This window comes from Lygodium microphyllum, chromosome 27 (assembly GCF_053477565.2).
Source record: "Lygodium microphyllum isolate KBCC chromosome 27, Lygodium_microphyllum_v1.1.10, whole genome shotgun sequence".
Lineage (NCBI taxonomy): Eukaryota > Viridiplantae > Streptophyta > Polypodiopsida > Schizaeales > Lygodiaceae > Lygodium > Lygodium microphyllum.
The window spans coordinates 10,015,207-10,262,578 of record NC_141161.1 but is presented as its reverse complement, the minus strand read 5'-3'; the positions used below and the strand labels follow the sequence as shown (position 1 = coordinate 10,262,578).

Genomic DNA, 247,372 nt, shown 5'->3' with positions numbered 1-247,372 from the left:
CATAACATTGACATTGGCTTACTATTTTCCAATTGATGTGACCAAGAAATTTCATTCAATTAACTACACTTTAGCTATGTGTGGCACTTTGGTCTCTTTAGTTGGTACACAAAGCCCTTTCTTGTCTTCATGGATATGCATCCATTGAGTATGCCCATATGAAATCAAAACCATGTCATCCAAGATGTGCCCAAGAAGATTTGTACATTGGAGAGTAGTAAGAAAGTAGTTCTATCACACACTTTTTGATCATGTAAAGGACTTCATTTATCTTCCTACCAAACCATTTATTAATGACTAAATATGTAATGAACATGCTAAGGTAAGACTATGAGATGTTGAGGATGGTGTTGCAATTGTATGCAATACTTTAGAGTTATGACATAATCATCACAATCCAATATTAGTAGGAGTATACCTAAACATGCATAATTTAGAAGGATTTGGTGATTTCATGGATCGGATAAAGCTAGGATGCAAGTATCATTTGTTAGAAGGATGGGATTTAGATAGAGAACAACGCAATTCATTGAGCAAAATCTCATTTGAAGTACAACAATCCACAAAACTTCATGGTCTTATATGTTTTGATTAGCATTGTTTCAGATCTACACTCTATACTATGTACAATACTAACATGTTTATACATTTGAATGAGATTTGAACTCTATATCCACTTGGAATAAAAGTCATGACACTAAGGAGGTCAATGACCACATATTCCAATAAGTTTGGATATATTATTATTTAAAAAAACAGCTTCGAATTCGGCACAATTTCACAATTTTGAAACTTAGACTCTACTCATTAAGAGCTTCACAAAAAATACAATTCCACAAGGTTTGGGTGTGACACAAGGATGACTAGAATCTAAGTTTTCAAGGTCGAAAAATTTGGAGCTTATTTGTAAAAATCCTCACTACATTTTGAGTTTTTGAGTATATTTTGCCATTCACATGCTTAGGAGGCTCACTTTTGACTCTAAAAGTTGATATTATTCTTTGTATAGTACACATGCAGAGCAATATATCAAGACCACTTAGAAAATTTAAAGTAGGAAGCCATGTTCGTTACGATTTCAAAAGGCTCCCCACAATTTGTTGGGAGAATGTAAACCTTTTGAGGTCACAACTAAGGAGCCTCACTTTTTGCACATGGAGTGGATATTTCTTCTAGATTTAATGTATAAAACCCTGATAAAATCTCTAAGTAACCTCCTTGCACACATTCAATGTATACTAAGCTACCAAATTTAAACCTTAGGCTTGCGATTATATTTGATAAAAATTTGAATCCAAGTAAAGAAAATGAGGGGTTTTGAGTGCATCATTTATTGACCTAGAATCATAGTTTCTTGCATATTAGGCAAACCTTGTGAATGAAATGAGAATATAGAGGATAATCAAGGCAAATAGACCCATTGGTATTGCATATGAAGCAGAAATATATACACAAATCGAGGACATAAGGTGGTTAGGATAGAATAAAGTAGGTGAATGGTAGTTGTTTAGAACTCCTAAAGTGTCTACATGTGTTGATCCTTATGATGACCTTATTTTATCAAACACATCTCAATATCTAGCATCCCGCATATAGGAAAATCACAATGGTAAGAAATGAAACAAGTACATGATGCATTATATTTTCCTCCTCGAAAACAAGTGAGGATGGAATGCGTGTACCCTCCCCCCCCGAAAAAAAAAACACACACACACATACACCCCAACCACCACCACACACACCTTGAACTATATTCTTGAGAATGAGAGGGACCTCAAATGTGTCCATGTTACTACAAGATGCATTGTGTTACACTTGTTGAAATGCCAAAAAAGTGGGAAGAGAATTCTTTAGTCTTTTAAATGGGAAATGATTGAGTATGGTGGACATGAGACAACCAAATACAATACTAAGTTATCATCGGTGATTGAGTGGGCATTGTTGACTCCCTCTCTTTAACAAGACTGCAAGTAACAAAGTATGTTAAATATGTGTCTAAAGGGAGATTGACAACAAATATGCCAAAATAGGCCAATAATCAGGATCAGGTCAAGTAGTGAAAATGCTTAAAATAATTAAGTTGGCTTGCTATAGAATGTATCAAAAAGAAAATGCACTGATGAAATAAGGTGCATAGTCACTAAGGCAACCATGTTCACACATGGAGTAACTAATCTACTAACATCCTCTATTAGATGATGGGGGATATGGTATAATACAACATGCAATGATAATGGATCATCATAGTATATACAACAATGTCCATCAAAATGGACCATGGATGTCCAAGCAATGGGTGATCAAGCCACCACCAAAGTGCCTCGAGGAGAACATGATGTTGATGTTGATCCTATTAGGCCTTAAAAATAGAAAAGAATCATAGTAGCTATCTATGTCTATCAAAGAATGCATTGCCAATAGCATACATGGCCATCCTATCAGTAATGCCTTTGAAATACATTATGATGGATTTTACACCCTTGACCACTAGACCGCTAAAGTATCCTCTCATATGAGCTTGGATCAGGATCCACAATCCTATTCTCTATCAAAAAATAGCTCGTCATGAACCTAGAAGTCAATCCTATGTGCAGGATTTCAAAACTTGCTAGATTTAATTGATGCATCAAGGAATGCCATTTTTGGATCCTATGCATTTATGTACATGTATAGATGAGGCTCATCTATCTCAATTCACCACCCTCACATAGTCCCTCTCTAGTAGTCAAGAGACGTGATGGATGACCAACACTAGAAAGCAGTAGAAAGAGGGGTAACCAATGCCCTTCCCCTTCTCAGTAGAAGATGGCCTCTTTTGAGCCTTGGCCTTCACCTTGGTTGGAGGTTTTGAGTTAGAGTGAGAGTCAGAGGACAATGATGACTCATCAAACTAGTTGTACCCTAATTCTTCTTCTCCTTGTTCTTTTGCAATGCCCCTAACTCCTTTTCCGTCCTTGCATAAGTGGGGCTTCTTCTCGGAGTGATAGCAATGGGCCCTTTATCTTCTTCATTCTGTCACCCCTCTTTGAAATTGCAAATGCCTCATCATGGCTACCATGTCAAGATGGAAGCCTCCCCTATAACCTCAAGGATGTCTCATGCTCAAGCAGTATAGAGTATATATAAATGAAGCTGAATGGGGTCGATGATATCTAGGCCCATAAAGTGTTGGTGACTCCATCAATCTTTAGAGGGGGCTTATAGAGTAGAGTCTCCACAAGATGAGCATCTAGAAGGGCGGATTGCATATGCCAAAATTGATCCTATACATGTGTAACTCGAAGCAAGAAAGACTAGATAATATCTTTAGGCTTGAAATTCATCTACTAGAGCTAAGCATGTAGGGTAATAGCTCGCACAGTTGATGAAGGCTCATATAACATCTGTAATGTCTTCCATACCTCTGATGTTGAAAGTACCTCTCTAGAAATGCATCGACAAAGAGCAGAATACACATGAGCATCATCGGTATCCCATGTAAGCATAACTTCCTTATAGTTGTCACAATCCCATCCATCTAGAAGAGCAGTGGAGTTCGAGGCGGCCCTTTAGGTCCTAAATCCATGTACCATAATCACTTTTGGCGAAACCATCCTTTCATAACAAAACTTTAAGTCAAGTAATAAGAACCATGAACTTTATCATAAGTTGAGCAATAGCATGGAGGTGCATCTCCTAGGTGCCATTTGGTGAGGGTAAGATAAGCAGAGAAAGGAAAGAAGAGAAACAATGAGAGAGAGAGAGAGAGAGAGAGAGAGAGAGAGAGAGAGAGAGAGAGAGAGAGAGAGAGAGAGAGAGAGAGAGAGAGAGAGAGAGAGAGAGAGAGAGAGAGAGAGAGAGAGAGAGAGAGAGAGAGAGAGAGAGAGAGAGAGAGAGAGAGAGAGAGAGAGAGAGAGAGAGAGGAATGTGTAAGTGTATTTGGTTTTGCTCATGCATGCACAATGGAAATACTAATACATCATGATGTAATTATAACATATATGCAAATAATTGAGAGGGGGGATGTGAATGTATACGGAGTTTGATATTGCTTGTGTATGTGGTGGTGGTGGTAGTGGCAATGGAGGAGTAGCATTGGTGCTTAATGTATGCCCAAAAGAAAAAGAGGACCAAGTGGACTATGTGGAATTAAACTCGAGGTTGCCAAAAAAACCTCGCTTGCTTGCTTCTCGCACACACTCCTTAGGAGTTCCTATGCATGGATTAGAAAGCATGCCCGATCTATTGTTTGAAAGGCTCCTAGATAAATCCTCAACCATCCAAATGAGAATAGCAATAGGAAATGCATGAGCATAAGGGGTAACACTAGGCACAAGAAAGCAATCTAATATCCCACTGACTAATTGGAAAGTATAGGACTAGGGATGGCCCTTATAGCTTTGTCAAGTAATTTGAGAGGACCGTGAGACTAATAACATATGAGCCTTGAACAAGAAGGCTCAAGCCTTTGAGTTGTGCTATGCCTTAGAGAAAAAGGGAGGACATGGTTCAGAAGCTTGGATACTACTAAAATAGAAAATTTTGATTTCTTAAGGACTTGTTCAAAAAGAAAATCTAAAAAGTTGGGTAAGTGGACAAGCTAATAGTCAAGCTTATCAATCTTAACCAAAGGGAGAATGAGGCTACAAGGAACTATGTGACACATGTAGTCTCTATAGGAGAATCCCCTTGACCAAAAGATTGAGCCCTAAGGCTGTAGAAATAATCTTCATCAAAGAAAGCATAGACAAGGAGCCTTACAAATCTCTAGTTTCAAACTGTGGTCTAGTAAAAAATTATCTACATGGATTATCCAAAGAAGCTATAAAGTAAAATGGCTTGCCAAAGGAAAGAAACTACAGAAGAACACAAACAATGATCATCACCTTGACAGAAGAAACATTGAGAGAAAGGATAGAATGTAGATAGAAAGAGCCAAAATTGGGCTTATTAAAGGAGATGGTATAGACAAAAGTTCATGAAGATAATGGAAAGTCTCAATGCAAGGCCTAGTAGAAGCAATAGCTATCATAGACTATGAGAAAGCTAGGCGAGAGCAACTTGAATTGACCACTCTATATCAAAGTTGGAGGAAGGATGCTCCAAATCACAAAGAATCCATAAACAACTCTTTAGAATCCAACTCAAAGTCAACAAATTAGCATTGATAGTGACCTAGAGATCCATATCTTGCCAAAGATAATTGCACTAAAAGAGATCTAGAATAGCACTTAAGAAGGGACAAGCAGAGGCATACAAAGGATAAAAAAGACTCTTAAAGGAAGAACTAAAGAAACTATAAGATCTCCCAAAATGATTTCCTAAATTTAAGAAAAGAGATTGCACAATGATGATGCTAGGAGCTAATGTGGGGGAGACACCAACATGGTGATGTGATTGAAGGCCCTATGAAAGTGAAAGAGATAAACTTAGCTAGGCAAGGTGATTCCAAAGACCTTGCTGAGGAAGGGCTTAGTCATTCAACATATTTACATAGGTTCTTGGGAGTGATTAGCTAGCTTGGTAGCTTCATTGACTTGGTGTTGGACCAAACAAGTAGTTAACTTTCAAGTAGATATGGAGGGGAGGTGTGTGCTGAAAGTCACTCAAATTCCCACCTCTTAGTCACCTTCCTATGATCCAAGTGCCAAGTCAAACATTATAAGGCTCCCAATTGAGGAGAAGCTATGATGGGCATCAGACATTAGCAAGGCTCTAAGTTTAGATACTGAAAGAGGTCTAGGTTTGAAGACTAGATGGTTACGAGATAGCTATGTGGACTTGTCAAGTTCAAAAGAGTTAATGAAGGCAGTGATATATGCCAAGTGATGAGCTATGTGGATTTGGGGAATATATTTTGAAATATTATCAAGTAGTGGCTAGAGGGTTTTTGGATGGACTATGTGGGTGAGTCAAAGCAAACCATGTGAGTAGTGAATTTAGGGGAGCCACATTAAAGGATATGTAACATCCTACATGTTTATGGAGGGTATATAATATCCTACATGTGTAGTCCAGGCTACTCCTCAAAAACCTTATCCATCCACCTGTAGGATATATAATATCCTACATGTGTAGTCCAAACTACTCCTCAAAAACCTTGTCCATTCACATGTTGGATACATAATATCCTACATGTGTAGTAGACTGTTCCTCAAAGACCGTATCCATCCACCTCCCTTGTCCACCTCCTCTCAGTTTATGGATACTCCTTCATGGATCTACCTTTTCATCACCTACCATTCACTTCATCTACCATCCACTTTATGAACCCACCCATCATCTAGTTTATGAGACCACCTATCGTTAACTTTATGTATCCATATTCTCCTCACCTACCATGATGTCCTCTTTATGAGGCTCTTGTAAACATAAGTACAACATAACTATTGAGCACACTACTACATACCTTCTACACTCACTATCTTTCATCTAACATCCTGTGCCCCCTCGTCCCACCAACTTAGCCTTTTTCACACTTACAACACAACAAAATCGGTTTGAAGGTTTATGTTCACACTAGACTTTAAATAAACTAGATATTTGGTGAAGTGTGATTGCTTTCAAACTGGGATCTATTGGACTAGTTATTTTGTGAATTGGTTCCATAGTTTTGTGTACACATTGCAATGGAAAATAACTAATTGTTTCAATGGCAAAAAGGACAATGTTTATGCCATTTTTGAGTGTTGATTTGAAGGGAAAAAAATAACCAAAAAATTCCTTTTTTTTTTGTGTGGTTTGAAATTGTCCTGGACTTCAATCTTAGTACAAAAAATTGTAGAGAACAGCATGGATAATTATCAATGTGAGACCCATATTTTGATGCTTTTTGGACTATATGAGTATTGTTTGAGCCCAAATTTTAGTGTTTATTACTAGATAAATGATGTACGACATGTGGATATGATTTATTGATGTATTTGACACTAGCCCAACTTGTCAAGCAATAGCCATACCCTATGGACCCAAGATAGATGCATGTAGCCAAAGAAGAGACATATGCTCTTAAAATTTGGTTGTGAAAATGAGCACACCAATAGGAGTCACCTATCATCATGTTACTCAAAAAGTGTGTGAAAGTCAAAGTGTACATGAATCACTAGGAAGTCAATGTTGCTTACACGAGGCCTAGCTATAATGTGTGACGGGCAAGGAAGAATGGAACCTTCTTGACAAATTCTCAAGCTATAATAAATTATAAACCCATTCAAACAAGAGGAACAAGACAACTTTTCCCATATAGTGGGGATATTCACTTATATTGAGATCCCTTTTAGCTCAAATAATATCCCTGCAACATTTCAACAACTCACATTTACCATCTTTAAAGACACTTATGACATTCCTTGAACTATTTGTTGCTTATCTTTGTGTAAACCTTTATTAGGGAGAGCTCCTACACAAACTAAGGCAAGTCTTTGATAGATGAAAATATTTCAACACCTCAGAGTGCCAATCTTGTGTAAAATATTGATTCACTCTAGGGCATGGTGTGTTAAAGTATGATATAGAAAGAAAATACTATTGTTAACCTTCCACCACCAACTAGTACAAAGGGAGTTCAATGCTTCCTAGGATATGCATGATACTATTAATGGTTTGATTTGAACTATGCTGTTGCATGTGGAACTTTATACAATATATGATTGATCTCTAAATGGACTAAGGAATGCTAGAATGCAGACAAGACATTGAAAAAGGTCTTTAATGATAGCTCTAACTTTACAAGCCCCAAATTAGTTATGATAGTGCAAACTTTATAAGCCCCAAATAGCACTTACTTTATAAGCCCCGGATTGGTCAATTACGTTGCAGATTCATATTGATGCATCTAAAAATATAATCAGAGTGCTATTACACAACCTAGTAGTGAACATGATATGAACCTCCTTGTGAGCATTGTACATTAGATAGGCCATGGTTCTTCCTCTCCATGTGGAATACAGTCCTATCACTATGTGAATGTGACTCTTCCATTTTGTTGGACCTTTTGTAGGGGGTCAAGGTACACATATGATGCAAGTGGGTTCATAAAGTAATATGCTCACTTTGCAATCATTCAAATACCTTTGGATACCTTAGTGTTTCCTTTAGTGGGAGTTGTGAGACATTCATATGTTGATTTTGCATACTTAAAATGGATTCAAGAAATGTCATTGTGAAGAGTTCTAGAGAGAACAAGTCTAGAGAAAGAGGAGAGAGGATACTTGGGAGAGATAGAGAGAAGAGAAGCCTCAAGGGAAGATGAAAGAGAAGTCTCAAGGAAGGAGAGGATAGAGAGTATTGGAAAGAGATAGAGGAGAAAATTTTCAAGAGAAGAAGAGGGATAAGTCTCTAAAGAAGAAGAGAGAGAATGTTGGAGAGAGAGGGATAGAGAAGGCCTGAGACAAACGAGGAGAGAGAATGCTAGAGAAGACTTGAGAGAATAAGAGAACATGAGTCTAAGAAATAATAGAGGGGAAGTAAAGTAGCGAGCGAGAGAGAGAGAGAGAGAGAGAGAGAGAGAGAGAGAGAGAGAGAGAGAGAGAGAGAGAGAGAGAGAGAGAGAGAGAGAGAGAGAGAGAGAGAGAGAGAGAGAGAGAGAGAGAGAGAGAGAGAGAGAGAGAGAGAGAGAGAGAGAGAGAGAGAGAGAGAGAGAGAATGTTGGATAGAAACAAAGGGGAGAGAAGTCTCGAGAAAAGATGAGGAGAGAGAATGCTTGAGAAAAGAGAAGGCCAGGGAGAATGGAGGGAGACAAAGGAAAAAGCAGTCTAGAAAGATGTCTAGATGAAAGGAAAGAGAGGAGAGAGACTACTAAAGAGAGGTGGTGAGATGGAGTGGAGTGGAGGGTGGGGTGTTGGGTAAGGCAAAGTAGTGCCATGCAGTGTGGGGTCCAATGGTGGAGTGGAGAAAGAAGGAGAAGTGGGAGGAACTAATGGTGAGACGCCAATTCAGTGGAATGAGTGAGATAAAGAAAAAGAGACAAAGAACGAGAGAGAGTATGCAAGAATTTTTTAGTGGCTACTAAGATACCCTTACTCTTTATTATCTTCACATATATACTACTATAATATGTGTACTAGTATAAGGGGTACTCATTTGGCCTTTAGGAATTGGCCTTTATCCCAACAACCTCCCACTTAAAGACCAATATAATTTTAAGGAAAATAAATAGTAAATATACTATCCAATGCCTATTAGCACTCTATAGTGTGTAAAGCACTCAAAAGATAAACTCATTAGGGTAAATATGGACTCATTTTTGGGCCCTCTACGAGCTATCAAGTCATCATCTTATTGAAAAATAGGAACCCATAGATAACTCTATTTGTTATACCTCAAAACTAAATCATCTAACATATAATTGGAAAGTCTTGATGAGAGGATTTTAAAGCACTAACCTCTGACAAATTTGGAGTTTATATGTTCAAGGTTATGGCCTCTTGACCAAAAAGTAACCTCAAAAATTTTGTAACAAAAGCATCACCCTCATTTGTCCTTATGAGATATTTCCTAGAATCCCAAAGAGCTTGTTGAGTTATTGATTGTAGTCCTGAAAGTATCCCAACTTTCAAGAAAGGTCACAAGATAGCTTTAGTTGAATCCTCAAAGGCAATATTTTATGCAAACAACTAGTTAAAGATAATATTGGACTCTAAAATGGTTGGACATGGATGTCCCCTTGTTCATATAAAGCTCAATGAGTTTCATTAGCCAATAATGTTGTGATGCACATAGAGGTTCCATAATTTCTTACAAAATCCATAGGCAAAATCATCTACCTTATATTGCACATCTATATCCATATCTTTAGGCATTTGTGCCATCCAACTTCTCTATATTAAACAATGCATTTTCTATTTAAGTAGAAGATGAAACCATAACCACTATAACATGTCCAAAACAACAAGTAGTTAGGCTAGTATCAACTACACAATCAAGAAAACAAATATAACTACAATATGAGTGCCATCGCAATGGCCAAATAATGGCTGATACAAGGCCAAAATAGCCCAAGTTTGATGTCCAAGCACTCCTCGTTACATACTAATTGTTTGCAGTTTTTTGAAAATTTTCAACTATTTTTCAAGCATAAAACAACTCTTAAAAATCTGCATAAGAATATTCCTTTATGACTTCCAAGAATGCAAAATAGTTAATTTAGTTTACTACAAAACTAGTTTAGTGCATCTAGTGTGAAAATAGCTTCACAAAAATCTAGTTTGTAGGCCTTGTGAAGACAGCTTGTCCAAGTGGTTTAATACAAACCTATTCAATTATGTAGTATAAATCTTCAAAATAACCAATTACAATGCTTGCTTTTTGAATAGGAATATGATTGTTGAGACCTAAACTAGGATCAACATGCTCTGTCTCACATTATGAGAGCTCTATTGAGCCTCACACAACCAACACCAATGATCCTATGGCCATGAGCTACTGGATACCTAAAAGATACACACACTAAGATATTGTTTTTGCACTATGCAACTAGCTGCCCTTCCTAATTCCAATAAAGTAGATACGCCTCATCACACATAGATAAGGCTCCTCCTTGGTTGATTGCAATGAGCTCTTTATACGGTGTCCTACATGCTTAGGGACTTAACTTACCACCCCTGTCTTGCACTTTGATCAATGTGATAATTCTTCACTCTTCATCACCAAGACCCAAAAGAAATCTAATGTATCTAGCTTGTGGCCTAGGTAACCTTACTATGTACTCAATCTATAGAAAATCAAGTGTCATGCATTGGAGTGTGCAACGTGAGACACATAATGCAATAACTGTATTTATGGCACATAGTGATCAATGTAAATGTACACAGACATTATTTGTACTTTCAATGTCTACATCTAAACGAAGTGTTGTGTTGCTTTTATACTAAACCAATGGCATTGAGACTTCATTTCTCATGCTACCATGGTCATGTATAGGCCACATCAACCATTTTAAGCATACCAAAAGAATAGTACATGACATATTTAATTCATTCATAATGGTTCATTAAACACATATACACTCACACACAGAGTAAGTTTGCAACAAAAAACAAATTTGTGCTATTGAACCCATACTTTTGCACTTAATTTTAGATATTATTATGTTTCCAATGAGTGTAGTTGTTTATGTTTAACAATCTCAGGGAAATTCCCTTGATTTATCACTAGTTATTACTATTTTTCTTGTATTTTAAAGTTACATTCACCAATTTTTAGGCCTTTTTCTCATCAATAAATAGTAAATTTTTGAAGCTAACCTATTGCAACCATTAAAAAAAAGGACAAACAACACATCGTACTCCATTAAGGACACCTTACATCACCATTTTATCAAACTATGTAATCGAGGCTACTTACATGTAATTCTTGTAGTTTTTCATATTTTACTCAATATGGACATAGATCAATCCTCCCAATCACTACTTATACACCTCTAGACCATTGGTGTACTTGGTAAATGCTCCAATTCACTTCAAAATATGGTTTCAACCACTTCCATGCACATCTTTCACTTCTATAATGACTATGGTTACACACCCCTTTTATGTATATACACTTGCATTAGGAAGAGAGAGAGATATTCCAAGACAAGAGAGAAACTTTGGAATTATAGCCTTTGAAATTATCCATTATATGCAATGAAATCAGTATCCAAGTATTCTCCTTGATGTGTAGGATGAGAATCTATAGGCAATTGTTCAAATTTATGCACATAGTTGAGGAGATGACCATCGCAAATAGCTAATCATGGTATGATGCAAGAATGTGCCATGTTTCCTTCTTTTTGCACAATTCCTTTCAGCCACATGACTTTCAAATCCATATTTTGCAAATTTTCATTTAATTGGTTATTGAAAATTTCATTTCTCATGCTGCCCCTCCCCCATTTCACATATTTTAAGGTATTTTTGGTTTAAAAAAATGCAAAGTGTGCCTTTTTTATATGATTGTGGCATCTGGCTCAAGCCCCATATGGCTTCTAACTATTGAGTACTCTATAAAATGTGCTTTTTATGCCTTTGAAAACATGAAGCCTCCATGACTTTGAAAACATGTAGTTTTCATGATTTCTTTTCATGCCTTTGAAAACATGCAGTCTCCATGACTTTGAAAACATGCAGTTTTCATGACTTCTTTTCATGCCTTTTTATGCCTTTGAAAACATGCAATCTCCATGACTTCTTTTGTATTTTGGACCTTGAACATGATGGGACTTTTCAAAAAAAGTCTTCAAACCTTTGTAAAAATGTATGTATAATGCTCCAAATCCACTCTCAATGTTGAACCAATTTTTAAGCCAAACCAAATCAAGACTCCAACATAGTATGAATAGGGGTTTAGTGGAACTAGCTTTGTCCCAATTAGCTCCAAAACAACTTAGTGTGAAAGAGGATTTGAATGGGGTAAGGTTAAGCTCTAATTAAAATCTTAAGAGGGCTATAGATAGAGTAAAGCATGCTATTTTTTTAGTGGGTTGAAATATGTTATGCCTTCAAGATGTTCTTCCCAATTTGAGCGAGTCATCAACATATTAAAGTATTAAATGATCAAATTTGATGACCCAAGACTATTCAATTAAGCCATAAAGCAATCTCAAGTTCAATATCTTCTCTTCTTTGTTCTAACAAAATTCAAGTAGTTTCCCTAATAAGCTAAACCCCTACTTCTAGTAGCAAGTTGCTTCTATGCTTAGGCATCCCCGTGCTTGGATATATCAAGTACATGAACCAAATCATATGGCAAGAAATGTGAAAACCAAATGAACTACCTTGAATCTAGCCATTATTGCTTGTGCAAAAACTTCTAAATTGGGTTATAGCAACCCCAAATTAAGCCTCAATGGTTCCCTTAATTGGATCACCCATTTGACTTAAATAGAGATTTTGGTGATATGATTTGTGTCACTTTCCCATCCAGACAACAAACAAGATGGTCACAATGAAGCTCAAATCTATGAGGTTGACTCCTCATGCTCCTCCCTTCAACAACAAGCTGCCCCATGGATGTAGCTCTAATACTAGTTGAGAGGAAGCAATGGTGGGATGCAACACACACACACACGGAGCACATGAAAGTCTCCAAACACCAAGCGTATCTAGGAAAAGTCCTCACTCACTCAAGGTGACAAGAGTAAAAAGTCCTCGTATGCAAAAGTCTCCAAAACCCATAGGAAAAGTCCCCCTTCACTCAAGGTGATAATATTAAATAGTAGAAATGCCTCATACATAGTAAAAAGTTCTTGTATATGAATGTGAAATACATATTCAAAAATTTTTCCTACACTAATACAAAAATCCCCTATTCAATGTTCACATGCAATGTACAATCACCCTATGCAATGTACAAAAATCCCCTATGCAATGTTCACATGCAATGTACAATCACCACTATTAGATGGCTCACCATCCTTGGTAAGCATCAACAAGTTGTGTCCTCCAAGAATCAAAGGAAATCATGGACCCGCTAGAAAAGAGCCCAATCCCAAGTATGGGTAGAGCCTCTAGGATGTAGATCCATTAGTCGTGATCAATAAAAGGCATGCTATAAGTCAACAACTTGTGCATATCTATGAAAAATTATATTTCAAAGCTTGATCAACCTTTAGTCTTCACCCTAGCTATTGATGACAATATAAGAGAGTTGTGTCATCCTGGTAACTAGGCAAGCAAGTCCATGAACAAGTTATGCATGATAGATTGTGCTTGCTCCATATGTTGGATCAGAGTGGTGAGACAATGTGTTGTAGCTTGGAGTAATGATGCCACCAATGTGGAAGATCTACTAAGAGTAAGCACTAAGGTAGTGGATGTTGGTGTTGCTTGAGAGGAAGCCAAACAATCTACATGAGACAATCCTATGTGAAAGGAATACCTATGCTAAAGGGATAGTAGAAGTGGTGGTGTCATGGGAGGGAAGGGATAGTAGAAGTGGTGGTGTCATGGGAGGGAAATTCATAGCCAAAAGAGGGAAATTGATGTCAATGACATAAGTGGGTGGGATTGGCTTGGCAACAAGGGGTGGATAGAGATGATGGCAAGGAAGAGAGGTGCTAAATTAGATATGTTAAGAAGCAAGAAAAAGAAAAGGTATTTGGAGAGTTATTATGTAAGTTTTATTAGGATTTTTTAAGAGTGTTGTGGACGGACCATGCAAGAAAACCTACTCAAGGATAGCTTTTGGTTATTGCAAGATGGTAAAAGACCTCTTGGACTTGGGCCCTCCTCATTTTCTCATCCCCTTGCTACCATGATGTGTAGCGGTACATGTTGGGGGTGAGCTATTGCAACCTTGTAGCATCGACCATTGTAGTCACATTGTTCCTTCTCTCACCTACATTCTCTCTTTGTCTCCTTCTTCTCTCCGTGTTTACTTTCTACTTTTCGTTGTGCGTTGTCACATGCTAATAGAGCCATGCATGGGAGCTAGAGATTATGAAGAGGAGCATGCTATCCATGACGAATCTAGCTAGGTGTCATCCACACATATTGTAGACCTTTTGTTTGACATCAAATAGTGTAGGGTGGCCTATTTTCAACCTAGAATAGCTACATTTTCCAAGGACATGCTATGTTCTGTGACTCTATGGCTTCTACTAGCAGCTTCTATAGCAGGTTGAGTGGCTTGTTTACTGCCCATTCAAGCTTGCATTTTTGAAGAGAAAGCCCTTGTCTCCTACATTTTCGTTCTATTGGACTAGATGGCACATTTTCTACAAGAACATGCCCTACATTGCATGCATTCTCATGTAGGCAGCACACGTACATCTGCGTTTCATGCAAAGATGCCATCAACATTGTGTTTTGTGCCAAGGTGGCCATTATTCTTATCTAGGTGGCATATTTTCTACCTCAAGTAACTATTTTTATACCAAGGCAGGGTCTTTTATAGCTACATGATAGGTTTTCTACCCTATTGTACTGCATTTATTATAGTCGTACCCTTCATCTTTGCATTTTGCATGGCCAGAATTGAGTAACCTCTCCCACCTCTCGAATACTCCCCATCTTTATCAATGTCCATAACTTCTTTTTGATTAGTACACTAATGGACCCCATATAGGTGGAGGATATCCCAATTATAGCATCTTCTTTGTTTTCTTGCAAGAAATTATTGAAGGACATATCTGGCTGACATGTATGCTTTGGGGGAATGTGTGGTTCAAGATGGTTCAAATTGACCACTACCCTATCTCTCTTTCTTGCTATATTCTTCTGAGGCTTCCAATCCCTAATTGGCATTGATGGCATCTCTTGAGCAGGTGCTAGTCCTACCCTCTCTACCCACACCCAACAAGCTAGATGGGATGAACTACCCTCTATGATCATGCTGAATGGAGTGCATCCTCAACACATATGATCTTTGGGATTTTGTTACTATCCCTATCCCCTGACCTACCATGGACCTCATGATGGTGTGACCATAGATTCGGCAACTTTATGGGATTGATTGAATGCCAAAGCCCGCTCTTTGCTATTTTTGTGTTGTATAGATTCTGTGCTTAGCATAATAGATGTATCTGCAGTTCCATCAAGGTTTGGAAGAGTGGCATCTTTCTATTGGATCCAAACATTTGGGCATCGCTTATCTCTTGAATTGAACCTACGATAGCTTTCTATTGCAAATTCCCGTATGTTGAGGGATCACATCCATAGGATGGAGAAGCTTTGGGATGACCATGCATCCCCTAGTACGAACATTTCTCCAAAGGACCTAGTTGCGACACTTCTCTATATTTTGCACTTATATATGATGTATTCTACACTAGTCTTCTCACTTCTCGTTAGCTAAGAGACACACTTGGAAGGAGCTAGTCCCATTGGTGCTTGAGGAGGGTGCACATCATAGTGAGACAACTTCTTGTAATGCCCATGCACATGGCCATGCTTATGTGGCTTTATCTCCAAGTAGAGGACACACCAAGCAAAAGAATGGGAAGAGGAAGAAGTTGGAAGCTCCTAACTCTAATACAACTTTTATAGGGAAGCATCAAGGATAATCCACGTGCTCTCATTGTGGGGAGACCACCCACCCCAAGGAGATGCTAGAGAAAATACACTTAAGTCTGTGTGCTTCTACAGTTTTATCTGGTGGAGGAGACTTCCTTGATTGTCCCATCTTCTGAGCAACCTTGGCTCATTGTTCATGGTGTATCGAGTCCTATGACTACTTGAGGTGATTTATTACAAGATCTCCATCCGTTTGAGGGTATTGGAATTACTAATGATATCTCTTCGATGCCTATTACTAGTGTTGCACCTTGCCTCTATTTTTAGACCATCCATCGAGCTCCATTTTTGAGGCCCTACATGTTCTGAACTTTCGCTTCCCTCTTCTCTCAGTTGTTGATGGTCTTCTTAGACTCAAGACTTGTGTTGTCTTCACTGAGTCAACCGTCTTTGTTGAGAATTCCTCTATAGGAGCCACCTTTGTGATAGGTTTGACAAAAGAGGGGGCTATGCATGCTCCATCCCCCTTTCCTTGTGTAGAGCCCTCCAAGGCAGCTTTGTATTGCCGCACTCATTCTTGATTGTGTGCCATTTATCCCAGAGGTTCCATCCCATCCCCACCATCTCCTCTAGTGATTCCCTCATACCTCCCATCCCTTTTAAAAGGGGACAATATTGGTGATGTGGCTATGGACATTCTAGCCCTTTGTGTTTTAGTGGGGCTTCCCAGGATCATGAGGAGTTTCTTCAAGGTTTCCAATCTCCTTTGGGCCCTTTTTTAACACGACAACCTCTTTTCTTCATCATCAAGTCACCATCCCCTCTTGCTTGACCCTTGGTTCCTATTGTTTCTATGCAGTTTTTGTTGCCTTTGATAGTTTCCTTATTATCATCTCATAGTTGGGTCTCGAGGCTTGGCTCACCCATCCTTGACTAGAGTTTTCTAGAGTCATCCGTTCGAGGCGAGGCCTCTCCATTTCCATTGCCCTTTGGTGGACTTCTCTTTGATAGGATTTTTATATGGAGAGGTGGCCTTTCTTCTTTAATAGCTTTCTTTCATTGATAGACCTCATTGGCATTGGCACTCTTCCTACCACCCTAAGATCCGCATTTGCTTTGGCCTTCTGCCACATCCAGGATTTGAAAGGGGTATTAGTAGTCATGCGTGTCTTGTGTGGTCATCTCGTGTGAGTCTCAGTTTGGGTCAAACAAGGACATTAGAAGCTCTGATATTATATTTGTATGCCATTTTATGTGTTTTGATGGAGGACACATTAGTGCTTTCCTTTGGGTGCTTTTTGCTAAGAGAGAGATAGTGTGTCGGCTATGTGAGAGGTAGCCATTAGTGCTTAGCTTGAAACACTTGAAAGAATAGGTGGTCCGTGGGTCTTGGTAGTGGATTGTGAGCTCCCACTATAGAGAGTAGCCCTACATCAATAGTGACAACAAGGCAGGTGGAGGACATGATAGTTGGCAGCAAGGATGGTGGAGAGAGAGAGAGAGAGAGAGAGAGAGAGAGAGAGAGAGAGAGAGAGAGAGAGAGAGAGAGAGAGAGAGAGATGGGAATTGCAAATGAGAAAGTCAAGAAGAGAGGAGGAGATGGTGGTGCTAGAGGAGGAGATCATGGTGTAGGAGTATGAGAAGTTGGTCAAGGAGGAGGAGGAGGAGGAGGAGGAGGAGGAGGTGGTGGTTGTGGTGGTGGTGGTATGGGTTGTGGCAATGGTGAAGGAGATGATGGTGGTGGTGTTTCGTGGAGATGGCAATGGTGGTGCTAGACATTATCACATGGTTTTGAGGATAGAAAATGAGCACTTTATGAGTAGACATATTTGGATAATTCATCTGGTTCGAATGGAGTTGAACTTGCTACATTGCACTTAGTATCTTGGACTTTATTCTACTTGGAGTTCTTGGTATTGATGTTATCATGCAAGATTTGAGTATGATTACGCTCAAATAAACTCTTTGATGTGGGAATGTATCCTATGATGTAAAGTAATGAAATAAGATTTGAGCCTTTGTGCTTGAAGGATAAGAAGGGAGCTATATTTGGTAAGTTAAAGCATTAATCTTGGGTAGCAAGAAAGACATGATTTCGAAGGCTACTATAGGTGCATTTTTCAAGTTGAATTGTGCAACAAGGAGAGAGGATGTCATAAATCCTAGGCTAGAATGCATGCAAGACAAAAGGAAAAAGAGCAAGTCAAATAAGAAGCATAAGCTACATACATATGAAGAAAACCATTTATTGATGTTCTTGAGGAAGAAAATGATGTTTAGGGTGTTTAGGGCTACTCTAAAAGAACAATAAAGATAGATATATGTAGGCATGAACTATCAAGAAGGAGGGGATACATTGTTATCTTGAATCAAGAGAATAGTGGGATGATCTAGAAGAAGAACAATAATTTCTATCTTAAAAGAAAAGAGCGATGTACTGGGTTGATCAATGGGGTTGTTCTTGATCAAGTACAAGGTAAAACAAGAGAATATAGATTGAACAAGAGCAAGGTTGTTCATAGATAAGAACATGGTTTCCCTTGAACAATAGAAGCATATAAAATTCTTCACAAACACTTAGGGCTATTCATAAACAATCAACTTGTTCGTAGCCTCTAATTTGCTATACATAAGCCTTCAAAGCTTAAACATATGCCTATTTGTGTTAGATCACATGCCTAGAAAGACTACTCCTAGGGACTCCTTTCAAAACAATCAACTCTCATTTTTTCTTTTCTCCACTTTTTTTGTACATTTCAAGGAAATTTGATAAATATACACTATTAAAACATAAGTTGTATGTATGCACACACACACACACGTGCGCGCGCGCAATGTGTGTGTATGTGTGTAATTTTATTTGTATCCATTTTCAAATTTCAAATTATATATGTTTTCAAATTTTAGATTATATTTTTATTTATTGAAAAATATATCTAATCCAATTTAATTTAATATTTAAAAAGGAGTTATCATTGTGTAATTTCAATTCTATATCTCGTAATATTTCTTCACACCAAGTATTAAACTTGATGTAATTTGTTAGTTTTTTAATAATCTTATGTATTTCAATTTTTGAATCTTAATTATGTTCTATTTTTGAATAAAAGGTCTTTAATACTTTTGTGTATATGCTATATATTCTTTTGTTGTTTTTGTTTTTTTCCCTTCTTTATCTTCTTTCTCCTTTCACCATCTCTCTCTCTCTCTCTCTCTCTCTCTCTCTCTCTCTCTCTCTCTCTCTCTCTCTCTCTCTCTCTCTCTCTCTCTCTCTCTCTCTCTCTCTCTCTCTCTCTCTCTCTCTCTTTGTGGTATGTGTGTACACACATAAGACTCACATACATGCAGACATACTCACACTGGAGAGCACACACATTTATACTTAGCCCTTTTTAATAATGACACATACTTAGGTTTTATCACGCAAAGCACATTGAGTCCCCTAAGATTCTTCCTTCATAGTACATCATGATACTAAGATTATGGTGTGTACATTGAGCCCTAGCCTTGCTCACAAACATTTATATGCACGTTGGTCAAGATAGTTTGATGCATAATCACAAATACACTAGATACACCTACACTCAGAAATATTCTCCTTTATGAAGTAATTCGAGCATAGTAATCAAGAAATTATTGCTAAGAAGATGCCAATGTGCTTACATGTAGGTATTCTTATCCTTCAAATTGTTGTGATATGTACCTTAATTAATTTTCATTATGATGTAATAGTGAAGGATAAATTAAGGATCCCCTTGCTAACTCTTATGCACATGTGCATGCAATGTACACACATAGAGTGAGATGTACTTTGTTGGAGTAAAAAAGGATCTCTTTGTAAATTGTAGCAATCATGTTTTATAACATTAAAAAAAATTTCTTCATGGAAAAGTCTCTTTGGTATGTTTGTAAGAAATAGTTGAATATCATAATGTCATAACAATGGATATTTTTACCCTCAATCATGCATTGATTGATTGTCTACTCATTCGATTGTTCATTAAAACAACTCAATTTTTCCTATAGTTAACATTTTTAATCTTTGCGTTAATGCTCTTTGGTCACACACACACGTGTGTGTGTGTGTGTGCACGCACACACACACACACATCTTATTGCTTGAGCTTATGAGGTAAACACTTAACTGCTTTACTTAGTTATCTATCTATTTGCACATATACATGCACACACATACACACATACATACCATTCTATCAATTCACTTGATACCACTACATTTCCCTTATTTGATAGGTGCAAAGATACCCTTGACCACTTATTACTTAGCGTGTGTGGATGCACGTGTGCATGGATGGATGCTTAAGGTGCACGTGTGCATGTGCATGCGTGCACACATGCACGCACGCACGCGCGCGCGCGCGCGCGCGCGCGCACACACACACACACACACACACACACACACACACACACACACACACACACACACACACACACACACACACACACACACACACACACACACACACACACACACACACACACACACACACACACACACACACACACACACACACACACACACACACACACACACACACACACACACTTGTTGTACATGGTCTTTTTCTACGTGTGCACAACCATATACACTCACTTCTACACACCCCTTTACAATAGGACTTCCCTTTTTAACCTATATTCTTATAAAGATACATATGTATACACCTCTGTATACACCCACAAAATTTTTCTTGCTCTTTTCTAAAGATCGCACATACAAACACTTATACTCTCTGGGCCTTGCATATACAGACTACTAATAGTGGAGAGTTTAATAGATATATAGATTGCTAATAGTTGAGAGTTGAAATCACAATCATATTGACCAATTCAAGCATATGTTGAATTGGATTATTATCATTGATTATGGGGTAGCATCTATAAACATCCAATTTAGAATTGTTCAATTAAATGTCACATGAGAGATGACCTGGTTTAGTATTTTCCTTGATCCTCCTTTAATATGATTAAAATACGATAGGCATCCCACTGATATAGATTGATGTAATAGCTATGATGTCTCATTATGTGTGTAACAATGATGATGGCATAGGATTCCTATTGTGGCCTGCATAAATCCCACCATTGGCTATTTTCTATTTGGGTAGGCACTTTATATTTTGAATTAAGTACTTGTGTATAGCCATAAATTAGTTGAACAATCACATACCAAAGAATGGTGGATGGATCATCCATTGATAGGTCTACAATTGTGTTTGATTGGACAATGCTGAGCACCTACCCCCATCATGGTGGATGAGATTACTTTCCTCTCCTTAGTGATAGCAACCATGTGAAAAGGAACATTATCACCACCCTTGTGAGCTAGAACATTGGGCTTACGGACTGCATATTGTTTCAAGTTTTTGGAGCAATGCGGCTATGGCTACCTCTCACATAGTCATTGCAAGCTCTCCAAATGAATGTAGAAAACTCACCGATTTACTTTCTTATAGTCTATTCATGAAAGGCTCGTTGATGGCTCCACAATCTTTGTAATGTGCCTCAAGCCAACTCTGCCTCCTTTGCTTTGATCATCAGGTAGGCTCCGTGAAGAAGAAGGAGAAGAAGAGAAAGCAAGAGCTTCTCCAATTGGTTCGTCGTCATTCTACCTCTCACACACACCCACACAAGTAAGAAGCAAGATAAGAGCTCTCAAGATTGCACATCACAAGAATGATCTTATCTATTCATTTTCCAGTCTTTATACATGGCCTCAATTTTTGGACACCCTCCTTTTGTATTTGCCTAGATCGTCTGAGAGTGCAAAACGGAAAGAGAAAAGTGAACACATAGAGGAGACAAAGAGAGAATGTAGGTGAGAGAAGGAACAATGTAATTGCAATGGTTGAAGGTACAAGGCTATAATAGTTAGCCCCAACATGCAACTCTATATATCAGTGTGGGTATGAGACAATAGCATAGAGATGAGAGAATGAGGAGAGTTGGTTGATTATGAAGAATCAATGATGGATAATTAGAATGGGAGGATAGGCCACCTATATATAGACAAACTAGGGCCACAATAGGTAATAAAGTGGCTAGGCCAGCACTCCGAAGTGGGAGATGAAGGAGTGATCTAGCAGAATTTTGGCAGGTGTGCTGGTATTTTACCTCCCTTTCGGAGCCAATGGATGCATCAGATTGGCGGTCTGAGTAGCATAGAGGAATGTATTATTTTGTGTACGTTTTTGTGTACAATAGATTTATCTTCTTATAATGGAGAAATAACTGACAAGCTTCAATTCTATGAGTATTATTCTACGTCTTCTATTTCTTTCTATGACTATTCTTTCATATCTTCTCTTTCTTTCAACCCCTTCTCTTTCGCCTACTCCACTCCTTGAATCTCCCTTTACCTTGTTGTCTCTTACCCCCGCAGTAGACTTTCGACCGCAAATGCTCCGACAATGGTGAACCTGACATGAAAGTTGGCAGCAGAGGTGTGTAAAGATGGAAGATTCTACAACTTCAAGTAGTGGTGATGCTTTGCAACAAATGATTGCTTTGTTGTAGCAACAACAACAACAATAGTTGTTGTTACAACAACAAATGCAAACTCGGCAGGAAGCAAAAATAATTGATTCCTTAGCTGTGAATGCATTGCAGGCAGTGAGACAAGAATTGAAGCAGTATAAAGGTCAAAATGTTTTGGCCTTCGTCCGGCTGTATGAATAAAAGATGTTGTTTCATGGGGTATCACAGTATGCATGGAGTCATGGTGAGCTTACCTCCATGCCCGATCGAGTTGCCTCCTCTCCCGAGCACTCTAGTAGCTCCACGATCCAAGTGCAAGCGTCAAGTGAGCTCGATCCTCAAGCTCCACACTCCAAGCTCCATTGTCGCCGCGAGCAAGAGAAGAGAAGAGAAGAGATGAAGAGAGGAGAAGATGGAGAGCTTCTCCACCATGGTCCCTCACCCTCACACACTCACTCCCTCGCACTCTCACACTCCCTCTCTCACAAGCACAAGCTCAAGAAGAAGAGGAGGAGGAGGAGGAGAGCTACCTTTGGCCACACACAAGAATGAGCTTCTTCATTCACTTTTTGCCTTTTATACAAAACCCTAACCCTAATCCCCTTTGGGCGGTCATTCCCTTATCCCCTTTTTTACATGGCCAACCGTGCTAGACCCTCTTTCCCGTTGTTCTCCTATCTTCCTAGCTTCCTTCCTAATCCACATCTACCTTTACAATTTGCATAGAGCGCTTTTACAAAATAAATCATGGTGCGGCTTGTGCTCTTTTACAAAAGTATTGACTTGCACTTTTTCTTGTGCGCCTCTCTCCTTGGTTTAGGACTTTTTTGCACTTCTTGTGTTTTTGGATTTTTCTTGGCATGCCTTTGTCTTCCGTTTCACTTTTGCCTTGGCCTTGTCTTCTGCTTTAGATTTTTCGATTTTCCATCTTGTTCTTTTAAGAGTTAACATACTCTCTTGCTGCAGTCACCTTAGATTCTTCTTTGCACTCTATCCTACAACATGGGATTTCCCTCCAATCAATGCATGTCATTTTATGCTTTGTAGCAAAGCATTTGCTAGATCACTCATAGATGTGTTGTACAAGGTGATAGTTCATTTGAAGCCCTTACTTGCTAACTAGCTTCCATGCACATTCTTTGCCAAGTTTGTAGTTGGTAGATAAGCAATGTCCTCTACCGATGTGAGAAAAGTATAAGACCACATTTTACCGCTTGGTCTTAATAATAGAACTCACCCTAAAAAATGTCTTCTTTAGCATGGATATTGGAGATGCCACGAACTAAGCCAACAATCTATTCCAAGAATATTGCAATTTGTAACCTTTCCTATGAATCATATTTTGTAGTTGCATCATCTTTTGTTGATGCACATATTCACATGTAGCACAAAATGCTTGTGTTCATCTTGGAAATTTATATGCACATACCAAGAGGTGTGTATGTTGAGACTTTGTTCCCAATGAAATAAGTAAGATCTCTCCCTTCCTTGCATGACATTCTTTAGTCCATTATTAAACTTCTCCAAACTTGTCAATTACTTCATTTAGTTATGACCAAAACAAGACTAGTGCATCTATATCTTCTTGTTTCATCCCACATACAACCAACGTCATCAACTCTCATATGTTGCAAAAAGATTAACCATAAATTGAACTGTATGCAATAACACAATCTCTACATTCATGTGATAATTGGAATAAAATAAGAGTACTTACCTTGAGCCACACACATGCTGCCTGGGTGGTTTAATCATTAATATGAAGCACACAGTCAAAGCATATCTAACTATTGTGCAAGCCTCCAGTGACATTCCCTTGCATGGGATTCACTAGATCAACCCCCCTTAACACTAGCCCTATTGTTGGCTTTTTGAGGATGAAGTACCTACTATCACTATCAATGGTTTAACCAAGAAAGAGCCTACCATGGAAAAATCCATAGACACAGTGCTAATTTAACTTCAAAACATGTGACTTGATCCCTTGATCACTCTTCACGCTTGTTGTACAAACCACATATTTGAACCTATATGCTTGGAATAGTCAAGTTTAGGTAAATTTCGAGATACTCTACCACAATGTTAACACAAACTTGGTAGTTGAGCAACTTCATCAGAAGCATATGTTACCTATTCTTTCAAATAATTGGTTGGAGCTCCTCCAACATTGTTAAGATTTTGATGTTAGTCAAGGAATTTCGATGTTAGTTAAGATTTTTAGGCATTTGTAAACATTAGAGTTCTCTTTAGGCCCTTAATTAGACATGCCTCAAGGTATAAATATACATTTTACTTCAAGCCTCACATTAGACTATCACTTTAAATCCCTAGTTTGTCCAAGTCCTCCCATGACTGAGCACTCATAACATTATAGCATAGGAGGCTTTAGATCTTGTATGCTTGATCCAATGGATATGTAGAAGACTTGCATACTCTAGAATCAAGGAAAAAAATCTCTAATTACTTTTTATGCTATCTTGTCCTTGAATTCCTAAAGTGACACTTTATTAAGCCTTGACCACTTGGACCCCAAAAGACTAGACTTGTTACATTGAGAAGGAGATTTAGGAGTTGCAGTGCCTTATATTGGAGCTAAGAACCTTGAAGTTACAAATGCAGGAGGTAAAAACTTACAAGGTACAAAAGAAAAACTCAATCTTGACCATCACTCTCTCAAAACTTTGGAAGCCTTACAAATACTAACATGCTTAGTGTTCCCTTGACATAACAATTAGGTAGAAGCTTGAAACCAAGCTACATGATGTAAAGAAGGAGGCATTGGGTTCTCATCATAAGTTAATTACATAGTAGAGCTTGAACATTTAAAACACCTTGAACGTCACTAAAACAACCCAAATCCTCAAACTTGGACTGGCATATATCTTAGAGGCACCTCTTGAAAGATCACCTTGTGCACCTCAATCTCACTGGCTCTTGTTGCTTATGCATCTTGCCCTCATGAAAGACAACATCATGGCTACAGATAACCTTCTAAGCCCATGGATCCCAAAGATGATAGCCCATCTCACCTACATCAACATACATAAGAAAGATGCATTTGATGAACTTCAAATCTAGCTTGTTGTGTTTGTCTTTGGGTATATGGTAGAATACCTCATATCCAAAGTCTTGCAAATGGGTATATGAGGGAGCTTTACTAGACCATATCTCCTTTGAAACTCTACCACCAAGAGCAATGCATGGGGTATTAATCAAATGAATATCAACAGTAACTACCTTAGCCCAAAGTGTGTGTTGTAAGCTAGCTTGACTAAGCATACTATGGATCGTTTCTTAAATAGTCCTATTCATGTGCTTTGCAACACCATTATGGAGTGGGCTGTAAGAGACCATCAATTGACACTTAACACCCCTCTCATCATAAAGTTTCTCAAAACCACATGGGGCATATTCACCCCCATTGTTAGATCTTAGGCATTTCAACCTATGCCTAGATTGGCTCTTAACTATTGCAAGAAAGTGCTAAAAACTAGGCTTTTTTTTTTTGTTTCTGCTTTATGGATATGCCTAGATCTTATGCAAATAATCATAAATGGATGTAATGAAATACTTAGCACCACCCAAGGAGGATTGATAGGGCATGGGACTACAAATATCGGAATAATGAATGAGAGCGAAAGGCTCACTCATGCATATAGTGCTTGAATTTATATGTGTGTTACAAGTCTATCTGCCATATAAACAATGATCACATGAATCAAAACATGAAAATTCTAGGGGATGAGAGATACTGCAAAGAAGTCAAGACTTTCATTCCTTTAAGAAACATACGTTCAAGATGGTGATGCCAAAGAGATACATGTGGAAGATTAGTCACAATCAAAACATGACTAGTAGTGTCAAATACAAGGCATATAGACTGCCATTCTTGGCACCTCTATCCAAAATGAGATTTCTGTGAGTGATTTTCCATGTAAAATATCCAAAAAGACATAATATTCAACATCATCAAACTATTCTATAGAGATAAGGTTTTTAGTCAAAGCTGGCATATACTTCATGCAAGACAAATGAAGTAGCAATAGGAGTAGCAAAACTGTAAATGAACATCACTAATGCTAATAGTATCACAAACATGATAATCTCAAATCTCACAAAACTTGTCATAGGATGATAGGTATAGAAATAAGCACAATGCAGGGTGACATGAAAGAAAGCCCTTGAATTAAGCAACCGACATTGAGGAAGCCTTCGAATTAACCAATCAACACTAAGAGAAAGATGACTGAGTGTGTCATTCAACAGGATATTTGGTGAAGAAGTAGCCAAAATGTATTCATTAGAATTGTTCTTCAATGCGTTTATCCCCTAAATCTGGTGCACAGATTGGATGTTATATGTGCGCATAGTGAGCGCCGGAAGGTCTCCAAGAACAAAAGAACTCTACTTTTGCACAAAGAACAAGGAAGAAAGCTTGCACGACATGAAGCAAGAGACTAATTGGGTACAATTTCCCCCCATGCCTTGTGTGAGCGCTTTACAAAGCATATATTTGATATATTATTCATCTCCAAGCTCAAAAAATAGCCCAATTTACAATTAGCACTCTTTAGCTTTTGTGTTTGCTTTTGTCCCACTAAAGAATTAAAGCTATTGGGTGCCCAAAGAGTCGAGCGGTACCCAAATACAATGTTCAATACAAATATTTAAATCGTGCACCCATGCACATACAAAAATAATAAATAAATGTCAAGCACTTCAATACATAAGTGCATCAAAATATTGGCGCCATACCTAAGATGCGCGCCCATAAAAAATGATAATAATTTGAATACACGCTATCCTCCAGTGCTTTCCAACGTCACTGCTGCCTGCTCTACACATCAACTAAAGTATTCACAATTGTTAGAAAATAATAAAATTAAATCGACAAAAGTGAATACCTAGCAATCTTCAGCTACAAAATAAATAAATTGGTTAGAACTCAATCCTAACCTTAATTTATTACAAGTGCGCACTCTAAACTCATAAACATCTATTAATTTAAATATGTATTTTGTAGAATCACCCGCTATGGAATCACCCACTTGCACATTAAATTAACAAGACGCTCGAAAAGGACAGACGTCTCCATCAACTTTTCACACAAGGAATCCACCTTGTGTATGAGCCCCGGCAATAAATAAAAATTTTACGGAATCCACCACAAAACCTCACGGAATCCACCATGGAATATGCATCATGGCATCAAAATCTTGATGGCAGATTTTGTGATGCTACAATCATTTGAAGTCTTAGCATTATCATGTGCTTTTCCCTTGCCTTTATCTTGCTATCCTAGCACATTTTATGGCACTGTGGTTGAATATGACCTTGCTTCTCACCATAATGACATGTAAGATGTAACTTGGGACTATGAGTTTTAGTGCAACCCTACCCACAAGATCTAAACTTTGACTTGCCATGCTGTATTTTCGTATCTGCCATCATTACAGTCTTTAATAGTGTGTATGAGAGACACATGCTACATCAATATTCATTTATTAGTAAAGCGACACCCTCTACATCTTTGAGCATAAAACTATTTGTAGAAACACTTTTGGCAATGCAACAAGTATCCCAAGACTCAGGAAGATGATAAGCAAGAACACAACACTAACATTTTTCTCAAAGGTAATCCCTTGCAAAGTAAGCTAATTGGAAATGGAATAAAACTTATTCAAATGAGAAGACATAGCACTGCCTCTCTTCATACAAATATCCATGCATTTCTTAAGACAATACAACTATGAAGTAGGGCTTTGCTTAGCATAGAGATTACATATCTTCTCCCATAACTTCTAAGCACCATCCTCATTTTCATTGACATTAAAGTAAACTTTCTTTGACAAAGACAATATCATGGTGGATTTGCATAACTCATCGAGATTAGCCCAAGCCTCTACATCAAACTCTTTGAGCTTTATCCCCTTATTCTTCAATAGTCTAATTTGCTTCTTTTGAACCAAAAATTACCATATTTGAGTCCTCCAAGTTATTACCATCCAACTTGTCTATATTGAAAATGGCACTATCCTTAGAAGCACTTGAAGCAGATATCATTATTGTGAATGCAAAGTAAAGATTGAATGGAATATTGTAAGAACAATAAATCAGCCCAAAACTGAATGCAAGAGGTGAGGTGCAATACAATGTATGGTTGTCCACAAAATGAATACACTAAAGTGCTCAAACTTATTGGGGCTTAAAGGTCACATGTTACTAGCCACCTACATTTACTTGTATTTAGACCCCCATACTTGTACATTGTTGCAGGTGATCGATGCCCACCACTCTCACTTTATTCTTTATTCTTTTAGAAACAAATAGAATAAGGGAAGTCAAAGAAAGAAAAAAAAGGGGGTGTCTTGAATTACCACTAGTGGATAACAAATTGAACCAATTAGTATTAATGTAGACCAATCCACCAAGTTCTTCCAATTCACACAAGAGATGAAGAAAAAGCATAGAGAATACATGTTCCGACATGCTTTTAATGATTTTAAAGCAAATGAAGATATCATATCTCAAAAGGCATGCAATTTGGTAGCATGGAGACTTCTCTAAAGGTTTTAAAATGACATCATTTTTTGCAAGTATATTTGTGATGCTCTCTTGTTTTTGTGTTTTCAATAAGTAATGAGATAACTATGGAAGATTCATATGCTGATAGTTGGAAATTAGATGCTACAAAATATGCCAAACGAATGTAAGGATTGAGTAGAATTGGAGGGGGAGGAGTACATGCATTAGGATTAATAGATTGAGCAGCAATGGGATGAGGAGGTGTACAAGAGATGCTCTATCTTCCTTGACTACCCCAACGGAGAATCTCCATCCCATGAGAATCTAAAATACTTAAATAGAAAAAAATGAATAAGATAAAGCTAACAAAAGCTATAGTTATTTATAGTTGCATTTTACATGGCACTTTTTAGTATGTAACCCATGTGTCCCCTTCTAATAAAGTATGGGTGGTGCAAGGATTGAAAAATGGATTGAAAAAAGCAACCAGACACCTAATATCAAACAACAAAGAAAGAGTGGAAATCATCCCACCTCACCAATTAGCTTGGTTTCTCCAGTCTCACAAGGTGCCACAAACATGTGTGATGGAGAGGGTGTGGAGGGACATAGGGTGATTGAGACCACCAAGGCCACCATAGTTCCCTCATCACAAAAAACAACCCAAGAGAGTGGTAGGGGTATGAAAGATGTATAAGATAACATTGCTTATGTTTCTACATTTTCATTCTTACGGCTCAAAATTTTGAATGCTATAAATTAAGATTTCACTTTTTTTAAAAATGGAAGTGAAAATAGAAAATGAACTATATATTGTTGGCATGCAAAGAACAAGGGAGGGTATTCTTCCAAATCTTGTAGTAGAGACTAAACTCAAGCCCACAAAGACATAAAAAAGTAGCATGGTTTTCATTTATTTGTATTATTCTTGCGTGGTGGGGAGCACAAGAGGGACTTGAAGACATAAGATTGCAATCCATTCAAATGCAAGAACACGAGCATGTAGCTAGTAAGGTTCAATGTGCAATGATATGTGAGTTCTTAATTCTATCCCTTTTTTATATAATTAACAACAACATTTTGAGGGTTGTAGAAGAGGAATGGAATGAGGAGATTTAATTAATAATGCTTGAGGAGGCACCTATATATATAGGTGTGCAAACATGTAAACTATGTGTATAACAGTACATACAAGGTAATATTTAGTTTTGTTTGTAGTAGAGAGCCATACTAGTAGTTATGTGGACCCTCACATGTTAATGCATTCCACCATTTATTGATGACAAAGGTGGAGTGGTGCATTGTCCTCTATGACATATTTGAAATAGCAAATGCATTAAAAAGTGATCCACCAAGTGGATCTTTAGCTAGATTAGAGGAGGCATTGGAGGAGGTTGACCAATGCAAATTTGTCAAGGTTGGTTAAGAAAGAACACATATTGCCTATGACATCATGGTGGCTCTTCTATCTAGCAACAATATAGTGTACCTACCTGATCACTGTGCTAAAATTAGGTGCATTCCTGAAAGTCTCACTTAGAGGGGGTATCTATTGATGTAATGTATCTAGGTGATCACTTGCTAAAGGAAACATGGCTCCTAATTTTCATTGTCACTATACCCTTCATGGTGGAGCTCATTGAGCAGATTATGCCAAGTTGGGACAAAGATGGTTGACTTGGCAATGACATAGGTGGTCTATAGTGAGTTGCTTATATATGTGGCTAGATGTAGATAGGTAAGTAGAATTAGTTTACATTATGCTCACGACATTTGTATGCAAGAATATTAAAGCCAATCCTTCTTTTTTAAATTACACCTACCAATAATATTGTGTGTATTCAAGATTGTAGCTATATGTGATGCAAATACTAGCATACATGTGCATAGGTATCAACTATAGAGGAATCACCCCTCTAGAAATCCTAATAGATCATATGCTAATGGTTGACTAGGTGCAAGATATGAGAACAGCTCCCGCAAGAGGTTATCTATTCCCTTGTATCCATACCATCCAAGAGGTGATGTTTAATCTATAATATATTGTTAGCACCTTAATATTGATTGTGAATTTTCTATCAATAATGCATGTTATAGGTGGCATTCAAGTAGCATGGCTTTTTGGAGGACAACCTTGCAAATTCTTACAAAAGAAGGGGACACAATCATGGATTACAATGTAGGTTGTGATGACCTTACATTAGTAGAATTGAATTTTTGCTACATACAAGTAGTATGCTTGTGCCAATGCATTAATGAGGGGAGATCTTTAAGAACAAAGGTGACACAAGAAATTGAACTTGTGTAATGATAGAAGCAATGGTACTCTTTTCTTTCATGTCATTACATATATATTCTCACATTTTTTTGTGTTCATCTGTAGCTACTCCCAATAACAAGAAAGTTTTTTTAAAAAATGTAAATAGGGTGCTTTTGCATAGGTGACTCAAGCAATTGGGATTGTTACGAATGAAACCCTTGGAGATAGCTAGATATTTGGTCATCCCACTACTAAGGCCTTACAAAGCTCCTAGCAGATATACATGGTTTATTTGATATTACTATATGGAGCTTAATAGATAAGAAAAACTTGAGAAATCTACTTCAAGTCATAAGGAGGGAGTGCATAAAGCAAACGACATGAGAATCTGCATTTGTCTTTCAGTATAGTCAAGGAAGTGCAAGAAGATTACTAAAAACCAATCTAAGGAAAAGAACTAAGCTAAGGTACACTTTTGTAGAATGTTTTGATGATATTGAGTGGCAACACTTTAGGTGTGCAACAATTCTATTCTTGGGAAATATGCAAAATAACCCACCTACCTCTTTTATATGTCCACCTGCATTTAAGGGAAGCCATATAGATACTATCCTCTTAGAATATATGTTGCGTTTTAGAGAACCCATTTCAAACTCCATCAATGGACTATAATTGGACATTTGCAATCATTTTGTTCATTTATTTATCTATTAAAAAATTCTAACTTATATAATATGACCCATTCAATTTATTCTTGCATGGTATATTTATGGAATGCAAATACAAAATACTCGTGTTTAAAGAGATACACGTAATATTTAATTTGCTTAAGCTTGTAATATGATAGTGTGCATTGTTTGGAGGAAAAAATGATGTTCGATTCATATATGAGCCTAACCACATGCGCACGCGCGCATGCAAGTATACATGTTTTCCTTATGTGAGTATAGTACAACTAGTGCTTTGTAAGGGCACACGAACACACACATAATAATCATGCAAGTTGATATCTTGTAAGGGCGCACACACACAATAATCATGCAAGTTGATATTTTATAAGGTAAAATGCTTAATAAATTCCATATTGAATGTCCAAGGACATGCAGTTTTGTACAAAATTCTTATAACATAAAATCTCACTATTAAAAGTGTAGCTATAAAAGTTATGGTTGAAAGTATAGCTACAAATTCAAAGTTTGAATCCCTTACAAGAGAGAGAGAGAGAGAGAGAGAGAGTGTGTGTGTGTGTGTGTGCATAAAAATGGATTTGAATCAAGAATAAGGATATGCTATATTTTGAATCAAGAATAAGGATATGGTATATTTGTAACAATAAATTGGATATTCGTAATAGTTCTGTTCATTTACTTTATCATGTATAATACCACCTTATTCTTGCATACTATATTCATGTAATGTAAATGTGAAATATTTTGTGTTTCAAGAGACACGATATTTGATTGCTAAAGTTTGGAATCTATTAGCATGCATTATTGGGAGGAAAAATGATGCATGTAATGAAGCAATAGAAAGCCACATTTTATGTGCTTCTAAGGAAACACAAGGGTTTATTGCCAATGGATGTATCATTTGAATTTTATCTGAGCCTTGTGTGTGTGTGTGTGTGGTTTCACTTATGTATATGTAGTACAATTGGTGCTTTGTAAGGATTGCAAGCTAACATTGAATGAGGTAAAATGCTTAACAAGCTTTCAATTGAATGCAAAAGTACACTTGGCCTTAAACAATAGTCTTATAATATAAAATATCTCACTATTAAAAGTTAAAGCTATAAAGGGCATGCTTGAAAGTGTAAGTACAAAATGGAAGTTTGGATCCCTTACATGTGTGTGTGTGTGTGTGTGTGTGAGAAGAAAAGAGAATTGGTGAATGAGGGTTGAGAGGAGAAAGAGAGAAATGGGTGGTGGCGGTGGTATTAAGGAGGACGTAGTGGTGGTGATGGTGATGGAGGTGGAAGTGGTGGAGAATATGGTGATGCTAGTAGTGGTGCAAGTGACAGTTGCCATAAAGAGGATAGTTACCACAAAAGGTGGAACAATTGAACAAAACTTGGAGAGTTGCCAAATAAACCTCGCTCAAAAGCTCACTCCAAAACACACGCACTCCATCTCTCGACAAGTAGCATTTCTTGATGTGGCTACTATTAATGTAGTCAGTCCCCTCATTTTTTAGCATTTTGAGGTCAATATTGCCTATTCTACTAACATAGAAGGGAAACTTCATCTTTTGCTTATGGTCTCCGTTATTAAAGTCCCATTGTTTAACACCAATATCAAACTAGGCCTTCCTACATGCCTTTTTGTATATCACGACATGCATAGCCAATAATATTGTTTTTAACAGTCATTCTAGTTCTTCAAGATGTTTAATCCAAGCTTCATTTCCTTGCTACCCATATTATATAGGTATTTAGAGACTAGGCGTTCAAAACTCAACAAGTAGAAGTGCATCGGTGCAATAGATGAGTTTAAAGGGCATCTAACTTGTTGCAAACTTGTAAGCCATTTGATATGCCCAAAGTACTACCACGAGTTTATTGTCCTACTCACTCCTAGGGACCAAAACAACCTTGGAGAGAATATCGATCAGAATTTTGTATATTGACTCAACTTGGTCGTTTGCTTGTGGATAATAGGATAATGACTTCTATGAATGACCATGAATGTTGCTAGAAGATTATGACTTTATTGAGGAAGTGGGTCCCTTGACCACTTTCTATTTGAAGGGAGAAGTTGAATGTAGAAATGACTTGCTCCAATAGGAATTTTGCTATTGTGCAATTCATTCAAATTGGTGCTAAGGACATACAAATAAGCTTGATCCATTGGAGGGTGAGCTTGCTTTGCTTGATTGGCTTTAAGCCTACCACACTTGGACTTAAAGTTACATAATTGGACTCAAGACCTAAGGTTGCTTAAGTTTAGGGACACTTGGACCAGAGATCACTCACACTATTAACTTGAATTCCATGATTCACGCTTGCATAAGTTCACCCCACTGGACTATGAATATGCATACCCCTTTGACCTGAGCTTAAGTCTACCTACACATCTCACCTTAACCTAAGCAGAGAAGCCTGCCTACTGATGGCTTAAGAGTGCCAAATACTTACCCAAGAGTGCCTGCTTCCCAAGCTTGCCTGCAGCTAAGCTTACTTGCCATAAGGTCGACTCTCCAATCCAGTAAGCTAAGCCTAAGAGTGTCAGCTGCCAACTAGAGGCCCGAAATAACAACACACAAGCTTGCTTGCTTTAGACTTAAGGCTACCTATCCCACTTGCCTAGGATATCATTGGTTACTTGTACGTGCTGTCCAGCCCACTTAGACCCTAATCTGCCTTAACCTAGACTAAGTTTAATTATAAGCCCCAGACTGCTGTCACTGGTCCAAACCCACCCCTGAGCTCTTGCAATCTCAGTATACTATTGCTTGGCTCACAAAATTCAAAGACAGATAATACACCAACCAGTGGACATTAGCATATAGGCAGCAGCTCATACACTGTTCTTGAAATTACAACCACAATCCCATCTTTGATTACTGTTAAAGGGACTCTACACATAAGAGAACTCATTGACAGAAATCTGAAGATAATTCCAGTTGAGCCATTTAACTAGCCTTGATATGAAGTCCAAGTTCCTCTCTTCAAAAATGAGAACTTCCGTGTTGTTGCATTAACTTTGATAACCCACCTAATCCAGCAAGATGCTCAACTTTTTCAGGATCTCCAGAATCCAAAAAAGCTCTTTTTCTTGTCTTCCTTTTTGAGATGTGCTTCCAATGATGGAAACTCAATTGCACTGACTGCAGTATCAAGCACTATTGGCTTACAAGGAACTGCTTGAAATGCAGGAGGAAGCTGCACAATACGAGGAGGCTCCTTGGAGCCTGGCAATGCCACAAATGATTCGTACTGATCCAATTTTTCCAAAAGATATCCCACCTGTTCCAGGACAACAGAGCAAATATTATAGCATAACCATTGATAGCTACCTAAATAAGTTGAACAGCAAAACTGGCTATTAACCTTCTTTATTGAAGTTTGCGGCACCAGTGAGATTGAGGCAACTCCTTTTTGTACTGTCTCCTGTAGATTTGCTAAATCTGCAATCCCTGAAGCATGAACCAGACAGCTTTGCACTCTACATTCTTCTGAGAGTTTTCTCAACTCTTCAATAGTAACCTGATACAAACAGAAATGTAATTTCAATAGAATTTAGTCTGCATAAACAACAGAGCTAAGAGCTTATGCTCTGACACCCTGAAAATACGTGCCTGAAAACATAGAACCCCAATGGATGGTCTACCAGTACAATTAATACAGAGCCTCTAAAAACTGTACCTGCAACAACACATTGACACAGTACAGACCTCACCTACAGAATCAGATGCATAAAATTGCAGGATAGCAATAACTTTTGCTGAGCATCCCTTTGGTATATGGTTTTGCAATACCAAAGGTTTCAATTCTATTAACTCCTGCAGAACAAATAATAGACCATCCCACTTTTGCATTTCTACACCATACTGGGAGGTTCTTCAAACTTAAGTATTTCCTTTCCTCTTAGGACCTCTGTGTCTTCACATCCAAGTGGTGCAGATGTACCGATGGGGGAGATGTGAGAGTGCGCAATGGAAGGAGGAAAGTGAACACAACGAGAAGGAGACAAAGAGAACATAGGAGAGAGAAGGAACAATGTGACTGCAATAGCTGAAGGTACAAGGCTGCAACAGTCAGCCCCAACACACAACTCTATGTGTCAGTGTGGGCGCTAGACGGTAGTAGGGGGAAGAGAGAATGAGGAGGGCTGGCTGGTCACAAAGAATCAATGATGGATAATGGATAATGATATATAGGTGAAAAAGAGGGAAAACCCTAAATGTGGTCAAACCCCTAAAAAATAGCTAAAAAGTGCACAAAAAGAAATGCACTAATGTGCCCTCCATCTAAAGTGTGTAAAACACGTAACATTACAAACAAATACAATGTTAGAGCTTGTAATGTCCTCGTCTAACTCAGACTAAGGCTCACAAGCAGGAGATGACCACATAAGACACGTGACCACGAACACCCCCTCTTAGATCCTAGATGTGGCGGAAGGCCAAAGGAGCTATGGATCCAAGGGTGGCAAGAAGAGTGCCAATGCCGATGTAGTCCATTGATGAAGAAAGCCAGGTAAGGAGCAAGACCCCCTCTCCATAGAAAAAGCCGATCAAATGGAAGGCCACCGAAAGGCAATGGAAACGGAGAGGCCCTGAATGGATCACTCCTAAAAACTCCAATTGACAATGGATAAGCCAAGCCTCAAACCCAACTATGAGACAATAGCAAGGAACTATCGAAGGCGCCATAAGCTGCATAGAAACACCAAGGACCAAGGACCAAGCAACAAGGAATGAAGGCTCAATGACAAAGTAAAGGGGTAGCCACATAAAAGAAAGGCCCAAATTAGACTAGAAACCCTGAAGAAATTCCTCATGATCTTGGAAAGTTCCCCTCTGAAACACAAAGGGCCAGGAAATCCACAGCTGCATCACCAATATCATCCCCCTCTAAAAGGGATAGGAGGTACAAAGAACCCACTAGAGGAGATGGTGTGGGATGGAATGGAACCTATGGGATAGATGGTTCACAATCGGGAATGCCTACGGCAATAGAAAGCTACCTCGAAGGGCCCTACACAATGGAAGGGGAATGGAGCATAGATAGCCCCCTCTCCTACCAACCGGTCACAAAAGTCGCTCTTGTAGAAGAATCCTCAGCAAAGATGGTCGGCTCGGTAAAGATAGCACAGGTTCGGAGTCTAGGAAGGCCATGAACCGAGAGGAGGAGAAACCCAAGTTTGTAACATGTAGGGCCTAAAAAATGGAGTGCGATGGACAGTCAAGCAATGGAGGACACCACTAATAGGCACCAAAGAAATGTCACCAACAGTGACGATACCCTTTGATAGACGGATAACATGTAACAAATCACCTTGGGGAGGCATATGAGTCGATGCACCACTTGCAATGAGCCAAGGTTGCACAAAAGAAGAGAGCCAAAGAAGGCTCCTCCACCTAATAGATGTGTAGAAACACTAAGGGGAAGTAGCAGGTGACAAAATAGAGGTAGACAAAGACTTTGATGTAGATTCACCCTTCGCTTCCAGACGAAGGTGAGGGCATATCCTCCAACACTTCTCCTCAGGGTGTGAGGTCTTCCCACAATGAGGACATAAATATCCTCTACATTTTCCCACAAAAGCTGTATCAAAGTCAAAAGATGACTTTGACTTCTTTCTCTTCCCTTTCTTCTACTTGGCTTATCCTACACCTATATAAAACAGCATAATCACAGCTATGTAAACAGGCTCCACAAGAATTTGACTCACTGTGATGCGCATCCTGCGCAAGCACCAGTGGGACTAGCTCCTCCCAAAAGTGAGAGTCTCCCTGCTAAAAGGAGTGAGAAGACTGGAGTAGAACACATCATATGTTGATGATGGAAGATGTGAGAGAAGTGTCATAGCTAGGTCCTTCAAAGAAATGTCTGTACCAAGGAATAAAAGCTCATCCTATATCTCCTCCATCCAGTAGATTTGATCCCTCATTGTAGGAGAATCTACAAGACAAACAATTGTTGTAGCTTCAACTCAACAGATAAGCGATGCCCAAATGTTTGGATCTGGAAGAGAGATACCAATCTCTTCCGAATATCTGCAGCAGTGTAGATATGTCTAACATGCATGAGCACAAAATTTGTACAACTCAAAAGGAGAGAAGAGTTGGCTCTAGCATTCAACTGATCCCATAAAGCTACCAAATCCATGGTCACACCATCATGAGGATCCATGGTAGGTAGGGTTATAGGGATGGTAACACAATCCCAAAGGTCACGGTCGTCGAGGAGACACTACATATGGCATGATCATAGAGAGTAGTTTGTCCCATCTAGCTTATTGGATGCGGAAAGAGAGGGTAGGTCTAGCACCTGCTTAGGAGATGCCATCGGCATCGAGGACTAGAAGCCCGAGAAGAATATAATGGGAAAGAGTAATGATGGTGGGCAGTCTGAATGATCTCGAACCACACAATCCCCATAGCATACACGTCGGCAATAGATGTCCTTCAATACAGTACCTACAAGAAAACAAAGATGCTGCCACTGGAATGTCCTCCACCTGCATGCGGGCCTATCAACCTATGAATCAGAAAAGACTGATGGAGACAGGGAGTATCAGAGGTAGGAAGGGAGAATTGGATGCCGGGAAGGTATGCTGACTGAAAACACAAGCTATAAGCTCTGTAAATGAGGATGTTAACACCCAACAGGGGTTCCTAGCCCAAAATGAAGATGGATCCAGTATATGCAGCAATAGGGAAGTCTGTTCGCCAGATTAAACAAGCTGTCTAGCCTGAAAACAGGGTTATGCAGAGTGTTGTTGCCGAAGGGAAGGGAAGACCCTCAGCATGAAAATGCAGCAAACATAGAGGTCTTGCAGCCTGGAAAGGGGTCGTCCTATCTGAAGGAAAAATTGCCTGGCCTGAAAAGGAGTATTCTGCACAAAACGCAAATTTTGCTCATTGTAAACAGGCCACCCAAGCTGCTGTGATGCCACCCAGCCCAGGGGAGACTCTCAGCTGTTAAACACAGGGAGTACACGTGGCTTTCCACCTGAAAACGGGCTACCTGCTCCTGGAAATGGGCCGTCTGCACCTGCAAAGGACCTGCCAGCATTTAGGAGCTGCCACCTGCATATAAGGAGTACCAAACTGAAGGGATGCCTGCAAAACGCACATCTGCAGACCAGGAAATAGGCCACCCAGCCTATGAAAAGGCTGCCCGGCAATGGATAACTGCAAGTGCAAGGTCTACAGCACGTGGGGATGACGCCTAGCAAGTTTTGTCGCGGACAGCACACTCCTCTTCAAGATTTCCAGCTCCCAGGTGTGGGTCTAATACCATGTGAGAGTGCGCAACGGAAAGAGGAAAGTGAACACAGAGAGAAAGAGAACGCATGATAGAGAAGGAACAATGTGACTGCAATGACTGAAGGTACGAGGGTACAATGGACAACTCTACATGTCAGTGGGGGCGCCAGACGGTACCAAGGGATGAGAGAATAAGCAAGGCTGGCTGATCACGAAGGATCAATGATGGATAATGAATAATGAATAATGAATGTGGAAAGGTAGGCTACCTATATATAGGCGAAAAAGAGGGAAAACCCTAAATGTTGCCATCCTAGCAACTGGACTGAAGGTTTCTTCATAATCTATGCCATATGTTTGGGCATAGCCTTTTGTAACCAACTTAGCTTTGTACCTACTAATAAAACCATCTGCATTGTGCTTAATCTTATAAACCCACTTACATCCAATAGCTTTCTTGCCCTTCGGCAATGATACTAGATCCCAAGTCTTATTGGCCTCTAATGCAGCCATCTCCTCGTCCATTGCTGCATCCCAATAAGCATGACCAACAACCTCCTCAAAACATGTGGGCTCAACATCCTCAATCACTTTTACCATATAACCATAGTTGAGGTACTTAATTCCATGATTGACTCTCCCAACTCACTACAAAGGGCTTTAAGTTGCATCAATTTCATATGCTAGCTTCCACTAATGAGATCAATACGTATTGAGCATCTCTAGCATTCTCTCATAGGACACCTTAGATATGATTCTATTTACACTCTGTCACACGATTAGATGGTTGACGGCCTTCCACGTCATAAACTGTCCAAGGATGTTTGTAAAGCTTGTTAGCTCGAGAAACAACACCACACACCATTTCCTTAGTAGTCAACTCGTAGAGTTGAGGAGTCTCTTAGATTGATCCACATCGATCTAGGTGGGCCAACATTCACTACAACCATGAATGGCATGTTTTACTTCTTTTTTGTTGTGGATGAATTTTCGAGATATATGTGGGTCTATTTTCTATAGCATAAATCTAACACCTTTGCATATTTCTCTACTTCGGTAAGTCTTGTGTAAGACCACAGATCTATCTCTATGCGGACTATGATGAATGAAAGTGGTGGTGAGTTCATCTCTAATGAGTTTTCCAAGTTCTTACACGAGCATGGCATTTCATGCCAACTCACCTCTACTAACTCCTCGGAATGAACTCATAGAGCATAAAAATTGGATTGTGATGAATATGACACGCCCTATGCTGTTAGCACCAAAGATTCTTGGCCCCCTATGGACTAAGGTTGTTAACACCTCCATGTATATCCTCAACTAATGTCCAACTACCATGGTCTCTCAAAAGACCCTGTTCGTGGCATTCTTTGGCACTTGATTTGTCATTTTCCACCTTAGAGTCTTGGGAGTTGTACTCACAAACACACTCTTGATGACAAGATAGGAAAGTTGGTAACCCGAGCTGATCTCTTGATCTTTGTAGCATACTCCACCAAGATAAAAGCATACTGCTTGTTTGATCCCAGAACAAACAAAGCCATTACGTGGAGAGAGGTTTTTTTTTTTTTAACGAGAGGGATATCATGCATCCCATTGCACCAACATCCGAGCCGATTCCTCAGCCTGCATTGCCAGAGATCGCATCATCTACGCTAGGTCTACTACTTGGTCTTAATCCATATGCAAAGACTTCAACTTCTAGGTCCCCTCCCATGGACCCGTTACCTCACTAGTACCAAGGAACCATGCAAGATTCCGAAATCCGTCCATTGGATTCCATCCTAGAGGGACCTAGAAGATCTACCTAGCTTGCATCGATTGCTTCATTTGTGTTTGTCTTTATGGCAAATTATATAGTGCACTCTAAACTGAAGAGTTGGTAGGAGGCTCTAAACCATCCCCAATAGTAAGAGGCCATTAAAAAGAAGCTTGAGAGCATTGACTACAACCAAACCTAGACCATGGTGGATCATCCAAGACACAAGAAGGTCATTGGGACAAAGAGCATGTAACCAACCTTCCTTCTCTGGATGGGTGGTAATTTCCTAATTACAACTTAGTTACAACATTAGCATTTATTACAAAACTGAGAAATACAAATTAACTTACAATCTTGGACAATGGACATCCTGTTGACCCCAAAATTGCTGCCTCTTTTCAGTATTTATTTAGCTTAATGAAGAAAAAGTTGATGTACAATGGGATTCTCCCAATCCTTTTCGGTCTTCCAACTCCCTTTGCTATCCAAAATGACCAGCAAGTCTTCAATCTGATTTGCCCTTGATTCCGGCAGACAATTGGCCTTCAGACGCTTTGATGGAGCTGGAAAATGCCCCAAATTCATTGGTTTGCCGGTCCCTCCACTTGAATTTGATTAAAAACAGCTTCAACCCTATTGAATCCAAGTCTTGGAGCTTCCAATTTCTAGCACGCTTTCCGAGGCTATTGCTAAACCCTAATTTCTACTGCAGATTAGGGTTTACAACAAAGAAATCTGAACTTTCTCAACCTTTGGTGATCTCAATGCTATAATCTTCCGAGTAAGGCTGTAGAAAGGCTCGGAGATGAGAGAGAATGCTGAGAAGGGAGAAAATTCGGACTTTCTTTATGGAAAACTAAAGAAAATCCATCATTTACTGCTGCTGCCCTATCTCAATAGCTTGTAGATGCAAAGAACTGAAGAAAATCAGCCATTCATTGTTGTTACCCTGTCTCAACAACCTGTAGATGTTGTCACCTGCTGTTGATTGGGCTTCTCCTGCCCCTAGCAGACTTAGAAGGTCCTCCAATGGCTGCAAATTAGACCAACAACATCTCCTCCCTCTCTTTTTCAAGCTGAATACAGTGAAATGCCTCTCTCCAATCTCTAAAGACGTTTTTCAGTCTTGTGTGGGCATTTTTGGCAAGCGCAACCTTCCCAAATGGTTTTTCCAACATTATCCATAATTAAATATTAATTTTCAGTCTTTAAATACTAAAAATTAATCTAATAATTATTTCAGTGTCCTAAAAAATAACCTAATTGGCCAATAATTAAATTGGCTAGGCAACTTCCATTCCCGAGTATCTCTACGCCAACTTGACCATCAGATTGGCGCTAGGTACCATTAAATGCCACTTCTCTAATATCACCAACTCACACTTATGGACAAATGAATGACCCAAACTAACAACTAGCACCAGATACCACCAAGTTCGTGTGCAGTATAACTTACAACAACTTTTGCCTTTGATATCCCATGATTTCCTTCGGTCCCCGGCTTGTAAATTTACTCTAATCCCAATTACACCTCACATGTGCAATATTTACTTAACCGTGTGGTTGAAAATTAATCCATATGTTAAGTGAGGTTTCAAAAATATATGTTCTCATGACAACCCCCCCCCTTAAAATACTTGCAATTGTCCTCGACTGCATTGTCAAATGCATCAAAAGCAAAATAGTGCATTGGAATTTCAACAAGACATCATAGTTAACACAACATTGCGCATTATTGCTCAACCATTCCATATGCCCAACACATGCTGAAAATTACCAACCAATCATAACATAACATAAGACACAAAGAATCTTAAAAACATTGCCAGATTTTCATGTGACATGCCTATTTCTCATGACCTCAACTCACCTAGCAAAATCAAACCATAGCATAGCATAACCAACCATAAACCATAGCTCATCAATGGCATCATAACATATGTTGTTGTCCATGGAGCTGGATATAAACCATTGAAACCGAGCATAATGTGATCATAAACTAATCACTTGTTGGTCTGAGAACTGATCACAAACTACTGTAAATGTGACCCCAAACTGATCACAAACTCATTGCAAAAACTGACCAGCAATCAATGCAAAAATTGATGTAGCAATCAATGCAAAAACTGATGCAAAACTGATTCCAAAAGTGACCATAAACGGTTCTCAAGCTTATTTTGAAACTGAGCTGAAAGTGATCAGAATTCGTCTCAAAATTGAGGCAAAATTTATGCCAAATTGATCATAAGCTGATGCAAAAGTATAGTTCCAGTGCCTAGGTGAAACTCATACTCATCTACATATATCTCACAGTGACTAGTACACTAAGTAGTGACCTTGTGGCAAACATAATCTCAACACAGTACCTTGGATGCATGTTGAATACATCTGAGATTCACTACATAACGAGACCTGTCCATAACTGGAGGAGTGGAAGTGGTACCTCCCCCTTGAGCATCAGGCAATACTCCGAACCCTTCTTGTGCTGAATCTGACAGAGGCCGGCTTTAACTGAAAGGCATCTAGGTAAAGTTGCAACAACTAAGGATGGTATGTCAAGTCATCCTCTTCCATCCATTTGGCATCCATTGGTCAATAATTTTGAAATTTCACCAAGTATCTCCTGGAAACTTTACCTTTGACATTTCTTTCCTTATGTGCCAAAATCTGCTCGGATACCAAAATCTCATTCAGCTTCTCCATCTCAAACTGAATTTCAACAGACCATAGTTGTCTCCGTATAACGTACAGTACTATTCATACCATACGGATTCGTATGTTATTTTGGGTCCTCTCTGGCCACCTCGCATGTGCGTCCCGCGTCCCGAATCCCGCGTTCCGCCTGCCTGCATGGCACTTATTGGAGGGGTGGGAAGCCTTGGATACATCATCCCACCCCCTTTTCCAGCTGCGCACCCCTCCCCCCCATCCCCAGTTGTTGTAGCTTTACCTTGATGCTTCCAGTTAGAGCCGACTTTAGTTCGGGCTCAATCAAGTTCCACAGAGCAAAGGTTCAGAGTATTACCTGATGCTTGTGAGGGAGCTAACACCTCCGCTCCTTAGTAATGGACAACTCTAGAAGTAGTGGATCTCGCTGAATGTATTCAGCATACATTCAGGGTAGTGTACCTGAATAGTATGTTTGCCAGGGGATCACTATTCAGTGTACTAGTCACTATAATTGATATGCAGGTCAGTATGGTTTTCACTGCAGCTCTGAAATTGTACATTTGCATCTGTTATGCTCGGTGTGTAATCAATTATGCTTGGTATGGCATTGGTTATGCTTGGTGAAGCATCAATTAAAGATCATCATCAAGGGCTGATTATCGAATGTTGGTTTTCAGCATATGATCATTAATATTCAGTGGTATTCAGCTCAGTTTTTTATCAACTTGCGAACCGTTTGTGGTCACTTTTTGGATCAATTTTGCATCAATTTTTGTATTGATTGCTGGTCTGTTTTTTCAATGACTTTGTGATCAGTTCTTAGATCAGCAAGTGATCAGTTTATGATCAGATTATACTCAATTTTCAATGGTTTACATCTAGTTCCATGGACAACAGCATATGTTATGATGCTATTGATGTTTTAACCATTGTTTATACTTGGTTATGCTATGCTATGGTTTGGTTTTGCCAGATGAGTTGAGCTCATGAGAAATAGACATGTCACATGATAATCTGGCAATGTTTTTGAGATTCTTTGTGAGTCTTATGTTATGTTATGTTGGCTGGTAATTTTCAGCATATGTTGGACATATGGAATGGTTGAACAGCAGTGTGCAATGTTGTGTTGACTATGATGCCCTATGGAAATTCCAATGTAGTACTTTGCTTTTGATGCATTTGGTAGTGCAATTGAGGACGATTGCAAGGATTTCAAGGGGGAGGGCTCTCATGAGGACATGTATTTTTGAAACCTCACTTAACATGTGGATTAATTTTTAATCACATGATTAAGTAAATGTTGCACATGTGAGGTGCAACTGGGGTTAAAGTAAATTGACGAGCCCGAGACCCGAGGAAATCACGAGATGTCAAAGGCAAAAGTTGCTATAAGTTATGCCGCACAAGTACTTGGTGGTATTTGGTGCCAGTTGTTGGCCTAGGTCATTCATTTGGCCATAAATGTCAGTTGGTGACACTAGAGAAGTGGTGTTTAATGGTACTACCTAACGCCAATCTAATGGTCAAAAATGGCGCAGAGACACTCGGAAATGGAAGTTGCCTAGCCAAATTAATTATTCGCTAGTCAGATTATTTTTGAAGGTACCAAAACTTTTTTTTTTTTTTGCAAGTAAAATGTGACTGATTATTTTACTCAAAAAGACTCATTACAACAGAGTGCTCATGCTCAACACACTAGCTGGAGCTGATGAAAGTCACAAGTACATCATGTATACAAGCCTCTCAAAGCGGTTTGGGGTGATGGGGGCAAGAAGCCATGGAGGGGGTAGGGGGGGTGGTGTATTGCCATCTGGGGCTACCTGCCTGCATCACGAAAAACAGGTCCTGGCTGCCCCAAGTGCGCATGAAATGACATCGAAGCTCCTGACGAGCCCTAGACTTGCCTTGCACTTGATCCCATCAGCCGCAAAGGGAGTGGATAGTGGAGGTCCAAAGCTCTGCTAAGGTCGCTTGCACTGAAGGTCTCTCTTTGTCGAAAGCCTCCTGACACCACGCCTTCCAAATATGCCAACCAGTAAGATCCCCATGATCTCCCATACCTCAGAGCGGTCTGTTGTGGGCTCCAGTACCTAGCGGATAGGTAGGGTCTCCAAACCGACCATTGCGCATGACCCAACCTCAATGAATATCGTGTCCTGCATCCCGGCCTCATACAGAAGGTGCCGGCCCTGGCTAACTACCTGCCAACAAAAGGCTCCCCAGAAGATACATCCAAGGCTGGGTGTGGTACAACGAAAGATGTGGGATGCTTCTCTCTACACGAGTTGCACCACCTCACATGACCAAAGGCAGAGCTTCGGGGTTTCCAGAGGTTGTTATATGTAGCGCTTACAACCTCCCTCCTGCATCTGGGCAAGCCAACTTCCCACTGCCAAGCCTCCATGTGCCACCAGCCATAAGAAATATGATACCCTCCTCAGCCTCCAGCTATCCCATAGGCGGCGCTAAAAGGTCCGTCGAAAAGGCTCCGTGATGTTGTGCTCCGCCCAGTGCGTGCTACGTGACGGCACCCAATCCATATCCTCCTTCATTAATACGTGTCTGCCAATCCTCGCAGTGTACTCTAGAAACCTCGGTGGCTTCTTGGCGACCGCAATGGCTGGCCATAGCCACTCTCCCGGATCCCAATTCAGCTCATCAAGTGGCCTGCCCTCCCATATCCAAAGGCGCCACTCCTTGAGCTCCGTCCAAAAGACAAATGGGTCCAACCGCCATGTCTTCCCCTGCAGGCTAATCACCCAGATCCTCCTCCATGAAAGGACAATTATCCCCTTATCCTACTGCCCTCTGTCAAGAGCCTGACGCCCCCCCTCCTGTACGGTGAAGAAGGTCCCCGGTGACGCGCTGCCTACTCTACCTGCCACCTGTAGGGGGGTGGCTGCTAGAGAAAACCTAGCGGCCCATACCTCCCCAAGCTCTATCGGCTCTCCTATTGGGGGAGCAAGCCATTCCTATGGTATTGCTGTGTCTATCTCTCTTCTCCTCAACTCCACTCCTCTCTGGCAGCCTAATACTCGCTGCAGCACCTCCTCGTCCACCATTCTGTACACCTCCTGCCATGTCATGATGGTACGAGCCGGGCTGGCCTCCCAGCCAGCCCACTGGATGTGGGAGCGCTCGCCAATCTGTGCCCCTTCCCGATCTCTGACCTAGGGGTTCCACACCACCGGCTTACGGTCTATCTCCTCCTGGCAACCTAGGGGGCTCTTGATTAGGGCCTTACGGAGTCCCTGCCACACGCGAAGCACGCTGCATAGGAAAGATGATCTAGGGGGGGTGATCTGGGTTGACATGAAGATCCATCTTAGGGACAGCCTCCACTCAAAGCCAAGCCTCGGTCTACAATCCTGAAGACCCTCCTGCAATAGGACCTTCCAAGTCTGTCCTCTTGGTGTGAAGTCGCCGTCCAAGAGGGCCATACTCTGATACTTTGGGTCTATGATTCCAAGCCCTCCCTCTGATCGATGCCATATGATGGTCGCCCACGCCACCTTGGCCATGGAATCCCTCGAGCCATTTGACCCGGCCCAAAGAAAATTCCGCACTAGGTGGCGGAGCTGCACTACGCAAGATGAGGAGAAGCACCAACACAAGGTGATGTACCAGGCCGTTGCTAGGAGGACCTGGTTAACTACCAGGGCTCGGCATGCTAGTGAGAGACGAGCCATGCTCCAGTAGGTCAGCTTCCTCCAGATAGAATGGAGGACTGGAAGAAACTGCTGGGCGGGAGTGATGTCGAGTCCCACCTAGAACCCTAGGTAATGGATGGTCTGCCCTCTGCTCATCCATCTAAATCCTAGGTGGACGCCCTACTCCGTGCTAGAGTCCGGGTCTGTGAGGAAACCAGAACCGACTTTCGCCGGTTGAATTTTGCTCCCACTGCAGAACAGAACACCTCAAGAGCCAACCTCACTCTTTTTAGCATTAACTCATCGTCCTCTGTGTAGATGTTGTATCATCTACATACTCTGAGTCTAGCAACTCAGTCTTCTCTCTCACTGGAAGTCCGAGGCTGAGTAATCCACTCACACGTGGCCTGAGGAAGTGAGACATCGCCTCTGCAAAGAGTAGGAACAGGTATGGGGCCAGGGGGCAGCCCTACCAATCCGAGCTCTCCAGCCAAAACTCCTCCCCTTGCCTACCGCCTATGAGAACCCTATTGATAGACAATCTGTAAAGTGCTGAGACCCCGCAAATCCAAGCTTAGGGGAGACCCAATCTCACCATGGTGCCCTCTAGGAAATCCCAGTCCCTATCATAAGCTTTCTCGAAATCCAAGAGTAGTACGGCCAGTCTCTGCCCACTATGTTCAGCCCACTCTGTCGCCTCAAAGAAGGTGAATACATTGTCTAGGATGCTCCTATCCTGGATAAAGCATGCATGTGTGTTATGAATGATGTCTAGAAGCACGGGGTGTAGTCACCTACCAATCATGTTGATTTGTTGAATATTGTTTGTGCACTAGGATCATATGCACTATGCATTATGCATGACATGGTATCAGTCCTGGATTGCATAGCAATTGTTTTCTTAGGATATGACTTATACGTGGGGTGGAAAGGAACATTTGCTATAGGTTAGTTGTACGCTTTCCTTGGGACTGTTTGGTGAGAATCCATATATTCTTGGATCATACAAAACAAGAAAAGAGTGGAGTTTGTATGTTATGTTTTATATATTGAAGCGACGCATCTTGGGGCCAATCCCGAGGTGTAGGAGAGTCACAGTGAAGCCGCAGCAATCACCCGAGAGGTGCTTTCTTATGTTTGTGTTACGAGGCGCTATGCTTGCCAATGCTTTACAGGCCACTGACAATAAGGTGATCGGTGGTGATCGGTCTCCACTAGGAAAGCTCGAACCGGTCTCCCCCTTTGGGAAGAAGACTGACAAGGCCTGCCAAAAGACTCCCTGGCATCTGTCCTGAAGTGAATCTCCTGGAAGGCCATCAATAGGGGGTCCTTCACCACCTCCCAGTAGGTAGTGAAGAAGACCTTAGAGAGGCCATCCTCTCCCGGGCATTTCTACCCATCCTGTGTGTGGAAAGCCTCCTCTAATTCCTTCTCTGTGAAGGGGGCTAGGAGAGAGCATCCCATCTCCTCTGTGACGAGGGACGGGATGTGATCCCAGACCTGCTATCTTCAATGTTGTCCTCTGGCTAAGGCTGTCTCCTATTGGAAGAGGTGTCTGAAATAGTCGGTGGCAATCTCCATCACCTCATCTAGGCTAGAGCGAATCCTCCCATACTGATCCCGTAGGCTGCGTATCTGCTCTCTTGAGGTGTGGGCTGGTGTGCTTGAAAGAACTCCCTGCACATCGTGTCCCCCTTCCGCGCCCAAAAGGCTGCTGAGGTGGGGAAAGAGAACTCTGAGCGTTTGTCCTCTAGGCCAGCGATGGCTGCTCATGCACGCATCTCCTGTGCGTGGAGGATGGTATCCCCTGGTGTCTCTTATAATAATCTGTGTGGCTGCCAGGTCCTGCCGTTGTACTCTCTCCTCCTCCCAACACTGTTGCTTGGCCTGTAGGGCTGCCTCCTGGCAGATATTGCTTGACGTGGCTAGGACCTCTGCAACCTCCTCTGCGATCTGGTCCCTCCTGCCCCACTCCCTGGTCCAAATCTGCTCAATCTGACTCTTCACCTCCTCGCTCCTATAGATCGAGTCAAGGATCCGACACAAGGTGGTTCCATACGTAATGTACGGCACGTATAGATACGTACTATACGTCGTTCTGTATGGATAAATTTTTTATGTACGTAAAAATACGTACCTTTGTAAAAAAATAATAAACAAGAGGATATTTTAGGGTGTTTCCCACTGTACATTAAGCATAAAGATATATACATTCCCTACTTAGTACTTATGACCATGTCACATCACAATTGAAACCTTTAAGCATTAAACATTTAACACGTGCATAACACTGAATAGTGAAAACTGAAATTTGAGACTATCAAACTAACATTGAGGAAGTCTATATGATAAAGAGCCAAATCATAACACAGTACACTGCATCAAACAACGTACAATTGCTAACAAGGAAGTTAGGAATAATCCACCAAGGTGACAAATGTCAAGTCAAGATGGCTCCTAATAGAGCATACATATGTCATAAATAAAAACACCCAACTGAAATATATGAAAATTCAAAATTTTTAGATCTGACTGTAGTCACTAGTGCCCACAGTCCACTGCCTAGGCTCTAGCAAAACTCATGATCAGAAGAGGACGATGATGAGGCTGAAGAGAGCATGTCTCCATCCGCCACGACATTGCCATCGTCGTCAAACTCTGGCTCTACCATCACAGGGCCTGTAGCCTGGACTGCATCACCTAGATTCTCCTCCTCCTCAGTGTGAATGGGATGAATTGCCTCATTCGCACGTCACCGAGGAGTCCGAATGGGTAGCTTCCCTCTACGAATGCCTTTCCATCGAGCACTCTTTGGATTTGCAGCTTGCTCACGTAGTGGAATGCTATAAGTACGGGCGCGTGCCCTCATCACACGCCTATCCACCTCCTCCATCTCTCTATGAAGCATACGCAAAATCTCCTCCTGCTCATCCCTAATATGCTGGTCCTCATCTGTGATCGGATGATTCGGATCAGCCACCAGCTTTATGCGTGAGGGATCAGCCTGTTCAAGATGGCAACATAGCATACATTTGTTAACATTGAATAATAATGTAAATTTTAAATACTAATATAGAGATATAATATTTCAAACATGTAAATAGCTACTAGTTCGAACCTGCTTGGATGTCCCCAAGGCATGGTAGGCACGCACAAGCCTCATATTGGCCCTGCAATACACTAACTTCTCCAATTGAGAAGTGCTAAGGCGATTCTGGATCTTTGTATGAATCAAAGAATAAGCACTCCATTTGCGCTCACAAGCACCCGCTCAGCAATCCTGCATTTGCAAGTGTCATTGGCTTGATAATTGCCATTGCTACACTTGAGAGAGTGAAAGAGAGAGAGAGAGAGAGAGCACAGAGAGTGCGTTACCAGTGACAGGATACGTAGAGCCAAATAAGTCAGATGTGGAAGACCTTACCGACCATAACTCTGCCACCATGTGAGAGGAAGACTAGTAGCCTCCGAACGCAATGCCACCGCCCATGAAAATGATGGTCCCAAGTTATTCATGAAGGTGCACATCTCTGCATCTATTTGAAGCTGCTCCTCCTCGTCAAAGATACGTGCGATGAACTTGTCTTTCAATTGCATGAGATGCTGCTCATGGAACAAGCCTGGGGTCTTGTAGAAAGGATGGAGTAAAGCAGCCATCCCATGAATGGGACGACTCATAAACTTCCACCGACTCTCTACAAGAGTCAAGATATCATCTTGACTGCAAAAATCAGCAACATCAAAGTTTAGACACATTGCAAGGCCAATGCATGTGATGTACTATATAGCCTATGCATTAAATTTTAATAATAAGTAAATAGCATATGCAAGCAGCCATAAAGAAGTACAAGAACAAAATCTAGTACTTACCGCTGCTGGGACAAGGCTTGGCATGCTGTGATATGGCTCTTCATCTGCATGAAGAGGTGATAAACCAAACCCAATGTGGAGCCCTCCATGTCCATGACTCGTAGCATCACATACACGGGCTGCAAAGCCACTGTCAAATCCTGCACCTCTATCCAAAAAGACTCATCTAGGATATGCCTTTGAATGGCTTTGGTTGCCTCTTTTTGTGCATGAGACATGTCCCTCCACTTTGGGTCCACAACTGTCTGCAAAAGTGGATCCCTAAGCTTGAAGAGCCTTTGCAACACCAAAAACATGTATGTAAATCTGGTCTTGGAGGGCCACACCATATCTAGATTATTGTGGCTACGAAAGATGGCTAAAGCCTGATGCTTCTTTCGAAAGAATGTGGTCATCCTAGTAGCATCTGAAACTGTGGGCTGCACCCAAGGTAGTTTGCCTATGTCCTCCATAAGCAAGTCTAGACAATGGGCTGCACATGGAGTCCACACAATGTGTGGGAACTCCGCCTTCACCATTTTTCCCATTGCCTTGCAGTTGGATGCATTATCTATAACAACTTGGACCACATTCTCTTTACCAATCTCCATGATGGCTGTACGAATATGCCCATAGATAAACTCACCTGTGATCTTCTCTCCTGCCTTCCCTGCATCTACACTGCGCAAGAAGTAAGTACCAAGACAAGAGGAGACAAGTATATTTATGATGTGCCGCCTGTGTATATCACTCCATCCATCAGAGATGATGGTGCATCCAAACTGCTGCCAACCAGCTTTCATTGGGACCAATGCCTTATCTATTAAGGCCTTTTGCTCGCCAAGTGCAGTGGTACGCATTTTTTTGTAATCCAGCCCACACCATGAATCTGTAGCACTAGCACCCACTTGGGCAATGGCCCTAACCATCCTCTTCCACTGCTTAGTCCTTAAGACATTGAACCTGATGTTGCACTCAATGAGAGTGCGAGCAATCTCCATCTCAACCACCTTCTGACGCTCTCTCACCCAAGACTGAGAATGCCTGCACGCTGGCGCCTCCTGTAGCTCACATAACCTGCAAACACTCAAATAGTGAACACGTTTGGGGCTTTTGTCTCAATTTGCCCAGGAAAATCCACAAATAACCAAGCGATGCAGAAATCGTTAGGCACATCACATTTTGGGCCCCAAATTTTACATGAAAAAAATGATCACGTTTTTTATGTTCCATACGTACACAAAACGTACGATCAGTACGTACCATACAGTAATGATCCGTACGTATGTACTGAACCTACCTTGATCCGACAGGATCATGTGTCTAGGGCAGATGCTAGGGGATCAAGTATCAAGAGAAGCGGGCAATGATCGGACAACGTGGTACCTGCCAACTGCCTAACCTGGCCTCCACGAGAGCATCCCCACCCTCCTACGTAGAACCTGTCTAACCACTCCAGCATGACTCCACCTAGCTGCCTGTAACCCCAAGAGAAGTCCAATGACCTCTCCCTCTTGACGAAGGTTGGGTCTCTCTAAGCATCATGTGCTCCTACTGCCAGTAGTAGGACCTGCCATGCCTCCTACTCCTTCCCAGCCATGCCCAAGTAGTTTCTACCTCTGCCCTGCTGGTCCTCTAAAGCCTCCAGGTTATTGAGGTCTCCTCCAACAATCCAAGAGTCCACCATTGGGAGTCCTTCCGCGATCTCCACCCAAAACTTGCTACGTGTCCTGACCTCAGTAGGGGCATAGACATTGAGAACTCCCAGGCACGAGTCCCCAATATCCAATTTGATCCATAGAACCGCCCCTGCCACTATCGTCCCATGGTCTCGTACCTTCCCTAGGCAATAGAGGTGCAAACACCCCCACTCCTACCATGGCCACATATGGCGTGCTCCCAGTAAGTGTGTGAGCTACTTGGGAGTACCTTCCCTACCCACTGGGCTTGGGTGGGAGTGAGCTTGTGCTCCTGTAAAAGTAGAATGTCGATCCATCCAACAAGGGCAGGTTGCAGCTCTCGCCGGACAATCAACTTCCTAGAACCACGTGCCCCACTATAGTGAAGGCTATTCATGTTCCAGGACACAAGGTGTAAACTCATGGGGAAACCTGTGGCTGACCGAACAAGCATCTATTTGGTGTGGAAGCTCCTGATGAAGAAGAGGAACTATGGGGCATGCGTATACACTTTGCTGCCAGCCTAGAAAGTGAACTTCATTTCCCCCATGGTGGGCCTCTAGCGGACCATGGGGGTGATGGATGCGCCTGGTGGCACCACCAGGGCATCTATCAACCATGCTGAGAGGCGAGACTTCATGCACTGGTAGAAACGGGCCGCCTGTACCACGGGCCACTCAATCACATCCATCGGCGCTCTCCACTGCAGAGGAGCTCGAAAAATAATGCTCACGTGAGGGACATCGGCCCCAGCCCACCAGTTAGTGTCCATTATGCAACCTGGCCACTGCTGGGAGAAAAGTACTAGGACACCTTCTTCCATCCACTGGGAGATGTGGTCTGACACCTGGCTCTTCACCTCCTCCTCTATCTAAGACGTCGTCTAGTCTCCTGTGTGAGAGGTCTAGAGGAAGAATGCGTAGTTTAGTCCATCCCGTGGTGCTAGTAGGTGGACCTTTCCGCTCCTAGACTTGCGTACCACGAAGATTCCCATCTCCAAGGGTAGTGGGAACACTCCCGCTCCACAACTCTCAAGTAAGACCACGGCCCACTACGAAAAAACTCCTATGGTAGCAGCTGTGCCTGTCTCGGGAAAGCGTCTTGGGTAGCATGAACGGATGAACTAGAGGCTGTGTGGGAAGGGAAAGAGGAGCAAGACTGCCGGCGAGTGGAGGATGACGGCGTGTGGGGCTTCTCACCTACTTGGGGGGGGGCACACAATGGGTGGGTCACCTCTGCTAGGTGGGGATCAAGGGGGACTGGACGGCGGGGGTGATGGTGGGAAGAGGGAGGATCTAGGGATGGTGGGGTGATTGGATACACCTGGCGGATGTACCATGTGTGTGTGTGGGGGGGGGGGGGGGCGACGGGGGGAGGGGGGGAGGGGGAGGGATGGTGTGCCCTCGAGTGAGGTGGCCTGTGACGCCTCTGTGGGAGGTGGATGTGTGGGCCTATGGTCTTGTCGGGTGGGGCGGGGAGGGGGGGGCTGTGTGATGCTTTGCCAAGGGGGTGATGCTCGCTCTCCTGCGCCCTGTTGCCATGGCTATGTCTGAGGGGCTGGCTATGGCCCCCCTGTCGTCTCTCTCTGTTGTCTCTGGACCCGTGTAAAGCCGTCCACGTCCACCTGTGAGCCTGTCGGCGAAACCGCCTTAGCTCCGAAACACGTGCACTCTGCTGCCATATGCCCAAAGTCATGGCAACATAGGCACTGCCCTAGCTGCCCAGTCACAATGACCTGTTGCTTGAAGGAGTGTTCACCTGCCTCAATCTCTAGAAACTGTAGTATATTATTTGTCTCTTTCATTGCCACCCGTACCTTTGGGACTCTTGTGCTGTCACTGTGTCTGCGAAAGAGGCGGGAAGGACAGTACCGAAGAGCCCTCCGAAGTCTTCCACAAGCTTATCACCAGTTCGGAAAATAGTAGGGTGACCGGGTGTCTGAGGAAACTGTTGTGGAGCGCAAATACCTCCACTGTGAAGCCACTGTACCAAGGGACTATATGTATGACCCCCCTCGTGGAGGCATAGGGTGAGCTAGCCAGTAGCTCACGCGCTGCGTCCACTGAGGTAAGTCAAATCATGAAGATCCCTTGACCCATTAGAACTGCCTCTGCTATCTGCGTTGTGCCGATGTGGAATGTGGAGTAAAGCCAATCCTGAAGCTGGGCCCTGGATGGGGAATGTCCTACTACCGGACCAAAAATCATTGTTTCTTTAAGCTCCAACTCGGTGGCGCGAACGGCTAAGAGCTCCTCCTCAGATAGGACAACGTACAAGGTGTTTGACTAGGAGACACTCGTAGAATGCACCGATGTCTGACCAGAGGTTTCCATTGCATGTTCCTGCTAAGGACCTACCAATCTCGCTGCTATGCTACCTAGGGAGAAAGGTTGCTACAGAGAGAGGGAGCAACTTGGGGGGGGCGGCCGGGGGGGGGGGGGGGGGGGGGGGGTGGTGGGAGCTGGGGAGGGTTGGTCGACACTACTGGAGGTTGGCTTTGAAAAGACAAAGCGAGTTTGAGCCAGTTAGGCGGGGCCGGAGCAACGGCAGAGGCGGTAAGTCAGGCGGGGGAGATGGGTGTGTGTCGCAAGGGGCAGGCGGGTGGCCAAGCAGTGGGGCCGTCTATGGCTAGTATTCAGCTAGCGGGGCAATGGCAAAGGAGACGAAGGTAGCGTTGGACGAGGAAGCCAGACTGACGAGGAGACGGAGATGGCATTGGACGAAGGACCCGTTGAAGCAACAGGGGGGGGGGGGGGGGGGGGGGGGAGCGCAAGGGCGGCCACGAACAATTGGCGAGGGGAGGAACAAGCGATGGCAGGGATGTAGCGCAGCACAACACACGCAACATTAGAAGCTTGAGTAGAAGTAATTATAGTTTACCAAAACAATTATTAGATTAATTTTCAATATTTAAAGACTGAAAATTAATATTTAATTATGGCTAATGCTGGAAAAACAATTTGCGAAGGCTGCCACTTGTCAAAAATGCCCATGCAAGACTAAAAAACGTCTTTAGAGGCTGGAGAGAGGCATTTTTAGTGTATTCAGCTTGCAAGAGAGAGGGAGGAGGTGCTACTGGTCTAATTTGCAACCATTAGAGGACCTTTTGAGGCAGCGAGGAAGAGAAGACCAATCAGCAGCAGGTGACAACATCTACACGTTGTTAGATAGGGCAACAACAGTAAATGACTAATTTTCTTTAGTTCTTTGCATCTACAAGCTATTGAGGCAGGGCAGCAGCTGCATTTAACTGATTTTCAATTATTCTTCACAACAAAACTGCAAAGGCGAAGCGGAAGCAGATAGAGAAAGAGAGCTAAGAGTAGATACACTAATCGAGGAGTTCAATAACTCAGCGCAGAACAGTGCTTAACAATGATAGAGTGAGAGTGAGTCATCGGATAGGTGTGTACCAATTTGGTATACACAAAGAATAAAAGAATGTATTTATACTTAGGGTACGCTACACTTACACCCGTTAGGGTGGGTTCACGTGTGTGAAGTAATGTATACATAGGAGAGCGCATAAAGGGCCTTTACACCCAATAACCTTCCACTTAAAGGTCCTAAGCGAACCTTTAACCAACTCCCACAAGTCTAATGCAATGCTCATGTTGAGCCTTTGCAAGACTTTCAGTGAGAACATCTGCAGGATTATCCAGTGATTTGATCTTAGTCAGGGTGACTAGACCATCATCCAAAACCTATCTGATAAAATGATACCGAATATCAATATGTTTGGCACGTGCATGAAACATGGCATTCTTAGCTAGGCATACAGCGCTCTGGCTATCACATCTAAGTACAGGTGTTTTGGTGGGCAGTCCAAAATCCATGACCAAACGACCAAGCCAAACTGCTTCTTTTGAAGCTTCAGTGGCTGAAATATATTCAACCTCAGTGGTAGAGAGTGCTACTATTTTTTGCAATCTAGAGCACCAAGAAACCGGCCCACCCGTCAAGGTAAAGATATACCCACTAATAGACTTGCGAGTATCCAAGTCACCTGCCATATCTGCATCACAATACCCCTGCAGATCCAACGTACCCTCGCCATAGCAAATACATTTTCTTTGTGTGCCCTTAAGGTACCGTAAGATACATTTCACTGCTTCCCAATGTGCTTTGCCAAGATTTGACATGAACCTGCTTACAACTCCCACTGCATAAGCAATGTCAGTTCTAGTAGCAACCATAGCATACATGAGTGAACTACAAGCTGAAGCATGGGGGACACCCTTCATGGTATTGGCTGCCTTATCATCTTTCGGGCAATCTACTTTGCTAAGCTTCAGATAGGGTGGAAAAGGTACACCAAGAGGATTAGCATCAGCCATAGAAAAACGATCAAGTACTTTGCTGATTTACTTTTCTTGTGAGAGAAACAAGAGTTGTTGCTCTCTATCTCGTATTACATGCCCAAAATATGATCAGCTACACCTAAATCCTTCACAGAAAAGGCTGAATTCAGCTGCCTTTTCAATGCATTAATCTGGCTTTTATGCTTACCATCAATAAGCATATCATCCACATAAAGCACAAGTATAATAAGGCTTCCATCATCAGCCTTCTTAATATATAAGCAGTAATCTGCACTACTCCTTTTAAAACCATGTGAGAGCATGAAGGCATCAAACTTTTTATACCATTGTCTATGAGCCTGTTTCAAACCATACAAGCTTCTCTTAAGCTTACATACCAAATACTCCTTTCCATGTATAACAAAGCCTTCGAGCTGTTTCATGTACAACTCTTCTTCCAGATCACCATGCAAAAATGCAGTTCTAACATCCATCTGATCAAGTTCAAGATCCATGGATGCTACAATGGCAAATAACACTCGAAGAGTGGTCATTTTGACAACAGGAGAAAACACTTCCTGAAAATCAATGGCCTCCTTTTGTGTATAGCCCTTAGCCACAAATCTAGCTTTGTATTTGGATTTGCCACCCACACATTTGATTTATAGACCCATTTGTTAGAAATGGCTTTTCTATCCTTGGGCAATGTGACCAAATCCCAAGTATCATTCTGATACAATGACTTCATTTCTTCTTGCATAGCTAGCTCCCACTTTTTCTTTAACTCACATGATAAGGCCTCTTTATATGTGAGACGCTCACCTTCATCTGTGAGCAAAATGCGGTCCAAAAAATGATCAAATCTTTCTATAGGTCTTCTGACACATATAGACCTTCTTACCCAATGATCTGTGCTATCAGTTAATGGATCCACATCCAAGGGAATGTCAATGACCTCATTATTTGGCTGCTGAACTGCATGTTTAGGTTGCTGTAATACAATTTCAAGCTGCTGTAATTCATTTTCAGCATGCTGATTTTGGTGCTCAAGCTGATATTCAGTCTCCCCTTGCTGCCCATTTTCATCTGGCTCAATAATGATACGTTGATTGTCATAATCAGCATCAAAAGGAGCTGAATTTTCACTGGTTGATGGCTGCTCAAGTAATTGATCATGCTAAAATTTAACTTTCTTTTTGTCTGAGTCATTAGATGTAACATTTTTCAACAGCTTTGACTCATTGAAAATCACATCCCTGCTGCATAGCACCTTTTTTATGCTTGGAACCCAAACTCGATAGCCCATTTCACCTTCATCTCCCCATAACCCATGAAGATGTCTCTACGAGATTTCATGTCAAGTTTGATTTTGCTATCAACAGGTACATGTGCATAGCATTCGCAGCCAAAAACTCTTAAGTGGTCATATGAAGGAGGTTTGACAGACCAAACCTTTTTAGGGATGCCACTTTCAAGTGCACGATGTGGATATTGGTTGCAAATATGCATCGCAGTTTTAAGTGCCTCTCCCCAAAATGATTGCGAGAGATTAGTTGTGGACAACATGCACCGAATCTTATCACATAACGTGCGATTCATTCTCTCAGCCATACCATTAGAAGATGGATTGTAAGGAGCTGTAAGCTCTCGTTTAATCCCATTGTCATCACAAAATTTATTGAATTCTTTAGATACATACTCTCCCCCATTATCTGTTCTGATGCATTTTAACTTTAGGCATTTTGAGTATTAACCTGTGCATAAAACCTTTTAAAAACATCCAATGCCTCACTTTTCTGCTTAAGCAAGTAGACCCATAGCTTCCTAGAATGGTCATCAATAAAAGACACAAAATAATGGTAGCCACTATGAGTTTTTATTGGCATGGTGCAAACATCAGAATGGACTAAATCCAAGATACATGCCTTCCTAGAGGTTCCATGAGAGTAGGGACTCTTTACATGTTTACCAAAAATACAATCATCACAAAAGTCTAAGCTGTGAGCTTTTCACATTAACTCTTCCAAGTGAAGAGAGTGCTTGCAAACCCTTTTAGCTCATATGTCCAAGATGCTTCTGCCATAACTCCATGTGTGACTATATTTAGCAACTGCAACAAAATTTCCAAGAAGTGCCTAGCAGTAGAGATAATACAGAGTCCCATTTTTACCACCTCTAGTGACTAGCATACATCTTTTCTGTATTTTCCACATACCATCACCAAAAGTAGTGATGTATATCACATGCATGATTGTTGCCAAGGTAGACTTTTCCAAGATTACCTTCTGCATAAGTAGAAAAACACTCCAAAGATGGAGTTACATGAAAAGAAGCACCGCTGTCAACAATCCACGATTGTGACAAACCATCATGAGCTAACAAGGCATCAATCACTATCTCTTTAGGGATAGAGCTGCCATCCTTGTCATTCTTCTTGCCTTTTGCATTAGCCTGCTTCTTACGTTCTTGTTCCTCTTTAAAGTACCTGCAATCGGGCTTTTTATGACCTTTGCGATCACATTGATAACAAGTTACATCTTGCTATTTTTCCTTGCTTTTGCTGCGATTTTTGTTTTTATTTGTAGCATTATACCTTTTTTCAGGTCTTCCTCTTAAATTGTAGACTGATCCACTGTTTTTCCCACTTACCTTGCGTCTAATCTCTTCATTCAAAATAAAACCACACACACCATCAAATGTCAAGTTGGGGTTATTGCTCAATGACACAACCAATGCTTCCCCTGAATCACGCAAGGTCATGAGCAAGAAGATAGCCCTCAATTTAGGATCAAAAGCTGGCAAACCTATATCCTATAACTGACTCAAAATACCACTGAAAGCATTCAAATGCTCTCAAGCAAATTTGGACTCGTCAAGCTTCAAGTTGACCAACTTCCGCGTGAGATGTACCTGATTGACAAGAGTTGTATTCTCAAAAGTAGCCTTAAGTTTCTCCCAAACTACATAGGCAATATCAAGCCACTTTATATCAACCAAGATATCATCTGTGACGGCCATTTTAATATAAGTAATGGCCTTTTTATTCATTTTACCCCAATCCTCATCAGACAAAGCAACAGGCTTATGTTCTTCTAAAGCATCATCACAATCCTTTAGAAAGAGTATACCCTACATACAATCTTTCCAAAGATCCAAACCATTTCCCCGTCAAATTTACGAATCTCAAAGAGATTCTTTGTGTCAGATGTAGATGCACTCCCAGTCATCTTCAGCAATACACAACTGCAATAAAGGGCTAAATGCTTTCAGCCAATAGCAAGGTTTTTGAATTGTAACAGCAAGTACACACTCTTGTACTTCCAAAGTGTCCAAGAAGCAAATGTTTAGCTGCAAATTTTAGTCTCAAGTACTGATTACAGCATATGCATGAATCAAATCGGATACATTTACATTAAGGATAGCTCCCACTTCAGTAATACATCACCAGAATTCCCAAATGCAATGACCCAAATGCTGTATATACCATTGTTTCACTGCATAATGAGTATTCAGCAATACATGTACCAAGAGAAGCTGCCCTTTTTCAACATTTGAAGCATCCAAAACTCTAAAGACTCCCACTCAACAATGAATCTGCTGCAAATTTCAATGTCCAGTCTCAAAACGACTCAAAAATACATCACCAATGTGAAAAGCCCCAAAATTTCTGCAGTGAATCTGCTCCAATTGCATAATTACATCTTCCCAAGCATCAAGCGCGGGCTAATGTTGCAGAAATTTCACGATTTCTGCAAAAGCCCCAAATTTCAGGGTCCAACACTGCATAATTTCCAAGAAATTGGCAAAAATTTCACTTGGATTTGAGAATCCCCAAAACTTTCTGAGGCATGTGCACTCAATGTTTGCAATTTATGGTCCAGAGGTCACTGCAATATGTGTCACGCACCAAATTTGGAAAAAGCCCCAAATTTTAAGAGACAGATTTGCACAAATTTGCACTTTGTGCTTGCATGTGTGAACATCCGGTAGAGAGGGGAAAATAAGATGAAGTAAATTAAAGAGAAAAAAATGGATGTTGACCTTCTGTCTCTGCCCGTCGTTCGTGCGGCCGAACACCCTATCGCCTGTCACGCGACAGTTGCCTCCAGCCCCATCACGCAGCAGCGCCACCTCCAACCCCCTCGCGCAGTAGCGTCATGCAGCAGTCACCTGTCAGTCGTCAGCCTATCTGACGCCTGTTATGCCTGCACTTGACTTGTCGCCTGCACGTTACGCCCAACCAGTCAATTGACTTGATGCCTGCTCGTCTACTCCTCAATAACTTGCGTGAGCCATTGACTATGATACCAGTTTGCAGAGGCGAAGTGAAAGTAGATAGACAAAGAGAGCTGAGAGCAAACACAGTAATCAAGGAGTTCAATAACTCAGAGCTGAACAGTGTTTGACAGTGATAGAGTGAGAGTGAGTCATCAGATAGGTCTGTACCAGTGTGGTACACACAAAGAATAAAAGAATGTATTTATACTTAGGGAACAATACACTTACACCCGTTAGGGTGGGTTCATATGTGTGAAGTAATATATACATGGGAGAGTGTATAAAGGGCCTTTACACCTAACAAAAACTCTGAATTTTCTCTCTCTACAGCTTTCTCTCTCATCTCCTAGCAATTTCACAGCCTTGCTTTGAAGATCTCAGTATTTGGACCCTTGGAGGCTGAGAAATTGTAAATTTCTTGCTGTAAATCCTAATTTACAGCAAAAATTAGGATTTAGCAGCAGCCTCAGGATTTTTCAAGGCTCAAGGTGAATTTCAAATAAATTCAGGTGGAGGACTAACCAACCATTGAATTTGGGGCATTTCCGTCGTCTATGAAGTGGGTGAAGGCCAAATAAGTGCCCAAATCAAGGGGCAAATCAGATTGAAGACTTGCTGGTCATTTTGGACAACAAGAGGAGTTTGGATTGCGAATGGGATCGGGAGAATCCCATTGTAAATCAACTTTTTCTTCAATAAAGCTAAAGAATACTGAAAAGGGGGCCAATTTTGGGGCCAATCGGGTGTGTATCGTCCAAGATCAGTAGGTAAATTTGTATTTTCAGATTTTCATTTATTGTTAGCTGTTGTTATTCAGTTGTAAACAACGATTTACCACCCATCCACGGAAGGAAGGCTGGTTAAAGAGAGGTGTAAACATCACCATACTTTTTGCGATAGTACTCCTCAAAGTCCTTCTCTGTCATGTTAGTGAAATCTAGAATAGGAGTACAAGAAGTAGGCGAGGATGAAAGTGGAGTGTCGTCCTCCGCACCGAGTCCATAATGCCGTCTCAAGACCTCTAGTAATGAGAAGCCTAATAGGACATCATAGGAACTTGAGAAGAAGGTGTCTGGAACATTGTGATTCGGTTACGAGTCGTATTGTGTGCCTCGCACAAAAACTAGCTCTCCACAATATCCGTAGAATACTCTTTACAAGAGCACCGACTCTGATACCATGTGAAGAAAATTGCTAGGGTTTGCACCAAGGAAAACACAGAGTACGACCACGACACAAACACAAAGAGAGAAACACAGACATAGAGATCAAAATCCAAACCCTAAACGCAAAACTCAAAAACTCAAATCCTAAACGCAAAACTCAAAACTCAAACACAGAAACTCAAACACAAATAGAAGAAGGGAGAGAAAGAACACAACTCTGAAGTGAATGAATGTTGTAAATGAATGTAAGAGTGTACAATGTGCTCAAGGCCAGAGCAATGTCGGAGTGTGACATCCATCGAAGATGGATCCCAAGTCTGGAATCACCAATCAAAGTGTGAAGAGAGAGAAAACTGCAAAACGCCAACACTAGGGGCTGCTAGAGACAGAGGCAATAGCTGCAGAAGGGAGAGAGATGATGCCAGGCAGCTCCAAAAGGATGCAAACGCAAGCTATAGGATGCCCCCTGATGGTGGAAATACTGGTGATGGCAGCTGGAGGCCAAATGCAGTCTGGGAGATGGCGCCAGAGAGTGGGCGACAACTGGAAGAAGGCACCAAGGTACTGCAAGGCTGGAGGGAGAGGTGGCAGCAATCGCGAAGGCTGGACAACCACATGAAGGTAGACTAATGGCTACAATCTGCACTGGAGAGTGTGAAACCTACACAAACGGAATGCGACTGAATGGGGGCAGCCTGTCTATTTATAGATGTAGAAGGGTGTCCCAAAATTTAGGGTTTTTGGGAGGCCACAAAAACTCTCTCGGATCGCTCCCTGTTTTGGGGTTTTTCATTAATTAAGTGTGTTTTGGGGCTGTTTAAGAATGCTAATCAGCTGAAAAGCGTGTTTTAGCTCAACAAGGGTGGCATGCCTTGGGATGATTATGGATTGAGCTATGATTTCAAATCCCTTTTTGGTACCAACTTTGGGTTTAAGAAGGGGGTGTTGAGCTTAAAAATGCATTATAAACTCATTAGCTCTTTAATATATCTCCAAAACATACTTATTTCTAAACTTTTCATTAAATTACCAAACTTTCCTAGAGAGTATATGTCCCATAAGCCAAACCCTAATTTGGGAGAATCCACTCATCTATAAATAGAAGGCAGCATATCCACTCAGCCCATGTCATGTTTTTAGGTCTTCCTAATGTTGATGCCCATTTCTCCACTGCTGTCTACACCCCTCCTTCGTGGATATCTTAGTTCATGGTGGTGGCCAGCCATCGACTGATCCTACTTCAGCCATCTAATAGTGTGTTTGTTGCAGGCGGCAGCTTTCCAGCCTGATTTCACCGCTAGATAGCCATCACATCAATCTTCTAGCACCCGACTGCTGGGTTTACTGCTCCTAGACCTTCTACAAGCTGCATTTGCAGGTTTCCAGCAGCCGCCATCTCTCCAAGTGCAGCCAAACTGCTGCATTTGCAGTTTACAACTATTGCTTTCATCTTCTTCGTACTTCTCAATGTCCTGCCCACTGTCTCAAGCTGCGCCAGTTGTTTTCAGCTTGATTCAAATTCTCTAGATCTGTGTTTGTGGCTGCTAATCACATCCGGAGGTTGGCAATTGCGTTTCGAGATGCGTTCAAAGTACGACACACTCTCCAGCACACGGATCCTTGAGCAATGTTAGCTATAGAGGTTGGAAGTCAGTGACAAGAAGCATGTCGATGTGGACTAGACACATTGACTATTACTCAAGTGAATTAGGTTCCAAGTTTAATTAGCTTGGACTCATAAACACAAAATTGAGTAGACATGACAAGACTAAAAGTACAAAGTACAATAGCATTCATCATTTAACTCAAAGTCAAGTACATGCTTTTATAGTTGTAGGATAGTTTCCCTTTTCTCACTATGCCTATGGGATTCAAACAGCTTCTCCTAGATTGTTGCATGTCCCTCGCCCTACTACTCCATAAAAGAGGCTATCTTAAGAGTGTGATTGCATAAATCTCAACATTCAAGGATATGGGAGTTCAAGATTTTGTATCCACACTCTACCTAGTGTGTTTATTGCATTCAGCATTGCATCTATTCATTCTTCATTTATCTTATGTGTTAATTGTCTTTGAGTTACCCTAATCCTTTGAGTTCTATTATCGATGTGTACTTTGTTGTATGCTTGTGTTTGTATTTTGTGTTTGAGTATTTCATTGCACCAATATCTATCGGGGTCATGCAGGTCCTTAGACTTAGCAACCGTCTTGGATGAGTGATCCCTATTGGGTGGGCCCTCTCTTTCACAATAATTCCCTTTCATACCCCCTCCCCCCCTTTTCTACTTTTAGCACACTAATTCTCATATCTCAATTTACCTTTCCTTTTCACACCATGATGCATACAACGTCCCCTCCATACAAGAATGGTGCCATCAAGAACCACCAACACCTAGAGGGTGGGATAATTAAACCTTTGAATTCAACACACATGGGCTATATCTTTTGGCACTTCCTTTTCTTCTCTTGTCATTGATCCATCCCGTCTCAAGCACCATATGTTATTTTCATTCCTTCCCTTCTCAATCCTGGAACAAAATGAACGAAGATAAGTGAAATGTCCACCTAGGATTCAACCTACACATGAGACATGACACAAGCTACATCTATGAACATACAAGGATTGGACATCAGACTCATTTCCCAGTCATAGAACCAAACAGGCTCACCCCAAGCTTGGGAGCTAGTAATACTCAAGGTCACAACACCATTTCAAGAGTTGGCATCCCATACCACTAGCCCACACCATCCCTATGTACGAACGTGTCAACCTACAAGCAAGAGTCTAAGAGTGGTGATTACACAATCATATGTACAATAGGGCCTTAAGTCCTATAAATTGGACTCAACTACCCTAACCCCAAAGTACCCTTATTGCAACTACACTATGTCACTATATGACCATTGTGACCAATGCTACTAGCACCCATTTGGATGTCCATAGAAATAACACTTCCCCCTTATGAATGCTTGTTGTCCTCAATAATATCTTGAAGAACAAAGTGGGGAATGACTCTTCAATGTACCGACTCCCAAGTAGCCTCCATCTCAAGGTGGTTTTTCCACTTGACCAAATACTTAAACAATTCAATAGGATTCTATAGTCCTATGGTCAAGAACCAATTCAAGTTTGAGTGAAACATATCAAGCATTGTCCTCAAGCCGTGGGACTTTCTCAATCAGAACTATCAGTTCACCTTGCCCCGATCACTCTTTTATACGACTCACATGGAGCATAGGATGAACTCGAATCTCCAGAGGTAAGTCAAGCTTGCAAGATACACTACTTATTGACTTGGTAATTTGGAAAGGCCACAATACCTCAAAGATAACTTATAGCACTTACAAGTAGTCATTGAATCAGAGTTCTTTGGAACTTTAAAGGCAAACCCATATGCCCTCCAAGAACTTTTGAGAAGTACGATGTTGTTTAGCATAAATCGTAGCACGGTCCTGTGCCATTTTAATACTTTCCCTTGCAATCATTAGTACCTCCTATATATCATGCAAAAAGTCCACCACGGACTGCATTTTGATTCCCTTGAGCTCGATGGCAATAGGTGGTTTCTGCTCATAATCATGCACAAGTAACTATAGCCAATAGTCAAATGCTAGCACTATTATAATCAAACTCAACCTAAGGAAGGTAATGCTCCCAATTAAATTGTCTACATGAGATATATATGGGACATATCCTCCGTAGTCTAGTCTCTCATTTGTCTTCTTAATCTGTCCACCAATCCCAAGATGCTTCGAGAATGACATGGACAATCAAGTTTCCAATTTTTGACTAAGCATTCACCAAAAATGGCCAGTGAACTTAAGGTCTTGATTATTGACTATTTTGTCGAGCAAACCATTAAGTCTAGAAAGATGCTCAACAAAGAGATCAACCAACTGATGGTTTTTCACAGCCACCTTTATGGGGAGCTTTATTAAGCTGGCATGGTGAGTACTCACGTATATAAGACTCAACCAAAGTCTTCATGTACGGCCAATAAATAACGAGTCATGAAGGCCAAAGTTCGGACCATGCTTGGCGCGTCATAACACTCGTATAAAATTTTATTGTCAATATCCTCATTGTCATGCACACATACTTTGCTTGTTTAAACAGTAATCCATTACAAATGGAATACTTTTTTGCCATCTTTCTCTTAGTAGCCATCTTCAAGAGTCTAGACTACAAAAGCTTCTTGGGTTACTAGGTCCATCTTGGACTGATTGTCAAATCCTACCAAAGCAAGGATCACTTTGGCATTGCCCTCCATACTTGACAAGTTACCATGGAGAGCACTAGTAGCTTCCTAACAAATGGCCCATGAGGGATGTGCGAGCTCACGGTACTTCCAATGGAGCAGCTGCTTGCCAAATATGATATTGACATGATGAGCCTCCCCCACTTCCAATATGGCCCCATCTCGCCATATCACATGGATAGAGAGAAACATGATTATCAAGTAAAACCTACGTCAAAGACATACATATAGGACCTGGTGGCACCCATGACCCCTCTTCCCACAAAGATGCAGTACTATAGAGACCTTTCTATGAGCTTCACAAAGGATGGATTCATCGTCAAGCCCTTGTACATGGATGGTTACATGCCACATGCCATGCACGCTGGCATAGGCCAGCTTAGAGTTTCATTGCACCAGCTAGAGATACAGACAAGTAGAGCCTCATGAGTCCCCAACGAGGAGAGGATAAGCAATCTATGCCATGAGGAGGTAAGGACAGAGGAGCATTTCTTATGCAAATGTAGTGTGCCCAAAAATGACAGAGATATTACACATTGTTCCAAGGGCAATGGACCATATAGTCAATGAATAGCATACCGAATCATAGATATTTGAGCTGCTATGTATTGAAGATCTAGAGAGTCAAAACATCCCTACTACTGGCAGGTGCATGGGACAAAGTACAACAAACAGCCCTGACAAAGTTTTATTAGGGAGCAGCACTAGTTCAGGGGCATACAGACACATGGACAGTGAGATCAAGAGGGGTATTCCTACAAAGGGCACAAGAGATCAGAGTCACACGACAACCCAACGCCTTTAGCCAGAGGTGGTATCCATGCTTTCTAGGATGATCAGATGTAAGGCTTAAGTACCACATGAGATCATCAGAGCTCAGCTAGCAGCCACACCAATTGTAATAGAGGCCCTCACTGAATTAGTCACAAAAGTACACAGCCTATGGGATCTACCCAAACATAGATATGCACAGTTGGCTCTTGAGTCCTCTCGATAGCTTGCCAAGGAGGGTGACACTTCCTGCTGGTGTACAAAGATGTCAGCTGGTTTGAGTTACATGGTTTTAGCATGGACAAGTTACCCCCTTTCCAGTACTCCCTTGATGCACCATCGCTTGCCTTAAGCCACTCAAGGATAGACAAGTTTATCAAGATGGATCTCACCCGGCAATAAATCAAGAGGACATGGTTGGTACTAGTACAGGAGCGAGCTATAAAGATGGCTTCCTACAGAGAGCATCTTCTCAATACTACAAATGATGGATTTATTCTCTGCCCAAGATACATGGACGCCCATCTCTTACATGGGATTAAATGTGTTGTTGGTCAGCTGCATTCACACCAATAAGAAATTGAGACTAGCAAATCTAGATCCATACCACTAGAAGAGCACATATGCCAAATATGTCAGCTAGAGGCAAAGACAGAGGAGCACTATGTTTGTCAATGCCCAACATACTACAAGATCCAAGGCCATTTCCACTATCTATTTATGGATGGATATGGGTCACTATCTAGAGTCATGGATTTCACTAACCAACAATGCCTTGGTCTCTCTTCAGGATTCACTCCCCGAGATTACAACAACTCCATGACACGGAGGTCCTACCCAATGGCAGCTTCCAAATTTCTTTGCAAAAGAGACCCACAAGGTTTCAGCACAACCACTGTCTCAATCATCCACAAATGCACAGGTAATATTGATTGATCGAGCTATCCAGTTTAGCCGATCCAAATGTCCCAAACCCCGACATGGGTATTAACGATACTTCCATAGGCAAATACATGAGATTATTGCCCGAGCTAGAGCCAAGCCCTCTACATATACCTCTCTCTCTCTCTCTTTTTATTTTTTCGTAAAACCTCTCTCTCTCTCTCTCTCTCTCTCTCTCTCTCTCTCATTATCCAGCAAACAGTAATATTAACTGCATTAAACATAACATTAAAAATAATCTTCATATTATTAGCATTAATTAATTAACATCAGCATTGAATGTCAATGTGACAATCAACATTAAATGTAAAAGAGACATTACTTATCACATGAAGCTTAAATGTCACAGTCATGACAGAAATAATAATGCCTATACAAGCTACAAGCATTTGACTATTAATTATGGCCTGCCAGTGTCCTAGTAGAGTGGCAGCTCCCTCGCAGTACAACCAAAAACTCTTGTGCACGTGTCACAGTCCCGGAGTGGCAGCTCCCTAGACTCCAATCATCAGTACAACCAAAAACTCTTGAGCACAAGCATCTCCTCAACACAAATCCCAATCACCAATACCTAACAAAAAACATACCTTATCATACCCACCACCTACAATACGTGCCCCCATGTCCACCCCTCTCCCTAGCAATGTCCCATACCGCCCAAAATGAGATAAAAGTGTACCTCATAGGCATGAACCATCATGGTTCCATGAGCCAAAGTGGTTTTGAGCACATCATCACATCTCATGCTAGACATTAGGTTGATGCTCTAATACCAATGAAACATCCACCTAGGATCCAACTTGCACATGAGACACGACACAAGCTATATCCACAAACATATAGAGATCAAACATAAGACTCGCCTCCCAACCATAGAGCCAAAAGGGCTTACCACTAAGCTTGGGAGCTAGCAGCACTCTGGTTCATAACCACGTCCCAAGAGCTGGCGTCTAATACCACTAGCCCACACCACCCCAATGAATGGATGCGTCGGCCTGCAGGCCAAGATTCCAAGAGTGGTGATCATACAATCATATGCACAATAGGGCCTTGAGTCCTACCCCATAAATAGGACTCAGCTGCTCTAAACTTGAAGTGCTTTTATTGCAATTGCACTAAGTCACTTGATGACCACTATAGCCAATGCTACTAGCATCATTCCGGATATCCAAGGATATAACAATAAGCGTCAACTCTTGGTTGACAAAAGAGACTGGTTACTGCATGATGGAGGCATTCCAATTAATGCATTCACCTTGAACCAAATCTTTTGAGCATGCTTCACACGTGACAATACAAGGCTGTTCAATTTTTTCATAAGCAAAAAAGGGAAAATAATAACATGGATGCACAATGGCAAGAGTAAAACTCCACCAAAGTGCTTTGGCACACTGTGCCTTTACATGTATCTATTTGGGCTACCACCAAGTATCACTATGAGGTCCAACGTGATCCTATTTATTTTACACAACAACAATAAAACTTTGGGGCAAGCGGCCAGTAGACAGCATGACTTTTCTCTTGTCATGTTTGCTTGCTTGATGCAGCAAAGATAAATCCCCTAGCAGCTGCAAGTCGATCCATCAAGGATTCTCCAAAGTAAGTGCTTGAAGCACAAGATCTCTGTGCCCATAACACTTTGTTTTTATGCACCAATGGAAGCCCAAGGGGGGAAAGAGTCTCCGATAGTAGGTACTAAATATCAAGTGGCATAGGTCAAACGTAGACCTCCTTGCACCAAATACGAGTTGAAACAAGGAGATCTTCTATAGAGGCGTGGGAGAATAGTATACAATTTCCCTTTCCATGAGGGATTGGGTCCCTTTTGCCAACTTATAGCATACCCTAGCCAAAGATGATTGGAACTCTACCTTCAAGAACTTTTCAGCAACCCAGTCTCAAGCAGTGCCAATTGGTGCATACAACAGCAAACAATGGACACACTTACAAAATTCTTCAGGGCTTTACCAATCATCACCAAAGGCTCTCTGGCTCCACCTAGCAAAGGACCATCTAAGAGACCATCAACAAAACTATAGAGTTCCACAGAGTTAGGTGACCCCTCTTATCTCTCATATCACCACTAGACGTTCCCTAGAGGATTCACCTCAGAAAATTTTATCCTACAAGAGCCAAGTTTAGCTCCTCTATGACCTTATGATGGATCTCGCAGGATGGCAAGAGAGCTGGGAGCTCTTGCACTACATTGATGGCATTATCTTGTTGTTTACTTTGTACTATTTATCCATGACTAGTTATATACAATGGATTAGTTGTAGTCATAATCTGATAGGCCACATGGCCTCTAGTAGATGTTAATATAAATTTCTTTCTTCTAACATTAAATAAGGGCTAAGAACAACTGGACTTCTTTAATCTGGCACAACCAAAGTGACTTAAACACTTTTGACTTACCACTCTTACAAAATTGACTACAGAAGTTTGACCAATGGAATTTATGGAACAGTATTGTTAACATTTTGCTAGAGCTGTGAGATTAACCAAATTGAAGACCCACATCTTTTCTAGCTAATCAGCATACAGCCCTCATGGTTTGCTGGCCCTGTTCTGGTTGCCTTAAGTCACTTCCGACTGCACGAAAATTCTACTAGGGAAAACTAGTCCTGGACAATTTAGTTTTGTTGGTGACCTGCTGGAACTCACCATATTGTGCAGAGCCTTTTGCATGAAGTTCTAGGACTTAACATTATACTGAAACGCCTTATATTAGGCTGCATCTGAAGGCTTGCAATGTCTCACTAAAAATGCCAAAGCCATCTACCAACTAAGCTGCCTATGCCCACTGCTTTGGTGCTCTGTTACAAACAACCCAATCAGCTTCAAATCTACAGACTACGAACATTGTAGCTGAGGCTAAATAACCTTCAGTGGAAACTTTGCAAAATATTCAGCCTATCAGTATCCAGCATCTTAGCTAACACTGCTTTAACACACATTATAACACCTAATTTTAGTTCTCATTATACCTCATCCACTTGTTGCAATGTTTTATATGCATTAGATGCCGTATCAGCATATTCACGTGATCTATGATACAGCATATAAGCCTCTGTAAACTTCCCAGATCCACTGTACGATTGTGCAAGGAAGTAACACCTACACAGAATTACATCAATGTCAATACATTTAATGCTATCTATTCATGACCAGAAAATAGCTTCATATGATTGTGATGACTATTTAAAAACGTGGTCACTTTGACTCATTTACACAGAGTGATTCTATATCTAATTTGGTGTGGACCTCTGCGCTTGAAGAGAAACATGTTTGACTTCTAGCTCCTTAGCAAGGGAGGCCTCTTCACTGCTTTGTAACCTCCCTGATGTCACAAGATCGGATAAATCTACTAAATTCTGCATGACAATTTTATGCACTGATCAATTGTTCTTAAGCAGCAGTAAAGTCTGGTGATATTTGTAACAAGTATGAATAGAGCTTCAGGTTTCTCAAGAGTACTTGAATAAGTATATCAAACAAGCAAACAACTTCCAGTGGCTTGGGTGATTTGTTATCCTTGTCTTCTTTTGTATTACGCTGCGGTTTGTGCCTGCTTAGTTTATTTCTTGTAACAGCTACTAGCAACTGGTTGCGGTCCATGGTTCTTTGGAGCAAAATACAGCTTACTGCTTTGTCAAGGCCACTCAATTCATCTTTCACATCCTCAGCATTTCCTGCAGTTACCTGTATATTGCAATCAAACCTTTAAAAACAATATCTTCAAACTGAACTGGAACATATAATGTACATGCAAAAATGTCAGCATGTATCTACCTTCTTGAAAGAAAAAAGGTCATATTAATATCTACTGGAGACTAAATGACATATGAGACCAAACACACTTGTTTTTGTGCAACCACTATTCATTAACTCATTACGGAAACATATATAAGAAGAATAAACTTCATAGCATAGTTTTTCCATACATGGATCTAATGTCCAATGCAAACATGTATGAAAGTATGATCCGAACCCTGGACCTGAATCATACATTACCCTAATTTTGTAACATATTTCAACAAATATAAGAAAACAAATTAAGCTTGAAATTTGAGTACTTAACTCTGGGCTCCAAAAAGTGGAGAGGCCTGCTACAAATCCTGAGAAAAGAGGGCAGCCTGCTGAGGAGGGACTCTGGGGCCTTAAATGATGACATCCTCGCCAGAAACCTTGTGTTTGATGTTGCCCAGCGAGACCAACACCACACAGTGCATTAAATGCAGAAATTTGGTGTATTTACAGCAATCGATAAAGTCTCCTCTAGGGGGAGGCTGCTCCAGTTCCTCTCATTTGGTGAGGATACCATGTGGATTGTGCAACAGAAGATCACGAATACAAAGAGAGAAGGGAAGAGAGAGACAAAGAAAGAAGGAACAAATCTACATTGATCAGGAAATTCAAAAAGCCCCTGCACACTGCTAGTTTGCATGAGTGAGGGCACTAGATTGTGATAGACAGAGATGAAAATGGCGAGTTGAGATGAGGAGAATGGAGGCGCTGGGTATGAATGGTGCAGACCGGAATGAAGGCAGCAACAAATAGAGCACAGCCACCAAACTGGCCGACCTGCCCCAAAATTGGGCTAAAATGCTGATCTGGCAGACCTGCAGTAAGCGGCCCTAAATCTGCTCTCTGACCTGACTACAATGCTGCCACCCAGGCTGTAAAACTGTCGTCAAGGATGAAATTCAGCTGATTGGAGTGCCAAGCGGCACAACATTCAATGCGCCTGCAAATGTGGCGGAAACTGTCCATGAACAGCTGGTAAAACACCTCCAAATCTGGCTGGGAATGAACCAGTGTGAATAGGCTCTAACTTGCGCATGATGCAGGTGATGCTTAGTATGGGTAGTCTCAAGCAAGTAAACACTAAAACATAAGTTTTCAGAATATATGCTTTAATTTAGTTTGTTGTTTTCAACTTCATGCTTTAATTTAGTTTGTTGTTTTCAATGTCATACCTTCAAGTTGACGAGCAACATTCTTGTGAGTGTCACATGTGCATCAAGAGGTTGATGAGGAGAAGTTGATCTTTGTGGAGCTCTATAGAGAGCTAATAGCAGCTCACACTCATGACACTCGCAATCGGTGTGTTCATGGTAAAGGAACTCGGGTAGGTGGCCTCAGGGGCTTGGTCATTCAGCACTCTTTGATATCAACAAGGAGTGGTCCAAGTGGTTTGTAGACATGTGAGGTGGGGCTCTAGTAGCTCCAATCCCATACCTCATGATGACATCCCCTTGCCTAGAGAGCCATCATTTGATGATGATGGCAACCTCATCAGTGAGGATGAGCATGAGAGTGTCTCACCATCCACCTCCGAGGAGTCATCTTCAAACTCTCTTGGTGAACACTTTAATGCAGATGGTGCTGATGATGATGATGATAGTGAAACTTCACTCTAGGCCATTCTCTCCATCCAACCTCCACTTCTCTTTTTTGTATCCACTCCCATCTATGTCAATTGTGGCACATGTTGTGCATGTGGCCACCAATGTATGCCATAAAGATTTTGGCTTGTAACCTCATGTATATTCATCTTTACACTCTGATAATGGCATTGCTATTTTGACTTTAGACATGTATTTGATCATTTGTAGTTTTTTCAACATTTTTATTTTTATTTTTTTGGTACTAATATCATATCATACCTTATAAAATCTTAAGGTGCCATTTAGTACCATGTTTATCATACTATACCATAGTGTACCTTTCGTACTTGACAACTATGAATAGGCTGGAGTGGACAGGTGCAAAAGTACACTTCCTCCACCTAATGTGCCCATAATGAATAAGACTAACATACATGAACGGATGATGGACAAAAACCAGTGACAGAGCTCCCAATGTCCTTGTCTGAGTCAAACAACGGCTCACAAACAAAAGATGTACAGCACAAGACAACGTAAAGCATGTATGCTAACAGAAGGACATCAGGTAACTTGATATGGTGGGCATCCTAACAGCATGTCTGATGGAGCCATGCCCTCTTCAAAGTCAACTAACACTAGCCCTAAGTCCATGTTAGGATGGGCAACACTTGGAGATCCAAGAAACAACTGTTGAATTTTAGTGTGTCTGCTTTGGAGCAGCCACATAGCAGTAGGAAACTGTAGGAAATTTCAAATGAGTAGAAATTGCATAACACAAGGAAAGACTGATGTCCCTCAATGTGAGAGCACAGCACTTTGCTGCTTTGAACTGCACCTACACCATGCCGATTGCAGTGGGATGGTCAACAATCCATCAGGAATTCTGCCATGATGAGGGCAGGTCTGAAAAGTGATGCAACCACAGCCTCCTGCTGTCATGAAAAGTTACCGGGATCATGGAAGCACTGAACATTGCTGCACCAGCAAATAATATCAGCTGTGAGGCCTTCTATCACAAGAAACACAGGCCCAGACTGCAATGCTCCCATGAACAGCTAGTGAATACCTTCCACAAGCTTCAATGGCGAGGATGAACTCTGGGCTTTGACACAATAATGGTAACAGAGGCAAAGGGAGTGAATAGCATGAAAGAGAATGAGGCCATGAGGATGGCAAAATGATGAATGACCCAAGCTAAGAACACCCAGGTGCTAAAAATACCAAATGATTGAATGAAGTATGTATAGTGTGCTGCCTATAAATAGACATGAATTGGGAAATTGGATCTGGGAGGACAAAAATTTGGCAGACCTACAATGGCATAGTTGTCTCCGTGCATAGTACAATACAATCTGTGTGGTATGGTATGGTACGTGTTAGTACGATTTTGTACAAAACAATAGGGTACTTTTGGCCCCACACCCCCAACCTCCTTATTTTCAAGCATTAACCTTCAGCACACACACACTCTCTCTCTCCCTCCCCCAAAAAAAAGCCTCTCTGATACGATGGGCAGAAATGAAAACAAACTCAGTTAGCCTCGCTCAGTCAGAATGTCTCACGAATCGAACTTGAAGACAGAGGCACAAGACTTGTTTCTCCTCCCAACCTTGCCTAGATAGTTGCTGGCAACTCCCATCGTGATCCGATTGCCAGCCGTCAACTCTTGGTGAGTCCTACTATTCTTAGACTCTCTTTCATTCTAGGCTCCCCTAAAACCCGTTCGGGTGCCCAAGGCCCCCGGACGGTCGTCCCTCGCGCCTGTTTCCCGTAATTTACTTTATTAATGTAACATTTCCTTCCCCTTAAGAATCGGTTTCGTCCTCGAAAACGATACTTGGAAGGTCTAACTGTAAATTGGGAAACCTTTTCCTTAGGGTACTTACTCGCTCCCATGTTGAGCTTTCTTCTGAACGATCTTTCCATTTAACCAAACATTCTTGATAAATGGTATTCCTTGTTCGTCTGTTACAAACATTTAATATTCTTTCTGGTTCATGTGGATTATATTGGTCATCTAATAGCTCCTCAATGTTATCATTTAAGATTAGATTATCCAAATCACCCAGCTTCTTCCTTAGCTTACTTACATGAAAAACTGGATGTATTTTACTACCAGCAGGTAGTTGGAGCTTATAAGCCTGTTCTCCCACCTTTTTAAGTATTGTGAAAGGACCACAATACCTGGGTGAAAGCTTTGGACATTGTCCCGTTTTCATGGTTTTAGTTTGTTTAGGCACTTTAAGATAGACCAATTCTCCTTCTTCAAAGGAGATGTCTCTTCGGTGAGGATCTGCATAAGCTCTAGCTTGATTTTGAGCTTTCTTAATATTTTCTTGAGCAAATTTTAACATACTATTCATATCCTCCAAAAAGTCCTTGGCTGCCTGAACCTTTTCCTTATGCAGTCCTACTGCATGAGGAGCTCTCGGCTGAAACCCATACATTAACATAAATGGACTATATCCAATGGAAGAGTGCTTGGCACTATTATATGCAAACTCTACTATCAGTAGATACTCTTCCCAATTAGTTTGCCTTTTACTTACATATGCCCTGAGCATATCTTCAAGGATTTGGTTAACCCTTTCAGTTTGCCCATCTATTTGCGGGTGGTCCGCCGTACTCATGCTAAGTTTAGTATCCAACTTCCTAAATACCGCACGCCAAAATTGACTATCAAATTTTCTATCCCGATTAGAAACTATATTTGCCGGAAGGCCATATAATCGGTATATGTTCTCTACGAACAATCTAGCCAATTCAGGTGTTTTAACATCAGTTGAAGTTGGAATAAACCTAGCCATTTTGATTAACCTATCCACAATCACCCACACAGAGTCGTGCCCTCTCTGTATTCTGGGTAATGCAACAATAAAGTCCATGGAGATACTCTCCCATTTTCCTGAAGGAATCTCTAATGGATGGAGAAGTCCTCCCATTTTCAGTCTTTCAGCTTTATTAACCTGGCATTTATTACATTTGACCACATAGTCAAGGACGTCCTTATTCATTCCAGGCCAATAGAACTGCCTTTTAATAAGACTATAAGTCTTATTAACTCCTGGATGTCCCGCGCCAGGGGTATTATGACACTCAAAGAGTATCTGGCGCCTTATTTCTTTATCTTTCGGGACACATACCCTACCCTTGTAGAGTAAATAATCATTATCAATGGTAAAATTCTTCCACTTGAATCCCATTTGAGTAACCCCCAATGCTCCATTTCCTTGTTGAACATCCTCAGATATTCCTTCCTCAGTGGAGGCCCTTCCATTTGAATCCCCATTTTTTATTGCTTCCCATATGTTAGAATAAGCCGGATCAGCTTGGCATTTCCCTTGTAAGGATTCAAGCAAATCGGAAGTGAACTAAGTAAAACTCAATTCATATATGATGAGCATTCTACTGAGTGCATCAGCCACTATATTATACTTTCCTTTTCTATATCTTATCCATAGAAACATGAAACGGGGAACGGGAACGGGGAACGGGGACGGGAACGCGGACGGGAACGCCAAACCTAGGGAACGGGGATGTGGGAACGGGAACGGCATTTAAAAAATCAAAATTTATGATCTCCCTTTCAGAAATGATATTGCCATCTACATCTATAACAAGCAAGACAGCAATATCTGGAGCAAGCTCCATAAGCTTGGCGATAGCTTCTGAAGTTTTCCCCTTGGCTAAAACTTCCAAGTATTTCCCCAGAAGTATAAAGGATATCAGCATGGCATTTGTCTCAAAAAAATCTGCTCCCACAAAGTTTGTAGAGGTTGCAAAACGCAAGACAATATATACAGAGTAAAAGTAAGCTGCATTTGTGCCTAGGGCCACTAACACATCCATATTGGCTGCAGCTTGGCAGAGGGCTTTATAAGAACCCACATAAAATTGTCTTCCAAAAACTACTTGTACAACAGTAGATAAGAGCCAGCGTAACACTTGGCCAATCGTTAGCATGTTGACAATTTTGGTATCCAGACATTCTTTGATTCCAAGAACGTACATCAACACCATTGAGAGAAGAAATACAGGGATGGTAAAGATGCAACTCCAAAGGAAAGAAACCTTGTAATGTGCAATCTCTCCACTCCTATCAGGCCCACCAATTCCCGGAGGATTGCAAACACTTGCTTTAAAATTATAAAGGGGAAATCCCGTGGATTCAATGACCTCTATAAAACACCGAGGTCCTGTCTGATCAAGATCATATGACACCATCACTGTCTCAACATGTAATTCCATTTCTACAGATTTTACCCCTGGCAGGGCTTCCAAGGAAGTCTTAATCAAGTTTATGCCTTCAATGGAATGGGCACCCTCGACCTTCAAAGTCAACTTATCATTCTCTTCACCTACACTTACGAGAACAGCCTCGAAGCCTGTATCTTCAATAGCCTTCATGAGCTGCTTGTAACTAACCAAGTTAGGATTGTAATCAAGTTGAGCTTCCTCTGTTGCTAAGGCAACAACAGCTCTTTTCACACCAGGTAACAAACTTAGACTAGATTCAATAGAAGTTGAGCATGATGTGCAAGTCATGCCCTTGATGCACAGTCTGCATGTTCTTATGCTTTCCTCATTGAGCCTGACCTTGCATCATACGAACAACATATTGATGCCCACTCTTTTGTTGGGGAAGTTTCAATTTTTTGACAAGTGCATAATTTATAAAATTATGGGTAGCAGAGTCATCAATCATGACTCTAACCCTCTTTCCAGCTATCAATCTATGTACTCTAACTAAATCATATGGCCCAAAGGTAGGCTGCCACATAGAAGTTGACATACAACACCTATGTTGTACATCCTTGTGCAAAACCTCTAAGGATTTATACTTTTCATGCCCCTTTAATTCTAGAGTCTGCACAACATGGATTTGTTTTTCTTTTCCCTTGCCCTTGTCCTTATCCTTTCCTTTATCTTCCCCCTTTTTCCTTTGAGGGCAATTCCAGACAGCATCGTTAGGGGATAGGCAATTAAAACACAGCTTTTCTTTTTTGGCCTTATCAAAGTCATCTGGACTTAACTTTGGCCTTACATATTGTTTCTTTTCAAAAGGTCGTTTCTTGCCCTTAAAAAATGGCATTTTTCTTTTAAATTTGCCTACAAATTTTGAGGTTTCCAATTCCCTAGTCTTGGGCTCCATATCAGTGAGACTAGTGAGTGTACCTGGACGCATACTATCTTCATTGATTAATGCAAATCTAGTTGCCTCTTCAAGCATCTTAGGTGAACTCCTTTTCACTTCCTTTTTACAGGCCTTATCTAGTCCCCTAATGAATCCTCTTGTCTTTTGAAATTCATCTATTCCTTCCAATTTGAGGATTATCTTACGATATTCCTTCAGATATGTCAACAGGGGTCTTCCCTTTTGTCTGACATAATCCCAATCTTCCCAATTTCTTTCCATTTCATTTTCAGGAAGGAATTCTTTCAAAAAGACTGATTCAAATTGAGCCCAAGTTTCAGGTATTTTATTTGCCTCCTTTAAAGTTTGCCACCATTTATACGCCTTTGGCCCCAAAGTTAAACTGGCCTCCAACGCTTGGAGATGTGGTGGAGTATTTTTAAGTTTGTGCAAATCTTCCCATTTTTGGAGAAAATTAAAGATAGTGTCTTTATTTCTATCTTTTTCCTCCCCGTGAAACTGGGGGGGTTTCATATCTTTTAAAACTGGATTATCCCTCAACTTGTGGTGGGGTTCCTTAGGATCTTGCATAGTCACATCCAAATCTTTCCATGAAGATGGGATATCCGAGGTTTCTATCATATTTTTATCCCTTTCTAATAATAAAGTTAATTGAGATTTTATTTCGGTGAGTGTTTGAGTTAAAAATTCCATTTGAACCCCCTGTGCCTACACACGAGCAGTTAGATCATCAAATTGTTCTCGTGTGGCAAAAAATTCTTCCCATTGCTCTTCTTGTATCTCCGTTTCATGGGGATCTACCATAGGGTGGTCCCCAGAACTAGAACCCTCAATCACTCCCTCTCTCCCTTTCCCTTCCATTAATACACTGAAATTGGAAAAAAAATATAAGAAATTTGTGTACAAAGTGAAGTATTTCCCTGGTTATAGTGATAGGGCAACTATTGCTGGCTTTTAATAATAACCCCGAAGAGTGAGGAATAATTTGTCTTTCCCAAATTGAGCCGGACACGCTGGAAATAAGGCTTATTGGTAGGAACACCTAGTAAGGAGGGGACTAAATACACCTCTTCCCAATGGTCATGTAAACCAACTGTACGCCTACTATATGTGAGACTGGTCCGACTGGCTTCGTCCAATTGGTGATGAGTTTGACTGCCGTCCAATTACTACTCTCACGAAATCAATCGTGTATGGCTCACTGCGGCCAGTATGACATATGACGTGTGACGTGTGGGGCACCGTCTTCACGCTGTATGACTCACTGCGGCCAATATGACGGATGACGGGTGACGTGTGGGGCACCGGAAAAAAAAACTTCGCGCGAAAACAAATGAAAGTGGGACCCGGCGGCTCTGAAGGAGGACCCAGCGGCTCTGAAGCAGGACCCGACGGCGGCTCTGATACCAGTGATACGATGGGGAGAAATGAAAACAAACTCAGTTAGATTCGACTTCACTCAGTCAGAACATCTCACGAGTCGAACTTGAAGACAAAGGCATGAGACTCGTTTCTCCTCCCAACCTTGCCTAGATAGTTGCTGGCAACTCCCATCGTGATCCGATTGCCAGCCGTCAACTCTTGGTGAGTCCTACTATTCTTAGACTCTCTTTCATTCTAGACTCCCCTAAACCCCGTTCGAGTGCCCAAGGCCCCCAGACGGTCGTTCCTCGCGCCTGTTTCCCGTAATTTGCCTTATTAATGTAACACTCTCACTCTCTTATGATCAAGCCTCTCACACCCTCTCCTCCATCTTCTCCACCTTACGGTCTCGCTTCCACGGACAGCATCAGGCGTGACAGCGCGTCACAGCTCAGGCGTGACGAGGGGATGCTTCAGGCGTGACGGCTCAGGTGTGACGGCTCAGGCGTGACGGCTGGCATGACGACCGAATGCTTCTAGCGTGACGGCGCGTGACAGCTCTCTCTCTCTCTGGCGTGACAAATGCTGGACGTGATGGATCTCTGATGGCTTGCTGGCGTGACGGCTCTCTGACGTGATGGATGCTTGCATGACAGTTCTTTGACGGCTGCTAGCGTGAGGGCTCTCTCCGACTGCTGCCGTTATATTCATTGGTCGTGGTGAGCAGTCGTGGCGTGAGGGACCTAGCGTAAGGTGATGTACCTGGCGTGATGGAATGCAATCATGAGAAGGTCTCTCTCACTCAGTCGTGAGTAGTTGTGATCAGAGAATGCAGTCGTTCTCTCTCGCATGCTGGCCTGAATGAATGCATGCAATCGTGAGCAGGGTCTCGCATGCTGGTTAGCAGGGAATGCAATCGTGTGAGCAGTCTCTCGCACACTGGTTTGAATGAATGCAGTCGTGAGCAGGGAATGCAAACGTGAGCAGTAACTGAAAACAGTGTGAACGCATTTGGGCTCGTAAAAGATTACTGGGCTTGCAAAAATTTAGTGAGGGGTTGGGGAAACCCTCGAAATTTGCAGGAATTTTTAAGAAATCGTAGAAATTGCTCTGATCTGACAATACAAGTATAAGTTGAGTGATTGCACACAGTGTATGAGAGATGGATAATGTAGACAAATGCAAGCATCAAGCCGTGGAAAATGAATATCTGGGAGACGAATCTGATCAAGAACTAACACAACCGTCCATGAAAGCAATGTTCAACACCCCTTCTAAGAACACACGGTACAAGACGTATGGCCATAGGGTCCGTGATTGGACCGTCTCCCCAGCATCTGACAGGCATGGAAAGACTTCACGCACCATGAATGAAAAGAAATACGAAGAAATTCATCTCATGATTCGCTCTGAACTATGAATTATGAGACAAGAATTAGAGAAAGAAATACAAGAGCAGGTCAAAGCCGAACTGATAGTAAATCAGAGGGCAGAAATGCAACACATGCAGATAAAGATTAAGAATGATCTACAAGCACAAATGATGTCCGAAATGCACGCGCTGAAAACTGAAATGCTGAAAGTTGTAGATGCCTACAAAGCTGAAATCTTAGAACTGGGGGAAGAATTGAATACATTTAAGAAAAAAGAAATGAACGCGCAAGAAGAACTACAAAAAGAGAAAGAGGCTTTGAAGGCATGTGAAAGGGAGGTTCATTCATGGGCAAAAGTGGCAAAGACAACACAGAAGCAGATAGAAGAAGTCAGCCCATGGATTGAGCCAATAAAAAAGAATAAGGGAACATCAGTGAACAAGACTAAAGTAATGAATGCTACCTTGGAAGAAGAGGCTAGGAGACGGACTAGGGTTTTACATGTACGGGTAGTAGGATGGGAGGAGAAGAGCAGCCCACAGGAAGATGCTAAGACACTTGCTAACAAAATTGGGGCTTTAGACGTACCTATCGTTAGTGCTTGGAGAGTGGGGAAAGAGGACTCTTAAGTCCAAGGCTCTAATTCTTCGCTTTGGAAACATAAAGAAAAAAAAGGCCTTCCTCTCCAAGAGGAGAGCCCTCAAGGGTGAGAAGATTTATTTGGATGAGGACCTTACCCCAGCACAGATAGCGCATCGCAGAGAACACATGCCCAAGGTATTGGAGGCTCGCAAAGAGGGAAAGTGGGCTGTTTATAGGAATGGACAAGTCATCATCACTGACAAAAGGACTTCATGACGGTATGATATTTATGGATTAGGATACATGCAGGAAGACCACGGGATATATTCATCGCAATATCCTACTTTCCTCCTGCAAATTCTACCTATGCCACATGAGATGGATCTCCCTTTGATGTATTCTATGAGGATATCATGAGATATGCTAGCATTGGGGATATATTATTAGTAGGAGATTTCAATGCGCGCACTGGAGATAGACAGAGTAACTTTTATATGCATGACAGTGCCATGTTCAAAGAGATCGACATAGATGAAATAGGCCTACGCAGGAGAGCCCAAGATAAAGAAGTGAGTACCTATGGGACACACCTATTGACTTTGGGAAGTGCACATGGACTAGCCATCTTTAATGGTCTGCCACAATGGCCAAGATCTGACAATTTGACATGTTGGAATCACAAAGGAGAGGCAAGTACTGTGGACTACCTGATGGGCTCACCAGCATTGATACCAGACATCCAAAATTTCAAGATATCTAAGAGGCCAATTGGCATAGCAGCAGATCATGCTATTTTGACACTCATGCTCTCTTGTGTACATATGAAACATGAAACACCATGCCTCCCTAAACATCCCAAATACTACTTTACAGAAGACACCTCACACATCTATAGTGGTTCTCTGCAGACCAGTTTACATACATTGGACTTGAGTAGATCATTGGAAGAATGTACAAGGGATTTAGCAGAGGCCATACATGGATCAGCCATGTATGCATTCCCACACACCTTGCCCCGATGTAGACCCACACGATCTACTGCTCCCCAAAATAGCTGGTATGATGATGAGTGTAGTCACCCGAGCTCACTTACAGAGGGAAGTGGAGCTAGGCACTCAAACACATCACCAAGCAAAGGCGTTCTTCAAACACCTTGTGCGGAAGAAGAAACGAGATTACCTAACGAAAGCAGAAGTAGAGATATATCAGCTATTTCTGGGGTGGGACAGCAAGAGCGCATGGAAGATGTTTCATGAAAGACAGCCCCCCATACAGATTGCATCACCAAATGCTTGGCTTGAGTATGGGAGATAGTTGTATGACTTGCCAGGACAGCCACCTATGCAGCCCCCACAAGCTTGTAGGCCAACACAGTGATCTTTCTTCACATGGAAAATGGTTAGGGATGCAATCTATAGATTACAAAATGGGAGGGCAGAGGATGAGGATGGACTAGTAGCAAAACATTTCTCACATGCTGGTGACATATTAGCACACATATTAGCACATATGTTCAATAGAGTAGTATATGAAGGTTTCCCTATGAGTTGGTCAAACAATACTATAATTTCGCTATTTAAAAGTGGTGATCCCCTGATTCCTAGCAACTAGAGGACTATCATGATCGGTCATTCTTTGGCCAAGATATATGGATCTATATTGGAGCATGAACTCAGTGAGTGGGCTGAAATGCAAGGCAAGAGAGCACAAGGACAGGCAGGTTTCAGATGAGGATATACCACGCTGAACCATATTCTCACACTTAGAGCCATTATTGAGGAGAGTCGAGCCCGAGACAAGAGGATCTATTGTTGCTTTGTAGACTTTCGCAAAGCTTTTGATAAAGTGCCTCGTACACGCATCATGCAAAGATTGCAGGACATTGGAGTACCAGAGGGTATACGATGGGGTGTCTATGCATTATATGAGGCAGTGACAGGTCATGTACGAGCACCTGGGGGGCTATCAAAGAGGATTGGCAATATACATAGATGAAGTGTCTGATTACATATACCGAGGAGGAGGAGCTAGAGCTAACCTGGCAGGGATGCTAATACCGATATTACTATATGCAGATGATATTGTTCTCATTTCAGATTCACCGGAGGGTTTGCAGTGCCATCTAGATGCTTTGCACATCTTTTGTAGAGATAAAGACCTCATAGTGAACCTTGAGAAGACCAAAACCATGGTTTTCAATACTTCAGCAGCATGGGTGACTAGATCTATGTACCAATTCACATTTGGGGGAGACATACTGGAGCATGTGAGGGAATGTCTATTTGGGAGTCACTTTGTCTGGCCCACATTTTTCATTGAGAGAGGCGTCAGAGGTATGTCTGGCACGTGGATACGCAGCACTAGGGGCACTTGAGAGTCAATGTGCTCACATACAGTTCCACGATCCCTGCACCAAACTTTGGTTGTTTGACACCCTAGTCACACCTACATTACTATATGGAGCAGAGGTATGGGGTTGCAGCTTGTACCATAGGCGCCTTAGCCCACTCACTGATCAGATTGGAGTAGAGAGGGATTATTATGATGGCTGGATAGCATGGAAAGGCCATTGATTTTGTTGATAGCACGCATGATTAGGAGTAAGCCCTCCACCCCACACCCCATTGTCAGAGCAGAGCTAGGGGCAACACCCATAGTCATGGAGGCACTCTTCACGGCAATGACCTTTTGGCACAGACTATGGGAAATTCCACGCCATAGATACTCTAGATTGGCACTAACCTCATCTAGACAACTAGCAACAGGAGGCGAGAAGAACCGTTGGTTTTCACATATGGCTATTTGGATGAGCCTACATGGTTTGGATATTGACCGTCTTCCACCTTTGGATTATAGCCTTGACTGCCCTACACTTTTTCTCAGCCGATCAGAGTTGAACCAGGTGATCAGAGCTGATATCTTGAGGATTGAGATGGCAAGGACATGGATCCACCCACCACTCCCTCTAGGATCGAGGATGGAGTTCTAGAAGAGTCATTTCTTGTGCCTCTCTGATGATGGTTTCACTATTCGGCCAGCATATATGGACGCCCATCTCTCCCATAGTGTACGGGTTGCTATCAGACACATTCGCACCTCCTCACATAGGCTCCAGATGGAGACAGGCAGATGGACAAATACCCTAGCAGAGGATAGAACTTGCCAGCTTTGTGATCGAGAGCCTGAGATGGAGGAGCACTACATATGCAGATGCACAATATACTATGATATACGAGGAAGGTATCACTGCCTCTTCCGGGATGGATTTGGACCCCTTCGTCGCGTCATGGAGTATGAGGACCAAAGATGCCTAGGTCTCTTCCTCCTAGAGCTCGAGAGGCACCGAATTGCACTATTGCGAAACAAGAGGCCAACTCACCCAGAGGGACACACACAGAGAGCAGTGATAGACTTCTTCTGCAGAGCCGACCCTACTGACACTACCAACCTTGCAGAGACAGAGCCACCCCGCCAGACACCTTACAAGCCACACCGTGGAGTCACATTGGATAGAGCCATTTCCCTTCGTCGAGCAGCACGACCCCGTCTACCAAGACCACGTCCAAGGAGGCCACACCACAGTTAGATTAGAGCCATTATCACGAGACACCGTAGACTCACCACCAGGAATATCAGTGAAGCAACTAGGGACCGCATCATAGCTGAGATCATGTGCAGATCTTGAGACCAACTACAGCCCATAGTCTCCACCACACTTTTGTACATGGCTAAATCAGATATGGTTCTCCTTTCCTTTCCTTTTCTTTTTTATCGATGGAACAACACTACAATGGTTCAACCCTAGTATAGCCCCATCGTATAGTTATTTTCAGTATTGTTTCATAGGCCACCCACTTACTTGTAATGTTATCTTTACCTTACTAATGAGATGACATTAGACATGGATGTAATCTGGATTTAGGCCACATTGGCCTTATGTAGACGTTAATATATCTCTCTTTCTTTCTTTCTTTCTCTCTCATAATTTAGCTTCTCACACCCCTCTTTCTCTCTCTCCCAAACCAACACTTCCCTTATTTGTATGATCATTTATGTATGATGCATCCAAATTCCAATCCCATCTATGTACTTGTAACTCGTATATTGTAGCACATATTGCGCATGCGGCATACAACATAGAGGCTTTGGCATGTTACCCTCAAGCAATCATCTTGTATACTCTAATACCATTGCTCTTTAGACATTACACACTTATTCTATAATCTTTGGTCCAAAATACCCAAGATAAATTTTTTTTCATACTAATATCGTACCCTACCTTATAAAATTGTAAGGTACCATTCAGTAAAGTGTTTTATCGTACCATACAGTATCATACCTGACAACTATGTAGAATGGTGATGCTTGCAGACTGAAGGGCCAGCGGAAGTATTCACATACTATGTGCAGCAAAGGAGGTGTATTCAGCAGCAGAGAGTGTGCAGAGAGAGTGGAGACTTGAGATGCGTGTGTACCAGTGTGGTACACACAAAGAATAAAAGAATGTATTTATACTTAGGGTACGGTACACTTACACCCGCAAGGGTGTGTTCACATGTGCAAGTAAACAAATACACGGGAGTAGAGAAAGGGCCTTTACACCCACCTCCCACTTAAAGGTCCTAAGCGAACCTTTAACCAACTCCCACTAGCCGAATGCATTGCTCATGTCGAGCCTTTGCAAGGTTTTAGTGAGAACATCTCCAAGGTTATCTTGTGTTTTGATCTTGCTCAGTGTGACTAGACCATCGTCCAAAACCTGTCTGATAAAGTGATACCGCACATCAATATGTTTGGTATGTGCATGAAACATGGCATTCTTAGCCAGGCATTCAGCACTCTAACTATCACATCCAAGTACAGGTGTTTTGCTGGGCAGCCCAAAATCCTTGACCAAACGACCCAGCCAAACAGCTTCGAAGCTTCAGTGGCTGAAATATATTCAGCCTCAATGGTAGAAAGTACTACTATATTTTGCCATCTCTACGTCATAGTATCCCTGCAAATCTAACGTACCCTTTCCATAGCAAATACATTTTCTTTGTCTGCCCTTAAGGTACCGGAAGATGCATTTCACTGCTTCCCAACGTGCTTTGCCAGGATTTGACATAAACCTGCTCACGATTCCCACTACATGAGCAATGTCAGGTCTAGTAGCAACCATAGCATACATGAGTGAACCACAAGCTGAAGCATAAGGAACACCCTACATAGAGCTAGCTGCCTTATCATCTTTTGGGCAATTTGCTTTGCTAAGCTTAAGGTATCGTGGTAAAGAAACACCAAGTGGCTTACCATCTACCATAGAAAAATGATCAAGTACTTTGCTAATGTACTTTCCTTGTGAGAGAAATAAGAGCCACTGCTCTCTATCTCTCGTCAAATGCATGCCCAAAATGTGTTCAGCTGCACCCAAGTGTCTCATGGAAAAGGCTGAATTCAACTATCTTTTTAGTGCATTAACGTAGCTTTTATCCTTATCAATAATAAGCATACCATCCATATAAAGCACAAGTGTTATAAGCCTTCCATCATCAGCCTTCTTTATATATAAACAGTGATCTGCATTGCTTCTTTTAACCCATGTGAGAGCATGAAAGCATCAATTTTTTTATGCCACTGTCTAGGAGCCTATTTCAAACCATACAAACTTCTCCTAAGCCTACCACCAAGTGCTCCTTTCCTGGCATAACAAAGCCTTCGGGCTATTTCATGTACAGCTCTTCTTCTAAATCACCATGCACCTCCCACTTTTTCTTTAACTCACATGATAATGCTGTTAGAGTCATTTCCTCGACTGGCAAGCAGTGCCACACAGACAAGCTGCCATGTGGCAACAGTCGGCGACTGCATCAATCGGCTACATTTAATGCAGCTGACCTGATCATTTTTGGGCATTATTTTCAGCCTATGAATAGGCTATGTTTTCTACAATCTTGGCAATTGTGTCTCACAGATTTCAGCTTGCAAACTGCGGAGATTGCTCTCGCGGCTGACGGAGATCAAGATCTTCGAGGTGGAGACATACACAAATATTCTCTCTGCACCCATGTATAATTCTGCATCCTTATACAGCATACTCCACTGCAGATTTTCTGTGTTTCACTATCTCTCTCTCTCTCTTCTCTCTCTGTTCACTCTTTGTCACGGTCATTCGCTTCCGCATTGATTCACTCTAACATGGTATCAGAGCATTGAAGGACTATAGGGTGGACCCATCTGAAGAGGAGTTTTCAGCGCAACACAAGGCTGCGTTTTCAATGTTCAAGTGCAAGGAGGTGGGCTGCGCATTAGAACAAGGCTGAGGCAAGCATGGGCACATGAGAAAAGAGAAGATTTGCTGAAACTGCTCCTCTTTTTGCTGTCAGAGAAGGAAGAAGGCTGTGTTTTTGGCCTTCAAGTGCAGATTTTACCTTTTCATTGCCTCCGGCGAGTGAAGAAGGAGCAGGACAATTGAACCGCAGCCCTAGCAAGCAGTATTTTCACAGTCAGAGGGGGCTTCTTTTTGTGTTTTGTGTAGGCATTGTAGGTGAAGATATCTTCTGAGGTCAATGATTTGGCGGAGTTTATTACGGAGGCTATCAATCGCCCTTCTTCGCGAGACGAGTCCAGACTCTCTTCTAGTGAGAAGGCGGAGTTGGCAAAGGCTCAGGCACATTGGGATAAACTCAATGCTCGGATTCGCTCATTTTTATTCCTCTCATGTATTATAGTTGTTCTCTCTCATATAGAGCATTTAACGATGGCTAGGGAGATATGGCTGGAGTTGGATCAGATGTATAATTGGATGACCGTCATAAAGCGAGTTTCTTTGGAAGTGCAAATGAGGACTATGAGTGTTAACAAGTCATCATCCATGCGGGAGCATAGCAACAAGCTAAGGCAGCTTCAGATGTAGATTCAAAACGCAAGGAAGGCGATCACTTCTGAAGATATGGTAATAACTCTTCTTTCACACTTACCGCCTCGCTTCAGTGGTTTTTATTCCGTCTTGATTGCTTCAAGGTGATCTGAGACTCTTCGGTGGGAAGAGTTGGTTCCTATGGTCTTGGACCAAGAGGAGCAATTGAAAGGAACCAATGCTTTGAAATCTGAGGCTTTGGTTGGTCAATCCTCTCAGAAGAAGGAAAAGGACCAAAAAAAGAAGAAGGAAGACAAATCTAAGAAGGACAAAGACAAGGAATCTACTTGTCACATTTGTAGCAAAATAGGTCATTGGAAAAAGGATTGCCCTGACAAGGAGAAAAAGGAGAAGGAGAAGAAGGAGAAATCTTCAAAGGATTCCGGAGCACTGGCTACTCCCTCATCAGCTGCTTTCCTCCATTTAGAGGTGGTTGAGGATTTGACCCTGCTGGATTCTGATGTTGCATTGACGGCCCCATTTACTTGGGAGTGGATTGTTGACAATGGTGCCTCTAGGCACATGACTCCTTCTTCCGCAGGTGTTACTCATTTGCAGCCTTCTCATGGTCAGATTCTTATTGGAGATAGTTCGTCTATTTCTATTCAGGGACGAGATAACATGCATCTTATTCCAGATGGGCATGGTGATGCCCATGCATCTGAGGTACTTTATGTCCCGGCTTTGGAGTATCATCTTCTATCAGTGCACAAGATTTGTGCCCTCCACCTCTTGGTCGAATTTGATATGGACACTTTTCGGATTCTTTGCAAGGATCGAGGCAGGTTCTTTCTTCAGGTTATGAGGAGAATGGAGTCTACAAGTTGTGGTCTTCTTCTGCCTTGACTTCTCTTCTTTTTACCTCTCAAACTTAGTGCGAGCATTGGAATGCTCGGTTTGGTCACCTCAATTATAATTATCTTCGAAAGGCGTCTAAGGACCAGTTTGTTCAAGGTTTGCCAAATATTCTGGTGAGTCAACAGCCTTGTGTATCTTGCATCCGTGGAAAGCAGACTCGTGATGTTGTTTCCAGCAAGGCTTCGAGGCGGTCTTTAGCACCCTTGGAGCTTGTTTCTACCGATCTTTATAGACCAATGAGGGCAGAATCCCTTCGAGGGAGCTTGTATTTCATGCTCATTGTAGATGATTACAATCTGATCGAGGTGGAAGCTGAAGACCTTACAATCAGATAAGGATGGAGAATTTGTTTCTAATGAGTTTGCTTGGTTTTGTGCAGATCGTTGCCAATACAAACATCCCTCAAAAGAATGGCATTTTGAAGCGGAAGAATCGCAGTGTGATCGAGATGGCCTATACCATGATGAAGAATAGTCAGACACCTCAGTGTCTATGGGCTGAGGCTGTGGCTACTTCAATTCACATCCTTAATCATTCCCCTACTTCCATTGTTGTTGGTATGACTCCTTTTGAGGCGTACTTTGGATCAAAGCCCGATATTTCTTATTTCAAGGTTTTTGGGTGTGAAGCTTATGTTCACATCCTGAAGACACAGCGTGACAAATTTGAAGCGGCTTCTAGCAGACAAGTGTTTGTGGCTATAGCTCGCAATCTCAAGGCTACCGATTGTATGATCTCGTTAAGCGGGATGTCTACACGAGCCGTGATGTTTGGTTTGTGGAGGTTCCAATCCCAGAGGGGGATGAGAACCACCCTGTCCTTGGAGATTCCGGTAATAGCTGGGCCCCAACGACTGTTCCTCTCGAGCATATCTCTTGAGGACTCTTCTTCGGATGAGGAGCCTACTTCCCAACCACCAGATTCACCGATTGGTCCTCCATTGACGGTGGACCCTCCAGAATCTTCAACAGATGGAGAGCGCCGAGGAGGCGAGATTCGGCCTCCTCCTCGTTGGGCCCATGACACGCTCTGAGATTCAGGGATCGAGGGGGTCCCTGAGAAGTGGCAACCGCAAGATGGACCGCGGAGGTCACGGCGGCACCAGGCACATACTATGGAGCTTGTTTGCTCTAACTATTGTTTGATATGCCATGTTATGCAAGATAGAGAGCCCACATCAATGAAGGAGGCTTTACAATTTGATCATTGGCGGAAAGCGATGGAAACGGAGTTGGAGGCTATTGAGTGAAATGGCACTTGGTCCCTTGTGCCTCGTCCCTCTCATAAGAAGGTGATTGGTGTCAAATGGGTCTTCAAGACCAAGTACCATAGTGATGACTCTTTGGACAAGCACAAGGCTCGCCTTGTTGCTAAAGATTTTGCACAGCGCCTAGGTCTTGATTTCCATGATACTTTTGCCCCTACTACTCGCATGGCGACTATTCATGTTGTTCTTGCCTTGACTAGTCATAAGAGATGGCCTGTCTTTCAATTGGATGTGAAGTCGGCCTTGTTGAATGGTGATTTGAAGGAGGAGATCTATGTAGAGCAGCCTCTTGGCTTTGATTCCTCAAATGGGAAGGTTTACAGGTTGAAGAAGGCCTTGTATGGCCTGAAGCAAGCTCCGTATACTTGGAACGAGACAATTGATTCGTTTCTCCTGGCCAAGTTGGGATATCGGCGCTCTAGGGCTGATCCGCAGCTTTATGTGCACACTTACAAGGAAGGTCGTGTGTTGTTTGTTTTGTATGTTGATGACTTGATTGTTACAGGTGATCATGCCCAAAAGGTCGAAGAGACGAAGGCAACCCTACATCAGAAGTTCGAGATAACGGATTTAGGACTTCTCCATTTCTTTTTGGGCCATGAGATTTATCAGACTCAGAGGGGGATTTTCATCTCTCAACTAAGATATGTATAGGAGCTCTTGTTGACTTTTGAGATGGAGGATTGTCTATCCATTTCTACTCCTATGGATCCGAACTGAAAGGCCACTTCACACGTAGATTCCCCTTCGGTGGATGCTACCCGCTACCATCAGCCAGCTGATTGGATCATTGATTTGGCTCCTCAACACATGGGTTGATCTATGTTTTGTTGTAGGTCTCTTGGCTGGGTTCATGAGTGCACCTCAGCACGTGCATTGGTAAGCTGCTCAAATGATACTTCGGTTTCTGAGGGGAACCTCTGACCTCGGGATTTCCTATCCACCAAGTACAGGTGCTTTTGATCTTGTTCTTGCAGGTTGGAGTGATTCGGATTGGGCTAGCGATGTGGACCAAAGGCGGTCTACTATAGGTTATTGTTTTACTTTGGGTGTTGGTGCTATCTCTTGGAGTAGCAAGAAGCACCCCACGGTAGCCCTATCTTCGACTGAGGTAGAGTATCGGGCCGCGCATTCTACCACATGTGAGACTGTGTGGCTTCGATGTTTGTTAGAGGAGCTTGGCTGCCCCCAGACTCGTCCTACTATTTTACGGTGCAACAATGAGAGTTGCATTGCCTTGGAACGGAATCCCGTATTCGATGCCCGAACGAAGCACATAGAGATCCAGTACCACTTCATCAGGGAGAAGCTTCTGGATAAGACCATTGATGTGGAATACTGTAAGACCAAAGACAATCTTGCAGATTTGTTTACGAAGGCACTTCCCCAAGCTTTACTTCACCGACATTCCAGATCCCTCCATCTTCTGCCTTGTCCAAGTTCTGAGAGGGGGTGTAAGAGTCATTCCCTGGACTGGCAAGCAGTGCCACATGGCAGCAGTCGGAGTCCATCAGTCAGCTGCATTTAATGCAGCTGTGCAGTTGATCTAATCATTTTTTGGAATTATTTTTAGCCTATAAGTAGGCTGTTTGGCAATTGTGTCTCACACATTTCAGCCTGCAAACTGCAGAGATTGCTCTCGGGGGGCTGACGGAGATTGAGATCCTCGAGGTGGAGACATACGCAGATATTCTCTCTACACCCGTGTATAATTCTGCATCCTTATACAGCATTCTTCACTACAAATTTTTTGCATTTCACTGTCTCTTTCTCTCTCTCTCTTCTCTCTATGTTCACTCTTTGTCACAGTCATTCACTTCCGCATTGCTTCACTCTGACAAATGCCTCTTTACATGTGAGAGGCTCACCCTCACCAGTGAGTAAAATGCAGTCCAAAGAGGAATCAAGCCTCTGTATAGGTCTTTTGACACGTGTGGACCTTCTCAACCAATGATTTGTGTTATTAGGTAATGGATCCACATCCAAAGGAATGTTAATGACCTCATTATTTGGCTGCTGAACTGCATTTTTCAGGTTGCTGTAATACATTAAAGGCCATTGTAATTCATTTTTCAGCATGCTAATTTTGTTACCCAAGCTGATTTTCAGCATCCCTTTGCTGCCCATTTTCATCTGGCTCAATAATGACTCGCTGATTATCAAAACCTGTGAGAGTGTGCTGCGGAAGAGGAAATACGAACACGGAGGGAGAGAGAGAGAAAGCAGAAAATAAGGAAGAGAAATCTGCACTGACTGAAATGAATGCTGAATACACTGAAATGGACTGATCAGTCCCTGCACGCAGCCCACAGCGTCAGTGAGGGCACCAGATCAGGCTGATGATGATGGCAGCACCACCACGGGGGAGAAGGAGTGTCGGAATCTACAAGAAGACAAGTGACCAAGTGGGGAGGGGGGCTGCCTATAAATAGGCAAAGGACAAACCCTAACCCTAACCCTAAAATGGGCGCAAACCCTAAAAATGCCCTAAAATGGGCGCCCCACAACAGTGACCAAAAAGTGGCCGGGCAGCCAGTGGCTGCCCACTAAAGGAGGCCAAAAAGAAATACACATCCTAAGACAGCCAGTCAAGAGTGACTAGCCTCCCCCATCATAACACACGACAGACATGTCAGAGCTCCTAATGTCCTCGTCTGACTCAGACTGAGGCTCACAGGCAGGAGATGACAAGGCATGACAAACATGACTGCTAACACCCCCTCTCAGATCCTCGATGTGGCTAAAGGCCGAAGAGGAAATAGATCCTGGGGTGGCAAGAGGAATGCCAAAGTTGATGAAGTCCGTCGATGTAGACTGCCGCTGAAGGAACTCCTCACGATCCTGGGAATCTCCCTCTAAAACACTAGGGGCCAGGGAATCCACAGCCGCATCACCGAGATCGTCCCCCTCTGAAAGGGATGGGGGGTACGAGGGAACCACCGGAGGAGAAGGTGGGGGATGGGAAGAAACCTGTGGAATAGAAGGTGCACAAGCGGGAACGGGTGTAGCAATAGACTGCCTCGGAGGACCCTGCATCAAAGAAGGGGAATGGAGCCTGTAAAGCCCGCTCTCCTGCCAACCTGTAGATAAGAAAGCTCCTGTAAGAGAATCCTCAATAACAACAGCATGCTCGGTGAAGATCACTCGTGTGCCAAGCCTCGTAAGACCATAAACTGAGAGGAGGGGAAGGCCCAAATCTGGAACATGTAGGGCCTGTGAAAAGGAGCTCGAAGGTCGGTCAATAAACAAAGGCAATGTGCCAACACCACTAATAGGCACCGAGAAAATGTCACCAACAGTGACTGAACCCTCTGATGGACGGAGATCCTGTAACAAATCACCTCGGGGAGTCATATGACTCGAAGCACCACTGTCCACTAACCAAGGCTGCGCAAAAGACACTGCAGCCACGGAAGAAGGATCCTCCTCCAAAGCATGGATATGAAGGAACACTGACTCATGGGTAACAACTGGTGTAGAGGTAGAAGAAGGCTCCAATGTAGATCCATCCGTCGCTCCCGGACGAAGGTGAGGGTACTTCTTCCAGCATTTCTCCTCGGGATGTGTCCCTTTCCCACAGTGCGGGCACTTCGGTCTCTCTGAATCTGTGTCAGAGCCTGAATAACTGTCCTTCTTCTTAGCCTTTGACTTCTTCTTCTTCTTCTGTCCTCCCGAACCTGCAACAAAGGCTCTAGTAGAGTCAGATCCACTAGCACTGACCTCTCTGAGTCGCTCGTCGTGCTCCAAGACAAGCGGGGATAGCTCCTCCCATAGAAGCTTCTCATGGGTCCTCGATGTAAGAAGGATGGTGTAGAAGACATCAAACCGAGGCGATGGCAGCTGAGTCAAGAGAATCATAGCCGTGTCTTCAGAAGATATCGTCCGACCGAGGGATGCAAGCTCATCCCTCATATCCTGTAATCTGTTGATGTGGTCCTTCATGGAAGGACTATCATCAATAGCGAGCATCCGCAACTTCTTTTCGAGAGATATCTGGTGGGCAAACGTCTTCTGTTGATAGAGAGACGCGAGCTTTCTCCACACCTCCGCTGCAGTCTTCAACCTGTGAACATGAACAAGGACAAAATCCTGCAAACTCAGAAAGAGGAAAAATCGGGCTCTAGAATTGAGCCGACCCATAAGGCTGCACGATCCATGGATGTCCCATCTACGGGATCCACCTGAGCCCGGGGAATAGGAACAGAAACAAGCTCCCAAAGATCAAAGGAGTCCAAGATACACTCCACCTTGCAAGACCATAGAGAAAAGTTGGAGCCATCCAACCGGTCCTCTTTGGGCAGCTGAGGAAGTACAGGTACCTGTACAGGGGGTACCAAAGGCTGCATCTTCGGCCCACTGGAAGGGGCTCGCCGAGATACATGAATAGAAGGGGGATGGGAAAGAGGAATAGACTCCGGACGACAGTCCTCGTGATAAAAATCACGCCTCCGTTCAGATGAGTGTCGAGACAAAAGCTCGTCATCTGAGTCATCAAAGCCTGTAAACTGATGAGAAGACATCTTCGATATCTGCAAACACCAAAACACAACAAGGGAAGGTTGCCGGTGCCGAAACACAAACACCAGAGGCTCCTGCTGGCCGCCTTGCACAGAACGCAAGGATGATGTCAAATGCAAATGCTAACGATGCAATCACCACAGAAAAACAGCATCCTGCCTCAAAACGCAGCCTGGGAATAGGTCGCCAGCAGGAAAAGAGCCGCCTGAAGATGGAACAACAGCCAGAACAGCAAGGCGCAGGCTGGAGGAGTGTCACCTAGCTGGAGGAGGGCCGCCCAAGCTGAAAACGCAAGCAGGAAGAGGTGGGTGATGACGTGGCAGCCACTGGAGAAGGCGCCAGCAGCAAACGCAAATATGTGACACCAAAACAGGCTGCCTTGATCAAGGAGATGGTGCAGAAGGTGACGCCTCAGCTGTTGGAGACGTCTTGACCAGCAAACGCAAAGTTGTGGGTGTTCTCCCGCGTAAAACTCAGCTCCGTGTACTCTCCTTCGGCTCTGATACCATGTGAGAGTGCGCTGCGGAAGAGGAAATACGAACACGGAGGGAGAGAGAGAGAAAGCAGAAAATAAGGAAGAGAAATCTGCACTGACTGAAATGAATGCTGAATACACTAAAATGGACTGATCAGTCCTTGCACGCAGCCCACAGCGTCAGTGAGGGCACCAGATCAGGCTGATGATGATGGCAGCACCACCACGGGGGAGAAGGAGTGTCGGAATCTGCAAGAAGACAAGTGACCAAGTGGGGAGGGGGGCTGCCTATAAATAGGCAAAGGACAAACCCTAACCCTAACCCTAAAATGGGCGCAAACCCTAAAAATGCCCTAAAATGGGCGCCCCACAACAGTGACCAAAAAGTGGCCGGGCAGCCAGTGGCTGCCCACTAAAGGAGGCCAAAAAGAAATACACATCCTAAGACAGCCAGTCAAGAGTGACTAGCCTCCCCCATCATAACACATGACAGACATGTCAGAGCTCCTAATGTCCTCGTCTGACTCAGACTGAGGCTCACAGGCAGGAGATGACAAGGCATGACAAACATGACTGCTAACAAAAACAGCATAAAATGGAGCTGAATTTTTAGTGGTTGATGTTGTTCAAGTGGTGATCATACTAAAATTTTACTTTCTTTTTGTCTAAATCACTAGATGTGGCATTTTTTAGCAGCTTCGACTCACTAAATACCACGTCTCGGTTGTGTAGTACCTTTTTCATGCTTGGAACCCAAACTCTATAGCCCATTTCACTTTCATCTCCATAGCCCATGAAGATGCCTCTGAGAGATTTCATATCAAGTTTGGTTCTACTATCAACAAGTATATATACATAGGATTCACAGCCAAAGACCCTTAAGTGGTCATATGAAGCAAGTTTGCCAGACCAAACCTCTTCAAGGATACCAATTTCAAGTGCACGATGCGGAGATCAGTTGCAAATATGCATCGCAGTTTTAAGTGCCTCTCCCTAAAATGATTGTGGGAGATTAGTTGTGGAGAGCATGCACTGAATCTTCTCACATAAAATGCGATTCATTCGCTCAGCCACACCATTAGATGACGGATTATCAGGAGCTATTAGCTCATGTTTAATCCCATTGACATCACAAAACTTAGTGAATTCTTTAGATACATACTCCCCCCATTGTCTATTCTTATGCATTTTAGTTTTGAACTCTTTTGAGTACTAAAAAATGCATTAAACCTTTTAAAGGCATCCAATACCTCGCTTTTCTACTTAAGCAAGTAAACCCATAGCTTTCTAGAATGGTCATCAATAAAAGACATAAAATAACGAAAACCACTATGAGTTTTTATTGGCATGGTACATACATCAGAATAGACTAAATCCAAAATACATGCCTTTCCAGAGGCTCCACAAGAGTATGAACTCTTTCCATGTTCTCCCAAAACACTATCATCACAAAAGTCAAGCTTTGAGTTTTTCACATCAACTCTTCCAAGTGAAGAAAGTGCATATAAACCCTTTTGGCTCATGTATCCAAGACGCTTGTGCCACAACTCCATGTGTGACTGCACTTCTGCGATTGCAACAAACTTTCCAAGAAGTGCCTTGCAATGAAGATAATATAGAGTTCCCTTTTTACCACCTCCAATGACTAGCATGGATCCTTTCTATATCTTCCATATTCCACCACCAAAGGTAGTGAAGTAACCCCTATTGTCTAACTGTCCAACAAAAAGCAAGCTCTTCTTAATGTCAGGTACATACCTAACATCATGAAAAATCAATTCTCGGTCATTTTCAAGAGCCAAGTATATGGTGCCTACTCCTTTCATATCACATGCATGGTTATTTTTATGAAACCAACCTTCCTCTTCGGTTAGGGTGGTAAATAACATAATCAAGAACTATTTACAGCAATTAACAATTCGCAAAACGGAAATGCACACTTTACCATATAATCTTGAACATTGGACACCTTGTTGAGCCCAAAACTGGCACCGCTTTCGGTATTTATTTAACTTGATTGAAGAAAAAGTTGATGTACAATGGGATTTTCCCAATCCCTTTTGGTATTCCAACTTCCCTTGCTATCCTTTGATTTCATTTACCCCTTGATTTGGGCAATCAATTGGCCTTCACCCACTTTGATGGAGATGGAAAATGCCCCAAATTCATTGATTTGCTCCTCCCTCCACTTGAATTTGACTAAAAATATCTTCAATCTTGTTGAATCCAAGTCTTGAAACTTTCAATTTCTAGCATGCTTCCCGAGGTTGTTGCTGAACTCTAATTTTTGCTACAAATTAGGATTTACAGCAGAGAAATCTGAAAATTCTCAATCTCTGGTGATCTCAATGCTATAATCTTTGAAGCAAGGCTGTAAAAAGACTAGCAGATGAGAGAGAATGCTGAGGTGAGAGGAGATTCAAACCTTCGCGAAGAACTGAAGAAAATCTGTCATTTAGTGCTACTGCACTATCTGAACAGCTTGCAGATACAAAGAACTAAAGAAAATCAGTCATTTACTGCTGCTATCCTGTCTCAACAGCCTATAGACGCTATCACCTACTGTTGATTGGTCTTCTCCTACCCCTGGTTGCCTCAAAAGGTCCTCCAATGGCTGCAAATCAGACCAACAGCATCTCCTCTCTCTCTCTCTTGCAGGTTGAATACACTAAAAATGCATCTCTCTAGCTCTAAAGACGTTTTTCAATCTTGTATGGGCATTTTTGACAAGTGCAACCTTCCCAAATGGTTTTTTCAGCATTATCCATAGTTAAATATTAATTTTCAGTCTTTAAATACTAATAATTATTTCGATGCCCTGAAAAATAATTTGACTAGCCAATAATTAAATTGGCTAAGCAACTTCCATTCGCGAGTGTCTCTGCGCCATCTTTGACCATCAGATTGGCACTAGGCACCATTAAACACCACTTCTCCAATGTCACCAACTCAGACTTTTGGCCAAATGAATAACCCATGCCAACAACTAGCACCAAATATCGCTAGGTACGTATGCAACATAACTTATAACTTCTTTTGCCTTTGACATCCCATGATTTTCTTGGGTCCCGAGCTCATAAATTTACTCTAAACCCAGTTACATCTCACATGTGCAATATTTACTTAACCATATGGTTAAAATTTAATCCACATGTTAGGTGAGGTTTCAAAAATGCATGTCCTCATGACAACCCTCCCTCTCAAAATCCTTGCAATCGTCCTCAATTGCATTGCCAAATGCATCAAAAGCAAAATAGTGCATTGGAATTTCTACAAGGCATCATAGTTAACACAACATTGCGCATTATTGCTCAACCATTCCATATGCCCAACATATGCTGAAAATTACCAATCAATCATAACATGACATAAGACTCACAAAGAATCTTAAAAACATTGCCAGATTATCATATGACATGTCTATTTCTCATGAGCTCAACTCATCTGGCAAAACCAAACCATAGCATAGCATAACCAAGCATAAACCCTTGCTAAAAAATCAATGGCATCATAACATATGCTATTGTCCATGGAACCAGATGTAAACCATTGAAAACCAAGCATAATGTGATCATAAACTGATCACTTGTTGATCTGAGAATTGATCACAAATTTCTACAAATGTGACCCCAAACTGATCACAAACTCATTAGTAATAAACTCAGTGTGATAAACTATGTTGACAGCTGAAATTTGTGGCTTGCGTAACAATGCACTAGCCACAAGATTCTTTTTACCATCCAGCTTATTCCAAGCTCTCATGATATCCACCTCAAAGGTACTTGTCAACCAATTCGATACAAACATTTGCTTAAATTGTACCCACGTTGACAGTGCTCTACCTTGCATCAAAAGAGTGGACCACCACTGTAATGTGTTCCCTTTCAAGAAAGTGGTTGCCTTTTGAATCTTTGAGGACTCCGTGAAGTTCTCCCCTGAATAGGTTGCATCAAACTACTGAATGAAAGTCAAATCTTTCAGCCTATCTTGTACACCACTAAAGGACTCAAACTTCACTGATTTTCCACCCTCATCATAGTCTTTTGCTGCCCCTTTGGATGTCAAGTTTTCATACACAGGCTGCTCGAAAAAGGGTACATTTGCTGAATTAACATCGAATTGCTGTCCTAAATAGGCTACATCAAATTGCTGAATGAAAGTCAAAGCTTTCAGCCTATCTTGTATACCACTGAAGGACTCAAACTTCACTGCTTTTCCACGCTCATCATAGTCTTTTGCTGCCCCTTTGGATGTCAAGTTGTCATACACTAGCTATTGCAAAAAGGGTGCATTTGCCGAATTTACATCAAAACCAATGCCAAACGGAGCATTTGCATGACCAGCATTCATTCCTTGAGGCCCCATAAGCATTCTAGGGTACAGATGCAATACCAAGCATGCTACTTTGTGCCCCAACATCAAGCCAATAGTGCCATACATAGAGTTTTGCATATGTCCAGCCATACCCAAATACATTGGGCCTTCCATACCATGCATTGGTTGCTGCATACCATAGGGATTTGTGCCATATATTCCCGTATGTGGTCCTTGTCCAATCATAGCATGAAAAATCGTAATTCCACCTAAATATCCTAGCTACCCCATCATAGCATGCATACCCAGTTGTCCAAAATCCATTGAATTGACACTTCCGTGATAGCCTTGCGTTTGCATTCCTTGCCTCGTAGGTACCAACCGCTTTATTTCATTACCATCTTTGGGAGCTTCAAATGAAAGATTTGGCATTATCTTTGGTGAATCATGATGTCCTAAAGGTGTAAAGGACGTCTTCTTTTTCTTGCCTTTGCTGTCCTTCTTTGGAGCATTCAAAAGTTGGGTAAATTGAGGATCCTTTGCCAATTCAGCAAAGAGATTTACTTCTATCCTCATTCGATTCTTAAACTGGTCATCAAATTCCTCATCACTTTGCTGGTCATCAGCCTCCTTATACCCTGAAGGCCATGCATCTTGCCCAACAGCAACTTTTGCCTTTGACGTCCCGGATTTCCTCGAGTCCTGGGCTCATAAATTTACTCTAAACCCAGTTATACTTCACATGTGCAACATTCACTTAACCATGTGGTTAAAAATTAATCGACATGTTAAGTGAGGTTTCAAAAATACATGTCCTCATGACACCCTAGGTAAACTTTCCCAAGGTTACCTGCTGCATAAGAAGAAAAAACACTCCAAACTCCAAAAATGGAGTTACATGAAATGAAGCACCACTCTCTGTTAGAAGAGAGAGAGACAAAGAGAAGGATTGCAGCAACTGAGAGGAGCTGTATGCTCTCACTCTCCATTTTTCTTCATATTCCATTATCCATATTACTAAAGTGATTACAATACTCTAAGGTCTGTAAGACCATTCACACACAACCTAAAGTCACCGACTTATTTAATGTCCCACACTTGCTGATACAACTGGACACAGCTAAGACTCTGTCGGTTACACACACGAGCTTAAAGTCTCACCACTCCCCCTCAAGCTCAAGATAGCCTCTACACACCAAGTAGCTGTTAAAACTTGAGGTAGCCTCTACACACCAAGTAGCTGTTAAAAAACACTGAACTTGTCTTTAACCAAAGACTTGGTAAAGATATCAGCAACCTATTCATCAGTCTTCACATGCATAAGGTCTACTTTCCTTGCAAGAACCATCTCTCTAATAAAGTGGTAGTGTACCTCAATGTGTGTAGTCCTGGCATGATACACTCGAATTGTTACCAATAGTACACTACTAGATTGTCGCATAACAAGGTCACTAGAGCATCCACCTGTATGTCCAAATCAGCCATAAGATTAAGCAACCATGCAATCTCACATACTGCCAATGCAGCACCCCTGCACTCTGCCTCAGTGCTAGACAATACAACCGTTGGTTGCTTCCTGCTGCTCCAGCTGATCATTCCGCTTCCAAAGCCAAAAGCATAACCACTCGTAGATCTGCGATCATATGAGCATCCTGCCCAATCCGCATCTGTGTATCCAACCAGTGTCAAGGGCTTATATTTCACATAGAACAGCCCATAATCTACAGTGGACTTAACATATCTCATGATCCACCCAACAGCATTCAGGTGTGGCTTTCTGGGCTTCTGCATGAACTAACTTATAAGCCCAACTGCATAACTCAAGTCCAGTCTAGTGATAGTCAAGTAGATCAGACTACCAACCATCTGCCTATACATAGTCACATCATCAATTTCAACTCCAGTGCTAATGTCCAACTTGACATTCTAATCAAGAGGTATATCCAGTGGTTTACATTTAGCCATGCAATATTTCTTCAACATTTCCATGGCATAGTGCTTCTGCATCAGCCATAAACCATTTTCATCTTTGATCACCTCAATACCCAAGAAATACTTCAGCTCACCTAAGTCTTTCATGATAAATTCAGATTTCAGCATCTGCATAACATGTTGTATCCCCAAGTCATCATCACTTGTGATTATCAAGTCATCAATATAGATGACCAGCACTACCAAAATAGACTATGATCAGCCCTGCCAACAGTAAATCCCAAACTCTGCAAGTAATTACTGATCCTTGCATGCCAAGCTCTCGGAGCCTACTTCAACCCATACAATGTTTTTTTCAGTTTGCATATATAATGCTGAAAATCAGGGTGTATATACCCTTCAGGCTGATCCATATAAACATCCTCTGCTAAATCACCATTGAGGAAAGCATTCTTCATGTCCATCTGCTGCAATTTCCAACCTTTAGCAATAGCCAATGCGATCATTGTTCGTATGGTTGTCATCTTGGCAACAGGGCTGAATGTTTTCTCATAGTCTAACCCATAATACTGAGCATATCCTTTAGCAACCAGCTTGGCTTTGTACCTCTCTACACTGCCACCCGACTTGTATTTAATCTTGTAGACCCACTTGCAGCCAATGGTCTTCTTTCCTTCTGGCAGTGGCACAAGATCCCAAGTACTATTTTCAACCAAGGCAGATATTTCCTCATCCATAGCTATGCATCAATTTTTATCCATCACTGCTTCAACAAATGTAGCAAGCTCTTTGACCTCTGTCACCTTTGTCATATAAGCAAAATACTTTGAAGAAAAACCACTGTAAGTCAGCCTATCCACAGGATACCTGACTCTCTGCGATCGTCTAAGCTATGGTGCACTACTGGATTCCCCTCTCTCATGAGGCAGAATATACCTGTTCTGCCTAGTACCAGGCATATACACTGTCGGAATACCAAGCTCACTGTCTAGACTGTCAGCTGAGTCATAACCTGAAGTCATCCTGCCAGGTGTCATCACACCAGATATATCATCAATGACTTTTTCTTTAACTTTGATGTCCACCACATCATATCTCCCTCTCACTGACATAATGGTGTTAGTGGATGGTGAGCCAAAGCTCTTTGATCTCCCTGTCCATGGAGATACCTTCGTACCATTGACCTCAGAAACCATGGCATGCAAGAGCAAAGCATACCTATAGGAGGAACTAAGAGTGTTAGAAGGTCTCAACACTTAGCAAGCATTATGCTAAAAAGGGTTGATTTCAACTCTCAAAACCCATCCCCATGCCACACATATTGGAACTCAGTCGAATGCCCTTGAGTGAGGAAAACAAAAGGCTAAAACTAGAGCATCAAATGGAAACTCATAAGAATCTACATTAACACAAGATGAAGGTAATGAAGAAACTATAATAATTCCAGTCAACAATCTTAATCCATGGAAAAGCAAATTTGTAAAGCATTTATTGATAGGGTTATGTCATGGATGTCATCCACTATTTGAATACCATAGGGCTTGGAGGCACCATGTCTGTAAACCAGTCACCATGAGGTGTCATATGATTCAATGCCCCCGAATCAATGTACCAAATTGCATCCGCATGAGACTTTTCAGCAGCCCTGTCTTTCACATATGTCATGGCAAATAGTCTATTCCCAGAAGTATCATCTGTCTGACTAGACGATGCATAATGTCCATGCTGCTTGCTCTTTTGATTACCCTGCTTCTTCCAACAATCCTTGGCAATATGACCATACTTTCCATAGTAGTGACAATCCTTATCCTTATTAGGATTGTCAGATGGATGCTGCTGCTGCCAGGAGCCTCTGCCTCTAGGGCTAGATCTCCCCCTGTCTCTAAAATTTCCACCTCCTTGTGCATTTGAACCATGTTGGTTATTATGAACATAGGATACATTTTGTTGGCCTCCTCTGCCAGAACCATAACCTCTACCACAACTGCTACAGCCGTGTTGATTCAAATAAAATACAGCATCCTTGTTCTTGGAGCTGCTAGAACCTGTAACCAATCCAAGTTTAACCTCTTCATGAATAAGCAATGCAACCAACTCATTGAAATCTGGCATTTCAGCCCGCACAGAGATGGAAGTATCAAATGACTTATATTCAGATCCCAAACCATTTAATGTCACTGCAACTATGTCTTCATCCTCAACATGTGTGCCAATGGATACCAACTAATCTGCAATAGTCTTAATCTATGTGACATAATTCTGTATAGATTTGCCTTTTTTCTCCATGTTGTTGAATTTTCGCTTTAACAGTAACTTCCTGGCATCAATATGTTCCATGCATCTGTTGGTGACTTGCAGTTCATGATCTGCATTACCATAGCATACGAGATACACAAAGATAACCAGTGTAGCACCCTTCGAGCTCTTTCCAACCAAGCTCGGTGCGCTCGTCTTTGATCAGCTATAGAATTTCTCTCTGGAATTTCAGGTTTAGCTTCAACACATGTCACCAAGTCCCAATATCCTTTTCCTATCAGGAAATTCTCCATACGAAACTTGCGTATGGCATAATTATTGCTATCAAGCTTTTCTCCCACTATCTGGGTTATATTGTCGGTTATGTCTGCATTTGCCATGTTGCAAACAATGCCTGACTACCTGCAAGCCAACAAGTCTAACTGACTAACTGCAGTCTTTGACTGTTTATGACAGTTTTCTGCAACAAATTAACTGATGAAACCAAAGTATTTCAGTCCCTTAACATCTCAAAACATCCACAACATGTGGTATAACCCATAGGTATATCAAAAAATACATAAGCCATGTAGGTGTTTTAACTCTGTCTCATGCAACCTTACTGTCAGAGTACATAAATACAGTCTAAAATCTATAAACTGTCAGTGACCAGCAGCTGATTCACAACTAAAAATGATATGTATACATGTCATACATCTCCAAAACTTCATAGACATCTACTACTACATATAGCAGTCCAAATATGACCATACAGGCACAAATCAGTGCATAACCAGTAAGTACAAGTGTCAAAACTCCTGTTCACAGATTGCAGTCAATAAATATTCAGCAAAGCAAGGTTTATCCAGCTCCAAAATGTCTTCAAATCAGTTCATACATTTGCTTCAGTGTGTCGGGGTCAATACATGCTATACATACAACCATAGACACTCTGTCTTCAAGAAGCAATGTCTTATAAGTGCTCAATGGAGTCTTGGTGCACTCCCAAACAAGCCACAAACAATGCTTGAGCAATGGCAAACTCAATGTCCGAATGCATACCTTTCGAGAACCAATGGCAGGCTGCTTCTCTTCTCAGATACTCTAGCCTTCAAGTTCTTCGGGTTTTCTTCACCACCTCCTGCTCCAGCAAGCCCATTCAAGATGGCTTTGATACCATGTTAGAAGAGAGAGAGATAGAGAGAAGGGTTGGAGCAACTGAGAGGAGCCGTATGCTCTTACTCTCCATTTTTCTTCATATTCCATTACCCATATTACTAAAGTGATTACAACACTCTGTAAGACCATTCACACACAGCCTAAAGTCACCGACTTATTTAATGTCCCACACTTGCTAATACAACTGGACACAGCTAAGACTCTATCGGTCACATACACAAGCTTGAAGTCTCAACACTCTCAACAAGCCACGATTGTAACAAACCATCATGAGTATACAACAAGGCATCTATCACATCCCTTTTAGTGATATACATGTCTTCCACTGTCAAAGTATATGGATCTGAAGATGCAACTAGTAAATCAATATCTTTTATCTTCTTCTATCTCCTCAATAGCAACATTAGATATCACATTTTCCTTTTTTGTTTCTTCAAGGGTAGAGCTGCCATCCTTCTCATTATTTTTGTCTTTCGCATTATTCTGCTTCTTGCGTTCTTGCTTCTTTTTATAATACCTACAATCGGGCTTTTTATACCCTTTGCATCCACATTGATAGCAAGTGACATCTTGTTGTTTGTCCTTGCTTTTGTTGCAATTTTTATTCTTATTTGCAGCATTTGAGCTCTTTTCAAATCTTCCTCTTACATTGCAAGCTGATCCACTATTTTCCCCACTTGCCTTGCATCTAATCTCCTCATTGAGAATAGAACCATGCACACCATCAAATGTCAAGTTGGGGTTGTTGCTCAATGAAACAATCAATGCTTCCCATGAATCTAGCAAATTCATGACCAAGAAGATAGCCTTCAGCTTAGGATCAAAAGCCGGCAAACCTGAATCCTATAACTAACTCAAAATACCAGTGAATACATTTAAACGCTCTGAGGCGGGCTTAGACTCATCAAGCTTGAAGTTGACTAACTTTGGCATGAGATGGACCTAATTGACACGAGTTGTATTCTCATACGTAGCCTCGAGTTTCTCCCAAACTGCATAAGCAGTGGTGAGTCCCCTGATATCAACCAAGATATCATCTAACTGCCATTTTGATGTGAGTATTGGCTTTCTTATTCATTTTAGCCCAATCCTCATCTGACAAAACAATAGGCTTATGTTCTGCCAAAGCATCATCACAATCCTTCAGAAAAAGTATACCTTGCATACGACCTTTCCAAATATCAAAGCCATTGCCATCAAATTTGCAAATCTCAAAAATATTCTTTGTGTCAGATGTAGATGCACTTTCAGAAATAAAAAACTGCAATAAAATGCTGAATACTTTCAGCCAATAGCAAGGTTGCTGAATATAGCAATAGGTACGCAAACTTGAATTTCCAAAAGTGCCCAAGAAGCAAATATTTAGCTGCAATTTCAGTCCCACGAGCTGATTACAGCATGTACGTGAGCTAAATCTGATACATATGCATAAAAGATAGCTCCCACTTCAATAATACATCACCATAACGCTCAAATGCAATAACCCAAGTGCTGTATGTACCACAAATCTTCACAAATCTGAGCCTTGTGCTTATGCGCGTGAACCCCCATCAATGAGCAGCGGCCTGCTTGCAGGAAATAATAAAAACAAATTACGAAAAATGCCAGAGATGTACTATCGTGACCAACGTGATGGTCACCACCTGGTCACACTGGCTGCTGCTGGTCACCGCCTCCTGCAGTCGAACATGACACTGGTCGCCATCTAAAGTCAAACGTGACAAGCACTGTCCAAAGTGATGCTGCTGGCTGCTCATGACCTGTGCCTGCTGCTGCTGGTCAAACTGACCACCAACTGGTCTGGACAGCCTGTCGCCTGCACACAGAAGTGACGACTTGCCTGTCTCCTCACGTATGCACGTAGAGACTGACCCATGCCACAGCTCTGACACCAGTTTGAAGGGCGAGCAAAAGTACTCAAGTAGTGTGCGCGCCAAAGGAGGTGTATTCAACAGTAGAGAGTGTGCAGAGAGAGTGGAGACTCGAGATGGGTGTGTACCAATGTGGTACACACAAAGAATAAAAGAATGTATTTATACTTAGGGTACCGTACACTTACACCCCCACAAGGGTGTGTTCACATGTGCAAGTAAATATATACACGGGAGTAGCGAAAGGGCCTTTACACCCAACACAAACATGGCAAAACACCCAACACAAACACGGCAAAATGTGCATGGACATGGCACTAACATAAGAAAATGGGTGCCTCCAATATGGAGCTGGACACGTGACTCCCAACTATTCCAATGTTCAGTCCTCAGTAACCTTACTCTCTTATATATAGTACATCCAGGAGCTGCATTGTATTCAACATTCTTCATCAGTTTAACATTCAGTACATCACCTTCTTTCTCATCAACACTTTGAGCATTCAATTTGGTTCATCCTATGCTTCTATATGCATTCTAACAAAAGCCAAAGGTGGAAGATCATTAGCAAATAGAGTGCATCCAGAAGGGCAGATGAAGACGGGCAATCGAGCAGTAATAACACCCCTGCACATCCACTCTTTCAGCTCACCAGTGACAATGTAGCTGTGAGCACATGTTTCCACCCATTTTTAAGGGTCATTGTAGCCCTTTGAGCATTCATATGTCTTTTTTGAGGTTAAGGGTTAAGAAAAGTACAATACTTTGACTTCAAACCATGTCTCTTTCCAAAAAATCAGCCTAGAGAAACAACATGTGTCTTCATCAAGTGCATGAAAAGCAACCATGCTGCAAACATCTAATCCACTGCCAAACACAAAATTAGTTACTATCCTAAACGATTTATTCTTGTAACACAAGGTTGAATGGTGCAAAAACTCTTGATAGTACAAGCAGATACCTACCAGATCATCCCGAATATGCCTTTTTGCATCCTGATAGGCTCCTAACATTTTGTCATAAACTCTTAATTTACGTTCTGAGGACATAGAAGAACCAACCAGGCCTTTCTCCAACTGCTGTGCTGTTCAAACACGTGAAAGAAGAAAGATTTATCATAGAAGCAAGCATCAATTAATAGGACAAGGACTTAAAGTTACCTTTCACTATGCATGCCCGTATCTTGGCATTATGTATGGGAAACTTGCGACCGAGCCATTCTAATTCTGTCATTGTAATTGCTTGTCGAGACTTTGCTTCAGCCATTACAACCTAAATCATTGTGCTAAAAACAAGTAAGGACAAACAGAAAACTGCTATACCTCATTCTTTTATCTCACAACCCCCATTAAGTAGCTGCATCCTCACCTCCAATTTAGCTTGAAGCATGTTGAGTGCAGGATCTTCTTGTGTGCTTAAATCCAGCACTTCAGATCCAGCCATGTCAGAAAGGCCCATCTTATATAAACAATAACGAATGTTTGGCTCTAATTCATCATCCACTCTCTGCCGGCATAGCACTTGATTTTCAACACTTCCAAACTTGCCAAGCTCCTCATAGATAGCCCTTAACACCTCCCAAAGAATTAGACAGAAAATCAGTATGCAAGAAAACATGATGAATCTAATCTCCAGCAAAATTTCTGTGACTGCAAACCTTGCATTTTTGAAGTGTTTTAAAGCAATATCCCAGTTTTTTTCACGCTCCACCAAATAGCATGCTTTCATATTCAATGCATAGGCCTGTTTACCAACCAAGAAATGTCAATTTCTATCCTCCACCAAAATTTGGATGAGGCCTCATCTTTTCAAGAGGTTTACCATGAACAGGCATGCAGGAAAACAGTATGTCATGCAAAGTATTGGTCAACAGACAAACAGCATGCTTTTCAGGGACAAAAAGACCTGAAATAGCCAATTGAGTAGAATTTTTATGAGAAAGACCTTCAGGCACACATGGAGTTTCAAGTTCGAGTTGGGTCCCAATCCAGAACTGAGTGTCAATTGTAGGCTTTAGAGTTATAGCTTGTTTGCATATCAACAGCATCAAAATCTAATCTAATTGCAAACTCGCCACTAAAAAGACAACTAAAAGGTGCTGGTGCTCATCCATACAAAGGACTAAGCAGTTATTTTCAACTCTTTAAATTCCAGATCACTTCATGACAATAATAAGATGACCCTCTTTTTCCCAACATACAAAAACTATCCAAGTATTTTCTTCACATGCATTGCCATACCGTTGCCTCCAAAGAGGTTCTTGGATCTGCTTTCTCAGCACAGGCATGAGAAAATAACTCTGCCCATTTCACTGCTTTTGACAGTCTTCCCACTAAATGATAGCGCTCACATGCATTAATTCCATCACCTTTCTGCTTGATAGCCATGGCATAAGCCCAAGCTCTCTCTGCTAGGTACAGAATAATGTGTAGAAACCTGGAACAACAATAACAAATCAGATGTGGAAAAGATTTGAAGTTGGAATATCAAAGTCAGCATGTCTAAGAACTGTGATAAAAACTATCCCCACCACTATAATTATTAAATCACAAGAAGCAGTGATAACTGTGACTCATTTCATTAGCAAAGAAATGAATGCCAAAAATTCTTAGCCTCATTGTAGAAAACTGGGATTATTTATTCAAAAATCAGCTAATCAAAATGATTCCTGGCTAACCGAACAGAGAATATCCTAAGCTTCTTTCGTACTGATTAGTTCACACACAGATTGGCACACCCTAAGCCCAGCAGCATATACTAGGTTGACTCACAACAGGATTAGAATGCATATAAGCTGAAGGGCCTCTGTGGTGCCTAGATGATCCTGGAAAATGTACAATATGCCTGACATCTACAAATCCTTGGTTCCCCCACCTGTTCTGGGTAAGACATTTGATCTATTTCAAAGACAAATGTTGTAGCAATTTCAGTATAATCTTGTTTCGTTCACAGGATTGACATAGTAATGCCAAGACATAAGAATAAAAGAACTTTCAAATGCAGGTTAATTCTGTCTCCTCTCCTTTCTTCCACTTCAACTTCTCACAACCTCTTACAAAGCTTCTCATCCTACATACGATATTAAAAACAACATTCACATTATACTACTGCCATCAATGCAATCACTATCCACTTTACAGTAAACAATGGCATAGCAATCATGCATTTAACATTAAAGATCAGTACCTAACAATGGTTACAGTTTCCACCATAACTTGTATAATGCAGGATTCACATTATACTACTGGCATAAATGCAATTACTATCCACTCTGCGATATATAATAGCATAGCAGTCATGCATTTAACATTAAAGATCAGTACCTGACATTGGTTACAGTTTCCACCATAATTTGTCTTTTGTTGTACTTCATTCGACCGTGTGTAAACTTTAAAGACTTGTATAGCCTTCGCAATCGAGCAGTGCAATACCGCCTAACACATGCACCAAAAGATAAGGTGATTATGATGACAGAAATCTCAGAGACTGTATTTCTCTCTGTCGTAAATGTTAAAAACCTTACCGATATCGTGTGTAATCATGGTGTCTCACTCCATGCTCACCTTGTGCAGTTTTGATAAGCTGCAGCACTGTTTAGAAAGCAAGATCAGGAAGAATGAGTAGAATACTATTATTTGCACCACTCTTGATACTATATAAGTAATGGCAAAACACCCTCAACTTTGCATTTGAAGAAGAGTACAAAGGATGCTATTAGATTGAAGTTTAGAGCAACTAACAGCACACTTCAACATTCATGGTAAGTTTCATAAATTCTTGGTGGTAGATAAACTTGGAGATGGAGTCCGTAAACTAACTAGAGGCTAAGCTGGCCTATGAGACAAACCACTACAAAGAGTCCATGTCTCAAGTACCATGTAAAAACAAAAAGAAACTAAATCCAGTTGAATCCATCCCATGTCTAGTCCCTATCTAGCATGCTATAAGAGTACAATCATGATAAGTGAGTGATCAATCTCTAACTCCATTCAATGGGTGTATAGAATCTAATATATCTACTCTGCCCTATCATAGGCTCTTTGATCTCTCCTCCAAAGTTATATCATGTCATGCCTGACTCTTAAGTAATCTATGTTTGGTGTGGTGGCATCTATCCGGTGTTGATGGCAAGGTCAACGCGTATAGATATTGATGTGACAAACCGCCTAGTTAGATGGGTCCACACCTCTACACTTAGCATGTATGTGATCATTATGACCCTAACATGGCCACTGACTCATCACTTATTGTATTGGTTACTTGCATCCACCTACAACTAAAATAGTTATAGCACCTCGAGTACAAAGGTGCTACTATGGCAGCATGTGTGGTGGTATGGTTGCAACAGTTATTGGGTGATTTGGATCATTCATTGTGATAGCATAAGCAGCATATAGTTGGCTAGGAACCCTATGTTCCATGCCAAGACAAAACACATTGAGATGCATTATCATTTTGTAAGAGAGAATATATTTGTAAGCGAGATCAACTTGGTGTATGTCGGCAAGCGAGATCAAGTAGCTAGCATTTTCACAAAGCATTGGGTATAAAGAACTTTCGACGTTTTGAAGCTTACTTGGAGTTGCAAAGATGTAGTTGAGCTTGAGAAGGAGTGTTGAGATGGCAAGCTCAACACATGCAAACATTGATGATGGACTACCTAGTTAGATGGGTTCACACATCTACACTTAGCACATTGATGGTCATTATGACCCTCATATGGCCATTGACTCATCACTTACTATATTTGTTTGGTTATATCTACCTATATTGGCATAGTTATAACATCAATTGATAGTCAGATATGCGCTTTTTGACTTAGTAGGCTACTTTCCTTTACGTTGCATAAACATTGTATTATGAGAGGAAGAAGAAAGACAAACCAACAAGAAAATGTTTTAGCCTCCATCTCTCTTCTTGTGTTCTTGTGACTGAGCTTCTCCCCGCATGTATTATGTGTGTTTAGCAAAACAATTCAAGTCCCCCCACCACGCAATGACACTCGGGTCATCTAGGTCTCTTGGCTTTGATATCCAAGCTTTCTATACAACGGGCTTTCACTATGAAGTGCATGAAATGCAAGGAGGAGGGGGAATCACGTGCGCTAGTAAGCCTTAAGAAGTTGGTCATCTATGGCCAAGATATCGAGCTCTGCATCTGTAAAAGCCCCTCTAAATGCCTTCGAAGCTCTAAGGAAAAGACAAACATCTCTAATTAGAGTAATCAAACACTCCACTAAGCAAGCTGAAATCCTCTCTGAATAAGCACTTATATCTCCACTCATTCTCGTAACATACACATTGACACATCACATCCTCTCCTCCTGTCTTCAGACGCACCTACCTCCAACCTCATCCCCCACTCACCTCAGATCCAAAATTCAACCTATGAGCACAAGGAGATGTGTAGCAAATAAGGCAGCTCAAGGTAAAGACTCAATGTAATATTGAGGGATTGCAGACGAGGTGGCACAATCCCTAGGAGAGTTGAATAGGATTTTGTTGAGAGAAGGTGCTTCAAGGGAGGCAACAATGTTAGGAGGAGACAGCTTTGCGCCTTGACCATCCAACTATTACTAAAAGACTCTCCAAAAGATCATATCCTTCAAACCCAAAAGCTACATTTGTGGGCAGCCTTAGCAAAAATAGAGGACAGGAGGACAAAACTCTCTTTCCAAAGCTCAATTGCCTTCTAGGTGCAGAAATGGGAAACAACAATTGGAGCTTACACAATAGCATCCAATCACCCTATAGTCAATGGCCTAGAAGGCACTAGCAAAGATGATCAGCAAAAGACTTTGTCCCCTCCTTCTAGACATCATTCACAAGACTCTCATAGGTTTTGTCTATGATAGTGTGCAACAAAAGAGGAACACAAACACGGAGAGAAAAGAAGAAGAGAGAAGACAGCAGGAATGAAAGAGAAATTTACATTGAACTCGGAAAGAATGATGAATACAATGATAGACTGATTAGTCCCTACACACAACCCAAAGCATCAATGAGGGCACCCGATCAGGCTGAAAGATCATGACAGCACCGGAGACAGAGACAGAGATGGTGACAATAATGGGGACAGTATGCAGCCAGCAGCCCCTGCAAGAGACAGAGGAGAATGCCAAAGTTGGAGTGTGCACAAGCAGAAGAGAAAGAAAAATAATCTGGCCAAAGTGGAGAATGGCAATATATACCAAAATGCCCCTAAATTGGCTGACCAGCCAGCAATGCCACTTAATTTGGCAGTCTGCCAGCCAAATTTGGCTGGCCAGCACCAATACAGGCCGAAAATGCTGGCATGGCCAGCAATACATGCCGACAGGAACACGTGGGGTAGATTGCAGCCAAGTGAGGCAGCACAAGCTGACAGGTGCCTGGCAAAACCAAGAAATGCACGCTGACAAAGGAAATGCACACTAATCTAAGTGGAAGTGACAGTCAGATCTCCAATGTCTCCGTCAAAGTCTGACAAAGATCACAACTAGGAGATGACAAACTGACTAAAATGGTAGGCTAACACCCCTCTCAGATACTTGGAGTGTTTCAAGACCCAACAATCTCATATGATGAAGTATAGAAGCCTGTGGAAGACGCTTCATGAAGAGATCGGCTACATAGGACAAGAGATGGTTTTGCAATTGCCAATCAGTCAAGTAAAAAGAAAATTAGCACCAATAATTGGTCCCAAAAGGTGCACACATTGCCAAAATGGCCAAGCCTACAAAATAGTGGGTCACTCAATGAAAAGAACGGCAAAAGATCCCTTGAGAGCTGATGTGATGAGATCAGAGCCTCATCAAGTGAAAAGAATGTTCAAAAACGCCTCCCTTGCTGAGAATGTGGCAGTCATGAACAGTTTGGCACCTCGCTTTTTGGCCAGGGATGAATCTAGCAGCCTCTTGATCATTTTCAGCTTTTGCATAAATGCTTCCCAGCTTTGTTTAGTTTCAACTTTATCCACTGAGTTTTGAGGCTTTAATGTGCCATTTTAGATTTAATTCTGCAAACAACTGCAGACCCAATGAGATTAGATATATAAAGTAGCTGACCTCTGCAAACTTGAGACCCAAAGCACTTGTGTCCAGCCCATAATATCAAACTCCGAGAATGTAGGACAAAATACTTTTTAAACTTAAGCTACATATTTCACCTTCATCATCTTGAATAGTCCAATCATTTAATTCATTAATCTGATCCATGATCCGCATCCAACTGCTGACTCCATTCCTAGTATTCGGAATATCATGTACTCTCGTTCATCCAATAGTATCAAATGCTAATGTCCAATTACTCAGAATCTAGGCCCTTCAAAATCAATCTGTACCCTTTCTAGGAATGGAATTCTTGAGTCTCTGTTTCAGAAGTATGCTCTGTCTCATATTCCATCATACACAGATGTGGTCTATTTCATTCCCTCATTTAAGAAAAAGGTCTGCGCACAAGGATGTGTCCATCATGTCCCACATATAAAATGTGTCCCTCACCTCCAGGCTCCAACAAAAGAATTTGAACATTATAACCCATCCAAAGACCAGCATCCAAAGTAGTAAATCCATATTATCACAACTAGTAATCAATTGTCCATATTGCAACACCAACTACCTAATATGTGGATTTATACTTCTTCCTTGAATTAATGGGTCATGACAAATTGTACACAATCACAGATTCACAATCTAGAAAAGCAAGCAATAGGATGAGACCCAAAAAGAAAAACTTCAGTAGTACTACAAAGCATATGCTATAACTGGCAAAGTCCTCAGCATGCATGTGCATGTTCAAGGAAGAACCAGCTCTCAAAATCTTAAACATCTCTTGAAAACCCACAGTAAATCTATGGAAAGTTAGGGGTAGCTGTAGCAAAAAGGCCTAATTCGATGGCAGGAATGAACAAAAGCCATTCAGAAATTATCAAAAGTGAAGTTGTGTGTGTAAGATTGAGGGGCTGAGAAAGGCAGACTGAGCTCACGAAAGAAATATAGAGAAAAACACAATTTGCATGTTGCATTTAAGGCAAGTTTACCCAGATAAAAGTAGAATCAAATCTGAAATGAAATTGCCACCTTGCACCTTCTAGAGGACAAAATTCTCAAACAGTCTGAAAGGACAAAAAAATGAATATCTCAAAAGAACCAAGTCTTCTGCACAGCTTGCTATGCATAAACCCTTCTCTAGAAATAACTATCCTCTTTCATAGACTGGTCATTGTTTGTTCACGAAACCTCGCAACTATAAAGAATACTCCGAATTAACAAATTCTCATAACTCCAAATTAACAAACAGACACAAGGCCTTTAGCAGTGTGAGAGGCAACAGGATGCAAGCACCATACCACAAAAATATCCATGCAGAATGTGCACTTCTACACCTGTTTCTCAGTCAGAATAGCAGATATGGAGTACTCTAGGCCCTAAGGAAGTTCTTCAAGTCAATTTTGGTCCTCTCTTTTGAACAAAATTGATAGTTCAGAAAATGCAATCAATCATCGGCATAAGTACTTTTGAACAAGATTGATCATTCTTCAAGTCACTCAGTCCTCTCTTTTGAACAAAGCTGATTGTTCAGAAAACATAATCAATCATCAGCAAATCATCCACAGAAAAACTCTGTCATGCGTGATGATATCATCTTACCATTGAAAGCAAACTTTGTAGACTTCGCAGATGCATCATCAACCTCCATATCAGTTGGATTGCCAAGTCTGTTTCTGTTGGCTCCCCCAGCTCCAACCTCCCCCATATCACCTAGACAAGTAAATTGAAAAAAGAAACAAAAAGATCAGCAAGACATGAAGCAGGAATTCATGCAAGGCTAAGAGCAACATTCCTTAAATCAGGATTTAATTAGCAATAATCACTGTTTCCCAATCTTTGCCAGACTCAGAAATATTCCAACTCAACCTGCAATCTGTGCAGCACAAAATGAATTTGCTCCTTCTACTACAACACTTGCTTAGCTCAGACATAGGTCGTTTTTATCCACTTACTTGCATAAATAGTTGCTTTAGAGATTTTATGTGTGTACTTTAGATCTTGTCACCCCTGTATAGCTTATTGCTTTGCTTGGCACACTGGTTAGAAGAAAGGAAGCTAATAAGTCTTACAAATGAAATATACTACATCCAACTGAGTACCATGCATGATGTGGTGGCACAATTTCCCCACAACTTTACAAACACAAGGGACGTTCCTTAATTGATGAGGTGCATGATTGTCCTATAAGTTTAAAGCCTAGTGTACAAACATAACGCCTTTTTAACCAATTGTTGAATTTGCTCAAACAACATAGGTTGCAACACCACATCATCTTATATTATTTTAATTGAGGGAGATGCATTATCTAGTTTGACACACCTTTAAGACAAGGCCACTCCTGATTTCCTTGACCTTCAAAGGATCCATATAAATCATCCCCTTACTAACCAATCCCATATAGAACTAGTACTTCTTTCAGTTCAAGAAAAGCCAAGTCTCCCACAACAATACCAAGACCTCCTACAACTAAACATGGTTCTCCTCTTGAAACTGGAATCTGTGAGAGTCCGCAACAGAAGAGGAACCTAGACAGAGGAAAATGAACAAAGATGTATGCAAAAGAACAGAAGGAACATTAATCTGAAAGTACTGATACAAGATTGCATGCAATCGGACCTTGCATGCTGTCAAGGTGCATCACTGAGGCACCAGATTGTTGGCAAAAGATCTGACTAAGGAAGATATGGGAGAATGATGATGGCTGGAATGTTGAGCTGATCTAAAAATGAACTGGGCACCTAGAAATAGAGAATGACCATCAAACAGGCTGACCTGCCCAGAAGGATTCGAAACAGTAATATGGCCAGCAATATGGCCGACTAGTGGCTGCAAATAGGGCGCCCCTACTGCCATGTGGCATGAGTGCAAAATGCACCCACAGATCATAAGTGTGCAATGTGAACAAACTGGAGTGGAGTAGTGCAAATGCACTCTAAGCTCTACCTTATGCATGTAAAATGAAGAAGACTTAACACAAAAATGAAAGCTGACACAATGATAGAGCTCCCAAAGTCCTCATTTGACTCAACCATGTATCAAGCCCAACAACAATTGGAAATTGTTTATTCAACGTTAGATTATGCACATACTTTCCTATGGGTCTGGCCATCCTATTGAAGAAGTGGGCATGGAGTACAAACCTTCATATTCTTCCCCTCCTTCCACTCCGGTGTTAGGTACACAAGTGTCTACTTCTGTTTCCGCTTTTAGTGTTTCTACCTCCATACAAGATGTTGGTAATATTCAAGAAGAAGATACTCTTCATTTGATTCATAACATTCTCGGTCCTAAAGAGGACAGATTTCATTCAGCACATTATCTCATTGCCCGGATTGCCAACCTTCTATGAATTTGATTGTTAGTTCTTGCATTATGCAGGGCTGCACAATCAAGTCCACAAGAAGTCCTCCACATACTCTTATTCATAGAGGGGTCTAGTTACCTCTTCTTCACAAAGGAAAACCAATAGTAGAAAGAATTCACAAGATGCAAAGCCAAGCTAAAACAAGGGTGACAACCCTTCCTCTGACGGAACCAAATAAATAGTACCTATCTGGCAACAACTCCCTAAGAAAAATAGGTTTTGCACACAGTGCTAGAGATCAAGCCATGTGGACAATCGTAACGAGGCCCACGGTCTTCCTCCTAAGAAACCCAACAATCCACTGTGACTACCTCCACTCCTATTGGACAATCTAGTGGGACTATGCTCTTGCTACTACCCCATCTGCTCCATCTGCCCCAACGGCTTCTGGACATGAAGCATGCGCTTGAAGAATTAGCTAATTGGTCTACTAGCTCCCCACCCATCGCACTCTTTGCATCCATTCCTAGGTCATCCTCTGCACCTTCATCTAGGATTACTTCTCCACCTCGTCAAACATTTCATTGGCAGCTACCTGCTGATGGATGTACATGATGGTGGCCACATCTTTAGTTTCTTCTTTTTTTTTAGTCTTCCATTGCATTCACTCATCCATACACACACACTCATTGCACATTCTTCCATTTAGCTTTATTTTATGTTTTGTTTTACTTTAAAGCATCTCACTACCGACCTTTGTTTAGCAAATTATATTTGTATTTCAATGTAGGGCTAACATGTATGTTTGCACCACTCCTTCCTAGGCTAGAGACATGGAATGCACACCGTTCCTTTCATGGTTTCATCTTCCTAGGAGATTTGCTCTTCTACTAGCATGAAGGCTTCCAAGTTCCCCTACCAAGGTGGATCATGCAACATCTCTCTTGATGCTATCATGGAGATGACTTCTACCTTGCTCTTCCAGTCGAGATATCTCATCATCATCTTCATGGCTCTTTGTAAAAGGCATTTGGACAAATGAACAATTTTCCCACAAGGGACACTAACGAAGTGGCACCCGCCACATACACATTCTCATCATGTAGCACACTACTCTATGCATCTCATTGTGTAGAGCACACCTAGGTGAATCCTAAGCTGTCTTCATCAACAATTCCCATCACCATCCTTTCTCACCCTTTTCCTTATCATCAACACCGAGTTGTTGGATTACCTTGTTTGTTTTGTGATGTGCTAGATCTAACCATCCCTTTTCATTCTCCCCACGACGCACAATCTTAACATGTTGCAAACCATATCTATTCTCCAAACCCAAAACCACCCAAAAAAAAAATATTCGCTATGGTTCCATCCGCCTTTGCAAGACTTGATAGGCCATCAAGCAACTGACAAGCATCCTTTTTGATGCCCTATCCTCTCTGGATTGACTACTTCAATTCCTTAGTAAGTTAACCATCACCTTTGTAGTCTTGGTAGGCCATGGGGCAGCCAATGTGCACCCTTTGTTCGATGCCTTAGCTACGTTGGGGTGGGACACCTTGGGGTAAAAATGGACTTGAGCTTTTCTTCTAGTCCCTTCTCAGTTCCAATTTTGGACTTGAGAGGGGGTGTTAGCCAAAAAGTCATTACATCTTGATTAGCTCTTTAAAATTGCCCCAAAACACCAAATTACTAAAAGTTTCATTAAATAAACTAGAGAGTTTTTGTGTCGCACACGCAAAACCCTAATTTAGTAGGATCACTCCATGTCTATAAATAGAAAGGTTACCCACCATTCAGTCCCATCCTTGTCTTGCAAGTTTTAGCCATCAGCTCTCTACAACTAGCTATCCAGTCCCCCAGCAATTGTTGCTACGTAGTCTATAACTATCGCTCACTCTCCCACTGCTGCCAATGATCACGTTCCATCATCTACATCATGTTGTTTTTATGTTTTCAACACTTTTTTCATCAGTCTCTACTGCCACTCGTAGTTGCCATACTCAAGATCCATCTCCAGTGGACAATACACATCAACACCTCCCTCATCATGCTCCCACAAGAGCCCCGGCTATTGGACAACTTTGCCCTTGAGCATCTTGTACATTCTTTCCTTCATTTACAACATTGATTCATTTACTTTAGAGTTCTCTTTCTTCTCTGTTTGTGTTTGTGTTTTTATGCTTGGAGTTTTTTATTTTTGTGTTTTGCATTTAGGATTTGAGTTTTGCATATCATTGTCTAAGTCTTTGTGTTTGTGTCGTGGTCATACATTTTGTGTTCTCTCAGTGCAAACCCTAGCATATCTTCACAACAAACACTTTTCATTGAAGATGAAATATGCATGTTTTATGGTCTGATGTGGTATTTTTGCTCCTAACTTGTCTTTTGCACGTTGGCACTAACCCTCAAAAGACTTACTAGTTGATCGGAGCAAAGACTTAGATTATTAGGTACTCCTTACCTTGGTTACCCTTCCTTCATGGGATTTTACAATCTCGACCAGCAAGGAACCTTTTCCTCCCGAGATGAAGTTCTTGCCTTTCTTGAGGCAACCTTGGAGGCCATTGATTTCAAAGGTTTTCAACTAGACATGTGGTTCACTCTTCTCCTTTGGGTGCTTCTCCTTTCCCCCACCGACATCGACATCTTGGGGTGAGAGGGGACACTTACTTGTCCTTCCACCATTCAACGGTGAGAGGGGATGGTCTTCTACTCTTAGTATGTACAAGATTTTGATTATTTCAAAGACATTATTTTTGGACTTCATATCATTATCCATATCATCAGGATGTTTATGATTATAACAAGGTGCTTGTGATAAGTGAATAATTCCCCTACAAGGGCACTATCCAAGTAACACCATTACATAGCATTTTACACAAGCATGACACTTTGCATTACCACATACATTGGCATTCTATTCTTGCAGACATGCATCTATGCACATTTATTCCTTTTCAATCATCACAAAGTGGTTAGCTCTGGATCCATCATATCTATAACAACTTCCATGGTAGTCTCCTAGGAAAGTCCTCTTGCTTTCTTTTTTCTTTACCATATACTCCCCATAGCTTCCTTCTTCATCGACACCCACAGATGGTCAGGATAGCTTGTCCTTTTAATGATGTATTGGATCTAACCATCCCTTTTATTCTCCCCTCCGGCCACAAATTGCTCAATAGGACAAAAACTATTATTTAAAAATACCAACCAAATAAATCAATCAATCAAGAAATCCCAAAAAAAAAAAAGTTCAATATGTTTCCATCAACCTTTACACGTCCTAATAGGCCACTAAGCAGGTAACAAACACCCTTTGTCCAATGCCTTGGCCTCTCTAGGGTGATCACTTGGGCTCCCTTGGTAAGATAACCATCACATCTATAGTCTTGATAGGTCACTCGGCAACCAACAAGCACCCTCCGTCCAATGCCTTGGCTACTATGGGTGGAATGCCTTGGGGTACAAGAAAATTGGGCTTGAGCTATCTTGACTATCTCTTTCTAGCTCCAGTTTTGGGCCTGAGATGGGTATTCAACTAAACTTAATTAGCTCTCAATAGCAACCCAATGCCCTCGCTACTATGGATGGAATGCCCAAGGATAAAAGAAAAATGGGTGGAATGCCTTGGGGTAAAAGAAAATTGGGCTTTAGATATCTTGACTATCTCTTTCTAGCTCCAATTTTGGGCATGGGAGGGATATTCAACTATAATTAATTAGCTCTCAATAACTCAAAATTACTAAACTTTTATTAAAAAGAAACACGATTCTAAAGTGTCCCATAAGCCAAACTCTAATTTCTCAAACAGCAAAAATCGACAACAGCTTCAGCAAACTTGCTCCTTTCTCGCACGCCTACACTCACCTCAATCTTATTCTAATGCGAAGCCCTCCTACTCACCCTTGAACGCTGAAAACGCAGCCTTATGTCGCACTGAAATCTCCTCTTCAGGTAGATCCCACCCTTGTTCAGTCCTTCAATGCTTTGATACCATGTCAGAGTGAAACAAGGATGCAAATATATACATGAGAGCAAAGTGTATGTCTGCGTATGTCTCCACCTCGAATATCTCACACTCTATGAACCCCAAGGGTAGTCTCCATGATCAGCAGCCTGAAAACCTAAGATCTGATCTAACCAAGTGTGTGGAAGTTGAGCCAAATAAATAGCCAACAAGAAATGCAATAAATAATGCACGTCAGCTGCATTAAATGCAGCCAACTATCACTGTGACTGCACCTCACCGACTGCAGAAAACTATCCAACCTATCATATTGTGCCATGTGGCACCTATGTCACCTGCTGCCTGGTGACGTCACCTATATGGACTGTCTACCACATGTCCTGCCTCTTGTGACTGCAGAATGCTGCTCAACCAGAATTGCCTGTCCAAGGAATGCCAATCTCTAACACATCCTTCTCTAAAACTTATGCACCTCTATACCTATATAGATTAGGCTCAACTGCCCCATCTCACCACCCTCTCACACTCCTCTCACACTAGAGGGTCATAAGGAATGTCTGCATCACTTGCACTAGGAAGCAACAAAGGAAGGAGCTACCAAGCCCTTCCCTCGATTTGAAGAAGCAGATCCCTTCCACACCTTGGACTTCTCGGACTTCTCCTTGGCCAAAGGATCGGAGTTGAAGTCTAAGGAAGAGGATAGCATGTCGCAAGAGTCTACATCCTGCTTCTTCTTCTTCTCATTCTTCTTCCGTGAGGTCGCTAACTCCTTGCACTCCTTCCGCAAGTGTCCCTTCTTACCACAGTGATAACACTAGGTCTTCAACTTCTTCCTATCACCCCTCTTTGAAGATATAAGGGCCTCACCAAAACCTCCATAATGAGACAAAAGCCTCCCTTGTTGTTGCAAAGATGCCTCGTGCTCGAGCAACATCGAGGACATGTGTGAAGCTCACAGGGGTGGATGATGTATATGCCCTCAAAGTATTCGCCACTCCATCAAACTCCAAGGGGAGCTTGTAGAGTACCATTCCCATGAGATGTGCCTTTGGAAGGGCAGACTACATGTGTTGAAGCTGATCCTATACGTGTGTAACACGGAGCAAAAATGACTGAATAGTGTCATTAGACTCAAACTTCATCTGCTAAATCTGTCTATAAAGGATCACTGCACACATGGTGAAAGGTGCCTTGTATAACATTTGAAACTTCGACCATACTTCTCGAGATGTCTTGCAAGAGGTGATTGCTGATAGAACTTCCTTAGAAATACATCAAGGAAGAGTGGAATAAGCACGTGCATCATCCGTATCCCATGTAAGTACAGCTTCCTCATGGTTATTCTCATCAAAATCTTCAAGAACTGGAAAGGGACATTGAGGATGTGGAATAGCTCCACAAACAATATACCGTAATTGCTTCTACACAAACCAGGCTTTCATGATAGCACTCCAAGTTAAATAGTCAAGTCCATGTAACTTATTACCTGTAGAAGTGCACAAAAGAGCCATCTAGAGAGGATAGGAAGAGAAGATAGAGGATAGAAGGTGGCAAAAGAGAAAACATAGACAAACCAACAGCAAGGATTGCACAAAAAGAGAGTTAACACGCAGTATTCACAAGCTGACCACACAAAATTGACTGCAGAAAGTGGAAAACAGCCAATAAACACTGTCAGAATGCAGTAGATGTTGCCTAGCCTCCAGGAGCAGTAGATGCAGAAAACGTGCAGCTGCAAGTAAAAAATGCAGGTTAGACAGCATTAAATGCAGGTGACCTGTTGGCAACCTGCATTCAACACAACAGTGAAACACAAACAGCTGGATCAAAAGCACAGCCTCCAAAGGGTGACAAACAGGGCAATAACAACAGGCATCAGTCACCAAATCAGTAGGAGATAGGGGAAGTCCTGAAATTAGCAGAAGCAACCAGCAGAAACACAGATCTTGAAATCTGATACCATGTTAGAAGTGATGCAGCAATGGAAGCATAAACAAGTGCTGAAATAAACTGTTGAATACAACACAGAAGAGAAAGAAAGAGAGAACACTGCAAAGAAGAGACCTCAGAAGAATGCTTAGGAAATGGAATCCATATAATAAACATGAGACAGTCGCATACAACAGTGAGTCGCTAGCTGCATGGCCACTCGCACCAGCTCCTCTCTCCACCAAGGTATGCATTGGATTCGCAAGTGGTGAAAAAGAGATTGTGGAGGAGGGGGACAAATAAATAGGCCAAAAGAATGCCATAAATGACAAAATAAAGACATATAAAATGCCAGATAAAATCATGAATAATCTGGGATGTGGCCAACCCACTCTAGCATGCATAAACTCACGCAAGCTAACAATACTGCTAACAACTACCGCCCGAAAGGCCAGAAGATCATAGCATAGTGTTGAGAAACCACTTCTTCAATTCACACACTTCATTTAGGGTTTCACATTGACAGCCCCAAAAAGGGCTAGTATCCACATTCTGGCCACTTTTTTAGTGGCCGCTCACATAGTGGTGCGCCACCCTAGACAGCTTTTGCCTATAATAGGCAATCACTTTATTCATTATTTACACTACTATGACCACTCTTCAATCATTCTTCACCCCTCTTCCTCCAGCATCAGACACCCTTCCCTTCTCTTAGTAACCCCTTACACTACCCTCACACCCCTTTAGGAGAACATTGCAGTTTGTGGCTCATAGCTTTCTTCACCCTTCCTCTTCTGCTTCAAGCACCGTATTCCAACATCATGCCTTGCATTTGGAGCATCTTTCACTTGGCTTCACCATCATTTGCTTAGCGTCAGCACCCTTCTCCTTCAGGCTCCCAAGTCACTCCTTGGCATCAAAGGACTGCAATTTGCTCCCTCAATAGTAGCTAGTGATCATCTTCCACATCTCCAATGGCATTAGAGGACTCTAGTTCGCTCCCTTAACCACTGTCATTCACCTTCAAGTGATTACTTCAATAGCCCACTACCTGAAGGACTACATTTCGCTCCCTTCACTGTGCACATTCCCACAGGGGCTATCGCTTAATTCAAATAGGACAGTGTAATTATCTTCTGAGCTTCGGCTCCGCTGTATTAGCTTATCTTCTCATAGCATGATTCAATGCATCATCACCGTGTTCTTGTGTTTCTGAGTTTCTCTTCTCTCTCAATGTTTGCCATATAAACTTTATGTTACTCTCCGCAAACCCTACTGTCTCTCTACATTATCACTTATTTTGACATGGTATCAGAGCATACCTATTATTTTTAGACACATAGATCTTATCCTTGGAAATAGCCCACCTAATAAGCCATCCTATAGAGTTGGTGCAGCCCAGCAGGAAATTATGAGTCGGGTGAATGAGCTGATAGAAAAAGGGTTGATTCAACCCAACTCATCTCCTTTTTGTTCTCCGATGCTTTTGGTGTACAAAAAGGATGGTCCGTGGCATATGTGCATTAACTATTGTGCTTTGAACAAGATCACAATAAAGAATAAATTTTCGATCCCTCGGATCGATGATGTTATGAATAGATTGCAAGGGACAACCATATTCAACCGTACAGATTTGAAAAGTGGATATCATTAGATATACATTAGACTGAAGGATGTGCCTAAGACAGCTTTTAAAGATGTCTTTTGTGTTATATGAGTTTCTTGTGATGCCTTTTGGACTTACAAATGGTCCTATTACTTTCAATCAGATGATGGATTGCAACTTTAGGCCACATAGAGCATTATGATTGTCTGTTCAAAGAATGAGGCAAAGCATAGAAAGCATTTGGACATTGTGTTCAATGAGATACATAACCATGGACTAGTTATTAATGACAAGAAAAGCGAATTCTTTTTGCATGAGATCCACTTTTTGGGGCACATTGTATCAGCTGATGGTATTTGTATGGACCTTGCAATGAGGCAATACGCTCATAGCCACCTTTGAAGAATGTTCATGAGACTCGCAGCTTCTTGGGCTTGTGTTCTTAGTACATAAAGTATGTACACATATTTGTTGAAATTACATCTCTATTGCATGCTTTGCAAAAGAAAAATGTGCCATTTAGATGGATAACCATGGAAATATCAGCATTTGAAAAGTTAAAGAAAAAGATGACTTCAAACCCTATGCTTGTATTGCCCGATCTAAGGAGGTCATTTGCGGTTCAATGTAATGCATGTGTTAATAGCATTGGAATTGTTCTTATGCAAGATGGCCGAGTTGTGGCTTATAAGAGCCAAATTCTCTACGGTGCAAAGAAGAATTTGCAGGTCTATGAGAAAGAGCTCTTGGCTATAAATCATGCACTATCCACATGGAAACATTACTATTAGGGGCTAATTTTATAGTGCAGACAGACCATCAGACTTCGAGGTATCTTCTAACACAAACAAAGTTGTCAGATAAGCATATGAGATGGGCAAATTTTCTCTCTATAATTCATTTTCAGATTATATATATTGATGGTAAAAAGAATATTATGACTGATACACTATCACATAATCCACAAATTTCGGCCATCAACATGCTTTCACACTAAGGTGGATACCATGAAAGAGCAGTATGCTACTGATTCAAATTTTACTAATGTTTATGATCATCTTTGCAATAACCAAAGTCATGAGCACTTTGCACTTAGAGATGGATTTCTGATGATGCATGGATCGTATACAGGACACAAAGGTATTAATGCCACGGTCAAGGCAATAGAGCATTTCTTTTATTAGCTTACTTTTGTGAGAGTGTACAACAAAAAGAGGAAAGTGAACACTAAGAGAAGAAGGAGACAAAGAGAACGCAGGAGAGAGAAGGACCAATGTGACTACAATGGCTGAAGGTACAAGGCTACAACAATTAGCCCCAACACACAACTCTATGCATCAATGTGGGCACTAAACGATAGCAAGGGGATGAGAGAATGAGGAGGATTGGCTGACCACGAAGAATCAATGATGGATAATGAAAGTGGGAGGGCATGCCATCTATATATAGGCAAAAAAGAGAGAAAACCCTAAACGTGGTCAAACCCCTAAAAAATAGCCAAAAGTACATAAAAAGAAATGTAATACTATGCCCTCCATCTAAAGTATCTAAAACACATAAAGTGTCAAACAAATACAATGTCAGAGCTCCTAATGTCCTCATCTTACTCAAACTGAGGTTCACAGGCAAGAGAGGACAACAAAAGGCACACATGACTACTAACATAGCTTTAAGGCATGAAATCAAGCAATTTGTCAAGACATGTATCGATTGTCAAAAGGTAAAGCATGATACGCAAAAAAGACGGCATGGCTTGTTACAACCCTTGCTTGTTCCAAATAGGCCTTGGCAAAACATTGCAATAGATTTTATTGTTGAGCTTCCTAGGACACCTACACAGAATGATGGGATATGGAATATCATTTATACATTTAACAAATGAACTCATTTCATTCTGGTAAGGAAGAAAATAAAGCCTAATCATATGGCATGATTATTCTTACAACACATCTTTAAGTGTCATTGTATGCCAAAGTTGATCATCAGCAATCAAGTCCCTTGAATAACCAATTTATTTTGGAAGGGATTGATTGAGAATATGGATACAACACTGACATTCTCATCATCCTGTTAGCCTGCTCTTATTCAGTCTCAGTCTGTCATCTCCTGGTTGTGAGCTCCTGTCAGAGTCTGACAGGAGACAGAGGAGCTCTGTCAGTGTGTTTTTAGGCTGCTTTAGTCAGCATGCAGCCTTGGGCATTTTACAGCCCAATCTGGGCTGTTTCTGGGCTGACTGCCCATTATTTTGGGCAGTCGGACCAGATCTGGCCATAGTCGGCCAGATCTGGCTGGTCGGCCAAATCTGGCCAGGTCGGCCAGTTTGGCTGGTCGGCCAGTTTGCTGGCTGGGGGCTATTTATAGCAGCCCCCCCAGTCAGTCCAGCATTCACTCTCTGCAGGTACAGCACTGCTTCCTCCGTCTCCGTCTTCGGCATTGGTGCTGCCTCTGCTTCCAGTCTATCCTGGTTCCCTCACTGACGCTCCGGGCTGCGTGTAGGGACTGTTCTGTCCATTCCAGTGTATTCAGCATTCATCTCAGTCAGTGCAGACTTTCTTCCTTCATTCTCTGCTTCCTCTCTCCTCTCCTCTGTGTTCGTGTTCTTCTTTCGCTGCGCACTCTCACATGGTATCAGAACCTGATTGAGAGCACGGAGGACGAGAGATATACCTTACTGCTGCTGCCCACAGTTCCACAACAGCCAGGCGATTGCTTCAGGCGGCTGCCAACAGGTCTATCCCAGCCAGGCGACTGCATCAGAAGGCTGTACTGCCTGCGTTTGCTGTACACAGGGGCTGCCTCGTCATCCAATGACGCAGCAACCCTGCGTTTGCTGCCAAGCGACCTCTTCTGCTGCAGGGCGACCTTCCTACAGCCTGGGTTTTGCTGCTCTGCAGGTCGCTTCTACCCCAGGCTGCTCCTTTCCTGCAGGCGACCTCTGTCTAGGCTTGTTCCCGGTGCTGGTGGTCTCGATTCTAGTGTTCAACATCAGATCTCTTTGCGTTTTGCAGATCCAAGTGTTTGTAGGCACTCTCTGCCTGCGTCTTGGTGGTTGGTGACCACATTGCTGGTCCTATTTCCTCAGCCGCACAACTTTCTTTGGTATTTCGCAGATTGGAAGATGTCTTACCAGTTTTCAGGCTTTGAAGACTCAGAGGATGAGCTTCTTTCTCATCATTCCTCTGAGCGGAGGCGGGACTATCGTGAAGTTCGTCATCGGGAAGACCCTCCTCGCACTCGTCCTTCTTCAGTCCATGCATCTCAGAGGGTTCCATCTACAGCGAAGGTTTCTTCCGTGAAGACTGCATCAGATGTGCGGATGCCTTCCTTGATTCCCTCTATCCAGGTGCCGATTCTCCCTTCCTTTCCGAAGGAAGACAAGTTGGATGGTTCCAACTATTCCCTATGGTCATGCAAGGTGGCTTGCATCCTTGATACCTTTGATCTATGGGAGCTTGTTTCTTCGCCCATCGACCGACCCCCCGTGGATTCATCCGATGGCACCTCTAAGGACCGTGCAGCCTTATGGGATAGGCTCAACTCTCCAGCCCGTTCCTTTCTTTTTATAAGTCTCCATGATTCTGTTCTTGTACATGTTCACAGGTTAAAGACCGCGGCGGAAGTATGGACAAAGCTTGCGTCTTTGTATCAGCACAAGACATTTGCCCACAAGATGTCCCTGGAGAAGAAGTTGCGGATGCTCAGTCTTGATGGTTCTTCTTCCATGAAGGAGCACATCACGAAGATGGAGGATATGCGAGGCGAGCTAGCCTCTCTTGGTCGTCTGATATCGTCTGAGGATATGGCGATGATTCTGTTGACTCAGTTGCCATCACCCCGTTATGATGTCTTCTACACCAGCCTCATCACTTCGAGGACCCATGAGACTCTCCTATGGGAGGAGCTTTCCCCGCTTGTCTTGGAGCATGACGAGCGACTCAAAGAGGTGGGAGCCAGTGGCTCCACCAAGGCATTTACGGCTGGCACAGGTGGTGGCAAGAAGAAGAAACAAAAGAAGGAGAAGGCCAAGGACAAGAAGGAGGAGGACAAGAAGGATGCGAAGAAGAAGAAGCCCAAGTGTCCCCATTGTGGGAAGGGCACTCATCCCGAGGAGAAGTGTTGGCAGAAGTATCCCCATTCGAAGCCTAAGGAGAAGGACTCCAACGCGGCCCCAGCCACAACAGAATCTGCGTTTGTGCATCTCTTTGTTGAGGAAGACACTGCCCTAGCTTCTACCACACAGGAGAAGCCTTGGCTCATCGACAGTGGAGCATCTTCACATATGACCTTCTGTCAGGATTGGCTTCAAGATCTTCGTTCCAGAGGGGGTACAGTCACCATTGGTGACAATTCTACAGTTCCTGTTCATGGAGTGGGGACTTTACCTATGTTTTCTGACAGGCGGTCTTCCTCCGCCAAAGTTCTCTATGTGCCTGATTTGGGTTTTAACCTATTATCTGTGCATGGTCTTACTCAGTTAGGTACCCGAGTCATTTTTACTCAGGATGCAGTCACAGTGGAGGATGCTTCTACAGGTGATGCTCTTTGGACAGGTACACAGGAGGGTGGGCTTTATACACTCACAGCCTTGGCTGCGCGGACTTCCCATGAGCTTGGGCTGCTCTGGCATGCTCGATATGGTCATTTGAACCTCGATTCTCTTCGCCGGGCTTCTAGGAGAAAGATGGTGGAGGGACTTCCTGATTTCCCTCCTCTTCACACTTTGTGCCCTAGCTGCTTGAGGGGCAAGCAGCACCGGCAGCCTCACCCGCAGGTTGCTTCTAGGCGGGCTACTTCTCCGCTTGAGTTGGTTCATACCGACCTTTGCGGACCTATGGGCACGGCCTCCCTTGGGAAGGCCAAGTATTTGATGCTGATTGTGGACGACTTTAGTCGTTATGTGTGGCCTTATTTCTTGGAGTACAAGAGCGAGGCATACTCCCGTTTCTGTGAGTGGCAGATGTTTGTGGAGAACCAAACAACTTCCAAGGCTCGTGGTGTTCGAGCTGATCACGGTGGAGAGTTCACTTCTCACCTTTTCTCTCAGTTTTGCAAGGATCATGGTATTCGGGTGGAGTATTCCCATCCGAACACACCATCAGAGAATGGTGTGGTGGAGCGTGCGAATCGGACCATGCTTGAGATGGCCCGATCTATGTTGGAGCATAGGAGTCTTCCTCATTTCCTTTGGGGTGAGGCGGTGACTACAGCGGTGCATATACGCAACCGCTCTCCGACTTCGGCGTTACAGGACATGACTCCATATGAGGCTTTCTTTGGAAAGAAGCCTTCCGTGTCCCATTTTCGCATCTTTGGGTGCGATGCTTTTGTCCATGTGGACAAGAAGAAGAGGAAGACGAAGTTCGACTCTAAATCGAGAAAGCTTATCTTCGTTGGTTATAGTACGACCACGAAGGGATATCGGCTCTACGACCCGACGACGCGGCACGTTGCGGTGAGCAGGGATGTGATCTTTGATGAGGCTTCGGCCTCTGAGGATCCGATTGATGGTTCTATAACAGATGTTTCTTCATCATTGACGGACCCCCCCCCACCCTCTCTCCCTTCCCTTCCTTCTAGGATCACCCTTAGCACCCCCCCTATTCCTCCTTCTTCGGCTTCCCTTTCCCCCTTGGTGGATGTGCCTTCGTCTTCTACGAGCTCTTCTATCGCCACTTCGGGATCTTCACGGGATATACAGCCTTCTTCAGATGCGGAGGATCTACCTTCACTCGGTGAGGGGGAGTCCCTCTCCGATTTGGGTGCTTTACAGGTTCCGAAGACCCCCCGGTCTCCCTCACAGCTGAAGGAGTCTCTCAGGATTCCTTTATGGTATCGCCGGCTCATGCAGGATTCAAGTGTTACTCACTTTCCTGCTTCTTCTACAGGTCCTCGTCGATCAGCACGTTTACAGGCCCAGCGGGACAGTTCACTATGTGTGAACTATGCTCTTATGTCACAGATTCTTCAGGATTCCGAGCCTTCCACTGTGGAGGAGGCTCTTGCACAGGATATTTGGAGACAGGCTATGCAGGCCGAGCTCGATTCCATCGAGCGAAACCATACGTGGGAGCTTGTACCGCGTCCCGCGAAACGAAAGGTGATTGGTGTGAAATGGGTCTTTAAGACCAAATATCTTGCAGATGGCTCCTTGGACAAGCATAAAGCTAGGCTTGTTGCCAAGGGTTTTGCCCAGCGTACAGGGTTGGATTACTTTGAGACTTTTGCTCCTACAGCTAGGATGTCCACCATCCGAGTGCTTTTGGCTCTTGCTGCTCACCACCGTTGGCCTGTCTATCAGATGGACGTCAAGTCTGCTTTTCTGAATGGCGTTCTTGAGGAGGAGATTTATGTTTCACAGCCTCCTGGTTTTCTTGTGCAGGGGAAGGAGGATCATGTCTACAGGCTGCGGAAGGCTCTTTATGGCCTAAAGCAGGCTCCTCGTGCTTGGTACCAGTGGATTGACCGCTTCTTTCTACAGAGTGGCTTTGCGCGCTCCACTTATGATCCCAACCTCTACTTACGGGTTGTGGATTCTCTTTCGGTGCTCCTCATCTTGTATGTGGATGATCTTATCATTACAGGGAGCGACACTCAGCAGGTGGAGCATACACGGTCCATTCTACAGCAAGAGTTTGACATGACGGATCTAGGGATCCTTCACTTCTTTCTAGGTCTGGAGATCTATCAGATGGCACAGGGCATTTTTATCTCGCAGCACAGGTACATCTCCAAGCTTCTTTCGGAGTTTGATATGGCTGAGTGTCGGCCTATCTCATGCCCTATGGACCCTGAGTCCAAGCTTTTGACAACTGGAGTTCCTCTTACCGATCCCACCTGTTACAGGTGCCTTGTCGGCTCTCTTAGCTGGCTGCTTCACACTCGGCCGGATATCTCCTTTGTGGTGGCTTTATTGTCTTCCTTTATGCAGACTCCTACCCAGGATCACTGGCAGGCGGCCTTGCAGGTTCTTCGCTATTTGCAGGGGACTCGATCCTTTGGGATCATGTATGGAGATGGGATTACCCTTTCTGGATGGAGTGATTCTGATTGGGTAGGTGATGTGGATTCGCGACGATCCACTACAGGTTATGCTTTCACCCTTGGATCTGGTGCTGTCTCTTGGAGCAACAAGAAGCAGCCTACTGTGGCACTTTCTTCTACAGAGGTTGAGTATCGTGCCCTATGTTCGACCGCTATGGAGGCAGTTTGGCTCCGTCGCTTACTCGCGGAGATTGGCTTTTCCCAGACGGGACCTACAAAGCTGCGCGTGGATAACCAGAGTGCTCTTGCTCTGGCCAAGAACCCGGTGTTTCATGCTCGTACGAAGCACATTGAGGTTCAGTATCACTATGTTCGAGAGCGGATCGTGGATTCGGAGCTGGTGGTGGTCTATTGTCCTACGGCGGCCAATGCAGCTGATCTCTTTACAAAGCCGTTGCCTCAGGCTTCTTTGCTTCATCACATGCGGTTCTTGGGTCTTCAGACTCTCCCAGGAGTTGAGAGGGGGTGTTAGCCTGCTCTTATTCAGTCTCAGTCTGTCATCTCCTGGTTGTGAGCTCCTGTCAGAGTCTGACAGGAGACAGAGGAGCTCTGTCAGTGTGTTTTTAGGCTGCTTTAGTCAGCATGCAGCCTTGGGCATTTTACAGCCCAATCTGGGCTGTTTCTGGGCTGACTGCCCATTATTTTGGGCAGTCGGACCAGATCTGGCCATAGTCGGCCAGATCTGGCTGGTCGGCCAAATCTGGCCAGGTCGGCCAGTTTGGCTGGTCGGCCAGTTTGCTGGCTGGGGGCTATTTATAGCAGCCCCCCCAGTCAGTCCAGCATTCACTCTCTGCAGGTACAGCACTGCTTCCTCCGTCTCCGTCTCCGGCATTGGTGCTGCCTCTGCTTCCAATCTGTCCTGGTTCCCTCACTGACGCTCCGGGCTGCGTGCAGGGACTGCTCTGTCCATTTCAGTGTATTCAGCATTCATCTCAGTCAGTGTAGACTTTCTTCCTTCATTCTTTGCTTTCTTTCTCCTCTCCTCTGTGTTCGTGTTCTTCTTTCGCTGCGCACTCTCACATGGTATCAGAGCCTGATTGAGAGCACGGAGGACGAGAGATATACCTTACTGCTGCTGCCCACAGTTCCACAACAGCCAGGCGATTGCTTCAGGCGGCTGCCAACAGGTCTATCCCAGCCAGGCGACTGCATCAGAAGGCTGTACTGCCTGCGTTTGCTGTACACAGGGGCTGCCTCGTCATCCAATGACACAGCAACCCTGCGTTTGCTGCCAAGCGACCTCTTCTGCTGCAGGGCGACCTTCCTACAGCCTGCGTTTTGCTGCTCTGCAGGTTGCTTCTACCCCAAGCTGCTCCTTTCCTGCAGGCGACCTCTGTCTAGGCTTGTTCCCGGTGCTGGTGGTCTCGATTCTAGTGTTCAACATCAGATCTCTTTGCGTTTTGCAGATCCAAGTGTTTGTAGGCACTCTCTGCCTGCGTCTTGGTGGTTGGTGACCACATTGCTGGTCCTATTTCGTCCTACACGACTCAAGTTGCCCCAAAGAATGTCCCTCTAATTGCCCCAATATCCCTCAATGCTCTAAATTGACCCAAATGTCCCAAAATTGACTCGATTACCCCCATATCTCCAAATTGCTTTGAATTGCCCCAATTATCCCAGTTTTCCTTGAAATTAGACAATATAAATAGATGATTACCTTGGAATTGAGAATAGGCTAAATTTTGATTGTGATTTGCAAGAGTTCATAATGCATCAAATTTGAACTTTGCATCGACTCCTGATTGGCTTGTGGATTGTCTTGACACTTTGAATATTCAATGAGAGAGAGAGAGAGAGAGAGAGAGAGAGAGAGAGATTAGTGTGTGCACATCAGGCGATGGAGATGGGTGAACATGTGGTAGAAGGAGTGTGATACAAGCATAAAGAAAAAACGTGAAAAAACGTAATTTTTTTGTCAAGAGGCCTGGAACGGCCGTTCCAAACAAGGAACGGCAAGGGGAATGGCAGGGAACGGTAGGGAACGGCCTTGGGAACAGCAGGGAACGTTCCCTAGCAGTTTCACTTGCTCCAAGGGTCTGGAACACGTTAGGCTGTTCCTACAGGCCGCAACGGCCGTTCCCTGTTTCTATGGGTGCCACCCTAGACTGACTATGCCTATTTTAGGCCACTCTCTCATTCATTCCTTACAGCTGAACCTTTAGTCCATCACTCCCACTCTCTCTTCGCCAGTCTTCTGACACTCTCCCTCTTCCATCATCTCTCTCTCCTCTCCTACCACCATCTCCACACTCACCTAGAGCCAGCCTTCATCTCCAATCGACTGCATTTATAGTGGTAGTGTGCTCTTCAACTGGCGTCCATCCTCCATTGTTGGCGACAGCATCTTCTGTGCTCCTACACCTTGCGTTTAGAGTCCACACTCTCTTGGCGTCAACATCCTGTCAAGTTGCTAGAGCTTGCCATAGAGAGTAACGGGCCTCATGGTGGAAGGAGCCTCGTACATCAACTGCAACTTCAACCATACGTCTGAAGCGATCCTACAGGAGGTGACCGCCAGTAGGACTTCTTTGGAAATACACCGAAGTAAAGCCGAATAAGCACGGGCATCACCCGAATCCCATGTAAGCACTACTTCCTCATAGTTGTCTTCATCAAAAACAGTTGGAACAGAAGAAAGCTCTTGAGGGCGTACAAGAGCTCCGCCAACCACGTACCATAACCGCTTCTAGATAAACCAGGCCTTCATCACCACACTCCAAGTGTAATAATCAGGTCCATGGAGATTGTCATCAATGGATGTGCATGGAGAAACCATCTGTAGAGGATTTAGAAGAGAAGTAGAGAAAAAAAGGTATTTGGAGAGGGAACACAACCCAAACACGAGCACAAACTGCAAAAAACAAGAGTTCACATATGGTATAACCCAAAATCTGACCAAAAGAAGACAAAAGCCTGACGGTACAATCACCCAGCCAAGGAGTCAAGAACACCAAAACGCAAACTAAGTACTGCCACAAATAGGCTGGAAAGCTGTCGCAGCAGCCTGAAAACTGAAAACACAGGCAGCAAAGAGGCTGTAGACAGCAAGCAATGGCAAATCTACATAAAACACAGGTCAAACAAGTCGCTTGAATGGAGCAGCAATCACAGATGAGCAAAGGTGAAAACAGTCCTGAAATCGTCAAGAAAACACAGCAGGAGCACAAATCCTGAAATCTGATACCATATCAGAAGTGGTGCAGCAATGGAAGCGTAAACATAAGCTGTAATAAACTGTTGAAACACAAGACAAAAGAGAAAGGGAAAGAAAGAACACAATATAGATGAGAACTCAGATGTATGCTCGGGGAATAGAATCCACATATTAGACACGAGATTGTCGCATACAACAGTGAGTCACCGGTTACGTAAGCACCGGCACAAGCTCCTCTCTCCATGGGACCTCCATGTGGTGAACTGAACTAAGCTGAGGAGGAGGAGCCCATAATATATATGGCCATGAATACTGCCATAAAATATGTCTAGTCGGCCAGCATTTAATGCTGGTTGGCGAGCAATAAATGCCCAATATGACCATAAAATGACACAATAAAAAATGCCTAAATAGCCTAAATAATGTGCCCAAGCCTTTGCAACTCAGACTCACACATGAGTTGACATATCTGCTAACACATCCACCCTATCTGGTGCCATCCTCCACCCTTCTAGCGGCTCCACCTTATTGCGTTTGCTGCCAGGGAGGTTCCTCACCATCTGGTGTCTCTCTCCAACAGGCATCACCTTCATTAGAGGCAATTGCACCTTGCGTTTGGTTCCTGGCTGCTTCCCATCCTTCTCATGTCACTCCAGCAGCTGGCATTACCTCATCAAGCTTGCATTTGCAGACGTAGGCTTCATCGGCTATCTCCCTGCTCGTAGGTACCACACTTCATCCCAACGTTTGCAGATTCAGAGGCTCCTCACCCTTCGACGGCAATCTCCTTGCTCTAGGCGACACCTCCTCATCCTGCGTTTGCAAACTCAGAGGCTTCTTCGGTAGTCTTCCTGTACTCTGGGGCTTCGTTTGTGCTACGGCACCCTTGTATCAGATTCACTTCATCAGCATGATTCATCTTTCATCATCTTCTATGTTTCTTTTCTCTCTCGTTGTTTCCCATACACTGTGTTTTTCCTCGCAAACCCTACTGTCTCTCGTCACTTAGTCATTTTGACATGGTATTAGAGCTAGAGATACTCAAAGAGCCACAAAGATCCTCCTCATCAAAGAAAGACAAAGACCGATGGCAAGTTCGGTATCAACATTTGATTTCTCTATCATTTCTCCTACGCATTGGAAAATATCCTTTTTCTCCCTCCCACCCTCCCTTCTCCAGTTTGCCACCCCGACACCATGGCATCTCCACAGACAGATTGCCCTTCTACTAGGTGCTACTACTACGGCACGAACGGTCATCCCATCGAAGACTGTCGACTTCGACCTTTGCTCCCCACCCCCCTGAAGTATATGTATTTTCCACCAGGCACTTCTTGTGCCACCTCTCATTTCTAGGCCCACAGAGATCATTCTACATCAACTATTGGAGTATTATGTTCAAGGCAATAAGCCGCAACCGATGCGCACTAAGTCCTTTCGTGCACATGGAGGCTCTAAGACCTTACGAGAGGTGATAAGCCCTCCTGGAGACCACCCAACTACACGGAGGTTTCCCCCACCCACTTCTGGCTATAGTGGCTTCCACGGCCTACATCTCCTCCACAGTCTATTCTCCTGAGAGCCCGCAACTGTTCCCCACCCTTGGCTCATCTTGAGCCTCCTTCTTCTCCACCCTCTTCCACTCAAGTTCGAGAGGCCACTTCTCGGTGCTTCCTGGCTTCTTCTTTGGAGCCCCAGATACCTTCTTCGACACGACCGGCGGTACTTCCTTCGTCGTCAGATGCTTCACATTCCATAAGCCATGAGTAGTTGGAATCTCTTTCTCTCTCAGACTGGGATTCACAGGGGAATTTTCTTACTTCGCACTCAGAGGGGACTTCCAGTTCTTCTTCAGCTTCAGAGGGGGCTCCCACTTCTACTCCTTCCGATTCAAAGAGGGACCCTATGTGCCATGAAGTTCTTCACACACCACCACCTTTCACTTTCAAGAAGTGGCTCTCCTTTGACAGTCGTTTCCTTTGCTCATACCTAGGATCTAGAGAATCTACCTAAATCAAGGCCCTTGGGTTTTCAACTGCGACTTGTTGGCTAGGCCTTCGTATTCCTTCTAGCATGGAGTCATAGAGCTAGTAGCTTCTCTCCCGAAGTTGAGTTTTGGGTTCTACAGCTCATCCAGTCTCCTGACTATCTTCAAAGATCTCCTTTCAAGTGGTATTCTCAACTTCCACGGTGGATCTTCTTTGTCCCTTAGTCAACATGGAGCCTACCCCCGAGATTGAGTACGGGTATATCCTTATGGTTCTTGGCACCACACAAAGTGCGACATTCTCCTATGCATTGCATGATTTCATCATCTTTGTACTAGGGCGCTTGGGCAAGTGAACAATTTTCCCACGACGGACACTGTCCAAGTTGCACCTACTGCATGAGCATTCTTCAACATGTAGCATTGCATCTCCACCTCACTCCTCTTGTTCCCCTTTTTGGGCCTGAGAGGGGGTGTTGAGAAACCCTTCACCCGAAGTTTGTGTTTTTACATTTCTACGTTTTGCATTTTGCAGCCCCAAAAAGGGGCACCACCCTAGACTGACTGTGCATATTTATAGGCTACTCTCTCATTCATTCCTTATGGCTGATCCTTCAATCTGTCACTCCCACTCTCTCTTCGTTAGTCTTCTGACACTCTCCCTCTTCCATCATCTCTCTCTCCTCTCCTACCACCATCTCCACACTCCTAGAGCCAGCCTTCATCTCCAGTTGGCTGCGTTTCTACTCCTACACCTTGCGTTTGGAGTCCACACTCTCTTGGCATCAGCATCCACCCTATCTGGCGTCCTCCTCCACCCTTCTGACTGCACCATCTTCTTGTGTTTGGCTGCCAGGGAGGTTCCTCACCATCTGGCATCTCTCTCCAGCAGGCGTCACCTTCATCAAAGGCAAAGAGCAAGCCATTAAGCAACGCCTCATCCCATCATTTGACCCATGCACGACGTCCGACCTCACTAGCCAAGAAACAGCAAGGTTGTCCCACCTGGCGGACACGGAATCACCCTTCTTGAAGCAGTGGTACGCTCTTCGATTGAAATGGGCAGTTGAGGGTGTGAGAGTGCGCAACGGAAGAAGAACACGAACACAGAGGAGAGGAGAAAGAAAGCAAAGAATGAAGGAAGAAAGTCTACACTGACTGAGATGAATGCTGAATACACTGAAATGGACAGAGCAGTCCCTGCACGCAGCCCGGAGCGTCAGTGAGGGAACCAGGACAGATTGGAAGCAGAGGCAGCACCAATGCCGGAGACGGAGACGGAGGAAGCAGTGCTGTACCTGCAGAGAGTGAATGCTGGACTGACTGGGGGGGCTGCTATAAATAGCCCCCAGCCAGCAAACTGGCCGACCAGCCAAACTGGCCGACCTGGCCAGATTTGGCCGACCAGCCAGATCTGGCCGACTATGGCCAGATCTGGTCCGACTGCCCAAAATAATGGGCAGTCAGCCCAGAAACAGCCCAGATTGGGCTGTAAAATGCCCAAGGCTGCATGCTGACTAAAGCAGCCTAAAAACACACTGACAGAACATGCCCAGAAACAGTCCAGATTGGACAGATTGGAAGCAGAGGCAGCACCAATGACGGAGACGGAGACGACGGGGGCAGTGCTGTACCTGCAGAGCATAATGCTGGAATGACTGGGGGGGCTGCTATAAATAGCCCCCAGGCCAGAAAACTGGCCGACCAGCCAAAACTGGCCGACCTGGCCAGATTTGGCCGACCAGCCAGATCTGGCCGACTTTGGCCAGATCTGGCCGACTGCCCAGAAAATGGGCAATCTGGACAAAAAAACAGCCCAGTTTGGGCTGTATGACACCCAAGGCTGTTGGCTAACCAGGGCAGCCACAAAATGAACTAACAGAGCTCCTCTGTCTCCTGTCAGACTCTGACAGGAGCTCACAACCAGGAGATGACAGACTGAGACTGAAGAAGAGCAGGCTAACACCCCCTCTCAACTCTTGGGAGAGTCTGAAGACCCAAGAACCGCATGTGATGCAGCAAAGAAGCCTGAGGCAAGGGCTTCGTAAAGAGATCAGCTGCATTGGCCGCCGTAGGACAATAGACCACCACCAGCTCCGAATCCACGATCCGCTCTCGAACATAGTGATACTGAACCTCAATGTGCTTCGTGCGAGCATGAAACACCGGGTTCTTTGCCAGAGCAAGAGCACTTTGGTTATCCACGCGCAGCTCCGTAGGTCCGGTCTGGGAAAAGCCAATCTCCGCGAGTAAGCGACGCAGCCAAACTGCCTCCATAGCGGTCGAACATAGGGCCCGATACTCGGCCTCTGTAGAAGAAAGTGCCACAGTAGGCTGCTTCTTGCTGCTCCAAGAGACAGCACCAGATCCAAGGGTGAAAGCATAACCGGTAGTGGATCGTCTCGAATCCACATCACCTGCCCAATCGGAATCACTCCATCCAGAAAGGGTAATCCCATCTCCATACAGGATCCCAAAGGATCGAGTCCCTTGCAAATAGCGAAGAACCCGCAAGGCCGCCTGCCAGTGATCCTGGGTAGGAGTCTGCATAAAGGAAGACAATAAAGCCACCACAAAAGAGATATCCGGCCGAGTGTGAAGCAGCCAGATAAGAGAGCCGACAAGGCACCTGTAACGGGTGGGATCGGTAAGAGGAACTCCAGCTATCAAAAGCTTGGACTCAGGGTCCATGGGGCATGGGATAGGCTGACACTCAGCCATATCAAACTCCGAAAGAAGCTCGGAGATATACCTGTGCTGCGAGATAAAAATGCCCTGTGCCATCTGACAGATCTCTAGACCTAGAAAAAAGTGAAGGATCCCTAGATCCGTCATGTCAAACTCCTGCTGAAGAATGGACCGTGTATGCTCCACTTGCTGAGTGTCACTCCCTGTAATGATAAGATCATCCACATACAAGATAAGGAACACCGAAAGAGAATCCACAACCCGTAAGTAGAGGTTGGGATCATAAGCGGAGCGCGCAAAGCCACTCTATAGAAAGAAGCGGTCAATCCACTCGTACCAAGCACGAGGAGCCTGCTTTAGGCCATAAAGAGCCTTCCGCAGCCTGTAGACATGATCCTCCTTCCCCTGCACAAGAAAACCAGGAGGCTGTGAAACATAAATCTCCTCCTCAAGAACGCCATTCAGAAAAGCAGACTTGACGTCCATCTGGTAGACAGGCCAACGGTGGTGAGCAGCAAGAGCCAAAAGAACGCGGATGGTGGACATCCTGGCTGTAGGAGCAAAAGTCTCGAAGTAGTCCAACCCTGCACGCTGTGCAAAACCCTTGGCAACAAGCCTAGCCTTATGCTTGTCCAAGGAGCCATCTGCATGATACTTGGTCTTAAAGACCCATTTCACACCAATCACCTTCCGTTTTGCGGGACGCGGAACAAGCTCCCACGTATGGTTTCGCTCGATGGAATCGAGCTCGGCCTGCATAGCCTGTCTTCAAATATCCTGTGCAAGAGCCTCCTCCACAGTGGAAGGCTCGGAATCCTGAAGAATCTGTGACATAAGAGCATAGTTCACACATAGTGAACTGTCCCGCTAGGCCTATAAACGTGCTGAGCGACGGGGACTTGTAGAAGAAGCAGGAAAGTGAGTAACACCTAAATCCTGCATGAGCCGGCGATACCATAAAGGAATCCTGAGAGACTCCTGCTGCTGTGAGGGAGACCGGGGGGTCTCCGGAACCTGTAAAGCACCCAAATCAGAGAGGGACTCCCCCTCACCGAGTGAAGGTAGATCCTCCACATCTGAAGAAGGCTGTATATCCCGTAAAGATCCCGAAGTGGCGGTAGAAGAGCTCGTAGTAGACGGAGGCGCATCCACCAAAGGGGAAAGGGAAGCCGAAGGAGGAGGAATAGGGGGGGTGCTAAGGGGCATCCTGGAAGGAAATGAAGGGAGAGAAGGTGGGGGGGGGGGGGGGGGGGGGGGGGAGGGGGGTCCGTCGATGATGAAGAAACATCTGTAATGGAACCATCAATCGGATCCTCAGAGGCCGAAGCCTCATCAAAGATCACATCCCTGCTCACCTCAACCGTCCGCGTCGTCGGGTCATAGAGCCGATATCCCTTCGTGGTCATACTATAACCAACGAAGATAAGCTTTCGCGACTTACAATCGAACTTCGACTTACTCTTCTTCTTGTCCACATGGACAAAAGCATCGCACCCAAAGATGTGAAAATGGGACACGCAAAGAAAGCCTCATACGGAGTCATGTCCTGTAACGCCGAAGTCCGAGAGCGGATGCAAATATGCACCGCTGTAGCCACCGCCTCACCCCAAAGGAAATGAGGAAGACTCCTATGCTCCCAGCATAGATCGGGCCATCTCAATCATGGTCCGATTCGCATGCTCCACCACACCATTCTCTGATGGTGTGTTCGAATGGAAATACTCCACCCGAATACCATGATCCCTGCAAAACTGAGAGAAAAGCTGAGAAGTGAACTCGCCACCGTGATCACCTCGAACGCCACGAACATTGGAAGTTGTTTGGTTCTCCACAAACACCTGCCACTCACAGAAACGGGAGTACGCCTCGCTCTTATACTCCAAGAAATAAGGCCACACATATCGACTAAAGTCGTCCACAATTAGCATCAAATACTTGGCCTGCCCAAGGGAGGCCGTGCCCATAGGTCCGCAAAGGTCGGTATGAACCAACTCAAGCGGAGAAGTAGCCCACCTAGAAGCAACCTGCGGGTGAGGCTGCCGGTGTTGCTTGCCCCTCAAGCAGCTAGGGCACAAAGTGTGAAGAGGAGGGAAATCAGGAAGTCCCTCCACCATCTTCCTCCTAGAAGCCCGGCGAAGAGAATCAAGGTTCAAATGACCATACCGAGCATGCCAAAGCAGCCCAAGCTCATGGGAAGTCCGCGCAGCCAAGGCTGTGAGCGTATAAAGCCCACCCTCCTGTGTACCTGTCCAAAGAGCATCACCTGTAGAAGCATCCTCTACTGTGACTGCATCCGGAGTAAAAATGACTCGGGTACCTAACTGAGTAAGGCCATGCACAGATAATAGATTAAAACCCAAATCAGGCACATAGAGAACTTTGGCGGAGCAAGACCGCCTGTCAGAAAACATAGGTAAAGTCCCCACGCCTCGAACAGGAACTGTAGAATTGTCACCAATGGTGCTTGTACCCCCTCTGGAATGAAGATCCTGAAGCCAATCCTGACGGAAGGTCATATGTGAAGATGCTCCACTGTCGACGAGCCAAGGCGTCTCCTGTGTGGTAGAAGCTAGGGCAGTGTCCTCCTCAACAAAGACATGCACAAACGCAGATTCTGTTGTGGCTGGGGCCGCCTTCGAGTCCTTCTCCTTAGGCTTCAAAGGGGGATACTTCTGCCAACACTTCTCCTCGGGATGAGTACCCTTCCCACAATGGGGACACTTGGGCTTCTTCTCCTTCGCATCCTTCTTGTCCTCCTCCTTCTTGTCCTTGGCCTTCTCCTTCTTTTGTTTCTTCTTCTTGCCGCCACCTGTGCCGTCCGTAAATGCCTCGGTGGAGCCACTGGCTCCCACCTCTTTGAGTCGCTCGTCATGCTCCAAGACAAGCGGGGAAAGCTCCTCCCATAGGAGTGTCTCACGGGTCCTCGAAGTGATGAGGCTGGTGTAGAAGACATCATAGCGGGGTGATGGCAGCTGAGTCAACAGAATCATCGCCATATCCTCAGACGATATCAGACGACCAAGAGAGGCTAGCTCGCCTCGCATATCCTCCATCTTCGTGATGTGCTCCTTCATGGAAGAAGAACCATCAAGACTGAGCATCCGCAACTTCTTCTCCAGGGAAATCTTGTGGGCAAATGTCTTGTGCTGATACAAAGACGCAAACTTTGTGCATACTTCCGCCGCGGTCTTTAACCTGTGAACATGTACAAGAACAAAATCATGTAGACTCATAAAAAGAAAGGAACGGGCTCGAGAGTTGAGCCTATCCCATAAGGTTGCACGGTCCATAGAGGTGCCATCGGACGAATCCACGGGGGGTCGGTCAATGGGCGAATAAACAAGCTCCCAAAGATCAAAGGTATCAAGAATGCAAGCCACCTTGCATGACCATAGGGAGTAGTTGGAACCATCCAACTTATCTTCCTTCGGAAAGGAAGGGAGAATCGGCACCTGTATAGAGGGAATCAAGGAAGGCATCCGCACATCTGATGCAGTCTTCACCGAAGAAACCTTCGCTGTAGATGGAACCCTCTGAGATGCATGGACTGAAGAAGGACGAGTGCGAGGAGGTCTTCCCGATGTCGAACTTCACGATAATCCCGCCTCCGCTCAGAGGAATGATGAGAGAGAAGCTCATCCTCTGAGTCTTCAAAGCCTGAAAACTGGTAAGACATCTTCCAATCTGCAAAATACCAAAGAAAGTTGTGCCGCTGGCGAAATAGGACTAGCAATGTGGTCACCAACCACCAAGACGCAGGCAGAGAGTGCCTACAAACACCTGGATCTGCAAAACGCAAAGAGAACTGATGTCGAACACCAGTGAAGAGACCACCAGCACCAGGGAACAGCCCGGACAGAGGTCGCCAGCAGGAAAAGTGCCGCCTGGGGTGGAAGCGACCTGCAGGACACCAAAACGCAGCCTGTAGGGAGGTCGCCCAGCAGTAGGAGAGGCAGCCTGGTGGAAAACGCAGGGTTGCTGCGTCGCTGGATGACGTGGCAGCCTCTGCAGTCAGCGTGGGCAGCAAACACAGGCTGTACAGCCTCCTGAAGCAGTCGCCTGGCTGTTGTAGATCTGTGAACATGTAGACCTGTGAACATGTACAAGAACAGAATCATGGAGACTCATAAAAAGAAAGGAACGGGCTCGAGAGTTGAGCCTATCCCATAAGGCGGCACGGTCAATAGAGCTGCCATCGGACGAATCCACGGGGGGACGGTCGATGGGCGAAGAAACAAGCTCCCAAAGGTCAAAGGTATCGAGAATACAGGCCACCTTGCATGACCATAGGGAGTAGTTGGAACCATCCAACTTATCTTCCTTCGGAAAGGAAGTGAGAATCGGCACCTGAATAGAGGGAATCAAAGAAGGCATCCGCACATCTGAAGCAGTCTTCACTGAAGAAACCTTCGCGGTAGATGGAACCCTCTGAGATGCATGGACTGAAGAAGGACGAGTACGAGGAGGTTCTTCCCGATGTCGAACTTCACGATAATCCCGCCTCCGCTCAGAGGAATGATGAGAGAGAAGCTCTTCCTCTGAGTCTTCAAAGCCTGAAAACTGGTAAGACATCTTCCAATCTGCAAAATACCAAAGAAAGTTGTGCCGCTGTCGAAATAGGACCAGCAATGTGGTCACCAACCACCAAGACGCAGGCAGAGAGTGCCTACAAACACCTGGATCTGCAAAACGCAAAGATAACTGATGTCAAGCACCAGTCAAGAGACCACCAGCACCAGGAAACAGCCGGGACAGAAGTCGCCAGCAGGAAAAGTGCCGCCTGGGGTGGAAGCGACCAGCAGGACAGCAAAACGCAGCCTGTACGGAGGTCACCCAGCACCAGGAGGGACAGCCTGGTGGAAAACGCAGGGTTTCTGCGTCGCTGGATGACGTGGCAGCCTCTGCAGTCAGTGTGGGCAGCAAAACGCAGGCTGAAAAGCCTCCTGTAGCAGTCGCCTGGCAGTAGTTGATCTGTTGGCAGCAGCAGTAGAGTATCTCACTCCTGAGGGTATGTCCTCCGTGCTCTCAATCAGGCGATGATACCATGTGAGAGTGCGCAACGGAAGAAGAACACGAACACAGAGGAGAGGAGAGAGAAAGCAGAGAATGAAGGAAGAAAGTCTGCACTGACTGAGATGAATGCTGAATACACTGAAATGGACAGAGCAGTCCCTGCACGCAGCCCGGAGCGTCAGTGAGGGAACCAGGACAGACTGGAAGCAGTGGCAGCACCAATCCCGAAGACGGAGACGACGGGGGCAGTGCTGTACCTGCAGAGCATAATGCTGGAATGACTGGGGGGTTGCTATAAATAGCCCCCAGGCCAAAAACTGGCCGACCAGCCAAAACTGGCCGACCTGGCCAGATTTGGCCGACCAGCCAGATCTGGCCGACTTTGGCCAGATCTGGCCGACTGCCCAGAAAATGGGCAGTCTAGACAAAAAAACAGCCCAGTTTGGGCTGTATGACACCCAAGGCTGCTGGCTAACCAAGGCAGCCACAAAATGAACTGACAGAGCTCCTCTGTCTCCTGTCAGACTCTGACAGGAGCTCACAACCAGGAGATGACAACAGACTGGGAATGATAAAGAGCAGGCTAACAGAGGGATGCTGCATAATGACCAATGCCGAACAACGCCGAGCCATCAAAACAGCCGAGTATGATCCCACATACGTCGCGCCCACCTCGTATCGAGTGTTAACCACTCTTCGGGGTCGGACCATGGACGATCATATCTTAGGGTACCCCTATCTCGACCGCATCTTGACAGAAGAAGAGCTCCACATCGCAAGTCGGGTCAATTGTTAACTTGATTAATTGGTCCCCTTGTAGCAATGCTATTCGTTACTAGGTTGCAGAGGAGGTATGGATTGGAAAACCTCTCTCATAAGCTTATTTGTGTATCTTTGGTTATGAGAAATTCTGCCATGTTTTTAAGGAGAAGTGAATATGTTGGGTTTGAAGTCCATGAAATGCATCTTTCTTGGTTATGGAGATGCATGTGAGATGGACTACCGCCTATGGGATCTACAAGCTCACAAGGTTATTCACAGCCATGATGTAGTTTTCCATGAGAAAAAGATGTATAAGAAACCTAAGCAAGTAGTTGAGGTACATGGGGTGATCTTTCAAGAGGAGCCTCCTACTACCATATAGCCCCCTAGATAGCCTATAGCACTTGATTCTCTAGTGGCCCAATCTCTACGTGTTAATTAGGATCTATCTATTTTGAGATACCCTACTAGAGCTAGACGTAACTTGAGCACTTTACGCCCTCCATGGATTATGTTATGGTGATAGATGCTTGTGAGCCTCTCTCTTATGATAAGGCCATGCACAAAGATGATAGTTACTCATGGGATAGGGCTATGTAGTTAGGGTTTGACTCATTACACACAAACCATGCATGGGATCTGATTCCTTTGTATAATGGCAAGAAGGCATTGCCATGCAAGTGGGCATACAAGTTGAAAACTATCCTTGGACACCCCAAGCTTGCTTATAAGGCCAAATTGTTAGTTATGCAAGAATAGAATATTGACTTTGATGAACTCTTTTCTCTTGTGGTTAAAATGATGACCCTACACCCCATACTAGCATTAGTTGCTTAGCTAGAGTTTTTGATCTTTATTAGATGGATGTAAATATTGCTTTTCTACATGAAGACTCACCTTGCATTTGGTTACTGGCTCCTTCACACCGTTCTGACGTCACTCTAGCAGTTGGCATCACCTCATCAGGCTTGCGTTTGTAGACGATGGCTTCATCAGCTATCTCCCTGCTCGTAGGTACCACTCTTCATCCTTGTTTGCAAATTCAGAGACTCCTCATGAAACCAGCCTTCCTTCTTGGAATGGGTGGTGATAACCTGATTTAAGAGTTAATTACAGCAATAAATAAATGCACATAAAATGAAATACACACTTTACCATAACATTCTTGGACAGTAGATACCCCCGTTGGCCCCAAAATTGGTGCCCCTAGCGGTATTTTTTTAGCTTTCATTCAATTGGAAGGAGTACAACTTGAGATTCTTCAATCTCCTCCTGCTAACCAATTGCTCTTGCTGTCATAAATGACCAGCAAGCCTTCTGGGTCATTTGCCCCTTGATTCACCCAGGACTTCTTCTCCAATTTGACCCTTGGCTGGCCAAATGCTGCCCCAAATCAATTTGGGATGGGCTGGCTCCTAAAATCCCTTGATAATCTTCAATTATCAGCTGCTGATTTCAGTCCCTTGAGCCTTCAATCTCTGGCACGGATCCCAAGGTGGCTGCTAAACCCTAATTCCTGCTGTAAATTAGGGTTTACTGCAGAAATTACAGATCAGCCCACCAAAAATGTCTGAGATCTCCTCCGAATGGCTAAGAATTGCTGAGAATGCCTGAGCATAGGCTGAAGGAGATAAGAGAATGCTGTAGAGAGAGAGAATTCTGAGATTTGTCGCGAAGGACTGATCAAAATCAGCTGCTGCCCTGCTGTACCAGCCCCAAACGGATGCACCACCAACAATAGGAGCATCAGAAACTGTGATCTTCAAGAGAAAGTGCATCAGGGGCAATTGCCAGCTTCCCAAGGTCAAGAATATGCAATCTCCATCACCAAAATGGTCTCCAATGGCTGGGAAATGGCCCAAAAGCTGGCAGCAATAGTCCAACACCTCTTCCCAACAGCTCCATAAAGAAAAAACGAGATTTCCCTCTCTCTTCAGCCCTATTTAGCCTTTCCCCCACTTGCATGGGAAAGTTTTGCCAAGTGGCAGCTTTCTTAATCCATTTTCAGCAATTTCCAGCCATTTATTTAATTTTCAGAATTAATTAATTCTGAAAATTAATTCAACCCTTAATCCATGCCCAAAAATTTGACCTTGCCCATCCAAAAATTAATTGGCTGAGCCATTTGCAACCCAAAGTGGTCCCATGCATTAATTGACCCTTGGACAAGCATTAATCCATTTATTAATGCCTAGTCCCTAGTGTCACCACTGACACTTAATGGACAATTAATGGTCCTAGGGACAAACTAACACCAAAATTCACCTAGAATCTAACAAGTGTAACTTGTTACAACTTTTGCCTTTGACACCCATCTTTTTCACAGGGTCCTTCGGCCTTCAACTGTGAGAAAGTAGCTTGCACCTCACATGTGCAACACATGTGTATCTTATAATTGCACATTTGACTAATCCTTTAATCAAATGTCGATTAAACATAAGCAAAGCATCAAATTTTCACGTCCTCGTGACAGACCACCCTCTTGAAATCCTTGAAATTGTCCTCGATTGCACTGTAATATGTCAAAGTAAACAATACTGCATTGGAATTTCCACAAGGCATCATAGTCAATACAACATTGGCCACTGCTGGCTAACTATCTCATATGCCCACCATTTGCTGAAAATTTCCAGCCAGCATAAACATAGCATAAAGCTCAACAATAGTTCAGAACTGTTGCTAGAAACTCATCGGATGCACCCCAAACTCTTGTTTCTCAACAGTGCTAACTACACAACCATAGTAAAGCATAAACCGAGCCGAAACCATGGCTGAATTGTCAATGGCATTCAATACACATGCTGTTGTCCATAGAACCAGCTGAATACCACTGAAACTAATGATCATACACTGAAAACCAGCACTCGGTAATCAGTCTCTCATGATCATAACTGATGCAAATGTACAGTTTCAGAGCTGCAGTGAAAACCATACCCATCTGCATACATACCACAGTGACTAGTACACTGAATAGTGACCTCATGGCAGACATACTGTCAGCACAGTACCTTGGATGCATGCTGAATACATCCGAGATCCACTATACACGAGAGCAATCCATTCCTGGAGGAGTGGAAGTGCTACCTCCCCTTTGAGTATCAGGTAGTACTCTGGACCCTTGCCCTGCTAGACCTGAAAGAGTCCGATCCAAAGTCGGCTCTAACTGAAAGGCATCAAGGTAAAGCTGCAACAACTGAGGATGGTCTGCCAAGTCATCCTCTTCCATCCATTTAGCATCCATTGGTGAACAATTATGAAACTTCGCCCAATAGCCTATGGAAGCTTTACCTTTGACCTTTTCTCTTTATGTGCCAAAATCTGCTCGGATACCAATATCTCATTCAGCTCCTCTACATTGGACTGAATTTCAGCAAATACATCCTTAGGCACATCAGTATAAAAAGGCCTCACAAGCTCACATGAAAGGCATATTGTATCCGCTAGTGTAGAGGCAATTTCCATGATAGCCAGCATTAAACGGAGCATTTGCATGGCCAGCACTTATTCCTTGAGCCCCAAAAGCACGACGGGGTACCGATGCTTGCCCATATGCCTGATTTTGCACACCAAGCATCATACCGATGCCGCCATACATCGGATTATGCATTCCATGAGCCATACCCGAGTACATTGGGCTATGCAAGCCATGCATTGGTTGCTGAAAGTTATGGGGAGGTGTGCCATACATTCCCACATTCGGTCGCTCACCCGCCATAGCATGAAAAATTGTGCTACCACCAAAGTAGTAAGCTTGCTGCCCTAAATTCTCATGCAAACCTTGCTGTCCAAAAACCATAGGATTAGCATTTGCATCATGAACTTGCATATGCATTTCTTGCCCAACTGGCACCAACTGCTTTTGACCATGAGCATCTTTAGGAGCATCTTGAGAAGGCCTTGGTTTGTTCTTCAGTGCATCTTGCTGTCCCGAAGTTCTAGAAGAGGATTTTCTCTTCTTGCCCTTGTTGTCCTTCGTAGGAGTGTTCAAAAACCGAGTAAACTGAGGATCTTTTGCCAATTCAGCAAAGATATTGGCTGCTGCCCTCATTCAATTCTTGAATACATCATCAAATTCCATTTCCCATTGCTGATCATCATCATCTTTCTGCATTGAGGATCCAACATCTTGGCCTTCAACCACATTTTTTAGCATGCTGTCCATGATTCGTGCCTTGTCCAAGATCAGGCATTGTATTTCCTTCTTTCACATGTGAATGTGCATCATGAGAGGCATCATTACTGCTTGATTGCATCCCATTGTACGAAAGCTGTAATTTCTCAGCTGAGCACAAAGATCAACACTAGCACAAAGCTTTGGCTTGCAATAAGGTGCCTCGGGCCCACCAAATCAAGAGATTTAATGTATCCCGGCAATGGAACCATGAAACCAACCTTCCTTCTTGGAATGGGTGGTAATAACCTGATTTAAGAGTTAATTACAGCAATAAATAAATGCACATAAAATGAAATACACACTTTACCATAACATTCTTGGATAGTAGACACCCTATTGGCCCCAAAATTGGCGCCCCTAGCGGTATTTCTTTAGCTTTCATTCAATTGGAAGGAGTACAACTTGAGATTCTTCAATCTCCTCCTGCTAACCAATTGCTCTTGCTGTCATAAATGACCAGCAAGCCTTCTGGGTCATTTGCCCCTTGATTCACCCAGGACTTCTTCTCCAATTTGACCCTTGGCTGGCCAAATGCTGCCCCAAATCAATTTGGGATGGGCTGGCTCCTGAGATCCCTTGATAATCTTCAATTATCAGCTGCTGATTTCAGTCCCTTGAACCTTCAATCTCTGGCATGGATCCCAAGGTGGCTGCTAACCCTAATTCCTGCTGTAAATTAGGGTTTACCGCAGAAATTACAGATCAGCCCACCAAAAATGTCTGAGATCTCCTCCGAATGGCTAAGAATTGCTGAGAATGCCTGAGCATAGGCTAAAGGAGATGAAAGAATGCTGTAGAGAGAGAGAATCCTGAGATTTGTCACGAAGGACTGATCAAAATCAGCTGCTGCTGCCCTGCTGTACCAGCCCCAAACGGATGCACCACCAACAATAGAAGCATCAAAGACTATGATCTTCAAGAGAAAGTGCATCAGGGGCAATTGCCAGCTTCCCAAGGTCAAGAATATGCAATCTCCATCACCAAAATGGTCTCCAATGGTTGGGAAATGGCCCCAAAAGCTGGCAGCAACAGTCCAACACCTCTTCCCAACAACTCCATAAAGAAAAAACGAGATTTTCCTCTCTCTTCAGCCCTATTTAGCCTTTCCCCCACTTGCATGGGAAAGTTTTGCCAAGTGGCAGCTTTCTTAATCCATTTTCAGCAATTTCCAGCCATTTATTTAATTTTCAGAATTAATTAATTCTGAAAATTAATTCAGCCCTTAATCCATGCCCAAAAATTTGACCTTGCCCATCCAAAAATTAATTGGCTGAGCCATTTGCAACCCAAAGTGGTCCCATGCATTAATTGACCCTTGGACAAGCATTAATCCATTAATTCATGCCTAGTCCCTAGTGTCACCACTGACACTTAATGGCCAATTAATGGTCCTAGGGACAAACTGACACCAAAATTCACCTAGAATCTAACAAGTGTAACTTGTTACAACTTTTGCCTTTGACACCCATCTTTTTCACAGGGTCCTTCGGCCTTCAACTGTGAGAAAGTAGCTTGCACCTCACATGTGCATCTTTTAATTGCACATTTGACTAATCCTTTAATCAAATGTCAATTAAACATAAGCAAAGCATCAAATTTTCATGTCCTCGTGACACCTCACCCTTCAACAGTAGTCTCCCTACTCCAAGCAACACCTCCTCATTCTGCATTTGCAGACTCAGAGGCTTCTTCCATAGTCTTCATGCACTCCAAGGCTTCCTTTATGCTACGGCACCCTTGTATCAGATTCACTTCATCAGCATGATTCATCTTTCATCATCTTCTGTGTTTCTTTTCTCTCTAAGTGTTTGCCGTACACACTGTGTTTTCCCTCGCAAACCCTACTGTCTCTCTGGTCATTTAGTCATTTTGACAAGTAGTTGCAACTTTACCTAGATGGTTTTTGGTTAGAGACAACTTTAATTCAAGGTCAATCAGGTTCAACAGAGCAAGGGTCCAAAGCATTGCCTCATGCTCAAGGGGGAGGTAGCACTTCCAATCTACCAGTTGTGGATAGCTCTTGTATGTAGTGAATCTTGGATGTATTCAACATGCAACTAAGGTATTGTGCTAACAATCTACCATGAGGTCACTACTCAGTGCACTAGTCACTATGCAATGTATACAGATGAATATGAGTTTCACCCGAACATTTAAACTGTACTTTTGCATCAATTTGGCATAAGTTTCTACCTCAGTTCTGAGACAAAATTTTAATCAAATTCGGCTCAGTTTTTTATTAGTTGGAGAACCGTTTATGATCACTTTTGGGATCAGTTTTTGCAATCAGTTTGTGATCAGTTTGGGGTCACATTTGCAACAGTTTGTAATCAGTTCCCAAATCAGCAAGTGATCAGTTTATATCAGATTGTGCCCATTTTTCAATGGTTTACAACCGGTTCCATGGGCAATGAGGGGCGCGGAAGGAAGCACTCAGGTAGTATGCGCGTTAATCGAGGTGTGTTCAGCTGTGTAGTGCAATGAGAGAGTGACGAGTCGAGAGATGGGTGTGTACCAGTGTGGTATACACAAAGAATAAAATAATGTATTTATACTTAGGGTAAGGTAAACTTACACCTGCAAGGGTGTGTTCACATGTGTAAATAAATATATACACAGGAGTAGTGTAAGGGCCTTTACACCCAACAACCTCCCACTTAAAGGTCCTAAGTGAACCTTTAACTAGCTCCCACTAGCCGAATGCAATGCTCATGTTTAGCCTTTGTAAGACTTTTAGTGAGAACATCAGCAAGGTTACCTTGTGTTTTGATCTTAGTCAGTGTGACTAGACCATCGTCGAAAATCTATCTGATAAAGTACTACCGCACATCAATGTGTTTGGTACGTGCATGAAACATGGCATTCGTAGTCATGGCATTCTTAGAGCACTCTGGCTATCACATCCAAGTGCAAGTGTTTTGGGAGGCAGCGCAAAATCCTTGACCAAACGACCAAGCCAAACAGCTTCTTTTGAAGCTTCAGTGTAGCTGAAATATATTCAAACTCACTGGTAGAAAGTGCTACTATCTTTTGTAATCTAGAGCACTAAGAAATTGCCCCACCAATCAAGGTAAATATGTACCCATTGGTAGACTTGTGAGTATCCAAGTCACCTACCATGTCTGCATCACAATATCCCTGCAGATCTAATGTACCCTTTCCATAGCAAATACATTTTCTTTGTGTGTCCTTAAGGTACCAGAAGATGCATTTCACTGCCTCCCAACGTGCTTCAGGATTTGACATAAACCTGCTCAGAACTCCCATTACATGAGCAATGTTAGGTCTGGTGGCAACTATAGCATACATGAGTGACCCACAAGCTGAAGCATAAGAAACACCCTTCGTAGAATTGGCTGCCTTATCATCTTTTGGGCAATCTACTTTGCTAAGCTTAAGGTATGGTGGTAAAGGAACTCCAAGTGGCTTAGCATCTGCCATAGAACAACAATCAAATACTTTGCTGATGTACTTTTCTTGTGAAAGAAATAAGAGCTTTTGCTCTCTATCTCTTGTCACACGCATGCCCAAAATGCATTCAGCTGGACCCAAGTCCTTCATGGAAAAGGCTGAATTCAACTGTCTTTTCAGTGCATTAACTTGGCTTTTATTCTTACCAGCAATAAGCATATCATCCACATAAAGTACAAGTATTATAAGCCTTCCATCATCAACCTTCTTTATATATAAGCAATGATCTGCATTGCTTCTTTTAAACCCATGTGAGAGCATGAGAACATCAATTTTTTTATGCCACTGTCTAGGAGCCTATTTCAAACCATACAAACTTCTCTTGAGCCTACACACCAACTACTCCTTTCCTGGCATAACAAAGCCTTCTGGCTGTTTCATGTGCTCTTCTTCTAAATCACCGTGCAGGAATACAGTTTTAACATCCATTTGATCAAGTTCAAGATTCATAGATGCTACGATAGCAAACAATATCCGAAGAGTGGTCATTTTGACAACAGGTGAAAAGACTTCCTGAAAGTCAATCCCCTCTTTCTATGTACAGCCCTTAGCCACAAGCCTGGCTTTGTATTTGGGTTTGCCATCCACACACTTGATTTTATAGACCCATTTGTTAGGAATAGCTTTCCTATCTTTGGGCAATGGAATCAAATCCCAAGTATCATTCTAATACAATGACTTCATTTCTTCCTACATAGCTAGCTCCCACTTTTTCTTTAACTCGCATGATAATGCCTCTTTATATGTGAGGGGCTCACCCTTATCTGTGAGTGAAATGCAGTCCAAAGAGGGATCAAACTGTTAGCAGATTAGTCAGCTCAGTTGTGAGTCTGTGCTGTAAAGGCTGTGGCATTTCATTTAGCATTTTATATAGTATTTATCTAGCATTTTCTGGCACCCTTTTTAGGGCTAGGGAGCATTTAATGCTAGCCGACTACATTTATTGCTCCCCCCATTTTATGCCTATTTATTGTTGGGCTCCTCCTCCTCTAGGTGTACTTCCGCCATCACACGTGGATTCTGTCAAAAGTGGAGCAGCGGTGGAATCATAAACATGTGCTGAAATAAACTGCCGAAACACAAGACAAAAAGAGAAAAGAAAAGAACACGATACAGATGAGAACTCAAATGTATGCACGGGAAATGGAATCCATATATCTGAACACGAGACAGTCGCATACAACAGTGAGTCACTGGCTGCGTGGGCACTGGCACTGGCTCCTCTCTCCACAGAGTCTGCAGATGGTGAAGATGAAGTGACTGACTAAGGAGGAGCCACTGAGTATAAATAGGCTGAAAAAGTGGGGAGCAATAATGCTGGTCGGACAGCATTAAAGCTGGCCGACTGGTGCATAAAATGCTCCACTGGCATAAAATGCCACACTAGAAAAATACCTAAAATACCTAATAAAAATGCCCAGCCCAGATCAAGCTCAGACTCACACATGAGCTGACAAATACTCTGCTAACACCCTCTCTCAGATCATGAGTGATCTGATACAATACAATAGTACAATGAAAAGGGATCAGAAACTATATAACATAGAACCACCAAGTAGAACCATGGATACCCAAGGAGTGGGTGATCAAGCCACCACCAAGGTGCCTCGGAGAGAACCTGATGTCGATGTCGATCGTACCAAACACCTGAAAATAGAAAAGATCATAGCATGTCTCTGTGTCCATCACCAATGTCTCGCAGTAGCATACAAGAGCATCCTGTCAAAAATGCCTCTGAACATATGTGACCATGGAGTCCCCGCCTTTGGCCAGACCGCCAAAGTGTCCCCTCATGTGAGCTCTAGACAAAAGCCTCCCGCTCTCTGTCAGATAACCAGCTCAGCATGAACCTGGATGTCAATCCCAGCTCCAGGATTTGATTCCGCCAGACTGAAGTCGATGCGTCAAGGACGTCCCTCTTTGGAACCTGTGCACCTGTATAAAAATATAGATGAGGCGCGGCTGCCCCATCTGAACACCCGCTCACACTCCCTCTCTGGCACAAGAGAGTCGTGAGGGATGACCTCATCACCACCACTAGAAAGCAGCCGAGGAAGGGGCCACCAAGCCCTTCCCGCGATCCGAAGAAGAGGATCCCTTCCGCGCCTTGGACTTCACCTTGGTCGGAGGATCGGAGTCGGAGTCTGATGAAGGAGAGGACTCATCGGTAGAGTCAGCATCCCGCTTCGTCTTCTGCTCCTTCTTCTTGGAAGCCGCTAACTTCTTGCAGTCCTTCCGCAAATGTCCCTTCTTGCCACAGTGGTAACACTGGGCCTTCGACTTCTTCTTCCTGTCACCCCTCTCTGAAGCTACATAAGCCTCACCTCCATAATGTGCTGGAAGCCGCCCCTGTAATCTCAAGGATGTCTCATGCAACTTAGCATCAAGGGAAGTGCACGGAGGAGCCATATGGAGAGGATAAGAAGAGAAGTAGAGAAGAGATGGAATTTAGAGAGGAAACACAGCCAAAACACAAGCACAGACTACAGAAAAAGAGAGTTCACATGCAATATAACCCAAAATCTGATCAATAGAAGACAAAATCTGCTGCAGAAAGTCAAAAAATTAGTCAAAAACTGCCAAAAACAGAGAAAACGGCCTGAAGGAACAGCCACCCAGCCACGAGAGATGCTAAATCAGCAAAACGCAGGCTGTAAACTGGAGAAAACAGGTAGTAAACTGTCGCTAGCAGCTGTAGATGAAAAACGCAGGCAGCAGAGGGTGCGTAGGCAGCAGAGGGTGCGGAGGCAGCAGGCGATGGCAAAACTGCAAAAAACGCAGGCTGAAAACAGCCCCAAAACAGGGCGCCTGGCTGCAACAGCAGTCGTTTGATCAGCAGGGGTACAAAACAGTCCTGAAATCAGCAAGAAAACACAGCAGAAACACAAATCCTGAAAACTGATACCATGTCAAAAGTGGAGCAGCGGTGGAATCATAAACATGTGCTGAAATAAACTGCCGAAACACAAGACAAAAAGAGAAAAGAAAAGAACACGATACAGATGAGAACTCAGATGTATGCACGGGAAATGGAATCCATATATCTGAACACGAGACAGTCGCATACAACAGTGAGTCACTGGCTGCGTGGTCACTGGCACTGGCTCCTCTCTCCACAGAGTCTGCAAATGGTGAAGATGAAGTGACTGACTAAGGAGGAGCCACTGAGTATAAATAGGCTGAAAAAGTGGGGAGCAATAATGCTGGTCGGACAGCATTAAAGCTGGCCGACTGGTGCATAAAATGCTCCACTGGCATAAAATGCCACACCAGAAAAATACCTAAAATACCTAATAAAAATGCCCAGCCCAGATCAAGCTCAGACTCACACATGAGCTGACAAATACTCTGCTAACAGATTCTTCAGGAGAGAGGAGCCGATGCCGAGGTGCCCACACAGCCAGTGACTCACTATTGTATGTTGTTGTCTCGTATTCGATATGGATTCCGTTTCCCGAGCATTCATCTGAGTTCTGATCTGTATCTGTGTTCATTCTTTCTTTCTCATCTTGTGTTTCAGCAGTTTATTTCAGCATGTTGTTTATGCTTCCATTGCTGCACCACTTCTAACATGGTATCAGATTTCAAGTTGTGCACACCTTGTGCTGTGTTTTATTGTTGATTTTAGGACTGATTTTGTTAGCCTGCTCTTCTTCAGTCTCAGTCTGTCATCTCCTGGTTGTGAGCTCCTATCAGAGTCTGACAGGAGACAGAGGAGCTCTGTCAGTGCATTTTTGTGGCTGCCCTAGTCAGCATGCAGCCCTGGGTTTGTTACAGCCCAAACTGGGCTGTTTTGGTCCAGACTGCCCATTTTCTGGGCAGTCGGCCAGATCTGGCCAAAGTCGGCCAGATCTGGCTGGTCGGCCAAATCTGGCCAGGTCGGCCAGTTTGGCTGGTCGGCCAGTTTGCTGGCCTGGGGGCTATTTATATCAGCCCCCCCAGTCAGTCCAGCATTGTGCTCTGCAGGTACAGCACTGCTCCCTCCGTCTCTGTCTCCGGCATTGGTGCTGCCACTGCTTCCAGTCTGTCCCGGTTCCCTCACTGACGCTCCGGGCTGCGTGCAGGGACTGTTCTGTCCATTCCAGTGTATTCAACATTCATCTCAGTCAGTGCAGACTTTCTTCCTTCATTCTCTGCTTTCTCTCTCCTCTCCTCTGTGTTCGTGTTCTTCTTCCGTTGCGCACTCTCACATGGTATCATCGCCTGATTGAGAGCACGGAGGACATACCTTCAGGAGAGAAATACCTTCCTGCTGCTGCCAACAGATCTACAACAGCCAGGCGACTGCTTCAGGAGGCTGTACAGCCTGTGTTTGCTGCCCACGCTGACTGCAGAGGCTGCCACGTCATCCAGCGACGCAGCAACCCTGCGTTTTCCACCAGGCTGCCTCTCCTACTGCTGGGCGACCTCCCTACAGGCAGCGTTTTGCTGTCCTGCAGGTCGCTTCCACCCCAGGCGGCACTTTTCCTGCTGGCGACCTCTGTCCGGGCTGTTCCCTGGTGCTGGTGGTCTCTTCACTGGTGTTCGACATCAGTTCTCTTTGCGTTTTGCAGATCCAGGTGTTTGTAGGCACTCTCTGCCTACGTCTTGGTGGTTGGTGACCACATTGCTAGTCCTATTTCGCCAGCGGCACAACTTTCTTTGGTATTTTGCAGATTGGAAGATGTCTTACCAGTTTTCAGGCTTTGAAGACTCAGAGGATGAGCTTCTCTCTCATCATTCCTCTGAGCGGAGGCGGGATTATCGTGAAGTTCGACATCGGGAAGACCTCCTCGCACTCGTCCTTCTTCAGTCCATGCATCTCAGAGGGTTCCATCTACAGCAAAAGTTTCTTCAGTGAAGACTGCATCAAATGTGCGGATGCCTTCCTTGATTCCCTCTATACAGGTGCCGATTCTCCCTTCCTTTCCGAAGGAAGATAAGTTGCATGGTTCCAACTACTCCCTATGGTCATGCAAGGTGGCTTGCATTCTTGATACCTTTGATCTTTGGGAGCTTGTTTCTTCGCCCATCGACCGACCCCCCGTGGATTCGTCCGATGGCACCTCTATGGACCGTGCAACCTTATGGGATAGGCTCAACTCTCGAGCCCGTTCCTTTCTTTTTATGAGTCTACATGATTTTGTTCTTGTACATGTTCACAGGTTAAAGACCGCGGCGGAAGTATGGACAAAGCTTGCGTCTTTGTATCAGCACAAGACATTTGCCCACAAGATTTCCCTGGAGAAGAAGTTGCGGATGCTCAGTCTTGATGGTTCTTCTTCCATGAAGGAGCACATCACGAAGATGGAGGATATGCGAGGCGAGCTAGCCTCTCTTGGTTGTCTGATATCGTCTAAGGATATGGCGATGATTCTGTTGACTCAGCTGCCATCACCCCGCTATGATGTCTTCTACACCAGCCTCATCACTTCGAGGACCCGTGAGACACTCCTATGGGAGGAGCTTTCCCCGCTTGTCTTGGAGCATGACGAGCGACTCAAAGAGGTGGGAGCCAGTGGCTCCACCAAGGCATTTACGGCCGGCACAAGTGGCGGCAAGAAGAAGAAACAAAAGAAGGAGAAGGCTAAGGACAAGAAGGAGGAGGACAAGAAGGATGCGAAGGAGAAGAAGCCCAAGTGTCCCCATTGTGGGAAGGGCACTCATCCCGAGGAGAAGTGTTGGCAGAAGTATCCCCATTTGAAGCCTAAGGAGAAGGACTCGAAGGCGGCCCCAGCCACAACAGAATCTGCGTTTGTGCATCTCTTTGTTGAGGAAGACACTGCCCTAGCTTCTTCCACACAGGAGAAGCCTTGGCTCGTCGACAGTGGAGCATCTTCACATATGACCTTCCGTCAGGATTGGCTTCAGGATCTTTGTTCCAGAGGGGGTACAGTCACCATTGGTGACAATTCTACAGTTCCTGTTCGAGGCGTGGGGACTTTACCTATGTTTTCTGACAGGCGGTCTTCCTCCGCCAAAGTTCTCTATGTCCCTGATTTGGGTTTTAACCTACTATCTGTGCATGGCCTTACTCAGTTAGGTACCCAAGTCATTTTTACTCAGGATGCAGTCACAGTGGAGGATGCTTCTACAGGTGATGCTCTTTGGATAGGTACACAGGAGGGTGGGCTTTATACGCTCAAAGACTTGGCTGCGCGGACTTCCCATGAGCTTGGGCTGCTTTGGCATGCTCGGTATGGTCATTTGAACCTCGATTCTCTTCGCCGGGCTTCTAGGAGGAAGATGGTGGAGGGACTTCCAGATTTCCCTCCTCTTCACACTTTGTGCCCTAGCTGCTTGAGGGGCAAGCAGCACCGGCAGCCTCACCCGCAGGTTGCTTCTAGGCGGGCTACTTCTCCGCTTGAGTTGGTTCATACCGACCTTTGCGGACCTATGGGCACGGCCTCCCTTGGGAAGGCCAAGTATTTGATGCTGATTGTGGATGACTTTAGTCGTTATGTGTGGCCTTATTTCTTGGAGTACAAGAGCGAGGCATACTCCCGTTTCTGTGAGTGGCAGGTGTTTGTGGAGACCCAAACAACTTCCAAGGTTCGTGGTGTTCCAGCTGATCACGGTGGCGAGTTCACTTCTCACCTTTTCTCTCAGTTTTGCAGGGATCATGGTATTCGGGTGGAGTATTCCCATCCGAACACACCATCAAAGAATGGTGTGGTGGAGCGTGCGAATCGGACCATGATTGAGATGGCCCGATCTATGCTGGAGCATAAGAGTCTTCCTCATTTCCTTTGGGGTGAGGCGGTGGCTACAACGGTGCATATACGCAACCGCTCTCCGACTTCGGCATTACAGGACATGACTCCGTATGAGGCTTTCTTTGGAAAGAAGCCTTCCGTGTCCCATTTTCGCATCTTTGGGTGCGATGCTTTTGTCCATGTGGACAAGAAGAAGAGGAAGACGAAGTTCGACTCTAAGTCGCGAAAGCTTATCTTCGTTGGTTATAGTACGAGCTCGACGGGATATCGGCTCTCTGACCCGACGATGCGGACGGTTGAGGTGAGCAGGGATGTGATCTTTAATGAGGCTTCGGCCTCTGAGGATCCGATTGATGGCTCTATTACAGATGTTTCTTCATCATCGACGGACCCACTCCCACCTTCTCTCCCTTCATTTCCTTCCAGGATGCCCCTTAGCACCCCCCCTATTCCTCCTCCTTCGGCTTCCCTTTCCCCTTTGGTGGATGTGCCTTCGTCTACTATGAGCTCTTCTACCGCCACTTCGGGATCTTCACAGGATATACAGCCTTCTTCAGATGCGGAGGATCTACCTTCACTCGGTGAGGGGGAGTCCCTCTCCAATTTGGGTGCTTTACAGGTTCCAGAGGCCCCCCGGTCTCCCTCACAGTCGCAGGAGTCTCTCAAGATTCCTTTATGGTATCGCCGGCTCATGCAGGATTCAGGTGTTACTCACTTTCCTGCTTCTTCTACAAGTCCCCGTCGCTCAGCTCGTTTACAGGCCCAGCGGGACAGTTCACTATGTGTGAACTATGCTCTTATGTCACAGATTCTTCAGGATTCCGAGCCTTCCACTGTGGAGGAGGCTCTTGCACAGGATATTTGGAGACAGGCTATGCAGGCCGAGCTCGATTCCATCGAGCGAAACCATACGTGGGAGCTTGTTCCGCGTCCCGCGAAATGGAAGGTGATTGGTGTGAAATGGGTCTTTAAGACCAAATATCTTGCAGATGGCTCCTTGGACAAGCATAAGGCTAGGCTTGTTGCCAAGGGTTTTGCACAGCGTGCAGGGTTGGACTATTTTGAGACTTTTGCTCCTTTAGCTAGGATGTCCACCATCCGAGTTCTTTTGGCTCTTGCTGCTCACCACCGTTGGCCTGTCTATCAGATGGACGTCAAGTCTGCTTTTTCTGAATGGCGTTCTTGAGGAGGAGATTTATGTTTCACAGCCTCCTGGTTTTCTTGTGCAGGGGAAGAAGGATCATGTCTACAGGCTGCGGAAGGCTCTTTATGCCCTAAAGCAGGCTCCTCGTGCTTGGTACCAACGGATTGACCACTTCTTTCTACAGAGTGGCTTTGCGCGCTCCGCTTATGATCCCAACCTCTACTTACGGGTTGTGGATTCTCCTTCGGTGTTCCTTATCTTGTATGTGGATGATCTTATCATTACAGGGAGCGACACTCAGCAGGTGGAGCATACACGGTCCATTCTTCAGCAGGAGTTTGACATGGCCGATCTAGGGATCCTTCACTTCTTTCTAGGTCTGGAGATCTATCAGATGGCACAGGCATTTTTATCTCGCAGCACAGGTACATCTCCGAGCTTCTTTCGGAGTTTGATATGGCTGAGTGTCGGCCTACCTCATGCCCCATGGACCCTGAGTCCAAGCTTTTGACAGCTGGAGTTCCTCTTACCGATCCCACCCGTTACAGGTGCCTTGTCGGCTCTCTTATCTGGCTGCTTCACACTCGGCCGGATATCTCTTTTGTGGTGGCTTTATTGTCTTCTTTTATGCAGACTCCTACCCAGGATCACTGGCAGGCGGCCTTGCGGGTTCTTCGCTATTTGCAAGGGACTCGATCCTTTGGGATCCTGTATGGAGATGGGATTACCCTTTCTGGATGAAGTGATTCCGATTGGGCAGGTGATGTGGATTCGAGACGATCCACTACCGGTTATGCTTTCACCCTTGGATCTGGTGCTGTCTCTTGGAGCAACAAGAAGCAGCCTACTGTGGCACTTTCTTCTACAGAGGCCGAGTATCGGGCCCTATGTTCGACCGTTATGGAGGCAGTTTGGCTCCGTCGCTTACTCGCGGAGATTGGCTTTTCCCAGACCGGACCTACGGAGCTGCGCGTGGATAACCAAAGTGCTCTTGGTCTGGCAAAGAACCCGGTGTTTCATGCTCGCACGAAGCACATTGAGGTTCAGTATCACTATGTTCGAGAGCGGATCGTGGATTCGGAGCTGGTGGTGGTCTATTGTCCTACGGCGGCCAATGCAGCTGATCTCTTTACGAAGCCCTTGCCTCAGGCTTCTTTGCTGCATCACATGCGGTTCTTGGGTCTTCAGACTCTCCCAAGAGTTGAGAGGGGGTGTTAGCCTGCTCTTCTTCAGTCTCAGTCTGTCATCTCCTGGTTGTGAGCTCCTGTCAGAGTCTGACAGGAGACAGAGGAGCTCTGTCAGTGCATTTTTGTGGCTGCCCTAGTCAGCATGCAGCCCTGGGTTTGTTACAGCCCAAACTGGGCTGTTTTTGTCCAGACTGCCCATTTTCTGGGCAGTCGGCCAGATCTGGCCAAAGTCGGCCAGATGTGGCTGGTCGGCCAAATCTGGCCAGGTCGGCCAGTTTGGCTGGTCGGCCAGTTTGTTGGCCTGGGGGCTATTTATATCAGCCCCCCCAGTCAGTCCAGCATTGTGCTCTGCAGGTACAGCACTGCTCCCTCCGTCTCCGTCTCCGTCTCCGGCATTGGTGCTGCCACTGCTTCCAGTCTGTCCTGGTTCCCTCACTGACGCTCTGGGCTGCGTGCAGGGACTGTTCTGTCCATTCCAGTGTATTCAGCATTCATCTCAGTCAGTGCAGACTTTCTTCCTTCATTCTCTGCTTTCTCTCTCCTCTCCTCTGTGTTCGTGTTCTTCTTCCGTTGCGCACTCTCACAGATTTAACCCTCTGCTGCCTTGGTGACTGCTGTCAACCTGATTGCGACCAGTTTTGGGCTTCCATACTCTACGTTTTGATCAGCATTTGCATCAGCTGCTTGTCCAACACCCCCTGCTTCCTTTTTTTTTCCTCATCAGGCTGCTGGCGACAGTTCCCTACACCTGTTCACGCAGTGTGCAGCCTGCGTTTTGCTGTATTCAATACTATTTTGGGTCTGGGCGACTGGCAAAACAGGCCGTTTTTGCTGTTTCTGGCAGTTTTGAACTGATTTTTTGACTTTGTGCAGCAGATTTTGGCTTATTTTGGTCAAATTTTGGGTTATACTATATGTGAACTCTTACTTTTTACAGTCTATAATCGTGGTTTGGCTGTGTTCCCTCTCCCAATCCCTTCTTTTCTCTACTTCTTTTCTAAATCCTCTACAAATGGCTCCTTCCTGCACATCCACCGATGACAAGCTCCATGCACTTGATTATTGCACGTGGAGTGCGGTGATGAAGGCTTGGTTTATTCAGAAGCGGTTATGGTACATGGTTAGCGGAGCTATGGCATGTCCTCGACAACCTTCTCCTGTTCCATTTGATTTTGATGAAGACAACCATGAGGAGGCAATGCTTACATGGGATTCGGATGATGCCCGTGCTTATTTGGCATTACTTCGGTGTATTTCCAAAGAAGTCCTACCAGCAGTCACCTCCTGTACGACAGCTTTAGGCGTATGGTCAACGTTACAGTTGATGTACAAGGCTCCTTCCACTATGAGGATTGTTACTCTCTATGGCCAGCTCCAGCAGCTGAAGTTTGAACCCAAGGATACGATCCAATCATTCCTACTTCGAGTTATCCAACCCTAGGACCAGCTTCACACTATGCAGTCTGCTTGATCAGAGGCACATCTTGTTGGTACGGTACTCTACAAGCTTCCTCGGGAGTTTAATGGAGTGGCGAATGCTTTACAAGCACCCACCTCTACCACTCCTGTTAGTTTTCTTCATATGTCCTCCATGCTACTTGAGCATGAGGCTACTTTGCGACTCCTAGGGAGGCTTCCGTCACATTATGGAGGCTCAAGTGAGGCTCTTGCAGCTTCAGAGAGGGGTTCGACGAAGAAGTCGTCGAAGGCCCAGTGTTACCACTATGGCAAGAAAGGTCGTTTACAAAAGGACTGCAAAGAGTTAGCAACTTCCAGGAAGAAAAAGGAGCAAAAGACGAAGCGGGATGCGGACTCCTCCGATGAATCATCATCTGCCTTTGATTCCGACTCCGATCCTCCGACCACGGTAAAGTCCAAGACACGGAAGGGATCAGCTTCTTCGGATCGTGGGAAGGGCTTGATGGCCCCTTCCTCTGCTGCTTTCTAGTGATGGCATGATGACATCCCTCATGACTCTTCGGTGCTAGCAAGGAAGTGTGAGAGGATGTGGTAGTGGGGCAGGTGTGCCTCATCTATATTTTTCTACAGATGCACAGGATCCAGAGAGGGATGTCCCTGACGCATCGTCGTTGTTTGGCAATGAAATCCTAGACCCTAGATTTGACATCTGGGTTCATGATGGGCTATTCTTTTCTTGACAGAGAGTGGGAGGCTTTCGTCTAGAGCTCACATGAGGCGACACTTTGGCAATTTTGGCCGAAGGTGGGGATTCCATGGTCACATGTTCAAAGACATGTTTGGCAGATTGGTCTTGTATGTCCTGAGTGACATAGGTGACATAACACAGAGAGCTCCTATGATTCTTCTCTATTTTCAGGTGGTATTGTTATGATCGACATCGACATCAGATACTCTCCGAGGCATCTTGGTGGTGAGTTGGCCACTCCCTACTTGGATATCCATGGTTCTTCTGGTGGTTCTATATTGTATAGTTTATGATTCCCTATCATTGTACTATTGTATTGTATCAAATCACCCATGATCTGAGAGAGGGTGTTAGCAGATTAGTCAGCTCAGTTGTGAGTCTGTGCTACAAAGACTGTGGCATTTCATTTAGCATTTTATGTAGTATTTATCTGGCATTTTTTGCCACCCTTTTTAGGGCTAGGGAGCATTTAATGCTGGCCGAATGCATTTATTGCTTCCCCTATTTTATGCATATTTATTGTTGGGCTCCTCCTCCTCTAGGTGTACCTCAACCATCACACATGGATTCTTCAGGAGAGAGGAGCCGGTGTCGGGGTGCCCACACAGCCAGTGACTCACAGTTATATGCTGCTGTCTCGTGTTCGATATGGATTCCGTTTTCCAAGCATACATCTGAGTTCTCATCTATATTTGTGTTCATTCATTCTTTCTTTCTCTTATCTTGCGTTTCAGCAGTTCATTTCAGCATGTTGTTTATGCTTCCATTGCTGCACCACTTCTGACACAAACCTCTGTATAGGTCTCCTGACACGTGAAGACCCCCTCACCCAATGATCTGTGTTATCAGCCAATGGATCCACATCCAAAGAAATGTCAATAACCTCATTATTTGGCTGCTAAACTACATTTTCAAGTTGCTATAATACATGTTCAGGCTCCTGTGATTCATTTTCAGCATGCTGATTTTGTTGCCCAAGCTGATTTTCAGCATCCCTTTGCTACCCATTTTCATCTGGCTCAATGATGATACGTTGATTATCATAACTAGCATCAAATGGAGCTGAATTTTCAGTGGTGGTTGATGGCTGTTCAAGTGGTGATCATGCTGAAATTTCACTTTCTTTTTGTCTAAATCACTAGATGTGGTATTTTTCAGCAGCTTTGACTCATTAAATACCACATCTCTGCTGCATAACACCTTTTTCATGCTTGAAACCCATACTCGATAGCCCATTTCACATTCATCTCCATAACCCATGAAGATACCTCTATGGGATTTCATGTCAAGTTTGGTTCTACTATCAACAGGTACATGTGCATAGCATTCACAGCCAAAGACCCTTAAGTGTGTTAGCGATCAGATTCTGGTCTGGTCAGTCGGACTGACCAGTCGGACTGCCACATGGCAGTCCGACCTGGTACTGCACCAGTCGGCAACCTGCCTATTTCTAGCGCCTATTTTTGTGGCTATTTATAGCCGATATCCAGCAGTCTTCTCCTACTTCTGACCGCACGTTTCTAGCTGGAGATTCGTGCAGATTTCATCTCTGTCTGTAGATTTCGGGTTGGAGATCGTGCAGACTGCAGCGGACTTCAAGGTGAACAGCAGGTTGCATCGTCAAGGTGGAGACACACAGTCCCGCGCACTGCGCCCGTGTACATATTTGCATATCTTTGTATACAGCACACTGTATACAGCAGATCTTCATCTTCCACTGTCTCTTTCTCTCTCTTCTCTCTGCGTTCTCTCTCTCTCAATCTTGGTCCCACGCTGCCGCATCGCTGCACTCTGACATGGTATCAGAGCAGTGTAGAAGGGCTGGCTGAGTGAAGAACCAACCTGAAGAGGAGTTTCCATCGCGACACAAGGCTGCGTTTCCAGCGTTTGAGGGCTGCGCCTCGAAACAAGGCTGAAGCGAGCATGGGCGCGCGGGAAAGGAGTCCAGTTGGTGGATTTGCTGCTGTTTGAAGAGGAGGAAGGCTGAGTTTTCAGTTTTCAAGTGCAGGTTTTGCTTTTTCATCGCCTCCGGCGGGTGAAGAAGGTACGGGATGCCGAAGAAAGAGCCCTAGCAGGCTACGTTTTCACAGTCAGAGGGGGCTGTTTTTGCGTTTGTGAAGGCATTACAGGTGAAGATGTCTACAGAGATTGACTTGAAGTTCCAGACGATCATGGACTATCTTACCGGTTCTTCCCGCAGATCAAAAGCTCGATGGCGACAATTACCGCATTCGGCGCGTGATGATGTTGGCCATCCTTGAGTCCTACGATTTGGCGAAGCTTGTACAGGAGGAGATCGACCGGCCCTCGGTCAAAGATGAGTCCAAACTCTCTTCCGATGCTCGTGCGGAGTTAGCCAAGGCACAGTCTCACTGGGACAAACAGAATGCCCGGATTCGTTCTTTTCTTTTTCTGTCTTGTACTACAGCCGTGACAGCCCACATCAAGCACTTGACGGTGGCTCAGGAGATATAGCTGGAGCTTGATCAGATATATAACCGGATGACCCTTATGAAGCGGGTTTCTTTGGAGGTGCAGATGCGGACCTTGTCCGTAAACAAGTCTTCTTCGCTGCGGGAGTATATCAACAAGCTTAGACAGCTTCAGATGCAGATTCAGAATGCGGGGAAGCCGATTTCCTCCGAAGACATGGCGATCACACTTTTGTCCCAGTTGCCGCCGCGATTCAGTGCTTTCTACTCCGCCCTTATTGCTTTGGGGCGTGAGTCTACTCTTCGGTGGGAAGAGCTGGTTCCTATGGTCTTGGACCAAGAGGAACAACTGAAGGGACAGCATGCTTCCAAGTCAGAAGCCTTGACAGGTCAAGCCTCTCAGAAGAAGGGGAAGGACCAAAAGAAGAAGAAGGAGGACAACAAGTCAAAGAAGGAAAAAGACAAAGAATCCACATGCCATCTTTGTGGAAAGACTGGCCATTGGAAGAAGGATTGCCCTGACAAAGATAAGAAGGACACCAACAAGAAGGACACAAAGGATTCTGGAGCGGTGGTTGCACCCTCATCAGCTGCGTTTCTTCATCTAGCTGTCATTGAGGACTCTACACCGAATGCTTCTGATGCTGCGATGACAGCTCCCCAGGCTCGAGAGTGGATCGTTGACAGTGGTGCCTCTCGGCACATGACTCCTTCATCAGTTGGTGTTGCCCAGTTGCGACCTTCGCGTGGGCAGATTCTCATTGGAGATAGCTCTTCAATGTCTATTGCAAGAAAGGGTGAGATGCAGCTTATTCCAAATGGACATGGTGGTACCCATACCTCAGAGGTCTTGCATGTGCCAGGTTTAGGGTATCATCTACTTTCGGTTCATAAGATTTGTTCCCTTGGACTTTTGGTGGAGTTTGACAGTGATTCGGTTCGAGTCCTTGATCGTGGATCAAGGAAGGTTCTCTCATCAGGATATGAGGAGAACGGCATCTACAAATTGACGTCTTCTACTGCCCTCCCAACTCTTCTTCTTACCTCTCAGACACAGTCAGAGCTATGGCATGCTCGGTTTGGTCACCTCAACTATGATTATCTTCGAAGGGCGTCACGTGGACAGCTTGTTCGAGGGTTGCCGGACATAGTGGTGAGCCAGCAGCCATGCATCTCCTGCATTCGTGGGAAACAGCATAGGGATGCGATTCCCACCAAAGCTTCGTGGCGGTCTTCTTCACCGATGGAGCTTGTATCTACGGATCTTTGTGGCCCTATGAGGAACGAGTCCTTGAGAGGAAGCTCATACTTCATGTTGATCGTAGATGACAAGGCCTTGTATGGCCTCAAGCAGGCTCCGCATGCATGGAACGAGAAGATTGATTCATTCCTTCAGTCACAGTTCGGATATCGGCATTCCAAGGCCGATCCGCAGCTTTATGTACATACTTCCGAGGCTGGTTGTGTGCTTTTTGTGTTGTATGTTGATGATTTGATTGTCACAGGTGATCATGCACAGAAGGTCAAAGAGACGAAGGCAGCTTTACATCAGACGTTCGAGATGACGGATTTGGGTCTACTCCATTTCTTCTTGGGCCATGAGATTTATCAGTCTCAGAGGGGGATTTTCATCTCTCAACAGAGATATGTACAGGAGCTCTTGGTTTCTTTTGCGATGGAGGATTGTCGGACCATTTCTACTCCTATGGATCCGAACTGGAAGGCCACTTCACATTCAGCTTCTCCCATGGCGGATGCTTCCGGCTATCGTCAGTTGATTGGCTCATTGATTTGGCTCCTCAACACTCGTGTTGATCTTTGTTTTGTTGTTGGTCTCTTGGCGGGGTTCATGAGTGAACCTCAGACGGTGCATTGGCAGGCTGCCCAGGACTGCCACGTGGCAGTCTTGTTAGCAGAGTATTTGTCAGCTCATGTGTGAGTCTGAGCTTGATCTGGGCTGGGCATTTTTATTAGGTATTTTAGGTATTTTTCTAGTGTGGCATTTTATGCCAGTGGGGCATTTTTATGCACTAGTCGGCCAGCTTTAATGCTGTCCAACCAGCATTATTGCTCCCCACTTTTTCAGCCTATTTATACTCAGTGGCTCCTCCTCAGTCAGTCACTTCATCTTCACCATCTGCAGACTCTGTGGAGAGAGGAGCCAGTGCCAGTGCCCACGCAGCCAGTGACTCACTGTTGTATGCAACTGTCTCGTGTTCAGATATATGGATTCCATTTCCCGTGCATACATCTGAGTTCTCATCTGTATCGTGTTCTTTCTTTTCTCTTTTTGTCTTGTGTTTCAGCAGTTTATTTCAGCACATGTTTATGCTTCCACCGCTGCTCCACTTCTGACATGGTATCAGTTTTCAGGATTTGTGTTTCTGCTGTGTTTTCTTGCTGATTTCAGGACTGTTTTATACCCCTACTGATCAGACGACTACTGTCGCAGCCGGGCGACCTGTTTTGGGGCTGTTTTCAGCCTGCGTTTTTTGCAGTTTTGCCATCGCCTGCTGCCTCCGCACCCTCTGCTGCCTACACACCCTCTGCTGCCTGCGTTTTTCATCTGCAGCTGCTGGCGACAGTTTTCTACCTGTTTTTCTCCAGTTTACAGCCTGCGTTTTGTTGATTCAGCATCTCTCGTGGCTGGGTGACTGTTACTTCAGGCCGTTTTCTCTATTTTTGGCAGTTTTTGACTGATTTTTTGACTTTCTGCAGCAGATTTTGTCTTCTATTGATCAGATTTTGGGTTCTATTGCATGTGAACTCTCATTTTCTGTAGTCTGTGCTTGTGTTTTGGCCGTGTTTCCTCTCTAAATTCCATCTCTTCTCTACTTCTCTTCTTATCCTCTCCATATGGCTCCTCCGTGCACTTCCACTGATGATAAGTTACATGGACCTGATTATCTCACATGGAGTGCTGTCATGAAAGCTTGGTTTGTGCAGAAGCGGCTATGGTACATCGTCTGTGGAGCTATTGCTCGACCTCTCCGTCCTTTTCCTCTTCCTGAAGACTTTGATGAGGACAACCATGAGGAAGCGGTGCTCACATGGGACTCGGACGATGCCCGTGCTTACTCGGCGTTGCTTCGCTATATTTCTAAAGCGGTCTTACCGGCGGTTACCTCCTGTAGGACGTCTCCTGAAGTATGGCAGAAGTTGCAGCAGATGTACGAGGCACCTTCCACCATGCGGGCCGTCACACTTTATGGCCAGCTCCAGCAGATGAAGTTTGAGCCGAAAGATACTATTCAGTCTTTTCTTCTTCGTGTTACGCAGGTACAAGACCAGCTTCGGCACATGCAATCTGCTCTTCCCGAGGTGCATCTCGTCGGAACGGTCCTCTACAAGCTCCCCCCGGAGTTTGATGGAGTGGCCAATGCTTTGCGGGCGCAGACATCATCGACTCCTGTCAGTTTTACATATATGACCTCGATGCTTCTTGAGCATGAGGCATCCTTGAGATTACAGGGGCGGCTTCCGGCACATTATGGAGGTGAGGCTTATGTAGCTTCAGAGAGAGGTGACGGGAAGAAGAAGTCGAAGGCCCAGTGTTACCACTGTGGCAAGAAGGGACATTTGCGGAAGGACTGCAAGAAGTTAGCGGCTTCCAGGAAGAAGGAGCAGAAGACGAAGCGGGATGCTGACTCTACCGATGAGTCCTCTCCTTCATCAGACTCCGACTCCGATCCTCCGACCAAGGTGAAGTCCAAGGGGCGGAAGGGATCCTCTTCTTCGGATCGCGAGAAGGGCTTGGTGGCCCCTTCCTCGGCTGCTTTCTAGTGGTGGTGATGAGGTCATCCCTCACGACTCTCTTGTGCCAGAGAGGGAGTGTGAGCGGGTGTTCAGATGGGGCAGCCGCGCCTCATCTATACTTTTATACAGGTACACAGGTTCCAGAGAGGGACGTCCCTGACGCATCGACTTCAATCTGGCAGAATCAAATCCTGGAGCTGGGATTGACATCCAGGTTCATGCTGAGCTGGTTATCTGACAAAGAGTGGGAGGCTTTCGTTTGGCGCTCACATGAGGGGACACTTTGGCGGTCTGGTCAAAGGCAGGGAATCCATGGTCACTTATGTTCAGGGGCATTTTTGACAGGATGGACTTGTATGCTACTGCAAGATATTGGTGATGGACACAGAGACATGCTATGATCTTCTCTATTTTCAGGTGTTTGGTACGATCAACATCGACATCAGGTTCTCTCCGAGGCACCTTGGTGGTGGCTTGATCACCCATTGCTTGGGTATCCATGGTTCTACTTGGTGGTTCTATGTTGTATAGTTTATGATCCCTTTTCATTGTACTATTGTATTGTATCAGATCACTCATGATCTGAGAGAGGGTGTTAGCAGAGTATTTGTCAGCTCATGTGTGAGTCTGAGCTTGATCTGGACTGGGCATTTTTATTAGGTATTTTAGGTATTTTTCTAGTGTGGCATTTTATGCCAGTGGGGCATTTTTATGCACTAGTCGGCCAGCTTTAATGCTGTCCGACCAGCATTATTGCTCCCCACTTTTTCAGCCTATTTATACTCAGTGGCTCCTCCTCAGTCAGTCACTTCATCTTCACCATCTGCAGACTCTGTGGAGAGAGGAGCCAGTGCCAGTGCCCACGCAGCCAGTGACTCACTGTTGTATGCGACTGTCTCGTGTTCAGATATATGGATTCCATTTCCTGTGCATACATCTGAGTTCTCATCTGTATCGTGTTCTTTCTTTTCTCTTTTTGTCTTGTGTTTCAACAGTTTATTTCAGCACATGTTTATGCTTCCACCGCTGCTCCACTTCTGACAAGTCCGACCTGGTACTGCACCAGTCAGCTGCATTTAATGCAGCCGACCTGCCTATTTCTGGCGCCTATTTTTGTGGCTATTTATAGCCGATATCCAGCAGTCTTCTCCTACTGATCGCAGGTTTCTGGCTGGAGATTCGTGCAAATTTCATCTCTGTCTGCAGATTTCAGGTTGGAGATCGTGCGGACTGCAGCAGACTTCGAGGTGAACAGCAGGTTGCATCGTCGAGGTGGAGACATGCAGTCCCGCACACTGCGCCCGTGTACATATCTGCATATCTTTGTATACATCGCACTTTATACAGCAGATCTTCATCTTCCACTATCTCTTTCTCTCTCTTCTCTCTGCGTTCTCTCTCTCTCAGTCTTGGTCCCACACTTCCGCATTGCTGCACTCTGACAAAGTGGTCATATGAAGCAGGTTTGCCAAACCAATCATCTTCAAGGATACCACTTTCAAGTGCACGATGTGGATTTCGGTTGCAAATATACACCATGAAGTGCCTCTCCCCAAAATGATTACGGGAGATTAGCTATGGATAGCATGCACCGAATCTTCTCACATAAAGTGCAACTAATTCGCTCAGCTAGACTATTAGTTGACGGATTATAAGGACCTATTAGCTCCCATTTAATCCCGTTGACATCACAAAACCTATTGAATTCTTTAGATACATACACTTCCCCATTGTCTGTTCTTATGCATTTTATTTTTAAACGCTTTTGAGTACTAACAAATGCATAAAACCTTTTAAAAGCGTCCAATGCCTAGCTTTTCTACTCAAGCAAGTAAACCCATAGCTTTCTACATGGCTTCCTAGAGGCTCCATGAGAGTATGAACTCTTTACATGTTTTCCCAAAACACAGTCATCACAAAGATCAAGCTTTGAGTTTTTCACATCAACTCTTCCAAGTGAAGAAAGTGCTTGTAAACCCTTTTGGCTCATGTCCAAGACGATTGTGCCATAACTTCATGTGTGACTGCACTTCTGCAACTGCAACAAACTTTCCAGGAAGTGCCTTGCAATAAAGATAATATAGAGTTTCCTTTTTACCGCCTCTAGTGACTAGCATAGATACTTTCTATATCTTCCACATTCCACCACCAAAGGTAGTGAAGTCACCCCTGTTGTCTAGCTACCCGACAAAAAGCAAGCTCTTCTTAATGCGAGGTACATACCTAACATCATGAAGAATCAATTCCTGACCATTTTCAAGAGCCACGTGTATGGTGCCCATTCCTTCAATATCACATGCATGGTTTTTGTCTAGGTAAACTTTCCCAAGGTTACCTGCTACATAAGAAGAAAAAACACTCCAAAGATGGAGTTACATGAAATGAAGCACCATTGTCAACAATCCACGATTGTGACAAACCATCATGAGCAAATAACAAGGCATCTATCACATCCCTTTTAGTGATATACATGTCTTCCACTGTCATAGCATGTGGATCTGAAGATGCAACCAACAAATCAGCATCTTTATCTTCTTCTATCTCCTCAATAACAACATTAGATACCACATTTGCATTTTCTGTTTCTTTAGGGGTAGAGTTGCCATCCTTCTCATTCTTTTTGCCTTTTGCATTAGCTTGCTTCTTGCATTCTTGCTCCTTTTTATAGTACCTGCAATTGAGCCTTTTATGCCCTTTGCGTCCACATTGATAGCAAGTGACATCTAGTTGTTTTTCCTTGCTTTTGCTGCGATTTTTGTTTTCATTTGCAACATTTGTCCTCTTTTCAGTTCACCCTCTTACATTGTAGATTGATCCAATATTTTTCTCACTTTCCTTGCATCTAATCTCCTCATTGAGAATAGAACCATGCACACCATCAAATGTCAAGTTAGGGATGTTGCTCAATGACACAACCAATGCTTCCCATGAATCTGGCAAAGTCATGAGCAAGAAATAGCCCTCATCTTAGGATCAAAAGCCGGCAAACCTACATCCTGTAACTAACTCAAGATACCAACGAAAGCATTTAAATGCTCTAATGCGGGCTTAGACTCATCAAGCTTCAAGTTGACTAACTTTCGTGTGAGATGGACCTGATTGACAAGAGTTGTGTTCTCATATGTAGCCTTGAGTTTCTCCCAAACTGCATAAGCAGTGGTGAGTCCCTTGATATCAACCAAGATATCATCTATGACAGCCATGTTAATGTACATAATGGCTTTCTTATTCATTTTAGCCCAATCCTCATTTGACAAAGCAACAGGCTTATGTTCTGCCAAAGCATCATCACAATCCTTCAGAAAAAGTATACCTTGCATACAATCTTTCCAAAGATCAAAGCCATTGCCATCAAATTTATGAATCTCAAGAAGATTCTTTGTGTCAGATGTAGATGCACTACCAGCCGTCTTCAGCAATAAAAGATTGAAATAAAATGCTGAATACTTTCAGCCAATGGCAAGGTTGTTGAATATAACAAGAAGTACACACACTTGTACTTCCAAAGGTGTCCAAGAAGCAGATATTTTTGCTGCAATTTCAGTCCCAAAAGCTAATTACAGCATGCATACGAACCAAATCTGATACATTTGCATAAATGACAACTCCCACTTCAATAATACATCACCATAATGCCCAAATGCAGTAACCCAAGTGCTGTATATCCCACTATTTTAGTGCATAATGAGCATTCAGCAATACATGTACCAAGGGAAGCTACCCCTTTATAACATTTAATACATGCCAAGTCCAAATTTCTTCCACTCAGCTGTGAATCTGCTGTAATTTCACTGTCAAAGCACAACTTGGCTCAAAGCGGAAGGCCCCAAAAATTTTGCAATAAATCTGCCCCAACTCCATTAATTCATCATCTCGAGTGTCAAATACGGGCGTATGTTGCAAAATTTTCACAAATTTTGCAAAATCCTCAAATTTCGGGGTTCAAATGTGCACAAATCGTAATGAAATTGCCTCAAGTGAGCAAAAGCTCACTTGTATAAGAAAAGCCCTAAATTTTTGAAGCAAATGCACACAATGTCTGCAATTTCTGGGTCGGATGTCATTGTTCTACATGACCACCATCGCCAGCCTATCGCCTGCCCCGTTGACTGCTGAATGCACCGCCAACTGCAGCTCGAGCCTTGCAAGCTACTCCCGACAGCTCTCGCCTGCAAAAAACTACCATGCCTGCTTGTCGCCTCAAGCCTGTTGGTCAAACTAACCACCAATTGACCATGACTACCTATCTCTGTCCTCGAAAGCGCACACTCTCTTGCCTATGCTTTAATACCAATTTGAAGGGCGCGGGAGGAAGCACTTAGGTAGTGTGTGCATTAATCGAGGTGTATTCAACTGTGCAGTGCAATGAGAGAGTGAAGAGTCAAGAGATGGATGTGTACCAGTGTCGTATGCACAAAGAATAAAAGAATGTATTTATACTTAGGATATAGTACACTTACATCCGCAAGGGTGTGTTCACATGTGTAACTAAATATATACACGAGAGTAGCATAAGGGCCTTTACACCCAATAGGCAACAACATGTTAGTGAATGCCATTGACAATTTCAGCCATGGTTTATGCTGAGAATATGCTTTACTATGGTTGTGAAGTCAAAACAGTTGAGAAATATGAGTTCTGGATACATCCAATGTGTTTCTAGCAACAGCTACGGACTGTTTCTCAATTTTATCTGATGTTTATGCTAGCTGGAAATACTCAACAAGTTTTGGGCATATAGCATGGTTAGACAACAATGGTGGCCAATGTTGTGACTATGATGCCTTATGAAAATTCCAGTGTAGTATACTTTACCCTTGGAAAAATGCAATGCAATCAAGGACAATTGCAAGGATTTCAAGGAGGAGGTCTGTCATGGGGACATGAAATTTTGAGATACTTTAATCTTGCTGGTAACATTTGATTAAGTTACTAATTAAAATGTGCAAGGATGTATAGTACATGTGAGAGTTATTTCATGGTAATAGGCTAAGGACCCCAAGGATGCAACGAGTGTCAAAGGCAAAAGTTGTGATAAGTTATGCCAGTTGGGCTTTGGTGGTCAATTGGTGTCAGTTTGAACCCTAGGACAATTGTTTAACAACTAAGTGTCAATGGTGATACTAGGGACTAGGCATCAATTAATTAATTAATATCAATCTAAAAGTCAAGAAAGGTTGGGGACCACTCCAAGTTACAAATGGCCTAACCATTTAATTATGGAAGGGCACATTTAATTTTGAGTAGGGTCAGAAAAGCTAAAATTAATTTTCAAATTTATTTAATTTTGAAAATTAATGTAATGGTTGGATAATGCTGAAAATTGGGTTTAGAAGGCTACCACTTGACAAAAATACCCATGCAAGCTGAGAAAACGTTTTTGGGGCTTGGTCTCAGCCATTCAACTGAAGGAGAAGAGAGAGAAGACTACTGGCCTATTTTCTAAGCAGAAAACAGCATATTACAATAGGTGACAACCATCTGGAGCCATTAGCAAGTAGAACACAGCAGGAGAAGCCCCATCAGGGGCTGGCGACATCACTAGCTAGCTGGTGACAATATTTCTGGTGCTCCTAGGCTACAAGTGACTACTTTTCTTGCTGGTTGAAACAAGAAAATTAAAGGATTTCTCCACAAGAAATCTGTAAATTTTGTCTCTCTCTGGCATTCTCTCACCTCCTTTAGTCAATTCTCAGATCTTAGCTTATCTCAGCCATTTGGAGTAGATCTCAGCTAAATTTGGTGGGCAGCACTGAGGGAATTCTGCTGTAATCCCTAAATTTCTGCAGAAATTAGGGTTTAGCAATCACTTCAAGACCCGTGCTATCAATAGAAGGCATCATACATTGAATTCAATACTTGAAATTTGTGGAATTATCAAGGAATTCAGATATCAATCCATCCATTGTGAATTTGGGGCAACATTTGGCCAATTGGGATCCAATTAGAACAAGTCCTGGGTGAAATTCAAAGGGCAATTGGCCCATTTTGTGTGATGATTGCATCTATAGCAAGGGGCTTTTGGATCAACCAAGGAGATTATGGAATCTCAACTTGTACTTAATCCATTAATCAATAAAGTTAAAGAAATACCGAAAGAGACACCAGTTTTGGCACCAACAAAGTATCTACTGTCCAAGAATTTTAAGGTAAATTGTGCATTTTAGTTTATGTTTATTTATTGATTGTTGTAATTAAGCGGTTGATCAAGAATTACTACCTTGTCCGAGAAGGAAGACTAGTTTCACTAAGGATGAGACATAACAAACCATACTTTAGGGTGAGATTACATGCTCTTAGGATAGAGTAAGGAGCATGGATAGGATTCCCTCCGAAGCAAGGTGTGTAGATTTTGCAACCTACTATGAATTGAGACAGATAATATATTGCTCTAGTTTGCCCTAGTTATGCATATATCTGAACCAATTTTCAAGGGCTTTTTGGATGATCACATACAGCTCAATTGATCGTACACAAATCAACCGAATCTATGAGTATCTCTCCATATCAGCTATAGGAGCATTTGTTACTCATCTCCTTCATCATCGTGAGGAGTTGGTCACAACCTAATTTTCATTCCCTACTTGTTCATCTTATCTACATAGGGAGGAGACTTAAGATTGTACACTTTTGCTTTTTTAGTCCCATGGATCATTTTTGGCCCCAGTAGAAGTTAATAAACTCTACTCTACTCTACTCTACTCTCTCTCTCTCTCTCTCTCTCTCTCTCTCTCTCTCTCTCTCTCTCTCTCAGAAAGTGGATGTAACAATGGAAGCATGAAATAATGCTAAAATAAACTCCTGAACACAAGACAAAAGAGAGAGAAAAGAGAAAACGCAACACTGCAAAGGAAAACTAAGAGATATGCTTGAGAAATGGAATCCATATACCGAACACATGATAGTCACATACAATTGTGAGTCGTTGGTTGAGTGGGCACTTGACCAGCTCCCTCTCTCCAACAGGGCATGCACTAGATCTACAGGTGATGAATGAGTGAATGTGGAGGAGAAGCCGAATATATAGGACAAAATAATGCAATGAAAGTGATCAGGTCAATCAGCATTTAATGCTGGTTGGCCAGATTTAATGTTGGTCAGCTGGCATAAAATGAGAGAATTATCACCAATAAAAAATACCCAAACACTAAATTGCCTAGCACATCCCAGACTCTCTCTCTCTCTCTCTCTCTCTCTCTCTCGCGCGCGCTAGATCTCTGTCTAATAATTCGCAGTTTTATGAGCTTGTATCTGAACAATTAAAGTACGTACCTTGCTGAAGGGTGCTGTCCACCACGTATACTGCAGAACCGCCGCCCCGCCCGAAACGCACCAACCCAAGGCCAGACAGTGAAATGGTCCACAGTGGCTGGCGATCAAACAGCGCAGCAATAGAAAGAGAGTATAGCTATGAGAGAGAGAGAGAGAGAGAGAGAGAACCGGGGGTGGAAGGAGGAAGAAAAAAAAGGAAATGTAAGAAGATGAATATTTGACCCATAGAGAGGTCGGCCAATCCTTTAATTTCACATACCTTAAAACAAGAAACCATTTTTTAAATAATGCAACAAGAATATATTGATAAAATATATATGCATCAACCCTCAACAATAGAGGGGGGCGCAACATAGCTAAACTAGCCATTTACCCTTTAGATGCTTAGCTATAGCCTTAAGCAAAGGGTCCTTCCCGCTAAGACCTTTAAGCACCACCAGTAATTAACATTTGCAAGGCTCCACATCTGAAGGAGCAAAACAGGACACATGATTAAACACTACCATATTCCTATGGTTCTACAAGAACCTAATAGTCAAAGCCCTTGCAACAGTGCAAACTCTAAGAGACACTTCATTAAAATGCCTAGATTCCCCAAACAAAGCGGTCTTCATCTCAAGCCTAGCATGAAATCCCGCCGCCTCAATCCAATTGCTCATTCTTCTCCAAACCTTCTTCACCTGTCTATAATACATATTCCATGGCTTAGAGATTCCTGCTAAATTTGACACATGGGCACATAGGCGAAGATACTCCCATCTTGGAAAGTCTCGCCCTAGTGGGCAACTTGTTTGTCAAGACTTTCCAAAGGATCATATTGAGCCTACTTGAGGACATAAGCTGTCATGCCCTGCTAAGTTTGTGCTTCCAAGTTTAGAGTTTGGTTCAAGGAAACTTCTTGCGCCAATACTCCACCACTTTCATTAGAATTTGACCTTGAAAAGTTCTAAAATCAAATCTCTTTTTGCATTCATTTGGACACTTGCCAATTCCACTTCCTAGACTACAAAGGATGGGAACAGGCTTGTAAATACAGGAAGTTGGCCAATCTTCTTTCTTTTGGCCAATGATTGATATCAACAAAGCCTTCTCACTATTAAGCAGCCATTTTCTAGAAATCTCTTTCTCATCTAACCATCTCCACTGCTTAGGGTGTCAAATGTCTAGCTAACATTGAACACTCTTCAAAAATAAAGCCTTTACCATTCTTGCATTTTCATGATTTAGGAAAAACAGATAAATAAAGGCCTTATCACAAATCCAGATCACCTAGCCAAGTGATGAATCACCTCTCCCACCAAGAGTAGGATTCCAAAAATCAATCTTTTGCCAAAACATTTGATTATGAGGAAAAGGTTTTAGAATTCTTCTAGGATTACAATCTGGCCATAAGTGAAGAGGAGGCAGATATCCTTAGTAGACCATTCTCAAAAGATGAGTTGCAATACACTCTAATGAGGATGAAAAATGATAGGTCACCTACCATTTTATGGGCTTCCCATAGAGATGTTTAAGTGCATTTGAGATGAATGTGTGAAAGGTTATACCTCATTTGTCAATGTGTGCTTAAGGCAAAAGTGCCTACCAGCAACCGTTGATGATTTAAAGTTATACCAAATGGTGCAACAAGGATTAAAGTTTCTCAATGAACACATTTGATTATGCTTAATATTTCATACAAATTGGTAGTTAAGGCTTTAGATTTGAGGATTAAGACTTTGCTGGCTTGTATTCACCCTAGGCAATATGGATTTGTGCATGGTTGATGCATACACGATGCCATAAGGATTTGAGAACATTGGACTTTGTTCAACAAAAAGAACATGTAAATTAAGTCATGAAAGGGCCCCACAAGATTTTGAGAACATTCACCCTACAATTCGAGAACATTAGACTTTGTTCAATAAAAATAACATTGAATCAAGTTAGGAAAGGGTTGTAAGATTGATGAAGGTGCAGCAAAAAAATGTATAACCATAATCTCTCTCTCTCTCTCTCTCTCTCTCTCTCTCTCTCTCTCTCTCTCTCTCTCACGAATTACTCCATGTCTTTACTCTCTCTCAATTTAGGGTTGTACATGCAATTTCTCCCTCTCACTCTACATTCTCTCTCTCTCTCCCTCTCACCTATATATATATATATATATATATATATCAGTGTTTTAGAACTTTAATTTCAATGGATTGATAGCTCCCTCCCCTCCCCCCCTCTCCCCAACAAATATGATACAAGACAATTCATACAAGCAATCCAAATGTACATTTATATTGTGTTAACTCTGGAAAAAGTGCTTTTGCTTGTCAAATTAAGAGAGACAAGGTCACCAAAGGCTTGCCATCCAATTGGATTGTATAACGGTGACTTTCTTAACAAAATAAAATGAGGTTGTGGTGGCAATTACATGTTGGATTCTTTGCAATGTGCACATCATAACACTCATGCATGACACTTGAGTTAGCTGTCTCTAGTTTGAAAACCTCATGCTTCAAGGGCTTCATCACTGTGTGGCCCTTCACAATTGCATCTAGAGCCAACGCTGAGTATCCTTTTCCCTGCAACATGTGAAAAACCTCTTCGATATCTACACGAGCCCTCATTAACATCCGTCTCTTACGTTGCCTTTTGTAAAACAAACCCACCACTCTCCAACATGTGGATTTCTTCTACGGTCAAATTAGTGCCTCGTGCCACTGGCCATACTTGTGGAGCCTTGGGCAGTGCGTGATGAATGGAAGAATAAATGTTCCATGTATGGTCCACACCATCATTACAAAACCACATGAACTGGCACCTCAATCCATGTTGATTGCTAGCTTCTCCTCTTGAGCTAGACCACTCCATGATGCCCCAAAATGAAGGTGCAGGCATCCCATGCGACATATTTTTTATAAGTTTTTTGCATTTTCCCTCTCTAGCTCCCAACCATCCTTAACATTGTACATGGCTGCGAGTTGGAATCCTTCTTATAGCCTAGACGGTGTCATGAAGGATTGTCTTCACCACCATTTCCTTCGAACAATTTGGTGATACTTCCCTTGATTGGTCAGAAGGCAAAGGGTCCTAAAAGTTTAGTTTTCTTGTACCCTTTCTTCTAGGTATGTTTTCGGTCACATACTTAGGCATGTGAGAGGCGTTGGCTTCCTTGAACCCCGCTTTCCCATCAACTTTGTGTTTTCACATTGTCCCCTTGAAAATCGGGACGTTTATGCAATCCAATGCCACCTCCTCAACCATTCTTACCATTGCTCAAGGTGTGGGGCTAATTCCTTGTTGTAGCAGGCTCAAATGCTTCTCTGCACTAGGTCCTACACCATGGAACTTTCCAGCAATGAATGCATGTTGTTTTGTGCTCTGTAGTAGAGCATTGGCTAAATCACTGACACATGCATCGTACAAGCTGATAGATCCCTTGAATCCCTCCCTTTGCCAAGCAACTTGTATGCATTGTCTCTGCCAAGTTTGTGGTTGGTATATGAGCAATGTCCTCCGCCAGCTAGACAAAAATACAGCACGAGAAGGTATGGAGCGTGAGAAAACAAATGCACCACATGCCACATCCTACTATTACAAACTAGTCTTACCTCGACAAAGTGCCACCTCCAACGTGGATATTTGATATGCCACCAACTAAGCCAACAATCCATTGTTGGTATATTGCAATTTGCAACTTTCCCTAAGGCCCACCAAGCCCGAATGAATCGATATTGCATTGTTGCATCATCTTACATGACTACACACATCCACATGCAACGCAAGTGCTTATTCTCATCTTGAAAACTCTTGTGCACATATTGTGATGTGTGTATTTGGAGACTTTGTTCCCAATGAAATAAGCAAAATCTCTCCCTTCCTTGCATTATGTTGTCCAGACCACCATTGAACATTATGCGGATGGCCCTCCAATTGGCAGCTACCTCGTCTGCCATGAATCCTCGAAAATCAGCGCTTGGGTGTCCACACTTCTCCATCACCTCATTCATCTTTGTCCAAAAAAGAGCTTGTATATTTGTATCCTCGTCCTTCATCTCACATATTGCCAGAGTCATCAACTCTTGTACACTATAGAAACACAATAAAGGAATGGGGGAGTAAGGAGAACTATGTTACTTAAGTTTGTGTTGTGACAATAGAATCATGTAAGAGAAACTACATTGGGTCACGTACATGTGTTACCATGGTGGTCCAATCATTAATGAGATGCACATGGTCAAAACATACCCAGCTATTGCGTAGGTCCCCAGTGCCATTCCTTCGCATACAATTCACTAAGTCAACCCTTGAGGTTGGCCCAGTTGTTGTTGACATTTTGAATATAAAGCACCTACAATCATTGTCAAACAACTTGCTTAGGAAATAGGCTACCATGGAAAAATATGTATGCACAACGTTGATTTAACTTTAGAAGACAAGATGCCATTCTTTGATCACTCTCAGCACGTGCTACACGGACCACGTGTTTGAACTTGCATGCATAGAATATTGATATTTATATGCATGACTTTTTAATGATATTTTGGAATGTGTTGTGAATGGAATAATATGTTACATGTTCCTCTGAATGAGTGGTTAGAGTTCCTCGAGCATCTTTGAGAGTTCAATGTCAGACATGGGGACACCTTGCTCACGAGCCAAGGCACCCATTACTAGCCTTCTAGCCATAATCATTTGCAGGTGTCGAGGTCCCGATGCACTAAAGTCTCTTACCATTTCCTCTACGGCCTTATGCTCCTCTTTGCCATTAGCTCTACATGTGTCTCTTTGCACCTCATGGTTATGTGTGCCTTGATGAATAAATATTTTTGACGTTGGCCTTGCTGACATCACATAATACACTACACACTTGCACTTGGAGAGCACGATGGGGGGGTTCTTACAATAGAAGCATCCAAGGCTTCCGAGACCATCAGCTGACATTCCAATAGCCGATATGCTGGTACTACTGAGCTTACCTGCATGGCAAGTATTGGGACTTGATTAGTGCAATTTACTTATAATAGGGTATTAGAACCATGTGATGCGAATTTGCAATCATTTTAATGATAGTGGAGCAACTGAAGAATCTTGCACCTGTCCATGCCACCTTGTTTGGGGACCCAAAAATGGACTTGCCAATACAATCTCTATTGGGAGACTCTAGCTCTCAGATACACTTGCTTCGGTGAACAGTACCAAGGAATGCCATCGATGTTGATGCAGGCTTTGTCTAGCAATGACCATCATACTTTTGCTCCATACTCTCCATTGGACGCATATTGTCTGCTACTGGTGGAAGCTTGTACGCCACATTGCCATCATAGAAAACTGGGATCTCCTCCACTCTCACTATAGCACCCGTATTTTGAATCAAATGACATAAGACTCACTGTCGCCCCCCCGAAGACATTATCTACTCAACCACAGTTACAGCATAAGAGGATTGTCACATCCCCCCCTCTTCCACATCAAGTGTGATAGGGATGGTTTTGTTTTTCTCAATGTCCAAGGGGGGTGGTGAGGCTTCCATGGTGATTGTTGTTTTCTCAACACTACAAGGGCTCTGGGTCAGTCTATGATGGGGGAAGGCTACAATGCAGGCCCATTTGCTTGTTTGAAAAGATAGTCTTGCAAGACCAAGGTATCCAGAACATATACTTGGACAGCCTCATGGTCATTGTTACAATTGATCGGCGTGCTTTTTATTCGGCCATTTGCATGGATAATAGCAAGAACACGGTAGCCATTGCCATTGCAAATGTTTTCCTTCTTCAACATCGGGAACCGACTACTTGTGTAGTGTATAATAGGTTTGGTAGAGAGGGACGATACATATATGCGGACCTCGATATTTGGTGTAGCACTGGATGCTGGATCCATTTCCAAATCTATCTACACATGTATGAATACTTATGTCAGATATGGGTGTCATTGAAAGACTTAGTGTGGGGGTGTATGCCATATACAAGAGAGGGAGAGAGAGAGAGGGAGATAGAGAGTGTATGCGCATGTGTGTGCGCGCGAGTGCAAGATATATAAAGTATTTGGCATGAGAGAGAGAGAGAGAGAGAGAGAGAGAGAGAGAGAGAGAGAGAGAGAGAGAGAGAGTGTGTGTGTGTGTGTGTGTGTGTGTGTGTATGGATGCGGGTGCCAAATATGAGTGAGAGAGAGAGAGAGAGAGAGAGAGAGAGAGAGTGTGTGTGTGTGTGTGTGTGGATACGGTTGCCAGATATGAGACACACAGAGAGAGAGAGAGAGAGAGAGAGAGAGAGAGAGAGAGAGAGAGAGAGAGAGAGAGAGAGAGAGAGAGAGAGAGAGAGAGAGAGAGAGAGAGAGAGAGAGAGAGGATATAAAGATTTGTGTGGGAGGGAGATAGAGAGAGAGTGTGTGTGAGTGGATGTGGGTCCAGAGAGAGAGAGAGAGAGAGAGAGAGAGAGAGAGAGAGAGAGAGAGAGAGAGAGAGAGAGAGAGAGAGAGAGAGAGGGACATGTGTGCGTACCTACTAGATAAAAAAAATATTCCACAACTTGAGGGAGGGGGAGGCATTGTGTCATGGGGGGTGTGTGGCCTTATATAACCACTTTGAGATAGTGGGGCATTAAATGCATATTAGAGAGAGAGAGAGAGAGAGAGAGAGAGAGAGAGAGAGAGACATGCGCCATATGAAGACAGAGATGTAAGAGGGGGGAGGGATGCTAGTCATATTTTTCTACACCAAATATTGGGCCGCCAGCGACCCCTTCTTTACCGAAAAAATGATCCCAATCCACATGCACTCTCTCTCATCAACCCATCCTGGCCCACATGCACACTCTCTCTCGTACCATGGACCCTAAACCCAAATAACTAAGATAGATGCGGGCGCTGACCTTTCTCGGCAGGCAGAACGATCCTAATTCACATACACTTGTACTCTCTCTTCATTCCCTCCAACAAAAATCCCATACAACTAACATATTAATGTACAATCATATGAACTGATTAATTAGTATTACTATACTAGCACATTGCTTTATATGACATGATTAATACTAATATATAAATTAATAAACAAGTTAAGTAATATTAAGATACTAATGGTTCACTTCATACTAATTGATTACTATAATAACTAATTAATCAATAAACTAGTTGATATACATGAACTAAAAAATAAGCTAACTATTATCGATTAAGAAATTAATTAATAATTTAGTTGATATAATTTGACCGATACACTAATTAACTAATCAATAAACTAGCTGATACTATCTTAGTAAATATCATTTGATTTATATTAAATGATCAATAATTTAATAATATAATAATTTTAATTAATTAATTAATTAAAAGTTTTAATTACTAAATAACTATGTGATAAAATTATTTAATATTTTTAAATTAAATAAATACATAATAATAAAATTAACAAATACTACTTGAATAAAAGATATTTATTGGTTGTTAAAAACTAATTTATAAGTAATGAAAGATATTTAAGTAATTATAACTAATTAATAAATTATTATTTATTAATTTTAATTAATTATTTATCAATTTCAAGTAACTAGTTATTGGTTATTACTAATTGTTTTTTAGTTGTTAGTTGTTAATTTCAACTAATCGATCAATATATAATTTTGTTGGCTAAGTAATTGACTTAATAGTTACTAAACAAATAAGTTATTTATTAATTATTAATTTTAAGTAATTAATTATTTAACTAATATAAAAATTATAATGTTATTTGTTAAATAATAATTAATTTCTTAATTAGTTAAGTGGCTACTTAATTAGTCACTTGGTTTTCAATTAGATAATTAATTATTAGTTGGTTATTAATTTATTGGTTAATTAGTCGCTTAATTAATTACTTACTTATTAAATAATTACATTTGAAAAGTTATTAATTACTTAGTTGTTCAAAAAAGCTATTACTTAATTTTTATTAGGTACCTAATCAATTAGTAGATTGATTAGTAAGTGAATTTGGTTAATAATTAATTAAATACTTAATAGTTAATTTGTTGATTTAGTTAATAGTTAATTTTATTCGCTTATTATTTGAGTCAATAGTTATTAAACTAATTAGTTATTTAGTATAATTAATTAATTAATTAATTAGTAAGTTAATTAGTTAATTAACTAATTAGTTATCTAATTACTATTAAATAGTAATTAACTAGTTAATTTGTTAATTTGTTAAAATTAGTAATTACTATTAGTGAAATACTAATTACTAATTAACTAATTACTAAGTAATTACTTGATTAGCTGATTACTAATTAATTGATTAATTAAATATTAATTAATTAATTAATTTTGTTCACTTATTATTTGACTCAATAATTATTAAACTAATTATTTTTTAGTATAGTTAATTAATTAATTAATAAGTTAATTAATTAGTAAGTTAATTTACTAATTAAATTATTTAGTTAGATTAATTAGTAATTAATTAATTAACTAATTAGTTAACTAATTACTATTAAACAATAGTTAACCAATCAATTAGTAAATTTGTTAAAATTAGTAATTAACTAATTAGTGATTACTATTAGTTAATTAACTAATTTGAATTACTATTAGTGAAATACTAAATACCAATTACTTGATTAACTATTGATTGTACAATAATTACTATTAATTATTAATTAATTGATTAACCAATTAGTAATTAATTATTTAGTTAATTAATTACTATTAATTAATTAGTTAATTAATTTCTCAATTTAAGAGAAGGGAAAGCATTTTTTACTTTTTTAATGTGTTTATATACATGTGTGGAGAGAGAGAGAGAGAGAGAGAGAGAGAGAGAGAGAGAGAGAGAGAGAGAGAGAGAGAGAGAGAGAGACGGGCATGGGTGTGTGTGAGCGGACGTGTGGGCGCGTGAATGGGCGGGTGTAGCCCGTGGATGCAGGCGGGCGGGCGCGGTCAGGTAAGTCGAGTGCTAGGAAGGGGGCATCGGCACCCCCTTCCAACATATCCACAAAACCTTGCCCCCCCCCCCATCCATATGTCTATTAATACTGAAAGTATTAGAAAAATGATTTGCCATGTATAAAATGTTTTCCCATTAACAAAAGTACTATTAGTTCAAAACTATCAATCTTTTCAATGGCCCCAAAATATCATTCTTGAGTGTTATTTTGATTGATTTTAGAATTTTAAAAATCTTATATTTTTTAATATACCAATTTTACTTGAAATCTATTCTAAATGTTTGATTATGCCATCTAGCAATGTTCTAATTGACACGTCATTATCTTGACACCCTTATTGAGGTATTATAGAAGCCTACTAGACCCATCAATAGGTGGTGTTATTACCTATTATATTAATAGCTACTTATCCTACTGTCATTATATTAGAAAAAATTGTAGCCGAATAGATTATCCAAACCTTCTAGCATGAATAAAAAGACTCGGTGACTCTATTTCTAAAGAGCTATTACAAATTTCCCTTTGAAGGATACCCAAGATGGGGGGAGAGAGAGAGAAAGGGTGATGAGAGAGAGGACATGCGGTATGTGTAATTTTTTCTTGCCAGAAAGGGGTCACCGACAACCCCTTATTGGACGCAATTTTTTTCTGGTGACCCAATCCTAGCAAGGGTAACTTTTCACCCAACTGGATTTGTGGGTTTTCTTTGCCCAATAAGGGGCTACCGCGACCCCTTTTTGGCGAAAAAATAAACCACAGTTGTGAGAATATATAGCATGGGAAGAAGAGAGAGCATGGGAAGAGAGAGTAATAGAGTGATGGGAGAGGGATGAGAGAGAGAGAGAGAGAGAGAGAGAGACAACATGAATAAAGCAATGTTTAAACGAGTGTATATAAGCTTCTACTTTGTATGACTATCTCATATTATGCTTCTAGGAGTATAAAGATCTACTATCTAGAAAAGTATATCTCTCTATGTCACTCATAAAGTTAATTAGGTAAATATTTGTTAATTAGTTGAGAAAATGGGGGGAGAGAGAGAAAGGGTGATGAAAGGGAGGGCATGTGATATGTGTAATTTTTTCTCGCCAAAAAGGGGTTGCCGGTAGTCCCTTATCGGACGAAAATTTTTTCTTGGCGAACCATTCCTTGCGAGAGTAACTTTTCGCCCAACTTGATTTGTGGGTTTTCTTTGCCCAATAAAGGGCTACCACGGCAACCCCTTTTTGGCGAAAAAACAAACCACAATTTTGAGAATAGACAACATGGGAAGAAGAGAGAGCAACATAGTGTTTTTTCACCTAAGAATGGAAAAAGAACCCGTATCTTATTGGTCTCTATTCTCGAAACTATGGTTTGTTTTTTCGCCAAAAAGGGGTCACCAGTAGGTCCTTAATGGGTGAAAAAAAAACCACAAATCTAGTTGGGCCAAAATTTGGGTCGTAAAAAAAAAAAAGTTCGATAAAGGGCTACTAACGACCCCTTTTTGGTGAGAAAAAAGTACACATATCGCATGCTCTCTCTCTTCCCCCCTTTCTTTCATCACTCTTTCTCTCTCCCCCTATTTTTTCTCTCCTTCACCTATAAAAGGATCCATCTCTCCCTTTTCACATTACAAATCATTCCACTCTTGGTATGTGACTCTCTCTCTCTCTATCCCTTCCTTACTCTCTCTCCTTTGTCTTTAAAAGGAACCCTCTCCCCTTGCAATTCAAGTTCTTGTTTTCTATCCTCTACCCTCAACACGGTTCCATCTCTCTCTCCACACCTCTCTCTCTAATACAGTCACACATACTCTATCTCACCGTTCTATCCCAGGCTTTTCCCCTATCTCGCCACCTCTTACACACTCTCTCTCCCTCCCCCCTCTCTCTCTCTCTCTCTCTCTCTCTCACTCACTCACACACACACACACACACACACACACACACACACACACACACACTCTCTCTCTCTCTCTCAATCTATCCCCACCTTCCTCCCTCTCTCTATCTCCTTCTTCCTCCCCCTCTCTCTGTATCTCTCCCTCTCCCTCCCTCTTGCTCCCTCTTGCTCTCGCTCTCGCTCTCTCTCCATGGCTCTCCCTCTCACTCTCTCTCTTTATCTCTCACTTGCTTATCCCAATGTCACCTCTTCCTCTTCCCTCCCCCCCTCTCTCTCACACACAATTGGTATTTCATTGGCAGGAAACTAAGAAAGCAATATATCTGTAAGAAGTAACCCTAAGCCCCTCTATCATGGCCAAATCTGATTTCAAAAGACAAGATCATGTCACCCTTTACGAGGGCGATGAAAGGATTGTAGAAGATTTTATTCGACAAATGTTCCCCTTATTGAGCTTGCTCCCTAGATGAATGGAAGTTCTTATCACCGTCGTGCATCAGAGGTGTGTGAAGGCTCGTGGAAAAGACAATACTAAGATTGACGTTAAGGAAAATGAAATTGTGCAGTGGCCAATTGAACAGAGGGTAAGCAGCTCCTCTCTTGATTTTTGTTACAACTACTCTATCTCCCCCTCTTACCCTATTTTGGATCATTGTTTGCAGGAAAGAGAGCGACGGCCAAACAAGTCTCCCAAGGACTATGACTTGCCTCCACGATCTACAGCAGGACGATAGGCTATTGTCACCGATAACATGCAATGACAAGGGGGGAGTCACCCTCCAAGAGTGAGAGGAAGAGCAATACAAACATGATCATTGACTTCCACCGAGCTACATGCAACTGTTGCAATTGCATGTGGGGAAGGAGTGACATCAGGAGAAGGTGGGCACACTTCGATGATGTAGGCGAGGAAGGGTAAGAGAAAGCTTATATTGTCAGAGAGTGATACTGACGAGGAAAGTGACAACCATCAAAGCATTGAGTCCTTTAGTGCACAACAAGGGTGTGGCCATACACAAACCAAGAAGAATCGAACGCAAAGAATTAAAAAGAAGCGCATAACAGATGCCAATGAAACGATTGGTGAGACCGCTTTTATAGTCACTTGCGATAAACGTATTGTGCAAGCATGCATAGAAGACCAGTTTGAAACGTTCAGGCTAGTGAGTGCTTGTAAGAGACACATCATGATTTAGATTATGGTTTTTATTTCTTTACATTGATTGAACATTAATTACTTCATCATCTCATTCAGATGTGGACATCCACCCTTTGCCACCCATCCCATTATGTCGTTTCGTTTTCATGCCTACAATTAGACAAGTCACATCGAGGTACAAGCAACTCTCGAAAACCTTTTTTAGCAATAGGTATGTTAGAGGGATGGGTGTATTCATAGTATCATTAGAGACTCCAAGACACCAGTGCAAGGAGGTTGATGATATGATTAGAAATGACTTGGACCTCCATTGGCTAAAGAAGCATGAGGACTTTGAGGCAGAAATCAACGGCACCAATTGGGCCTTTTTATCAAATTGCATGTTTTATGTTTGGGATGGTAACCATTGGCTCACAACATGGATGAATGAGATACACACATGTGAGTGGCCCTAAACTGTAAGACCTTAACATTCTGGAATGTGTTTGTTGCTTACATCATCGTTAACATAATTGATTATTTGCAACAACCTTTCCAGATAACGCGAGGCAACATGTGCGCGTTGATTGTCGCTTTGTGAAAGTGACAAGTGTGGTAGAGGGGGAGATTTTGTTAGCTATTTCTCGTACAAACATGTATGCCATGCACCATATTCATGAGATCCTAATATAGAATGTACATAGGCTGGCACAAAAGGGGGGGTTGTCCATACCTCGTATCCAGACCTTGTTTGTGAAGCAAGGATGTAAGGGTAGGCTGACCACACAACTATTTTTGACAAGCTAACTGATGAGGCAAAGGCATGGGTGCAAGCATACAGAAAGCTGATGCCCATTCCCGCATGGTACAAGACACCATTCATTGAATTTGCCCACGTTATGTGGAAGGTAGGTAGTTCTTCAAGCTATCTTAACTGTTGGGGGTAAAGGTGCCTCCACCGTGCCGCCCCGTGTATTACTACACTGACAGTACCTGCCACTGCACACTGCAGGTGGTGGGCGCCCTTCACGTCACTTTATTCTTTATTCTTTTAGTGACAGTTTGAATAAAGGAAGGCCCGGTCACACATTGTGACCGTTGGAGTTCCCGTTTCTTGTCTCTCTCTTTCTTGCTCTTGCTCTCCCGCCATAGCTCGTGTGCAAGCTTCGATCCTTCTCACCTTTCAACTGGTATCAGAGCTTGGCATTCTCTTGCTCGAGCTCGACTCAGTGCTTCCCGACCTTCGCATCGACTCGCTTCACGCATTGGGTCTCCATCCCGGCAGCCATAGCCGACCTCTCGAGCTCCCGACTCTCCCCGGCTTCCCGAGCTCCATCCCGGCCTTCTTGAGCTTCATCAAAGCCTTGCCCTTGAGGTATTGCTTCAGCATTTGCAGGCATTTGAGTATATTCTCAGTTTGAAACGGGGCAGGAACAAAGGGCAGCCACTCTTCTTGAGCTCCATAGCTCATATCTTCCCTCCCCTTTGCATTGGGCCTTCATGGCTTGGTATGTGCCTACCTTGGGCCATCATTGAGCCCCCCCACACTCAACATTCAGCCACGTTGATCAGCAGCCATTTTTAGCAACTCACGCTGATTTCAGCGCACCTATTCAGCCCTCCCCTCCTCACGTGTTGAAGCTGCAGCCACTTGATCTTCATCAAGCCCTTGTGTGTGGCCTATTGGGGCTTATTTTGGAGCCCCCCAACCATCATAACTCCATGTGATTGGCAGTAGCACTCCAAGCCTCAACACGCTGAATATGGCGCCCATTTTCAGACTTTGACCTCCATGTTTTACAGCTGAATGCTTTGTTGCTCATGGAGCACTCATCATTTGCCTATTTGGAGGGCATTTGAGCAATTTTTGGATGTCATTTTGATGCTTTGGCTTGACATTGAGGTTGGGAGCCGATCATTCTCAGTTTTGAAACTGTCATTCATTGCATAACAATGCTGGAAACAGGGCAGCACCCTTGACACTGACATTTGTTGCTTATGCCTCATTCCATTGGAGCTATTTGATGCCCATATGCGGTCTACTTCCTACCCGGATGTATTGGGGATGTATGCGTTTGGTTTGACCATGATTTTGGCTTGAATTCGGGGCTGAAATCCACTGTTTAGAACAGTAAATACATGCTGAAATAATAGTGGGCTGAAGGTACTTTACATGCTTTGGCACTTACCTACCGATACCGGATGTATGCTTTGAGCTTTGGCATGATGTCTCTGACATTTGGGGACGACTTGGAGCATATGTATGAGATTATGGGATGCTTTTGAGCTTCGCATTAGCTTCATCTTCACTGGCATTTGAACCGACTTGGCATGCTCATGGACCGCCTATGCCTCATGTCTCTGCTTGACAGTTAGGCTTTTGCATTACATGCTTTGGTTCCTGACATATGCTATTTGGTTCGTGTATGCCATAACGACATTTGGAGCTTGGATTTGGATGTATTTGAGCATTCCCGGCTTACTTGATCACTGATCTTGGTTGCTATTTGGATGTCATTGAGTTGACCGAGAGCTTATTTGGGCTTATGTATTGCTTCATGGTTAATACGACCGGTGCTTCATGTATGTCATGCTCTCTTGGATGCGCTTGATGCATTGACAGGGTCACTTATCACTGGTGCTTTCTCTTGGGTTGTTTGAGCTTCTGAGCTCGCTTTGTACGCCTTTTGTGCCAGTGGGAGCATTTTACATGCTTGCTTGACCTTTGACAGTTGCATGCTATTGGAGCACTTACATGTATTTGGAGCAGTTTATGTCTTGAGCAGCTAAATACGCATTGAGACTTTGGGATCATACTCCAATCTTTATGGATATGCATTGATGTACTCTTGGTTCACAGGATGCTTATGAGCTGAGTCTCATATTTGGATCTTTCTCTTTGAGCAGACACCTATTTGTGTTAGGTTTTGGCAGTTACAGGAACACTTTGCCTAGAGTGTCTGGGGGTGTGCCTTTCACTGGCAGATGTTATTTTGACATGCTTCGGTGTTGAGCTCATGTTCTTTTCACTGTCATTGGCCTTGCTTATGTCTGTTTCATGCTGCCTTTGGACCTAGCATTGTTTGCTTGACATTGGATCCTATTTTGGGACAATTTGCTCTCTAGACTGCATACCTGCAATTTATTACAGCAAGCAGTTATTAGTGGACTAAGGTGTACTTTTCATGCTAAAATATCCTGATTTGGTGTACCACACCTAGTACTAAGTGGGCAGCAACTTTTGGCACACTTTGCTCGCCCTTTGGACCCCGTTTTGGTCATTTTTGGGCAGTTTCTGCAGTAAAACAGTAAGCAGTTTTGGACTGTTTGGGCATTTCCAGCCTGCATAATGGCGTCATCTTCGCATGATAGTGCCATCTTTAACATTACAAAGTTGGATGGTACCAACTACTCTTACTGGAAGAGTCAAATATGGCAGGTTTTGGTGCAGAAATCTTAGATTAAGCCACTTTGGTTGAGTGGGGAGCAGCCTGAAACTATGGACAATGACGACTGGCTTGAACTTGATGAGCTATGCAAGTCCACGATTGTATTGTCTCTCACTGAACAGGTACATTATAATGTATTTGAGGAAGCACAGAGTGCATGGGAACTATGGAATAAGATCAAGAATCTTTATGATAAGAAAAGTCCGGCGAGTCAGATGTACTGGTTGAAGCAGCTTATGGATCTGCGCATGAAGGATAATGCGACTATGTCTGCTCACTTGAGCCAGTTCCATGCTATACTGAAGAACCTGACTTTGCAGGATATCACCTTTGGAGAGGAAGTAACTCCTCTTTTCTTGCTTGGGACTCTGAATGAGTCATGGGAGGTATTCCGCACTGCTCTTTGTGCCTCTAGTGCTACTCTAAAATTGACAGATGTTGAGAGTGCTCTTCTTCAGGAAGAGGTGAATCGCAAAAACTTGGATGCCTCTCGTGGTAGTCATGCTTTGACAGTTAGAGGCAGGAATGACAGGTATGACCGTGGTAATGACCGAGGCCGTGACTCGCAGAAGGGTCGGTCTAAATCTCGTGGCAAGTCGCGTAGTAAGTCGATGGGCGCAATGCAAATGTCACTTGTCATCATTGTGGGAAAAAGGGCCATATTAGACCACAGTGTCATGAGTTGCGCAATAAGAAGCGCAAGGATAAGGGGAAAGATAAAGTGCAGGAGAAGTCACCTGATCGCAGCATAGTACCTGCGAAGTCCAGCGTCAAGATTGAGGAAATTAATGTCACGCAGACTGAGCAGTTCGATGGTGGTGATGAGTTTATACTTGCAGCTAGTTCTTCTGATGCTTCACACTGGACTGAGACATCTAGTATGTATGCACAGTGCTGGTTATTGGATTCAGGAGCATCCTTCCATGTGACGCCTTACCGTGAGTGGTTCCACTCTTATCGCACTATATCTGGTTCAATCAGACTTGGAGACGACATGTCTCTTGACATTGTGGGCATGGGTGATATTCAGTTGCAGTTTTCCACTGGCAGTTCCTTTTTGCTCAGGGATGTACGTCATGTACCTGCGCTTACGCGCAGTCTTATGTCTGCAGGACAGTTGGATGATGCAGGGTTTCATGTCTGTTTTGGGGATTCTGCCTGGAAAATTACCAAAGGCAGACTTGTGCTTGCTAGAGGCGCCAAGGCTGGCAGCCTCTATCCTCTTGTTGTATCTGGGTCTTCTGTAGACCATGTTTTGGCAGTGGGCTCTATCCCACATGTATCACTTTGGCATGCCCGTTTGGGGCATATGTCTTTGAAGGGAATGAAAATGTTATGTGGTTTGCAGTATCTTCCGCCTTTGGACTATGCACGTTTTGACTCGTGTGATCATTGTCTTTATGGTAAGCAGAATAGGTCTACGCATAAGAAATCGGGTAGGCCACGCATGAGTGAGCCCTTGGCATTGGTGCATTCCGATGTTTGTGGGCCTATGCTTTGCATATCTATGGGTGGCGCATAGTACTTCATTGCCTTCATTGATGATTTTTCTAGGAAAGTGTGGGCTTATCCCATAAAGCAGAAGTCCGATGTCTTGGCAGTTTTTCAGAGATGGCTTGCTCTTGTTGAGAACCAGACTGGGTATAGGCTGAAATGCCTTAGGACAGATAATGGGGGAGAATATGTCTCGCATGCTTTTGAGCAGTTTTGTGATGACAGGGGTATTAAGCGTCAGTTGACCGCCCCTTACACCCCACCCCAGAATGGTTTGGCTGAGCGCATGAACAGGAATATTCAGGAGCGTGTGCGCTCTATGCTTAGCCATGCAGGCCTACCCCAGAGTTTTTGGGCTGAGGCAGTTAGTACGGCAGTGCATGTTATAAACCGATCGCCTTCCAGTGGATTGGATTTCCAGGTTGCAGAGGAAGTTTGGGCTGGTAAGCCACCCTCTTATGCGCATCTCCGTGTCTTTGGATGTGAGGCATTCTGCCATGTGCCCAAGGACAAGAGGAGTAAATTGGATCCAAAGAGCATTAAATGCATATTCCTTGGCTATGGTGAGTTAGGAGAGATGGGCTATCGCCTATGGGATCCACAGGCGCGAAAAATAGTACGCAGTCATGATGTCGTCTTCCATGAAGACAAGATGCACAGGCAGCCTGAGAAGGTGGTTGAGATCCGCAGAGTGATCTTTCAAGAGGAGCCTAGAGCTCCAGCACAGCCAGTAGTACAGTCTGCAGCAGTTCCTCCACAGGGCCAAGGTGTTGGACAGGCAGCAGAGCTTGCGGTGAGACGGTCTGCTAGAGACAGACGTCCACCTGACAGATTTCAGCCCTCTATGCATTATGTTTTGGTTACAGATGCAGGAGAGCCTTTCACTTATGATGAGGCTATGCGCAGGGGTGACAATCACTCCTGGGAGAGGGCTATGCAGTCTGAGATAGACTCCATGCATAAGAATGAGACTTGGGATTTGGTTGCCTTGCCTAAGGGTAAGAAGGCTTTGCCATGCAAGTGGGTGTACAAGCTGAAAAGTACCCCTGGACACCCCAAGCCGGCATACAAGGCTAGATTGGTAGCAAAGGGTTTTAAGCAGGAACATGGTGTGGACTTTGATGAGGTCTTCTCTCTTGTGGTTAAGATAACCACCCTGCGCTTAGTCTTGGCTTTGGTTGCACAGCTTGACTTAGATCTATATCAGATGGATGTCAAGACGGCTTTTCTACATGGGGACTTGAATGATGAGATCTATATGGATCAGCCTAAGGGGTTTGCAGAACCTGGCAGGGAGCACCTAGTGTGCAAGTTAAAGAATAGCTTGTATGGCTTGAAGCAGGCACCTAGGGAATGGTATCATAAGTTTGATGCCTTTATGCGGTCACAGGGCTATAGCAGGAGTGCTATGGATCCGTGTCTTTACACGAAGAAAGCCCATGATGGCAGTTTGCTTATCTTGGTACTCTATGTTGATGATATGCTGATAGCAGGGAAAGCTCATGATGAGCTAGATACTCTTAAATCTCAGCTGAAGAAGAGCTTTGAGATGAAGGATTTGGGACAGGCCTCACATATACTTGGGATGCGCATTAAGCGTGATAGGCATCAGGGGCTTTTGTATCTCTCACAGCAGGAGTACATTCATAAAGTCCTTGAGCGCTTCCGCATGCAGGACGTAAAGCCTATTGGCTGTCCATTACCTTCTTATGTGAAGGTATCACAGGCCGATTGTCCGCAGACAGATGAGCAGAGGGCCGAGATGGCCAAGATCCCTTATGCTTCAGCCATGGGCAGTTTGATGTACGCCATGATAGCCACTCGTCCAGATATTGCGCATGCAGTTGGTGTTGTGGCACGCTATATGGCTACATCTGGCAGCAGACATTGGGATGCCGTGAAGGGTATCATGAGGTACCTGAAGGGCACATCAGATATGAGTATTTGCTATGGCAGCCAGGATACAGGGGTCGTGGGGTACACTGACTCCGATTATGCAGGACATGCAGATAGTAGGAAGTCCACTTCTGGCTATGTATTCATCTATGCTGGAGGGGCTGTCTCTTGGATGTCTAGGGTTCAGAAGTGTACGGCTTTGTCTACCATTGAGGCCGAGTATGTTGCAGCCCACTGAGGCTTGCAAGGAGGCCATATGGTTAGGCCGTCTAGTTGCTGACCTTGGGATTGATGCTAACCTACACTGCATTCGGATTCTATGAGTGCCATTCAGTTGGCTAAGGATCCGGTCTTCCATGCGAAGACGAAACACATTGAGGTGAGGTATCACTTCATACGTGGTGTCGTGGAGGACAGGTCTGTTGACCTTGTCAAGATCTCCACTGACGAGAATCCTGCAGATCTGCTCACGAAGAGCCTCACTACTGAGCGCTTTGCCTTCCTCAGGAGGTTGATGGGCGTTGGATGAGATGTCGCCTTTCCTCATCCCTTGTACCTATGTACATTTGTACTGTCTTTTCTTTTTTCTCTTCTCTCTCACTAGGGCAGATTCGCCTTTAAGTGGGAGGTTGTTGGGGGTAAAGGCGCCTCCGCCGTGCCGCCCCGTGTATTACTACACTGACAGTACCCGCCACTGCACACTGCAGGTGGCGGGCACCCATCACGTCGCTTTATTCTTTATTCTTTTAGTGACAGTTTGAATAAAGAAAGGCCCGGTCACACATTGTGACCGTTGGAGTTCCCATTTCTTGTCTCTCTCTTTCTTGCTCTTGCTCTCCCGCCATAGCTCGTGTGCAAGCTTCGATCCTTCTCACCTTTCATTAACAATGTTTTTCCCGATGCATTTTTTCCTAATGCAATGATGCTATCCCTAATTACTAAGTGCAGGATGAGTATGATATGGTAGTGCGACCAATCAAACAAAAACGGACACAACTTTTTGACTCTGAGTTTAGAACCAAGTGGGGCGAGATGTACTATAGTGTCAATGAAAATCTTGCCAAGAAAACTCGACATTTGCTAAGAGTTGTAGACCCCAGCCTCGAAGAGAAGTGGTATCAGTAAGTTGCTACCTCTTTATGCCTGCCATTTGTATATACTCAAACTACATTGGTCCAAAGTAACAATGTTTTTGTCAACGCAAAACTATCTCATGCTTGGAGTGGGGCTCCAAGATGGGGGGTGTATTGAATGAGGAGAGAGTATACACATTGGCATCCTCAAAGCTAAATGAGACAGATTGCATAAGGATATTGAAGGCTATGGAGAGTTTTGATAGGAAAATTTGAACATTGATGGGCATGCCTGAATGTAGGTTATTCTTGTTCATCTAAATTATATGCATCATAAGTTTAATGGATTGGTATTAAACGACATAACTTTGATTTGAGCTAATGAAAATGCACCGTTTCAAAGTTGGGTAAGACAAGAGACCTTTTGGGCCATGTTACAAGACGGTGGAAAGAGATTTCTTTTGAGTTGGAAGGACTAATATATTATTCTAGTGGAACATGATTTTTTCTTCCAATACACCCAGGAGATAAAGAGAAAACATAGAGAGCAAATGCTTTGCATTTTCTTCTATGATTTCATGCCACATGAAGATATAGAGTCACAGAAGTCAACGAAGTTGGCAGCATGGAGGCTTTTGTACAGGTAGTTCACAATATCCTTCTTTGGTAGCATGTCTGCGGTGCTATCTTCTTGCCAATCCATGCCAGAATTGTAATGGTGACTTTGCAAGTCAGATTCATGTATGGGTAGATGGAGAGGAGGGCTATAGAAACTCTGCTAGGAGAGTGAGAGGACCGGGCAAATGTGCTGGAGGATCAGCGCATGTATGAGGATTACGATATAGAGCAAGAGTGGGATGAGGAGGTATATCAAAGATGCTCTATTTTCCTCGACTATCCAGAAGGTGAATAACCCTCCAAAGAGAAAGGTTTGTACCAAAAATACTCAATGAAAAAAAACAAACACAAGAAACACAAGGATCCAGAGGCATAGTAAGTGAAATGTGTTGCATTCTTAGGAGTATATTTCACTTTGTTGTCTCCTAATGGAGAGACTGATGGGTTCACAAGAAACTGATACTAGTAGTGCGGTTACTGTAACAAGAAAATAGAAGAGCAAGTGCACATCCAACATCATTGAAGAGATGCCAAGCAATTAATTTGGTTTCTCCACACCTAAAAGGTTGGATGTTTTAAAGTACTATAGCCAAGATATCTCTTGTGTCCCTCTAGTGAAAATATTTCCTTGAATATGAATCATAACCACCAAACCATGTAGGCCCCTTCATTGATATCACTGAAGAGAAAATCGCAATGGAAGGCATCACCGAGGAGGTCCGCGACATTGGCATGGATAGAAGGATACAACAAGTTCTTCCAGATCTTGCGATGGAGAGTATTACCTTACACATCGCTATAGAGAGATGCACAACAATGACGAGAAGTAGTGAGGCATCACATCAAATTGACACACATATTATAGAGCACCAAGATGGTAAGCTTGCTTTTGTACAAAACTCATGATGTGAAGGCACGTAATTCTTGTTCATAACCAAAGTAACATCAATAATATTTTTTAACATGCAGAGGGTGGAAGAATTGAGTGTCTTGGATTTGAGGTCACATCGGACATGGTGCATGTGCAGAGAGGTAAAGAAACAATGCTCGTGAATTCCACACATGTCATGATTGGATGATGTTAGAGCTTTAAAATATTCTATCATTATATGATGTTAATAGTGACGTGTGTCCCTGTGTAGGGAAGGAAAGAATGCATGAACACTGACTAGCTGTGCTAGGGGACATGGCAGCTACCGGTAAACAAGAGTGACTTGTGGTTTTTTTTTCCCACAATACAATGTCAATAAGAATGGTTTGTATTTTTACAGAGGGGGATACAATTTTTGATTTTCAACCTATAATGTTGGAGGATGTGCTAGCCACAAACACTAGGGTGAATTAAGGTGTCTCAATAATACTATCTACAATAACATTTTGTACGAAAAATATGTTGCTGATTATGAATTTATCATGCAGAGGGCCATACTGAAAGTCATGCAAGACATCGTCTCTCGTGAAGCTACAATTGTGTAAGATGTTCCAACCACACATGCAGGCAAACAAACATGTAAGAAGAATATTATACATCATTAACATTCAGTAAGAAGAATATGTTACTAATCGAGGAGTCAATGTGCTGAGGTCCACAACATTGGAAGCGCCTTGGAAGACCCCTTGCAAGTCATTGTCTCCCATGCCGCTATGATGGCGAAGGTGGAGTTGCATACTGTTCTTTGTGACCTATTCGAGATCGGACATGCATTGCAAAATGATTAGCAAAGTGAGGCATTCTCTCGATTGGTAAAGGCATTGGAGGAGGTCAACCAAAACAAGATGGTGGAGGTTGATGAAGAAACCACAAACACAGCATGCGATATCATGGTGGTTCGTCTCCTTGAAGATAGTGCAATGCATGGATTGGGGGATGGAATTCCATCATGGAACTCCCATACTAAGGCGGAGTTATTCAATGCCATGTATTTGGCTGATTGTGTTCTTAAGGACACAGGGATGTTACTTTTCCTTGCCACAACACACTCCATGGTAGAGCTTGTCAAGCAGGTTGTGGAGGATAGACACCGACGAATGGAGTTAGGGCAGAAGTGTTGGGCCTTATGCATGGCACAAGTTGTTCATTGCGAGACACCTGTATATGTCATTGGAGGTAGAGAGGTGAGAGTTTTAAAGTCATGATATGGTCATGCTGGATATTGTTTATATATCATACTTGTTGACTCCAAATAGTGAGTACAATTACTAAAATTAGTATTTCAAGCTTTAAATGCAGGTACATGTGCTATATATTCAAGCGTACATGCGTTCAGACATCGCTTACAATGGAATCATCCCTTCAAGTTCACAAAAGATGTCATTACTGCGAATGAGTGGGTGAGAGATACATCAGGATCCCCAACGAGAGGATGATATGAGATCCAATGTTGTTAAACTATTATAGAGATGTTTTGCAAACATTTAATAGATTCCTAATCTATTATATGACTACCAAATACTGTAGGTGGCATGCAATGTGGTAGGGCTTTTTGGAGCTCGTTCTTGCAAATGTACACAAAAGAAGGGAACACCATTTTAGATTGCAATGCGGGATGTGGTGACTTTGCATCGGTAGCACTAAATTCCAATAGACAGATTGCATGTCTGTATTGCTTTATCAAAGATGGAAGATATCTAAGAGCAAAGGTAACATGTTTACATAAACTTGTACAATATCTGATTGTAATGTAGTGTTCTTTTTCATCATACCAATACATGGGTGCTCACCCTTCCACGTGTGCATATATTGCTGAAAGGTGAGAAGGATCGAAGCTTGCACGCGAGAGCTATGGCGAGAGAGCAAGAGCAAGAAAGAGAGAGACAAGAAATGGAAACTCCAACAGTCACAATGTGTGATTGGGCCTTCCTTTATTCAAACTGTAACTAAAAGAATAAAGAATAAAGTGACAGTGAGACGGGCGCCCGCCACCTGTAGTGTGCAGTGGCGGTGACTGTCAGTGTAGTAATACACGAGTGGCTAGGCGGAAGCGCCTTTACCCCCAACAACCTCCCACTTAAAGGCGAATTTGCCCTAGTGAGGAGTGAAAAGAAAAAAGAAAAAAGACAGTACATGTACACATGCACAACAAGATGAGGAAAGACTTCATCTCATCCCACGCCCATCAACCTCCTGAGGAAGGCAAAGCGCTCTATAAAGAGGCTTTTCCTAAGCAGATCTACAGGATTGTGGTCAGTCGAGATCTTGACAAGGTCAACGGACTTGTCCTCAACGACCCCACGTATGAAGTGATACCTCACCTCAATGTGTTTCATCTTCGCATGGAAGACTGGATTCTTGGCTAACTGAATAGCACTCATAGAATCCGAATGCAGTGTAGGGATAGCATCAATACCAAGGTCAGCAACCAAACAACCCAACCAAATGGCCTCCTTGCAAGCCTCAGTGTGGTTGCAATATACTAGGCCTCTGTAGTAGAAAGGGCCTTGCATTTCTGCACCCTGGACATCCAAGAAACAGCACCTCCTGCATAGGTGAATACATAGCCGGAAGTGGACTTTCTACTATCTGCATGTCCTACATAATCAGAGTCAGTGTACCCCACAACTCCTGTATCCTGGCTGCCATAGCATATGCACATATTTGTAGTGCCCTTCAAGAAACTCATGATACCCTTCACGACATCCCAATGCTTCTTGCCAAAATGCAAGAAGGGAGTCGATGCGAAGCTAAGCAACCACTGAGAAGAGCTCGAGCAATCAGAAGCCAAGCTCTGATACCAGTTGAAAGGGATGAGAGGATCGAAAGACCATGCACGAGCTATGGCGGAGAGCAAGAGCAAGAAAAGAGAGAGAGAGAGACAAATGGGAACTCCAACGGTCACAATGTGTGACCGGCAAGGTTCATTTTTGAAGGTTGCACAGCCCTTCTGGGCCATTATTGACCTGCTGGAGAATCCCAAAATATTGCAAGCAACGCATTTGAAGGGTAAAAGAAAAATTTTGCCCTTCTTGAAGAAAGGCAAAATTTTTCTAGCATTGCATTTGAAGGGCATTTTTTAACTTTAAAAATTAGTATATTATATTATAAATAAATTTATGAATATAATTGCCCAATGCCTAGTTACTAAGGTTATATCAATGATTCATAATAGAGTTGATTAAATTGAATATGTATAGTATAAATTGAATGGAAAAGTTATCTTATACATAAATTAAAACTTTATCGTTATTAAGTGATATTGATTAAAAAGCTTATTTGCACAAGGTATAGATCTTGAAGGGTAATATTTATTGCACACATAATTCGAAGGCCATATTTTAAAAAGTGACCTTCAAGTGGAAGGGCAAGTTCATATAGAGACCTTCAGAAGAAAATATGGACTAGCCCTTCAAAAATGAACACTGGTGACCGGGCCTTCCTTTATTCACTAGTCACTGAAAGAATAAAGAATAAGTGTGACGGTGATGGGCGCCCGCCACCTGCAGTGTGCAGTGGCGGGTATTGTCAGTGTAGTAATACACGGGGTGGCACGGAGGAGGCGCCTTTACCCCAACATACATGACGTGCATCCTGCATAATAAAACTGCTGCTAGAAGAAAACTGCAGCCTAACATTACCAACGCCCACAATATCAAGAGACCTGTCATCACTCAAGCGCACAGAACCCGAAATAGTACGGTATGAATGAAACCACTCTTGGCAAGGTGTCACATGAAAGGGCGCACCTGAGTCTAAGAGCCAACACTGTGCATACATAGAGTGTATCTCTGTCATCTGCGAAGCACTAAAAGAAGCTGCAATGATATAATCATCATCAATATCCTTAGGTTGCATAACATTGATCTCTTCAATTTTAATACTTGACTTTGTAGGCACTATGTTGCGATTAGAAGACTTATCCTACACTTTGTCTTTCCCCTTATCTTTGCGCCTTTCATTGCGCAGTTCATGGCATTGTGGCCTAATATGGCCCTTTTTCCCACAATGGTGACAAGTAACATCTGCATTCTTGCCACGGGATTTGCTACGTGACTTCCCACGAGACTTGGACCAAGATTTTTGAGAATCCCGTCCACGGCCACTACCACTGCTATGCTTTCCATATCCATCATTCCTGCCTCTAATTGTCATAGCATGAGACACACGAGAGGCATCCAAATTCTTACGGTTAAACTCTTCCTACAGAAGAGCACTCTCAACATCATATAATTTCAAGGTAGCAGTAGATGCACATAATGTATTGCAGAATACATCCCATGACTCATTAAGAGTACCAGGCAAAAAAAGAGGAGTGATATCCTCTGCAAAAGTGATGTCCTGCAAAGTCAAGTTCTTGAGTATAGCATGGAACTGGCTCAAGTGAGCAGACATAGTCACATTCTCTTTCATGCGCAGATCCATAAGCTGCTTCAGCCAATACATCTGACTCGCTGGACTTTTCTTGTCATTAAGTTTCTTGATTTTATCCCACAATTGCCATGCACTCTGTTCTTCCTCAAATACATTGTAATGAACCTATTCTGTGAGAGATAATACAATAGTGGACTTTCCATAACTCATCAAGCTCAAACCATTCCTCATTTGGCATAGTTGCAGTAGGCGGTTGCCCGCTCAACCTCAATGGTTTGATCTGCGATTTCTGCACCAACGTCTACCAAATCTGGATCTTCCAATAAGAGTAATTCGTACCATCAAGCTTAGTGATGTTGAAAATAGCATGATCAGTGGACGAACTCGCCATAATGTAGGCTGGAAGACTGGAGACAGTTCAAAACTGCTTGTTGTTTACTGCATAAAATGAAAAAATCACCAAAATCAAGAGAAAATGGCGAGAAAAGTGTAACTAAAGCTGCTGCCCACCAAGTACTAGTGAAAGTACATCATTTCAAAATATTTCAGCATAAAAAATCCATGTCAGTCCGGAGTTATATGCTTACTATAATAAATGACAGCAGGGTACTGTGAGAGTCAATTGCTGCTGACCAAATCACTGCATCAAGTCAATAAATGACAGCCAAGACATGACCAGCCATAAACGGGCATAAATCAGCACCAAATAGTCATCAAGACCCTGATCAAACACCCAAACATGTCACCAAAGCATCCATCAATGAGTAGGCATACCCCTTGGACAGTAGGGCAAAGTGTACATAACACTGGCAAGACCTGACACCAGTAGGTGTATGCTCACAAGAGTGCAAAGCCCAAGCTCAGGTCAAAAGCAACTCCAAGATATGGGTGCATGAACCATGCAACATTTAAGTGTAAGAGATCCCAAAGTCTCAAGTATATGCAAAATGCTCAAATAGCATAAACCTCCTGCTCAATGTCGGTCAAGCATACAAGATGCTCCCACTGGCACAAAAGGTGGATAAACGAGCTCAACAGCTCAATCAAACCAAGTCAAAATACCAAAGACAGGTAACCAAGACAATGCCTCAATAGCATCCCAAGAGCATGATGGCTACGAAGCAACTGTAGGTAGCATCCATGAGCAAGACATACATTCCAATAAAGATCTCTGACAACCAAAATGACATCCAATACAAAATTCCAGAATAGCAAATGATAATCCAAGCCAAGTCTTCAGAGAGCACTAAAGCTTAACAAGTACATGGTACACTATGCCAAGACAAATGCATCAAGCCGTAGGCGTTGAGTAAGCATGTACCCAAAGAGCATATAACTATCAAAGCACTGACCACTGTCAAGCATAAACCGATGTCAATAAGTGTGGGCTGAAATAAGCTCAAGCTTCCAAAAGCATCCGGATCCAATGACAAGCTCGAAGTCATCCCTCGATGATCAATACATCATAGCATAACCCAAGACATACATTCGGAACCAATAGGCATATGTCAAAGCATGAAAGAAAGCTTCAGCCCAAGAGTATTTAGCATGCATTTATGTTATAAACTGTGTATTTCTAGCCCCACAATCAGGCCAAAATCATAGCATGACATGTAGCTTCAATCCCCCAATCAATCGGGATGCAATAGGCATCAAACCGGTTATGTAGTCATGCTCAAACAAGCATAGGCATAAACTGTGAATGTAGCACTAGCATCAAATGTCTATAGACTGTTTATAACAGTCCTGAAACACTGTTTTCAGCCACCAAACCAGTGCCTAATCTCAAAGGATCAATGCCAAGTATCAATACATGTGCCAAAAGCCTGAAATGGAGCCCAAACAAGTGCTTAATGCCAAGCTGGAGCTGGAGCTGAAGTAACTAGTGTATGGCTGAGTGAAATTTGTCCAGAATTAGGCGCAAATATGCGTGATGATGTTGCTGCTCCTGTTGGTCCACGTGGCAGGTTTGGAGAGATTGGAGGGCTCAAACACCAGCCAAAGAGGCCTTGGAACAAGCCTCTAGCAACCCACAACCAGTGGCAAAGAGATATGAAGATTTGAAGCTTCAATGGTGGCTACCCTGTTTACCTAGACATGTGGACTGAAATAAATCTTTGAAATAATGAAGCAATACCTCAATGTCAATGCCCTGATGGTGCCTCAATAGGCCGGGAAGAAGCTCGAGAAGCTGGGGAGTGATGGGAGCTCAAGAGAATGAGCTATGGCTGCCAGGAAGGAAACCCAATGCGAGTGGGGAGTTGATGGGAAGCTGAGAATGCCACAAGCCAATCTTAAGAGTGGGAAGCCCAGCTCTGATACCCATTGAAAGGTGAGAAGGATCAAAGCTTGCACGCGAGAGCTATGGCGAGAGAGCAAGAGTAAGAAAGAGAGAGACAAGAAATGGGAACTCCAACAGTCACAATGTGTGACCAGGCGTTCCTTTATTCAAACTATCACTAAAAGAATAAAGAATAAAGTGACGATGACGGGCACCTACCACCTGTAGTGTGCAGTGGTAGTGACTGTCAGTGGGAAGGTATTGGGTGATTTTGTGGCCAGGGCTCGCCAGGTTTTTGAAGGAAATATCTACATTGTTTAACATTGCCATTTGGAGCTCCATGAAGGAAGAAAACTTAAGTGAGCTACTCCAATTGGTTAGAAGTGAATGTGTGAAGTTGTCAAAGCAAGCACCAACCTTTGTATTCCAATATGGACAAGGAAAGTGCAAAGTAACTCCCACAACAACTTCTACCGAAAGAGTTAGACAAAGCCCCTTTTCATGAAATGTTTTGACGACATTGATTGGCCGGCACTTCAGCCCAACAACAACACTATTTGTGGATGATAGCATGGAGAAGATGCAAATGAACCCACCCAATTCCTTTATATGTCCACCCCCATTTGAGGCAAACCCCATGGACACTATCCTTCTGGAGCACATGCTTCCCTACTTGACCGAGCTAGCGTGCTTCTATGGTTCAGTCCTAGACTTTGTTAGACAGATCACCAATTCTACCCCCCAGCAATGGAACTCGATTGATATTTGATGTGCATGATGAATATGCACTTTCAAAATTATTAGTTTCTTTTTATTTACAAGCGCAATAAAATGAGGATGAGAGGGAAGAGGAGAAAGAGAGAGGAATGTGCGAGTGAATGAGATTGTGTATAGGCATTCACTCAATTGCGATACTACAAGATGTGTAAACAGAGCACATGCAAAATATCTAGGGAAGGGTGGAGTGTAGAAACATGCATACATGTGAATGTATATGTGCACAAATGATTGAGTAACAATGAGGTAATATCGTTGTCTCGATATTAACTATTCGAACAAAGTGAAAAACAATAGATATCGCAGGTTATTGCAGTGAGTGTAACAAACTATTTGATACCCTATCCTCTTATAGTAAGTCCAGACAATAATGCTCAATTGAAAGTAGAGAAAACATGTGTGATGTAGTTTTGCTTATGTGTGCACAATGGAAGTGATATATTAGGATATAATATCAAATCATGCACATAAAAGTGAGAGGTACATGAATGTATATATGCATGTGGGATAACAATGTGATATTCTTTTCGTCATGATATTAATATCTAAAAGTGTCTAAGACAATTTACCTCATGCAAACCCTTTACCTTGTAATAATAAGATGGTTGTGAAAAATAGATGGATGATCCTTGCAAAATTAAGAGGGGGGAGAGAGAGAAGTTGCTAATTTAGAGAGAGAGAGAGAGAGAGAGAGAGAGAGAGAGAGAGAGAGAGAGAGAGAGAGAGAGAGAGAGAGAGAGAGAGAGAGAGAGTGTGTGTGTGTGTGTGTGTGTGTGCGTGTGTGCGTGCATGTGTGTGTGTGTGTAAGAGGGGGAGAAAGAGAAGAGTTGCTTATTTGGTCTAGTGCTCTTTGATCTAATATTCATTAGTTGCTTTATTTAGTTGCTATATTTGAGAGAGAGAGAGAGAGAGAGAAGGAAAGGGGAGAGAGAGAGAGAGAGGGAGATGGGGAGGAGAGAAAATAGACAGAGAATAATTGGTGGAAGATGGGGGATAGAGGGGAGAGAGAGACATGTACTTGAGGTAATTAACATGGGGGAGAAACATGGGAGGGGACGGTAGTGGTGGAAGTAGTGGAGGCAGCAGTAGAGGTGGTGGTGGCAATGGTGGTGGTGGTGGAGATGGTGGTGGTAGTAGGGGTAGTAGTGGTGCTTGATATGTGCACAAGAGAATAGGAGGAATAAGTAGAATATGTGGAACAAGAAATGGAGGTTGCCCAAAAAAGCTCACTCGAAAAGCTCGCTCCTTGCCATTCCCTCTAGTTGCAAAAGTAGATATTTTGAGGGTGTGAAGCTAATAATATCATTCAAGTCTCTAAGTGCAATTTGTGAATGCAAGCTAGGTTCACCCAAATCTTGATTTGTGTGAAATATGTCCAAGTAGAAAGTAGATATACTATTTATTCTACGAATTAGATATATTTCAATGTGAAAATTTGAGGCTTTTGTACTTTTTGTCTCAAGGCAAAATTTTTTTGGCCTTTTTTACAAACTTCAATCTTTGAAGTTTGGTGACTTAGATTTGGCTAGCTAGAAACATGGTAATAATAACAAAAATATAATTACAGATTTTCGATGATCTGAACCAAGAGTACATGACTATGCATACGGCTAGGAGAAGTGGACATCTAGTTCATTTAAACCTCAAAGTAATCGCATGATTAAGCACTCTTTAGAGCTTGAAAAGCCAACCACTTACCACCATGTAAGGATGGACTAGACTTTTTCCCAAAGGAAAAGGGAGTTTGATGTATGCAATTTTTGGAGGTGGAGGATTTCTATTCTACAAATGATGAAGTGACCATGGCTTTTCTAAAGATTGCAAAAGGGGGGAGCAATAATTGAAGCCTATATTGGATACACATGTGGAACATTTTGTACTAGCATTATCAAGCGATAACATATATGCATTATGCATTCACCCTTGGAGACAAATGTGGAGAAAACATAAAAGGATTCAAAATAGGAATTAATTAATATTAGATTGCCTAAACAACTTGTGCTACCATCTCCACTGACCATAGCCCAAGTCTAAGCTAAATCAAATAAATGAGGGAAAAAGCATAAAACATAGATAAAGGTCAAGGATCAAAACTACTGAAGAGATTAAACTAGCTAAGATAGAAACAAAAAGGTTGAGCCTTACCTTCCAAAAAAGGAACTTGAGCTTAACATGATTGAGGTGTAGCTGCTTGATGTAGTTGCCAAATACAAGAAAAGATTGATAGTACTTGATGAGGCATCAGGTAGAGCACCATCCTCATGGCATTTCTTAAGCTAAAAAGGAAAGCTCAAAGGACAAGAAAATAAAGCCATTCAAGAGATATAGGCAACAACCAAGGCAGTTGTTGGTCCACCTAAGAGTCCAAGGTCTCCTAAATCCAAGAGATCATCTAAGTAGAAATGAGAGATCTACTAGTAGTAGCCTAGTGCAACTACTCGACCACAATGTGATCTCTCTCTCTCTCCACAATGTGATCTCTCTCTCTCTCTCTCTCTCTCTCTCACACACACACACACACACACACACACACACACACACACACACACACACACACACACACACACACACACACACACACACACACACACACACACACACACACACACACACACACACACACACACACACACACACACACACACACACACACACACACACACACACACAAAATCTATCCAAGTGCCTAAACAATAGAGAAGTCTATCAATTAACCAATCAATTTTGTGCCAGCAAGTAAGGAGCTAGAGAACCCTTGGATGGGTAGTTTATTACTTAAATTACTAGGTGTGCGCACAAAGATAAGAACCCAAAACCTAATATATTTCATAGCAAACAAGTTGTTGATTAGTAATTGTACAACCCCATCATAAAAACATGTATTTTGCTACTTATAACTAGTGCTTTTGGCTTCATAACTCCTTTTATCTAGAAAAAGCCATTTTTCTAGACTATGTCTAGTAAGTTCGAGTTTTGTGTAGCCAATCTATTAACTTCAATGTCCAACTATAATAAATTTTGAGTAATTAGCTAGGAAACTACTACTTAGAACTCACACATTCCTTTTAGATACTACATATACAAATGCAAATTCTATGTGCCACGAGACATTTGTTATATGTAGCTCACACATCATTTTTAGATACTATATAAACAAAGGTTGACTTTATGTAACATGGAAATTTTGTTAGATGGAATAGGGTGAAATTTTAAGCTAGAAGGATATCACAAAATGTATTACCACCAAACACCTTTGGTGACAATTCCAATTGACCTATTAGCACGAAAAATCTTTGTAAATTGTTAGGATTGAAATATTTTCCTACAAAAGGTTTGTTATTCACTCAATTATTTCCTCAATACTTAAGTTATCAAATTATAAAGTTACAAGCTTTGCCCTTGGGTTGCTTGCATATGATCTAATCACCCAATGTTGTAAGGCCCCTAAATGAGGAGAATACATGATGGATACTAGAAATTGGTAGCATTCCAAATTTAGATGTTGGAGGGGGTCTAACCTCATAAATCAATCAATTATGAGATGATATGTGTGGACTTGACCATCCAATCAAGTGGGAGAGAGTTAAATGAAAGTAGTGGATTATATACATAGGGTTTCCTTTTGAGTGGACATGCCCAATCCTTTGGTTCCTCTCTTGTCCACTTACAATGCCTAGTCTTTGCACTAGGCCTTTGTGACTTGCATGTGGGATATTAAAATGCATGTATGAGATTTTCCTATTTAGTAGGTCAAGTATTTAGTGTGCATAGACATTCAGAACATTTTAGTTTTACCTTCAAGTTCATAAAATTTGTACAAGAGTAATCCCAATGCATTGATTTTACAATAATATTCCCTAAAAGTTGTAGGTAGGTATCCTTCAATTGATTCTAATTATATCGGACTAGTCTTGGGAGTGAAAAATGTGTAGAGGTATAATTTACAGAGACATTGAGGCATTAAATGTCTTCAAAAATTTATTTGCTAATCTTTTAAGACCATGGCTTAATTCCTTCTTGCTATTTCCAACTATGAGCTATTACTTACTATTTTTAAATGTTGCTTTTTATGGAAATTACTATTTGTGATATCTTGTGAAAATGATGCTTTTAGTAACTTCTAATATTCTTGGTAGATTTCCTTCACACTTTTTACTCTAGCAACTACTATGTATGATTTTTACCATGTACTATTTTTAGTAGTTCTCAATTTTGATTAACATTTGGCCCCTTTTAGATGAGTACCAGCCTCTTGGTGTTTATCTCAAATGTATCACATTATAGTGCAATGTTAGGACTTAAGTGGTATAATTAGATGAAGGAGAAATAATTGTCATTAAAAGGTGTGTAGCTCATGATGGTGAAGAAGAGAAATGCATTTGGTCTCTCTGGGTGGATCACAATTGATGTTAGGGTGGGCAACAAGGTTTTGCATAGGACTATATTGTTGTTGACTATGGTACTCTTACTAGTTGTTCCTTCTATACTCAAACTATTGGGGAGGAGTGATGGCTATACCTACAATTAAAAGCCTCATGTGTAGTCACTTCCCATGGAGAGTCCTAGTCTTCTTATGCACTCGACATATGGCATTGGATTGGGAGATGGGTTCATTACTAGAAAAATTGAAATTTTTTGGATACATTGCACACTTGAGGAACCAATACTTGTATAGGTTGTACGGCAAGTAATAACTTCTTTGGTTTCTTCTGGTTGAATATCGTTGTAACAACAAGAGTGATCTTCATTATGAGAGGATAGGAGATATTGTCATCTTTAAGGAAAAGTATTACTAAAAAGATTTTGAGATGTAATATCAAATGAGTGAACATGTGAGTTTGATTTAAGGCATGATTTAAGGCAAAGTTGATGCAAATGTCCTCGATGTATTCACAACCACTAGGTGGAATTTATAGTTGGTGTAGGAGTTATCTTCTTGATTGAACTCCCATTTCTACCTTGTTGTTACCAAGCTCCTTCTTTAGCATTAAGTGAGGAGAGTAGAGTTAGAAAAGAAAGGTGAAAGTGGCTCAAAGAGTCAAGTCTATCACTAGGCAATCATGAGCTTCCTCAGTATGTCCTACCCTTGATGTGCCTCAAGCATGTGGGATGGGGTAGAGAAGAGGGCCAAGGATTCAGAGATGGAGTCGATTGACCGAGGCCATAAGATATTGTTAATAAGAGAAGCCCTAGTGCAATGCAATGAATGTGAATCATATCTATATTTCTTTCCTTTCTTTTTCTTGTTTTACTTCCCCCCCCCTCCCCCCCTTTTGTGTATTGTATATTATCATGGCATCAAGGTTCTAACCTTGTGCACATGTCATGCTAAAGTGTAAGGTTGATGGAAATTACATCTTTGGGTCTTTAATAAAATGACATGCACATGAGTATGCATAGGATAACACATGCCAAGATGTTGAATTTTTTTTTTGGATAACTTTGATGATGATATTGTTTTTGAAGAAGATTAAAGCTCTCTAAGGGTGTCTTCAATGGGGAGATTATTGAGTTCCTTGGAGAAGCATTAAGCAACACTTCTTAAAGAAGTTTGACACATCCATAACCTCTATAATTGTTGTGGGTCTTCTATTTTAATTCCGAGTGATTTTACACTTTATTGAAATCATCTTGGCTCTCACTTAAGTTTTTACAAATTAAAGAGTTCCATATCCGCAAGTTGTAGATGGAAAGAATTAGATATCTTGGAAAGTAATATATGGGATGATCACTATTTGTGTTGCATTAATAAGAATACAATATTCAAAGAATATGAAAAGTACACGATGGTCTCTAGGAATACACGGTATAATACGAGGGCACATCATATAGACTAATGTTATACAAAATATTATTTCTAGAAAGTAAAGATTACTTGGTAGGAAATAATACTTCTTATAAAATAATGACTTGCCATGCTAAACTGATCTTTGCTAGGGAGACTCTAAAGCAACACTCAAATAAACTTGTATTGAATTTTTTTTCTAAATAATAAATTAAATAAGTCAAGTGCGATCTAGATTATTTAAATAAGAGATTTAAATAACTAAATTTCATTTTATGAAAGTTAAACTTTATTCAAGTAGGCACGCATGATCTTACTAGAGAAGAAGAGTCTTAACTATATTTTGCATGCTTATAACTATTAACTTATGGACGTTGAGCATTTATTAAAACTTGTTAACTAGCTTGATATTAACCATTTAGTATATGTAATTGAGATGTGAATTACATGATGGCACACTTAACTTGAATCCATAAGGATATATCAAAACTTGTAAAGTACACAATTTAGGAAATAACTTGTACACGATTAAGAGAACAAGCATAGGATTGCATAATTAACTCGTATGCAATTGAGATGCAAAGTATATTATTATGCAATTAACTCGTACACAATTAAGAGACAAAGTACATAATGGAGCAAAACTCTTCTACAATTAAAGTAGTACATGATTATGCAATCAACTCATATATGATTCAAGGAGAAATGAAACAAAGTAAATAGTTAAGTACTCAAGTCGTACTACATAATTGAGAGGTAAATTACATGATGGAACAATTAACTTGTATATGATTGAGTTACATAATACATGATGGAGAATCATGGATCTCTCCATGCTAGGAGAATCATGGATCTCTCCATGCTAAACTTGCTTTTTGTGGCACCATACACTCTTCATATATAAAATCCTAATCACATGAAAAATGTATTTGTTCATGATTGGACTTGTGTGATACAAAGGTTATGGATACTACTAGGATACTAGAAGATCAAGTCCATTGTCTTATATAGATCTATGTCTTACAAAAAGAAGGCTAGTTGTCAAAAGGGTCTTATGATGAGTCACAATCCGCATGGGATAACAAAGAATGGACAAGATGGAAGGAAGATTCAAGAGAACAAAAAAAACTCTATATATTACTTTGTAAAAGACTTTGAATACTATAGACAAGCTCTTGAATTACAAACACTCTTTTGATAGAAGCAACAAACCTTGTATCCAAGCCCTAAGAAGTGCAGTCCTTTCTTGAATTTCTTGTAGCTTGATTCTACCCTAACTTTTGCATACAAACCTAGAATAAAGTCATTAAGTTACTCAAATCAATCGAAATAGGTTTGGTCTCAAAGCTAGCACAGGCAAAATTATGAAAATAGTCTCATTATAGTCGAAAAAGTTACTTCTCATAAAACACAATGCTTTTCTTGTCTTTTTGGGTGTAGATACCCATAGCACTTGAACATAGACTTGATTGAACCTTGATCATGGATATTTAGAGTTGTCACTTGGCTTATCTCTAGATAGATATGTGTTGTCTCTCTAATCATTCTAACACTCCTTATCTACAACTTTTCGAGTAGATTTTTCTTCCAAGGATCTCTCAGGTCACTCATAGTACATGCACACACTTGGAATCTCGATTTTCTAGCATCCCACTAAGTTCTTGCATAACCATGTCTATCGAGATCTAACTTATGTAATCAAACCAAACAACTTGAAAAGAGTAACACAACAACACACACAACTGAGCAACTTAAATTCCCATGGAAATAGAGCTATCTATGATGTTTCACAGGTGGACATATAGTGTTGTTTCAGGAGTGTGATCAAGGATAATCCTCTCACACAACTCGGAAAAAAAAAGACAAGGAGTGCCAGTTTAGATGTATGACTTTGTTTACGTATTGAACTTAATAAGATTTTTTTTTTTCAAATATAAACAAATTGCCAACACTTAAGCTACATGTAGCTATATACTACAAATACACAAAGCAACAATAGATACTCAAGTAATAAGATGATGCCAGGAGGCATATTTCACGGTGGATTCCGTGCCACGGTGGATTCCGTGCCACGGTGGATTCCGTGAGGTTTTATGGTGGATTCCGTAAACTTTGATGACCGGGGCTCATACACAAAGTGGATTCTTTGTGCGAGAAGTTGATGGGAACGCCTATCCTTTTCGGGCGTTTCATTAATTTAGTGTGTACATGGGTGATTCCATAGCGGGTGATTCCGCAAAATGCATATTAAATTAATAAACGTTTATGAGTTTAGAGTGCGCACTCGTAATAAATTAAGGTTAGGACTGATTTCTAACCAGTTGATTTATTTATGTAGCTGAAGACTGCTAGGTATTCACTTTTGTCGGTTTAATTGTATTATTTTACTAACGATTGTGAATGCTTCAGTTGATGTGTAGAGATAGCAGCAGTGCGGAGGAAAGCATTGGAGGATAGCGAGTATTCGATTTATCATTTATATTTTGATGGGTGCCACGCCTATATTTTGTCATGCCTATTTATTGAGGCATTGGATATTTATTATTATTTTGTATGTGCATGGGCGCATGATTATGTTATTTCTATTTGGACATTGTATTGGGCATGCCAGACTCTTTGGGCACCATCCATTAGCTTTATTCGTATTTTGTGTTAAAGCAAACTCAAAAGCTAAAAGCTTGCTATTTTGTAATTTGGGCTATTATTTGAGCTTGAAGATGATTAATACATAAAAATACATGCTTTGTAGAGTGCTCACACAAGGCATGGGGGGAGATTACACCCAATTGGTCTCTTGTTCATGTCGTTCAAGCTTTTTTACATTGAATTTTGTGCAAAAAGTAGAGTTCTATTGTTCTTGGGGACCTTCCGGCATTCACTACGTGAGCGTACAGCATCCGATCTGCACACCAATGGTATCAGAGCGAAGCTGAGATCAAGAGCTTCCAATGGCTACCCATCTTGTGCGAAGGCGGAGCTCCTGGAACGATCGGGCTCTACGGTCAATCTCGTCGCGAACGGTCGATACAGGCAGATTCCTGGAGATCAAGAACCCCTGTTCCCATCATCGGATCACGAAGGACCAGCTTGCAGAGGCAGAGGACCACTTCTATCTCTTCTTCATCAAGTCGTCAAAAACCAGAGAGATAAGTCTTCTAATCATAAGTTTCAAAGCTTAAGAAGCTTAGCTAAAGCTTAAAGAAGCTTAGCTAAAGCTTAAAGAAGCTTTAAGCTTCTCAAATTCATCGCGAGCTGTCAAAATACCTCCGAAATTTGCGCCGCATGAAGAAAAATGCCCCCCCCCCCCCGATTTCGACGTTTGCTGCCTATGCCTTTACTAAGTTATCCCAAGTCTCCTAAGCTTTAAGTCATTTAAGCCACAGGTCACACCAGAGCAATCAGATTCTGCAAGTTCTTTCAAGTCACGTTCTGCAAGTCAAACAAAGCAACTAAGTTCTGCAAGTCTACAAACTCTGCAAGTCCGACAAGTCAATTGGAGTCAAAACTGACTTCTGTTCAAAACTCATAGAAGGGCTATTCCTGCACAGAAACTCCGAACTGCAAAGTTGTTCATTGGAAGGTACTCTACGCGTACGCAGGTTTGCTGAAGCATTTTCAGCATACGAAGAAGGATAAAACTCAGATTTTTCAAAGATTGTCAAAGCCACACCCAAAAACATATAAGCCTTGTATTCCCGAACTTGAGCTACACTCATCCCGCTAACTTGATTTTGAGAGAGAGAGGTCTTTTGAGTTTTACAGGATGACGGAACCACATATGGATGATTTAATGGCTGAAGGCGACCTACCTGAACCTACGATGGAGCAAAAGTTGGACTTAATTATGATGCAATTGGATGAAGAACGACGAGCTAGGTAAGCATTACAAGTTCAATTGGCAAATTTACAAAGATCGTCTACCGACAAAGAGGAACCTCAATCTGAAGACCTTATCCGACATACCATCGATGCGACTCTCGAAGCTCAAACCATTCGCAAGGAATCAAAGATAAGTAAAAGAAATTTCAAATTCCATACTTTCAATGGCACTCGAGAGGGAAAAACTGTTCTTGCATTCATTAGTCAGTTTGACGACTACTTTCATGAGGAAACCTATGCAGAAAAAGATAAAATCGTGTGTCACTAATCATTTAGTGGATAGAGCATCTCTATGGTGGACAGTGGTACGCAAGAGTATAGATTGTCCCGCTACCTGGGAGAATTTCAAGAAGAAGTTCATGCAAAATTTCCTTCCTCCACAATTTCATGAGAAAGCTATAAAGCAATGGGACCTTCTTCAGGAACGGGATCGTGAGCCTATTCCTCAGTACACAGAGCGTTTTTGGAATGCACTACTCCAGTTATGCATGCTTGAAGACGTACCTGAAGCGACACACAAGCGCAAGTATATGTCTGGACTCCTTGGGCATTACTACGCTGAAGTTAATATGTTCAAGCTTGCAACTCTTGAAGACGCAATTTCATTAGCTCACGACACTGAAGATAAGCTGCGAGGTAGAGACAGACGTCCACAGCAATTCCAAGCCAATGGTAACTATGGATCTAAGCAATTCAACTCAAATTTTAGAAGATTTAATCAAGGTTGTTTCACTTCATCATCTTTCCATAAAAATTAGACAAAACTACCTGCTTTACCATCCAATGTCAATCAAAACCCTAAGCCTATTCCACAGCCAAATCCTAATGTCCCTAGACTCCCTGCCATTGCAAACAATGTGACCAAAGCCAAACCTATAGTATGCTATAAATGCCACCAGCCTGGACATCTAGCAGCAAATTGCCATTCGAAGAAGCCACCTGTCCATATCAACTACCTTGGAGCAATGGAAGAAGACGAACATGAAGATATGCCTGATTTCATGGAAGATGAGGACGACACCACTACTCCTACGGATACTTTACCAGGTATGCCAACTCCATATTCTTTATTGACTATGAAATGTTTAGTGCATGGAAAGAAAAAGATTATTTTGCATGATGACGGTAGTACTCATGATTTTATTTCTGCAAAGCTAAAAGAATTGAAATTATAGACTGTACCTACGCATTATCGCATTAAAGCAGCATTCTTAGGCACTAGGTATAATGGTACACAGGAAGTGCATGACTTAGAAATTCAAATTGGTCAATACACTGAAAGAAGAAATTTTCTAGTTGTCCCATTACAGTCGAGTGACATTATTTTAGGTATGCCTTGGCGTCATCAGCATAACCCAGATATAGATTATTCCACACATTCAATAAATATTCAATTTCAAAGAAAACATATTACATTGTATGGTATGCACGCATCTAATGCTTTTCCACTACTTTCCCATACTCAAGCTAAATGTACATTATGCAAAAGTAGTAAATCCTATCTCATTTGGGTGAATGAATTGCAAGTTAAAGAAAATCATATGCATCCTAGGCATAAAGAATTTCTTGCACATTTTAAAGACTGTTTTGCCGAAGATCTACCACCTGGTTTACCTCCTTCACATCCATAAGACCATAAAATAGATTTGATTCCTGGTACACAACCACCTTGCAAAGCCCCATATAGGCATAACCAGATAGAGCAAAAAGAAATTCAAAGTCAAGTTGAGGAATTACTAAATAGAGGATTGATTAGACCTAGTAGTTCTCCATTTGGTGCACCTGTTCTGTTAGTAAAGAAAAAGAATAATACCTATCGTATGTGCATTGACTATCGAGCTTTAAATAAGATCACAGTAAAGACTAGGTATCCAATTCCTAGAGTTGATGACCTTATGGATAAACTGCAAGGATCTGCTATATTTAGTAAAATAGACTTTAAGTCTGGTTATCATCAGGTGAGACTAGATAAGTTAGACATATTCAAGACTGCATTTAGGACACAGTTTGGTCATGATGAATTTTTAGTGATGCCTTTCGGATTGACTAATGCACTTGCTACATTTAGTAGAATGATGAACCGTATATTTTTAAAATATCAGTATTGTGTAATTGTCTTCTTTGATGATATTTTGGTGTTTAGTCAAAATAAGAAAGAACGTTACGAGCATTTGTCATTGGTTTTCTAGTTATTAAAAGATAATCGACTGTATGCAAATCCTGAAAAGAGTGAATTCTTTAAAACAGAAATTGAGTATTTAGGTCATATTGTATCATCTGATGGAATTAAAGTTGACCCTAAGAAAATAGATGCAATATTGAATTGGCCTGTACCTAAAAATGTGCACGAGTTACGATCATTCCTAGGTCTTGCTAGTTTCTATAGGAAGTTTGTGCGTAATTTTTCATTACTTGCTTTACCATTAACCAAACTTCTGAAGAAAGGAATTGTTTATCATTGGTCCGATAATCAACAAAAATCCTTTGACTTATTGAAACATGCATTAACCCATGCCCCTGTCTTACAGTTACCTGATTTTAATAGACCATTCTTTTTAGTAGTGACTGATGCTAGTGGATCAGGAATAGGAGCTGTACTTATGTAGGATAATCATCCCATAGCCTATTCTAGTTGTAAGCTGAAACCCTTTGAATTGAAATATTCCACATATGACAAAGAATTATTAGCTGTTGTACAAGCATTAAGATAGTGGAAACACTACTTAATGGGCTCTGAATTTATGATTAAGACCGATCAGCAAAGTATTAGACATTTACTTAGCCAACCCCAAATATCTGACCGACATATCAAATGGGCTGCCTTTATTCAAAGTTTTCATCCTATCATTAAATATCAACCCGGTAAAGAAAATGTAGTGGCTGATGCATTAAGTAGAAGACCTGCCATTCATAATATTTCTGTTATATCATTTGATTCTTTGATTGCTATGAAAGATACTTATCATCAGGATATTACTTTTCATGCTGATTGGAATAAATTAGTTCAAAATAATTTGATTCCTATCGATTCATTATCTTATAATGATGGATTTATGTTTTATGAAAAGAGATTATGTGTTACAGTTCCATTCCGATCTTTTGTTTTGAATGAAATTCATTGTCCTCCATACCAAGGTCATAGAGGTATCATATCTACTTTATGTACATTAACTAAAGATTTTTATTGGCCGCATATGGACACTGATGTATCTAACTTTGTTTCTGATTGTTTGATTTTTCAAAGAGTTAAGAGACATCATGGTAAACAGTATGGATTATTTATGCCTTTATCTATTCCATCTAGACCATGGGAACAAATTTCTATGGATTTTATTACTGGTTTACCTAATACTAAATCTAACCATGATATGATTTGGACACTAGTAGATAGGTTTAGTAAACAAGCATATTTCATTCCATGTAAGAAAACTTTAACAGCATCACAAGCATCACAATTGTTTTTGAAAATTGTTTTCACTAACCATGGATTACCAAAAGTTATTATTTCTGATCGTGATTCTAGATTTTGTAACAACTTTTGGATTACTCTGTTTGCTAACCTAGGCACAAAGATTGATTTCTCATCTGCATTTCATCCTGAAACTAATGGACAAACATAAGCCACTAATAGCACTATTTTAGATATTTTACGTGCTTATACTATTTCTAAACCACAGACATGGGATACACATTTGCATTTATTGCAGTTTGCATATAACAATACACCACACACATCTACAAAGAAAGCACCATTTGAAGTGATTTATGGTTATAGATTATCTACACCTGTTGCATCTTTGTCAAATAGAATTCAGAGTGCTAATGATATTGCTAGTATGCATAATACTATTTTTGATGAGGTTAAAGCCATGATTGCCAAAGCCCAGCAATCATATACCAAACAAGCCAATAAGAAAAGACAAGCAATGAATTTCAAAGTTGATGACTATGTTTGGTTGAGAATAGAAAAACGTAGATTACAAAGTGCAGATAGACACCCAGTTGTTAAATTAGCCCCTAGATTCTATGGACCATTTAGGATCATTCATAAAATTAATGACAATGCATTCAAGTTAGAATTACCACCTCACTGGAAAATTCACAACACATTTCATATTAGTTTATTAAGACCCTTTAGAGGCCAATTACCTGTACACCCTGTTTATGAAAACCCATCTTTGTTAAAGGAAGAGACTGAAATACTTGAACCTGAAGCTATCATAGATACTAATTTTATGACCACTAGAACTGGCCAAAGATATTCTAGATATCTAGTTAAATTTAAGAATCATCCTGTAGAAGAATCACAATGGATGCACGTTAGAGACTTAAATGCTTTCCCCACTCTGTTAGCTCCACATTGAGCTAATAGCAATTGAGGTCAATTGCTATCCCACCCCGGGGGTATGATGCAGGAGGCATATTTCACGGTGGATTCCGTGCCACGGTGGATTCCGTGAGGTTTTATGGTGGATTTCGTAAACTTTGATGACCGGGGCTCATACACAAAGTGGATTCTTTGTGCGAGAAGTTGATGGGGACGCCTGTCCTTTTCGGGCGTTTCATTAATTTAGTGTGTACATGGGTGATTCCATAGCGGGTGATTCCGCAAAATGCATATTAAATTAATAAACGTTTATGAGTTTAGAGTGCGCACTCGTAATAAATTAAGGTTAGGACTGATTTCTAACCAATTGATTTATTTATGTAGCTGAAGACTGCTAGGTATTCACTTTTGTCGGTTTAATTGTATTATTTTACTAACGATTGTGAATGCTTCAGTTGATGTGTAGAGATAGCAGCAGTGCGGAGGAAAGCATTGGAGGATAGCGAGTATTCAATTTATCAATTATATTTTGATGGGCGCCACGCCTATTTATTGAGGCGTTGGATATTTATTATTATTTTGTATGCGCATGGGCACACGATTATGTTATTTCTATTTGGACATTGTATTGGGCATGCCAGACTCTTTGGGCACCGTCCATTAGCTTTATTTCTATTTTGTGTTAAAGCAAACTCAAAAGCTAAAAGCTTGCTATTTTGTAATTTGGGCTATTATTTGAGCTTGAAGATGATTAATACATAAAAATACATGCTTTGTGGAGTGCTCACACAAGGCATGGGGGGAGATTACACCCAATTGGTCTATTGTTCATGTCGTTCAAGCTTTTTTACATTGAATTTTGTGCAAAAAGTAGAGTTCTATTGTTCTTGGGGACCTTCCGGCATTCACTACGCGAGCGTACAACATCCGATCTGTGCACCATAAGATCTTACCTTAATTTTGTCAACACAATTGTAAATCCATTAGGTTTGATTTTCCACAATGTTCAAACCTCGAATAGACTGAGCTTGTTGTAAAAAATCTCTCTTCTTTACAATCCGTTTTTCCTTTCATGTGACCCTCCTCTCCTAAGCATATTTGATTACAAGAGAAGGGCCCCTAGTTCTTATTCTTCCCCCCTTATATAGTTGTCTCTTCATTAAATGCGGTATCGTGAGTTATGACAACTCTATAATGGAAGGAGGCTCATCATGATCATCTTTTAATGATGCTGTCAGAATGCAAAAAAATCACATGAGTAATCAACTAATGATTTTTCTTGCTCAATTGTGCAACAAGATCATATGAAACCATTTGCAATAGCTATTCATTAAGAGCACTAATAGGCAAGGAGAGGCAGATGAGCATCTAGGGGTTGCATGGCATCCAATAACAGGACAATCATAAGGTGTCTTCTTCCTATTATTCACCACTGCAACTCTTTGGAAGGACATGATTTTGCCACCTTCATGTAAGTCCAAACCCATGATTAGTACCATGTAGCAATCCAATCCACTTTGATACAAGCTTCAAATACATCCCTTGTAGTGCCTACTTATTACAATCCATCACCCTGCCAACTTCATAATGACCATATGCCCTTGCACAATTCATGTTGTCTTCACAAAGCTCCGTGCATGGTGACCAGTCCTTGATAATGGCATCCCATAATGCTATCACTAATTTTGAAGGTTTGACACCTGTAAAAGTCTCCTCGAATAGCCATATCTTCCTTTTTTTGTGTTATTGATGATTTTGCTATTATGCTACTAATCCCATATCCATTATCATCAAATACCATGCCAAAGTTTTGACTCAGCATTGTAAAATAGGAGTTTCCATAATTTATACTCATTGTGCCACAAGCTTGGTTATAAGAGTGAGCTTCCACATAATTAGTTTTTTCTTGCAAGGGCTTGGAGATTGTGATAAACTCCAAAAATCATATCAACATGCGCCGGCACCATAACACAGCATAACATGGAGTATCACGCCCCTTGGAACTCAACATGACACCATAACATGACATATCACATCATAACACGCTTTCCCCAACTTGTCATAGCACCACAGCACGGCACAGCCCAACGCGACACGGAGGTCGACACGTTAAGGTAACATGTCACGGAAGGTAACACAACACGGTAACGCGACACAGCCCAGCGCTGACGCGGTTCACCAGTCCACCTTGTTATCTCCCCCCATCGGGCAGGGAATTCCTCATATCACTTGATATTTCTTGGTGCTTACGCAAGGACGCACCCCCAAAACCCTTCACGGTAGCACAACACCCCACTCACCTCTCGCCCCATGAAAAAAGACTACCCATCCCCCTCACTCTCACTGTTTGCACTCACCATCCCCACTCACCTAATCCTGGGGGAAGCCCCGAGCCACTTAACCATGCCCAAGCGACACGCACTACGGCCCCATGCCGCGACACGCCCAAGGAGAGCCAAGCCTCGAGTAGGGTACCTCCCCTATACACACCCCCCTACAAAAAACTCAAAGCCCACTTCGAGTTGCATGGTTACTAAGAGTTTGTTATTTACAAGAGTAAACCCAACACTCATACCTAGTTTCAAAAAACTGAAGGTAACTATACGAATGCCCCTACTTAGTTATGCTCTCAAGTGTATGTACAAGCCTTCGTCAGGATGCCGCCACCTTATTGAGTTTGACAATGCTAAAGTGTGGTGTCGGCATCGTGAACTCCTTTATCGATTGGGCTCCTTATGGCCAGATCTTCCTTTGAAGCTTTGCTGGAGGATTTCGTGCTGATATGCTGGAAGGCCACGTACCTCTTTGCTCTTCTTTCCCTGTCCATAGTGCTGGCATGAAGCAGTCCCCCACCCCGTGCCTTAGATCTTCGTGGTAAGCATGGGATGTTGGATTTTGTCGCTCCTTCAGCCGTGGATTGTCTCCTCGCAAAAACAGAGTGTCATCTTGCACGAAAAGCTCGATCCCACCTTGCCGCGCCATCCTTTGTTTTCCTTCTCTTTGTTAGAGTGCCCTGTCTAGCACGAATCTTCGGGAGGCCACCTGCAAAATGTGTAGCTCTTACCTGAGAGGTTGCATGACGTTGTGCTCTTCTAGTGAGGTCCATTGTCCCTGCATGTTTTACCCTTCTTCGCTCTTGCTTAGCTAGATTTGACTTAACCGCCCACGCTTGCGGAAGCCTTTTGTGTTGGCCCTCTCTGGCCCGATCTATCTCGATGATGCGCACATAAATGCAGAGGCCATTGCTATAAGGTTGCCATACTGCACCGGCTTGCACTAGAAGGCCCTGCTTGGCCAAATTGAGATTTTCATACATTGTCGAAGGTCTTCCCAATTTGCTACCAGATGTGCACACCAAAAAATGAGCATATGAATATCCTAGTACAAGTGAAATCTGGATATATGATGTTGACAAGAAAGGTACTCTTCAAATCCCCTTGAGTCTTCAAAGAGTGTTATTCTCTTTGGATGCACTTGCTTTTGATTTAGTGCAATGTGTTTCAACCTAACCATAAAACATGCTTTGAAAATATATGCAATGCTCGATCACAAATGATTTGAAAAGAAGTGCAACGCTAAAAGCATGCCATGCAGCCACATAATCTATGCAACACTTGAAAAGATGAATGTATTAAGAAGATTAGTGCCTAACCTAACTATAAGTGTTTGTGCATGTAACTATCATGCAAGATGCAAACACAATTTCTTGGTTAAATTACAATCCTTGACCTCACCTCTCAACTATCAGTGAAAGAAAGAAATGTTGCACTCCACTCCACCCTCTCAAATCTCCCAAACACTTAGGAAAATAATGGTCCTCAAGATGTTGACCAAATTAACAACCCATCTCACAACTATAGGCTTTCTTCGTGACCCTCAAATTCACCAAACCACCTTCCCCACTCTACCCAAGATTCCTAATTTGGTGATGAATATCCCAACTCTCATGCATGCACAAAATAGTGAGTGCACAATAAAAGGTGCTCTCTCAAGTACGTGTGTATCTAAGTTTTAATGCATATAACTATAGCGGGTATCATGCCATCCTAGTGCTCAACAATGGTGCAAGTGTGCATTAATCCAACCAGTGACATGGAAATAATTTGAGTGTATTTATCCAATAAGTGCAACATGAAATGCTCATGAATCCATAATCCCAATAATGTGCAAAGCTCTCGGCAAGAAACTAAACCTGATTTAGGATGTCCACCAACTATAATCACAATCCTACTCCAATCTATCGAAAAAAGATACCAAACTTGACCAAGGTTATCAAGTTCTTAAGCACAATAAACACAAAATAAAGACACAAATAATTCCTACTCTAGACAAACACAAAAAACTCAGCTTTTAAAAAAACATTAAGACAAATAGTCACACCAACAATCTATGTCATTATAAAGCAAGACTATGATAGTACTAAAAAGAAAGTGCTCTCATCCCATATAGTAGGTATATATGCTTTTTTTGAATGATTTACACCACTATTAGTAGATGGTTTAGTTTGTTTTCAAAAGTTTGTATGCATAGAAATAAAAGGTAGTATGTTTGCAAGGCTCAAGAAGATTTAAAGAATAATGATTTGCTTGAGTGTGATGAATGCGTCTCAGGATTTTTTGATGAGGTGTCTTATATTGACACTATGCAAAACTCGTAGCTATGGTTTGTTCTAGATTGGACATTGGAAATGAAAATTTCAACGTATACTCTATTGACATATATAGGGTGATTGAAGATTTTGAGAGGTAGAAATGCACATGTATAGATGAAAGATTAGAAGCATGGTTTGAAACTAAGTACAAAACAATGGCTAAGAAGGTAAAACCTATTGCTTCATCATTTTCCCTTTAAATAGCAGAGAAAAGATAGAGCAAGCATCTAGACAACCAAATCTCAAGGATTCGAAGAAAACTAGGCATAAGTTTAATGTAGAATCTTTAAAAGAATTGAATATTGATTGTGGAGATTTTCTTAAGAGGAGAAACAAGTTTTTGAGGAAAGCATGGTAACACGTTTTCTAAGATTGATATGAGAATGTGGAAGATATGGTTTCTAAGAGTGAAGAAGTTGGTAATGCAAGTCCAATGCTTGATTGTATATGCTTTGTTTTTTTAATTGAGTATTTTTCAAAAGCAATGTGATGGTAAATGGCTATTGATTGGCCACTTAAGCACATTGTCAAGCCAACAAGGATGGACTGATCAAGAGTTCAAAAAGATTCAAGGAAAGCATACAAGTATTTTCTTGAAGAATGGATATTTGTGGAAGCATCCAAAGCAAAGAAATGGTACTCCACAAAGGATAGTATGCAATAAGGAAATTCAAGAGCAACTAATGAAAGAATTTCATGAGAGTCTATGGGTTGGTCATTAGGGTGTTTGGGTTACATTTGCAAAAATAAAGGAAAGATACAAGTGGAAAGGTATGTACAAAGATGTATTGGAGTTGATGGAAACTTGTGTTACTTGCCAAATGTATCCATGTGTGCAATATTGTGATGGGCTACATCCAACATATCCATTAACTATGCATTATATTTGGGTGGTTGACTTGGTGATCATGCCTATGGGTCTTTAGCAAATGTGATACGCTACACTTGCAAGATAGGATCTTATGAATCAAGTTGAAGGAGGAGCCTTCAGAGTGAAGACTATCAGACTACTAGTGCTGTATGCAAATTTCTTTTAAAATATGTGTTATGCCACTATGGTCATGTTGGAAAAGTGATAGCACATAGAGGTGAATTAGATGTAGAAGAATTTAGGGAATTCTTCTTATGAATAAAGTTTACTCTCACCATAGCTTATAATCCTAAAGGGAATGAGAAAAGTGAGAGAGGGCATCCACCCATTGTCAAAGCTTTGGCTAAAGTATATAGGGGAAAGATTTGCAAGTGGCCTAGGTTTCTTCATTATGCTTTATGGGCTGATCTTACTACAAATAATGCAGCTATTGGATATAAGTCTCTTGAATTAATATATGGTCAAAAACCTATCGTGCCCACTGAGGATGTTACTAGCACTTGGAATGTGTTGCCTTAGGAAGAAGACATGAGTAGGGAAGACCTTCTTGTATTATAGATTCGATAGTTGGAAAGAAGACCTAAATATATTAAAATTGCAATGGTGTAATTAAAAAAAGCTAGGCTTAAAAACAAGGATGGATTTGACCAGAAGAACAAGCTTTGTCCTAGACCAGTGGAAGAAGGAGATTGGGTGCTAGTTTATGATAACAATCTTGACAATCAATGTAGCATGATCAAGAAGGTTTCAAAGAGGTGGTTTGGCCTAGGAAAGCCCTTTAAGAGAAAAAAGTGTACATCTTCCTAGATAACAAGTCATTAATTAAAAACACACTGATTGTGTTTACATTTTCTTATCCCCTATGGAAAAACAAGCATGAAGAAATCCTTCCGCGTAGTGGTTATTTTTGTCCATAATCAAACTCATTCTATAAGTTACTTTCTCTAATAGTTAAATCTTCTAAATTAGCTACCACTCTTACTTGTGGCAAGCCCTTATGATTTCATCACATTATTCCTCTCTTTTGTTGTGGTGGTCTTTGAATGGCCTTAATGCAAACCTAGGATAGCCTTTGAACACAACCCTGAATATGACAATGCTCTATAGGCAACCTTATGAATCCACCCATGGTAGTTTCTCTAAGAGATCAAGCAGTCCTGTGGGCAAGCCAAAACTAAAACACATATGAAATTCAAGAAGGTTGTCAACAATTGGGTTAGTTGGATTGAAAGCATGACTGAAAGAAGGGTGCAATTGTCCAGGATAGATTGTTTTGATTCAATTGGTGTAAGAGAATGGCAAAAATTGTGGCACATCAATTTTGCAAGGGCAAAAATAAAATATTGCGGGAAAAAATAACAAAATAAAGGGGGAGAAAGAGATGGGGAGGCAAAATTGCCAAGTATTTAGCGAAATGAACTTGGTTCAGTCCATTGCTCTACCAAAAGCACTTAAATTGTAAGTTCACTTAGAAAGACAATGTTGTAAGAAAAAATAACAAAACAAAGGAGGAGAAAGAGATAGGGAGACCAAATTGCCAAGTGTTTAGTGAACCGAACTTGGTCTAGTCCATTACTCTACCAAAATCACATGAACCACGAGTTCACTTAAAAAGAAAAAGCAATACCAATTATGGTAGTTTATTTGGTACCCTTCATAGTGCCCTAGATGGGTAGAGCCACAAATTCGGCAATTAAACCCTAGGAATGAAACTCAACTTCTCGTGCAACACACTAAGATGCTTTATCGGCTGCTCTAAAAGCTGTTGGGTGACCGTAAGTTCACTTGATGGGATACAATGCTCTACCCAAGAGTGCACATTAACCATCACAATAGGCAAAGGAAAAGATACATCCATGAGAAGCATGTGAAGAATCTAATGCTCACAAAAAACATTTTTAGTAGCAAACACAAAAACCTTTTTGGTAGCAAACACAAAAACCTTTAACCCAAAATGATTATGAATCAAATTGTGTGTATTTGTCAAGCTTATTAATTAAAATGATCCCCTTGTTTTCTAAAATTTGAAGGTTTGGTTGAAAATCTTGCGTTTCATTTATTTAAACCTTAGTTTTGTGTGAAAAAGAACCTTCATATTGTGGAACAGTACATATCACATCTAGAGGAACAGAGCAGCCCCCCTAGAAAAGCCTAACAGTTATGAAATCTGATGAAACGCCTGATACCCGCACACATGGTGGTGTCCGAGCATAGATGCCAAGGCAGTTCTTGACGCAACAAGACAGCAAAGTCCCAATTCAAGTCGTCTCATCCATTACCAGACTCCATGCAACCCATGAAAGAATGCAATCCCAAAACCTGCACCTGTGCAGGACTCTGCATCCAAAAAGAACAGCAGCAAGCATGGCTGATTGGTGCATCAAGAATGAAGTGGAAGATGGGCAAGAAGACCAAGGTGGCTGGGAGGTGTTAGCAGTAGGGAAGGCCTTTGCTTCACTTGGAGAGCCAGAATCAGAATTGGGCACATGCTCAAGTGACCAAGTCTACGATGATGGGCTGAATTCCTGTGAAGACCTTGGTAGCTTACTTGTATCGGTATTTAAACAGGGTGGGGACTCACCAAATGATCCGCCGCCCTCACTCAATCTGTGTGGTCATGCAAGTGTGGATGGTTGGACTACATACGTCCAAGAACTAGTTGATTGCCGGGATTTTGACCAGGCTCTGGATGCACACAAAAGAATGCACAATGCATTCGTACTACCTACCAAGGCCATATTTCCAAGCCTGCTGAAAGCTTGTGCTGAGTTGAGGTGTAGAGAAAAAGGCCAAGAACTACATACTGAGATTGCTCGTATGGGCCTCGAAAAAGACCTATTTGTGGGCAGTGCATTGGTTCATGTGTACGCTAAATGTGGACTACTTGCGGAAGCTCAGGGTGTATTCAGTGACTTGCCAAGACGGGACGTGGTTTTATGGACTGTGCTGATTGCAGCATATGCTGAACATAATCTTGATGAACAGGCACTGCACTGTTTCCAACAAATGCAATCTGAGGGTGTAATTCCCAATGAAGTGACATTTGTTTATGTTCTAAAAGCTTGCAGCTCTCAGCCTATAAGCAGCTGCCAACAATTGCACATTGAGCTTGCCAAGGAGGGATTTGAAAAGGATTCTCTTGTTGCCAATATATTGGTGGGTTTGTATGCCAAGTTTGGCTGGCTTGTTGAAGCACGTGAAGTGCTTCATGAGGCAGCTTTGCAGAATGTAGTTACATGGACCACGCTTATTGCAGAATATGCCAATCATGGTTTTGGTGAAGAAGCATTGAGATGCTTCGATGAGATGCATTTGCAAGGTGTTTGTCCCAATGTTGTCACATTTATGTGCACACTAAAAGCTTGTAAGAGTTTAAAAGTAGGTAGAATTTGTGAAATACACATGGAGGTTGTTAAACAAGGATTTGAAGGAGACACATCGATTGGTTGTAGTTTAATTGATTTGTACAACAATTTTATGTGTCTTAGAGAAGCCCGGGATGTGTTTGATAAACTAAATGAGCAAGATGTGATAGCATGGACAACACTTATCATGGGTTATGTTGAACAAGGACTTTGTGAAGAAGCATTGAGCTGTTTGGAGCAGATGCAGCTGAAGGGAGCATCTCCAAATGCTGTTACTTATGTCTGCATTTTGAAAGGACTTGGCAGCATAGGTGCCATCAACAAGGGACAAGCAATACATGCTGAGATTGCTGGAGATGGATTGGAAGACAATACCTTTGTTGGGAATACTTTAGTTGCTATGTATCTAAAGTGTGGTGCATTTGCAGAAGCACGGGATGTATTTGATGACCTCCAGGTTCGAAATGTAGTGTCGTGGAATTCACTTATTGCAGGATATGTTGACCATGGTCTTGATGAAGAGGCACTGAACTGTTTGGGACAGATGGAGCTAGAAGGTGTTGCTGTAGACTCTATTACAGTTGTGTCCAGCTTGAAAGCATGTAGCAGCTTGGGAGCCACAATTGGGGGTCAACAGCTACATACCAAAATCATCAAAGAGGCATTTGAAAAGGCACATACAATTGGCAATACTTTAGTTGACATGTATGGAAAATGTGGCTTAATTGTAGATGCAGAGGAAGTATTTGCTAAGCTTCCGAAGCGAGATGTTGTGTCATTTACTGCCCTTATTGATGGATATGCCTGCCAGGGTGAGACTGAACTAGTGTTCCGTCTGTTGGATAGAATGATAGATGAAGGCATACAGCCAGATGGGGTCACATTCCTTAGTGTTCTGAATGCTTGCAATCATTCAGGACTTCTGGATCTTTGTTTCCAGTATTTTGAGGTTTTCAGCAAAGAGTACAGCATCTCTCCGACAGCTCAGCACCATAATTGCATGGCAGATGCTTTAGGTCGAGCTGGCTCTTTTAGTGAGCTTTTGGCGTTAGTGGAGAGAATGCCCTTGCAGCCCAATGTTGTAATGTGGATCACTGTTTTAGGTGCATGCTGGAAGTCTGGCTATAAAGAGCTTGGCAGACACGCATTTGACAGTGCAGGACGGCTGGATGAAAAACATTCAACACCTTTTGTCTTGATGTCAAACATTATTTCAGATGCTTACTCGTGGGAAGATGAATTCAGTGTCAAAAGTAATGGAGTTGACTTAAGAAATATGTGAAAAAATCTGCCAATGCCTTTCTGCATGTCATGTGCAAGTGAGTCATTTTGAGGTTCTTTGCTACCCTTTTTCGGGCTTGAAATTGCAAAAGCATCCTCCTTTTCATGTATTCTAGAGGATCTAGTAATTACGCTCCTAGAGCTCACTCTCAGAATAAGAATGAGCAGTACTGTATGGAGTATGCCGCTGGGAGCATGAACAAGAATAGGAGCAGGAGTTGCTAGAGTTGAGAAGTAGCAAGATCACGCTACAACAATCCCATTGCATTGCAATGTAGAACATGTGAAATTGTGGCATCCAGTGGTAACGGATTATGCTGGCTTTTGTAGTGTGCCAAATCTGATAACTTTGCAGGGGTTGCATGGCTAACTACATTTTCGCCAATAGCAGCAGGCACAATCTCACTTGTTTTGTATTGCAGTGCAATGGGATAGTTGTAGCATGATCTGGCTACTTCTTAGCTCCAATAACTCTTGCTTTTATTCCTATTCATGTTTCCAGCTGCATACTCCATATGGTACTGCTCATTCTTATTTTGATAGTGAGCTCTAGGAGTAAGGTTACTAGATCCTCTAGAATAGCTGAAAAGAACGATGCTTGTGCAATTTCAAGCCCAAAACAGGGTAGCAAAGAATCTCAAAATGATTGCACGCCTAGATTCTTCCGGTGCTTCACACCGGTGTTCTCCTATCCACATTGAGTGCCAAATCTCATAACTCTACAAGGTTTCCATGACCAACTACATTTTCAGCAACAGCAGTGGTCACAGGCTGTATTATCTATGCCCTATGTATGACATTTTATTTCTCCAACAAATGTGTACATGTAGGGATAAAGTTTAGTGCTCTTTTGTGCTGATGGCTGCACGTTTCTCTTGTCTTCAGGGGACTTGACAGTGTCGAGAAATTTTCCTTCCTTGCTCAGCAGCACTTGCCCTTGATCAGGCCAGGTATATGCAGTAGTATCAGAAGTGACGCTACCTCTGTTTGCAGTCTATGGTTTCCACGCAAATGTATGCCCTTTCTTTTCTTCCAATTTGTTTTCTGTACCATGACAGCTTTTCCTTATGCATGCATAATCTTTATGCTTTTTGTCATTGATAGGGGCAATTCTTGACAGCATCACAGCTCTGAAATTTCTGCATGCCCTGCTGCCACACTGCAGTTTGTGAACAATCGAGGTATGGGATACAATGGATGCTAAGGAGCAGAAAGACACCCACTCAGGCCTCTGTCTCTTAAGGGAGTGGGCTGATTGGACGTTGGAAAAGTGTGTTGTACTCCAATGGATCCCAAATGCAAGTGGGCAGCCAGCACTCAAAGTAGATAGCTGTATTTGATGATGATCAGCAGCAGCATCTTTCGAACAGTATGATGGATGCAGTATAGCTGCTTTGCAGAACCAGTCTGAGGAGCAGCCACATGGGTAGCAGCAGCAGGAGACCTCTAGGGCAGTTGAGAAGGCTGGAGTCTTGTGTTTACAGCAGTTGCAGCAGTTTGGAACATTGGAGGATTTGTTAGAAGAGCAGAACAAGCAGTGGAATAATGGAAGACACAAGATCGATGAAAGAGACGATACACATGATGTAACTGGGCAAAGGAATCCACTATGAGAATCAAGAGTACAATGGTTGAGCACCAGTTCACATACTCAAGCTCACTCTCTTCACATCAAGAATTGGCAAGTACATGAATTGATGATTGTGACCACTCTCCTTTTTATGGATAAAATAAAGGAGTTGTCCTACCAAATAAAAAGTTGCCAATAGTCAAAATAAACAATAAAGAGGCTGCCCACAAATGAGGGCATGGTTGCCCATGGACTCCTGATATGGCCACTTCTAATACTCTCTCTTAGAGCACAAGTAGACAAGCAAAGAATAAGACCACCCAAGATATGCCATGTATACTCTAGCAGTGTGCACTTTGTTGGATGCACCTTGGTAAGAAAGCACCTTAAAGAAGTCGTCCAAATGCCATGATCCCTCTCTTAAAGCAAAGTAGGGAAATTAGCCACCTTGCACCTCTTGTAACTATGCAAGCTCCATGGATAGCTCACTATGACACCAAGATTCCTCCACTATGCATGCCCTTTGGGTCTCCTCATGTGAGATCACATGAACACATCATGTTGCATGCCCCATCATGACCTTGGTATTGGACACATTGTTTGGATAACTAGAAAATGTGAACTCAATGACACACATAAAATCCATTACAATGTAAGAGCTTCAACATGCTCTCTCTTCACCCTTGCACTTGCCCCTTCTATCTAGGAGCATATGAGGGTGTGCAATACCACTAGAACCAAGAAAAAACAAACACAAGCTTGTGCTTCGCCACAAGCACAACCATGATATCCATTGCATATAGCAATGATATGCCTTCCACATCTTCCTTCTCTTCAAATGTGACACTATGCCACAACATTATGGTCTTCAGCTTTGTATGCATGATCCATGGTCTATGACATTGTAATGGAAGTAGAGACTCCTCCAAAGACCGAAGCAAGCCAACACTTATTCAAAAAAGCACTACCACATCTCCGTAAGATAGGTTAGAATATTGAATCTCTCAAGCACATGGCACCAACACGATTATGATGAAGTGAAGTGAAAATGGAAATCGCTTGGCATGTTTTCTTGGTTGGGGAGAGAGTGTAGAGGGAGTGTAAATTTTGCAGAGATCTCAAACACAAAAGTTGGAAAATGCATGTGAGCAATTACAATAAAACTCAAATGTGTGAACCATGTAGGAACCACTATTAGTAGGGACTCCATCGAGAGTACAACAACAGGGCATCGGTAATACACACATGAACTCAAGATGGCATGTATGCAAAGAGGCATTAGTGGTAGTGAGTGCCAGGCTAGTCAAAACATCACTGTAAAGCCAGTAGCACCATGATAGACGAGTCGAATTGCGATTGGCGGTAATCTTTAAACAATGCATGACACATAGGTGTTAGCATGTCCTATATTTAGTTTGTTATCTCCTAGTTATGAGCTCTATCAAAGTTTGACAAAGAGATTGGATCTTTGGTCGTTTTCTACCCTTTCTATAGTGTGAATTTTAGTGTATTACACTTTTCTAGTTTAGTGCATTCATAGTGGCTATTTCAGTGATCCAACTTAATGTGTTTCTTATAAGTGACCAAAGGTTGTGTTCACACTATTACAATTAATGTGTTTCTTATCAGTGACCAAAGGTTGTGTTCACACTAATACAATTAGCTTCATGCTGGCAATTAAGTATTTGCTAGTTAGTTGCATTAAATGTGGCATTATCAACATTCTAGCTATTTGTAGTTGGTCCTAGTCATTGGCAAACACATTGTCTTGTAGGTTTCAACATTCTCATTGGATTAGCCTGATGACTTGCAAAGTGGAGTGGGTATTGGATAACTTCAACCTTTGAGCATTTATTACTTCTTGCTATTGCATCAAGTGAAGGATCCTTGTATTGGTTCCATTATGGACCAAGCTGCTCTTTGGGATCGGCTCAACTCTAGAGCTCAATCTTCTCTCTTATAAGTTTGCATGATTTGATGTTGTGCATTGTGCATAGACTTTGAGCCGCAATAGAGGCTTGGACAAATCTCTATTTTCTCTGCCATAACTCTCAATGCTTTCCATTGATGACTCTCCTTCCATGGACCACATCGACATGATGAAGGAGCTGCAGGATGAGTTTGTATCCTTGCACAAGAGGATCTCATCCAAAGATATCGTAATGATTCTTATCACTTATCTCCTATCTCCAATGTATGATGCCTTCAATACCAACCTACTCACTTTTAAACTTCAAGATGAGACACCATTTTATGGGACGAACCGCTTGTTTTTGAGTATGAAAAGTCACTCGAGAAGATTGGAGCTAGTGGATCCGGCTCTACAAAAGCTTTTATTGCAGATTTGGAAGGGGGAAACGAGAAGGACAATAAGAAGGCCAAGGACAAGAAGAATGAGCAAAAAGACAAGAAGGATGAGAAGAAATCAAAATCAAAGTATCCACAATATGGGAAAGGCACTTATCTTGAGGAGAAGTACACCAAGGATGGTGCTAAGGCTATACGAATGGCTACCACTAAGTCTACCTTTGTCCATTTGTTCAAGGTTGAGGATATTGCACTTGCTTCTTTCTCATTGTGGAAGCCATGGCTTGTGGACAATAGTGTTTCATCCTTTATGACTTATCATTAGGATTGGCTTCAAGATCTCTATTCCAAAGGGGGTACCTTCCCCATTATTGACTATTCTTCCATGCCAATTCGAGGATCAAGGACCATTCCTCTTCTATCGGACAACTAAGGATTCTTCTATGAAGTCTTTTATGTTTTTGATTTGCCATTTATATTCTTGTTTGTTCAAGCTTTGATGCAACTAGGGACTCATTTCATCATCACCCAATATATGGTACTGTTGAAGATATAGCTAGGAGTACTATTTGGACATGTACTCAAGATGGTGGGCTCTACAAGCTCATTGCCCTTGTAGTGCGGTTTTCACATGAGCTTGCACTACTTTTTCATGCCTATTACAAGCACTAGAACTTTAGTCCCACTCAACAAGCATCGCAAAAGAAGATGGTGGAAGGGCTTCCAAATTATCGTCCCATCACTATCTTGTGTCTTAACTATATTTGGAGCAATCGACATTGACAAACTCATTTGAAGGTTATCTTCATGAGCATATCTACCCCGATTAAGTTGATTCACATAGACTTGTGTGACCTATGGTGGGTAAGGCCTCCCTCAGGAAGACTAGATAAGTAATCTTGGCTATTGATTTTTTTAATAGGTATGTATGGCCCTACTTCTTGGAGTGCAAAAGTGAGGCGTAATCCAACTTCTGCAATTGTAAGGCATTTGCTTGAAAAGCAAACCACATTCAAAGTTTGAGGTGTATGAGCCAGTCATGGCAATGAGTTTTGTTCTAATTTGTTTAATATGTTTTGTAGGGGAGTATGGGATACAAGTTGAGTATACTCATCCAAACACATAATATCAGAGAATGGTGTTGAAGCCAGCAACCTTCTTAATGAGGGTGGTAAATAACTTGATTAAGCACAACAAGCATAAAATTCACATAAAGTGAAAATGCAAATGTTATCACTTAATCTTGGACATTGGATATCCGATTGGCACCAAAATTGGTGCCCCTTGTGATATTTTTAAGACTTGTATTGCTAAAGATTAAAGCACACTAACATTTAGTCTAATCTCCTTCATTTTCAATACATCTTAATGTTCACAGGAACTAGTAAGCCTTCAAACCAATTCACCCATTGGTTTGATTGGGTGCTCCTTGGGTGAGAAAATCTACACCAAACCTAATGTTGGTTGGTTGATCCCTTGAAATTCTTTGAAAACTCAAATTTTAGTTGCTAAAATTTATGTACTGGGCCCTATATCCTAAGCACTCTTCCCAGGGTGATTGGTAAACCCTACTTTCTACTGTAAATTAAGTAAACCCTATATCCTCTTGGGACTGAATATCTTAAAATGAATAGACTAAGAGAATAGAGAGGAAGTTGGAGATAGAAATTTTAGAGTTTCATCACTAAAATCGGCTAAAATTTAATGTTGCCTTGTTGTGAATGGTTGATTGATTGCAGCCCACCATCAACACAAGCCCCACATGTAGTTGTTTGTCCTTGTGGACCCCAAAATGGTTGTCACTTGCCTATGGTAGATAGCCTATAGGGGTTGTCACTTGGCTCCAAAGGCCTCTTGATCAGCTCTAGGGGTAGTTCTTTGAGAGCCTTGAATGGCTAGATTGTTTACTAATGGCTAGAAAATTGTAGCAACAGCTCTCTCTTCCAATCTCCACCACACTATAATGAGATTCCATTAGCCTCTAACAGCCATTCTCTCACTTACATGGGCAAATTTCACCAAGCGGCAAAAGTCTAAATGCATTTTCAAGCAAATTTTAGTCTAATTAATTTACTTTACAAAATATTAATTCTTGCTAAGAGAAATAATTTTATCAACTAATAGTTAAATTGATTGGACCAACTTGTCATACAAGTATTCTTGAGCATTTATTAGCCATTGAATTGGCATTAATTAATTAATTAGTACCTAGTTCCTGATGTCACCACTGACATTAATGGCTAATAATGTATTCTAGGCCAAAATTTAGTACCATGCACTACCAAGTATTAGTTACTATGATTTATTATATATTTTTTCCTTGACATCCACTTACTTTTCAAGGTCCTTGGCTCGTCATTATGAAATAACTATCTTGCACATCGCATATGGGCACCTGACATTTCCAGATTTGATTAGCCACTTAAACAAAATACTACACAAAGCATCAAAATTTTCCATCCCCGCGACAATTGATATTCTTAAACACCTAGAAAGGCCTATAATAATACATACTTATCTTGGGATATAGTTGTTCTCTACCTTTCATCTTTTTCAACCTTGCCTTTTCAAAACGTAGGAATACATAATTGCCCTCTTTGCAGACTACAAAGCATGTCTATGGTAATTGGCTACCCTCTTTTACTTTCTTGTGATCTCAAAAGTGCATACTTAACCTCTCATAGGCTATATCCATGTTCCTGATATAAGAATTTATCCTTAGTGTGTAAAATAAGAGATGCTTTCTTGCCATGCCCCACAATCTCAAATGGAGCCTTATCCAAGTGGAAATATGTACTATATTATTATATGAAACCTCTATCAAAGACAAATATTTCTTCCACTATGTTTTGTGCTCTAACTTATAGTATTGTCATCGCTCTCGTAAGCACACCACCAAGACCCATTGACTACTTATTGCTTCAAGCGTTTCAAGCTGAGAGCTATGGCTACATCTCATATAGCCGTGCACACTCTTCCACACACAACTGTAGTGAACTTAACTTTGAATCCGATTGAGTTGTCTCCTCCTATGAATCCATCGGTAGCTCCATGATCCAAGGTATGCTCTCAAACAAGCTCCATATCCAAGCCCCAAGCTTCGACCTCCATAGCCATGCACACAAGGAAGGAGAAGAGAAGAAGAAGACGATGAAGAGAGGAGAAGAAGAGCTTCTCTACGGTCCCTCACTCTCTCTCACACATACTCTCCCTCTCTCACACTCCTCTCCCTCTCTCATGCACAAGAAAGAAGCAAGAGTAAGAAGCAAGAAGAGAACAAGTTTGGCCACACACCAAGAATGAGCTTCTTCATTAACTTTTTGACTTTTATACATGCCCTATCCCCTCCTTGGGTGACCATCCCCTTTTTGTCTGGCCTTTTTCCATTTCTCCACTCTTTTTTCCTCCTCCTTCCTATTAGCTTTGGCCTTAGTTCATGCTTCTCAGATAAAATATGAGGGTGCACTTATTCTTATGCGCTTCGTCTTGCATTTTAGGGTGTGCTTATTCGTGTGTACTTCCTCTTGTATTTAGAATTTTTCTTGCACTTTGTGTTTTCAGATTATTTTGAGTGTGGCTTTGGAGAGGTAGGTCACGTTGGGCACGCTTTATGAAGGAGGTTTTGAAGCTTGCGGAGGTTGTAGGTAGATGGTTGGTTGAAGGTCTATGTAGTTGTTGGCTTGTGCATCGCCATACAATGTACCTGAAAAGAAGAAGAGTGCACTTCCTAGGGAGTTGTGTCTACCTTACCATGCAGTGCATTGTGCAAGTGTGATGGTGGAACTAGGAGATGGGCCGACAAGCCTAAGGTATTGCCCCATAGAGGACCTAGTTCATGTAAAGGAAGGTGTTGTGAGGGACTTAGGGAGACATGTCTATATAAAATGTCATGCCCTTGATGTGCCCTAAGTTGTGAAGTGGGGGAGGGCTAGGGTGGTCCCTAGGTGCAATGATTGTGACGCTTATAGAGTATAGATGGACGTATTTCATTTTTATGTTCCTTTTCTTTTCCACTTCTTTATCTTCTTTTCTTTTCTTTTTTCTTTTTCTTTTTCTTTTCCTTTCCTTTTCTTCTTCTTCTTCTCTCTTCTTTTATTTTTTTTACTACAAAAGGAGCACATTAAGTGGCATCTCGTTCATGGGCAGGGGCTAAGCTGCATTGTGGAGGCTTAAGGGATTTGCTTAGGGAGGACCTACTTTGCATATACCCCTTCAAGTTAACTCTTAAATTGAGGGGTGTAGATGAAAAAATGGGTGGTTGCACCCAGTGAACCTACTATCACTCATATCCTCTAATAGGCTCATACAAAATGTCGGCAAGAGGGTGGCTCTCATAATGAGGCATGCCATTGTGCAGCTATCTATTCTTGCATTAATATAAAAAAATAAGGGTAGTGACAACTTTTTCTCTATAGTAGGCTTTTGTTTTAGTAGTATTCGCATAGGGCAGAGATAATTACAAACAGGATTTGGGCATGAGGAGAATTCTTTGAGGAAGCCTACTATTGATGGGCGGAGGTCCCTTTTAGTGAAGATTAGACATTCTTCAAGAGATGCATCATGAGGAGAATTCTTTGAGGAAGCCTACTATTGATGGGCGGAGGTCCCTTTTAGTGAAGATTAGACATTCTTCAAGAGATGCATTATTCACATTGTAGATCATAGGGAAGTTGTATCTACCATGCACCTCCCAGTTGAAATCAATGCCAATCCTTCATGGGTAGAGCATGTAGGTAGGATCATCCCTCTCATGTGGTAGGGTGCTATAGAAAGCCATCCATGCCTCTAAGTTAGAGTCCAGATGTTTTTGTGCCACTTAGGTTGAGCCTCATATCCTTCCACTTTCCTAGGCACCTCCATCGCCTTGTCTTCCCAATAATCTGCAGGCTCCTGTTGCCACCTCGTGGAATATCTCATTCTTTCCTCCAACCATCTTCTTCCCAACCTTGCTGAGAGCTTTATTACGTCCTCCACCATCCTTGGAGATAATACCCTGTCTAGCGTTCGAGGGAAAGTGAAGGTGAATTCAAAGGGGTGGTTTGCAATGTGGAGTTCCTCCTCGGTTAGGATTCTATCCAAGTATGGATGTAGCATGATATTGTCGTCTAATGGCCAATTTCTTGTCATGGCTAATATCCTAAATGAGATTGCGGTCACATATGTCAGGTCATAGTCAAAAGTCCTGATGGCACATCCTTGCTTCGCATTGGTCATGATTTGGTAAACCTCTTGAGCCCATGAAATGCACAAAGTATACTGCTTGTGTTAGAAATTGGACTCAAACTCAACTAATCATTGGAGCTTAGCAAGTTCCTGTGATGGCATGGAAATGTTTCTATTCTTGTAGGATGTGATTAAGCATTGTCTTAAGGCCCTTTCTTGTGAGATTTTGTTGGCAATCATTTCTTATTCAATGGTGGAGGCCTTGCTGAAGATGAATTTGTATTCTCCTTAAGAACACAACAAGTAACATACCTTGTTTGCTATGGGTTTGCCAAGTAGGCCTAGGTCCAAACATTCATAACTTCTAGAAAACAACGTGAAAGTTGAATCCAATCGGTGGATGTACGTTACTAAGTCATCCCATGTATTCATGGCCATGTTGGAAGCCACTTCAAGAATGGATCATCGTCCTTGGGATGGATTAAGGCCTGGTGGTGGCTTTGGTTTAGTTGGACTGGACAAGTTGGTACGTAGTATTTTCACTTTGGGATTCTCATTGGGTGTGATGAGCTTGGTTTGAGAAGTTTGGAGTTCGATTGATGCTTTGTCATCGATTGTTGTAGTGGTGATCGCATTAGAATCATTAGGTGGGAGCTCATTCATGATGAGTGGTCGCTTATTGACACTTGGTTGAGCTTTGGATTGATAGACCATTGGAGCACTCATGGATGGAGCACCCATGGATTGAGCCACTTGTGAGTTTAGACAGCCACACCAAAGTATTACCTTCATAGTAACCTTGGGTATGCATTAAGGCTTTTGGGACCTAACATGGCCTAGTCACCTGTGAATTGTAGGAGTGTCAACTCCTCTATTCAGGTCTAGAGTGTGAGGCATGGAAACTATGAGTTCCAAATAACTGGCATTTGTGAAGCTGTGGTCTATGCTTGGGGACCCATGTGAGTGTTTGGATCGTCACTTTGGTTGTGGTCTCTAGATGCTAGTGGGACTTTACCATGGGTGTACATTGTGGTGCACTACCCCTCTCCTTAGGGTTGACACTAGGTTTAACTACCTATGGCACTTCAGGCTTGTGGATGGTTGTGGTGCCCTTGTGGAAAGTTGTTACTATTCTAACATTACCGATGGCAAGGTGGATACACTATGAGTCATAGTCAATATTATAATGAACTTGTTTTTTGAACCCGTGACCCAATAGTGATTCATTACCAATACTTTTCTTGTTAAGTAGCACATAAAAGATGATGGGTCGGCTCTTAGTTGTCTCGATGAAAACCACTAGTTTGCATTTTCCCGAGAGTGGATAGGACTTCCCCCCAAATGGACTGAGTTTCTCATTGGTTGGTTGCAATTGGGTTTGTTTTACCCATGGCGGTTCAATGATTATATGTTAAGATATTTGAGTCAATTCTCTCATCAATTAGTGCATCAAAGGTGTATGCCTTTTGAGCAGTCATGATTATTTACAAGGTAGGCTGGTGCTACTGCTTCCTTATCCTCCTCCTCCAGTTCAGTGATGGTTGCAACTCTCACATTCATTGGTGGTTCTATCATTGGAGGTTTATGAAGTCGAGAGGGTAATACTTTTTGATGCAACTTCTGTTGAAAAAGCTTATGCCCTCTCCCTCTAGGGTTTCGAGTTCCACATTGCCTTTTCTATTGATATTGCGAACCTTGAAAGGTCCCAATTCCTTGAATTTCATCTTTTGTATGTGTCCCTTAACAGAGTATAGCAAGACTAGGTCTCCTTGCCCGAAGTCTTGTTGTTTGATGTGTTTGTCAAACCAACTCTTGCGTCACACATTCTTGTAGATTAGGGCATGGGTTGCCATGAGACAAGTCTTAGATAGGTGTTCTAGCTCTACCAACAATTGATTTGTCCATGCTTCTTTGCCCTCCCATCTCTCCTAGGGGACTGCTACTCTCAAGCTTGAAACAAAGAACTCTACTGGTAGAATTTCTTCGATTTCGTAGGTCAATTTGAATAGGGTCTATCCTATGGCTGTTTTGTAGGCCATCCTATATGCCCACAAACCTACCATGAGCTTGTTATCCTAGTCACTGCATGAAGCAGAGACTACCTTTGTTAGGACATTCACCAAGATCTTGTTCGTGGATTCAACTTGATTGTTAGCTTGAGGATAATATAGTGAGGACTTCCTATGTATTATCGAGAAGGTGGACAACAAGTGAGCAATGACTTCATTGATGAAGTATATGCCTTGGTCACTAACCAACTCTATGGGATAACTAAATTGTGAGATTACTTGCTCCTAAAGGAACTTGGCCGTGGTCCTAGCATCATTTTTGCAAGTTTACTTGAGCTTCCCCCCAGTTGGTGAGATAGTTTATTGCAATAATAATATATTTGGCATGAGTACTGTGTCGTGGGGCTGATTGGACCATTGAAGTCAATTTTTCATTTATCAAATGGTTGGAGTGCAATCATTGGGGTCAACTCCATTTTGTCCTTATTACAAATAGGGACTTTGATCCATTGTGTCACTTATCACAGTGCTTCACAAACTTAGCTGCATTGCAAAATAGCATTGGCTACCACAATTGAAATTGGACCACCTTGCTTGTTGTGGTGTCTCCACTAAAATGTCCTCCAACAATCTTGCCATGTGTTTCAGTGAGCACATCATGCATTTCATGTTCGCAATCACATCTCCTTATGAGTCCATCTTGTCCTAACTGGTACAATTGACCAATGAACAACTGATAGGGTTGGATCTTCAAGATCAAACTTTTTAATCTAGCCTCTCCTATGGGTCATTTAGGCAATCCATTCTCTAGGATGTGGACTATATCATTTGCCTAATATGATGCTAGGTTTGCTCTAAAAAAATCTCATGTGAGGCATTAGATATTCTAAAAAGATGTGCATATGGTAGCTCATCAATGATGCCTTGTCTAGCCGCTTTGCATGTTGATATGCAAGACATGTGATTTGCCATATAGTGTTGTTTGCCTTTCTGTACTACCACATAGAAGTCAAATTCCAAAAGCAGAAGTAACCATCAAGGAATTCATCCTGTTGCACAAGGTTTGTTCACAAGATAAAGCAATGCTTGATGATCCACAAAGAAGGTAAAGGGTGTTGCTAGAAGATAGTGTCTAAACTTTTTTATGACGAACACCATGGGCCAACCCTTCCCTCTCTATTGTGGAATAGTTAATTTTCGTATTAGTGAGTTGTTTGCTAACAAAGCTCACTAGATAATCAAGGTTATGCTCACCAGGTTGGCTCAACATTGCCCCCATGACATATTTTGATGCATTAATGTGCACATGGAAGGTAATGGACCAATTTGGGCTCTTAAGATACGGGTTGAAGTTAGAGCCTATTTAAGACTTTCATAGGCTTACTGACATTCTTCAATCCACTCGAATACTATTAATAGCTTATTAAAAGATCTAGCGATCAATGCATAGTTTAAGCCTTTCATAGGCTTGCTGACATTCTTCAATCCACTTGAATACTATCAATAGCTTATAAAAGATTTAGCGATCAATGCATAGTTCAACACAAACCATTGGTAGTATTTTTGTGAAAGATCAGAGTTGCAGCAAGAAAAAGTGTACACGAGGGAGATAGGAGCTCCAAGTACAAGAACAAAATCTTGTTTACTAAGTTGCTCAAAGTACAACTTGGGTACACTCTATCTCACTCTTGATAGTGACCCATAGGCTATTTATATAGCCTCTGCCTAGCTAGGGTTAGGGTTTTCCCTATCCTTTAGGCTATTCACACCCATCTGCCCTCATACACCCTTACTTACGGTGGGTTCCTATGCCTGTATTCTAACACCCCCCTCAATGCCAAGGTGGCATTGGATTACAAGACATGTAAAATGTCCCCCCCCCCCCCACCAAACAAATGGGATGCCTTTATAGATCAAGCTACAAGAGTCTTTATAGGTAGATGGTTTAGAGACTCAAAAAAGTTGATCATCAGATGAATTGGAGGCATAGTTGGCCACCAGTTCTTTGGGTACTTCAGGAATATTTGGGCATTTACTAGTGATATGCCTTGTCTTCTTGCATTTGTTACATTTCATTTTGTCGGGATACTTCTTCCAACAGTTGTTTAAAATATGCCATTTTTTCTTACAAAAAGAATATTTAGTGAGAACTGTATGTACCAAAACTTGAACAAGGGAAGTTGAAGATGCTTGATTAGTATTGCCTTCTTTGTGGTTCCTCTTTTCTTCATCCAAACAGGATTGGATGGTACTTGCCAAGGTAGGATTTGGAATGTTGGTAAGAGTGGTTACAAGGGTAGGAAACACCGTTTTTACAGCTTTTAGGAGAATAGCAATAATATCCTCTTCATGGATTGGAGTTTGTACTCAAGCAAGCTGTGCCATGAGTCCCTTCATGTGAGAAATGATTTTTTCAAAGTCTTCTCTTGATCTATATTCCAAGCTAAAGAATTCAATTTTAAGGAAGATTTTAGTATTTTTACCAATGGCTCCATAGAGCTTTTCAAGCTCATCCCATTTTTCTTTAGCAGTATTTAGTTGATCAACATGATGAATCAAGGACTCATCTAAGTGTAACCTTATGATTGCTTGGGCATGTTGGTCATCCTCTACATCAACCAGATTTGCATAGTTTACATCTCTAGTGCCTTGAATGAGAGGCCAATACCCTCTCTCCATCATCTTGTACTTGATAAGTACCTACCATGGGTGGAAATATTTGCCATCAAATTTACGAATTTGAGGGCAGACATCAGCATAGGTTGTGGCCATTGGGAAGGTCTTACCACTTGCTAAGACAAGGGCAGTGTCTAGTCCCTTACAAACTTGCCAATGAATGTGGAAGCAAATCAAGGACACTATTACAAACAATTAATATTCAAAAATGCAATGAAGAGAAAGGCTGAAAATCATACATATGTAGTACTTCAAAATGTGAGTTTGGTGGTCCTTTCTTATGTGCAATCTTCTTTCGAGGTTTAATGGTCTTTTTAGGCTTCAATGATGTGAACCTAGATTGGACTTCTGGCTCCTCCTTGTGGTATGGTTTAGTCGATGAACCTTGTGTTGGAAAAGGACAGTCTATGATTTCAATGCTTGTTGCTGATGATTTTGAGGAGAGTACAATGACACTCATCTTATTGACCAAGGTATTTGAAAGAAACCACACATGATATGTAGCAAGCAACACAAGTTTAGGATAGGATGGTCTATGTGTTTATAGTTGTACACATAGCCTTACAAAATGAAGTAGAGCACTTAATGGTTTTAATTTTCTGATGAAAAAACTCAAATTGAGTAAATACCAGTAGCAAAATGATTGAGCAATATGCTTTAGTGCTTACAAGCACTCATCTCAAATTTTATGCCACTTGAGATGTAAGATGTGATGTGTTTGCTGGATTAAAAGGACCCACTGAGTGTAAGAGCATTGAAATGAAGCTTTCAGACCTTCAAATAACTTTGGAGAGGATTATTTAGTGATTAGAATCACTGTTAGTGTTCAAACATTGAAAAATTTGAAGGATGAAAAAGCTTGAAGCTTCTTGGCTATGGCTGCCAGGAAATTGATAGTTAGGTTTTGGTTGATTGCAACCAATACAAGAAGAATTTCAGCAAACCCTCTTAGAGGGAGATAGCTCAATGGGGGGGGGGGGGATGGCTTTAAAAGCCCTATGGTGGCCAAGGAGACTGTGTCGCTTGTTGACCACGCCATGCTTGGAAACGTCACACTGCCCAAAACTGCACCGTTTTCAGGAGCTGAGTAATGCTGCCCTTCATGTCAACTAATCCCTGCATCTAATGTGCTACAATGAAGTGCCTTGTGTTGGGGAAGAAGTTTTGAGTTGAAGTCAAGAGCTAAAATGCTCTCCTTTGGCTTCCCTAGGTCCTCCAAGGTCAGGGGGTCAAGCTGGCTATGGAGTTTGAAGGTCCAAGATGAGAGAAATGAAGATTTTCTTGTGCACTTAGTGAGGCTGAGGTTTGAGGAAGTTGAGAAGATCAGATGAGGCTCTGATACCATATGAAAGATCAGAGTTGCAGTAAGAAAAAGTGTGCACAAGAGGGAGATAGGAGCTCAAAGTACAAGAACAAAATCTTGTTTACTAAGTTGCTCAAGGTACAACTTGGGTACACTCTATCTCACTCTTGATAGTGACCCATAGGCTATTTATATAGCCTCTACCTAGCTAGGGTTAGGGTTTCCCCTAACCTTCAGGCTATTCACACCCATATGCCCTCAGTCACCCTTGCTTACGGTGGGCTCCTATGCCTATCTTCTAATAATCTTGTGTGGCCTAAGAAGCATTGAACTCCCTTGAGGTTGGTTAGAGGAGGAAGTCTATAATTATCCTGACTTTCAAGGAGTCTGTGGCTATCCCGTTTCTTGATACAATGTGCCCTAAAATACACCCATGCTTCACCCAAAACTAGCACTTTAAGGAGTTCAATGAGAGACTGTATTGTCTACACCATTCAAAGACTATTCATAGCTTTTTTGAGTGCTCTTCCCAGTTGGTGTGGACACACAAGTCGTCAATGAATACTTCCAATCATTTTCTTAGCATGTCCTTGAAAATTGCATACATGAGGCGTTGGAAGGTAGTAGAGGCATCAATAAGCCTAAATGGCATGACTATGTAGTCAAACACCCCCCACTTGGTGGAAAATGCCATCTTGTGCATGTTATTGAGATGGACTTGCACTT

At 42.5% G+C, this 247,372-nt stretch overlaps 2 protein-coding genes and 2 pseudogenes across 9 annotated transcripts; 2 read left to right on the top strand and 2 right to left on the bottom strand.

Annotated features, from left to right (window-relative positions):
• Positions 1-34,672: 34,672 nt before the first annotated feature.
• LOC148012047 (signal recognition particle-related / SRP-like protein) lies at positions 34,673-178,856 on the bottom strand. 4 transcript variants are annotated; one of them, XM_087669455.1, is made up of 15 exons: positions 178,651-178,856; positions 178,292-178,358; positions 116,498-116,608; positions 111,392-111,458; positions 111,192-111,302; positions 110,109-110,304; positions 109,526-109,611; positions 109,237-109,435; positions 109,029-109,140; positions 108,834-108,952; positions 71,934-72,158; positions 71,721-71,830; positions 71,444-71,573; positions 35,243-35,398; positions 34,673-35,158 (listed from the first exon to the last, which is right to left on the bottom strand). In XM_087669455.1, exons 2-15 carry the CDS (start codon positions 178,347-178,349, stop codon positions 34,934-34,936), a joined length of 1,905 nt encoding a protein of 634 aa, XP_087525581.1. In that variant the 5' UTR covers positions 178,350-178,358; positions 178,651-178,856; the 3' UTR covers positions 34,673-34,933. The 4 variants fall into 4 exon arrangements, with proteins under 4 accessions (XP_087525581.1, XP_087525582.1, XP_087525584.1 ...); XM_087669456.1 differs by lacking the exon at positions 178,292-178,358 and adding an exon at positions 147,250-147,446; XM_087669458.1 differs by lacking the exon at positions 178,292-178,358 and adding an exon at positions 116,851-116,934.
• LOC148012049 (uncharacterized) lies at positions 49,657-52,097 on the bottom strand (annotated as a pseudogene). Its single transcript, XR_015689097.1, has 4 exons — positions 51,082-52,097; positions 50,587-50,932; positions 50,330-50,491; positions 49,657-50,215 (listed from the first exon to the last, which is right to left on the bottom strand). The product of XR_015689097.1 is annotated as an uncharacterized LOC148012049 (transcript).
• LOC148012048 (uncharacterized) lies at positions 80,284-82,594 on the top strand (annotated as a pseudogene).
• Positions 178,857-229,059: 50,203 nt separating the features above from the next.
• LOC148012046 (pentatricopeptide repeat-containing protein At5g27110-like) lies at positions 229,060-234,484 on the top strand. Of its 4 annotated transcripts, XM_087669355.1 has the most exons (3): positions 229,060-232,409; positions 232,504-232,568; positions 232,723-234,484. In XM_087669355.1, the coding sequence occupies exon 1, from the start codon at positions 229,187-229,189 to the stop codon at positions 231,617-231,619; it is 2,433 nt and encodes an 810-aa protein (XP_087525481.1). In that variant the 5' UTR covers positions 229,060-229,186; the 3' UTR covers positions 231,620-232,409; positions 232,504-232,568; positions 232,723-234,484. The 4 variants fall into 4 exon arrangements, with proteins under 4 accessions (XP_087525481.1, XP_087525479.1, XP_087525480.1 ...); XM_087669353.1 differs by having other exon boundaries at positions 232,504-234,483; XM_087669354.1 differs by having other exon boundaries at positions 229,060-232,568; positions 232,723-234,483.
• The last annotated feature ends 12,888 nt before the right edge of the window (positions 234,485-247,372 follow it).

What these genes read in the sequence shown, in the direction of transcription:
- LOC148012046 (XM_087669355.1), top strand. Translation starts at nt 229,187, where the DNA reads ATGCCAAGGCAGTTCTTGACGCAACAAGACAGCAAAGTCCCAATTCAA.
- LOC148012047 (XM_087669455.1), bottom strand. Translation starts at nt 178,349, where the DNA reads ATGCCCTGTTGGAGAGAGGGAGCTGGTCAAGTGCCCACTCAACCAACG. An exon ending in GAACCTCTTTGGAGGCAACG is followed by an intron (nt 109,612 to 110,108) that starts GTATGGCAATGC and finishes GTTGGTAAACAG; the next exon opens with GCCTATGCATTGAATATGAA. An exon ending in TGCTTCAAGCTAAATTGGAG is followed by an intron (nt 109,141 to 109,236) that starts GTGAGGATGCAG and finishes ACAATGATTTAG; the next exon opens with GTTGTAATGGCTGAAGCAAA.